This window comes from Dermacentor variabilis, unplaced genomic scaffold, assembly GCF_050947875.1.
Source record: "Dermacentor variabilis isolate Ectoservices unplaced genomic scaffold, ASM5094787v1 scaffold_33, whole genome shotgun sequence".
Classification (NCBI taxonomy): Eukaryota; Metazoa; Arthropoda; class Arachnida; order Ixodida; family Ixodidae; genus Dermacentor; species Dermacentor variabilis.
Window position 1 is genome coordinate 145,821 of NW_027460511.1, and position 248,431 is coordinate 394,251.

At 43.8% G+C, this 248,431-nt stretch overlaps 2 protein-coding genes across 9 annotated transcripts; one reads left to right on the forward strand and one right to left on the reverse strand.

Moving 5' to 3' along the window:
- The first annotated feature begins 38,404 nt into the window (after positions 1-38,404).
- Positions 38,405-217,896, forward strand: LOC142569016 (uncharacterized). 8 transcript variants are annotated; one of them, XM_075678535.1, is made up of 15 exons: positions 38,405-38,536; positions 71,430-71,542; positions 79,019-79,072; positions 93,435-93,523; positions 115,601-115,692; positions 122,134-122,285; positions 136,885-136,911; positions 138,249-138,275; positions 141,358-141,384; positions 146,862-146,888; positions 156,678-156,704; positions 159,781-159,807; positions 167,004-167,077; positions 169,417-169,518; positions 177,146-177,386. In XM_075678535.1, exons 4-15 carry the CDS (start codon positions 93,466-93,468, stop codon positions 177,337-177,339), a joined length of 834 nt encoding a protein of 277 aa, XP_075534650.1. In that variant the 5' UTR covers positions 38,405-38,536; positions 71,430-71,542; positions 79,019-79,072; positions 93,435-93,465; the 3' UTR covers positions 177,340-177,386. The 8 variants fall into 8 exon arrangements, with proteins under 8 accessions (XP_075534650.1, XP_075534654.1, XP_075534653.1 ...); XM_075678539.1 differs by having other exon boundaries at positions 38,412-38,507; XM_075678538.1 differs by having other exon boundaries at positions 38,446-38,590.
- LOC142569015 (uncharacterized) lies at positions 43,059-60,644 on the reverse strand. Its single transcript, XM_075678533.1, has 5 exons — positions 59,432-60,644; positions 58,399-58,467; positions 57,270-57,350; positions 54,836-54,909; positions 43,059-43,277 (listed from the first exon to the last, which is right to left on the reverse strand). Exons 1-5 carry the CDS (start codon positions 59,478-59,480, stop codon positions 43,059-43,061), a joined length of 492 nt encoding a protein of 163 aa, XP_075534648.1. The 5' UTR covers positions 59,481-60,644.
- Positions 217,897-248,431: the final 30,535 nt, after the last annotated feature.

Genomic DNA, 248,431 nt, shown 5'->3' on the forward strand with positions numbered 1-248,431 from the left:
GATTGTAGAAGAAGAAGAAGAAACTTTAGTAAAGAATAGTCCGGCAGTTCTTGATTTGGTGGCCTCAGGTGACGGCTCGAAGTTCTTGGCCTCGAGCGGCATCTTCGGCTTGCCGGGCGGCCCAGAGCTGGTCTGCCAGCTCTGAACTTCTGATAGCCGCCTCCCAGCGGCGGCGACGCCTACGGAGAAGATCCCCGGTGGCTCCCGCATCCGGGGTGGCGTCGATAAGAACGGAGCTCGAGCCTTCTCCTACTCTGGCAACAGCCGCAATTATGGACGCGTCGCCAACGGAGCTGCTTTGATTACCGTTGTTGCCGGCACACTCCCAGAGCATGTTCTGTAATTTACAGTTGCAAACTGAGAAAGTTCTTTTCCTTCAAATTTTGTTATCTTCAGCAATTTTTAATAAGTACGGATGGCTTTATAGTAAAAACTATGATTTGAAAAATTTTTATTGTATGAAACCTAATCGAATGTGGTCCCATAGTTGCCGAGAAAAACGATTTCGTTGTTCACGTGCATTACATTGGAGCTCCCGAGCTAAATCTTCTCTTTAGGCATTCCGTGTGACGATCTGGTATGTATTTCTCACCCTAATTTTAAATATTGACACTTATCTGTAATTTGTTTCCATTGATGCGAAATTCAAGCTTTTAAACTTTGTACGATATGTGGTGTGCTTCTCCATGAAGACCCCTATTTGCCACATTTTTGCAGGGACTGCCAGTGTTATTCTTTTACTTAAATATAGAGTAAAATTCTGTGTGGTTTCGTCAGGCAGGCACAACATTGCAGTGCACATTCATATCAGTCTATTTTCAGGTTTTCAAACTTTCAAACCTATCAAACTTCATGTTTCGTGCGTTCGCACCACCAGCTTCACCTGAGAAGCATCGTGGAAACTACAGTTTGTGCATTGCAAGTTCAAGTCTGAAGCATGTATGTAACATACATGAAGCATGTGTCTAGTCCGAAGTGCAATGAACATTTCAAACTGAATATTTTGTGTGTCTTGCAAGAATTTTTTGATACTGCATTTACTGTAGCCCTTATTGCCTACACCATAGTTTTCTAGGACCTTCGTCAATTGCAAGCACTTTACACACAGGCATTTGTCTGTAGGTATTTGAAATCAACTGCAAAGAAATATTGTATAGAAATTTGTCGTTAACATCCATAGAGCAACTCGATAGATATGTTCTATAAAAACTTAGTGTTTAGCACCTTCAAGGCCACTCGATAGAAATGTTCTATAAAAATTTGTCTTTAGCATCTATGATCTATAAAGCTACACGATAGAAATGTTCTATATAAATGTGTCTTTATAGTTGTTATAGGAATGCGGTATCCAAATAACTTTTGGAACTTTATGGGGAAATTCTATAGGCAATCAAAATAAACACAATAGAGTTGCATAGAACAAATTCAAAAAAATTAAAAAAACACTTTAAAATTTTTCTGAGGGCCACGCGAACTGCGCAAACAATGCCTAACCGATTGCAGGCGTATGACCTGTAGCCTAAAGCCGGTGACTTATAGGCGCTTTCCAACCATAGAGAAAGGCTACCTTCCAGGAAAGCCTTGCTTACGCGCGGATCAGCACCACTGTTAGCGGCCCGTCCCCCCACTCTGAGGATTTGCCCTTTGCGCGAGGTCTGCTTAGGCATCCTTCTCTCACTTGGCGCCTCAGTCTTGAGATGCAATTCAGTATCAGTTCCACCTCATTAGGAATGACTTCTCCGATGCGGGAGACAGGCAGTCGATACCGTGAGGTGTTTGGTGTAAGGCCGTCAACACGCGACTAGTAATTTCCCGGTAAGCGCTGAAATTCTTTTTTTTTTTTCAATTTTGTTTCTTTTTCCACACTACATTTGAGTATTGTTAGAGTTCGCCGGAAATGTGTCGTATATCTAGCCGCCTTCATGGCCGCTTACGTACGGTTGACTCCGAAACGACGATGCTAGAACCATTGAGGAATACTATGCCGTCACCTGCTGCGATCAGCAAAGTTCCTCTTGCGCAGAAAAATTCAAGCATATTTTTAACACTTCTACCGCAGATAATCCAAAGAACGTTTTGGGCATGTAGGACACTCGGCGCTGTACTTGTTGGCGATAAGCTGGCCTCTCCGCCTGTGCGATTATCTGACTCAGCTACGTTGAATGCTCGGTTGCCTTAGACGGAAGCTGAAATCCCGCTGTAGGGGTGTTTTTTTTTAGTATGGTGAGCTTGAAATTCACCTTCTCCAGCGCACAACGTCTACCGGCAAAAAATGCCGAGAGCCGGTGGGGCTATACTAATCGCGGTACAACCACTAGGCTTCAACAAGACACTACCTCACCAGAAAAGGAATTGGCCTCCCTGGTGCAGCATTCGGCCACCTCCTTCGAAATGGCTTACTCGATTACCTAATGGCCCTCAGTCCCAAGCAGCTGCGGAGCACCTGCCCAAGGCGGTGGTCAGACCTGTAGGGGGCGCTAAGAATCTCTGGGTCCGGAGAGGCGGCCAATTGAAAGTGACCCATGCAACATTTACCACTCGAACCCTTTCGAGTGAGGCTAGCTTAGCAGGACTTTTTGAGCAACTATCAGACAATGTGTGGTATTCCATCCGCCTTAGTGATAAGAACTAGTGAGGCTTATACATTGCTGAATAACAGACATGTCTTCTGCTATAGAGGTATCCTAGATAAGAAGCAATACGGGGTAGGATTTCTAATTCATAACGACATTGCGAGCAGCATTGACGAATTCTACAGCATAATTGGGAGGGTAGCTGTAGTCGTGATCAAACTTAGTAAGATGTATATTATAATGGTAGTACAAGCCCAGTTCCAACATTCAGTCACAATGATGATGAAGTAGATCAGGCATATGAAGATGTTGAATTTGCGATTAGAAAATTGGAAACACAGGACGCTGTAGTAATAGGCGACTTCACTGCAAAAGTGTGGAAAAGCAGGCTGGTGAACAAGCAAATGACAACTACGGCGTAAATTCTAGGAACGCTAGAGGAGATATACTGATAGAATACTCAGAAAGGAATCAAGTTTGAATAATAAACACCTTTTTTAGGAAGCGTAGGAACAGAGAGTGGACCGGGAAAGGTCTAATGGTGAAACAAGAAACGAAATTGACTTAGACTTCCTGCTGATCCCAGCACATTCCAGGATCTAGACGTGGTAGCAGCGTAATCTACAGTGATCATAGGCTAGTGAGGGCTAGGATTCACATCAATTTGAAAAGTGAAACAGCAAAATTAGTCAACTGCCTCTAGGTAAAGGTTTTACGTTTACCTAGAGCCAGTAAAGGTAAAAGCGGACAAATTCAGGCTGGTACTGGCTAAAAAATATGCAGCCTTTGAACGGAGAGATGATGATGACGCAGAGCTAATGAATGCGACTGTAAAGGTGTGCTTCTGAGGCAGCAATTAAAGTTAGTGGCAAGGCGACAAGGCAACAAGCAAGCTTCCCGAAGTAACAAAGCACCTAATGAAGAAACGACAAACAATGACAGTGTCCAACTCAAGAAAAAAGATAGAATTCGCGGAACTGTCAAAACTTATCAACCAGGTGAAGATAAGTGATATTCGAAACTATAACATGTGAAAGACTGAAGAAGCCGGAAAAAATGGACGCAGCCTGAAATCAGGGAGAAACAACTTGGCACAGGACAAACCAAGATGTATGCACTGAAAGATCAGCAGGCTGATATCATCAGCAATGTCGAAGATATTGTAAAAGCAGCGGGATGATTCTATCCTGACCTGTACCGTACCTAGAGGAGTCAGGGTACCTCGAATAGAACCAGTAATAGCTCGAGTAAAACAGAAACTCGTCCCATACCTAACGATGAGGTCAGAAGGGACTTGCAAGACATGAAACAAAGAAGAGCAGCAGGAGAAGATGGAATAACAGTCGATTTAATGAAAAACGGAGGAGACCTAATGTTTGGAAAACTGGTGGCTCTTTATACGAAGTATCTATCGACTGCAAGGGTCACAGAAAACTGGAAGAATGCAAATATTATACTAATCCACAAAAATGGAGACGTTAGAAAATTGAAAAATTATAGGCTCATTAGCTTACTTTCTGTATTATATAAAATATATACCAAGATAATCTCCATTAGAATAAGGACAACACAGTACTTTAATCTACAAAGGGAAGAGGCTGGCTTCAGGAAGGGATACTCTACAATGGATCACATCAATCTCATTATTCAGAATATTGAGAAATCTGCAGAGTATAATAAATCTCTCTATATTTTTTTCATGTATTACGACAAGGCATTTGATTCAGTAGAAATACCAACAATTATAGCGGCATTACGTATTCAGGGAGTACACAACGCTTACGTAAGTACCTTTGAAAATATCTACAGTGGTTGTACCGCTACTTTAATTCTACACAAGAAAAGCAGGAAGAAACCTATAAAGAAAGAGGTCAGACAGGGAGACACAATCTCTCCAATGCAATTCACGGAGTGCTTGGCAGAAGTATTCAAGCTAATAAACTGGGAAGGTTTAGGAGTAAGGATAAACTGCGGATACATCAGCAAGATTCGGTTTGCCAACATTGTTAAATTCAGCAACACTACGGACGAGTTACAACAAATGACTGATGACCTTAAAAGAGAGAGTGTAAGAATGGGGTTGACGAATAATATGCAGAAGACAAAGATGACGATAACTAGCCGGGCGAAGGAACAAGAATTCATGATCGCCTGTCGGCCTCTACAGTCAATGAATGAGTACGTTTACCTACGTCAATTAACCACAGGAAACCTTGATCATGAGAAGGAAATTCACAGAAAAATAAAAATGGGTTGGATCGCATACGCCAGAGATTGCCAGCGCCTGACGGGAAGCTCACATTTAATATTGAAAAGGAAAGTATATAATCGGCGTTTTCCCGTTGCTGACATATGGGGCAGATACTTGGAGACTGAAAAAGAAGCTTGAGAAGCACCGCGCAAAGAGCCATGGAACGAAGGTTGCTAGGCATAACGTTAAGAGACAGAAAGAGAGCGGTTAGGATCAGAGAGCAAAGGTGTATAGATGATATTGTAATCGACATCAAGAAAAAAAATGAAGCTGGGCAGATCATGTAAGGCGCTGGTTAGATAACCATTGGACCATTAGGATTACAAAATGAGTACCAAGAGAAGGGAAACGCAATCCAGAACGACAGAAGACAAGGTGGAGCAATGAAATTAGGAAATTCGCGCGCGCTGGTGGGAATCGGTTGGCGCAGGACAGCGCTAATCGGAGATCGCAGGGAGAGGCCTTGATCTTGCAGCACAGCACATAAAATAGACTGATGATGATGAAGTACGCAGAAGGTCTGCGTGTAGCACAACGAACAGAAAAGACGTATATTGATAGTTCCAAACTAATAAATTCAATAAACATTTCGTAAATTCCGTAGAAATGTGTATTTGTGTCATATATTGCTTTGAACAAGAACATGCGTAATGGCGCACATTATGAAACCAGTGTTTCGCAAGACGCCATAAATTAGGTGTAACTTATCAACAGCTTCGCTGAGCAACCACCTTCAAAGAGTGGAGTGGTGGAGATTTGTACACGAAGATTCGGAAAAGCCAATAATGATTATTTTTTGTAGGGGGGAGAGTTGGTGCCAATAAAATGAGACTAAAGGAAAACATTCGGTCGAGCTAAAGTGTTACATTAGTGCTCGAGAATGTCTAAGGCGTGAAATGTTATCGTCAGTGGAGCCTTAGTACCGAAAAACACAGGTAAGGGTTGGATACAATTAAAGATTCTGCCGGGACATTCAAATACTTGACAGATGACGAAGGCGCTTCTCATTTAAAGTCTGTTAACAGGAATAACTGCGCGGTTTTAATAATACCATTATTGTATCGCATTACAAGACGAATGGAAATGATACTTGTCCAGTTCTATTCATAACTGCGAGTCGGCCTAGTTGGAACATATTCATATTTATACTTTTTGTGCGCAAACAAACAGGGACGAAGAATAGGGGCAACACAAGGACGAGCGCTTCGGAAAAGCGCTCGTCCTTGTGTTGCCCCAGTTCTATTCATCTTAATAAAAGAGAACTCGGAAAATCTTGATGCCAAGGCGAGCGGTCGAAAGTTCGCATTTTCGCTCGACTCTAAGTAGCCCGGGCTTTCGTGTTTACGCGGTTTCGTTATCGCGTAACGCTGGGCTGGTGTAATGCTGAGCTGGCAAGTCGCATAGAATTCGACTTGCATGTGATGTCATGGTATGCCCTGAACGTTCCTCTTCACTGGACTAAAAGCAGCTGCAGCAGCGATTCCACCGCCCTGTCCTGGCTCGGTTTATCCATTGCCGCGATTTTACGTTTTGTGCATAAACCCGTACTGCCGTCTCACGTACGCCCCTTTACTCATCGACAGAAGCAAAGGGCGGTGATAGCCTATACAACGTTACAACTCTCCATTTGGGTGGTGGGGGATTTTAATTGCTATGAACGTATATAGTTGGGCCCTTTAGATCCAGTTGTCTCATAAAATAAGCATTTTCATGGTACGAAAGAAGCATTGCGAGGTTTCTCGACTAGCATTTAAAAACAATACATCAACTTTGTATTTGCCATTTGCCTTTAGCGTCCTTTAAAGATTCTCGCTCACGTTCGGCACGCTAAGGAAATTATTTCGTAGTTGTAACTGTGGCAGAATTCTAAGGTTCTTTGACTCAACGTAAAGAACGGTTTTCAATGCGGCTTCGCAAGACGGGCTTGATTTCTTCCATATCTACGACGTTTATCAGCGCACACGAAGCCATGAGCTCCCGCAGCACCTGGACTCTGAACCCATCGCAGATCGCTTTAAAGTAGGGCCCGTGAGGCCACGCGTGCTCACGCCATACGCAGCAGCCGCCGGAGTAGAACGCCCCCCTCCCCTCTCCCGGTGTTCAGCGGGCGATGGAAGACGGTGCGCTTCCTCCTTGCTTTCCCCCCTCGTGCCCGCGAGCTTCATCGTCCATCGTCGGCTAACCTTCCCATGCTTTCTCTCGTGCACACAGCATACGGCACGCGGTAACGTGTCTACCGCCCTCACAGCCTGGCGACGCTGACGGCAGAAATGCACCTGGACTGTCCAATTATTATTGCAATAAAATTAGTGGCTCTATGCAACTGTACGGTGTGGAGGACTGGACACTTCAAGACCGAAGGTCCACTAAGGAAGTGGTACAAGTTTCCGGTGTTATGGAGGGCACACATAGCATCCTAGAGTGGAAGTGCACATTATGGGACAGATACAATCGTGGGATTTTTCTGCCGTTGGCGATCACAGAAATGGCTACCGTAGTTTTCACGGGAGGGGCGCTCCTAGTTGCTTGATAATGGAAACTTATGAAACGGACCGACTAGCTTTGCAAGCTTTATAAAACATTGGTTGTTGTTACTTGACCAGAGTGCCAGAAAAATCTAAAATTGCGTCCTATGTAATGTTTACTTTCTGTTCTTTGTTGAACGGTTTGGGTGAAATTTGCTGCTTTACCAGATACAAGCTCAAGATTATGCTTTGTTTTGTTTTCTTGTCTGGCACAGACTGCTCTCTACGTGATTGCTGCTGCTGCTGTGGCATGTAATCATGAATTGGTATCTGATTGGTCCCTCGATCGTGTCGGCGTTTGGCGATACTTATTAGGTTATTCACTTTGCGTTCCCCCGGATTTTCTTCCGCAGTTCAATGCCCACTTATCTTGCGGCTGCTATGGATAACAAAGGTCACCGTAGGCCGTTCCTCACTCATTTCTACTTCTGTGTTGAAGCATATCTCTGTGCTCGTCGCAGATATTTCTTACTGCGCGTGTATGCCTGTTTCCGTCGGCTTCATAGGTCTTAGCGGATTTTCACGGGCAGAGTGCGCGCATATTTTATTTGCATTGTTATAAAGTAAAAAGATATTGGTATTTACCGATGATGAGATAATTAACAAACAAATATTTACACAAATAAAGAGACATAATTTTTATATTACAATATTGTGCTTATTCGTTCACTAAGGTTCTTCAAATAAAAACAGTTGCTTGATTGCTAAGCTAAGAACATAATTTCGGATTAAAATTTTGAGGAAATGTCAAAGATCACGCTGACAACTTTTCGTGTCGCTGCCGTCATATACGTTCATATAGAAACCTAAGGTTACTGACTTCATGATCTGTCAGAACAATTATTGTGAATAAATGATATTACCTTTAATAACATATTTAGCACGTCCTCCATGAGAATAAGCACTGAGCAAGGAATCAATGTCAGATTATATGTAATTTCATTGCACTGATGCAGCGCTTTCAGGCGAAGCGAACATAACTGCAAAATACGACAACCAATGATAAAGGTTGTAACCACGACAACATTTTGTAATATTATTTGTTCACGTGAAAATGAAAGAGCGTACACAACATCTTTCTCCATATATTTCTAGCGCACATATATTACGAAATACATCAACGCACCAAACGCACCGTAGTATGCTCAATATACGGGTGTCAACTCAGGCAGCAGGCAGTGTATTGTCCTTCATAGGGAAACTAGGGTTAATCGTCTGGGCGTAACTAGACGGCGCAGCTAATGTTAACGGAGACAATATTAGTGCGGAACTTGGGCACCATGTCTCTAAATACCGTAGTGATGCGTAACAAATGGTCACTGCATAAGCAATCTGCGTCTAGTGCATGACTTTCTTGGTACCTAATTGATCGAAACCGTTCAGCCTGATGTTGAAATTTTCATATTCAAATTGCGCGCTGCAATGGCATACTGGGAGGAATGTGTCATAACTGCGAGCGAACGGCAAGAGGTAAAAGCGGGCAGAAGCATGGCCAGCGTAACGTATTTGCGGAGTGTTCTGTGATATAAAATTCCGAATAAAGTAAATAAAAGTGGTAAAATGCGAAAACCTTTCCCGGGAGATATATATTCTGATATGGAGTTATTACATGATTGCATAAGCTAATCATATTCTTTTTCGTCATGAAGATGACGGATGCTCAGAAAAAAAGCTGAAGATCAGACTGAGCAGCTCTGGCCTCCAAGAACATACTCTTTTGCCATTGCAGAGGATACTGAAATGCACATAGTCGACGTCGTAAGGCTGAACGAACATCATAACACCGAAAAAGAGCAATAGAAAAATGACAACATTATTACCATAAATTCAGCCATCAATGCAAGGAAATATTAAAAAGGATAGAGTGAGACAACTTAGATAAGGGTAATAAGCACATAAATTCAGAATAATTTACCAAACCAATCAATCAAACCAACATTTACTAATTTTGAAAAGAAAGCATGCAATGCCATTCTGGTAACCCTTTAGGAGCGATGTTATGACTGTTACATAAGTTACGCAACTCAGGATGTTTTTGTCTTGGCATTTGTGTCCCGTAATTAGTAATACGTAAATCTACTTTCCAAGTCTCTGCTTAATGAACGGAATATTTGTGGATCCTCCTATCCAAGCAGGCTAAATGAAGGAGAAAGTGTGCATTGTTTTTTTTTATTTCTACTGTTTATGCTACGGTAAGGCGATTGTAGTATAGATATGGTATTTGTAAAACATCATGCGTACGATAAAGTTGGACGGAGGGATGATCGAAACCTACGCTATATATGTGTATTAGAATTTTCTTTCTGAACAGAGGGTAGCATTCATAGGTTTGTGGAAGTGGATAGAAGTAATAAAAGTAAGTTACTAATAAGGAGTATCCCTGTAGTGGGGAGAGTAAATGTGTTAAGCTAAGTTATTCCTACTATTCTCGATAACTTTAGCGAAACATAACGGGGTCGTCCCAAGACAATCTCTCTGAAAATAATACTCCAAGTACCCGAATTTTCATAACTGTGTCAACTATTGAGTCGTTGTATGTTTAAACTGAGTCAATGACCGTGTCCCTATAATTTGGGTGGACAAGCACAGCTTTTGTTTTGGTAATAACATTCTTTAGTACATTGTAATCAGTCCTCTTACCTCGCTCCATTTTAGTTTATTTGCCCTAATCATAATTTCTCACAATAAAATGCCAAATAATAGCGAAATAATGTCATCTGCGTAGTTTACGAATTTTGTGATTTTATCGGCGTATACCATGCCATTTATGTACAATTTAAGGAGAAATGGGCTAAGAATGCTTCCTTTTAGAACAGCGGGTTTTACATCGGATGAGTGGCCGTATACACTTACGAACTGGTGCTTGCAACTTAAACAAGAATGAAGAAGGGCCAAACCTTTGCCACGATATCCATACTTTTCTATTTTTTAATTACATATTTATGATTAGGATAGTCCAATACTTTTGTAAAATGTACATATATCCCCATAACCGTGTGCCGTTCATCAAAAGAATTCAAAAGGAATTCGCGCTGGTTCTATTCGAGCGAGAACTGTCGACCGCTTTTTCCTGAAGCCAAATTTTGCAGTACGCATTTTCTCACGCTTATCGCAAAAGCTAGACAATCTTGGCAAAATTTCACTCTCCAAGCATTAGAAAAAATTGGTAATGGTGACACGGGCTTTGAACTAGCGATATTATTTTTTCTCCTTTTTTATGCAATACGTTTACCTTCACGAGTTTTATTTGGTTTGGAAAAAGGTTCTCTACTGAACAGAGATTAAAAACATGTGTTATGCGAGGTGCTAAAAGGTCTATAACGTATTTCACGGGTCTTTTTTTATTGCAATCTGCCTCACTGCTAGCGCTGTTACTCAGTTGTAAAAATATGGAGCTCACCTCGGGCATTGGTACTGGGTGAAGAAAAAAGATTTGGTCATTGCAATGTTCCAAGTAACGCATAGCGTTGTCATTAGCTTCTACAGTAACGAGAATGACAAAATAATCATCGAATGAATCCCATAATATTTTCGCGCTGAATTCTTCATAGTTCTGACCTGATCTTGTTAAAAAAACTTCAATGCATTCAACGATAAAATCTGGCATTTAGATTTTTCCATGTTGTATCTGGTGTTGACGCTTAGATGCCGCAACTAAATGTATATCACAAGTAAATGGATTGGCATGCAAACGGCGTGTCCCGTGGTGGAACGAGGATTGTAGGATCGCTCGTAAGAAACAAAACAAAGCGTGGGGGATGCTACGCGCCTCCCCCACTGCGGAGAATCTTATCAATTTTAAGAAAGTAAAATCCCAAGGCAGGCGAACACGCCGACAAGCCAGAAGAGAGAGTTGGCAGAAGTTTTTATCTAGTACCAACTCCTATCCAGATGAGGCCAAAGTCTGGAACAGGGTTAATAGGATAAAAGGGCGACAAACATATTCACTTCCTTTGGTGAACACACAAGGTGAAACACTGAAAGATCAGGCAGACACACTTGAAGAACACTTTGAGAGCGTGTCGAGTTCAAACCATTATTCGCAATCCTTTTTGAAATACAAACAAATAGAAGAATGTAAGCCAATAATACGAAAATCCAGACAGAATGAACCTTATAACCGGCCGTTCAGTATTGCAGAGTTGAGAGCTGCTTTGACCACATGCAAAAGCTCTGCACCGGGACCTGATAGAGTCATGTACGAAATGATCAGAAACTTACACACTGACACCCAACTTACACTACTCACGCTTTTCAACGCTATTTGGGCTACGGGATACCTCCCATCCACATGGAAAGAAGCGATTGTGGTCCCTGTTCTTAAGCAGGGTAAAGACCCTTCCTTGGCGGCAAGTTACCGTCCGATAGCTCTGACAAATTGTCTTTGTAAGCTTTTTGAAAAAATGGTTAATCGCAGACTTGCACATTTCCTTGAACTCAACAATTTCCTCGATCCCTTTCAGTGTGGCTTCAGAGAAGGGCGGTCCACAACCGATGACCTTGTGCGCATTGAGGGAAACATTCGCGACGCCTTTCTACATAAACAATCTTTCCTATCCGTATTCCTCGATATGGAGAAGGCGTACGACACTACCTGGCGCTATGGAATCTTGAGAGACTTGTCGGGAATTGGCATCCGTGGCAATATGCTCGTCCTAATAGAAAGCTATTTGTCCAACCGTACATTCCGCGTGAAAGTCGGCAATGTATTGTCGCGACCATTTATACAGGAAACTGGTGTACCTCAAGGAGGTGTACTTAGCTGCACGCTCTTCATCGTGAAAATGAACACCCTTCGTGCTTCATTACCGCCAGCCATTTTTTATTCTGTTTACGTAGACGACATACAGATAGGTTTCAAATCCTGCAACCTTACTGTATGTGAGAGGCAAGTTCAACAGGGCTTGAACAAAGTGTCCAAATGGGCAGAAGAAAACGGATTTAAAGTTAACCCCAACAAAAGTTCTTGTGTGCTTTTCACAAGAAAGAGAGGGCTCATTGCAGAACCCAGTATCGAAATGTATGGTCAGTGAATTCCTGTGAAAAAAGAACACAAGTTTTTAGGCATTATACTTGATTCGAAATTAACGTTTATTCCACACATAAAGTACCTCAAGGTTAAATGCTTAAAAACAATGAACTTACTCAAAGTAGTATCCCACACAACATGGGGCAGCGACAGGAAATGTTTAATGAATCTTTACAAGAGCCTCATCCGATCACGGTTGGATTACGGTGCCGTGATCTATCATTCTGCAGCCCCGAGCGCGCTAAAGATGCCAGATCCGGTCCACCATCTAGGAATCCGACTGGCCACTGGAGCTTTCAGAACAAGTCCTATTGAAAGCTTATATGCAGAATCAAATGAATGGTCACTTCATCTGCAGAGAACATACATCAGCCAAACATATTTTTTGAAAGTCCACTCTAATTCTCAGCATCCGTGTTTTAATACCATTAACGATACGACATGTGCTACACTCTTTCATAATCGTCCTTCCGTAAGACAGCCTTTCTCACTGCGTGTGAGGGAGCTTAGTGACGAAATGCGTGTCCCAATCCTCGAGCTCCGCCCAATGCATCCAGCCAAGCTGCTACCTCCTTGGGAGTGGCAGCTGATACAATGCGATATATCCTTCATGCAAGTTACAAAACACGCTCCAGAGATTGAAATCCAAATGCATTTCCGGGAACTCCAGCACAAATACTCCTGCACGGAGTTCTACACAGACGCATCGAAGTCACACGACGGGGTGTCCTATGCAGCCGTCGGTCCATCCTTCTCGGAAACCGATGTACTGCATCCGGAAACTAGTATCTTTACGGCTGAGGCTTACGCACTGCTGTCGGTCGCAAAGCATATAAATAAATCAAAACTCCAGAAATCAGTTATATATACGGACTCCCTTAGTGTTGTGAAGGCCTTGATGTCTTTCTGTAGCCACAAAAACCCGGTAATTAATGAACTCTACTCCGTACTGTGTAAAGCATATATATCTAACCAACATGTGATTATATGCTGGGTGCCTGGACATAGGGGCATTGAGGGAAACGTACTAGCGGACCGGATGGCCACATCCATTTCATTGCATGCCGTTTGTCCTACTGCTTCGGTCCCTGTCACAGACCTGAAGCCTTTCTTAAGATGAAAACTGCGAAACCACTGGCAACGTATGTGGGACGCAGAAGTAAATAATAAAATACATGTAATAAAGCCACAGTTAGGTTCTTGGCCCTCCGTAACAAAATCACGGCGAACAGATGTCCTATTCTGTCGCCTCAGAATAGGACACACGTTTGGCACGCATAACTTTCTACTCACTGGAAATGATCCTCCAACCTGTGGTAGATGCGGGGAGAGGCTGACCGTCCTCCACGTTCTCCTGGAGTGTCGGGCAGCCGAATCTGAAAGAAGGAAACATTTTTCCCTAGCATATCGGCAGCACATCCCCCTACATCCCGTAATGCTACTCGGCCCAGAACCTTTATTTGACGCCAACGCAGTCCTAAGTTTTCTGAGAGATGTTGTCATGCATGTTTTTAGCCCCACATGTTCGTAGCGGGTCCTCTCTTCAGAGGATGCCGCTGTGATAGGCCTTTCGTATAGCACGCGCCTCTAGGCCCTTGTGTTTCAAGGGCTCTGGCGAGGCAGCAGTGCTCCAAGTAATTTTACCATCTTATATATTTTATATTTTGCATCATTCTTCTACGATCAATTTTAATGTTTATAGTATTCGTCATTAGTCATCGCCATAATTTTATAGCACGTAGATTTTACGCACTTTACAGCGAATATTTTTAGGCCACTTTACAGCCAAGTCACATCTTCCATAGTACAACGTCAACATTACCACGTGTCATGGCGCTCTTTGGCCAAACCTGGCCCTTGCGCCACAAAACACAACACATCATCATCATGAAAACAAAACCAGCTCGCAGAAATGTTTTTTTTTGGCGTTGGGATTTCTTTGGTTAGCCTGTTCCGAAACGCTTGATGAACTCTGAGTACGTGAACTGCACGAGTTTTAAGAAAGTTCTCAAACATTTTATCCTTTATCCAAATCGTTATCCAAATATGGCCGCCACTTCACAGTTTTCAGCGACCACCATTCACTCGGTTGGTTGACAAACCTTAAAGATCCTTCTGGACGACTGGTGCGATGGAGCCTAAGGCTGCAAGAGTTTGAGACGACTGTGACGTACAAGTCGACGAAATGACATACGGATGCTGACTGCGTGTCTCGATCGCCGATAGAGTCAGCTGCTCAGCCCGAAGACCCAGCATTTGTTTGTGTTATGGACACATCCACCATCGCGCAACAAGACGACCCTGAGTTGCTTGAACTAATTAATTACTTGGAGGGAAGATCTGCGAAACCACCTAGAGTTTTCTCAAGAGGACTGTTGTCGTTTTGTTTACGGGAAAAGGTCTTTTACAAAAAAAAATTTTCTTCGACCGGGTCCCCCTATCTGCTTGTCATTCCCGCAGCTCTTCGTACGGAAGTACTTCAAGCTTGCCATATCGAGGTGACTTCTGGTCACTTAGGCTACACGCGAACATTAGTCAGAGTGGAGGAAAGGTACTACTGGCCGAGACTTACCACTGCCGTGAAACATAAGGTTCGCACTTGTTTTGACTGCTAGAGGCGCAAGTCGCCTCCGACGAAACCAACCAGCCTCCTACAACCCGTCCAGGTCCATCGAAGGCCATTCGATGAAATTGGAATGAATATTTTGGGCCCACTTCCTACTTCTACTGCAGGCAATCGCTTTGTTATCGGCGTCAACGACTATCTCACAAGTTACGTTGAAACAAAGGCAATTCAGAGCAGCACAGCAGCGGAGGTAGCGCGCTTTTTCATTGAGCATGTGGTGATGCCACACGGCGCGCCAACGCCCGTAATACAAGACCGAGGAACCGCATTTACGGCTGCACTTTTAGATCACGTCTTGCTACTAAGTGGAACACCCATCGACAGTCAACCGCCTACCATCCACAAACCAATGGGTTAACAGAGCGCCTAAACAAAGTAATTGAAGACATGCTATCAACGTACGTGGATGTTGAATATAAAAATTGGGACGATATTCTACCTTCTATTACCTTCGCATATCACACGGCGAAACAAGAGACGACGTGCATGGCTCCGTTCACCCTTGTTCGCGGACGAGATGTACGAACAATGCTGGATGCGATGCTTCCGCACGACATTGACGACACTGATACGGACGCCGATGTGTTTACGCAACCCGCAGAAGAGGCTCGCCAGCTCGCCCGCTTGCTGATCTGCCAGCAGCAAGACTACGCCGCAGGCCGCTACGATCTTCACCGTAGAATGGTTACCTATGAAGTCGGCGACAGAGTGTGGGTTTGGACACCCATAAGGAAATGAGGCCTCTCCGAGAAACTAAGGCGATACTTCGGACCATATTGGGTATTGCGGCGACTCAGTTATGACACCTACGAGGTCGTTCCCTATAATCCCGACTGTACGTGGCACCGCACACAAAGTCCTAAACTTGTGCACGTTGTCCGCGTGAAGCCGTAACTGAACGAATAACTATGCTAGGGGTTTTTACTTCCGCAAGTGACATTTCTTGTCTAGCATCGGAACGATGCTCTCATAGGGGGGAACAAATGACGCGTGTATTCTACGCAGACGATGACGACGACGATGGGAGCCCTGACGGACTACGCCTAGTGGGTCAGAGCGAGATTGGATGATGACGAAGAAGACGTGGCTCACTCTGTTTTTGACAAGATTGTCTTATTCGTGAAGAGCGTCTCCCTGTGTTCTGTCCGCGTTGTACCGCGACAATTTTAAGTTGAAATCTGCTCCGAATACAACGTCGTATTTATTTTCGCCCACACAGGAGAGGAGTGATTCGAGCATGTGGGCAAAAATATTCAGGATTGCCGCTTAGGGGTCGAGAAACAACAGCTACTTCGGTTCGATTGAAAATTAGACATGAATATTCGTAATCGGTCTTCTTGCGAAAGAAATCAGGCAATACTTCACAAGGAATTTGAATTTTCACCATCAGACATATGCCTTCTCCCCTTTCAGATTTTCTAATTAAAAGGAAGTTCTGATACCCACCCAAACTTAGAGCATGTTCTTTTTCAATACACCACGCTTCAGTCAACGTAAGGATGTCTAATGCATTATCTAGTTTATCGAAAATATCTCTAATTTTATTGTTTTATATACAGCAGATTGTGTATTGAAATGGAGTATTTTGTATCATTAGAGCACTCCTGGGTACATTTTTTTTTAATTCTTCCGTTTTTGTGCGATGAAAAGATGTCATGATTGATATTCAACCCAGGAACACATAGAATTGTGTTCAACGTTGCACACAATGGTTGCCTTGTCTTCATCCTTTTACTTGATGAATACCGTGCCATTGTTGTGTCCCGCATATTAGTATTCATGGTCCTTGGTCCAAGTATTCGTCATTCTAAGTAAAACTCTTTTTGCCTTCATCATATACTCAAGAATGTAACACTTTTTCATACATTGTCTCAGCACATGTCTTTTGCTGAGAAATTTTTCACTCAGTGACCGCTTTGCAAAATGAATTCCTGGCACCGTTTCACGAACAATTCGAAGTCTGTGATTCGACACAATATCACTGTTTCGGTTTGTCGAGTTAGCTCGAAACGCCGATACAAAATCAGAAGTGTTACGATATGCTTGCTGTTTTCTTAGCATTAGCATACATCTACGAAGCTTTTTCAGCATACTGAACCATCTCGGACAGAAAATTGAGGATTGCACGTTTGATGTTTACAGTTCGAGGCCTGGAGAGTAAGCCTATGCAATATGTCTAGGAGCACGTTAGAAGCTATATAGACACGGTGTCTGCTAACTGCTGACTTGAGACACCGGTACGTAGGGCTGAATCATGCAGCCCTAAATTACACAGCATTAAAATGCTTTGGGAAGAATAAAGTACAGCAGAACCCATCTCACGACGCCTGTCCACGGTATTGCGTCCGTTATAAATCAATATAGCTACGCAACCTATTGCCACGGTCGAAACGTGTTATGTAGGAGGCTTGTACTGCAGAACAACTCTTTTGCGCTTCCCTTAAAACATTCTGAGTCACTCAGCAGGGTCTTGAGTTGAAGTGCGTGTTGGTGCGTGAGAATTCCGAGAAACGCGTGTGGTGGCCACCGAGCTCCTCCATATTCTTTTCTTTTATTTTATAGCGCGCTGTGGCATCTTGTGGCACCGCCGAGAAGTACATGTGTGGCCTCCAAGACGAGTAAGCGTCGCGCTATCGTGCGTGTGAATGCCGAGAGTTACAGCCTGGCTTGCCACACATTCAGTGGCACACAGAGTGATGCACGTTGGCAATAACATGATTAAACATGATTAAACAACAGCATATTCCCAGTGAATCTATGGTCGAGCGACTACAGCGTTATCGTGAACAGTGTTCTTTGCAAAGCAGCGCATAACCAGTTCATTTGTGTCACAGCCTGCAAATATGGATCTCGAGGAATCTGTTACACGAGCGTTAGACTCCTCTCAGAAGCGAAGGAATTTAGGGGTCATTTTCGTCATTGTAAGGTGGCATATCCCCAGTTGGAAATACCTAATTAAGTTATTGTCAAAGCCGTTCATTCAGGAGCGACACAGTCCTACTGGCCTACACCTCGAGGTATAAGTTAATGTACAAGAGTTCACTACAAGAACAGCACAGGTCCAGTGGCCAGTACTCAGTGTTCCCCGCTGGCGTCAGAGTTTCTTCGATGAGTGATGCGTACGGAATTCCTCGTCTAGAATGACATATATGGACGTGAAAGAGGTTCAAGAGCAGCACACTTGTGCAAATCGCCGCATTCGCACTAGTACAAGTTGACGTCTTGGCCTGCTAGGAACTGCGTTGCCTCAGCACAGCAGCACGATGCACTACCGATTTGAGGACGGACTACCAATTAACGCAGGTAGGCAGGAAAACGGTTAGATACAAGCATAGATGAAAAACATAAAACGAACATGAATGGTTCCTGCAAAGTGAGAGAAGTACCCAACGCACCCAAGACACAACACATGATGCTGCAAGGTTGCTTATCTTGCTCCACGTCTTTTAACACTAGGTAAATAAGAATCAGGTTTCAATACACGACAATTAGTCAACAATTCTTCTCTGATTGTATTATTTGCAGTCGTAAACGATGCCAACAAGACTCACAAAGCGAGATTTGTTGTCTGGCTCAGGGAAGATAATTTGTTATTGCAACCATCAATGCTTCGCCATCGCTCACTTTTACTCACTATGAAATTTTTAAGTGTATGTTCGCTGTAGTCAGGATCATTTGTAGTAGGATGTCTACATTCTCGTAAGTGGCTACCATGGAGTTCCAAAGAGACATTCAATTTGTTGAACGCTCGAGCACCGTATTCAACCGAGTGCAATTTAGAAGAATTATAAGAAAAGTACACAGCGTACTTTATCATATCTGCAATGTAGCAGATGTCACAAAGTAAATTATACTGTCATTTAACCCTCGTAGCTTGCCGTTTAAGAACCACCAGATCAAAACAAAAGGACAACACAGTCTGGCGCATATTTCACCACATGAAGCGCTTTCTGCAGTTCTGGCAACCGTAGTTACATCACGTGTCCTTACTGCAACTCACAGAGTTGTCGCCGAAAGCACATACTGCTCCAGCAATTCCGCGCCATGAAGTGCAACCACAGATGTTCTACTCTCTTAGCACTGTTTGTTTTCATACGCAAGCGGAGATTTCACTGGTATTGTCTTGTAAAAGAGCTGGTCACACTGATCTCCCATATATTTGAAACAGAGACACCGGCATATAGAAGACAGCAAGAGTGACCATGAAAAGGGACAGTGTTTTTCTTGCTGCTTAGGTTATGCCAATTCGAAGTGCTCACATCTGTCGATGGTTGTTGTGCAACAATCGCGAAATAACGGGAGTAACGCACAGGAAAGGACATTCTTGAAAGGATACACGATGCGGCGACATGAGTGCTAAAATTAGTTTGTTATATTAAGAAGAGTGGCCTATCTACAAGCATAAAATCCATTTAATTTTACGAGATAGTTTAGTTGATTTAAATGGAGTTTTTGGCCACCTTCATGTATTTTGTTTGATGATAGTTAAGCTTGTTTTCGTCTTTCTTAACATTCACATAAAAAACCCGTTTTTATTGAGAAAATTACCCTCCCCCCATTAAACTAAGCGAACATCGCCAATTATTGCACTTGTCTTTCCATTTGAGCTGCTTTTCACTTCAGACTTTGCCACGTCATGTGTACTGGTCTGAATTGGCAGACGAACGGCGTTTACTTTTACGACATCGTGGTATTTTCATGAACATTAGCAAAGGTCAAGCACCTGCTTTCAGTGATAATGAGGTTATAATCCAGAAAAATACAATTACGACTTGCATGAAGTCAAGATTCTCGTTCATATGGTCAGCCCCCGGACGTTCGACGACACTAAAAAGATTCTAACTGTCGTCATATATTTCACACAATGGCAAAAAACTTTATTAAATGCTTTTCACTGCCTTCACTAATTGCTAAGTTTTCGCTGATAAATATTCATGGATTCCTGAATATATCACTAATCTCACATGGGTAGTTTTGCACACTATTTGAATTGAAGAACAATAACAGGTCTGACATTAAACTTTTCACGAAATGTCAGTCGAAGAACTCCCTGACGTCTTTTCCTGTTCTGCGCCATACATCTTGCTGTATAAACCTAAGGTTACCAACTTCAAAACCTGTCAGAACAATGGGTCAGGATAAGATAACCTCACCTTTAATAACATTTCAAACGTCATCCATGAGAGTGAATAACCAGAAAGCAGGGAATAACTATCAGAACAGATATGTAATTTCGTTGCACTAATGCATTGCTTTCATATGAAACAAAAAATAATCGCGAAATGCGACAACCAATGCTAAATGTAGTACCTAAGAAAACATTTTGAAATATTCATTGTTCCCGTAAACATGAAATAGTGTACACAGCCTCCTTCTCAATATATCTATAGCGCACAGATTTTACAAAATATATAAACACACCAAACGCTGAATAGTAAGCTCAATATACTGGTGTCTACTGAAGCAGCCGGCAGTGTAGTGTCCTTCATGGTGAACAAAGCGTTAATCGTGCGGGCGTAACAAGACGGTACGGCTACATAGTGTTAAGCGTGGCAATACTAGGGCGGTACTTAAGCACGGTGCCTTGAAATACCGTAGCGACGCTTTACAAATTTCTATTACCTTAGCAATCTCCGTGTAGTGTCTAACATTCTAGGTACTTCATTGATCGCAATCATTTAAAATGATTTTTTTTTCAGGTTTAATGCTGCTCGTAGCAACGGCAGACTGAGAGTGACGTGTCATATCTGCAAGCAGACGTCAAGAGGCAAAACAGGCTAGCAAGGCGTGCAGCGTAACCAATTTACGGTACGTTTTCTGATACGAAATTCATAAGAAACTAAGTAAAAGTGATAAAAAGGCGAAGGACCATTTCCGCATGATGTATATTCTGAGTTGGAGTTATTGCAAATTTGTATGAGTGAATAATAGTTTTTTCATCATGAAGACGAAGGTGGCCTGGAGGAAAAGCTGGAAAAGCCTGCAAATTTTTCTGCTTCCTTATGTCGAGGTATGCTTAACAGGAGGGTTAGATTGCACTCAGAAGCGAGGTAATTTGGAGGTCATTCTCTTCATTCTATGGTGCCATATTCCCAGTTGCAAATACCTAATTACTCAAGTTGCCCTGCAAGGCATTCATTCTAGAGCGACACAGGCCTACTGGCATATATCCTGTTGCATAAGTTGATATCAGTGGGTTTATTTGAAATCCAGCACAGGTCCAGTGGCCCATACCCAGTGTTGCACGTTGGTGTCAAGGCATTTATTCGATAAGCGATGAGTAGAGAATTCCTCGTCTAGAGTGGCACATATCGACGTGAAAGAGGTTCGTTGAATAGCGTCACGTTTGTGCAAATCGCCGCCTTCTCACTTTTCCAATTTGATGTCTGTTTGCTAGGAACTGCGCTGCCTCAGCAGAGCAGAACGATGCACTATCCATTCGGCGATGGAGTACCAATTAACGCAAGTAGGCGGGAAAACGGTTAGATACAAACATGAATAAAAACATAAAAACGAGCATGAATAGTTCCTGCAAAGTGTGAGAAGAACCCAACGCGCACAAGACACGACACATGATGCTGCAAGGTTACTTATCTCGTTCCACGTCTTTTTATTGCTAGGTAAAGAAGAATCAGGTCTAAAAACACCCGAATTAGTCAACCATTTTTCTCTGAAATACTCTTTGCAGCCGCAAGCGACATTAATGAGATTCACAAACGACATTTCTTTTCTGGCTCTCCGGATATAATTCGTTATTGAAATGATCGCCTCTTCACCAGCTTTCACTTTTACTCAATGTGAAATGTATAAGTGGAAGTTCGACCGGTGCAGTCAAGAGGCTGTGCAGTGGAATGTCTACGGTGCCACAAATGGCCGCATATTTAGTTCCAGCATGACATTAAATTTCATGAACGCTCGGGCGCCCTACATAATCGACAGCAATTTAGGAACAAATATAAGAAACGTAGCTTGTGCACTTTGCTCTACCATATGTAAAATGTAGCACATGTCACAAATTTGATACTGTGATTGAAGCCTGGTAGCTTGCCGTTTAAAAACCAGAAGATCGAAACAAAAGAAGAACACAGTCTGGCACATATTTCATCACAAAAAGCGCTTTCTGCAGTTATGCCAACTGTAGTTACAGCACGTATCCTGACACCTTCGGGGGTCTAACAGAGTTTTCGCCGAAAGTACAAGGCCCTCTAAGGACTCCGTGCCATGAAGTGCAACTCGAGATGTTCTAGTCTCGTCTTGGCAGTGTTTGTTTTCTTACGCCAGCCCTCATTTCACTGGTATTGTCATGTAAAGCAGCTGTTCACACTGGTCTCCCGTATATTTGAAATAGAAACACCTCAATTTACACTGTAAAAACGTTTTATTAAGAAAAAAATTTCTGGCAGCTGGCCTACCAGGAAATTATTTATATGCTGTTTTCGGTTCTTACTTCTTTCTGTCAAAACGCAGGCTTCGTTCTGTTTGCAACTAACAGAGCATTTCTGTGAAATTGCCGGAAAATTTCTGGCACGCTTTCTTTTGTCTTTTAACATTTTTCGACCATTTCACAGGTTTTTCGGTTTGCAACTTATAGAAAATGTCTGTGAAGTTCAGGTTTCTGGTTTATTTTTCTTATTTCACTGGTTTTTCTCTCAGCAACTAAGAGAGAAATTCTGTAAAGCTCCATTTTTCGTCACCAAGTTTTCTGTCATTTCACACACTTTATTTCTTCCATGCCACCTTTTAATGACTGACATAATATAGCGAACATTACAACTGCTGCCACGTTTCCACGCAAAGAACTGTTTCACTGTTTGTATGCGACTGCTAGAAATGATAATTTAGTATTGAACATTAGTGGTAAATGCATTTACAAAATTAGCCAATGTCATCTTGACTAGAATTTTGCTATGCCTTTCAACATCACGCAATTCAGGTAAGTGGTATATGAGTGACCAAAGAGAAAATACACTTGCCGTTGCTGCAGTGGCTATATGGCAAAGCTGGTAAATAATGTTCACAGCAAAAGCACGCACAATATGCAGTAATAGCAAGTATACAGCAGCGCACATATGACTCACTATAAAACAGTAATACAACACAGGGGATGCAACACAGAAAGAAGTAAACCTGTACAATGAAGACAACCAGTGACTAAAGTGTGATGACAGGTATACGCACAAGGGGAGCGTCCTGGGAAAATTGTGCCTTGCTCGACACTAGTACAGAATGAAGCAGCTAGTGAGATGCAAGCAACAGCACATAAGGCGTGCCACAGGTATTTTATATTATTGCAGTATAACAAAAATATAGGACGTACTAAGTGGGACGAATGAATCTTGCAAACCAAAATAATTATAAAACTAGAAATAGTAGTACAATTCAATCAATATAGAACTTGTCACTAAATTGTAACTGCAAGTATATGCATTAGAAAAATCAAGCACATTGGCAGCTTGTACCTTGCCTGACACTAGTACTGCATGAAGTAGTGAGGTATCAGGTATGAGAGAGGATGTTTGCATTATCACAGTGTAGCTATGAAGCAACCAATTGCGTCACTCTAATTGGTACATCCAATCTTATGACTACAATAAATATAAAAATCAATGTAGTAATACAACGAGCACAACGGGTCATGAAACCGTAATGCCAAGCACATGCGTAAGAAAAATTGTGTATATCGAAAAAATGTGCCTTGCAACACAGTAATTGTTAAAACAGTGCGAAACAAGATTGCACAGGAAAAAGCGAACCATGACATAAGTGCCGACTTCCAACTGTTTATTCCTTGTTGTTGCCACGTGTAAATACACACATGAACTGCCAGCACTAAATTGACAAGAACAATACAGGTGACTGGCACACATCTGTACAACTCTTTTCTTGAAAGCGATGACACTATCTCACACTTGTTACCTTCACATGCAATATCCATTGCCTCAATAGTATTGCTAAGCCGCATTGTCTCTGTGGCAGTTGATAATATATCTTCAAACAAAGGCAAAGATGGGTTAGAATGACTCCGTCACCTAGATTATGTGCCGCATTGACTGCAGTGCAGCCTGAGGTGGTTGTGGTCGCTCTCAATAACGTTGTAGTCACTGTAGCCTGTACTTCCGACAATGCAGGACTCAATCTAGCCGATGGGGCCGTTCTAGGCCATGCGTGCCTTTGTTTGAACAGTCGGATTACCAACCGCCCCAAAGCCATGTTGGTTAGGAAGCTTATCGACGCAATAAATATTGCACGCGCTAGTAACAGGTGCGTGGACATAGCCTCACTGGGTCATCATAAAAGAGGTCATGTTTTATGTCACTGGTAATCAGCAATGGCTTGAATTATATCGATGGTGCTTCTTTCATGCTGATGGTTCGTGCGTGTATTTATAAATGGCAACAGCAAGAAATGAACTAATGACAGTGAGCGCTCGTGTCATTAGCTCTGTTTTGCCCCATTTTGTTTCGCTCCGTTTTAGCAATTACCAACCAGCAACTTACGAGCCAACAAGCATGGATTCTGCATGTCACTAGCACTGCATGAAACAGCGAGATACAAGCAACAAGACATAAGGCATAATACAGTGTTTTGTATTTTCACTGTGTAAGCGTAAATCATTGATTCAATCTGCTTAGTATGTCCAACCTTGCAACTACAATATATATATAAAAATTAAAATATTTATACAACAGAGAAATTAGTATTACTATTGATACAACCAGTCACTAAGTGTAATGGCAAGTTTATGCATAACGAAAGTGTCTTTGGAAAACTGTGTCTCGTTTGAGACTTGTACTGCAGTAAGCATCGAGATACAAAGAAGACATAAGACATGCCAAGAGCTGTTGCATTATCACTCTACTTAGTACGTTCAATTTTGAGAACATTTTAAACATCGATATCAAAATTGTATTAGAGTGCTACGAATACAGCTCAGAAAGTAGAAATGCAAAGAATGGAACCGGTCCCGAAACTGTATTGCCAAGTATGTGCATAAAAAAAATTGCGCAGAATAGCAAACTGTGCCTCGCTTGAACACTAGTACTGCATGAAGCAGTAATATGCAAGCCACACGACAAATGGCATGAAACAGGCTATTTGATTTATCACAATGTGCCCACAACACATTCATTTAGAAAGTTGTGAAATTTCAGAACAGTTACAAGTTGAAGTGTTGCAACGATGTGATGAGGGGTGCAATTCTTAGAGAGAGGCAATGCTGCTTTTTCTTTGTGCACTCTACATTTTTTCCCCTGCCAGGATTTATACCTGCAATGGTTGTGATGCAACCATAGAATGTCGTTACACTTGGCACAGTGGAAATATCTGTATTTCTTTCAAGGAAATAACAAGATTGCTGCCCCCCAACCACCCTAAACATTGATTCCTATATATTCCGCATTTCAGGAATATTTAGTATTCAGAACAAAACTAGGCTATTTCAAACACAAAATGAACCTTTCCTAAGCGATTCCTTGGATCGAGTTTTGGATCAGATGTTTCTTAATTGGATTAAATCCATTCACCTAACACCATCACTGGGTGTTAAAGGGATACAAAAAACAACTTCATACACATTTTTGTTTTCGGGAAAGATCTATTTTGTGGCACTTTCCCAATTCAGAGACATATGTATGGCAGCAAAAGATGCATTCACTGCTGAAAGAGCAAATATTTATTGCTGAAATGCAAAAAAGCAATAGCATCATCCAAATTACATTCAATAGCTGATTAGTTGTTTGGGTCCAGAAAACACGTCTTAAGATTGATTTTGCACGTATCAGCAATATCATAAAAAGGTACTATGATAAATTAATATGTCGATAGCTTTGGTCACCACTCCATATGTCAGAAGTGCAAAAACCAAAACAAACAAGGCTATTGCAGCACAGTTAACAAGTGAACTCGGTACTTACCGCTGTTTGGGCGAGAAAGAGTTTGTTTGGGCGAGTTGGGCGAGAAAAGAGTTTGAAGAGCCCGCACTTTTCACATACTCCACCACCAACCAATCGCGTGCTCTCCAAGCCTAAACATTCTCACGTTTATTTACTAGGATTTTGTGGTTCGGATAGCTGCTAACAAATTTCTGCACCTTTAAGTTCACCGCAGACTAAAGTGCACTTCCGAATTCTTCACTTGAATTCTCTCTTTCTCTCTCTTGTGCGCGCTGTGTATTCTTTATAAGACACAGTAAAGCCGAAGTGACGAATCGGTAGTGAAGCGGATGCCCTTCGCACGTTAATTGAAAAGAATAGCATTCGCTCCTAACGCAAACGCAGGCATGCCTTGCATTAAGGCGCTTCAAATTAGTCAGGGAGACTCCTAGTGTTAAGTTCTCTAGTGGAAACTATAGCGATCCGACAACTCAAGGTTTTGCAAGATCCCTCAGCAATTCGCTTTCGCAGCACTTTGACAGCAGTACAAGCCCCCAACGCAAATTCTGAAAGACAAAATATAGTGTACCATTCATGTCGATCAGAATGTGCACCACTCAGATTCTGTGTGAATAGCCTGACCGGTGAAAATCACAGACGCAACCCGCCACTATTGCCGCCTGTCACGTTGCATGAATGCTGGAACGCAGATAAAGTAAGGGCGGAAGAATCTACACTGTTTCTCATTCTGCGGGCTAATATTAAGCACAAGGATTTAGGCGCTTCAAATATGCGAAGTAGCCGATAAAAAGTGCCAGGTGTCTTTCCAATCACTTTTTTTTGCAACAGAGATGCCCACGTCACCAACTGTAAGGTCGCTCTGATTGCTCGGGTTCTTAAGTGTCACAAATCAGCCACGTGCATAGAGAGGGGGTTCACTTGCCCCCGTGTCAGCCAGGCGACAGTTGCTGTGTTATGTGGGGTCACAGGCACCGCGCGGTGTTGGGTGAGGCGTCGCGGCAGGTGCCAGGTGGGCGAGTGCCGATTCCGGGAAGTCGGCATTGTGCGCACGGTGTTGGCAGTCCGCCAACGGTCACACGAGTCCACACAGACCAGCCTTGAAAGGGACCGCTGTACAAGGTATTGTGGGTGTGGCTCCCGAGTGCCTGACTAATTGGAGGCGCCGCCGAGGTTAAGAAGGGCTTAGCAACTCTGACCCCGTTCCGCATGCAGTGAGCATGGACCTAATCTTCTACGCGTCCGGAACGCAATCGCCAGCCTTGTTGTTGGGTGCGACTGCCTGTGTGGTGTCGAAGGCCAGCTTACAGAGCACGCTGTAGGAATGCGGTGCACACGTAAAAAGTGCATTCGGACGACGGCGTCTTGGAAACACGCACTCGGAGAACTTTGTCTTGTAGACAATAAGTTTGAAGGACAAGGAGGGCCATCAGTCTCCCACGCGGACAAACTTTGAGTACGGCCGCACTACGTGGTATCGATGCCCCTGCTTCCGAGACAGTTGCGGCCCAGATACGCCGTTGGGATTTGAAACGGTCTAGCGATAACGTGTTCGGGCCTGGCGTGTTTTGCTGAGCCCGTCACTAACTACGGAGAAATGAGAGGGCAACGGAGTTTTGGCGAAGGAGGAAAAGAGCTTTGTTTTCCAATATGTTTATTTTTAAGAGTAAGCCCATCCCTGTGGGTTGTGGCTTAACAAACGGTTGACTCTGATTGGCAACTGAACCTGTGGGACGGGCCAACGGCCCTACCGCCTTTTTTTTCTTTGTATATTTGGGCTATAAAAATCGGGACGACATGCTGTCCCTCAGACTTGGCTGAAATCAGGATTGCTGATAGATCAGTGAGGCTCCGTGCTATGTACGTTAAAACGAGTCTGGGCTCTAACAGTCATTGAGACAGTCGAAGAGTGAGACTTTGTTTCTCAGTTGTTCAAATTTGTAATGTATTTGTTTTACCTGCCGTGTATATAGAAAAGTTTGCGTATAAATATTTCTTGTACATCTGATCTCATCGCTTCCTGCCTGCGTTTGATCAACAACTGCCGATCATCGTCCGAGAAGCTTCAAGTTCCAACGGTGAAGCGAGGACAGAGAACAAACGAAACTTTACTGGCGCAGCACGACAGGATCGACAAGCCCCACAACGAGCAACGAGCAGCGATCCAGGCGCAAGGAATCAGAGGGCCACCAGCGAATTCCGCAAGGGTTGCAATTCATCTGGACAAGGACGTCAGGCGGCGCCCCCAGCAGCAACGGGTGAGCGGGATTCCTTGCGTTTTGTCTAGGTTGGCATGGCTGTTGTTCAGTGAGGTTAATGGTGTTCACGCGCAGAACAGCAAATGCGATTGAGGCTAACGTAAACATTGATACTGCATCTGAACAAACAGAGGGTCAGAGACGGCAGGAGCTGCAACGCGTCGGAGAGACCGAGTCTGAGACGTTGGATACTGAAATGGATAGTGAAACGCAAGGCGCTTCGCAGGCTCCGAGCACGACAGATCCAGAGGCAATGGCGGTGAGACGCCTGGAGCTGGAGCTGGAAAAGGTGCGCCTACAGCTAGAGTGCGAGCGCATTGCTCTACGGAGAGTGGAGATCGAGCAGTCGAGCAGGCCGCCTTCGGTGTCGGAAGGAAGCGATCGGCACGATGCCATCACGGATGGAATAGCACAATGTGCTAAAGTGCTTAAGGCATACCGGTTGCCGTGTGACGCTGACGTTCCGATATGGTTTGATGAGGTCGAATAGTTGTTTGTATCTTTTCAAGTACCAGCACATAGCCGTGTACATTTGATCATGCCTGCACTGGCCGAGCGGGTTCGTTATCTGTTGCGTGGCCTCAATGACGAGGAATGTACAGATTATGAGACTGTAAAGAAGGCGGTATTAGATGAACTTAAGCTCACGCCAGCTAAATACTTGGAGAGGTTTGAAAAGGCATCTAAATGAAAGGAGGAAACTTGGGCTCAGTTCGCGTCCCGAGCTAGAACTTATTTGGCCTATTACCTTCAATCTCGCCATGCAAACACAAAAGAAGCTATGACGGAGCTTATGGTCGCTGACCGTATGAAAGCCAGTCTAAGCTCAGAAGCCCTTGAATATGTTCTTTTGCGGGAGGGCGAAGAGTGGTTTAAGCCAGTGGAGGTGGCGAAAGTGCTGGAGACTTTCGAGCAAGCTAAAGGGAAAGGACGAGCAACTAAGCCAGCCGCAACAGCCTCATTGACGCAGCAAGCAAAACTAGCTAGCCCGCAGAGGACAAATTTAAAATGCCACGTGTGTCATATACAGGGACACCTAGCCAGAGACTGCCCAAAAGCTTCAAATTAAGAACAACAGGGGAAGGCACCGACTGTGCAAAAACAAAGGGTACAGAAGGTTGCTGTTGTAAGTGAAGAACCTCTACCAGAGCAAGAAAGGGTGCTTAGCGCTAGAGTAGAAATCTTAGCTGAACATGCTAGCTCAGGGAGGTCAAAGCTGGACCTAATCCCTATCATGTGCGGGGATATAGCAACGGAAGCTGTGTTGGACACAGGTAGTGAGATAACGGTCGTCCGTAAAAGCATGTTGCCCGTCGTTTTACAGGAGCCATCGGGAACAGTAAGGCTCGAGTCGGCATTCGGAAAGACCATTCGAGCTAACCTAGCTACGCTGCCCGTAGCATGCATCGCCCGGGCGCTGTGATACAACCGCAGAGGATCGATCTGGTGTGCGCGGTTGCAGACGAACTTGCAAAGGGGGTTGACTGCCTGTTGTCAAAGGAAGATTGGGAACTACTACAGGCGCAGGAAAAAGACGAGTTTGGACGAGAAAGTATTCCGCGGGTAGCCAATTCCGTTGGGGTCCGATCAGTTGAAATGGTCGATAACACTGACCCAGACTGCGGTCTAAGTTGCGAAGAAACGACAGATGAAATCCCTAAATTGCAAGGGAATAGTTTGATACAAGATATCAATGGGGTGCCCAGTCAGCGGGAGGAATTTCGAGCTGCTCAGATAGCCGATGAAAGCCTGAAAAAGGCCTCGTATGATGCGAGAAATGGAAAAGCTAGCATGTTCGTGTCAGACGGACTTTTGTACCATTGGGATTCCTTAGCGGGAGTCAAAGCGAGACAACTGGTCCTACCAGAAGAAAGACGCAATGAGGCAGTGCCGCTCCGATCCCTGACAGCGAGGGCCACATGCGAGGCTTTACTGGAAATTTTCAGTCGTACTGGAGTGCCGGGAACGATCTGTTCAGACCAAGGTACTAACTTTAAATCTCAACTGACACAGTTAATGTTAGAAAAACTGGGCTGTTCACCCAGGTTCTCCACTGCCGAACACCCTGAGGGCAACGGAGTGGTTGAGAGATGGAACAGAGTCCTCAAAAATATGTTGTATCATGTAATGGAACGGGACCGAAGAAAGTGGGACAAGCTGATCCCATTTGTTCTGTGGGCGTATCACGAAGTGCCGCATGATACCACCGAGGTGGTGCCGTTCAGGCCATTGTACGGTAGAAACCCAAATGGGTCCCTATCAATGTTGCAGCAAACTTGGACGGGTGAAATTGCGGTGCTCTCAACTCTGAGAGAGAACTACGCCGATGCGGGGAGCCCGCTTACAGCTTTGACAAGGTGAGGGGTTCCTAATTCAATTCCATGGTTGGAAGATGCGCAGTGCACGTTCGAAAGTCAAAAGTTAACTCTCTGTCTGGCTGTCGCCATGAACACTCCTGAGCCTCATCAGCCGTACCGGCTATTCACTGATGCGTCGGCGACGGTGGCTGGTGCCTGTTTAGCTCAAATGTCAGCGGACGGAAAAGAAAAGCCGATCGCTTTTCCCAGCCATCGCTTTAAACCGACACAGGCGCGCTGGTCGACTATAGAGAGAGAAGCCTTTGCTATTATTTGGGCACTCAAGAAATTTGACTACTGGCTTTTCGGAGCAGTGGTGAATGTTGTCTCTGATCATAACCCATTGTCATATTTGACAACCAGCACCCCGCAGGGGGACAGTTAGCAAGATGGGCGCTTTCACTACAGCGCTACAATGTAACGGTGCGTCACCGGAAAGGAACATGTAACGCCAATGTTGATGCATTATTAAGGCTCTCGAATCGTTCATGGGAGCCAACCGAGTAAAGAGCAGAAAAGAAAGGATAGACAAAAACAGCCATGCCAGCTGGGACAGGCGTGAATGTACCCGTTCACCCGAAGGACGTGTGCGTGGGACAGTTCAGCCTTGATGGAACTTTCTGTGGTTGTTGTCGTCCATGTGTGTGAGGGTTATAAGACTGTGGACATACTATGTATATAACCTGCATATGTTACTTTGCTGCTGTTGTGCCGTGCAGTGCGTTGGAGTGTTCCTGTACATACATGAGTGTTTCTTTTGCATGCTCACTGTCATGAATGTGTTGAGCTTTTGCCCTTTTCTTTTATTGCTGTGAGAAAATTGTTTTTTTTTTCGTGGTCCTTTCAGTTCATTTTCCTGTTCCTTACGGACTCCGCAGCACCCGTGTTGGGCAGCGTATGTCAATTTTCTTTGACGGAACCCTCAGAGCTTAAATTCTACGATACAGCGCCCTTTGGCTCTTGTAGTATAGCTGGGCACATTGTGAGCCCAGTATACTCTTTAGGAGGGACGTGTAAGGTCGCTCTGATTGTTCGGGTTCTTAAGTGTCACGAATCGGCCACGTGCTTTGTGCATAGAGAGGGGGTTCACTTGCCCCCGTGTCAGCCGGGCGACAGTTGCTGTGTTATGTGGGGTCACAGGCACCGCGCGGTGTTGGGTGAGGCGTCGCGGCAGGTGCCAGGTGGGCGAGTGCCGATTCCGGGAAGTCGGCATTGTGCGCATGGTGTCGGCAGTCCGCCGACGGTCACACGAGTCCACACAGACCAGCCTTGAAAGGGACCGCTGTACAAGGTATTGTGGGTGTGGCTCCCGAGTGCCTGACTAATTGGAGGCGCCGCCGAGGTTAAGAAGGGCTTAGCAACTCTGACCCCGTTCCGCACGCAGTGAGCATGGACCTAATCTTCTACGCGTCCGGAACGCAATCGCCAGCCTTGTTGTTGGGTGCGACTGCCTGTGTGGTCTCGAAGGCCAGCTTACAGAGCTCGCTGTAGGAATGCGGTGCACACGTAAAAAGTGCATTCGGACGACGGCGTCTTGGAAACACGCACTCGGAGAACTTTGTCTTGTAGACAATAAGTTTGAAGGACAAGGAGCGCCATCAGTCTCCCACGCGGACAAACTTTGAGTACGGCCGCACTACGTGGTATCGATGCCCCTGCTTCCGAGACAGTTGCGGCCCAGAGACGCCGTTGGGATTTGAAACGGTCTAGCGATAACTTGTTCGGGCCTGGCGTGTTTTGCTGAGCCCGTCACTAACTACGGAGAAATGAGAGGGCAACGGAGTTTTGGCGAAGAAGGAAAAGAGCTTTGTTTTCCAATATGTTTATTTTTAAGAGTAAGCCCATCCCTGTGGGTTGTGGCTTAACAAACGGTTGACTCTGATTGGCAACTGAACCTGTGGGACGGGCCAACGGCCCTACCGCCTTTTTTTCTTTGTATATTTGGGCTATAAAAATCGGGACGACATGCTGTCCCTCAGACTTGGCTGAAATCAGGATTGCTGATAGATCAGTGAGGCTCCGTGCTATGTACGTTAAAACGAGTCTGGGCTCTGACAGTCATTGAGACAGTCGAAGAGTGAGACTTTGTTTCTCAGTTGTTCAAATTTGTAATGTATTTGTTTTACCTGCCGTGTATATAGAAAAGTTTGCGTATAAATATTTCTTGTACATCTGATCTCATCGCTTCCTGCCTGCGTTTGATCAACAACAGCCGATCATCGTCCGAGAAGCTTCAAGTTCCAACGGTGAAGCGAGGACAGAGAACGAACGAAACTTTACTCCAACCATTCGGTATTTTCGGGGTAGTCACTCAAAAAAATTAGCTTTTTTTTCGTGAACCTGTTTCTGTTAAGGGCGTAAAACAGGTTTTTTGTGTATAATAACAGAAAATTTCCTTAAAATTACCTCTTATTTGACGCACATTTCTTACCGTGTAGAAGACAGAAAGGGTGGCTGTGAAAATAAAACTGTTCTTGCCTGCTGTTTAGGTTATTGCAATTCAAGATGTTTTCATTGGTCCATTGCTGTTGCGCAAAAATTACGAAAGAACGGGAGTAATGGTCATGAAAGGGCATTCTTGAAAGCCATCGTGATGTGGTGGCACGAGAGCTAATTTGGTATATCAAGAAGGGTGACTAAGTATCAGCATACAAACTCATTCTTTTTGCGAGTGAATTTAGTTGCTTCAAATGGCGTTTTTGGTCACGTGCATGTATTTTCTTTAATAATATTTATGTCCGTTTCCTTCTTTCTTTCCTAACATTCACATAAAATAAACTTTCTTTCGGTGAGAAAACCGGCCCCCACATAACTAGCCTAAGATCGCTATCTGTTAAATTACCTTCACTTATCTTTCCATGTGAGCTGTTGTCCAATTCAGATATCACGGCATCACGTAGATTAATCTAAAGTGGCAGATGCAGGATGTATACTATTGAGACATAATGATATTTTCAAGGACGACAGGGAAAGTTTAACAGCTGTCCCGAACAAAAACTAGCTAATTATCCAGAAAAACACAACTACCACTTGCACGAACATAAGACCATTGACCATGTGGCCAGTCCGCAGGAAGTTTCGCGAGTCCGTGAGAACAGGGGCGCTGTCATAGAATACTTTCGTAGTATGAAGATAATCTAATTTAGTGGTTTTCAGTGCCTTCGCCAACTGGCAACGTTTTCACCTCGAAGATATTCGTAAATAATGGCGTAGCTCAAAAATCCAACACTAGTTCGGCGCTCCATTTGGACGGAACATTAGGAGCAGTTCTGACATTTTGTTACTTGAGTGAAAGCAGCCTAGTATTTATACCACGAAGCATTAGTCCTTACGAAAATATCAGAACCTTATCAGCGTAACCCTGGAATACTTAGGAAAAAAATTGGCGAGTGTTCAGAGATAATTTCTATTGAGTAGTCGTCTATACCAGGAGTCATAAAGTTACCTTGCGGGATTTATTTTTAGTAACGGTTGCTTTGTCACGAAACCATTCGAAAGAGCTCGCGTTGGACAAATGAAGGGCCTTCTCTTGTTAAAACCAAAATTTGTATGAGCCAGGCTGTAGAAGACTGTCAGTGTACTTGAAATACGTGTGATTCAATAACGTGTGTATATATTGAATTACGCAGTTCTTTTTTTATATGTGCCTTCATGGAAATGCGGCCAGTGTGGCTGTGATTGCAAGCAAAGACCAACCTCATGCTTGTGAGCGCTGCACCTTCTTCGCTTAGTTACCGGTGCAGGTAACTTGTGTTACCCTGTTTCTGTTCAAAGCTTAATTCACGCGTATTACCTTGGGAATTGGCAGCAAAAGAAGATGAAAATGTTGAATTTACACAAAGAAAGCCTTAGGAGTACTTAACAAGTATGGTTACATTAACAAGAACCTTTCGATTTCTCAACACTTTAGCCAGGACCTATTTGAACGCTCAAGCCAGATGTAATATCATACGGAACTTCTACGTTAGAAATTTGTAGAATACGCTTTGTAAATCCCGGACAAACAGAAATGTAATGCTTTAGAACCACTCTCTTATAAATAATTTTTAGCAACCTGAAATGCGCTGGTATTCAGTTTTAGCATGATTTATTATTATCACTGGTTATTGTAAGCTAGCAAAGGCAGCTTTCTCGAGAAAACATACATAAAATTTTTCAAGGTCACAGCCAAGGTTTCTCATAGTATGTCGTCAGATTGCGTATGATGAATGAGAACACGTGCTCGTGGACCTTTTATTTAGGTCATGGTTGGTTTAAAAATGTAAAGTTGGGGCGCATGTTGAAGACACCTTTACGTGTGGCGGCATCGGCCGGATGTGCCATTGCTTAAATACAAGGATCAGGGGTCATGCGTACTTATTTATATAGGTAACCTGATTGCGCAATCCACAAGTTGTAATGAGGATGTGAAGATATGGAAAGCCAGATGCACACAAAGCGACGCCTTGCATAGAGAAGCCCGCATACAACATGGTGTGTGGGCTCTATTTTCTCCGTGAGAATCGCTTTCGGGCCGTGCCACTGTTTTGCGGCTCCTGCTATTCTCGCGGCAAGGAATGTACCATTTTGATATCTAACAGTGCACAAAAAGCACGACGGATTGAAAGCCCGACAGAAACCACCAGCCCTGACACACAACCCTCAGCTTGAGCATTACCATTTCAACGCCGCCAGAATGCCAGGATGGCCACGTACGCTGTGGGGACATTTCTTCGAACGAACTGAAAACGACCTGCCTGTTCTCTGTTTTACCGCACTAATGTTAAGCGTCCCATGTCGCAGAAAATCCAGTGCTGGTATCGGCGGTTTTGTCCATTACATAAAAATCATGGCGAACTACGCATCTGGAAGGACGCTTGCCCTGCACGTGCTTATTAGGCTTTGTTGAACCAATTCAATCTGTCCAAGTACACCACAAAATTCGTAAAGAACGATATTCACACAACCTACAAACAAAATAGTGTCAATTTCTGATTTGAAAATACGAAAAAGAAGGTCTGTTACGTACAAACTCAAACAGAAACCCTTCTTCCAAGTGGCGTTTCAGGTCTGTCCTAGTAGGACCGGCGCGCCTCGCTAGGTTCCTTGCAACACCATCTAAATGAAACTCGCCTCCGTGAATTCACAGCCGCGGGCAGCACCCGCCGCGGAGAAAAAATAGAGAACCAGAAAGCTCGCCTTTGTGCGCTCGTCGCCAGCGTTTCCAGAAAACATTAGGGTTAAATAAGCGGCGGTTGCGAGGAAGCGTGAGAAGCAGTCAGGGATCTTTGAACGCTGTTGCGTTCAACTCCTAAAGGCAAAGCCTAAGCGTCCTAACAATTTCTTGCCTAGGATTCCTTAAGACATAACATGGTATAGCGCGATTATTTCTCGTAAGCAATCTCTAGGCGCTCTGTCTCTCAAATGTGCCTCAAGCTGCTGCGTCTTCCATGCCGAGAAGTGTCGGTGCGTACAGTAGAAGCCTTTTTTCATCGTCGGAGGTGAATTGAATTGAATTATGGAGTTTTACGTGCCAAAACCACTTTCTGATTATGAGGCACGCCGTAGTGGAGGACTCCGGAAATTTCGACCACCTCGGGTTCTTTAACGTGCACCTAAATCTAAGTACACGGGTGTTTTCGCATTTCGCCCCCATCGAAATGCGGCCGCCGTGGCCGTGATTCGATCCCGCGACCTTGTGCTCAGCAGCCTAACACCATAGCCACTGAGCAATCACGGCGGGTACGTCGGAGGTGAGTAGGGTACTTAATATTGTGAGCAATGGGCCTTACTATGTGAAAAAAAAGCAATTTTCCCAGGCGCTATTTTTTTTTTTGGCGTTTGCTTGGTGTGTTTATATTTTCCCACTTAACAGGATCTGTTTTGCAAAGGCTGTTTCTTTTGTTTTGTGTACATATGCGCTTCCACTAGAAAAATCACCTCCAAAAACTTGTTTCGCCACCTCAATTTCTATTCACATTTCATCTTTCCCTTTCGTCGTGTTTTCCCGTGTGGAGCTGCTTTCTCATACGTGAAATGCGAACGAACGCTTTCGCAAATTTTATTGGCTAGAAATATTGGCCCATAGGCATTTCCAAAATGTAAGCTCTTTTGTTTCTTTGCATTTGTCTTTCTTGTCCAACATTGCAAAATCTATAAACGATTTTCATAACCAACAATATGGTCACAAACAGCCGACATTAAGAACCAATTACTAGTGATGGAGCTGATGGAAGTGGGAAGGTAATTTCCGAACTCGGGCTTTATTCTTAAATCAAAGGTTCTACAAGTTGTTCTTGCGTTGCTACGCCTCACATGTTCTTTTTCTGGCTAATAATTGATGGCTCTTCACTGGGAGGAGGAGAACGAAGTGAAATGACCGTTTTATGTCTCACTTCATTGTTAGAGAATAGAATTGACGTCAGGGAAATGCTGCGCCTAACGTACCCCATTACGCCAAACGTGACAACAGGTGGCGGCGAAACACCTTACGGAATACGAGTTTAGACGTGATTGCAACTAGTTTAGATATGATTTATATGTAAATTATAGTATAGACAAACACGTACACACATTTGAAAACAGTGCACTAGATGAACACATCGTTACAACATGAAATATTATTGAAGCAAACCAGTGGTTTCTACAGTGGGACACCAAAATAGAGAATTCATAAAGGTCCACGGATGTGGAGAGAAAGTACACTTCAAATATAATTCTACGAACGTCCTCAAACTTTAGTGGATGGCGGGTGAAAGGCAAAGATTATTCGTGGCACAATAATATTCACTTGAAATATCGAGGGTAACGTAATATTTTGGCCACGCGTACGAAAAAACTGCAATTTCTGACAAGGCGAGACTGTGAAGATTTCCTATTGTTATGAGGCTAGTTTATCTCTATGTACGTGAATCTGAAAGAGCTACATTATCAAGAGTTAAACTTTCTATGATATAAAAGCGTTCTTATTAAAAATTCATAATGACATAGACAATTATAGGGCGCATTGGTCACGCCAAAGTAGTAAAATATTTTTCAGTGCCAACATACTATCTATGTTGGCAAGTACTTACCAGAAGTTTCTATACAACATCGGTCATGGACCCTTTCTGCACCGTACATGTTCTCCAAACAGTAAAAGTTGGTCTCGATAAGTGAGCTACGTGAGATAAATGTATGAAATAACAACTGGTTCGAAGTTATTACCTTAGCTCTTACAAGTTGAAAAATTATGTGCTGACAGAACACAATGTTCTGTATTGACTATTGCCCTTGAACTCCTATGCGGGCCTTCGATTAGGCAATTTCGAGATGATTACTCTCAGATGTGTTGTGCTACGAAAAATTCCGATACCAATATGTCGTTACTTGAGCATTACATCACAAAACATAGATAAATCATCAGGGCAGTTCTGTGGTGCCTATGTCGCGGAAGAAATGTAAGTGGAAAATACGGTACGTAGCTTAAAGGTCTGTCTGTTCATATCTTTGCTAAATAGAAGATGTGTTCGCTAATGAAGAATGAATTTAAATGAGCTAAGTTAAATGTGGTGGTTTTTGAAGTGATTATAATAACGGACCTCATTCCCCTAAAGCGCAGTCAAGTTTAATGTACCGACTGTCTTGCATATTACCTTCACTTAGACGGCAGCAGCTTGATCGATGTTCCTGAAAAGAAAAATGAGCGTACAATTAGCTTGAAGACCGCGCTACACGTGCTTTCTCGTGATAGCTTTTAAATTTTCAAAGGATACGGCGAAACGTTTTTACAGGTCGCACTATAGGATACAAATGTCAGACCTGAATAAAACTTCGTTAGCGGAAGGCTGCTGTTTGAATACGACCCTAAAGTTTTCCGACTAATCCAGGGACGCTATTAATAAAGCAGGAAGCAGAGGCCCTCAGTGCGCAGCCTATTTAAAATCTGTGCTTACCTTTTTTCTCTGTTGTTTCACGCTGCCCTCGGCAAGATGCTTGTGAATCTCGCCCAGCAAACCACCGTTGGGAAGAAACAGAACCGGTGACGGACGCCATTCGTTGCACGAAAGGGTTTGAATCTGTGCATCTTTCTGTTCTGTACTATACAAGAATCAGTACATTAGAGTAGGTCATTTATAGCGTTAATTGCACTTAATTTCACAATTGTGTGGCGGCGCAGAAAAACATCCACTGATGCAGCACTTTGTTGCCTTTAGAGTATCGGTGGACGCGCTCGCCGCATGCCATAGGAGAACCGACGACGGCACTCTACTATGCCTCTATGTCGAAGCGGACGCCGCCGCAGGGCCCGTCTTGCCCGGCAACACGTTTTTCTACTCATGCTTTCACCATACTCACTTCCTCGGCTTTCCGTCTCATGGCTACGCTATGCTCCTCCCGCTCGCTGTACTATCGCCGTTTTTAATCTTCCGCCGCGCTCCCCGTTCGCTCTTTCATCCTTCACTGTGCTGCTTCTGTCAGTTACGCCGGGGGAGAACACCGACGCGAAACGCAAGCACGGGCGCCTAAGAGCTGTGCATCATCATCATCATCATCATCATTAGCCTGGTTAAGCCCAGTGGCGTAGCTAGGTCGTCTGGCACCCGGGGCCCACAGGTCTTCTGTCACCCCCCCTCCCCACCGGGGTGTAGTCGAGGAAGGCGAGGATATCGACAATTTCCGGGTTTCAGCACAAGTACAGCCGCCTTGGACACCGCGCACATCCCCCGGGTCCCCCTCTCCTTCGCTTTCTTTCCCAGAGGTCGCGAATGCAGCAGGTATTGGCGGCGAGGAGTTGCGGAGTCGCCATCTATCGGAAGCGCCTCGCTGGCGTAGCATGAGATTCACGCGGCGCGCTCCTCATAGGTTTTGCTGTCAGCGCTCACTGAAAACACCACGTGGGAGCTCTCCCGGAAATTTCTGTAAGTACTTTCGAAAGGAGAGAAGTTTTTTTACTCTCTAAATAATAATCTTGGGCAAACTGAAAGCACAGAATCATTTACAGACGCTATCTCTTTACCGAATACATACAGTAAACGCCACTGTGCGCGGTCGCCGCGATTTAGTCTCCCGAACCGGCTTCTTACGTGAAAGGTAGGCGAACGCCGAGACCAAACTATGTGAAATATGGTCTTATAGTGTTTGTATATCTAAATGGAGCGTAATAGAATGAAGCCTCAATGCAGCGATCGCACAGCTGTGCAGCGACCGACTGCGCGTCTGCATGCTTGTCCGCGCACTGTTTCGCTTTCGCCGCGTGCGCGTTTTCGCACCGTGTCATGAGCTTTAGGCTGTAGAATATGAGCATTTGACAGTATACAAGCAACCAATGTGGCGTGGGCGCTATCAGAGCTGTTCAAAAATAATTTCATTGTAGAGACTTCGACGCCTACGGGGAGTGATGTGCCGGACGTCGCGACGATTCAATTTTTTTTTCTAAATTCTTGGACGTTTCAATATTATTTCTCGAGTTGCGTCGCACTATATGTTTATCGGTGTTCTCAGCGTGCGATTTCCCGCTGATTCTCTTTTTGTAATCCAGTGCATTAATTCATAACACAAACATGACCATATGCTATGCGTTCTTTTTTTTTTGTGCGTCTTACGGCTCCCTATGCACTCCAGTGAACTTTCCAGTATATATAGCATCGACAAGTTCATAGACCAAACCGTCATGACATTAGTCGGGCAGCGCACTCGGGCGAGGGTCTCAGTGCGCGTTTTTCGAACAATGCAGACCCGGGGCCGAAGCAGAAATCTTCCTCGCGTCTGTGCTTGCTGCATACCCGAGTTGTAGCCGATGACTGTTTGCCGGTTTTGTTTCGTGAGCCAAGCCTCACGCAGCTTCTGGTCCTGCGGCTACGTATGAATAAGGCTGACACCGGGCTCCGTTGCGTACGTCCGCCACTGCGTCACTGAGCAGTAGCCTACCATGTTACGCACCTTCGAATGCAGCCACTACCTATTCTAGTGCTTTCAATCGTTGTAAAGGAGACACTCGAAGCCGGAAAATCTCGCCAATAAATGAGGACCGCAGCGTACGAGGGAACTTAAACTTTCCTTTTCAGCTCGCTTCGGCGTTCCCGAAGCTGCCGACGCGGCCGCTATGTCCACGTGATCCCTAATAGCACGTTACGCCGACGGTGGCGCCAGCTTTTCCAGTGGTGGAACTATACCATAGTGGAGCTCGAGGCCAATACACGCTGTTTTTTTCTGCGCCAAATAACACAGTGGGCTGCACTGATAACTTGTGATAAGCGCATGTGCACATCTTCTGTCAGAATGTAAGGCTTGGCAACCAATACAAATGCGGCATCGTGGTAAATACGGCTCGCGTCACAAGTAAAAAAAATTTATAAAGTTTTATTTACCAATTTTAGCGGTAACATTGCATTTGCAAAATTGAAGGCCGACATTCTTATCTTGCCCAACAACAACTTCAGGAAAATCGTCGTAGGTTCTATGGCCCGCAGTATCTTGGCTGTGGGCAGCCCTGAACGAAAACGAAAGTTAAATTGTGTCTCGGTGACGCTGATCTCCCCACCATATTAGAAAAACAGAAAACGCCACCTGCCTCCCTGCTGCTTGGGCGCCAATGTTATGATAATTAGGACTTCTCTTTATTTTGATCAATAAAGCCTTGTTTTTCTCTACTGCAATACGGACAAACATGATTATCCTAGCTGCGGTACCACCTGAAGATTGGGAACAGACTAGAGCACGCTTCGCGTCGATTCTTGGCGTCACCATAAAAAAAAAAGGGCCTCGCTGAACCCCGTGCCAGCGAAACCTCTTGGTCAGCACTCGCAATGGAGAGGGTTGAGGAATCAACCTCACTGGTCCACTATTTCATATTTCTTTCGCTACTGCCATAAGAGGCGCCGCCCGCCGTGCCAAAGTACTGTAGGTTGTAGCACCCAAAACGATTTTGTTTAAGAAGTTTTTGTTGAGTTAATAATATGACTTTGAATCCTCAATTCTGGAATTGAAGTACTTCTTCTATAAGTACTAATTAGGGGAATATTAAGGATATGGTTATTACTTACCTGCCATATTTTTCACGCTACCGAGTTTATAGTAATCACAGACACACAACTTCATAGAATATCCGGAAATATCCTTACAAAATTCACGTTTTTTTTAATTCTGTGCAGCTGACACAGACACTGTACTTGACATGAAGTCACACAATAACAACAGTTTTCTGAAACTTTCGAGGGTAAGAAGGAAACTGTGAAACATAACGGCAGGTTTCGCAGCGGCTTCTCGGAGCGAGCGGGAAAAGGGAAGTAAAAGCGAGCTGAACGTAGCGGCGCCCGCGTCTATATACAGCCTGTCGAGTCATACGCCGCCAAACTCTTCGGCCGCACCGAGTCTGAAGACGATCCATAGAATCCGATTCGCGACTTTTGACGGCCGCGCTTATGCAACGTCGCTCTCAACGAACGCTTCGCCGTAAACGAGAGCGGCGGGCGCGCTCGTTGAACGCCCTCTTACTGCTGTCTTTGTTCGTCTTCGCTGCGCGTTCTGAACGGAAGAGGGACCCAAGAGCCTTAGCGCCTTACTGTATGTTTAGCGATTCCTGCTCCCAGTATGAACGCACGGAACACCCAGCATGAAACATTCCGCTAAGGCGAATAGTTCAGCGACCATTTTGGGAATTAAATTTGTTAGCCCGCACATTCGTGCAATTATTTCATGGGGTGTTGATAGAGCTGCAGCCGAATTTTCAGCGGCGCAACGCATCGGGTACATGAGCTCGGGCTACTGGATACCGGAGCATTCTTTGCCATTTGCGCCCAGTCAAGTCGGCGGAAAAACAGGTCTCTTCAGGCACATGACACCCCCCCCCCCCCATCCCTCTGGCGCTTGCACCCGGGGCCCACGGCCCCCCGGCCCCCCCTATTGCTACGCCACTGCTTGTTTGTATTCTGGGGTGAGCCGCATACTTCATATATGTACTGTTCCGACAGCACTACTTGACTACCGATTAGCTATTACCTGCACCTGTCAACGCCAAATTCTGGTTGATTTCTGCTTCGCAGGGCAAGGGTTTCATAGTATCAGTTCTTAACGCTTCAGTATAGTTTTATTAGTAGGAATCCTTTATTTGCAGGAACATACGTCTTCTTTTCCAATTTTTCCTACCTGAACATTACGCGTCTCGCGTTATTTTTGGTTTGGCAACATGAAGATAATGCCTTCTTTTCCTTAATTTTTCTGGAGGTTTAAACTGCAGTGAGCTAAATCTTTAGGTACTAATGTTATCGCTATTGAGTGCAGGGTCGTATTCGAACACTTTTTCTAACCATCTGCAAATAACAACATTCTGCTGTGGGCATTTCTGAAAGGTGCGATGAGGACAACAGCATTCTCGCCGACAGTATCAAAGACGTCAGTAGTGACTACGACTGAATAGTTCATTCAGTCGTTCTCTCACTGCGTATTTTTACCACACTTCGCAGTAACGACATATAGAGAGCACTGTGGGCGTCCGGCTCTATGCGAGATTTCCTCTTTCTTGGCGGCGGCATCATTTATCTTTCTACTCTTAATATATCTACAGGAAGTGTTTAATATAGCCGAGATTAAGCTACGACGAAGAACAAGCTATGCGGCTGCTGATGATAACTACAGATGAGGAATTTGTGCAAGTGATTATGTGTAGAGATGCCTTCGGAGGTGGCAGGCGCACGCATAGCGAAGAGGCATCACATGAAATTCGTATAGCCCAGCTGGGGTGGCAAAAGCGGTTTTCTCCTTCTGGGACACCAACACTAGCATTACCCAGTAGCCGGATCTGAGATCTACACTAGAAGAATAATCGGCACCATATTAATAATCTAGTGGGCCATCGACCCGTAGTAAAGGGTAAACATCCTTGCGCGTTATTTTGTTCAGAGCATGGTAATCCACATAAATACGCATTGAACCATCTTTCTACTGCACTAGAACAACTGGAGAGGACCAGGGGCTCGAGCAAGGTCGTATTATATTTAGTCGATGATATCGCGCTCATTGTGAGACACGCGGCGTGGCTGCTGGTGAACAATGCGGGAGCCGTCAATGTATGCGCCACGTCGCAGCAGCCGTCATACCGAGGGCTGTCGAATTGATGTCGAACTAGGAACGGAGTTTTTCTATTAGTGCGAGCAAATCGTGACTCTGGGCAGGGGTCAGGTCAGGGCTTATGGTTGCCGACAGCGGTGTGGAAGAGGCAGTGAGTGATGACGACATTGACTCTGGTAGCACAGTCGAAAGGGCAACAACTGCATTAGGCTGCGTATCAACAGCATAAGTAACACTTGATCCACGCCGTAGAAGTCGAGGTTCCGTAGATGAGGAATGCAGAACCACGAGAGAAACGAATGAGGCCAGGAGTAATAAGAATTCCTCTGGATTACGTATGACCATAGGGAAGACTGAGCATGTCGCCATCCCGGATGTTATTCAAATTGACACTTATGATTTCTTCTCTTGATGGCCAAAGAACCTAATCGGAGGAGGGGACAAGCCGCATGTGTTCTTCATAATCAAGAAGAAAGTAACCGGTGGCATTCACGGGTACGAGTTGCTCACGAAAAGAGATAGCTGTGGACCCCTAAGACAAGAAATTGCCATCCAGCAAAGAATGAACAAACATCCGCAAACAATGAAATTGTTTGCTGATCATTGTGCCATTTATTCTGCTGTCAGCAGTTCATGCCAGGATACACTTAACAATAGTCTTTCTGAACTCGCGCACAGGTGCGACGACAGAGGGATGCAAATAAGCTTTTCCAAAACAGTGTCAATGAAAATAACACTGAAACGAAATTCACTACTTTATTCATACCACAGTGGCAATCGGAACCTTGAATCTATCACTTCTGTGAAATACTTAGGCATAACAATTAACAGTAACCTCGAATGGGACAGCCATATTAACAACATATCCAAGAAAGCTTCAAAAAAATTGCTTTCTCCGTAGAAAGCTAAAGAAGTCACCTTCATCGGTCAAGCTGCAAGCTTATCGTTCCCTCGTACGCCCAGTCCAAGATTATGCTTCCCTAGTGTGGAACCAGTTCATTAATAAGGAAATAGATAAACTATAACGATTTCAGCGCGGTCTAAACGGTTTATTTGCTCCGACTACAAAACATCATCATCAGTTTCTGGCATGTTAGGCTAACTTGCACTGGATCCGCTCCACGTGCGCGATAAAATCACCAGGCTGAAATTGTTTTGCTCGTTTTTTGATAATCAAACAGATTTAGGAAACGCCACATAGATTACCAATGCTCCAGAAAGGTGGTCGCGTATTTTTCATTCTAATACAGTCCAGTCATACTTTTCCCGCACTAACATTTTTCAGAAACCTTTTCTTCTACTTACGAACGATGAATGGAATCATTTAACGGAATGTGTTGTTGAATGCACATATTATGCTTTATTTCAAAATAGGTTGAAAAAGCATCTTTTGTAAGCCCTCTCCTGCTTGGGCAGCATTGATGCCTGCAGTATTGTGTAAATATATAAATAAATAAATAACTAAATAAATAAATAAATAAATAAATGAAATAAGTTCATTGGTACACTCGGGAAACTCAGCAAAAAAAAATGTGAGGGCGTATTCCGTCAATGAATACTCGTACTTTAAATTGCGCGATGGGACGAAGAACGGCATTGGTCGTTGCATGGATAGACTGGCCGCAATAAGGCGCCATCACTTTCCGCAGGCGGGAACAAAAATCTGCCTGAATAATCGAAATGGCGACACCTGTGTCAATGAGAGCTTCGACGGGCACACCTTCCGCAACCACTGACAAGTTCGACGGTTGCTCTGGAGGAATTGTAGGCGGTCCGATGGATGCAGTTTTTCCTCCTAAAACTGCATTGGAGAGCTTTCCAAGGGAGCGTTGTAGGCATGAGAAGCAGGTCGTAGAGGTGATACGGAACGACGACGTGAATTCTTCCCAATCGAGGTCTCTGAATACCTCCTGTAAACACGCTGTGAATAGCATTGGAGAGATCGTATCTCCCTGCCTGACGCCTTTCTTTATTGGGATTTTGTTATTCTTTATGGAGAACTATGGTGGCTGTGGAGCCGCTGTAGATATCTTTCAGTATTTTTACATACGGCTCATCTACACCCTGATTCTGTGATGCCTCCATGACTGCTGAGGTTTTGATTGAATGAAACGCTTTCTCGTAATCAATCAAAGCTATATATAAGGGTTAGTTATATTCCGCACATTTCTCGATTACCTGATTGATAGTGGGAATATAGTCTATTGTTGAGTAGCTATTACGGAATCCTGCCGGTCCTTTGGTGGACAGAAGTCTAAGGCATCCTTGATTCTATTTGCGATTACCTTAGTAAATACTTTGTAGGCAACGGACAGTGAGCTGATCGGTCTATGATTTTTCAAGTCTTTCGTGTCCCCTTTCTTATGGATTAGGATTATGTTAGCCTTTTTTCAAGCTTCCGGTACGCTCGAGGTCATGAGGCATTGCTTATACAGGGTAGCCAGTTTTTCTAGAACAATCTGCCCACCATCCTTCAACAAATTTGCTGTTACCTGATCCTCCCCAGCTGGCTTTCCCCTTTTCATCGCCCCCAAGGCTTTCCTGACATCTTACGGCGTTACTTTTAGGATTTCAAATTCCTCTAGACTATTTTCTCTTCCAATATCGTCGTGGGTGCCACTGGTACTGTGTATATTTCTATAGAACTTCTCAGCCACTTGAACTATCTCATTCACATAAGTCATGATATTGCCGGCTTTGTTTCTTAACGCATACTTCTGATTCTAGCCAATTCCTAGTTTCTCCTACACTGCATTTAGGCTTCCTCCGTTCCTGAGAGCACGTTCAATTCTATCCATAATATACTTCCTTATGTCAGCTGTCTTACGCTTCTTGAATAACTTCGAAAGTTTTGCCAGTTCCATTCTAGCTGTAGGGTTAGACGCTTTCATACATTTACGCTCCTTGATCAGATATTTTTTCTCCTGCGATAGCTTACTGGTATCCTGTCTAACGGAGTTAGCACCGACTTCTATTGTACGTTCGTCAATGATGTACATCATATTGTCGTTCATTGCTTCAACGCTAAGGTCCTCTTCCTGGGTGAAAGCCGAATACCTGTTCTGTAGCTTGATCCGAAATTCCTCTAGCTTCCCTCTTACGGCTTGCTCATTGATCAGCTTCTTATGTACCAGTTTCTTCCGTTCCCTCCTCAAGTCTAGGCTAATTCGAGTTCTTACCATCCTATGGTCACTGCAGCGCACCTTGCCGAGCACGTCCACGTCTTGTATGATGCCAGGGTTAGCGCTGAGTATAAGGTCTATTTCATTTCTAGTCACGTCATTCTGGCTGCTCCACCTCTATTTTCGCTATCCCGCTTGCGGAAGAAGGTATTCATTATCAGCATAAGCTTCTGTTCTGCAAACTCTGCCAATAACTTCCCCTGCTATTCCTAGTGCCTATGCCATATTCCCGTACTGACTTCTCTCCAGCCTGCTTCTTGTCTACCTTGGCATTCAAGTCCCCCTTTCAGTATAGTGTATTTGGTTGTGACTTTGTCCATTGCCAATATATACGCATGTGCATATATATATATATATGCACATACGTATTTATTGTATATACGTACATATATATATATATATATATATATATATATATATATATATATATATATATATATATATATATATATATATATATATATATATTCGTTTTCGCGGGTTTTCGTTTGTAGTCATATAGATCACGAGCATGTATCCATAACTGCGACATTGCATGTAGCGCAAGTTTCGTGGCATAGGGGCCGTCAGTAGGTTTCCAGCGCGAAGTGTACAAACAATGCCTAACTGATCGTAGACAGAAGCTTACGCTGTAGCTTAAAGGAGGCGTCGCATAAGCGCTTTCAAAGCAAAGAGCAAGGCTGCTTACCCGGTCATCAGTTTACCCGCGGTTTAGAACTATTGTTTGACGGCCCTTATCGCCGCTGTAAATTGCCCTTTGAGCGAAGGTCTCTGTCAATTTACCCTCCTGATATTCCGATGCCTCTGCCTTGCACGGCGCATCAGTACCAGTTTCGTCTCGTTCGGAAAGCCTTCTATGCATGAGGCAGGGCGCCGAGACCGTGAACTGTTTGGTGTACCTCCCTCCAGACGCGACTAGTGAATTCGGGGTAAGCGCTCAAAGCGTTTTCATTTCCTAATTTTTTTCCACACTACTTTTAAGTGCTGTTCTGTTCTGCTGAAAATACATCGTGTATCTAGCGGCGTCCATGGCCGCTTGCGTACGGGAGACTCCGAAACCACGATGTTAGAACCATTGAAAAATACTATGCCGTACCACTTGCCGTGATTATGAAAACCCGTATACCGCAGATAATTCAAGCATGTTTTCAGGCATTTGACATATACTAAATGAACTTAAACTGACTCTAGCAACATGCCTCGCGCTGACTTTCTAATGATAGCCCCCCCCCAAAAAAAAATTGCAGCGCTAGAGGAAGAGAAAAACTGTTGAGAAGGTTTGTAGTAGCACGCAAACAATAAGAAATAAGTAACTTAACGTCAACGGCTGCAATGTTCACATACAGATATTCATCAAGTAAAAAAAAATGTCGTAGTTTGCGTCCAGTTATTTCTTCTACGTTTGCACTTATATTCGATTTCGCGGGTTTGCGTTTGTACTCCTATAGATCACGAGCATGTATTCGCAACTGTGAACGGTTGTCGGTACACCTGTAAGGTTTGCCTAGCCGAGTTCACGGCCGTCTGCGCACGTGCCATTCGGGAACTACGAGACCAGAACCGTTTAGAAATCTGTATATATTGCGTTACCCAGCGATCAGGAAAACACATCTATTGCAGATCAATGAAATGGCGAATGCTCGGTTGCCTCACGGTGCGTGGGCTTTCAATATATATATATATATATATATATATATATACGGAAGCCCTATCTGAACGTTTCTAACGGCGCAAAAGCCGATGCATCCAATTCTTTGAGCAGGTACCGTCACTTTTGTAGAAACCTGTACGTTGTACCATAGCATTTTCTAAAACACGCTTTTCGTCCACTTTGTTGTCCTTTGTCTCGAGTTGGTATTATGCTCCGAACTTTTAACAAGAAGGCCATATCAGTACGCACTATCCATCTAGCAGGCACGTAGGACCAGAGCAGGCGCACTTGCCAGTGTTTTTCGCCTCTCTGCTCAGCCTCGCGCGCCGCTCACGCTTAGCCTGTAGTGTGAAAGTAAATCATAATATTACATTATTAATGTTATTAGATAGCATAGTTCCTTCACGGTGATTTATAGGAGATCCAGATTTCTTAAGCCAGTCATGCATTTAACCTGTATTAGGTCAACATTTTACAACACGCTTATGGGACTCCCAGCCAGAGAAAGTACAAATGAACGCCTGAAGGTTTACTCTTACCTGGTATTCCTAAACATATTCTATTTGCAGAATTTTATGCCCGCTTGAATTGCCTGCACTTCAGTGCTGAAAGCTGGAAAAACTGATTCCTTTTTTTTGCTGTCGAAAGGCTCCTTCCAGTCAGTAGCAAGCTATATTTATTCATTTCCATAATGTTATGCAATTACTATATTTCTAAACTTATTAATACTATTTTGTTCCATGAATACAATTAAGTTTTATTTCTCCCTCTCATTAACGGCCACTGATTGAAACTGTTCCTTTTCATTTGTATCAGGATGCAAACATTCTGCAGTTTCTCCTGAGCATTTGTCCGCATCCTATAAAGTACGCGTTTGTATCAAGTTCTGGTGTTGCAATCGCAATATGTGCGTATCTTTTAAACATGTTTCAACAAACTAATTTATTGAACTTTGTTTTCAAATCTACAAGATGTGCTCATGCAGTATGACCAAATTAAGGAGCACAAAATACTGCAGATTTAGTACACGTGTTGGAATCTACACTCTAAAAACTAAGGGAGTGCCGGGCACTCTCTTTGAGGGAGTAGCTGCTTGTCCCATATTTCACTCTCTTTTCGAGAGTAGATCGACCCTCTTTGAGAGAGAGTAGGTCAACTCCTCCTGACAGAGTTTTGTTACTCCACCGCAAGGGATTGCTAGTACTCTTCCGCAGAGTGATAATACTCTTCCCACAGGGAGTGCTAGTACTCTTCCGCAGAGTGCTAATACTCTCCCCGCAGGGTTAATAGTACACCGCCAGACCAAGTACTTCTACTCCCCCAAACAGAGTGCTTGTACTCCTTCAGAACAGAGTGCTAGTACTCTTCCCAATACCCTCTTAGCCAAGTCCTGGTCACGCATGCAGGCAGGAAATCAGATCAAATTAGGGCCGCTGATATACTGTTCCCTAGGCGGCTCCTCAGAGACACTGGCCCGATTCCAAGCGGCCTTCAGAATAGGCGTGAGCAAAGTTATGCAGGATTTTAAAGACATTTTTTTCCTGGCTATTTTGCTGCCTACCTTGAGGCGTGACTGCTCTGAAGCGGCCTATGCCTATGCGTCACGAACGCCACTGAGGAGAAAAAAAAAGCGAATTAACACTTAATCTACAAATATCTTCGCAAATTTCACAATCAGGAGTCACACAATCTAATTAGAATACAATTGTCACGGGAATCACATACTTATCAAGAATCACAATGCTCTATACATCATGTGAATTCGAACCCGCGTACACTCGCATTTGTACAATTCAAAACACACATCATAACCATTACACCACAGCGCCGCCATGTCCAGTCGTGTTCTTTTAGAGGTTATATATATACCAAACGTATTTGATGAATCGGCTGTGGTGGGTGGGGTTTCTCTGCAGTGTGCTGTGCTGTTGTGTACTGGAATACGTGTTTGCATCATTTCCATTCCTTGCTACGACTAACGAAGGAAGACAACGTAGACGACAACGTGAGAACTATTCACGGCTTGTCGTCACCGCAGGAAAATAACAAATGTGCCGTTCAGCTCATGATCGAGTGCTTCTATAGTCCATGTTCTCCAAAATACGCGGATACAAAGTATTGAGCCAACCATCCACGTATGTGAATTTAATTCGCGCGTATACTGGTGAGCAACTGCGACGCCAGTGCCAGGCATTTCGACGTGCCTCACGCTGCCGTGTAAGCGTTCTTTTCAAGTGCATTAGTTTAGAGTTTGGTTCAGTCCGCTGGGAGCTGTTGTCCTGCATTAGCAGCGGATCGTTAGCGTTTTGAAGCGCATGCATTCCAACATTTGGAGACTGCTTATGCCGATATCCGCGTCAAATGCATTGGCACGCATGTTTAAATGACTAATGTGTCCACTTGTTACGCGTGCACTGCTCGTATCCTGTGGCAGTGCTCGTTCTAAAAGCTTCGAAGACCATTTACACTCATGCGTGTGTTCAATTTATATATGCACAGGATGGACTTGCCGGCTAGTTGGTTGAGCATATTAGAAGAAACAGCGCAATACAAGGACGACGCAAAAACATGCCACACCACGAAGCGCTGGTGTGGTTGATGCTTTTTTTCGTCCTTGTGTTTGCGCTGTTTCTTCTTCCACGATACACGCACACCACAGGTACGCGAAAGTTTAGGAGCATAAGTGGTTAACTCTGTTTTCCCCGTTTTCTCTCGGTGTCAATGGCACAGTGCGTTGCCCGGAATTGTGCACGCTTACCCCCATATGCAGAAATGCATCATAACTTGAAGCCCATGCTTGACTTGATCTAAATGATGCAAGTCGTGAACGCACCAAAAGAAAGGCAGAGAGCGTCTGGGGGAAGTTCGCACCAGGCGTCGTTTTTATAAAGTTAAGCATGAGCTTTGTATTAAGATACATTTCTGAATACGGGGGCTGGACATCTGCTTCTTCCAGAAAAGGTCGAAGAAACGCCCGCCAAAACCAGGCACATTCGTAAACTTAACTAGGCAATACGAAGCTCCATAGAAAAAAAGAAGAGTGGTATTAAAAGCTTTCAGTATTTTTCTTTACTCCAAAATAGTTGCGCTCTCGTGGCTTCACTGTACAGAGATAGTGCAGCGTTAGCTAGAAAGCATGAATTTCCTAACTCCATGCCAAAATAAGCTTGTAAAATTATTTAGGTGCTAGAATCCAGGGTTTGTAGCAATCCTTGAAAATCCTTTATTTCTAAAATGCCATTTTGAAGGCATTGAAAACCCTTGGATTTTTAGAAGTACTGGAAAGTCCTTAAACTTCTACACTTGGGTAGACTTAGCAGACATTGCCAAGCGCTTTTTTTCCCTTCTGTGACACTCTTTCGCATGTCACAGAAAATTGTATCTGGAGGTAATAGAAGGAAAGCGACATCCTTAAAGTTGAAATTACAAAGGAGCTGCAGATACCAGTTTTATCCACATGGAACCGGCGACAAATGTGCTTGGAGGAGCAGAAGCAGGAAGCTCAACAGTTGAGGCATTGGAAGAGAAGCCCTGAAGAGTAAATTGAGAGCGACAGACACAATAAAAAGAAATTAGAAATGACTATTGCTTATTTGATGGTGAAAAAAGCTGAGGCAACAGATGACATCACATACACTGTCAAACCAAACAGTATTCAAAAACTGCAAATGTTGCAGGTCCAAGTAGTTAATTGTGCTATTGCAGAAAAACTGAGCGCTTTCTTGAAATGCTTCCTTGTGTGCGTTTAGTGGTGGGCGGTGAAGGGCAAATTAGCAGTCATTCAAATGTTTGAAATCACTGAAATGCGATTTGTTTTGTTTTCTTTTGTTTGCATTAAAGTTAACGGTGTTCTTGAACAAGTTATTGCCTGTCCAAACTACTACACACATTGCACGAGGTCCTTGAAGTTACTGTGTCGGGGCCTCGAAAGTCCTTGAAAACCATTGAATTTTTTTCTTCAATATTGCTACGAACCCAGTAGAACTGTCATGGAGTAAAAACCTTGGCTGAACAGGGGCTTATACGCAGAGCACAGGAAGACTAGAAATGCAGTAGTAGGCATGGAGGGCCCTGAAAAAAATGTGCCACATCCGCTCGTCTGCCTTATGTTTCTGCACCGACTGTCACATTTTTAATAGAAGTGCACTTTCTGTTCTACTCCAATAAACGCAACATTACGAACTCCAGTGTGGGGCAGTCCTTCAGCCAGTGCAGAACTTTTTCTGTACATCCGAGTCAGCTCTGTCATTTTTCCAGCATTGTAGTACAAGATTTGTTAAACTGGTTTAGCAGAATATGAGCAGTATACTCTTAAATTAGCTGTTTATTTGTATGCACAAGTTCAGGTCCTCAGTTTGGTTGCATGACAAATTGCCATACCTCAATAGATACAAGAAACAATTTTATTACAGTTAAATAAAATCCAAACATTAATAATCACAATAATATAATGACATACATTTCTTTTGGTACGTATACAGCCCATGTCTTGGCAGTGTATAAATTCAACTATACACCGCAAGTACTGTGTCCTGACCACTATTATTCACATGTGTAAAACCATCACAGCAATTCAACAAATATCACAGTAATTAGTGACATACATTTTGTAACTGCTTTACATAAGCATAATGTATACAAATGGTCCCTGTGTAGCTACACATGACTAGTGCCACCCGAGTACTTTTACTCACACGTGTAAAACCAACAAAGCAGTTCTTTAAAAAATATCACAGCGCTTAGTGACGTACATGCTGTAACTCCCTTGTAGAAACTTAATACAAACACGTGAGGACACAGAAAGCTAGCAGTGGGCATACATGGGAATACTACCGCCTCAATACTAATTCACAAGTGTAAAACCAACCAAGCAGTTCTTTAAAGAATATCACAATGCTTAATGACATACATTTTCTAACTAGCTTATATAAGCTTTATACAAACATGAGAACATACACAAAGCTAGCGGTGCACCCGCATAGAAGTGCGGCCATCTGAACACGATTATTTGCAAGTGTAAGCTCAACAGAACAGTTCGTTATAGTGACGCACATTTTGTAACTGCCTTATACAAGCTTAGTGCAAGCACAAGAATGCAGAAAAATATAAATTAAAAACTTGCTCTATGCATACACAAACAGATCAACACAAATGGTAAACACCGCTTTGAAGACAAATGTGACTGTGGCAAAGCGCACTGCTGTGCCGGTTGAAATTGCCACCCACAAAAGTATTGAGCAATGCTTAAACCACAGTCAATAAAGTGCTGAAAGACTGCGTCTCTAACGTAACTATTTTAATTCAAATTTCTTGAATATAGGGCTCGCTTGCAGATAAGGCATCTGATCCAACTGACCTGATTTTACACCTGCTACATGCATACAATGCACTCAGATATAACTGGTAATAATAATTATAAAAGGCATTTAAAAACTTGATAGTATGATGAAGATGCATGACTAGAAAAGTTTTGTTCCCCTCGTACTTGTTAAAAAGGTGTAAGTACGACATGTTCTTTTTTTCCTCAATTTTTGCATTAATGGACAGCCGGGAACCTCGAACCGACACAAAAAAAGATACTGCTACGTTAATGGTGTTATGAATAATTTTTTGTGAAAGCTTTTTTACAGACAAGTTGCAGTCTCGTTTCTGGAGGTTGAGCTGTATCTTGCAAAATAACTTGAAAAGTGGTCACATGGGAGCATGACACTATATCATATTGTTAGTTTCAGTTGACTCTCTTGCCCTACAAGTCGCTGCACACTGTGGCCAGTGATGCAACAGCAGTGTCTGTGTGATTTTCATCACACTTCTGTCCTATGCCATTCTTACCAGAGTTGGCGGCACATAGATACCCAAATTTCGATAGTGTTGCTTTCTCAGGTGGTTGCTTTTGATTTGCTCAATATCAGTTGGCACTTCAGCTGCATCAAACTTCTTTTTTACCTCTTCAACAACAACATCAACAACAATCTTACGACACCTGTGTTGTCCTTCTAGTTGCCTACAAAGACCAGTCAATCTAGCAACAACACTGACAGTCTCTACTATCTTGTAATGGGGGAGAGGTGTGTCTCACCATGTGTTCCACATTGTTGTCACTATGTGGGCTGGCTGGGGAGGCAACAACTGTAATATGTTTGCATTTGCATATAATAAAGTGATGCTTGTACTGTGTTATAACACCTAACTTAGTCTTGCACTTGCTGCACAATAACACTGGCTCACAGCCGTTGTGAAAAGCTTTTGTATGTTGAGCAAATGAGTTGTATCCACTACAAAGAAAGTCAGTGATAGCACACATGTTGCTCTACCAGGCCTGGTGTGGTTCCTTCTGACACTGTTGCTGATGCTGACGCGCTGCTGCTTGCCTCGTACACTGTTGCAGCTGCAGTAGACGTGGCAGTCTCTGTATCTATTGCTGCCGTGCCATCTGTCATGGTAACTTCCAAGTGGTACCGGGCTCACTTCTGCAACAGAGATGGTGTTTGCCCCTTGAGGGTTCTCATGATCTGGGCCAATAATTTCGTAGGCATTGTCTCCTGCATCGAAGAACCAATAAGAACAGCATGAATTAATAAACATAGCTCTAAAAAGTACGGACATCAAGACTTAACCACAAGCTTTGCGCATAAGTGACCGGGGCTTAATGAATAATACTTGCAGGAGGAGTTACAATTGTTTGTGTATATTACAGTAAAGCCTCATCAGAAGATATTCAAGAGGCACGGGAAACATGTTTCTCGAAACCAAAAATTTTGAGACACTGAGGAGCCAGACTAGATCACTTTATTATGCATCATCACTAAAGTATGTTTTGATATATCTGAAGGAATAAATGCTCAGGGTGGCTTAAAGGGCCCCTAAACCACTTCTCGACATTTTTGAACATTTCAAGTAAACACGCGTATCGAAATCAGAATGCCGTCACGATCGACGAATCCAAATGCCAGAGTGCGTAGCACTGACGGAGCACCACAATATGAAGAAAATGACCCCGTGCGCCTCTCTGGACCTATCCTGCACCCCCCAGTTTGTCCTGACGTCACCAGGCTGTCTCTGATGATGTCACCAGTTTCCGGTGCTGTCGATTGGTCGAACGAAAGTGTACGACTGCCGGCAAGGCCTGCAAGCAAATACACACACTCCTTCCTCGTCGCGTTGCGCGCGATGCCATTGTGGGCAGCCAATGGGGGCAAAGAACAGAAACGCCAACAGAAGGGTCTCCCTACGAGGCTCTTCAACACGAGTCACCATATAGTTCCGTTGCATTAGCGCCACCCCTCGCAGGACGACGGGCCAGCGCGGCAGCAACAGAGCTCGTTGGTGTTGGCCTGTCCCGTAACATTTGGAGGTGTACTAGGCAAGGAAAAGACGATACTGTCCATATGGCGTGTACCAGATGAAAGAGTAAAATGAGTGGGGACTACTTTTCGATAATCAAACACACGTAGCTCCACTATTACTGCACCGTTTCGAAAAATTCTCGTGGCTACCTGTTCATTGCCTTATTGTCTAGAACTGCAACACCGCAACTAAATTTCAACCTCGGTAGTTTAGGGGCCCTTTAAAGAAGACATTCACAGCTTTTTAGTGACTGTAGATTGTGTTAGCTTCCTTCCCAACTTCTGGAATTTAAACACTTCACTTTGCAAGCCTTGTTGCTCGCAGTACCTTTGAGGTGCTCTTAGACGCTCGTCAGCTTCAACTGCCGACACTTTCTGCCCTGCACTGTCCTCGTTGCCCTCCTTTTCTGGTTCATGCTAAAAGAGATATGCGCGATTGACGTGTGTAAGGATTGCGTGATCTTTACGCCCTTCGGAGCACACAAGGTGCACAAAGTGAATGTGTCTGGGTTGTGTCCCTTCGAAGTAGTCAATACTTAAAAAGTCATCCTTAGTAACAAAGGTGTCTTTCGTATACAGTATTGTTAACGTGGCAAACATCGCAAAACCAACCAAACCATTTTCAGATGTCCCTTACAACCAAGTGCATCTTGTAATGAGATTCTACTGTACTGAATATTTTTCAACTATGGATCATCTGCATGTACATATAGTCATAAAGACATGTTGTGTGGAATGGCGAATCGGGAAACAGTTCGTACTCTTACTTTTTGTCCCTAACATAAGCAGCTGATAACAATATGATAAAAAAGCAGGCAGTGAGGCTAGAATGGAACATAATCCTTCAGCTCTAAACAGTTTTTTGGGCCCACATCATTCCCTCATATGACATAAGGAAACAACTTCATTGCAGTAATGGCTGCATGTGATCCGAGTTGGTTGAAACAAACCATACGTAAGGTTGTCCTGTATGTAATTTTATCAGAGTGCTTTTTAGATGTCCTGCTGGTGATCCTGGCTGCGCGATGCTTCTCATGCTTTTTGGCACGATTCCTTTTTTTCCACTCCACTTTTTTTTTCAGATTTTCTCCCCTTTCCCTTCCCCCTTGTGTAAAATAGCACACTTGAAGTATCAAATCTGTTGAACTAACGTGTGTATCAAACCTGTTAACATGTGTGCTTCTCTGTGGTCTGTGTTGTATTTTTCCGCTGCACAATTCAATTCAAGATGAAAGATGGAACGTCCCTGCCTTTAGTTTAATTGTGTGTGTGTGTGTGTGTGTGTGTGTGTGTGTGTGTGTGTGTGTGTGTGTGTGTGTGTGTGTGTGTGTGTGTCTCTCTCATGTTTTGAAATATATGTACATTCAGGAGTGCCTGCATACCCTTCTCTCCTGCTCCAGTGACGAAAAGGAGAGCCTGTTTATGTACCATAGTAAAAAATTCAAAGGTTTTCGCTGTGCCCATTACATCCCTTATCATATGGATCTGTCACAATACAGAGTAGCAGTGGTCCATAATACTAGCCCATCCCAACATAATTATAAATTAACACATACCGACATGCTGCGAAACAGCTGTTGCAAAGCCGCTGGTGAAGGCAATTTCCGCAGCACTGCAGTGGTACAGCCGAGTTCCACCTGTATAGTGACAAATCCATATGCGTGTTAGCAACTCAGTAGTTGCTGATGGTTTCATAAGCTTTACACTACACAATAAAGTAATCTAGACAACTTTGTTGGAACAAACGCACATAATTAGGACACCACTTAAACACTAACACGATTAATTGCCCCCAATCTCTCACTCACTAAGGGATAATACTACTGAAACATCGGTGGAGAGCTGATTAACACAGCCCATAAAGGACAAGCGTTCTTTGAGGAAAACAGCTATAACAGCGGTTAGTTTCCTTGATCATTTTATGTGGTAGCTTTGATTTAAATGTCATGCAGTACTATAAAATACGAAGTGCCGCATTTCTAGCAGCAGAAGGCGTCGTCAGGCTCATGGTACAACAGATTTTTGCACTGTTTGTCAGTGAGCCGACACATACGAAGAAAACCGAATTCACGCATACATATACAGTGTCAAGTGCACTTCTTCTGAAAACGCAGCCACCAGTTCCAATGTTGCTGAAAGGAAAGGTTATATAAAGTGAGAGACTGCATGGAACTGCCACTTATGACTGTAAATGTATGGTCTGCTGATTGCAGAGGTAGTCACATGCTATTTCTGGTCTCTTTTAGAAGCATTACTAAAGAATAAATTAAAATCTATTCATAAGTCACGAATTTCATGCATCCACAGTTTGGCTAAATAACCTGTGAGAAAAAGACGTGTTTATCTGGAATAGCAACCTTTTTTCCTTCTGCAAAACTTTCCTTCGAATTAATGAAATAACTTTACAGCGTCATAATGCGTTTCTCGCAACTACTTGCCGGCAGTGGCGAGTTAGTGTTTATATCCGACTCATTGGGCGACAATACTGCCAAACACAAATGCTTCACCAACACGAGAACACGTCCCTCGCAGAGAATAGCAACCATATATGCCTCTGTGAGACATGATCGCACCTTTGTGGTCAAAATGTACATTAGAACGACGTCACCATCTCATTAAAAAAAAGCCTCCGTACAAGGCAGCCGCCAACTGCATAATGTGAAATTGCAACTGATGTCCACTTACTGGTGGCCTGTGTTTGAGTCACTTTTGGCAGTTGACTGGGTGCTGAGAAATGCACGTCCTGGGTTGTCCCTGCAAAACATACAGGGTTATGTCAAATGTTGAAAATATATATATGCCGGCATTTCATCAGTCGCAAAACAAACGAGTAAACTAATAAACAACTGTAATGTAAACAGAGTACACATCATAAGATAGGCTGTCAACCGTTAATGCATTACGCAAAAAACCTGATGCATAGGAAAGACTATATGTATACACACGAAACTGACACACAATTTAATTCGCTCTAGTTTTTTCCGTTCAGTATATTCAAATTATTATGTCTCGTGGTTAGAGCAAAATTAGTGTAAATTACGAACTAAATTATCTACCCTAGAAATCTTTCTTCAATATGCACCTGTGCGCGCTTCGAACGAGTAGTGTTGTAAAATTTACGTACATGGCATTTAACATAGTTGCTGAGCACGGATTTCCTTTGCCCTGTGTCGTGTACAGTGAGCTACATATATCTGCCCCCCCCCTTTTTTTGTACTAGCCATACTGAGTGCCACTGCACCTATACGCACGTCAATAAACCTCACGACACAGAAATAAAAAAAGCGCCAATCACCCATGCCTGCATGTTGTAGTGGGCCTAACCTAACCAAGCATGGGCTGTTGCTTTTTATAGTAAACACAGGCACCGTGCTCATTGCAAGTATGTATCCTGTCGCTAAGCAAATATGCAATTTCATTGTACCACTATTTTTTTATCACATGGATATATCTGTTGAGAGGCAAGACAAAAAGCAGTCACTTCTCAGAACTAATCAGCTTTCTTAAAACACATTTTTAACTTTTCAATGACACTTGCTGCTATGTGTTTGTCTCCAGAGAGCATACTTGATTTGACTTTCCAATCAGAGACATTACATAAATATACCATGTTAAGATGACTGCCTGGAGCACGTGAGAATTTTCATCTTCGTGTAACATACTGTATCTTGATTTTGTGTACATTTGGTCAAATGGTACACCCAATATACCCACATACTAGTTTTCTTGTCCAAATAACATGCCAATGTATTTTGATTTTTTGGCATTGGCTCCTCTGCACTACGTGAAGTCGCGCTGCACTGGCTCTTTCACATTCTCGTGTCCTTGCAGCTGCCTTCTTGCGTTATATAAAGCGGGTGCCTGAAAAATATCGTATGCAAAAGTCAACACAAGGGCATGGTGCAAAACAACATCAAGACAGTCAAGGCCATGGCAATAAAAAAGTCTTAGCTCTTAGTCTTCCTAGTGAAATGCATGCAAAACATCCAAATGACTGCAACAGTCAACTGCTAAACTAACTTCAATTTTTAGATTTAAGCAAAAAACAAATAAACCACAGTTCATCCTTGTTTTTCATGAATTTTAGAATACTCCTGCTAATGAATAGAATATTGGTCATTTTCAGACGTCATAGGTCTGTCATGAGTCTGGTGTATCGCAAACACCACTTGTGACACATCCTAAGCACGTGCCCAGTGTGCCCCCCCGCACCATCCCTGGTTGTGCCACTGCTGAAGCCATAATTTGAGGATTATAGCTGCAAACATGATGCTCAGTAGGGATGAAAATATTGTCCTTCAGCTCAATGGATATATGGATGTGCCTATAAAAAAGGGCAACAAGGCTTGTTATGGCAAGCTTACCCACATTTCAATACTAACAAGTTCACTGCGGCCTGCATCTAAGCTTACTAAAAGGCGTGAACTTATTTTCATGCATGAGGTGCGCAGTGGAGTTCATTTTTGACAGACCCGACTACTGCTGCAGTTTGAAATCTAGCATTTTAGATTCTTGTAGGCATGTAAAAGTTGCAGTTAAACCGCAGTTATTAGTTTATTACACCAACCTATTGTTCTGTGTACGACAGACTGGTAACACGAAATTAAAGCAACATTTTATTTTGATATTTTATTTCTCTACTAAAAATATTCAAGCGATAAACACATCTTGATCTGCCATGCTATAGCAAAATGCACACATTACGCTTGTAACCCCCAGAGGAAGGCTGACTTAGCTGTTCATATGACATAACTCTGACACGCCAACTCATATTAGCAAATGCGCAGGCATGTCCAAAACAATAAGCGTATGCAAAGCGCCCCTGCAATTGTTTTTCCACACAGCAGCCGTTATATTCGATGCCGATGCGTAACTAGCTGCTCGACAATTCACCGAGTTTGTAGACATAAGCATCCTTTCAGTTTCGCACCGTGCACGAAAACCGCCACAGGAGACAAAACCAGACCTATAATCACACCATTTCAACATGAGCAAAAACAGTTCAGTCTTAGGGATAAACACTGTGAGAGCGATTTAGTGCGCGACGGCGACGAGCGACGGCTTCGAGCGACAAAACGGGCCGTCGCTTGAACAGATGGCTCGGTTCTGGAAATCTAGAAATCGTCGCTCGTCGCCCAGAAGTGCTATGAGCGACTAGCCAATAGCGCGAAGCCGGAACTGGATGTACATACATCGCTCAAATACTACCGATTGTCGCGCGGAACGAGCAAATGATTCAATTTTTATGCGTGCAAGGATAAGAACGTACTGCAAGACCTCCGGAAATATTTTATGCTACTTTTTATAGTAAAATACATCAACGTAAATTACTAAAGCACGCGTCACGCGTGACTGCAGCCCTCATGCCGGCAACACCGGGGAGGCGTCGCTCAAAATCGTCGCTCGCACGGAGTACGACTTGTAGGCGACGAGCGAACGCGACAGCCATCTCCGTCGCGTCGCTTGTAGCTGCCGCGCGCAAGATTGCTTATATAGGGTTTATACTTTTTTCAGCATAAAACATGGATTCCTCATGCGTTTTCAGTAAGTTCAAGATAACGCGCCCAACTGACCTCTTGCAGCATGCAGCTGAATGCCTGCGGGAAAGTTTCTAACTAGCACTGGTGCTGCACGTAACTTCAGTGGTCGCAGATTCCCCCTGCGCAAGACACCGTCAAGCGCGCGGTTTATTTATAAAAAAAAGCATGCTGCCAGCAAAATGACGTTTTCTGTTATGTGATTCCTTAGTTCAACAGCGTTCCGTACACAGTAGACTGCCAAACTGAATAAATTCAAACACACAAAATGCACGCTAATCACGCTCCGCATAGGCTCGGAATCACGGGCTGGTGAACTAACCATTTTAAGCGTCCTCTCGCCTGGCGTCTTATTGAACATACCATAGTTCTGGCAGCGTTTGCGATTTTTAAAGCTCTTACGGACAACGGCAAAGTGATAAAATCACATGCAGTTATCGCGAGGACTGGCTTCTTCAATTGACATCGAGAGACACAGCGCGTATGCCTAGTCCTTTGTCAATCGCGTCGGCTAAGCGCAGCGACGACTTCCTGGCGATAGCATGACATATACGGACAATGTGCACCTAAGTTAGAATTCACTTACCGTGGAGGATTTGCTGTTATATCCAAGGCATGACGAACGACAGTCGTGTTTTCGTGGCGACGCGACATGGCTGACATACGATCTCCCTTGGCTAGCCTTTGCTGCTGAAATGCATTGGCTGCTGCTGTGCTGCTCGGCGGACGGTCACCTTTCTCCGGTGCTGTGTTGTTCCGCGATCTTGAGCGCGCGCGCGCGCGGTGGAGCAACTCCGAGTGAAAAAGTAGAGCGCTCGCTACGCGTTCCGTTGAACTGCGGCGGCCTGTTCTCTTAGAAGCAAAACGATGTGTTCTTTGCTCAGCGTGCATGAATGATACATTGCCATGTTCGGGGCCAGCCACCTACAGTTGAAGCAGAAGATTACGCTACGTTTTGTTTTCTATTGCCGCAAGGGTCTCTCTTTTCTAATGTCGCAAGAGTCTTTTCACTCTCTCTCTCTCTGAAGGGGAGAGTGAAAACCACATTTGACTCTCTCCTTGGTGACAGAGTGAACAATGCATTTCACTCTCCTCGACATTTTGCGAGAGTAAAACGACGCTTTGAAGAGTGAACCGGCAGCTTCACTCCTGCGATACCCTTCCTAGTTTTTAGAGTGTATGCGAAATGAAGTTTTTGTCAAGTGGTCAATTAAATACTGTTATACTAACAGCGACATATACAATTGGCTTTATTTTTAAAAATCCAACCCGTCACTTTTTGCAAGATTTGTTTACGCACCGCATAGGTCACATGCTTAATGACATCTGAAGTTCATGCACTACACTGTTCACAAATTATATCAAAATGCAAACGGTATGTAATGTAGATGCACGTATGTTTGGCTTTTGTTTATCACAACATTTATTTCAAAGGCGACACATCGCAATTCACACAATCACGATCATGGAGGGTGCAACGAGTGGTTCATTGTGTTAATCCAGCGAGTCCATCAGTATTTCTTAATTATGTTACGCATTTGCGCTTCGTAATGCGTTAATTATAGTATTTATGACCCGGTTATGCACTGTAGTTACCAAGTGACATACAAAGGCTGCACATTTCACTGAATTAAAAACGGGGACAAATTTTTGAATCTATTGCCAAGTCGGACAGAGACTGCTGCATGCGCGTTTTGCAGCGACGGAGAAACGGCCTCACTATTGGTGTAGCCAATGGTCCGTCACACCTTTGCTGCGAGATAATTATTTCATCGTGATCTTATCTTAACCGCGTCTTTATTTGTGTCCTTTCCCTGCAATAATACGTAAATAAATACATATGTTTCAAATACATAATCAGTTCTATGCCTACGCAACGAGCAATTTATCTGTCTGTCACGTAAGACGAATGCAATGGCTCATAACCCCCTAAACATACCCCCGCTCATACCCCCGCAGTAGGGTTTCTGGGATCGGACCACGAGTGTTTCGCCTGAGCATATACAGTTTCGCTATGAAAAGAATGAACACCTTTCTGCTGGAGACCAGTACGATCATGAGGTGCACTAACAAATGAAAATTTATCAAACATGCCGAGTAAGTGCTGGTTGACAAGCAATGAATTGAACTTACAGAAAAAGGGGAAGCAAAAACTAATGGGTGTCCATGCAGCTCCCAACAGAAAACGCATCCATCTCTGAAAGTGTAACAGAGACCATGCTGTCAACAGATTCTCCCAGTCTCTTTGCATGTAGAGCTTCCATATTTGCTCTAGGCAACCGATCTACACAGAATGCAAGCTTCTTCATCTAGAATGCACTCTCGACATCCGAGCGTGCATTGTAGGGGAAGAAGCTAGCATTGTGTGCCGATGTGCTGCCTAGAGAAATTGTGGACGCTGTAGATCTAAACCCGCTGGGAGAATCTTGCCAGCATGGCCGCCGTCAGAAATGGATGCATTTCCTGTCAGGAAACACCAAGTAATTATTGCTCCTCCTTTTTGTGCATGCTCGGCTTATTGCTTGTAAGCTAGCATTTACTCAGCGTGTACATTAAACTCAGTATGTACATTGTTAGATCATCTCAATTTTTTTGTTCGTCATATCTGTTCTCTGGTGCGGTTTGCAGCCGCGCTGTTCTTCATTGATTTAGACTGCAACAAGTCAATTTATTGGCCCTTACGATGCTTCTGAATACCTTATATAATTTTTATTTGGGCAATGTTGCAAGTGCCTGCAGTGTAAAGCAGTATGAACAGGGCACGCTAACTACAGATAAAACTTTTATTGTGGAAATGCAGTGATTTCTTAAGGTTACCAGAAAGTAGTAAAGCAAGAAAGCCTGATAAACACTAGTGCTTGATGGAACCATACATAATAAAAAACAAGAAAGAGAGAAAATACAAAAAAACGTACAATTCCAGGGAAAAATTTACATTGTGATCATCAAGTGCACACGCGGCTACCTTCCAAGAAACTCGTTCTTTTTCCAATGGCATGAAACTAGAAGAGTGTAGTTGCATAAGCCAGCTGTCCCTCTGTGTTTCGGAATAATAAAAGTGTTTCTTGAAAAGTGCTGGCATGCACGATTGGCGATTGTAATGATTGTTTTCCAGTCCTACAAATTTTTATGTATTTTCTTTCTGTAGCGTTTTTACTTAAGTTTGGTGGAATCAAGCACCAATTTTTATCTAGCCTTCAAAGCTGTCTTTTTTTCAGGTAAACTGCATAAATTGTCATATTTTCACAATGAACATTAGTTTTAAGATAGCCCTCATCCGTCTCTAGTGTCATACTTCTTCTTGCTATGCACCCTTTCAATCTCTCTCTCTCTCTCTCTCTGTGTATGTGTGTGTGTGTGTGTGCAAGTAGATTTGCATGTGAAATCGACTCCTTGGGTGGTAGTATCGTTCTCCTCTGCAGCCTCAAGAATTCATGAAAAGATAGCGCAACAGAAATACAATAAACAAGAACAAAGTGAAGCCACAAACTGCTTCGTTATTATCCGTTGTCTATCTATTGCGTTTCAGTTAACAATGAATACACACCAACTCGTTCAGTTTTCAGTTATGTCAGGCTCACAAGCCCTCTTGTGTCCTAGAATATCTGCACGGCTATGTATCGTGTAATTTAATTTTTGTTGTGTGCTTGTAATTCGCTTGTCAATATCCTGATTTTCCTGACAATCTTTTGTGATGTGTACGCCCTGAAAGCTTCTGGTGAATCGCTGCAGACGTGCAGGATCTTGTAGTCTGCAGCTCTGGAAGTGCTGCTTTGGTTGCTTTCAGTTTAGATTTCTAGGTTTAAGACGAGCTGGAAAGGTACTCATTTGTGTAGGGTTTATATTTGTATAGTGTCATACTACTGTTACACGGCTATTGCCACATCATTGTATATTTGTGCCTGATGTTTGCTTGCATCTTCATGATTAGCAACCTCCTGTTTGTGTTTGGCAGTTGCATATAGTATCCTGGTCTAATTGTCTGCCCTCGTATTGCACAGTATGGGCCTGTTGTGTTTCAAGATGAGGTGCTCCTCAGGTTGTGTTTCTGAAGGGAGGCGTAGTCACCTTTGCAGCTCATGATATACCTGTCAAAGTATCGGCGACCAGGTTGCAAGCTCTTGAGGCAAAGAATTCGAGCAACATGCTGCACCTCTACTCTGTCGAGGTGCTTGTTCGTTTGCTCTTTCTCGTAGACGTCTTCAAGCTTGGTATAGTTCGAAATACCTGTCGGTACCCGTATGCCTGTGTTCGATGAGTTGACTTCTTTGTGCGCTGCTGGTAATTCATTCCGTACGATACCTTGTACACGAGTACAGCATCTGCGATTTTTCATAGCATCCGCTCATCCATCCGTCACGATTTTGAGATTATTTTTTTCACCAGATGTAGAATTTGCGTCCAGACGTGACATAATTGACCCACGTGCTGGCTCTGCCGTCTTAGTCTTGCGCTAGCTGAGAAGTCGGAGATCTTGACTTACCCGTATATTTGTCCGACTATGTTAAGCCCGCAACATGCAATCTGGGTAGCTATCGATTCTAGAATTATTTCTTACGTAGGTGTAGGCTGACATATGAAAAAGCTATATGCCAAACAGGATAAGAAATTCCGCTGTGATGTCGAGAGCTTGTTCAATCGTTCGGGATTTCTCTATAAGGTACCTTTCCGCAGACTATAGTACTATATAGATTGTAGTACTTGTCGTAGTATGTATCTATCTTGGTGTGGGTGGGCCAAATGTACCTCCAACTCTCACCTGGAATTTTCTTTCAAAAAGTTACGGTTGAGCTTGAGTGCTCGACCACACATTTTCTTGCGCATTGCTTCTCCTATTAGAGTAGCGTTAGGTACTGCTGTTAAAAGCTTCTTCACTCGCTTAATTCTTTCGTAAGCGGTTTTACACAATGCCCTGTAATAAGATTTGGGCTGCTTATGGCCCACTCATATCTACCAGAAGGAACAACTCTTGAAAAATGCTTTCTTTGTTGTGTGTGCAGGATGTAGTGTGAGAATTGATGTCTTGACATTTATACATTGGTAGAACCAGCTTCCTGACAGAGTACTCGCTATGCCTGATCACGCTAATTTGTACAGTGCTGTTCAGAAATACATATTGATGCAATGAATGTTTACACACTCGAAGTATCAGAAACGAACTTTGTTTTTCAATTGTGCCCTTTGCTTTCGATTGGTGTTGGATTTTGCATAAGCATGCCCCCCTATGCAATAGTATTTGGATGTCTAACCGTGTAATAAATGACGATGAACTAGATGAAAGTGCAAGAGCGTTTTTTTTACCTAGGACTTTCATGAAAATGCTACTGGCATGGTTGGCAATTGAACCCCTCTCCTTGCGTTAGTAGCAGAATGCTATAGCCACAGTGGCAGGTGAATACACTGAACAACAATTTTGTTTTATACGTATATTTTTTTCTTTTTATGCCTGTAGGCTGTTAAAACTTGGAATAAGTTTGTCATTGCAAAAAGCAGTTTTTGGTCTTTCACTGAATAAACCGCATATTGTGTATAGTTGCAATGCAGAAATTTCCTTTAAAATCCCAAGTTGAAATGTTCTTGCAAGTGGCATGATATTTCATTACTTATAAAGGTTGTAATCACCGCGGATATCATTATATCGGTTTACACACTAATATGTGTGATCACAAACTTACTAGAAACTGTTAGTAGAAACATTTAAGGCATGGATATTTTTGCACACTTCATCACCTGTGAGCGTACAAGAACCATTTGTACTTAAGAGGTGAAAATATTCACAGGAAGTGGTTCAACTGGTTGACTTCATTGCACAGTTTTCATTTACTTTTCTTTAATGTGTCGTCTTCTACAGTTTCATATCAACAAGAACAGGCTGTTTCCGTCCTTTTCGCATTGTTGCGCGAGTTTTGCATGAAGGCCATGACGACACGTTTCCACTGTGCCATTATAGCAAGCGAATAATTCACTTAATTTACTAACTGTAGAGTTCACCCGCCGTGGTTGCTCAGTGGCTATGGTGTTGGGCTGCTGAGCACGAAGTCGCGGGATCGAATCCCGGCCACGGCGGTCGCATTTCGATGGGGGCGAAATGCGAAAACACCCGTGTGCTTAGATTTAGGCGCACGTTAAAGAACCCCAGGTGGTCAAAATTTCCGGAGTCCTCCACTACGGCGTGCCTCATAATCAGAAAGTGGTTTTGGCACGTAAAACCCCAAATATTATTATAACTGTAGAGTTAGTTTATGTTGAAAGCGAATGTTAATACAGGTGCAGCACGGATACAAAGTTAGCAACATATTCAGTGTTTATTGGCTTCTGTGCAAGAAAAAGAATTCTTCAATGAAGAGATGAAAGTTAACATGCATGAAGTTTTCGAAAACAAATTAACGACGCCGTTTATATAAAACACGCAGTTAATGCTATCATAGAAAATTGTTGGCATCAGGAGTGGTGACGTCTGGTCACTTCCGTCTACACGTTTGCTTTGTCAAACTTAATAGGTACGTGATGTAAGATAACCTTTCAAAATGCATCGGGAAATTCACGCTTGAAAACCGACAAGAAAATCCAGCTGAACGGTACCACATTCAGCACAACGGTGAAACTTCGGGTACTTTTCTCTCTTGTGATTTGCCCTTACCGAGTTTGAAATCATGTAAACTACGCGCGATTTTTTATGCTACTCAACAAAAGAAAATTGTGATGACCCCAAAAGCCCATGTCGTTTCGTGGGAATTGAACACCTCGCAGTATTGACAACTCGCAAAGGTGTAAAAAGCAAACGTGAAAATGCAATTCATTTGCTGCGTAGCGTGCCAAATAGAAATGGCAGAAGGGAATCTGCGATGGAAGTTTTTTTTTATTCTACCTTTGCGTACGTAGCGAATTTGACAATCGACGTCTCCGCGCATTGCACTTCTTGAGCGAGACGCTATTTCCCAAAACAAACTGGCAAAATAGCTCTCCGCGCTATTTTGACGGAAAATCGCAGTAACCGCTGTGACCATGTGACTGCGCGACCAACCGTTTGGTCACAGGCGAAAATTGGGGGGTCAGCACTGCGACTGCGATTTTCGTCGTAAAAGATAGAAATCACACTTCAGGCGCGACGAGAATCGCATCATGTGAAGCAGCCTTGAGGGAATGAAAATTTTGCGTCTAGAACAGAGTGAGGACAGGGCGTTCTTTTGAGAGGAGGACGTTTGAGAGACAGGTGACTTCGTGATTCGCTTGCCAGGTCCACGCACACGTACGACAGCAATGCTTAGCTGAGATGTTGACAGCAGCGTATGCTATCTGCGGGTTATGTTATTTCACCAAGCACGAGGCGTGGTTCTGGGCCCAATTAAAATAAAGATGGATTTCAGAATACAGCAGTTAGGCTTCATATCACAACAGTGAAGTAGCTTCGGCGTGTTATTTTCCATGTAGAATGATGTCATCCCTGCCAAAATGCACCGTACAACGACTTGAATAGCATGTCACAGGGAGGGGCTTTTGATAGGTTCAGAAGCTCCGTGGAGCGACGTATCGAAAACAAGAATGCTTTTTCGTAATATGGCTACATGCAATCTATGATTTGTTCCTCATTTCCCCTTGCAACTGTGATAGGGTAAAATTCGCTTAAAAAGAAATAGCTGCTTCTAAGCTATTGTCATGTTACGCTTCATACCAACTTGTATAAGGGACTATAATACGAGGTATTGTAACTTGGCTTGGCTGCATTGATTACGTTTTGTATGCCGCTAATTTTTTCAGTAATGCAGTTTAAATTAGGTGCGAATGTAGAAGACCACACATGTCTGATTAAATTGGCGGCGTAAGTAGGTTTTCGTCTAGATAACCCATGAAAGCTAGTCAGCACTTCACTTCGCAGGTCTGTTTCCCTCTCTTAGCGGCCATTGCAGTTTCTTATCTTTTTGAGTATCATTCACTGCTGATTTCAGGACGGCAAAAGTGTATGCTTTGGGGATTTTCCGGAAGCGAAGTTAACCACGGTACTGAGTGCTATAAGGCCCTCAACTTGTAGTGTGCTGTAGACTTGTACGACCTGACTGAAACTGATGGTGCGTGCCTGAAATACGATCGTAGAGAAGCCCAACGTCAGTAAGAAGCACAGCAGGAGCAAGAAAATAATTAGTACCATGTCCACGAAACTGTTGAAAATAAGAAAAACATTGTCGCTATGCCCGCAGCCTTCCTATAGCACGATCGCAATACTACCCTTCCTACTGCGTACTACGGATATGGTGCGGTTCGGCCTTCTATTACGTGACTTCTGTTATGTCAAGCAACTTCTTCCAAAAGAATGCTGAACTTGTAGGACTCTAAATGTAAACAAAATTGTCTGTGTACAGAAGCCATCTAAGGAGTCGCGAATGAATGACAGCGCTAAATAAAATCGGGAAACATGTCAAGGTTACAGCTACTAAGCTTAAGGAATTGGTTAATCTTCAAGGAAAGCCAGACATAAAAATATTTAAAACTCAACAGTTTTGGATATTCTAGTGTCAGGGATAGTAAAGTTGTAATACCGTTTAAATAGCACACAGCGCAGCTAAGGCTAGGTAGACTTCTCTCACTGCTTGCATTTCCGACAAGAAAAGCTCCGTCACTGAAGAAAGAATGGCATGGTTATCAGCAGTTTATTGCAAAGGTTTTATTAATGCTTTTCGACGCTCGCACTTTCGTGTTCAAAATGCACATGCAATACTTGCATGGAAGGATTCAAAAGTGGGAACCTATTTACAACCGAAGCTCAGTGACCCATTTCCGCAACGAGACGCCATACTTCCTTCCCCGCACTAACTTCCAAACGAATAATACGCCACACACTGGAAGCACAAATATGTACACATAAGTTATTGAACGAATAGCGAAGTTGGAGTGTGCTGTACCTCAATCGACGAGCCTATGTGTATGTATATATATATATATATATATATATATATATATACGAGAAGAAAGAGGGTTAACCGAGGGGCCCGATTATTAGTAGTCATAACATAAGAAGCCAACAAACCCTGACTTGGTGTGCACCAAGGACAAAATAGGGGATATTACTTGTGCTTAATAAATTAAATAAAGAATCGATAAATTAATGGAAATTAAAGTGAACGGAAGAACAACTTGCCGCGGGTGCGAAACGAACCCACAACCACTCACAAGGTCTGTGATTGGTGGCGCTGGCTAACACTCCCAGGGTTCTACTAGGACACATAAATACCGAAGGAAGTGGATGGAAGAACGGCGCCGCGGTAGCTCAGTTGGTAGAGTATCGCTCGCGAAATGCGAAGGTTGTGGTTTCAGTTCCCTCCTGCGGCAAGTTGTTTTTTAACCCACTTTAATTTCCAATAATTTATCGTTTCTTTATTTCATTTGTGAAGCACAAGTAATTTCCCCTATGTTGTCCTTGGTGTCAGTGTTTGTTGGCTTATTATGATATGACTATATATATATATATATATATATATATATATATATATATATATATATATACCCGCCGTGGTTGCTCAGTGTCTATGGTGTTAGGCTGCTGAGCACGAGGTCGCGGGATCGAATCCCGGCCACGGCGGCCGCATTTCGATGGGGGCGAATTGCGAAAACACCCGTGTACTTAGATTTAGGTGCACGTTAAAGAACCCCAGGTGGTCTAAATTTCCGGAGTCCTCCACTACGGCGTGCCTCATAATCAGAAAGTGGTTTTGGCACGTAAAACCCCATATATTATATATATATATATATATATATATATATATATATATATATATATATATATATATATATATATATATATATATATATATATAATATCGAAGGACACAGCGAAGGAAGACGTCTATTGACTGTGGATTGATCTGTTTTCTTAATCTTTTACGAAGTAGTGCGGGGTCGAAGTACCGCCGCATCGCAGCCGTGAATTCCTCAATATATGCAACTTCATTTTGAACTACCTAATTAGGAAAAGTAGATGAAACTCGGCGGAACGTTAGAGTCGTCCTATTGGCTAATTTTCATATAATTTGTTTCGGACTAGTTTTTATAAAACGAGAGCTACAGCAGTTTCTTCTAACCATACTCCATCCGTCGACGGCACTGTATTGACAGGACACAGGAATTCTGTAACGTTTAGAACTTCACTGTGAACTTCACCATTTCAGTATTCCTTTTTTTTTTCAGGATAGACAAATAAGATTGCGAGCTACAGAGAATTTGTGAGAAACTGGAGAAGACATATTTTTTTGTGTGTCAACGCGATGAGTAGACAGACGGACATCGACCACATCCGGAGGGTAGGTAAATGCAGCTTCGCAATAAAATTCCATAATATTTGCAGACCATATTTTCCCATGTATCTCACCAAATGTCACTTTTTGCACAGCTGTTCTTATCGAAGACGACAATGTGCGTTTTCAAACGAGCTAATGTCAAAGGTTTGGTTCCATTCACCTCCACTTTTTAGGACTCAATTATTGTGATGCCCATAGATGTTCATCGGAGATGACGTAGTGAGCTATCATGGAAATGCATTCATATCATATTAACGTCCAAAGCAGCGCAGCACTACTTTCTCTTGCGGTAAAGTTGTCAGCGATGCGTTTTTCCTTTGGATAGAATGCCAATCTTATTAGGATAAAGATGGCGATATCCGCAATCAAAAGATCAATAGATGGCCTCAGAAAAGATGGATAGATGTGACGAGAGCAGGTCTATCTCAGCCTAGCTCGCAAAATCACCGCTGAGCATGTGATTGGGCTGGCTGTGCTTTCTTTGATAGTCATATATGATCTTAAAACAGAATGCGCCATGACGAAGAGTACAAGATGGCGAGGATATTCTGGAAAAAAAGCGACGGCATTTCAGCTCTTATGCGCATGACGTCCCTGGTAACGACAATACGAAGATCTATAACAGATACCGTCTTAAGCGAGCGAGGTATGGCTAGAGGATGCTCATATGGTTTACAGAAGAAACAATCCTCCCCCACACCGCCCCCCCCCAAAAAAAAGAAAGCTCTATTTGTCATGACATTTACGCACTACTACTATGCAACACTGTGCGAAATATTTTCACTAATGCGTAGCTTGGATCAAAGATCATAGAGGCTGGGATGATAATTTGGAGAATTGGATAGACTGATAATTTTAAAGCAGTACCAATATGCTGAAAAAGCAATTTTTCACCTCGCTTAACCAAATCCGGGGTGTGCACGCACTCTGGGATTGATTAACATTAAAATGATTTCGCAGGTAGCTGGCTATCCAGCAGGTCTGGTACTAAAGGTAACCTTGTGTGGTTGTGGACACCAGTCCGCAAACGTGGTGTGTGTTGGAAGTTCTTTGCTCGCTGCTCAGGATACCACTGCCCAAGCGCTCCGTCACCTGGATTTTTTTTTCATATGTCGCCGGCTTTCTTTGCAACCGGCAAAAAAGCACTACGTGAGACATCGTATGGGAAAGAACTCGAACGGATGTTTCTGAAGGTGCTCTACAAATCATGCAGTTGGCATATACTGTCGGATATATCGTTGCTACAATAAAGACATAGGTACATCATTAGTGCCTTTTCTAGGGATGTCTCATCACTGATCTCTGGTATTTTCCGCTGATAGCCGCTAATGGCGAGCCTTCCTTGTGACAACGTCATTGAGCCATAAGGTCAAAAGATCATATACAATCATTTGGCAGTATTTAAAAAAAGCCTTAGTAACAAGACCATAATGCTTTAGAGGCGAAAGCACGTTTCTTTAGAATGAAAAGGCTGACTCATGACCTTTTGCCTGTTCACTGCTTTAACGTTGACTGCACTTATTGTGAGATGTCTGCATTGACCACTGTTAAATTAACGTCGTTTGGAAGTTATTAGAAGCACACGATATGGGAAAGAGGGCCAACTCACCGCAGTATAGAGAGTATGCTTCACTAGCATGGGTGGCAGGTTCGCTTTTGAAGTGCAGGTTTGCTTCTAAAGTGACGTAGGACGGCTCAGGCAATTTCAGTATTTTTGATGATATCTGAAGGACCCTTCTTTTCATTTTTGTTCATTTTCATCTATCTCACCTCCAAATACTTTCAAATGCAACCTGAGAAAGAAAGGAATAGTGTGCGATAGGAATTGAGGTGAGACACCCAGCTAAAGTAATGTTAGTCCATCATGCTATGCATAGAAATGAAGTTTAAAATTTCAACACAACTTCATGGCAACACATTCCAATAAATATTTTCATATGTAAGCAAAAATGAGCTAGGAATTCGTAGCTACACCTAATGTCCAATATAATCGAGATGAGAATTCTGACAGGAATGACATTCTATGTGAACTTGTCCCGCTGGTGTCAAAAACGGAAAAGCTGTTATCATTATTTCTTGGAACGCACTTTTTTTTAAGCAACTGTTAGCCGGAAAAATATTTCCTACATTTTGTTAAACCGAAACAAAAATGTGTGTATGAATTCGGAACATGAGTTATGTACAATCCTTTTTGATCCCAAGCAAGCGTTGTCAATAACGCCTACATCCTTGTTTTGCTCTCAACAGCTACGAATTCTATCGACAACGGCTTCACAGGCTGCTCGAACCAATACACATGCTCTCCTTGCCAGTTTTGACGCGTTGTATACATTCACATTTCAGATCTTGAATACACCTCCCACACCTCTTTTCTACCTTGGAGTCACACGTAATTGTCACTCGAATGTTACTTTTTTTTAACGACGCTAATCATTATAATGTAGAATGTGGCAGCATACTTATTAACTACATCGGCACTGCTGTCAGTCCACCTTGACGTCGGAGTGAAAAAGATGCCTTAATCAGCCTTTTATTGGGGGTAAAATTACATCTCCATTGCAGAAGCAGCTTCTCAGTTTATGGTCTGCTAAAGAAAGCAAAAAAATAAAGAGCGTCTCATACTGAAGTGTGAAATAATTCATCACAATCACTAGCCAGAACACCGCGGGACCTTCTTGTTCGGCGTGCATACTGTGTTAGCAATTAATTAAAACGACCACAGATAAAACGCTAGGTGGAGCTTTTGGACTACCAGAAAAACAAAAAATATATATCTATATGACAATTACAACGCAAATTTATGCCGCAGAGAAACAGGAAACGACGTTTAAATGCCGATGCACCCAGGTCTTCATTCCTTGTTACTGCGAACAGCCGTTGCAAAATGAAAGTGAACGAGCGAGAGTTGACGTCTTTGTTACTGTCAGTGAGCGCGCCGTCAACGTCCGTGACACACACCAAGGTTATTGCACCAACGAGTCATTACGAAGTGCCAGCGAATCAATCAAACATGGCCATACCTTTCACAGATAGCGCGGTGTTGAACCGAGCGACCAGGAGGAGCACTCGCTTGACCCATCTGCACAGCAGTCCCAATCATTTTGCTCAAGGTTGCAGTAATACACCGTTGCCACATTTATGTGCCACGAACATCCTTCTACGTCGTAGGAAAAAACACATTGCAAAGGGCAAACTAGCAACTCAGCTCGCCACTATTGCCCTTGACAAAGCAGCCGTGGACACAAAAAGCACGGTGAGCTGGAGAATGTAAACATAAAAACACGCGTTATGTTCGTGTCATGAACGAGAATATAACCTGAGGTGAGTTGCGACTGTAGAAAGCTGTGAAATAACCTCTCGGTATTATGGCGGTAGTTTGGTATACTTTACGCCAAAAACAACAATTCTGAGGAATTCAAAACTCTGGCGCTAAAACTTGTTAGAAAACCATGCGGCTGGCTACTCTTTATTTCCATCAAAGCTACTGCTTGTGTAAAAGGTTTTCGATTTCCAGTAAAATGCGGCATTATGGCAAACATTGCTGCACACATGGTACAAGCAGAAAGCAGAAATCACCGCATATAAATAGTTAGCTGCCAATGAATAAGAGCGAACCATGAGCAATGTTCTTTCCTATATATTCCAATCATCTATAAATGACCGGTGAGGGGTCGCAATCCATAGGGAAATGGTGGTAATTGGGCGCCAGACGTCGGTGGATTTTCTCTAGTAAACTCGGCACAGTAGCACTCTGTACGCATGCAAAACCCGCATTTTTCGCGAACACAATCTGTAGAAGTGAGCACGGCTTTGCTCACCAACTCTGCTAATTAGACTGAATGTTCTGTGTCGCAATGTGCGAACATCGTGACAGTCCGCCGAAGAATCTACACCAAAATAGCCAAGAATAGCCTCGAACACATGGCGGTCTTCGGTCTTCTGCCTACGCAACAAAAGTTTCGTGTTACTCGCAGGGAGGTGAGAAGGCGCCGAGTGTCGATCACTCTTACCTACGCTCCATGCAGATTGCGTGGTATTTATTGGTTCCCCCATCCGTATAATTGTATGCGTAACTGACATTTCACGGGCGAGTGCTCTGTGAGATGTTAAGCGTGCGATTTGCGTTTCTCAAGCATACGTGGCTCGCTCACGCTCGTACAAGAGCGATCCATTGCACGCGGTATTGTCCTCACGCTTACAGGAAGGAATGTCACGCCTAAATTCTTTGACGCGGTACTTGAAACGTCATCCAATCCTAATTTACATTCGCGTCACGCCTAAACCCACGTTTTAAAGTGACAATCAGCACGGAATTATTCAGAGTGTACCATGAACGAAGGGCGGAACAGCAACAATAACATTCACAAGGGTCGCGTGTTGAGGCTCGGCATGACTCACTTCAAAGCTGCGTCACCTTTGTCTATCAGATCAGTTGATACCACAGCTTCCCAGGCCAACCACCGTCACAGCGTTCATGAGAGGCCATTTTTTTTCGCCTAAGGAAATTGGCATCACGTATCGCATAAGAGGCATTCTTGATGTATATGACACACAGCGTGCATAAAATACTTTATGGAAGTAAACAGGGATTAGATCTGTGGCATTCTCCTTTTAGTGCGAACGCACTGATAGCATGAAGTCGCGGGCTCCTCCCGTGACGTTATGGAAACCTACCGCGCTCCCAATAAAACCCGAACGTGTGTGGCATCGCGACGTCACTCCTCACCTTGTGCGTAACGGCGTCCGCGTGCGTATGTTTGCAATAAAAATAGACCGTCTGTCAAAATTGTCATCGGAAATGTATAAACAAGAGATTCGTGGCACCAAGGCCAGCAAGCAAGAACGAGCTTGACAAGAGCGGCTGCTACATTTCACCCATGAAGAAAATATGCTTTCGCACGGTACTTCGTAGTTGGCGCAGACAAAGCGTCTGTCATTTCTCTTTCTTTAAGACCGTCGCCTTTTCTAAAATGATCGTTCAGGTTTTATTTATTTATATACTTATCAAAGCGAAGCTTGGATTGGCTTACTAGTTGCGGTGGTGATGATATGGTGACGCCTAAACCCATTTGCTCCCAGAGCAGATGTGGGAAAGAGCGGTCTGATGAGTTGACCGCTGCGCCGGCGGCGGGGCGTTAGTCATTGCTAAGGATTCCAGCCAAATATGACGTGCACTCAGGCCATGCGCACAACCGTTCAGAGTCGTATTGCTTCAGGCGGGGAGGAAAACGGCAGGAGAGGTTTGACGCGCGATGGGCCGACTTCGTTTCCGCTCAGTTCAGTATCGGAACGCGGATGAGAGGGGCACACGTTGTGCTTTCCCCCGCGGAACCGGCAGCATTCGACGAGCGAAAGGTAGAACTTGCCTCTGAAATGGCTCGCCGTCGGCCCGCCCCTCCAGCCGTTAGAGCCACCCGAGCCCAGGCAATCCGACAGCGAGAACAACATCCCAAGCTGAAGGAGCAGAAGACCGAAGCAATCCGGCACTGTTACCTGTCGGTTACATAACGGTGAAAAAGGTGAGGTGCACGGACGACAAGCTTCGCTTATCCCATCTTTCGGTGCGGGAAGGATTGGACATTTTATTTTTGTGTCATCCTCAGAGATTCCAGTGAACCATTACAGATGGGACAATTTCAGAAATGCCAAAAAAAACAGGGAATGCATACATAGATAAATGATATATGTATACCATCCCACATGGTAAGACTGTAAAACTAACAAATACAAAAAGTTAAGGATATGCAAAATTGAAGCGCAGTCAGTGAAAAATAAACAACCTTAGCATGGAACAACAGGATAAAAAGCTAATAGCATATTTATGAAGTAGATCCGTCTAAATTTAGGTGACGACAAATTTGGGCTGATGATAACATTCACGACGTGACAAGTCTTTGGTAAAACAAGTTGTAGTTTAGCCCGCAATTAAAATTATTGATAATGATAACAGAATAAACGACAGCCATACGAATAATTGTTACTAGCTTTACCACGGTATAAACCCGTAAATGCAAAAGAGCAGCCGAAGCATCGAGGTGGCCTTTCTGCTGACTGGCGCTTAAACGTTAACTGAGCGGCTATAGCACAGCCCAAACGAATGTATGAGCCCCCGCCGCACCTAGACTCGTCGCAGGTCACATCAGATCGTCGCGCATGCTCGCGCCATTCGCAGTAGCCGACGAAGTAGACCAACCCCCTCCCGTCTCCAGGTGTCCTGCACGCACGGAAGACGACACCCTTACTCCTCACTTTCCTCCCTTGCGCCGGCGAGATTGATCCGCCATAGTGGCGCAGTCTGCTCTTTAAGCGGCAGCTGCTCCTGCTGCGGTATGCAATTACGAGTTGATATGTGATTGCTTCTTTGGTTCTGTCGGTGTTGTTATGAATTTTATAATGTTCTTCACTCTGCGTTCTCCTGTGATTTTCTTCCGCAGTTCAGTGCCGTCTAGCTTGCAGCCGCTGTTGCGACTGAAGGTCATCGTAGGCCGTTGCTCGCTCACTTGTACTTCTGTGATGGCGGATCTCTATACGCGCGTCGTGCAGATTTCTTGCTGCATATGTGTGCGTATTTTCGTGGTCTTCCTAGGCTTTGGCGGAATTGAACGAGGAACATATATTATTTGCATTGATATAAAGTAAAAAAATTATTGGTCTTGAACAATGGTGAGATAATTACCAGAGTATTTACATAAAGAGAAATAGTAGAACATCATATTTATAGTACAACGTTGTAATAAGTCTCTCTCTAGCGTAGTTCCGATAAAACTGGGAGCATGATGGCTAAGGTAAGGCCATATTTTTCTTACTGAAATTTTCAGGAAATGTCAGTCAAAGGACCTTCTGATGTCTGTTCATGCCCTGCCATCATATGCGTTTGCAGAGAAACTAAATGTGCCTCATTTCAAGGTCTGTGAAAAAAAGTCGGAATAAAATCACTTCAGTTTTAATGATACATTTCGCGTATCTTCCATGAGAATTAATAGCCAAAAAGAAGGGGATAAAGGTCAGAATGTATATGTAATTCCTTTGGGCTAACTTGGTAATTTATATGAAGCAAACATAATTGCAATATGCAAAGCAGTGCTAAATATTGTAGACACGACAACATTATTAAATGCTAAATATTGCCGTAAAAAGGAAAGAGCGCACTCATCATTTTTTCCATATATTTCTAGCAAACACATTTTGCGAAATACGTCAAGACACGAAGCGCAGTAATTAAGCTTAATGTACGGGTGTCTTCTGAGGCAGCAGGCCGTATAAACTTCATAGTCAAATATCGATTAATCGTCTGGGCGTAACTAGATGACACGGCTTTCGTTAAGGGAGGCGATGCTACGGCGGAACCTGAGCGCTATGTGTTCAAATACCGTAGTGATGCATCAAAAATAATTATCGCCTTAGGAATATGCGTCATCTGCCTAACTTAATAGGAACTTATTTGATCGGAAATGTTTAAATTGACTTTCACTTTTTCAGGTACTCACTGTGCGTGGCAACAGCAGGCTGGGAGGGGTGTGTCAAATCTGCAAGGTAAGGGCAAGAGGGAAAACAGGCCAGGAGGACGCGCAGCCTGACCTTTTTTCGGTGTGTTCTATGATGTGAAATTTATGATAAAGTAATTAATAGTGGAAAATTGCGAAGAACTATTTCCGTGTGATATATATTCTAAGCTGGAGTTATTACATTACTGCATGAGGTAATAGTAAGTCTTTCACCATGAAGCTGAGGGACGCTGGAAGCAAAAGCTGGAAAGCAAATTGACTAGCTCTGACCTCCAAGAAAATATTCTTTGGCAATGGCAGAGCATACCGAAATGCACACAACGAACCTCAAAAGTGGCATGTGCAGCAAAAGAGAGAAAAAAAGCAATGTAAAAATTACAGCATTATCAACATCAATACTACCCATTTTCATTGCAAGGAATCATTAAAGAGACCGCACTGAAGCAACGTACGTTATGGCAATGAGCACATCATTGGTTGATTATCAAACTAAATAATCAAAGTAACAGTAAGAATTTTGAAAAGAAGGCATGAAATACCTTTGCGGATGACTTTTCCATAGCGATATTTTGCGTGTTACATAAGTTGAGTAACTCATGAAGTTTGTGTCTTAGCACTTGCGTCTTGTAAGTAGTTCCCCATAATTGTACTTTCCAAGTCTCTGCTTGACGTACGGAATATTTCTGGATACTGCTGTCCAAGCAGGCTAATTGAGCGAGAAGGTCGCTATTGTTTCTTTTTCTAAATTTTATGCTATGACAAGGTGATTGCAGAATAGATGAGGTATTTATAAAATATAGTACGTACATTCTTCGCTTCTGTGAACTGACGTTGCCAAATGAAGTGAACGAACGAGAGCTGACGCCTTTGCCGCTGTCGGCGAGCACGGCGTCGTCCTCCCTGACACCAACCAAGTATATTGAACCAACGTCCCTCAGAAGTGCCCGTGATTCAATTGAAAACGACGAGGTCATTCACAGATAGCGTGGTCGTGAACCACGCGATCTCGAAGAGCGCTCGCTTGACGCACTTTCGCAACACCTTCGATCATTTCGCTCAAGGCTGCAATTAATACACCGTAGGAACAGTGATGCGCCACTAAAATCGATCTAAATCATACGAGAAAGCATGGTGCAAAAGGCAAAATAGCAACTCTTAGCTGGTCACCCTTGCCCGAGACGATGGAGCCGGGGGCATAAAAAAACACGGTGAGTTGGCGAACATACAGTTTAAAAAACACGCTATATTCGTGTCATGAATCAGAATATAAGATGTGGCGCGTTCCGACTTTAGAAATAGCCTTTCCTTAGAATCGCGGCATTTGGGTATACCTTACGCCAAGAAAAAGAACAACTCAGAGGAATTAAACAGTCCGGCATTAAAGCTTGTTAGAAAATCACGAGGTTCACTACTCTATATTTCTGTCAAAGCGAGTGCTCGCGTGAAACGTTCTTGATTTCTATGAAAATTTGGTGTTAAGGCAAACTTTGCACCAAGCATGGTACAAGCAGGCACTGGAAATCATGGCAAATAAAGAGTTAGCCGCCAATGAATAAGAGCGAGCGATTAGTAATGTTCTTTCCTAGATATTCCAATCGTCCATAAATGGCACGTGAGGGGCCGCAATATATATGCGCCATATATATGGAAATGGTCGTCCTTGGGCCTAAGACGTCGGTGGATTTTCTCCCCTAAACTCGGCAAAGTCGCGCCCTGCACGCATGGACAGGCCGTGGTTTTCGCGAACACGATCTGTAGAAGGAGCATGGCTATGCACATCAATCCTGAGAATTAGACTGAAAGTTATGTAAACTGCTTTCTAAGCTTCCTAAAGCATTGATAATGTTTCTTGACCAGACTCTCAGAAAAGAAATCTCGAAGGGTATCTTATGCGATGTTTGCTTTCTGTCATTTGATGAACGGCTTGGTTCACCAGGTACATGCTATGGTTGATGCTTTATTTTGTTTTCTTGTCTAGAGCAGTCTGCTCCTTATGCAGCTCCTTGGGTAGTGTAGGCGTTTCGCGATTTTTGTAATATTCTTTGCTCGGCGTTCCCCTGTGATTTTCATTCGCAGATCCGTGCGGTTTAGCTTGCGGCTGCTGACACGACTTAAGATCATCGTAGGCAGTCGCTCGCTCATTTCTACTTCTGTGGTGGTGGATATCTCTACGCGTGTCGCGGAGATTTCTTGCAGCTTTTGTTTGCGTGTTTGACTAATCTTCCTAGGCTTTGGCGGGATATAACGGAAGATTGCGCACGTACCTGATTTGCATTCTTACAAAGTAAAAGATTAATAATGTTGCACAATGATGAGATAGATACCTGGGTATTTACATAAAGAGGGATACTACATCATTTTTATATTAAAATGTTGTGCTAAAGCTCTCACTAAGGTTGTTCCAATAAAAATGATAGCTTGATTGCTAAGGTAAGGTCATATTTTTCTCAATAATAATTTCAAAAAAATGTCAGTGAAAGAACTTCCTGACGTCTTTCGTGCCCCTGCCGTCGTACATGTTCACATTGAAACCTAAGGTTAGTGACCTCAAGATCTGTCAGACAGAACAGTTAGTCTGAATAAAATGATCTCACCATTAATACCATATTTCGCACGTCATTAATTAGAATGTATAACGACAAAGCAGCGAATAAATGTCAGAAGATATATGTAATTTATTTGCGCTAATTTAATGCCTTCATATGAAGCGAACTTATTTGCAAAACGCGACAAGCAATGCTAAATATTGTAGTCACGACAACATTTTGAATTATAATTATTCCCGTAAAATAAAACAGCGCACACAACAGCTTTTTCAATGTAATTCTAGAATACGCATTTCATGAAATACATCAAGACACCGAACGCATCCTAGTAAGCACAGTGTATGCCTGTCTACTAGGGCAACAGGCAGTATAAAATACTTTATGGTCAAATAAGGCTTAGTTGTGTGGGCGTAAGTACACGATACGGCTAGCCTTATAAGAGACAATATTACGGTTGAACTTGAGCGCTATGCGTTGAAATACCGTAGTGACGTGTAAAAAGATAGTTACTGCAGTAGCAATCTGCGTGTAATGCTTAACTTTACCGGTACTTAATAGACCAAAACCATCTAAAATGATTGCGAATTTTTCAACTTCACACTGCTCGAGGCAACGGCAGACTGGGAATGATGTGTCGTATCAGCAAGCGATCGCTAACAGGTCAAACAGTCCAGGAGGGAGGGCTGCGTAACCTATGTATGGTGTGTTCTTTGATATAAAATTTATAATAAAGTAAGTAAAGTGGCAAAAATGCGAAGACCCATTTACGCGTGATATAAATTTCTGAGTTGGAGTTAGTACATTATTGCAAGATCTTAATTATTATTTTTTTCATCATGAAGATTACGGAGGCTGGGAGAAAAGAAAACTGAAAACAAATTGGCTATCTACGGCCTCCATGAAAGAACTCTTTGTCAGTCGCAGATCATACCGAAATGCACATAAATGTCGTAAGGTGGCATGTAGAGAAATACACAGAAAGAAAACAATGGACCAATTACCAGCCTTCTAAACATCAATAGAATCAATTTTTATTGCAATTATACATTATTAAGAACGGAATAAAACACTTGCATTAAGGCAATGAGCACATTATTGGTTGAGTGTGAAACCAATTATTCAAAGGAACATTAAAAATTTTGAAAAGAAAGCATGCAATTCCTTTTTGGGTGACATTTGCAGAGCGATGTTTTGACGGTTAAATAAGCTAAGTAACTGAGGAACTTTGTTTCTTAGCATTTCCGTCCTGTAATTTCTTCCACGTAATTGTACGTTCCAAGCTTCTACGTGACGGACAGAATAGCTCTGGGTCCTTCTATCCAAGCAGTAGTATCGGTCGCGAAGGCGTTTTGTGTCTTTTTTATTCTGATATAAAAGCTACGGCGACGCGACTGGAGTATAGATAAGGTATTTGTAAGCTGATATTCCTATAAAAACTGGGGCTGAGGGATTGTGGAACCTACGCCATACATGTGTCTTGGCATTTTTTTCTGAAGAGGGTGTACCTTTCGTAGGTTCGCGGTAGTAGTAGATCCCCATAAAGGATGACAGTAAGTTTTCATCATCATCGGGGGCAGCATCAGTAGACTATTTTATGTCCACTGCAGGACGATGGCCTCTCCCTGTGATCTCCAATTAACCCTGTCATGAGCCAACCGATTCGAACAAGAGCTCGCGGATTTCCAAATTTCATCGCCATACCTAGTCTTCTGGCGTCTTCGATTGCGTTTTCGTTCTTTTGACACCCATTCTGTAACCATAAACGTCAACTGGTTATGTAACCTGCGCATTACATCACCCACTCAGCTCCACTTTTCCTCCTAATGTTAATATGAATATTGGCTTTACCCGTTTGCAATCAGATACAAACTGCTCTCTGTCTCTTATTGTTCTTACTGCTCTCTGTCTCTTATGCCTAGCATTCTTCGTTTCATCGCTACTTGCGTGGTCCTAAACTTGTCAAACTTTTTTGCACATGTCGGGGTTGCCATCCAAAATATGAGCACCCGCAAAATGAACTGTTTGTACACCTTCTTTTTTAATGGTAATGATAAGCTTCCAGTGAGGAACTGACAATGTCCGACGTATGCGCTCCAAACTGCTTCTACTCTTCCGTGACTTTTCTTCTCATGGTCAAGGTTCCCTGTGTTTAATTGATCTAGGTAAACGCAATTCTTCACAGATTTTAAAGGCCGACTGGCGATCTTGGACTATTGTTCTTTTGCCCGGCTATTCATGAATACCTTTGTCTTTTGCATATTAATCTTCAATCCCACACTTACACTCTCACTGTTAAGGGCCTCAATGATTTATTGTAACTCGTTTCCAAAGTTGCTGAACAGAATAAAGTCATCTGCAAAGCCAAGGTTGCTGAGAAATTCACCGTCGATCCTTTCCACTAAGCCTTCCCACTTTACTAGCTTGAATACTTCTTCCAAGCCCGAAGTGAATAGCATTGGGGAGATAGGATCTCCTTGTCTCACTCATTTCTTTACGAGTATTTTCCTACATTTGTTGTGTTGAATTAAGGTAGCTCTGGAATCTGTGTAGGTATTTTCAAATATTTATGTAGGCTGCCTGTATTCCTTGATTACGTAATGCCTATGTGATTGCTGGTGTCTCTACTCAATCAGATGCTTTTTCGTAATTTATGAAAGCAATATAAAGACGCTGATTGTACTCTGCGGATTTCTCTATTTTTTGATTGATGACCAGGATGTGATCCATTGCAGAGTATCTCTTCCTGAAACCTGTCTGTTCCATTGGTTGACTAAACTCCAGTGTTGCCCTTCTTATATTGGAGATTATCTGGGTGAAAATTTTATATAATACTCGAAGTAAGCTGACGAACTTTAGATCTTTCGATTCTTTAAGGGGTCCCTTTTTGTGGATTAGTTAAAATTTTGCAGTTTTCAGTTTTCTCAAACCCTTGAAATCGATCGACACTTCATAGAGAGAGCCGCCAGTTTTTAAATCATGAAGTGTACTCCATCTTTGAGTAAATGGACTGTTATTCGATCTTCTCCTGCCAGTTTTCCCCGCTTCATGTCTTGCAAGGCCCGTATGAGCTCATCGCTAGTTATACGAGAAGTCTCTGAAGCTGTTCATTGCTGCCTCGAAGGGAGGGGTCGTCTCAGCTCTGGGTACTGTTCAGGTAAGTATAAAATTTATGTGCTGCTTTTCGATACCTTCGACATTACCGATATTACCCTGCTTATCTTTCAGTGCATACACCTTGGTTTGTCCTAGACGAAGTTTTTATCTCAGTTATTTGAGGCTGCCTCCATTTTTGATGGCGTCGTCAGTATTTGTCACGGTATAATTTCGAAAATCATTTATTTTCGCTTTGTACATCCGTTGTGACAATTCCGCGAATTCTATCTTATCTCTTGCGTTGGGCTCTTTCTTTGTGGCTCCTTTATTGGGTCCTTTGGTACTTGGGAGAGCTTGCCTACAGGTTGCCTTGGTGCCTTGCCTCCCACTTCAATTGGTGTCCCTTAAGCTATCCTTGTTACGGTGCATTCATTACATCTATGTCATCGGCATCTTTCTGTTCTAAAGTTGCAAATTCGCTTGAAAGTATCTGTCTAAATTTGTGTTCTTGTACCCCCAATGCATCTAGATTGGCCTGTTTTTTTCTTGACCAATATCACTCTTTCTCTTTCCAAATTCAGGTAAATTCTAGCCCTCATCAACCTATGATCACTGCACTTCCCAATACCTAACACTTCTACATCTTGGACTATGGTGGGATCGACAAAAGTATGCAATCAATTTTATTTTTTGTTTCACCATTAGGGCTTTTTCAGGTCCACTTTCTGTTGCTACGCTTCTTTAAGAAGGTGTTCATTGTTAGCAACTCATTTCGTTTTGTAAATTCTACTTGCATCTCTCTTCTAGCATTCCTAGAATCGATGCTGTAGCTACCAATTTCTTGGTCAGTAGCCTGCTTTTCCCCACCTGTGCACTGATGTCGCCCATTACTAATGTATACTGAGTTTGCACTTTTGTCGTCACTAATCCAGCATCCTTATAAAACTGTGTTACTTCAAGATCCTCGTGAGTGGATGGTGGAGCGCAGGCTACTACTACCTTTATTCTATACCTATTATTCAGCTTGATTGCTACTACTGGCACGCTCTCACAAACACTGTACAATTCTTCATTGTTGCCCACTATGTCCTTAAGGATTAGGATTTCTAACCCCTACTTCTTATCGGGGAGACCTCTATAGCAGAGGTCATGGGCGTTAGTCTCCCCAATATCAGCCTCTCAAGTTCTTCTAATCTCACTAAGGCGGATGATATCCCAAACAGTGTCTGATGGTTCCTCAAAAAATCCTGCTAAGCTAATCTCACTCGACAGAATTCGAGCGCTAAAGGTGGACAGGGCCAGCTTCCTTTGGGGATGTCGGAACCAATAGATTCTTAGCACTCTCTGTTGCGTTGTTGATTGGACCGCCGCCTTTGTCAGGTGCTGTGCAGCTGCTGAGGACTGAGTGTCATGGTTTAGTTGCAGAACTCATGAGGGAGTCAGTGGCTGAATACAGCACCAGAGAGGCCAGTTACTTCTCTGGTGAAGGAGCGTCCTTGCGGAAGGTTAGTGGGGCTTCCTAATTTGGTTGTAGCTGGATTAGTATAGCCCCGTCCCTCTCGTCATGTTTTGCCGGTCACAGGCGCCACTCAAAGCCTACAGGTGTTGTGCAATAGAGGAAGTAAAAGTCGAGCTCACCATCCTCAAGCAAAATTTCATACTAAGATTTGAACTACCGTCGATGCAACGGAGCATCCCACAAAGCTCAGTGAGATAATCCCGTGGGCGGCGAGGCTACCTTAACGCGGAGAAATCCAGCCCAGAGGGCCTTACATAGCTAAGAGATCCATCTGCGGCGTCGCCCATTATAGTGTCAATTCTCAATGGTGCTAACATATCCAATTGGCTTCTTAGCTTACTGGAAGCGTTTCCGAACTATACGTTATCAAGTCAGGAAGGCTATGCCTCATTTAGGCTACAGCAATGTCGCCTGTGATCAGCCATACATGGTTGCACACGCCGCTCATAGAAGGAATTGATGATCCTGCTTTTCCCCAATGGGAATAAAGAAATGAAGTTATAAATCAGAAGTTTAACTTTCGTAGGGAGATTGTTTTTTAAGGTAAGTTATTCTACGATACTGGATAACTTTTCTTGTAATACGACTGAAGGGGCCGACCCAAGACATTGCCTCAGAAAATATTGCTCCAAGTATCCTAGATGTTTTAATTGCGTCTATTTGTGAGCCGTTACTATCAGGCCACCTTTTGAATAAATAAAATATTTTTACAGGTCACAATGTAGGATACAAATGTCAGATTCAATAAAACTTCCCACGCGGAGCGCAGCTGTTTGAACACGGCCTTAAACTTTAATATATACAGTCAGGGAAGCAGGTATAAAAGCAGAAAGCAGAGCCCTCAGTAGAAAGCCTATGCTCGATCTGTACTTCCGTTTGTCGCCATTGTTTCGCACTACGACCGTCAGGATAAATACGCAGCTCGCCCAGGAACCGCCTTTGTGAAAAAACAGAGTCACTGACGGACGACAGTCGTTGCACCAGAAGGTGTAAATCTGTTCAACTTTCTCCTGTATAAAAGAAGAATCTGTTGACTTAGGTAAGTGGTTTTTAGCTTAACATGCACCGAATTTCATACTTCTGTGAGGTATGACACGGTGTCTCATGCATTAGCGAAATCACAGGAGATACTAGCATGTAGCGAGCTTGGGCGAAGCTCGAAATCAAATTATTCGTAAAGGGTAATATTTACACATTAACAAACTTTATTTGACGAAATCTGTGCTGCTAACTAGTAAAAAAATAACTGACGATTACGATACTTCAAAATGGGAAATTTGCGTTTTGTTATTTCGCGATTGGTTGCACGACTACGGCAATACACCTCATGTCGCACATGGCAAACGGAGCGAAGTTTGGCGCGACTGCCTCGCTAATTAGGAGATCGGGAGAGACAACGCGTGGAATATGCCTTCGCGTGATTTACAGCAGCCGCCCCACAGAGACATCCGCTCATACAGCGCTTTGTTTTCGTATATGCTATAGGTGGACGGACTCAGCGCATCCCATCCGAGAACACACGATGGCGCGCTACTCCGGCGCTATCTCGTAGCCGCCGCCACCGCAGAGCCTGTCTTGCGCAGTACTAAGCTTTTTTACTCATGGTTTCGCCATACTAACCTCTTCCGCTATCAGGCACCTCTGTCGCTATGGCTCCACTGCACCTCCCGCCCACGGTTTCCTCCTCTCTGTCACTTCACTATTGCCCTCTTTTATAACCCGCAGCGCTCCCCGTTCGCTCTTTCATCCTTCACTATGATTCTTTTCTCGGGTACGTCAAAGGACGACGCTGGCGCGAAATGCAGGAACGGCCGCTTAAGAGCTTCGCTTTATAACAGTATGTTCCACCAAGCTAACGACATTGTAATAAGGTATTGACACGATTCCAAAGAAGAAAAATTCTGCAAAAAAATTATTGCCAATTCGACCTGGCCGAACGAACGAAATAGAAAGGAGCGCTAGAGCGAGCGACAGCAAACTAATAAACAACTTTCTTGCCTACTTCAATTGCGCCCAGAAACGTCGAAAACGTGGTAAATAGTAAGAAAATATTTCGCGTTAAAATTTAGCAAGATGTGCAGGCACTCTCAAGGGCTCCAAGAACAAAATTTCAGCAGAAATCACATGGAGCTCTCCCTAGTCTTCACCTAACAACGAACGTCCTAAATACAACTGCTCATCCAAAAATTAAATAAAAATCATGAGTACGCTTGTGTTGTCTTACCATACTTGTCGACGTTTTAACCAGCGCCGGTTATGAATAAGTTTCAGCTTCTCTACTGAGACTACAAATGCCATTTCCATTCACACAAACTAGCTAAATTTTGAAGAACCTAGAACTATGAGTGCATCTGTGAGTAGCTCGTTGGGTATCTGAAAAAGATAGCAAGCCGATATCGCTATAACCTTTCGAGCAATGGTATCTGGATGCTTCAATGACAGAGTCTGTTTTCAATGCCACCTTCCAGCTTGCATATCTCAGTGACATTCCGGGACTTCTTCAACAGAAATAACCGGCACTCAAATAAATTTTCCAGATCCAGAAGGAACAATCTGAAAGTAAATGCAGAGGGACGTGGCTAAATGGTGAACGGGCATGATAAATTGTTGAGAAGGGGCGTACTTCAGCGGAACTATTCTTTCGCGTTTCGATGAGAGTGGCGATAATTTGTCGGCATCCCCTTAAAAACAGGGTGGTGACATGTAGTCAATACGGACTTGTGGTAATTCGGTATGCTGTACCCCTGTTGAAAAATTTATGAGAACATTCTACGAGCAGTGGACGTTATGAGGGCACGTCGCACAGATTTGACGAGAAGTGAACGATATGCTATGCATACTGAACGATATCTCAAAGAAAATGTGCGTGATCTATGCGATGTGCTAGGCGGAATTTTACGAAGTGCACGACTTGCATGCCATGTGCTATGAGAATGCGCAGTGCATCTATGAGATTTGTGCGATGAGCTGCGTAGAACTAAAGAGATTACGTATAAGGAGTATTGAGATGGCGTGTTATGTGCACACTATAGTTGTATGAGAAACGTGATCTTTGAGGATGACTATGAACTACATAGAAAGTACGTGTCCTTAAATCGTTGTGCATGCAAACGTAAATAATGACATTGAATTTAATCATGAGTCATCTGTAGTATATGCGAGAGCATGATCAATGGGCTGTACGATGACATCGAACCATTGTGATATATATGCAAGCATAATTTATGAAGCGAATAAGAGGACCAGTGTTCAACTTCTGCAATATCACGTGATGAACACATACACCTCATCAAAGCTTGCGTCCCTACTATTGATGCAATAATTTTCAGTTGGGGACGTATTCTCTGATAAACACTTATGTCGATACTGCTGCCACCACGTGACGTATTGCTCGACTAGCCAATAAACCCGCACTAACAGTCTTATTGTCAAAAACTATATTCCGAGAATACATCGTTTGTTCAGAGTAGATGTGTCTAACCTATTAATGTAATAAATGAGTAAGGCACTCCATTGAAAATTTGTATGAGAATTCTGCGGGAAATAAACGAGATGAATGCATTTCGTACATATGTGACGAGAAGTGAATGATATCTTACACATATTGAACGCGATCTCGCAGAAAATGTGCGGGTCGATATGATCTTCTACGCATACCTTTACGAAGTGCACGAGGTTTATACGATGTGCTAAGAGAACGCGTAGAGCGTGTATGAGATGTGTGAGGTGGCGTGTGATGTGACCGCATTGCAGTCGTATGAGCCACATGCTCTTTGAGGATTACCATGAACTACATACAAAATGTGTGCACTTAAGTCGTAGTGCACACAAAAGCTCGTTAATGACAGTGATATTTATTATAACGTATCTCTAGTACATGCAAGAGCATGATGAATGTGCTTTATGATGACGCTGAACCATTGTGGCACATATACCAGCATAAATTACAGAGCAAATGAGAGGTCCAGAGTTCAACTTCTGGAATTTAATGAAATGAACACATACATTCCGATCAAAGATGCTGTCGGTGCTATGATGCAGTGATTTTCACTTGGGGTCGTATTCTCGGATGAACACTTACCGTAATACTACTGCCTTTGCATGACGCACTTCTCCACCAGCCAATAAGCACTGAATGGCAAATGATATTGTCGAAAGCTATCGTCAGAGAATACATCCCTTGATCAATGTAGGTCAGCTTAAGATTTTGAAGGAATTTAGGATTTCGGTAACTTCAAAATTTCATAATAGAATGCTATACTTTTGTTTGTGCGAACATTTACAGAATCTCGCAATGTAATTATAGCACACTGGAAAGACATCCAACAAGGACAAGTTAGCAGATAAGGTTATTCCGTGCAGTTTGATCAGTGACAGAAGATGCATGCACGCTGTCACATCGTAATGATATTTCATGGAACAGAGATCTCAGTCAGAGATAGTATTGGGCGAACTTAACTTGAAGCTGTATATTTTCCAAACAGCTAAGTGCGTCGACCACGAAACCGTGAAATACAGATCTGCTAGTGTCTTTTCATTAGCCATGCTATGAGGATGTTAGTGTTAGTGTGAGAATGCGGCCCAGTCGACGGTTGGAGATGGAGAGTCAGCCGCGTCTATACGAGAAAGGGCACCAACGGGGCTGTTGTCGGCACCTTTCACGTAACGTATGTCGGTTGTAAATTTCGCAATTTAAGGGCTCTGTCTCAACCGTTTACGTAGCAGGCTGGTGTATCACTAGGTAGTGTGCTAAGCTCTATGTTATTGTCAAGACGAACTTTCTGCATACTGTCATAGTGCGTACAATGTTTACTTGTAATTATGTGAATGATGTGCAAATCGGTTACAGATCTTGTATTATTGCTAGCTGCGAAATGTAAGTACGGCTTGGCCTCAATTATTTATCTAAGTAGGCTGGTGCGAATGGATTCAAGCCAAATCCCCGGAAAATAATGTATGGGCTTTTCTCGAATAAGAGATGTAGACTACCAAATCCCGATATTCTTCCTATAGAAAAGCACTACCTGTGTGTTCCGAACATTAATTCGTCGGTATTATTCTTGACTATGATCTAACCTTTATATCCGAAATGAAGTATCATAAAGTGAAGTGTTTGAATAGTATGAATCTGTTGAAGATTTCGCCCCACACATATTGGGGACTTGAAAAAAAGGTGCCTCTTGACCTTGTTTAAAAATTTCATACGATCTAGCCTTGACGACAGAGCCGTAGTATATAACCCTCGTACGCTTAGTGCTTAGGGAACTCCTAGATTCGCTTCATCACATGGGAATCCGTGTTGCCACAGGTGTTTTAGGACTAGTCCTGCAGAATACCTGCACGCTGACTCCAACGAATCTCAAACATCTGCAAAGCACACACTTAATTTTCTCCAATTCCCAGAGTGTTAAGTCAGACATGGAGCATTCGTCATTCCATCATTCGCGACATATCCTGTGTCAGGCTGTTCCTTAACCGCCCAGCCATAAGGCCTTGTCTGTCCCTCCAGTTGGAAGAACTCTTAGATAGAACAGGCGTCCCTCTTCTAGTGAATGCCTTTTTGGCTCCTACTCTGCTTCTACCACGTTGGGAGTGGCTAACTAGTGCGACATCTCCTTCATAGAAATATTGTGACGAGCACCTGAGGCACTAATACAATCATATATTCTTGAACTTCTGGACAAGTATCCCTCTGCTGAATTTCCCAAAGATGCCTCGAAGGCTCCTGCTGATGTTGCTTCCTCATTATCAACATCTGGGCCACTAAAGTGAAAAACAAATATGCATACAACGGATGCATACGCTATACTTTCGGCTATCCAAAACATAAGGCTCGCAAATATCGCTACGGCTATTGTCTTCACAGTTTCACCAGGTGAGACCTGAGTTGTTCACTAACACACAAGAACTCCATTTTTAATAAGCTGTAGAGCTTGTTGTGCTCAATTAAAATGGACCAAGCGACTGTACTAGGCTGGGAACATCACCACAAAAGTTAAGAGGGCAATCTAGCAGCTGATGCACACGCTATTTCAGTAACTTTCACCGACGCAGATATATATACATCAATCTGGAAGGCTGTCTCCACATCTGGTGCAGACAGTCTTTTCTGCGCCGTAAGCTGAGGAGGTCTTGCCAATGAGCGTAGAATGATAAAGTATTAAATAAGCTGCGCATGATAAAACCAAAACTAGGGAATTGGATAGCTGATAAAACAGCATAATACAATGAAGTACTTGTTTGTAGATTAAGAGTAGGACACACTTAACATATTCGCTCTTACCTTTTGAGTGGAAGGGATCCTCCGACTTGTAGTAAGTGAGGCAATAATCTCCCAGTGTTCCTTGCGCTTATTCAATGTCCTGCAATAGAAGGAGAAATGAAAAGTATTTCCCTTCTGTATAGCTCGCAAACACACCTCTCCACCGGGAATACTTCTTAGCAATAAAGCACGTTTCCTTCTGAAAAAAAGTTAGAGTTCTTAGCTGAGACCGATATCCTGAAAATCATTTGGCCACACAAAGCTTAGCATTTGAACAGCCTTTTACTGAAGGGCTCTCTTCAAGCTCAAGTGTAACAGTTATTTTTTGTTGCATGATGTGTTATAAAAAATGAAACTGGCATATCACTAATTATTCAGTGCCTTTATTTTATAACCAATATCTTTTCGGCCATTTACAGTGACAGTTATTAAGACCCTTTTCAGCCATGGCACATGTACGAATAAACAATCATTGTCCTCGGTATCTACAATTCATCTATGATATTACCATTCGTCATTCGGCTCCCTGGCCATACCTTGATCTTGCTCCATAAAGCACCACAAATATGCATCATGAATTTGCTCATGGTTACTTACACTCTTGGATAGCCTTCATAATAATCACATTTTGGGTGATGACGTGAGTACGAAATTTAGCAGGAAGGCTTATGCAGAAGCACTTAGTGTTGGGTACTGCTGTAGCAGCGACCTAGGTTCATAAGAAAACTCACTGGCGTTGACAAATTTTCCTTATTTTCTATAGCTGAAGCCTTCAGGAACGGTCGGTCGTGAACAGAACACGCTCTAACTTACGAGCAGAATCATAAAGGAATTCTTTGTTCACCTGTATTTCCTTGATAATAGCTTGAACATGACTCTTGCCTGTTCTACCAGCGCGAAAGAATTACTTTGTTGTTCTAACACCCTACAGAGTTGTACACGAAAGGCCTTTGTTGTTGTTTCTTCACAGCATATACTGGTGAAACAGAGGGAGAACTAATATGGTACTGCTGATTATGATTGTGCTATCTATATCCGAAGTTTCAAAAATTACGGCATGTAAGTAAAATGTTTTATGTCCCAATTGCAGAGGGGGGTCCTTAAGTTTGTTTTTATTAGACGAAACGGTTCTACTTAAGCTCATATATAGGGAGGAATGATTACCTAAACTTAGAAAGGCTCACCAACTAAAAAGACCTATTTTTCTGTTGCAAAAAAATGTTCTCATTCAATGCAGAACTTGTAATCTATCGGCAAGGAGGTTTCACGGTATAATTGTTTCAAATTGTCACTAAATTATTCCAGTAAATTTATTCTGGAACAAAATCATAAAGAAATAAAGAACCACAAATTCGTATGTGCGAATTCAGAGCCATCGCTTAACAGAGTGGATTGGCTCAGAATTTGTTGAATGTTGCGAGTGTTAGGAACATTCCCATTAATTTGTGCACTTAGCAGGTAACCAGAGACACTTAATTTCTTTGTAAATAATGATATATTAGAAAGACGTGTTCCTACATTCGTTTGCAGGCCAAACATCCATACAAGAAAAACTTTCGTTATAGTGTTGCTGGAGTTCTTGATATTATTCCACCTGCAAATCTCTATCACTTTTGACAAGGTATTAGTCGTCCAACTGCGCCATTTTGCTGCTATTCCATTTTTTTGGTTCTGAATGCACCCACTCGCGTGCCATTTTCGCTATCTATATAAAAGTGCCGCAATGTTGCGTTTTCACGGCAGTGCAATTTTTTCAGTAGGTTTATTTAACTACATACTCAACTACACAAATCGATTAGGGAATATTAAAACATTTACTTCGCGACTCCATCATAAAATTATTTGCAACACACCGTGCATAGTGTACTGTCCGTGGGAAGGCAAGTTTAATTGGTCGCTGTTGGCTTTGTGTTTGGCTTCACTCTTGACCAGCACCTAACGATTGCACAGTAATAACACGCTTCGTGAAGTGTTCCAAAAGAAATAATTTCTCTACTCCCAAACTGCTGCAAAAATTTTGTTGGGGTTGCTCCTAAACTCTTCCGGAATGAAGTTTTTCCTGATCAAAATTTGCTCCGAATTCTGAACTGTCTGGACCATTACTGGGTAAGTAAATCCATCTTGGGTCTTCCCAGACCACCGAATATGTTCAGTGCATGCTGTTTCTAGCCAGAGTAGTTAAGCTAAGCAACATTTTGTTGGACGGTTGACATCGCTAGCAGACAGACGATCTGGATTGCAATGTCTTGGGACTATTTCCAATAGTCATGTTTGTGCTAGTTCTTCTTTTGAAATATATTAGATCTAGAACTAAATTTTTACTGATCAAATGTGTTGTACTTTATAGAGTATATAAACATTCATTGTCACCATAGTCCTTGCTCATATGTGTCTTCAATGTTTCTTTCCTAGGAATGAAGACTTCGTATCTTTATGGAACACATTCTGTGTTGAAAAAAGCTACGTCGCGTTCATATTTTGTGTCATTTGCACCTTTGACTAAATGTACTTTTACTCTTAGTATCTTTGGAGTCATGTTGTTTGAAGACTCTACTGGATTTCTTTCTTAGGCTATGTGTACCAACTCTTGAATTGTTTCGTAACATATGCAACACATTTTCTATTCCGGGAAACGCTTGTTTAAAATGTTCAAGTGCCTTGTAATTGAGATTGTATTTTCACTGTCACAACACCTTTTTTTTCTTCGTTTCGCTATCACAGCAAGGATCAGCTTTCTTCAACATGAAATGATTTTTAGCTTCTGTTGTCCGCAACCTCCAAGATACCTTGAGTGAAAAGCCAGAGCCGTTATCCGGGCACTCAGCACAAGAAGAGGGCAAGAAAATCCTTGCATCATAAAGAGAACCACAAGAAATCATCCAAGGCAGCCACCCGACACGTTATAAAATGTGGTCTCAAGCCCCTGATTGTCTGTACAGAACCGCATTACATACAATAATTACTCCGCCAAAAGCTACAAAAAATATTGCTTCCAATTTCTTCATAATGTTTGTTTACAATATCGCTCAAGCTGTAACTTCTGCTATACTGAAGTTTAATTTGTGGCTTGCAAAAGCTACGTTCAAAAAGGACATACAGATCACCATAGAGTTGAATGTCATCTTTTGGCGCTGACGGTTCCTGTGCTCTTTTGAACGCCAGCGGTCGGTGAGTTCCGCGGGGCGGGTTTTGCTCCACCTCGAAAGATGGCGCCACGCTGCGTGGTCATGACGGAAGCGTCCGGCAAGCGTAGACACGTACACTAGGCCGCAGATTTGCACGCGACCACTTTGACGGGTCAAAAAGGAAAAGAAGCGACAGACGCTGAATGTGCTGCACTCTTGCGAGAAAAGCGGTCGACGGCAGCGGTTCCAAATGCAGTAAAAGACGTTATACGAACGCAATTGTTTCCCGTCACTGTGGCCGGAAAAAATTGCCTCCAACCGAACCAGTGCACAGTATTGCGTGGTGCGCTCTGGTGCGGTGTAGTATGCTATTGCGAACATGCAATACACCCATTTTAAGATTGGGGATAGTGCCACCTCCAACCAATCTGCTTTCCGGGTAGCCATTTATTACTTGCATCTAGGTTAGGTTACGGCAGATCCTGTATTTTTTTCTTGTTTCTATTTTTTGATGTGCAGTAATGATTTGCGGATTGCTTCTTGTTAACATCCTATGCAAGACATTAGATGTTAAACTATCCTCCTGTTTAGGGACTCCAAAAAGTTTCCCACGCAGTAATTAAACTGAATAAAGATAGATGCATCAGGTCGATTTGGCGCATATGTTTCCCGTGATGCGCATTATGCATTTTGCATTTCCTTCGTTATGTACGTGCGTTGTGAGAATGACCTGCTGTGTCGTGTTTACTGTTGTTCTTGCTTTGTGCATTATACATTTTTGGGGACATTCATTAGTAAATTTCTGCCTGTGCAGTAGCAGACTTATAATAATGGAACTTCCTTTTTGTTATTTAGTATTAAATCGAATGTGCACCAGAACGTATATTTTTACTTCACTGGTTTTTAGTACCCATACTGCAGTAAGGTGTAAAATTCATGAATTGATAACAGTGCTGTGGCAATGGCCACAACTTTTTCAAGGATGCAAGAACGTAGAGCACTCCCATTGCTTTCTATGTCAATTTTTCAGGACCACGAGAGTCCTAATCATGGTAATGTAAGTAATGAGGGCATTACTTTGCGTTTCGCAACCTCATACGTGTGCTAAAGTAATATGGATAAAATATACCGACAATGCAGCGAACTGCTCTAATTTCTTGCAATACGGATATCGCTCTTCGAAAAGAAAACTGATTATAGGATTCCATCACACGCGAAATGTACGCCGTCGCCTGCCACACAACTAAAGCTAGGTTCCATTTTACTTGTCAAGAATCTGTACAGCTAATTGGATTCTTGCAGCTGTGGATTCACGTAAGCTCACCTTCATGCTTGTTTTGCCCTGCACTCTGTTATCGTTGTGAATGGACATGCTGACAGACGTTTCCCTTATTGTAAGTTTTAAAGTCTTGGCAGTTGAATGTGTGGCAAACGCCCAAATGAAACATTTTGGCACCGCAATAATGCTTTTAAGTTGCTTGTGTAAAAGCCGACATACGATTTATGGCTACAAAAATATATTTATCAGAAGATGCACTCTACACTTCGAATCTCTAAAATATCATTCAAATGGGACGCAAATTTATGCGAATTTCGTGCCGAATGTGCTTATATAGTGTCAAACACTATTCCTGTACATGGAGTGCTGCAAAAATATTAAATCGGATTTAATTTTATTTAACGTGTCCCGAAAATTAACAAACAGGTTTCTGCTATAGTAATTATTTTATTTCGCAATCATATTGCGATAGCATTGAGCAACAAGACAGGTGAAGTTGGAAGAAAGGAACTTATACAAGGTGGTGGCAGCAGTGGGTCTCTCTACAGGCAATTGGATAGCAAACGCGTACCCAAAGAACAATGTGGGATGTGACAAGGAGGTGTTCCTTCAAGCTAGGTACAGTTTTGGTACCTAGATTGAAGATTCTCCAATGGCGGAGAACCTAATCGGTTTTAAACATGTTAAATCACAAGGCAGCTGAACACGACGTAATTCTAGAAGGCAGAGGCAGCACAACTATATCTCGCACATTATTACGTATACGAAAAAAAGAGTGTCGAACATGGAAACAAATTTATTACTTTGGCCTCACGATCTTTCATTGGTCGACCACCACCAGGCCAATAACATTAGATAGCTTTTTGAGCGTATTTCTTGTTCAGAACATTACCAGCAAGCGTTGCTACATTACAAGAGCAAAACAGTAAGCAAGGTATTGAATCCCAAGTTCAGTAGAAGTGAACAATACAACCGTCCTTTTCGTGCAGCCTAGCTGTGTGCAGCTTTGAATACCCGTCAGAAGTCTGCGCCTGGAGTTGTTCGTGCTATGTACGAAAAGAGCCTATTGTATTCCCTATCTTGAAACAGGGCAAACATATGTCGTCATTGGCTAGTTACTGCCCTATAGTGCTAACAAGTTGCCTCTGTAAGGGTACTTGAACAAATTATCAATCTCTGGCTATGAAAATGTTTTAGAACCAATGAAATTTTTTGACAATTAGCACTGTGGATTTAAATGTGACCTTTCCACTACTGGCCACCACGCGCGGGCTTAGGCATACATTCATGTAAATGTTGCTCATAAACTGTTCATCTTTTCGGTTTGCCTTGATGAATAGCAATCTCATGACATCACATTGCACTACAGAATTTTGCGAGATCTCTCAAAAGTAAGCATTGGTAGGAATATAATTTACCTAATGGAGAGTTATTTAAGTGTTATTGTTATGGTTAATATATGTTACAATTCTATCGTATTATCTCTCTAAGCACGCTTTATGTTAGAATTGGCGATGCTCTGTCCAGGCTGCTTATCCAAGGGACGGTTGCCACAGGCTGGAGTCTTACTTGTACCAGTTTTATTGTAAAAATCGATTTGGTATATTCGTTTATTCCTCGAAGTATGATTCGCCATATGTTGTTGAAGTACAGACGGCATCTAAATAATGTGATCTGGCAATGTGCGAGCGACAGCTTGAATTTTGGTCTGGCCAAAGTGTCTAGATGTACACAAGCTAAATTTTACTTTTACAGTATCGCGCATACTTCTTTTGAAGAAATTGAAACCTGGCCCCAGACCACCTTGTTGAGCTGAATGGTCCACAATTACCTGTAAACAAGTACCACATATTTCTTGGCATAATTTTAGACATCAAGGTAACCTTCACTGGTACCTGAAGTACCTCATGAAACATGCCTCAAAGCAATGAGCGTTTTTAAAATCTTTTAGTACGCAACGTTAGGTAGCGACAAGTAGCAAGCATTGTTTTCTTACTATTTTATTTGACTCTAGTTTTTTTCTGCTTTCTAGAAACTGCTATTCCTCTTGCCCGATGCACTCCAATGGGCCAGTAAGGCATGACGAATAAATAAGTAATTAAACATGCCTCATGAACTTTCACAAAAGCTTCATACGGACGCAGTTGAATAACGGACTGTAGTGCAACAGCGGCTATTTCAAGCGCATTAAATATGCTTGATCCTGTAAATACCTAGGTTCTCGCCTAGTGACCGGTGCCTTCAGTACAAGTCTTGTAGAGAGTCTACACGTAGAAGCTAATGAGCGATCGCTCCATCTTCAAACGTAGTACTCCAGTTCCATGTATTTCCTCGAAGTAAACGCAAACCACGATAATCCTTCATTTCTAACGTTAGATAACGTGAGATGTGCAATGATGCCGCATAATGGACCTACAGCTAGACGGCCATTTTCTCTTCGTGTACACAATCTTCGTGAGGAGTTGAATGTTAGAATTCTTCAGCATAATGTTATGACCCCAGCAAAGCCATTTAAGTGTGGCATTGGCAGCTCACAGCACACGATGCATCGTTTCTAGTGGTGACAAAACACAATTAAAAGCAACATATTCGAATGCATTTTCTAGAACTTCATACGAAGTATTCCCGCACATAATATTGCACTAGTGCTTCGAGGTCACGTGTCGGCATGTTTTAAGCAGCGATCGCTCGGTCCTTCTTGGAATCCTTTATTCTGCACCCAGAAACATGTATGTATGAGTTCGAACCCCATGCATTGTTTTCGGCTGTGAAGCATAAAGAAAATATTATAGAAAGCTGTAAAACAACTGCACTAAGGACACCGCAGCGGAAATTATTTCAAGTATTATATTATTTAATCAAAGGATAAATGGAAATTAAAGTGAATAAAGAATAAACTGACCATAGGAGGTATCCGAACCCCGTCTTCGCTTTACGCGTGCGATGCTCTTACCAAGTGAGCTACTGCAGCGCCGTTTCGCCATCCACTTTTTTGAGTACTAAATTTATCTACTAGGACTTACTCTGAGAGTGGAAACCACTGCCACCATTCACGGCCTTGGCGACGGATATCGAACATCCATTCTACGGCAGATATTGCGTCAAAGTGAACTTTTGGGTGAAAACAACTGATAAATAAATCCATAGTAGTGGTTCTCGCAAATTTGCGCCACTGGCATACTTTCAAATATTACGTGGTTCTTTCGGAATGTATCTTTTGTGTTAATAGTATACTTCATCAGCCATTATCATAATATTATTACCTATAGATTTCAGACAATTTGCACCAACTCTTGTAGACGCCTTTGGAGCTCTGTTTATTCCAAGAAAGGCAACGCCCCAGCTCATGCGCGAATAAGTAGAACAGGGAAGATGATGATGGCTATGTACAAATGAAAACGACGAAGTACGTTAATAGTGCTTACAATATATTTGTACACTGTAAAAAAATGTTCCTTACTTTACAGAAAGTCTGCTGGTAATTTGTGACCGAACACTTTTTCGTAATTTAAGAACGGTCATTTCCGTAGAACGGACAACTGTATAAGAGAGACCGTAATACAAGATACGAGTGCTTCAGTACCTAGAAAACGGAAGACTCTGTATTCCGAATCTGTACTATAACCGTCAAAGTACGGTGCTTCTCCTGATCAGAAAACGGAACACACTGCATGCTGAATCTGTACTATAACCGTTAAAATACAGGTGCTTGCCGTATTCAGATAACGAAAGACTGCGTATGCTGAATCTGTACTATATCCGTTAAAGTACAGGTGCTTCCCGTATTTCCTCTTGCAGAGCATATCCATTGTTTGGAGAATGTGCCATCGGGGACAAAATTGCCCAGGACGTGCGATAGTTGACCGAATATTATGGTGCACTATTTGCTGGGATCAGCCATGCTAACATCTGCGTTCGGAATGTACATACGTGACCCATTGTTTTCAGTGGTCTTGAACAGAAATGCGATTTGGTCAATGCTTGCACTTCCAAGGCACTTTTTCCACGACAGTACATATCATTTAATGCAAATGTACTGCATTTAATGCAGTACATATCATTTAATGCAAACATATCATTTAAGGCAGCTCATAGCCGAAGCAGCAGGTCACCATTGAGAAAACTGTCTTGCCAACACACTGACATGGCTGCAGTAATAAAACACTTTGCACTTTGTGATATGAATGCATTGCATAGCATATATACAAAAAGGTGCAACATTTCAGTCATCAAATTCTTAAGTCACAGAAGCAACTTTATTTTCTTCAATCACTCTCTTGCACTTTCTCCTGGTGAAAGTTGTTCTTGACCCCAAACGCTTGCAATGATAAACTTGCTGCTGTTAGGAGAAACAAATAGTATTCGTCAATATCCATCCTAAAGAAAGCGCCAGAAAATATAATTACAGAACACAACAAAGCAGTAACTTCTGTGTTAGAAAAAAATGTGAGTAGACCAAGGTTGTCGGAAGAAGGGATGTTGCTGTAGCCAACATTTCGACATGGGTGCTTGTCATCAAGGTAGCAAATGTTTTCCTTGACTGTGTTGTTTTGGACTGTGCATAGCTCACTGGCCCCTAGCCTCACTGGGGGAGAAAAAGCTGCTGAATATAATTGGTGAAGTGAAGCCAAAGTGTTAAAATAAAGGAAGGAAGAGTGTGCTTAGCAGTGGTGATCGTGATGGAGCGGGTATGAGCACAGCTGTCAGTTCTTGCTAAGTGTAGGGGTGACCAAAACAGAAAATGATGTACACCTGTAAGCAGTCATTATTCCAGTAGACCTAATCCTCCCAGAAGACAAAATAGGTATTAAGATAAACAGTTTGCACTTTTGGAAAAAGGAAACGAAGAATAAAGGAAAATAAATTTTTTATCAAGATGCATCTGCTTAAATCACTGTAAATGGTAAATGAAGGCACATTATGAGTACATATTTTGTTAAAAGCCGATGATGAAAAAATATATTAACCAAATTTTAAAAAATAGGCACATGAAAATTAAGCTAGGGTACGACCGTAAAACAGAATAGAACAGCCTGTGGAAAAAAATGGGATGGACACTATGATAAGCAAGTGCGAGATTGCAAAACGTCGAGTGCTGTTCATATTCATGCTGCGGTTGACGGCTTCAAGTTTCTGTCTTCCTGTGGAACCTTTGTCTTACTTGAGCAAGGAAATGGGTCATTTTTTAAACAAGTCAGTTCAAATGCTGTTCAAAGCTTCAGCATTAATATAATGAAAGAAAATATTATGCGCAGTTCTCCTGAGTGTCCTTTCATTCACCAGTTATTTCCACCGGTGTAAGCTCAAAAGTTAATGGTCTAAATGGACCTTAGCTCCCTGCAAACCATTAGCTGGTCTTTTTTTAACACAGATGCCTGCACATTATATGTGTTGGCAGGAGCGCTAGTGAACTATATAATACTTGTTGCCACAACCCAAGTGAAACTTGGTAACAGTGAGTGAAAAAACACCACCACTCCACAATACTGATTCAAGTTGTCTAGAAAAGTTGCTTGAATTATTGTACACCACCCCCCCCCCCGCCAAAGGCACAATGATACACCACACTGACTCTCATGGTGTCAGCCATGCTATTATAACACTGGGCATCAAGGGAGGAGAATTAGGGGATAAGAGGGCACAATTCTTTCTGTTAGAACATCAAATGTGCTTTACAATAATGCGCGTGCCAACTAACAAAGGGGAAGCCGGTTTGTCAGATAGTGACCAAGGCGTACGAAAGCTAATGACATTTTGCACAGCAGAATGCTGCCGATGAGGTGTTGTGCGCACAGGTGCACTCTTTCACACAACATGACATCCTGCAGTGAAACTTTGTGCCAACATTTGAGTTTAAAAACACCACAGTGGAAAGCAAAGAGTGCTAAATTTGTTGAAAATTACTAAAAATTATTCGATTATTCATTATCCATACTGTTTGTTAAAGATTCACAGACTGTTCCCTACGGGTGCTGTAAACAGGCACCCTGCTTTTAGTCGTAGCGCCAATGATCTGTGGCACAGACAAGAAGAAATGCTCATGAAGTTTCTGCAAGAGTATACCCTACAAATTACACCCCATTTCACATTCCAATGTGGTAGACGAGGAAGACGAAAAAAAGCAATTTTCAGTTGGACGATGCATACCCCAGAGTAGAAGAAACAAGTGTACCCTAACCATTGTTGTTGCCGATGCCTGTGCACTAGCATTTACATATAATATGGCAGCTACAATTGTTTTTCCACAAGCACTGCAAGCTGCTGCCAGTTTACCAGTAAACAGCTCCAATACATTTGGGCCAATTTAGAGCTCTCTAATGGATTTATCCTATATGACACAATTGGAATGCAATATTCTGCAAATAAGTGAAGCGTGATGTGCCATTCCATACAATGAAACACCTTTGAAGAATCTGAACCACCGCCTGGGCAGTGACGAGGTAAATAGTGTGTTCTGTGTAAAGTAGTGCACCTGCATAGCCTAAAGCTGTGGAGAATGCATTTAGTATCAGCTGTGAAAGTTTCTCATTTTAATTGCACACAGTAAAAACCTCCATACAGTTTTGCAAAACGCAAACCCCGTACCTTTTTGTTGCTCAAAGGTAATGACATGTAGGGCCATAACATGTACATTACGGGTTTCGTTCCCAAACAATCGAAGTGAATAGCACCACCCTAAGTGTTATGTGCCTTCTGTCTCACATTTTCTGTCAAAAATTGTTAGTGTCGGATACTGCGATTGGCAGAAAAATGGATTTCTGGAGCGATATAAAATATTAGGTACTGTGATCTCAGTTTTCTCAGTGCTGTTTAAGCATTATCTGGTCCTAAAGTAGGAAAAATGAGGAATGAATACAACACGTATATTTCACGTCACAACCCTCATGGGGCATTTAGTAGTCTGGATTTATAAAAGATTCCAGATTTACAATGCAGGACAGATTTTATTCCACTGAAAGAATGGCATCATGCCAATGATTCTGCATTTGGTGCTATATTTATTTGTATTTAGTTCAGTTGGAATGTGTGTGCAATGTGAGCGATATCACTTGACATGTTTTAGATTGACTGTTTCCCAATTTAGGCAAATTCTTATTCGCAAATAACCTTGCATGACACCAAGAACTTGCTTAGCAGGAGCATTTCTAACATTTGCAAGATATGAGGCTCTTGAATGCATATCTAAGCCTGGGGTACACGCCGCCCTCTAATCTCATCAGCAAGTTTCTGGAACTCATCTACAAGGTTTCTTATGACGAATGTAAAGTTGCTTGAATGGGAGAAATAGGGAATTTAAACAGGTGAATTATGCAGCATAAGAATGATGTCAGCAAGAAGCAAGCATCAAGAAGCACTGTCGTTCAATGTGCCTAGACTATAAAACACAAGAATTATTTGGGACGATTTAAAATTCTGGCATTGGAACGAACAGTCTTTTAATCTATATATAAACTCTGATTATTCACTCTACTACGCCTACCTTCACCAGAAACATTCATAATCATTATATCTATGCCAAATCATCCTAGCCAAATTCAAGCCTTCATAAGCTGCTTTTTTTACTGCTAATTCTCTGTGGGAAAGAGGTGTCCGTATGAAGACCCTATCATATACTTATTACCCGTTTCTTGATGAATGATGAGGGAAAAAACTTCACACCAAAAATGCATTGAGCTTGAGCAAGTTCTATGTTTGAAGCTGTTGATTCTTTTTTCCCTTTGCCATCATTGACCTACCTGGTTAGCTAAGTAGGCAGAAAAGCTACAGGAGAAAGGTGGGGTGCCAAGTTAGACTTGTGCCCCAGGGGGCCTTTTCACGGTCACTGGAGGAACTGAATGTGGCCTCGGCATCTTCCTTGAGGGCCATGGCCATGTCTAAGAAACCTTGTCTCCACAGGCTGCATAAAGAAGGATAATTTTCTGAGCTAAGTCTTTTTCTTAAAAGAACCTATTGAAGTTGTATTCGTGGCTTTGCACCAGAAAAGTGACACATGACCAGCCACTCAAGACACTTTACGTGTATTCGCTAGCTTATTCCTTGGAAAAACACTTTTATGTAGCACACAATGAGTAACAGCAACAGAAAAGTGTATCGGGAGGCTTTCATTCGCTCTACAGCTTTTCATTGACACTTTTCATTTATGTTTTTAGATATTTATTAACTATTTAGGAATTCTGTAATTAGGCAGAATGCAAAAAATAATCCAAGTATCTCCAAGCGACGACAAACAACATTACCTTCGTTCTGTCTAGTTACTTCGCATTTACATATTTCTACATCTTGGTGCACGACAGTTAGGACACCCTGTAGATCAAAAACAATATTAAAATTTTCATAATCATCTCTTGCGTGTTATTGGCGGCTATGACTGCTTTAAGTTATTGTTTCAGTACGGTACAAGCAGTTTTGAATAAAATTGTTTTGCATCAAGGGCGTGTAATCTAGAAAATCAAGCAAAAGGTAAAGTTTTGTTCACTATTCAGATGTTTAACTAAGAAGCTGCAGGAAAAGGAAACAGGACACAACATCTAATAAACAATGCAAAATTTGAAAATCTCAACTGAGCAAGAAACCAGTTTTTAAAAACGCAGAAAAAAGCCACCAGCTTACATTGAGTACACCCTTGCTATGACTCCAAGTGAAGTTTTTACCGCAATGCTTGGGCACCATATGAACGTAACAATCAACAGCTTTAAACAGAATATGAACACCACTAAATAAGCTGGCGTTTACATTCATCATAAGAAACCTTGTAGATGAGTTGCAGAAACTTGCTGATGAGATTAGAGGGCGGCGTGCACCCCAGGCTTAGATTCTTGATCTGAAATCCTCAACGACTTGTTCTGTCGTTTATTCTGTCGAGCTCAGTGTGCATTCTCAAAAGCTGGCTCTGAGCCATGATTTCTCTAAACGCAACATCAGCTTAAATCTCAAGATAGGGTTGACCTGTAGATAAAGTGGATAATGCATGGCAAACATCATGAACACTCCTACATTTTAACCAGAGGGTTCACTCATGCAGCCATGAAATTATGTGATGCAGACACATGAGATATTGAAGCTGCTTTTGTGAAGTCTCTCATGCTTCCAAGCATTCTTCTCCAGTTGTGAAAGCTGTCTCCACTGGCTAAATAAGCGATGAGAATAAAAAAAAGAACTTCAACATGCTCACAATACGTTGGCCATTTGTAAGTAACCAGCAGTCTTTTTGGGCTCCTAGGTCGCCTGGTGCAAATCTACTATGCCACAGTACTTGCGTTACCCAGCACCAGCCACTTTATTATGCAATGTGTTCAGAGCCCTTTCCCTCTGTTTTTCTGCTTTGGAAACAGTTTACCATGTGTTCAGTAGACGTCGAGAAAGGGGACAGAAACACCGTGCACCACTGGTTTCTAATATGTTTTGCCAGTGAAGATGAAGCCAGTGGAAATGCGTTGTCATACAATCGCTTGTCCAGGAAGCAGAGCATATGGTAGACTAATTAGTGCGTGCGATCAGATAATGCTGCTGCCAAAAAATTTTATTTGAGGTTTTTCACATTTTAGGAGGTCTCTACATGTCTGGTAAGCGTTTTTATGACAATCTGAACAAGTATACAATTGTATTCTCCTACATCAAGTTTTTTTTCTCATTTACCAGTGTTTCCATTGCACGCCACTTATGAACGACACTGTGGACACTGCAATGGAAAAATTCTGGACACCTCGAAACACTGCTCGGGTAGTTTATGGCACATCAGGCAGGCATGTTAAGGGAAGAAACGCCACACACCCGTGCAGACGAAGTGCTGCTGCAAAGATGTGAAGCACCAACTTCCGGGACAAGGTTGGCTTCAGTCGCGGGCGCTCGATGGCTGTTCATCCCCTGTAGTAGAGATCAGTGGTGTGGACCCTTTTATACTGGCTTTCTTTTCTGGTCGGAACCTTGGCAACAGCTTCCATCATCCTTTTTTGAACCTGCAACATGTGCAGAGGAAGTCACATCACTGTGCGTTGATTGTATGGCTTTATTTTTCAACACATTCTATCAAATCATTAAAAATACAGTTCGCACATTTTTACTACTGTATATAGACAGTCTAGTTGCTAGACACGCGAAACTATACCATCCCTCTGGCACAATGCAACAATAACATGCACTGGAAAGCTACACTAAAATTTAAATTTATGTGACACCGTATGAGCATACGGTATGCTTACTGTATGCTCAAGCCCTGTGTCAAGTAAAAGTTAATTGTCAATCATTTATGGTGTATTTCTACTTATTCTCGGTCATCAAACCACAATCAATATTGCGAGTTTACACATTGTTGGCTTTTGACTGCCTATGTGATCCGTTTCCCACTTACGCATGCAGTAATCTCACTGTAATGAGGAAAAAAGAGCTAGAAAAAGAAATTTCGTGATAATATTCCACATTTAATGAGGGCAGGAGCAATGGGCAATAGCATGTGGTTGAAGCTACATAAATACTCAGTTTTCACACAGCTTAATTGTTCAGCAAGTAATAAAGAGGTACGCTGTGCGCCTCTGCATGGCCAATAAAATCTGACTACTTCACACTGCACTAAGGCTGCTGCTTGGTACTGTTCGGCAGTTCGGCTTCGGTTTTCTGATATACAGAACTGTTTAGGTACCAGTAGTTTCCTTTGTGATAAAATTGAACTTGGATCACTGGTCATTTGCACATAAATAATGCGTCAGCAAATATAACACAAGGATAGGAATATGGGTCTCTTAGAAAAAGTACACACGCATTATGATTATAATTTGATGTGATGCCACAAAGAAACAGAAAGCAACGCGTAGAAGTGGACGGCACTTCCATGCCACCAAGGTTATTGGACAGACAGTACTTCAGAAGTGCCCGCAACACAGTCAAACAAGGCAAAGCCGCATTTCCTTGCGTTTAACACAGTGCGTTGGCAGGCTAGTTGGTGTGAATGCATAAATACTTTGTTTAGCGTAAAACAGTGGACACAAGAAAGACTACCAGCACAAGGCGCTACTCTCAACTTACATCACTTTCTTGCGTCACTCCTTTATAGATAGCAGAACCTAGAAGGACATGCGCAGTGAGCACCATGTGCAGGAACCAACGTCCGATCACAAGAGCACACTCATGCGACGTAATCCAAAAAACCATATCGAGCACTGCACAAGGTTAAAGAAGGCACACTAATGCACTGTGACTCCAATGACTGTATGAAGAAAGCTTCCGATAACTCTCGGGCGGCGGTATCACAGCACTTTTTCAAAATCGTAGTATCACGAAACATTGCTTTGCACTTCCATATTTTACAATGTTGTGCCAAATGGGAACCTGTGCCTGTTGGTATGGACTGCTCATGTTCGCAATGTTTCGTGACACTACGATTTTGCAAAAGAGCTGTGATACCACCACCCGAGAGTTATCGGAAGCTTTCTTCATACAGTCATTGGGGAAAGTGCATTAGTGTGCCTTCCTTAACCTTGTACAATGCTCAATATGGTTTTTTTTATTCTGTCGCATGGGTGCGCTCTAGTGATCGGATATTGGTGGTTCCTGCACATGGTGTTCACAGCGCATCTCCCTCTAGATTCTGCTGTCTATAAACGAGTGAGGCAATAAAGTGATATCAGTTGAGAGTAGAGCCTTGTTCTGTCGTCTTTCTTGTGTCCGTTGTTTTGCACTAAAAAGTAATTATGTATTTCTTGTGTGTGTTTGAAGTCAGCTACAAACGCAGCAGCGATTCCAGTATTGCTGCCCAGTGGTTGAGCTCGCCGCAGTTTGAAATGCCACAAAATATAAGGAGCGAAAACTGCATTATAGTCTTGTTGCAAACAAGAATATAACGTGAAGTGCATTCTGAGGCGAGAAACTATCAAAAAATATTTCATGATGCACCACTGTGCAGGATTTTACAGCAAAGTCAAATACATTTAGTGCAAATATCTTGCTATGATGGTACACAACGGTGGTAATCTGTAATAATATACAAGGTGCCCTAATGTTACAACAAAAGTTGACATAATAATAGCCCTGTAAATTTTAGCATGCAGGGGCACCACTTCGTTAAAGAATAGTGATGCAATGTCTATGTGTACAAGTATTACCCATGCATTTCTGCCATTGTTCAAATGGCGGAAATGAATGGGTGATACTTCTATACATAGATATTACATCACTATTGTTTAACCAAGTGGTTAAACTATGTCTATCTCATACAAAATTAGAATTAAAGCATAAACTATATATAGTCACCCTAAAAGTAACACCTAATTTGTACTTCACAGTAAGTACACGCCTGTTGATGGCAGCCTCCCTCAATGCTAAACTGTGCTGCATGCTTTACAGAGAGATTATAGTGGTATCACTAAACCCTGAAGCTAGTGAGGACTGCATCAATTTAGAAGACACCTACAAATGTCCCATTTCATGTAAAACAGCCTGAATTGCTTGCATATCTTACCAAGTACAAATTAAGATTACTTCTGCTTGTTTAGCATTTTTGCCTTCTAGACAACAATCCAATGACATCAATATAGTAACATATTACCTCAAAGAACCTAACTTGGCTTATAGATTAACACCGTCGCATACTGCCACAGCTGCACTCTGTCATACATGTTGCAATCATAAAGGAGTGCTTGTTCACCAGCACACCAATGTCACTAACAGTGATCCCCTACACAGCTAAGTAGATGGTCATGATTCAGCTAGCAAATAGCTAAGAGAAAAAAATCCAGTCACTTTGAGAGCTACAATACTGCGATAACTTGAGAGAGATGGACCCATTGCAGGCAGCAGACCTCTTCTCAGCTCCAGCAGATCAACAGCAACTTGTCTTTCAGTAAAAGAAAAAGATTATTAGTAATGATAAGTTACCTTGTTTTTTCTGAGTACCAATAATATCCGACTTTCATGCATATCCACTCTCCGCTTTAGTAATACAACTGAATTATTCGTAAAATAGAGTCTATGATGATACCATTCGCTTCTCTTGTATGTCCAAATTTTTTCGCACTGATACACCGTTTACTGCTTGCTTACTGACACGAATGCCTTGACTGCCCACACATCATTCAAAGCAACACGTCTTGCTGCACCGCGAAAAGTTGCACCAAGGAAACACAGCAGAGCAACCAGAGCCAAGAACCTTTTTTTCTGGTCACAATTAAAACGTGCACCCAAGCAAGAAAGTAACGATCACAGGTAGTTAAAAATTATGGGTTTTTACGTGCCAAAACCACTTTCTGATTATAAGGCATGCCGTAGTGGAGGACTCCGGAAATTTCGACCACCTGGGGTTCTTTTACGTGCACCTAAATCTAAGTACAGGGGTGTTTTCGCATTTCGCCCCCATCTAAATGCGGCCGCCATGGCCGGGATTCGATCCCGCGACCTCGTGCTGAGCAGCCTAACACCATAGGCACTGAGCAACCACGGCGGGTCACAGGTAGTGAGCCACTGCTATTGCCTCGAACGTTTATTCCTGTATTCTAACAGTAGTTCTTGTATCGGATACAGTATGCTGTCAAGCAAATACAAGCGTCAATACAAGTGTGCAAATGAACGCAGTTTTATTCAGCGCCTTTAACGCGAGCGAGCAAAAGGTTAGAAGTAACAAACGGAAATTGCGATCGAGCCGATGGCGCTACCACTGGAATCGATCTGAAAAGATAGGGTGATGCCTTTTCCCATTCATGCGTCAGTTTTGCCCTAAGACGTTGCATAGTGTTCTTTTGAAATAATATTTGTGTTCGCGACACCGGCTTACCACACATAATTTTAACACCTGCGTTATGCAAATCAAATAACATTAAAATGGGCTTGCCTCATGAGCAAGTTACGAGCGCGCGTAGACTGTTGAACACCCGTTGAGAGCAAGCAGGCTATCCGTGTCCAAGCGCATACGTGCACCCAAACACAGGACAACTTCTTCGATGCCGCAGCGTGCAGAGTTTTGCACACGAAGTGAAAGACATCCAGCGCAAATATCCCCACGCGATGACGGCAAATGATGAGCGCACAAGCGTACACCACAGAGCGACAAATTCGGAACTTGGGCAATTCGAACGGGCCGAGACCCTAGCAGCGTAACCATCCCTCGTTTCTGTTCTTCGATCCCGATGCGTGAGTCGCTCTTCATTGGGGTCTTGCTGCACTCTTGAGTACAAATCAAGAGATATTTACGGCAAATTAACAACTTTTACAACAAGACACAATAAATGCCGGCTGACTACACATCTGCAGCTCCGACTGCCACTCCTAACGGAAGCGCAGCACGCTGGCCCCTGGTGCCGTACTCTGTGAGCGCGGAGAACAGAACCGAATCAGTTTATTTTTCGCATTTGTGCTTTAGTTACTGGAACTGCAATATAATTGCTTGACAAATAATTGAATTCTAAAAGAGGAGAACGCTTTCTCTCCCACAAGTTAGTGCGTTTTATACAAAGGGAGAGAGAATGCAAGAAGCAGAAAGGCAGGGAGGTCAACCAAAGCGTTCGCTACTGGGGATAGCAAACCCCTGTGCTGCAATGAAGTGCAAAGCAGTGCAGTGCGATGAGTCCATAAGCTCTATTATAGTGAAAATTTGGGCTGGTTGGTGCATGTAATGAACGGGTAAATAATGAGTTGTGTCATAACATTACCCATATATAAAGCACATGGAGTTAATGGTGTTGCATTCTAGGTCAAAAAGAAATAAAGCTTGAATCGTTACATCTCGGCACTGGGCATTCTTTCTTTCCGTATTATTTTTTTCCTCTTTTTGACAGTACACACAGTACTAGCACGGTAATAGGTCCTTCATATTCAGTCACCTTCCAGTAGCTTACACACATGTCGGTGCATGTTCGCGTTCTTTATGCTACCGTACAAGAACGAGAGCGCTTACCGGTCTTCTTTTAAGATGAAGCGCCAAATGTTTGCGATTACATCTTATCGCAAGAATTAAGACATGAACAGTGAAGATTATGCGTAATCGATTTGTCTCAATGAATGGACAGTTATTGTTAGAGACGAGATATTTTGTAAATATTATGGGAATGAGTTAAACCAACTACATTGCAGTTCAGGAATGCCCTTTGACACTTGGGTTAATTGCTTGCCGCATTCGAAAATTTCATCCGACCATTGTAATTGGATTTATAAGCCACCATTCCCCTTCGAGACCATTTGTTGCAAAATGTAAACGCAGTTACGGTCATTATACCACTCCCTGCGTTTCGGTACTGGTTTAGAGTGCGCACAATTTTTGGCGTATAGAGAACCAATATCATTCCCAGTGCAGCAGCACCTGAACGCTGCAAGCTTGTTTACGTATGCACGTATGTCCACGGCTCTTCATTCGCTTAAACATATATGCTGTGTTATTAACTACAAAGCGCTTAATTTGAGAACATTGCGAGAACACGCATATATTTGCGCATATGATCAGCGTCACAAGGCCCATACGCACGGCAAACTGCGACCGGAACAGAAGATGCGTATATATATTTATACGATCTGTTATTGCAGCTTTTGGTAGAAGGCTAGCTCTCACATTTTGTACGCATCTTCATAATGCGTACAGATTGCGTGTGCACTAAAATATTGTTAGCTGAAACTTTATGAGCACGAGCGCCCATTCAGACAGCTTAAATTTTCTTACAATAATACGGATGTTCGCATAACAAAAATACGGAATTCTGTCTGTTTCGTCCAAAGCAGTGTATAGCCGTTATAAGATTACAGTGAAAATGTCCGTAAAGCTTAAAACGGCGAGCACTTTCCGTATGATAATGGCAGATTTTGCCGTATTTTTGAAATATAACATAGTTTCCGTATTGTTACCTGCAGTTCTCCGTATAATGTCGGAAATTTTTTACAGTGTATATTATAAATGAGTTAAACTCATCGGCAAACGTGAGCGAGTAATAATGTTCGCGCTGCATGTGATGACTTACGACGTATGAACCTAGAAATAGAACCTAGCAGAGTCCAGGGAAGGGTTGCTCTGAGAGTGAAATTGTAAGACAATGTGCAAGCTGTAAATGCAATGCCTTAGTGGGAAGTTGGTACAAGAACCGTATGAAGGCATCTTGGATAAGTGTAGTCTCGCCAAATCAAGCGTAATTTTTCTTTTCGCTTTGGAGACTTTGAACGCCATATTGCGTTCACATCGCGATTCCTCTCTCAAGACTGCTTAGATCAGTTAAACCTTCGCAATGGTTAAGTTTGAACTGCGGAATGAATAACTGAGACCGTAACACCGCTGCACATTACGGAAACAAATATGAGTCGTTATCTTACTTCTTTAGGTCGCGGAATTCATCGAGCAGGCGCTTCGTGGAGGCACTTAAGCGACGAGCAGTCTTTAAAAAGTATTTTGTGTAGATTCGCTTGGTTGTGTAGATTCACAGTCCACGTCAAGTGGTAAATTTCTAGCAGTGCTGCTTATCACAACCATTTACGCACGTCTGATGAGTCGGTGACCTTACGATATATTTGAATATGGGGCGGATTGATTATGCATTGAATTCTATAGGGCCCAGTTTTGCCATAAACCTACAGGAACTTAGAATGTGGTGGCACACAAAAGATCCAGAATGCTGTCTGTGCTGCATGTTCTCTCATTTGTTCCAGTCATTCTTGGTTTTGTGCGAAATGATGTGTTTATTCATTAGTCTATTACTTTCGTCTGAAGAAGTACAGTGCAGAAGAAGAAGCGGCCTGGGCAAGGTCGACAAATATCGCCATTGCCAGTTACACACAGAGAATGTATCATGAAAGTGAGACGATACTAAAACTATTACTAATACTAACGCTTCTGCTATTTTAGAATTATATTTGCCTGAGCTCGTTGGCTGCACATAGCACAATTGGTTTTGAGCAGAATGTATTAACATGGAAAGAAAGGGACGACGAAATGCACTGGACTAGCAACTGCACGTTCATTTTTGATTTTCAACGCTTCCTATATCGTAAGACCGGCAATGCTTCTTTTCTGTTTTTCTTTTGTCATGCCGATTATGCGCTTCTTAGGATGAAATATCGTCTTTGCCCAATAGCCCTTTTCTTTTTCTCTTAGTAGTAAGGAGGGTGTACTGATGCATCATTTCCCGCTTCTGTCAATGTCCATGGCTTCTAATATTGCGCGCGTCAGCTGGTGTTAACCTTTACTAAAACCTTCATAAAAGAGGAAAAGATAGCATGAAGCATCATTGGGAGGAATCTCCGCTGGGCGTCTCGCTTTTATATACCGCCAGCATCATGCACCGTTCAATTTCACATCAAGGTTTCTGGAAAAAGTAAATACAAGCGGATCAGCGCGGCGAGAAATCTTAGAAGCATGGCCATTTACAGAAGCGGCAATCGTACATCAGCGCACCATCTATACTATTAAGAAAATATAAGGGAGCTATTTGGGGAAAACGAGATTTCGCCCTCAAAGACGGATAATCGGCATCACAAGAGAAAACATAAACAAGCATTGGCTGCTTTGCGTTATAAAATAGTGGGAACTACCTAACAAACATGCTGTTTCAGTCCAATGCATCTCGCCTTCCCTTTCTGTTCGCGTAAGTATGTTCAGCTGGAAAGCAATTGTTCCTTAAAAGAAGGTAATTTTCGCACCCTGTAAATATTAATGATTCGCCGCTTCACAAGAGAGGCTGTGGGAAAGTGGCCTTAAACGTGTTCATTCAGCAATTTAGAATATGCCTGAATTAATTTATTTATTGTTGTTATTCATATCAGTGTAGTTCACGGCAGTTTTCATGGTTGGAAACATGATCTAATTATGCCTATGCTTCATTGCAGTGTTTAATTCAAGTCAATATTTCTCTAGGATTGTCGCTAAAGATATGATGGTGGATAACAAAGAAATAACGTATGCAGAAGAGATAATGAAAGAGATAATAAGAGGCGGTGCCAGAGTTCCCTTAGACGAGACCTCTACAAAAAAATGATGTGTCGAAGTAGGCCCTGGGAGGACACGAGTGCCTTTCACTCGAAAGCTAACTATTATCTTTCTTGGCATAATTTTCAAACGCGCTTCAGAAACACAGGATATCTCGAGAAGAAATTCAGATTTCTATAGTTAGATTTAGCGAAATTTGTAAGAAAATTTGTAGGTATAACTCTCTCTGCAATGATTATGATACCACCCTACAGTTATTTAAAAGTTGTTCCTCTGTTCTAAATCTAACTTGTGTTCTTCACGCGTAAAGAATGCGATTCCACTCTGCCTCGACTACAATCGTGGAACTGCGCACCTACATTACATGCTGTAATGATAAGCAGTGAAAAACTATGGTATCTGAACCTACGCACACCTCCTTTACCAGCAGTATTTGGTTAGCATACTATGTCCGTGGTCAACCAGACCAGCAGAAAAGAAAATTGCCTTTAGTTAGGAAATGCTAATGTTTGCTACGTAAGGTAGTCTCAGCCGGCAAATACCTACAAAGAGTGATGAGGTCGAAAATTTAGACCATTGCTTATGTAACTTTATGCATAGTAGCGTTGATTAAATATTTGTGTCAGGCGTATTTTTTATTTCTTCAAACAAGAATGCTCCACCGGGTAATGAAAATAAATAAAATGGGGACAAGATCCCTACTTTAAATTGTGAACTGAGACTGAGCGTTGTCCCTATGACAACCATTTTAGGTAAAATTACTCAACTGCTCCAAATTATTATTTTTGTAAAAATTATCTTAGCTAACTGTACACTGATGCATTTCATTATGGAATAATGGGCTGCAGCCAGTGAGCACGACCAGGGAAACCCTATCGCCCAGCCAGAAGCTGACGAAGATCCTTTACTTCCAAGGGTACCATTAGAAGACGTTTTGCAGGTACGTATGCGCCAATATTATTCTGTTCCAGTAAATTTTGCTGAGTATATCATAATTTGCGAGCACGACAAATACAATAACGTAAGTTAACTGGTGTAGTGAACATCAAAATATTACTTGTTTGTCTTCAGATGCAAACGCGCATAGTTCACAACTACATTTTGCTACAGGAAGAAGAAGTGCCTCGGGAGAACAACGCCTGTAGCTGTGCTCTCTTCATTTTCCTGTGTCTCAGACCTTTTTCGATATCAGAGGCTGTGCGAAAGGCACAACGTCATCGTCCGGGACGGGGGATAGGAATCCCGACCAAGCGTTTGACCCTGGTCGTCCACCACTGGCTGCATCGAAGACAGGGGACAGCACTGGCCCTTTTACTATGGCCCTTGAATCTTCCGACAGCACAACAATTGAAGAAATGGAATCGAACAACGATTTCATACTTGCCGTGGGTCACTGTTTGAAGAGAAAACTCAGAAGGACATCAACAGACAGTGAATCGTTGCCCAGGCAGGACACTGGTAAGCAATCATTCGCTGTTGCTTACGTCCCTACCAGAGCTACTGACGATCTGAATACCTTGAACAGGCAGAGCTTAACAGAGTACTCTGAGCGAATTGCGCCAGGCCAAGTCAGCGAGATCAGAATTAACGCATGGAGGAACATCCTCTCGGTTGACGTGAACAACAAGTCAATTCTGGATACGCTAAAGGCTGCCACACTGCTAGGAAACATCCCAGTGCGCTCTTTCTTTGCTTATGGTAAAGGAACCTCGACTGGGGGCGTGATCTCCGACGTGGACAAAGGGATCACTGACACTATCCTCAGGAGGCTTTTGAATTCCACCACACCAATAGTGCAGTTTCACCGCTTCGGTCAATCCCGGTGTATTAAAATAGTCTTTGACTTTGAAACATTACCTGACTACGTAAAAGTAGGATAAGTAAGACACCTTGTGCGCCCTTACGTGCCAAAACTGGTGCAGTGTTGGAAGTGTTTCAAAATAGGGCACGTAAGCGCAGCTTGCATGGGCGGCGTAACATGCCAACGGTATGCAGGGGCCCATCAAAATGATAGCTGCGATGCTACTGCCCTAAAATGTCCTTATTGCGGTAGTCCACATGAAGCGACATCAGAAGACTGCCAGAAGATCAAGGACAAATGTCAGTGCTTCGAAAGATGGTGCGGGACAACTGCATTCACAGACAGGCTGCTACATCGATACGCCGCCGCACACGCCGATCGCGACACAGACGACAGCAAGACAAGAGTACTTCCCGTACAGATGGACCATCGGACACATGGCAAACTCCTCGCTTGCCAAGTTTGCTTCTGCGATCAAGATGCGGGTCCGACATACCTTCTTTAGGCAGCAGCACGTGGAACACATGCACTGCATAAAACGAAGCTTCCGCCAACCGACTCTCATATTGACTGGCCGTCGCTCCCACCCAAACAAACAGGCTTAAATGCGTCGGGTGATGTGTCTGCAAAGGTGGTTGAGAATGATAAGACAGAAAATGAAAAGGTACGAAGTGTGCTGAAACACTTGATAACTACGATGCGTTCACTTCTCTGCGGACTACAGACGCCGGTTGCTAAAACCGCGCTACATGTTCTACATGCTTTGGAACCGCTCCTCGCGGCTCTACAATAAGGCATCATGGCGCTCTCTTCTGAAAACCAATTACGAAGATCTGCAATAATACAGTGGAATGCGAGAAGCCTACGAGGCCGCCTCGCAGACTTTCGGCAATGGATGTTCAAATACCAGTTTCCGTGTCTGTAATATGTGAACGAAACATGACGTCTTTACTACGCGTATCTGGATATGTGCCACTGTGGTCAAGGAATGATCACAATTAAGACAAAGTGCTCACTTTTGTTCGTCGGAATTTAACGTGCCCTCCTGAAGACATTCCTGCACACGCTTCCAACGAGTACGTTTGCATAACGCTGAATTACAAGCGGCGCACATTCTCAGTAATTGGCGGATATATACCCCCAACATTGAGCATAGACTGTTCATATTTGCTGTCCATACTGAAAACTTGTCCGGGTCCCCACATTGTCATCGGTTACTTTAATGCCCACCGTCCCATGTGGGGCTCTGCTTCGACGAACGCCCGCGGTAGAGACTTGGCTGACTTCATGCTTAGTCAAGGCTTGATGGGGAAAAATGATGGCTCGCCAAGATACCTTCGAGGCTCTTACTACAGCAGTTGTCTTGACATTGCGCTTGTTTCAAAAAGCCTGCTGTCTGCTACACGATGGTGTACTGATCTCGACACCCATGAAAGTGACCATCTGCCAACATATATTCAGTTGAAATGGTTACATACCCCAGCTCCGCACACTATGCGTTCTATCGATTGGCCAACATTTCGAGAATCAGTGACCACCGCATGTCAGGCCATCCAAGTACCATCAAATATTGAAGATGTCATCGCGACAGCTTTACGTGACACAACAAAACAACTCAGCGCACCTTCACCTACATCACCTATTGATCACCAGTACGAGCGATTTCCGGCGATACGGCGTCGAGCAGAACGGAAATACAGAAGGATCAAATCACCACTAGATGTCACTGCATCACGCCGGGCTCAGCGTCATGTCCTGCGCCACCTTGACAAGCTAAACAGACAACGCTGGAGATCATTCTGTGGCTCTCTGGATCCGAGAAAACCTCTCTCTAGAACTTGGAAAATTGTACGAAGCCTTCGCTCGCCTCCACAACAGCTTCACCCATTCAGCGGTGTGGCCATACGGCAAGGCAAGCGTGAAGTTGAGATCGCCGATGACTTCCGCAAATTACTTGTGAGCTCCTCAAACGATATACCAACGCATTCACGACTGACTTTCCCACCATCTAGTGATCACCGTCTGAACGCGCCTTTTACTATTCACGAGTTCGACGCTGCGATATCTACTTCCCTCCGGCCAACTTGTCCAGGACCAGACGGAATTACATACTCCGCGATTTGTCATCTTGTAGTAGAAGTTCGGGAAATTCTCCGGACGCTCTTCAACTCTACGTGGGACACAACAACTGTGCCTAATCACTGGAAGTGCAGTCGTCTTGCGGCTTTACTAAAGCATGGGAAATGCCCACATGATCTCTCATATTATCGGCCAATAGCCTTGGCAAGCTGTGTCGGTAAAGTGATGGAGTGGATGGTACTGAGCAGACTGGAATGGCTACTCGAGAAAAGTGGTGGACTTCCTGATTTCATCAATGGATTCAGAAGAGGCCGATCATCCATTGACGGTGTGATGGACCTAGTATCTTCTGTTCAATAGGAAAAGAGAAGCGGTCGTCTGGTATGCGCAATATTTCTGGACATCAAAAGTGCCTACGACAACGTCTTCCACCATTCGATTCTTAAGGCGCTTGAGGTTGTTGGTGTTGGTGGCCGGATGTGTGCTTGGCTGCATAGTTACCTCAGTGGGATTTCATGTCCACTTCGGATGGCGAGACTGATAGACATGACGTTCGCAGGGGTGTTCCGCAGGGTGGTGTCCTTAGCCCAATATTGTTGAATATCATACTGGTGGGCCTTGCAGACTAGCTACCTGAAACAGCGCGTATCAGTACGGACGCGGATGATATCTGTATCTGGTCATCTGGGGTCACACGTCCACAAGTGCGTGCAAGGCTCCAACGTGCGGCTACCATAACGGTGAAGTACTTGCGCCGTAGAGGCCTGCAACTGTGAGCAACTAAGTATGCAGTCATGGCATTCACGCGCAAATCAATGTCACATTATCTAATCGTTGTCGACGGAACGGCGCTCCCTTTAGTAACCCACCAGAGATTTCTTGGCGTGATCAAAGACCGCAGTCTTTCTTGGACCAAACATGTTACTGCGCTTAGGGCTAAACTGACCAACTTCATACACGTTCTTCCTGTAATATCAGGACTGAGATGGGGCCCCTCTGAGCGAAGTTCGCTCCAAGTGTACCAGGCACTTTTTGTGGGCTAATTACGCTACAGCATGCCTGTGTTATCAAACATGGGGTCATAATGTATACGCACGCTGGACAGCCTTCAGGCACAAGCACTACGGATATGTCTTGGCTTACCACGCTGCACGTCAACTAAGGGCACAATAGCGGAAGCACGGGCTTGTCCAATCGACATATACAGGTCTTGCGAACCTGTGCGAACCTGTCTTCGCCTGCTAACCAGACACTCACACCATCCACTGTCAACACTTTCAAGCACCAACCTTAACTGTGGTTTTTCTAAAGCTATTGCATGTCACGCAAGCATTATAATGCTAGATTCCAGGCCACCGACATCCCCGCGACACCTCCATGGACATTGCCAAGACCACTAGTGAGGCTTCAGATACCTGGAATTATGAAGAAATCTTACGCTTCCTCCATTGGCTTGAAGCAGCTCACCCTGTCCCATATATTTACATTATATAGTGGGACTGTACAAGTATATACCGATGATTCGGTCACGCCATCTGCCACAACGGCCGCATTTGTCACCCCACAACTTGGAATTACTCGACCATTTCGATTATACCACAAATGAACATCTGCGGCTGCGAAATTTGCGGGAATACGGGAGGCTGTCCATTTTATGATCACGCAGACACCCCATAAATGGACGATATTGTGCGATGCCAAATCAGCGTTACAGGCGCTAAGATACTTTTTAAAGAAAGGACCGTACTATCTGCTCGTGCTGGAAATCGTCGAACTTCATCACAGTGCCGAGTTAAGTGGCCACGTGATCACCTTTCAATGGGTGCTTAGTCTTTGTGGTGTTTTTGGCATTGAACTCGCTGACAGTGAGTCAATGTCGGCCTCCTCTTCCTCCGATGAAGTACGGATTGCCTACTCGCGACCTGACACCAAGTCCATCATCAAGACACTCATGCAGGACCTTACAAAGGCTTACAGAGCCCACTATGACAACATTCACAGACGTCTACATATGATTGACCCAGACGGTAAATTCTGTTTGCCCCCGAAGCTTACACGGAGCAAAACATCATTGCTACACAGGATTCTGCTCGGCGTTGCTTTAACCCGTCGCTACACACACCTGATCGGCCAATCAAACTGCTGTGATTGTGAACACTGCCGGATGCCCGAAACACTGCAACACGTACTGTGCGACTGCCCAGCATATATGCTCGCGCGAAGGACGTTAGACAATTTCCTAACCAGCGTTGGCAGACAACTACTGTCGGAGGAAACTATCCTCGGCCCATGGCCTAACACTGGAATTTCAATGCGTGCAACAAAAGTATTGTTGAAGTTTCTGCAGGACATCAAGCTCGACGAGCGGCTCTAGCGAGACAACTGTCTCATGTACATAAGCACTCACCACTTCTCTTATCATCATCTCCTTCCCAATGCTTTCACTCCCCTTCCCTCTTCCCCAGTGCAGAGTAGCAGACTAGAGCGCACTACCTCAGGTCAACCTCTCTGTCTTTCCTATCAATAAATTCTATTCTTCTTCTTCTTGCTACAGCACTACCCGATTACACATTAGCTCTACACACACTTGTCAACGCCAAATTATGCTTCAATATTCTGAATACGAAGAACGCATTCTTCAGAATGGAAGGGCTTGATATGGAATCAGTTCTGAGTGCACTAGTGTAGTCTTTTTCGAAGCAATACTATATGTGCGTGAACATACCTCAATTTCATTTCCAATTTTTCAACCCGAATATTGCGTGCCTCGCGTTATATTTACGTCGGTAGCACGAACACAGCGCTTTCTTTTCCTCCATATTTTATAGAAGTTCAAACTGCAGTGAGCTAAATTATTAGGTACCAACGTAATCTCTACAAGTACAGAGCCGTATTCGAAAACTCATTCTAGCAATCCGCAAATCACAACATTCTGCTTTGGGCAGTTCTGAAACGTGCCATGGCGAATGACAGCATTCTCGCCGGCACTATCAAAGACGTTAGCAGTGACCACTAGAAATGGGGCTTTCAGTCGTTCTCTCAGTGTATTTTGTGACGGCAGTTCGCAGTAACGACTAATAGAGTGCACTGCGGGCATCGATCTTGATAGGAGATATGTACAGTAATGAAATAGAACGCCTGGAAGAAGGATCATGCATAGTTTCCACCATGCCAGTTTTAGCATACAATTTCCTTCTCTTCCTTTGGGCGCATTCGCTTTCGAGTGTTACGCCGCAGCGTGTACCTCAGTGCGTAGTTCTTGGTCTGCCTGCTCGTGAAGGTGAAAGCATATGGTCATAATACTGACCAATATTACAGGGATATTTAGGCATTCTCTTCGTACGTGTGCACAATAATTTCATTTTGGAGTTCCACTGACAGTGCCTGTTTTGTGATTGTAAACAAATCGTGTGCTTGTAATTTCCGCCACTGTTCCTGACTCTTCTCAGATTTATTGTGTGTATACACACTTCATTTCAATGTTTATTTCCCTTTCACAAGTTTCTCCATAGTGAAACAGATGTTCATCTACAAATGACTGACCTCGAAGATTACGGGATCAGTGACTGCATGTGTGTGAAGTCTATGCTCCACGCAAAACATCTCAATGGAAGTGAGAGGTCGTTGGAGTGCTACAAATATGTGAAGCTTCCGTAAGTATAATCTCATATCGTTTCTTATACTTCTGTCTCAGATGTCGTAGGTCACTACCGTGAATTTGAGACACGAAAAATGCGTCCCCTGTGCCAATATTTTCATGACTAGCAAATGCGACAACTGTTGTCAGCCCCTATGCGATCCCGACCACCGACTTTTCGGCTACTACGCAGCCGATTAGGTGCTAATCACTGCTGCTACACGAGGTACTGGCTTGCAACGCCGATCAACAACGTGTTGACTATTTGCCCTGGCACTCGGCACATACAGCGCCGTGCGCTTCTCGGCAACCTTCATTATGCGTCATGGACCTCATGATCACCAGGACACATTTTCGTGCGAACAACTTGAAGAATGGCCTTGTCCTGGATGGTTTGCGCGGAATTCTAAAGTTCCTTCTCGTCAGAGAAGATGATCTCCCACTGCTAAGCGCTTCCAGCATCAGTTTGTCGATCGTCGTTTACCCGTGTGTCACAGCTGCGTGACGTGAGCGACAATGTGAGATATATATATACAAGCAAGGTGTGGCTGATCAACAATGTTTTAATGTGTTTGCGGTCGACACGTAGAAACGTGCTCGTCCTAGCGCACATTTCAAGGAAGCATCCCTAACCAGCACCCAGAGGCGCTGCTGAAGCGTTCTCCAGCGTACGATCTCAGCTCACACCAATACCTGTTTGACGAGTAGCCGGTCGCTGTTCCCGCTGTGTCGCTACCCACCACTAGCTCCCGAAAACTAATCAGGGCAGCCATGATGGTGATGTAGCTAGATCATCTCTGATGTCCTCCTCAAACATACACGGAGTTTGTTTTAAAATGGGGTGTCTATAAGTATTCTCATTGTTTCATAATTATTGTCGTTGATTCTCGCTTTGAATAAGTGGACATGGGGGCAACCATTTTGGTGATTGCGCCTAAAGGCCTCCTAGGACGACGAGTTATGTTTTTTCTGAGCCCGGGATGATTCGTTTCGCAGAGTCAGTGGGGAGTTATTGCATCTTTTCGATGTTTGCAAAGTGGACGTTAGCTACGGGAGCCAAATACTTATTGGAGCACAGTTCTCTATTCTACATCATTCTACGTATGCCACAATCCTGGGCTTTGATTTCTTAAAACTGTGGGGCTCCATTCTCAACTGCTGAACGACAGAAATTTGCGCAGGCACGAGCTAACCACGTCGTCTATGGAGAGCCCGCCGTATCACTTAAGTGCGCTTTATTTGCGCAGTGATGCAGTTGCGCTTTCGTTAACTGTTAAGCGCTTTTAAGTCACCTGTATTCCTACCGCTGACGGAACGTTTGACACTGCCAGAGAACTCCTTCCTCAAAGCTATTTCAAGAGGAATGTACTGATAACTTATAGCACGCCCTCAGTTGTCCACAAGCGCAATGCCTAATGACCGTAAACAATATATTGTACGAGTTCTATTTATTTATTTGTTTATTCAGTTTACCCTACAGGCTCGCAGGAAGATTGGGTAGGGAAGGGGGTAACAAAAATGACAAATATTTAGGGCAAGGAAGTGAACTATATTGTAGGCGAAACAACTAGGTTTGTACATTGAAAAAAGAAAGGAACACTGCTAAGCATTGGAAAAAAATGCATGCGAAGTCAAGGGAGTACAGTGCAATACAAAGTAGAAAATTATACAAAGGGGATTGCAATACAAAGTCATACAACAGAGTCAAGCGAACATGTCAAGTACCTAAATTTCACGAAATTTGGGCAGATCTTTTAATGCAACAATATTATTTGGAAGGCTATACCATAGTGCGATCGCGCGCGGTAATGCACAGTTATTGAACGACTGTGTGCCGCCAAAAATTTGCCTGATACTGAGATGGTTTTGAAGTCTAGTAGTTGTGTGATAAGCAATATCAAGCGACAAACGGCTGGACCATGAGGTATAGCAGCATTTATGAAAGGGGCATAGAAGGGCAACAGAGCGGCGCGAATCCAAATTCGGAAGAGGAACATCGTGTTCAATTTTGGCAATGCTATATTGAAGACTGCAATTAGAAGTTATAAAGCGAGCAGCATGATTTTAAATGGATTCCAATTTATCTATTAGGTATTGTATATGAGGAGACCAGGTCGGTGAAGCATATTCAATTTGAGGGCGTACAAAAGTTTGGTAGGACTTTTGACGGACGATTCAGCACAATGCGTTGGTGGGCTGGTTGGTGCGAATCCATATTTACTTTGTTTTTGCGTTAAACAAAGTAATTATGAATTATGACGGATGATAGATGGCGAAAGGTGCAGATGACGACGCAAAAACCCTAAATTTCTGTTAGCTTTAGCGCATATTTTCTCAATGTGAGAGGTACAGGTAAGATGAGTACAAAAATGAGTGCCAAGATATTTGTAAGTAGAGTCACGAGGAACTTCCACCGAATAGATTTGGTAAGAAAACCTAGGATATGATTTCACACGAGTGAAAAAAAGGACGCAGTACACAAATCTGTTAAGTGTCATTTGCCAACGGTGGCACCACTCGTGAACTAGGTGAAGGTCATTTTTCAAAGTTAGATAGTCATCATGGCAGTAAATCGTTCTGTCAATTACGAAATCATCCGCGAAAAGTCGTGTGCAGGAGGATTGTAATCCGTTTCTATTGCAATCCAATACACCGCAGCGTTGTTTAAAAAGCCCAATGAAACGCGGTCCTCCTTTATAGGACGTCACTTCTTTTGCTTTCAAAGGGAATAGCATTGTCTACATTGGGCACATTTCATCATCGATTTGCCTAACAAGAGGCGTGGATCAAGCTCAAGTGGTCTGGGATCCGATGGGGCCCAGGCAGAAAAGTGAAAGTAGATAACCGGCAGAAGAGGGTGGTGCCAGCGTCTGTGATCGATGCGTTTCTCTTACCTAACTTCGAGGGGATGGTCGAAAATTGCAGCGGCGTGCAACGGAACGTTAAAGATGCCGCCATAACAGATCCTCAGCAAAGAATAGTTGGCAAAATGATGTTGCGTATGTGCCGAAATGCCTCTGTAACGCCATAGTGCCACGAAATCCATGCTCCGCGGCCGCTCTCAATAGCTAGGGCCAGAACAATCCGCGGGCAGTCATCTTTTATTCCTTTCGGAACGAGGCAGCCTCCGTCTATTCAGAAAAGGAATTTCAGTTTTGATCGGCATATAAATACGTCTTCAACGAGTGCACGTCGCCTTGAGGCTATATTTTCAGGGTTCTGGGTCATCGAGCGACAGACGGGCCAAGTGGGCGGAGCCCGAAAATGATTCATCAACGGCAGCGTAATATGGTGAAAAAGGGATCGAATGGCAAATGATCATTTTTTTTTTCATTCGGTCTGATCATGCACAATCAGTGTGCACACATCATATCAGATGGGCCGTTTTCGCGTTTTTCATGACACCGCGTGAAAGACACATGAAGTGTGGATGGCCCGAAAGTTTTTTCACCAATCATGGAGGGCTGATTGCAGAATTGCAATACAAATTTTTGGAATAGCTTTACGTTAAAGCGCCCATGCTGCAAGTCTGCGTTGAGAAGTTATGGCACACCTCACTTAGTAATGGTGCTGGGTTGTTCATGACTTTAGAACTCCGCAGCCGGACGCTACTATCATGTTTCTCCATGATAGATCCCAGCTGATCGCATGTTTCTATTCCCTAAACCATCATATGTCTTGGCGTACTCAGGTAACACGACATCAGAATATTTAGTAGAACAGGCTACAATTAGGTGGATGATTCGATGGACAAATACGACCGAGTAAGTGCTAATAACTCCTGACGACGTCTCCCGAGGCGTCATCAATGGCCTCATAGCAGGAAGAAGCACCGCAGAACCCATGGCAGGAATCCGAGCACTGGCACGATACACCGTTCTTCACGCCCGAATGATGGGTCAGTCGACCGCGGCAGTCGTATTCTTCGAAGGACCGCACGTTCCCTACCACATCATCTTCCAGAGCGTAGACTTCCGCTGCAGACCATATCGCAAGTCAGTGCAGTACTGCCGCACCTGTGGCAACATGGGACACGGCCAAGACGTCTGTCCGAAACCGATCCCAGATTTTTGCTACAAATGCGGCAAGACTGGACAACCACAAGACCACGACTGCACACTGACCTGCAAGCTCTGCGGAGAAGCGCACGAGACTGCAAGTGCAGAGTGCAAGAAGAGACGGAAGCCAAGTCCTCCACCCTACAATATACGGTAAAAGCGCCTTAACAGACTGCAAGAAAGAGACAACCACTGGAGCTCCAGCAGTGAAGAGTGCCCGGAGCTGGGCACCTGACTGCCCAGCTCCGGCAGCAGTGTCAGTGCGAGCAGCTCCCCCAGACGCAGCAGCTCCAAGCCAATACTGCGAAGTGCTTCGAAGGCTCGAGCGACTCGGATGGTACGAGCAGCTTGGATGCATCGGCCGAGGCCGCAGTCATACGGGTCCTAGAAAACAAAAAGCATAACCAGTAGAGCAAACTGTAGAATCAGCACAGCCAATTGCAAAGCAAGCAAAATCTCATAGACAAGGTAGTCCGCAGTCAACAGAAACAGCAAGAGCTCACCGATAAACTGCTACAAAAATGCAAAGAACAACAAGAACTCAAACAAGCTGCATCGAAAATGCCAGGAGCTCGAAAACATAAACAGAGCGTCGGGAACGACGTTGACCGAGGCCGACGTTGAAACCATAGTAGATGCAAGGTGCCTGATATTTCAAGAAGCCTTTATGAAGAACATTCACGACACAATGGGAAAATTTGAACAATCAGCAGTCGAAAAAACAGCCGCCACCTTTGAAAACAAGATCGCCACGTTAAACGCCAAAATAGATGTGATCGCACCACAGCTCAACAATTTTATCGCGCATGTAAAGAACAACTGAATAACCAAGGCCCAGCTCCACAATTCGCGCCCCACGAGTCGGAAGAAGGCACGGGCGAACAGCCACAGCGATTCTTGCTCGGTCTCGCCCACTCGCGATCGCCGACGCGAATTCAAATCCATTGACGATGGCGATCCCTAACCACAAGGCAAAGAACCAGCATTCAACTATACGCATATAGCAATGGAAGTGTCAATCATACCGCCCGCGACACGCCAATCTACAAGAATTCGTCAAGCTGAATCTACCCGACGTCATAGCACTACAGGAAACCAACACGCAGAACGTTCTACTGCAAGGATACGCCACATATGCACAAACACGATGAACTGCCGTACTGGTGAAGAAAACTCTGACAGCCCAAAAGCATGACATAGAGAACACCCAGGTCGAACACACCTTAATCGACGTTTTACCGGAACGAAAGACGCAGAAAAGCCTATTCGCGGCCAGCGTGTACAGCCCGCCTCGCGACCGGCTACGGGACTTCGATCACTTTGTACGAAAAATCAGGAAATCCACGAATGGACATCAACTTGTCATAGTGGGGGACTTTAACGCCTCGCACACGGCATGGGGCTATCCTACCACCACAAAGAGGGGTGGTAGAGTGCACGATGCCGCCCAGCAACACAGACTCACCCTCTGGAATGATCCTCTCCAGACAACGAGAATTGGAAACAGCGTCTCCAGGAACACAAACCCCTATCTTACCTTTACTGCCGGCGTCCCCTGGGCAGAGTGGAGTCGACTCCAGGAAACCTTAGGTAGCGATCACCATATTCTCCAATTAGATGTAGCACACACCCGTAAACAGACCAAGACCGGAATTGCACGGCTAAGCGATTGGAAATCCTTCAGGGACAAGCTACATTGCGGAGCAAGCATAACTTACATTGACGAGTGGCTCAAAAGTGTATTAGACACAGCAGAACGTCACACCAAGATCATACAACTCGATGCCGATACGCCCGCGGTCGACGCGCACCTTCTAAATCTCTGGGAGGCATGAAGTGGCCTCCTGAAAAGACGGAAGCGACAAAAGCTTAACAGAAAGCTAAAACACGTGTCGCTCTCCTTACCAAGCAGGCTCAAGACTGCGGACCACCTCGTCCGGCAGAACTGGCACGCTTTCTGTGACAAGCTACAGGGGTATCTGAGCACGAAGAGGACCTGGCACCTCCTACGCGCACTCCTGGCCACTGATCCCACCAAAACAAAACAGAAGCAGCATCTTCACAGTTTTATCCACAACCACGCCGGATCAGAAGAACACCTCCTGCGAGAACTACAAAAGAAACTATGCGGAGACGCACCCTCTACCGCGTCAACTCGCAGCAAAGAATACTCTGGAAAACCGAACCCAGAACTCGACCGACCCTTCGCGCAGGCCGAAATCCACGTAGCCTTATCCAAGCTGACTAGAAATACTAGCCCAGGTAAAGACAGGATCGACAGGAACAAACACCTACGGAACCTACCGAAACAGGCCACCGAGGCTCTCCTCCGTTACTAAAATGAGTGCTGGTAGAAAGGAGAACTTCCTGCTGTGTGGAAGCACTCGGACATCACCATGCTCCCCAAGGCCAACAAACCTCTCAGCTTGGAGAGCTTACACCCGATCTCCCTCAATTCGTGCGCGGGAAAGCTTTTAGAACATACGGTGCACGACCGCATTACCCAGTACCTAGAAGACAACGACCACCTACCAGACACAATGTTCGGTTTCAGGCAGCACCTCTCAACGCAGAATGTACTCTTACAACTAAAAGAAGGCCTCCTAGATTATCTAAACAATCGAACCAAATATTTTAGAGTGGCAATAGACGCCAAGGGAGCCTTTTATAACGTCAGCCACGACGCGATCCTCAACAATCTCGAAGGCACCGGCTGCGGCACTAGGCCCTACGCATACGTCAGAAACTTTCTGATGGACCTTATGGCAACAGTCGGAATCTGCAACATCCGCAGCGAAAGCTTCCTACTTCCAGACAGAGGCACCCCGCAAGGGTCGGTCATTTCACCGCTACTCTTTAACGCAGCTATGATCAAGCTACCCCCACTACTCGAGACCATACGAGATCTGCGTCACGCGATGCATGCTGATAACATCACGCTCTGGACCAGAGCTACGAACGTTGGAAGGCAAGAAAGTAGCTTACAAGAAGCCGTCGACACCATCGAAAGCTATCTCCGAAACTGCGGCCTCCGTTGCGCCCTAGAGAAGTTTGAACACCTCGTCCTGAAAGCAAGAACGAGAGGCCGACAGCCCAACTACGAAGAGCCCGCCCCAGCATCACACTCAACGGGGCAACTATCCCGAAAGTCGACACCATGCGATACTTGGACTCCACATCCACAAAGACGGCTCGGGAGCTGCCAGCCTACCGAGACTAGAACGCATCCTTTCGCAACTAACGCACCTCGTCAAACGGAACTCAAAGCAAAGAAGCGGGGTCAAGGAACAAGACACTCTAAGAATAATACAAGCGCTCCTCACCAGCCGCATCACATACGGCACGCCGTACCCGGCTTTAAAGAACGCTGAAACAGAAAAGCTGAACATCATGATAAGGAAGACAATCAAAGTCGCCCTGGGACTCCCCGCCATGGCCTCTACATCACATCTCCTTAAGATGGGCGTCCACAACACGTGGCAAGAGCTCGCCGAAGCGCAAAAGAACAGCCAGCTGGAACGACTCAAGCTCATGCCCACAGGGAGATTAGTACTCCGACACCTAAACTAAAGCGAGACGTATGTCGTAGACACGGACAAGAAAAAGCGAATACCACCGGGCATTCGAGAGTGCATTTGCATCGCACGCGTCCCGCGCAACATGCATCCCATATATCACAAGAGTAGAAGACAGGCTAGAGCCAACGCCATCAAACGAAGCTTCAAGCATGACCCGAATGCCCGCTACACTGACGCAGCCAAGTATCCGCATCGAAACGTGAACGCTCTGAGCGTCGTAGAGTCCCAAGGCTCCGTGCCAGCATCGGCAACCATCAAGGCACCCAACCCGGAAATGGCTGAAGAAGCGGCAATCACTCTCGCCACCACCACATGCACAGACGCAGCGGTTATATTCACCGACTGTCAGGTCGCCTGCAGAAACTTCTTGAGGGGCCACATCTCGGCCGATGCACTCAAGATACTAAAAAGACGAAGCACTTCACTCCCGTACACCTGCGTAACGTGGGTACCCGGACACGATGGACTAGAGGGGAATGAAGCGGCCCACGCCGCTGCCCGCGAGCACGTCAGCCGGGCTCCCCTCTCCCCACGCGCTCTCGGACCCGTGACAGAAGAGTCGGAGGCCGTACCCACCAACTATTCGGCCATATTGCAACATTACAGGCTAAAGAGTCGAGGGTACCCTCCACCGCACCCTAAACTCTATAGACAAGAAAGCGTAATCCTTAGACGCCTGCAAAGTAACACATACACGCACGGAACGATACTGCATCGCCTCTACCCGACGCTCCACGGCTACCACTGCCCACTTTGCAACGTACCCGACACTCTGGCACACTTGCTCCTGGAATGCCCGTGGCAGGAAGGCAGCGAAATGCAATGAGAAACGCACGCAAAACGAGCAATAGAAGCAAACGACCTATTCGAAACGTGGGAGGCCAAGCTCACCCTCGGGGACCTGGAAGACCAACGACAACTCGTCGCCAGGGCGAAGAGGGCAGTCGAAGCCAGAGGGTTCCTGGACGAAGAAGCCCTCCCACCTTAGGGTGATATCTGGCCTCGCTCGGGACACTGTTTCGTTTAATAAACGTTTCTCTCTCTCTCTGCCCTGCCTGACCTCGTGTGCAAAAATCTTGAAATCGACCGCATTTCCTGGTCTGCTTTCTCTACATACGTGACAGGTCTTTAGCAGCCCCACCATGCACCGGCTTCGCGTGGAGTAGCTGTTGCGTAGTCGGGCCCGACGCAGCGCGGAGGGGTCTAGAAACTGTACCGAAAATCTGCTCTGTCTCGAAACGTGTGAACTATAATCTATTGCCGGAGCGGGCAAAATAAACATCCAATGAGAAGAACCTATAACCACACGTTCCACGTGGCTGTATTTAGAAACCCCCAGATTGCCACCGACTTGATTTAGCTTTGCTAGAATAATGATGAGCTGCGCAAAAAAGGTACCTGAACACGCCTTGCAGCTCATGATAAAGCAGACCTTTCCGGCTTGGACCTTTGCGACGACGCCACTGACCATACAGTTTTATTCTTACAAAAATAATCATTTATCCACGAGAATGTTGCACGTCAACTTTCTCTTTTTGGTCACGCAACTGAGCCGGTAGCAAATATTGAGACACAAGTCACCTGAGCTTTAACAGCTACCCAGCTACAGTAGCCTGCCGATGCACCACCGACTTAAGCTGCCATTGTCGCTTGACCGCGTGATGCCCTATTTTCTGGCGCGCACAGGACATGTCGTCGCCGTCTCCACGTCCGGTTCCACATGCGCATTTCGCCACCTTACCTTCTGTCATGAACCTACGGTATAAATTTGATAAGCTGCCCGTATGCTACCCACCTGCTTGGACCCAAGAGTCTGCAGTATGTAATACATAAATTAAATAAAAAAACGTGCAAATAGTGCGAACACGAATACACACAGATCTGTGCATGTCTTTCCAGTTTGTGTCCGTGTGCCGCTTTAGCTTCGTTTAATGACTTAGGACAGGGATTTCCCTTAATTGCGGACACCTTTTTTGTTTCATGCTAGTAAGATTCAGTATAGTCTGCATGCGTTCACTGTACTTTCCTTACAATCTATAAAACTTTGCGCAACCTGCATTCGAATACTTCACTCTTTCATACGGCGCACAAAATCAATGGTCTAAAATTTTTGCAGGTCAAGAAAATTCGGAAATTTCCGCTTTGGCTATCTCCCAACCGCAACGCCAGTGCGCCAGCACAACTCAGTGTATAACGTATTTACAACCGGTTGATAAAAAAACCAGCCCAAATTTCAAGAACTGTCAAATATTAAAGTTTAGGGAGTACGCCTTTTTCTAATAAGCATATTTACGCTTTTTTTAGCTATTTACGAATAGCTTGGCTTTTGTCATTGCTAATTTGCACTTGACCATCCGCACGTGCGATATCTGAAATTGACCGAAAAAACCTTATTTGTTCAGGTTAATAACGTTACGAAATTAGTCTCTGATGTCTTGGGCCCTGGACGGTAGAGCACCTAATTGAGTATGCCGGAAAATGGATTCAACAACCAGCTTACGCGTAGGAACATGATGCAGCACAATAGGGCAGTCATTCCTGCAGGCTGATGCCTCAGCAACACCTCGACCAGAGGCCGTTAAATCCTTTGAAGCGGAGTAAGAGAGATAATTATACTTTTATTTTCTGTAACTATATTCCGCGTCAGAACTCAGTTCACCCTAAGTGGGAGGATTCCTTATTCCAAGAACCCTATGGCTTGGGCTGCCTCCTTCACGTGGGCGACGAGACTGCTTTGGTCGTCCAGGTCATCAGGCGAAAGCCTGGCCTCCCACGCTTCAGGTCTGGTATGGACGTGCTGTGATTTGGGGCGCTCTTGTTGTGCTTCTATGGGGCGACCTTCTTTGCAATCCTCTTGTGGAGTGTGTGACGTGGGGTGTGCGGATGTGTCATGCAGTGGGCAATCCTGGACCATGTGTTGCAGCGTGTCTGGGGCGTCTCAAAGGGGGCATGTGCCCGGATACTGCGTCGGATGTTGTCTGTGCATGACTATTCAGTTCTCGTAAGTGTTTGTCCGTAGGCGGTGTAGCATGACATCTTCCTCTTTGCTAAGGTTCTTCTGTGGTGAAGCGTACGTGCTTCTGCTGAGTCGCTGGTGCTTCAGGGTCTTTAAGTACTTTAGGGCGATGTCATCAACGTTGGTAGCTGAACTAGTGTGGGATGGCAGGAAAGCCTGGCTGGTATGATCGTGGGCTGCAGCGTGTGCCGCCCCATTTCGTGTCATGTCCTGATGGCCTGGAACCCCGTTGATGTGGGTGTCGGGGAGCGGGGCGCGTGCGATATTATTTCTAAGTATTTTGAGCGCGGTTTCTGATATGCGTCATAAAGGACACATATCACGGACGCATACAGGGCGATAGTGGCGAGCTGCTGCTTGGGAGTCTATTAGGATTACTGCTATGTCACAGGAAGTAGTTATTGCCAGAGCGATTGCCGTTTCTTCTGCAATCTCGGGGGCTCTTACTCGGATGGTGGCACCTGCGAGTTTTTTGCCTTGGTCATCCATGACGCTTAGGGCAAATGCGTTTCGCTTAATACACAGAACAGCATCGGTGTACCTCGTATCAGGTTCTCTCTCGTATTTCGTGCTGAGTCCGCGAACTTTGCTTTGCCGACGCTCCTTATTGGAAGTTAGATGCATATTACGCCGGGTAGTTGCAGCGCTCATACAGTCGCGAACTACGGGTGATTCATGCTTTCTGGTCTGTGCATGCAATGTAGATTTCACTGTAGTTGAGGTAGCGCAAAACTGCACGTCCGGTGGGTGTGAGCTTGATACACTGTAGTTTGCGGCTTTTATGAGCGTCGACAAGCTCTTACTGCTTATTGTGGACGCCGAGCTTGAGGAGAATCTCCTTTGATGCTATGGGTGGGAGGCTCAAGGCTACGTTGATTGCCTTTCGAATGACAACATTAAGTTTGTTGATTTCTGCTGGCTTGAGCGTCAAGTAGGGTGTTCCGTAGGTGATACGGCTGGTTAGTAGAGCTTGAATTATGCTTAGTGTGTCTTCCTGCTTGAGTCTGCTTCTTTGCTTTGTGATCCTCTTGACGAGGTGCGTAACATGTGACCGTTTGCGTTGGGGACGCAGGAGAGTGGCCGCCCCTGATCCGGCCTTGTGGATGTGAAGTTCGAGCCCGCGAAGACAGTCGACTGTATAGATTTTGGTTCTATTGAGCGAGACGCTAGGATAGGGTTCGATATGGTTAGATGGTCTTTCTCCTGTCCGTGCTCTCAGGACGACAAGCGCCGACTTTTCGGGTGCGTATTGGAGACCGTAAGAGACCGCAGCCTCGGAGGTATATTTCGATAGTAACGACGGCTTCTTGTAGATTGCGTTCGTATTGTTCAGTAGTAGATACTTTGCTCCAGAGCGTGATGTCGTCGGCGTAAAGTGCACGTCGTAGGCTTCGAATGCTGTTAAGTTGCTGCGTTAGCTTGATCAATGAGATATTGAAAAGGAATGGTGAAGTAACTGGGTCCTAGTGTGGTTCCTTTGTTGGGTAGCCGAAACTTATCCCTGTGTAATCTTCAGGCCCCTACTGTTGCTGTCCGCTGTATCAAAAAGCTGCTGATGTAGTTATAGATCCGTGCTTCACAGCCTGCATCTTCGAGGTTGTGGAGAATGGCTTCGTGGCTCGCGTTGTCGAATGCTCCCTTCACGTCAATTGCCAGGAATGATGATTTGCGCCTAGGATCGAGGTAGTCAAGCAAGTCTTCTTTGAGGAGCAGGAGCACATCCTGCGTGGACAAATGCTGCCGTTGTAGTGGTGTAGCAGTGCTGTTGGGGCAGATTCTGGGAGGTTGCGTAGGCGCATATTAGTGATTCCGTGCTTGCCGGGACTCGTGTTTCTGGTAAGTTTGTCTAACGCCGCACGGAGCTCTGCCTGAGTGAACGGTCGATCGAGATCGGGGTTTGGTGCGCCATCGTACGTCTGTCTAATTTTGGAGCTTGCTCTCGAGGCATCTTACGGTTACCGCTTCTGCCGATCCGATGCTGGCCCTGCCTGAGCTGCCGGCCACTTCAGTGACCTTATAACTTATTTTCTTCAAGTCAATAACATTGCGAAAGGAGTTTCTGAAGTCTTGGGCTCTGGACTTTAGATCACGTAAGTCAGCATGCCAGATAATGGAGTCCGCAACCAGTTTACCGCTAAGAATACGATGTAGCAAAATACGGTAGTCATTCCTGCTGGCTGACGCCTCAGCAGGCTGCTGAATCCATTGAAGCGGAGAACATGAAAAAAACGACCATTTCCAGAGTCGTCTTCATTCTCCACTCTCACTTCGTGGAACTTCCGACGTCAGCACTTCACAAGGTGTGGATAATTTGCCATGTCAAGATCACAGAGAGTTTCACAGAGACCCGTCTCGCACACATAATGTCGATGCGCTATCGCCCCACCAGCTAAAACTTACGCCTATATAAAAAATAAGAATTGCTGTCCTCATTCACCAGTATGACAGAAAGTGTCACAACACCGATTTTCATATTCCATTGGTATTCCAACTACGAAAAGAATCCTAGATGGTCCGCTGACTCAGGACACTGTATGGGCTGTTGCTACCGATTTTGATTGCGCTTTCTTGTTCTTCGTGCAAGGGTTATCCAATGTTTTGTTAGTTCAACGATGCGTTTCAATCACCACGTCTGCCTAGTCCCGTGTCTTCGTCAGAGAAGCGTAGGCTAGTGCTGGCAGCCTTCGGCGATAGCGCATATCCGTATGTGTATAATGCGTCACATCGGCACTCATGACTTCATGAGCTTACACGTTAGCCACGAACTATGGATTGTTTAACAGCCCCAATGCGAAAGCTGAAATCTAGAGTGATTTATTCATGTTATGCTTGTTGATTCCTGGGCAAAGACGGGCCGATAGCGGGTTGACAGACTCGCCAGATACCCTAGGCCTACGCTACGGTAGAAGTGACCGATCTTGGCCCGGGTATATGGCGAATGATTATATGTGGGCATTTGAGCCTCAGAAACTTTTATCTATATATTGTAGTACACTAGGGAAGGTGGAAGCGCCCGAATCACCTGAGATTTGTTATGAGTGCGATGATATTATTCAGCGGTAGGCTTCGAACTCGAGGCCCATTCGAATCTGCCTGAACGACTTCTAGGTATTGTGCCGACTCCGCAACACTGCGCCAACACCGATAACTAGCAGTCATTGAATACGTGCGAACTACTAAAAAACGAGGGTTTATTTGGGTTTGCGTGGTTTCGTTCAACAATGTAGCTATACGAGCTGTCAAAAGGGAAACGAAAAAAATGAAGTGATCTCCACTGTAAAAATTCATGCACATATAAAAAAAGCAGCTGAGGCACTTTTATTCCAAGCTGCCACACGAAATGAAATTTCATGGCCCCAAGTTATAGCGTTCTTTAGAACATGAGACTTGTATTTCCCCAAGAAATTGTTTAAAAGCATTCATTCTTCAGCAGCGCGTATACATCCATGTTGAAATCAGTGTAGCGCAGACGTAACCAGGGTAGTTTTAAGTGCCAGCCAGTCAACAGCAGCGAGAGCCAGCACGTGTGCAGCACAACCCAGTGTGCTTCAGCGTCATGGCAGTGATACCAGCATCTCGTCCACTATGACCCCTCTCTTATCCAGCGTTCTCGCGTGTGTCCCGGTGACTCCGAGCGAGCGCCAGCGTCCCCAGTGCGATCAGCGCCGAAAAAGGGCCTGGTTCACAATAGAAGGCACTGAAAGACGCTGGTTATCAATAGCGATGAACTTTTTACATGCTCATTGCAGCTAGCAGGGGTGCAGATATATATATATATATATATATATATATATATATATATATATATATATATATATATATATATATATATATATATATATATATATATATATATAATTGCTTGTTTATAAAAAACTTTGTGTCCTTCGCTCTGTGTATACGCTACAGTTTTACCATAGACAAACAAAACTCAATGCCAAAATGCTCTTTCTTTCTTTTCAGTGACGCCGCCGATACAGCCAACCTGAAGTAAGGAAATTGAAAACTACCGTACTGTTGATGCAGCGCTGTAGTATTTCACGAGGAATGCGACAGATGTCCATATCCCGCTGTGAAAAAGACATGCTTTTTTCACAGATCTCCCGCTATCTTATAATCTTTCGTGCATAAACCATATTATTCGTCATCGAGTGGTCATGGGTTCGGCGGGTCATGGATCGACCGTACCACTTACGTTTAGTGAACAGTGCATTAGTAAAGAAACCAGCAATCCGGTGGCCGTAGGGATCAGTACAATATTTGGATTACGGTGAGAGCGGCTGGTAAAAAAAAGAAAGATTATTCCTTAACATATATAAATCAAATATAATTTTGCCTGCTTGTTCTCGTTTAGTGTAGCTGACTGGTCAAAATTGTGCTGCACGCCATCTGGGCGGATATATTTGTGTTTAGTTATTTTTTATTTGTTTACTCATTTATTCATTTACATCTTACTTCAAGCCGACCCTTTGGCCGCGAAGGCCGGAATGAGCCAAAACAATAATAGAATGCAAAAAAGCTTTAAATTAGCAATATTATAAGATCTGCTATTAATAAAAATCGAATCCCTTAGTTAAACCTTCTTCTTCTTGTTCATTAAATAAAGGAAGTCACAATAGGCATGAAACCTCCATGTGGGTTCAGGATACTGTTCATTACACTCGTAAATAAAGATACCGCAACCAAGGAAAACACAATTTATAGTTATCTTGAGCCCAATGTGCATCTAGCCTTTAAAAATAAAGAAATACGACTAGTACGAAGAATTCAGACAACAAAAATGGATACATTTGCTTTAGCGGGACTTGCATTCATTTACGGTCCTCGTAAAATGTAAAAAGAAAGCAAAACATGTGGATGCGGAATCCATTCATGCTCAAAAAAAAAGCAAAGGGACTTCCGAAAAAAGTGAGGTAGAAGGACAAGATAAGAACTCAATATAAGTAACATCAAGTTTCATGCGCCAAATTGGTGAGAATACAGCCGCTACAGAAGTTTCTACTGGCAATGAACACACGGGGTGCTTTGCAAGACTATTCCTGTATGAGATAAATATGGAAAAACAAAAGAAGATTGGTAGGCGACCATTATAATAAAAGGCACTGCTGTCGCATGCCCGTGTTTTCCGCGAGCTGACCTTTCATTATTCAGCACCGTGTAGTTGCTAAAGTTTTGAATTATTGTGGATTATGTTGTATAGTATTTCATTTTCTGTGTTACCTGCGGCAAACTCCAGCGTTGACAATCCGGAACGACTTATACGTTCTGTTAGCGCGGTCATAGACGAGTACTACCAATGCAGAAATGCTTTTCTTTTTCCATTTCAGCAACGCCCAGGCTACAACCGACGAGAAGTAAGGAATTTGAAGACTACCTTACTCATGGTGGAGCAATATTGTATTCTACTAGGAATGAAAAATATGTCTATATTTCGCTTTGAAAAGGACATTTCTTTTATTCACAGATTTCACGTTATCTTGTTAGTGGTCATATTATAATATTACGTGCATAAAGCATAATATTCTTCATCGAGATGTCATGCGTTCCATTGCTCGTGAATCGACTTTACCATTCAACGTGTTATAAACAGTGAATAAGCAAATAAACTAGCGAGTCGTTGGTAATCGGTATCAGTACAATATATGGATTACGGCGAGAGAGGCTGGTAAAACATGAAGTACTATTCGTTAGGTGATTAAAATCAAATGCTTAGTTGCCTACTTTTTCTGGTTTGGTGTAGCTGCCTGGTAGCAATTGTGTCGCACGTCATCTCAGCGGATTTATTTATGTATTTATTTGTTTGTTTATTAACGTAATACTGCTAGCCGATTGTTTGGCAGCGAAAGCAGGAATGCGTCAGAACAATACCAGAAGTGAAAAAGACGTGAAATCAAGTACTGCGATTATTAGAAATCGGGCCCCTGGGTAAAAACATTTTTTTCTGGTTCATCAAATAAATGAAGTTACAATACCGAAGAAACGTCAATGTCGATACAAAATATTGTGCATTCCACAAGCAACTAAAGAAAGCACACATAAGGAAAACAAAATAAACAGCTATCTTGAGCCAATGTACCTGTATCCTTCCAAAAACAAAGAAATACAACTAGTTAAAAAATTGACACAAGAAAATCATTACATTTGCTTTATCGATGCGCGCATTCATCTAGGGCACTTTTAAAATGCAAAAAGAAAAGAAACGAAAAGATGAGGGTGCAGAATACGTTTACGCTCTCAGAAGATGCAAAACTACCTCCGAGAAAAGGTACAAGAATAAGATAAGAGCCCCATCTAAAATAACACCAAGTGACATGCGCCAAATTGGAGACGACAAAGCCGCTACAGGAGCTTTTACTGGCAATTATCATGTGGGGCGCTTTGGAAGGCTATTCCTTTCTGAGATAAATATGGGAAAACAAACAAGATTGGTAGGCGAGAATTCTACTAAAAGGCGCAACTATCGTAAGCCCGTGTTTTCCGCTAGTTGACCTTGCATTGTTCAGCACCGTGTAGTATCTGAAATTTAGTTTTATTGTTGATTATGTTTTATATCATTTCTTTTTCTGTGTAACCTATGGGAAACTCTTGCGTTGGCAATCCGGAATGAGTGATACGTTCTATTAGCGGCACATGACTTCCCTAGGCACGATAACTGAATCTGAGTCTTCTGAATCAGAGTCGATAACTGAATCTGAGTCGGATAAATGTAAGCAGGGTATATTTGCGCCGAATGGAACTACCAGCAAATGTGGGGATGTGACTTTGCTATGCTAACGCAATCCACACAACTCTGTTCTGCTTCAGAAAACAATCAAGTGAGGGCGATGTAATGCTTAGTAAAACTTCTGCTTACTCTGACCGTCTGCCGCGTCGCATAGAAACAGCATTGGGAGCGTCACTAGCAACAATCGAGTTATGATAAAATGCATCCCGCGCATCTTATGGCTGACATTGAAGTAAAAAGAAGTAATGAGACGGCGTTGCACTGCGTCATGGTACGCGTCACAAACACTTCTACCAACGAAAGAGATTTACATATTACGAGCTTTTATAGGGTGCGCAATTGCTAAGAAGAATGGCAATATCAATAGAGTCTGATTGAAAAGGTATCCGAATAATATCATACGGCACAAAAAGCAGAAAAAGGAGGTATGGATAATGAACAAAATCTATGGTTAGAACATTTAAATGTAGCGACGTAATTACGTAGTATGTAAGCATATGTTTGTGTTTGTATGGTTTACTACATAACATGACATGACGAGGGGCGCTGATAAACCTACCACTCATTCAGACGGCAATTCAAACGTAGTTTTAGGCGTCCATTTTGAACTTTCGTTGAACTTCTCAGCAACGTTTGTATTTGATCTTGCCGTGTGTCTCTAAATGTGTTCTAAATAGTGGAGTCTCCATCTCACAGACATTACCTGCATTATTACAGAAAAAAATGAGCGCGTTGGCAAATAATAATACTAATACCGGACTTCGGTGCTAGACATTCTTTGTTGGAATCCTTCTTATCAACAGTCTTGTTTGTTTATTTTAAATATGTAAATACTTGTATATATCCAGATCCTCATAGACGCGTCAAATCAGATGGCACATTCTCTGAGGTGTCCATACAATTGGAATACAACAGATTGAAGGCGTGAGAATCCCTTTAGAATACAACACATTGTCGAGGTTTCTTTCGTTTTTCAGCTGCAGTACAGCTTGAGTAGAGCTGCGTCCAGTTCATGTATGCTCTTCCAGGCATTCACAGTTACTTTATTTGCACACTAAGAAAGATTAATCCTACGTCAAGTGACACAAATATGCCACTTTGCTTTGACAGGAAGTCCCCAACGATGCCAAGTGATTTGTTGAAAGCACTGATGCGCATGGTGTGTCATCTGTGGGGTGACCGGGTCACCTTGTTTAATAACCCGGATAGCTGGCCTAGGAGCAAATATGCAAAGGCCACCATCGGACACAATAATACTCTCCGTTTAAGAACCTTGGGAAAACCTAAAAATATGGATAGATTGAAAATTGATTCAACATTGACGCCTATGGCAATAAAGTGCACGCATAAAATCTGAAAAACTGTCGCAGAAAGTGCCTTTTAGCGTAGAGAAGTTATCTATCTAGTTTACCGTAGTTATCTTGTTTAGCGTAGAGAAGTAATAGAGGCAATACTGGCCTAGTGTTTCTCTCCTTGAATGCACCTACAATGTACGGTAAACCTGTTATGCTGTTGTCGTATTTGATAACATGTACGTTTATGTCCCTAATCTTTCTTCTGAGACTTTACTTTTCTCAAAAAGCTGATTTGTAGACAATTTCTGCATATTCTTTCAGAATTTCAATACGAGAGCACGGTTTGTTTCCGACCTCAATTTTGATGGCATGCTCATAAATACAAATTATTGAAACGCCATATTTTGCATCTTTCAGAACTGTAAAAGAGAGGATGATGAAACGGTACGTAATGTCTTTATTTTTTAAATCTTCTTTCCCTGTCCACTGAAAAGATGAAACTTGGAAAGCAATGCAACAGTAGTTTACGTCGGTAAAAATTTTAAAATTATACTTTGGTCAGTGTTGTGCCCCTGCTCTTTGTCTACCCTCACCGCAAAAAAAAGGACGTCTTCTTAAGTGAGTTGAGGGTATCACGTGATACTTCAACCATATAAATTATTGTGAAAGCCGCGCTGGAGTGTCAAAGTGTGGTGGACGTCAACTAGAGGTTGAATCACCTTTCAACATTTTTACCGTACATTTAACACTTCTGTTCGCAATTTCTTCAGTCGTGACATGGGAACGTTAAGGCGAAACGAGCTCCTGTCAGCGCTTCTCTCTTTACATGCCTCTCTCTAATGCCCTTTCCTTTATCTAATGAGCTTTCCGCGGCGCAAGGGTGTTGCACAGCTCCTCAACTTATTACTGTCTCTGACGTCACTCCTTGTGTGACCAGACTAGCGGGAGCATCGGGCGTAAAGCTGCATGAACTTCGTGATTTTCATGTTTTTAACTGCATTATCTCAAGCAAGTGAGCAAGACGCTAGTAACACACGTACTCGAGACGTAAAGTACAGGTGATTCGCTGAATATAAATTTTCTTTAAAAAGGCAGTATATATAAAGTTCGACGTTATGATATTAGCAATAATACCGAAAAAAACGTGGCACTGTCAACCATGTAGTAGAAGCGAAGAACACTTAATGAATATTTTGTTGACATGTTCCAACACTGCATAGTACATACAATACTGCAAAGAATTATGAAATACATGCATAGTTTGGACACACACATCAATATGAGAGCTGCGGAAGCGCGCCTCCGAAGGTCAACGTCTTTGGTGCGCCCGACGCAAGCGCGTTGACCAATACGAGCCCCAGCCAAACTCATTTGCCGAGTTGAGCATTGGTTTGACCGACAGAAGCAGAGGGGACGCGGAGGCGACTGCGCGGAAATTGTCACGTTGGGCTCAGTTGTTGAAGAACATTTTGCCCGCGCGGCGGCTGAAGACCCCGGGCAAAGCACCACTGAAGCAAGCAGGCTTTTGCATAAGAACTGCCCATTTGCTTGTTCTAAAATTATGACTGTGCAATCTTCGAACAATGATCATTTCACCACTGAACAGGCTCGTTATCTCTGGTGGCGACGAAGGCTGCCACTTGATGTGAGCAGGCGCAGGCAGAACCAACTTATGTTGATAGATACTGCCGCAGTCATACAGAATTTGTCTATGCGTTACAATGAGTACCAAGGCGTTGCTGTTAGGGCAGCAAAAAGGGACGAGGACGACGGCTCTGAGAACAACATGGAAAGTGCAATGAGGAGGCCTCGAGGATTACAAAACAAAGTTGCCGGTAGAGCCCTACAGCTTTAGCTGGCAAAGCTAGAGGAACCCCCGAGAGCGGCGAGAGTAGTACAGAGGCTCAGAGAAGATAAGCGCGGAGATAAGGAAGAAGCACCAGCCAAACTTTACTGCTTCATCAACGAAGCGGGAAGTATATGGTGCCTTTTTGGACGATGCCATCCGATCAACAAGTTCCGAGTGAAATCCCTTGTTCCCACACACTGTTCAGCGCAATGTCCATTCAGCGGACCTCGTTAGATGGGAAGTAGGTTTGGGTACCTAAATCCAGATAAGCCTGGCTCCTTCATGGCAGACAGGAGCGGAAAAGGCAGCCACGACGACGACGGTTCGTCATCAGTCAACCCGCTTGCTGAAGTTGGCGTAGAGGAAAGCAAGAGGGAAAAAGAGGCAAGAAAGCAACGTCCCGACTGCAGAACTACACTGAACTCTAGCAAGACGCGGAACCTCACCGCTCCCGGCAGCTTCAGCTCTAAACCATTATCGTAAATAGCGGCACTGCCTTGCATGCGCGAACTGATATTAGCCAGGCGACATGTGACAGCGGTCACATGAGCGTGAGGCAATACACAAAAAGTCATTGCGGGAGGATTGCAGAAATATTATATGACGGTAAAGCACGACTACGGATGTAGCCAGTCGTCAATTAGCTCGAACATTGGGAGGTGGCAAAAAACACTTAAGGCAAATTTTTCTCGCAGTGGTTACCAAACGGTTGACCTACCTTTTGACGCTTTCTAACGACCGAGCAGCATCCAGACTCGGCCGGGGTAAATGAACTTTCCTTGAGGACCTGAAACTTTTCTTATCCGAATGCCACGGGTAGTTTTACGGCAAAGCTGTATACCTCTACCTTAAATGCATTTGTCATCTCCGTGGGCGCAATAAGTTTGGCCAATTCCGGAGGTAGTGCAAAACTGGGCGTTCCTACGGCGGCGGGGCCGCCGGCTTCAAATATTCCCCCCATACTAATACATTGCTGCGAGACAGAAAAAGTCTGTCGCATTAGGCATGCATCAATGAAGCAGGGGCAGGAGTAGCTTCGCGCCAACTTCTCTACTATTACTCCTGTTCTGTTGGCCTTTGTTGTAAATACGTATAAATATGCGTTCCTTGTGCAACATTTCTGGTGGAGTGCGTTATACGCTACCTGTTCACCACCATCACCCCAGCAGCGAGCACCGAAGCGGTCGCCACGTTGTTCCTTCGGCGATGGCGACTGGAGCGCGAACCTCGCTGGAGCTTAGCGCGCAGCAACAATACCCCCTGTCTGTCATCTTACCGCTTCCAAAGATGCAGGCACCTCCTGTGACACAGATGGGGTGGACTTCGAGAATTTGATTTCATGGTACAATCATGTCAGCCAACTGAACAGGTGGGGCGATTACCTTATGCTTGCAACGGTGATATTTTATCGCAAGGGAACCGCACACGTCTTGTACGGGACCCATGAGCACTATCTCATCATTGGAACCAATGCAAAAGAAAAAAAAACTGCAGGACATGTTCGACAAGCCCTTGGCTTGTCAGCTAGCCGTCAAAAAGGAACTTGGCTCTCGCGCACAGTCATCTACCGAGACATACATTTCATTTATGGCGGATATTCTAGCGCGTTGCTGCAATGTTGATGGTAAGCTGTCCGAAGCGGACATGGCGTGGCACATACTCTACGGTATCGCCGACAACGCATTCAACCTCTTGGTATTCAGGAACTCTGCTACCGTGGATGCCATTGTGAACTAGTGTCCGTGATTCGCACAAACGAAAACCCACCGCATTGTCCAGCAATACAAGACAAGGACAAGGCCCAGCATACAAGACTTGCAAGGCATGAAACAGGAGAGTAGGGGATAACAGTCGATTTAATCAAAGATGGAGGAGACATAATGCCATGAAAACTGGCGGATCGCAACACGAATTGTCTGTCGACTACAAATGTTCCAGAAAATTGGAACAATGCAAACAATATACTAATCCGCTAAATGGGACTCGCTAAAGCAGTGAAAAATTACGGGCCCATTAGCGTCCTCAAAGTATTGTGTAAAATATTTACAAAAATATTCTCGCATAGAATAAGGGTAACACTACACATTAGTCAAACAAGGGAACAGGCTGGCTTCAGGAAAGGATACTCTACAGTGGATCACATCCATGCCATTATTAAGGTTATCAAGAAATCCACAGAGTACAATAAATATATATGTATATATATATATATATATATATATATATATATATATATATATATATATATATATATATATATATATATATATATGGCTTTCATTGATTACGAAAAATCATTTCATTCGATAGAGATACCAGCACTCATAGAGGCATTGTGTAACCAATGCCTACAGACTGCTTACGTATATACCCTGGAATATATCTACAGATATTCCACAGCCATCTTAATTATACACAAGAAAAGTAGGAAGATACCTATAAATAACGAGGTGAGACATGACGACACGATCTCTCCAATGCTATTCACTGCATGCTTGGAAGAAGTATTCAAGTTGTTAAACTCGGAAAGTCTAGGATTAAGAACTGATGGCGAATACCTCGGCAACCTTCGAATTGCCGATGACATACTTCTATTGAGCAACAGTGCAGATGAGTTACAACAAATGATTCAGGACCTTGACAGGGAGAGTGTAGGAGTGGGGCTAAAGATTAATATGCAGAAGCCAAAGACAATGATAAATAACTGGGCAAGGGAACAAGAGTTCAAGATCGCAAGTCAGCCTCTAGAATCTGTGAAAGAGCACGTTTACCTAGGTCAACTAATCGCAAAAACCCTGACCATGATAAGGAAATTCACAAAAGAATAAAAATTGTTTGGATCACGTACAGCAGACGGTGTCAGCTCCTGACTGGGAGCTTACCATTATAATTGAAAAGGAATGTTTAGAAGCAGTGCATTTTAATGATGCGGACATTTGGGGTAGAGACTTGGAGACTGACAAAGGAATTTGAGAACAACTTAAGAACCGCACAAAGAGCGATGGAACGAAGAATGCTATGCATAACTTTAAAAGCCACCAAGAGAACGGTTTGCATCAGAGAGCAAACGGGTATAGACAATATTCTAATAGACATCAAGGGAAAAAATGCCGCTGGGCAGGTCATGTAATGCGCAGATTAGAAAACCGTTGGACCATTTGGGTGACAGAATGGGTACCAAAACAAGGGAAGCGCAGTAGAGGAAAAGAGGACTAGGTGGTGCGACGAAATTAGCAAAGTGGCGGGTACTAGTTAGAATCCGTTGGCGCAGGACAGGGGTAATTCGAGATCGCAGGGAGGGGCTGTCGTCATGCAGTGGACATAATTAGGCCGATGATGATGATGCTGCTGCTTCTGCTGCTGCTGCTGCTGCTGCTGCTGCTGATGATGATGATGATGATGATGCCCAGCAAGACACCAAGCTCCCAAATACTTCCGCATCGTCATCATAGGAAGGACTGCCACCGACTTTACACTCGCCTCCTTCGGAAACATTGACACGTATCGTAGGTCATGAAATAGAAGTAATGTCCCCAGCCCCTCTTCTGCCCCATGTCTCGGGTGCCAGCCTGCCTACGGTTCACTTTACTCAAGGCGTGGTTCGACAAGATATTGTTCATTTCGGACTCTCCTCTGTCTTCTATTCGCGATACGGCAATTATTACGCATTTCTTTCATCTCCGATACTTGCCAGTTTCTGATTATATATATTTCACTTACCCGTAAGCCTGGAAGGGATGTTGAATTTAGTAGTCTTTCAAACGCTCAGGAAACCATAAAGGCCTAATCTTAGCTTCCGGTGGCTCAGGATCAATTCGGACACCGCGTCTACCTTTCACTGATAAATCCCCGTACGGGAATAGCTTTGATTTTGTCAGTGTTGATTTTCACGTGACCATCCACACGTAGACATCTGAGATGGACCAACGTAACCCTATTTATTCAGGTCAGTATTGTTGTTAGTCTGCGCTTGTTGGTAGACAACTTCTTTCCTTCGCTCTGTGTTGGCGCTGCAGTTTTACCATAGACAAACAAAACTCAATGCCAAATGCTCTTTTCTTTTTCTTTTCAGTGACGCCCCCGATACAGCCAACGTGAAGTAAGGAAATTAAATATTACCTTACTGTTCGTGCAGTGCTATAATATTTCACAAGGAATGAGATAGATGTCCATATCCCGCTTTCAAAAAGACATGCTTTCTTCAAAGATTTCCCTGTATCTTCTTTGTGGTTATGCAATATTATTTCGTGTTTAAAGCATAATATTGTTCATCGAATGCCGATGTGTTCGTGTGGTCATAGATCGACATAACCACTCACGTTTAGTAAACAGTGCATAAATAAGGAAACCAGCAAGTCGGTGGCAGTGGGGATCAGTACAATATTTGGATTACGGTGAGAGCGGCTGGTAAAAAAAAGAAGTATTATCCCTTAGGTTAATTAAATAAAATATTTATTTGAATGCTTTTTCTGGTTTGGTGTGGCTGCCTGATCAAAATTGTGGTGCACGCCATCTCAGCGGACCTATTTATGTGTTTAGTAATTGCTTTCTGTATTAATTTACCTATTTATTTATTTACATGATACTGCAAGCCGGACATTTGGCCGCGAAAGCCGGAATGCGTCAGGATAATAAAAGAAGTAAAAAAGACATGAAATCAAGGAATATCAGAAGAACTGCGAATAATATAAATCGGGCCCTTTGGTAAACCCCTTTTCTTCTAATTCATGAAATAAATGAAATCACAATACACACGAAACGTCAATGTGGATACAGAATATTGTGCATTACACGCGTAACTAAAGATAGCGCACAGAAGTAAAACGAAATTACAAGCTATCTTGAGCCAATGTGCATCTATCCTTCCAAAAACAAAGAAATACAACTAGTTCAAAGAATTGACACAACAAAATCATTGCATTTTCTTTAGCGGAACGTGCATTATTCTAGGGCACTTGTGAAATGCAAAAAGAAAAGAAAGGAAAGCATGAGGATGCAGAATCCATTCACGCTCTCAGAAGGATCAAAACTACGTCCGAGAAAAGGTACAAGGATAAGATAAGACCTCAATGTAAAATAACACCAAGTGACAGGCGCCAAATTCGAGGCGACACATCCGCTACAGGAGCTTCTACTGGCATTTATCACGTGGCGTGCTTTGGAAGGCTATTCCTTTCTGAGATAAATATGGGAAAACAAAACAAGATTGGTAGGCGACGATTCTACTAAAAGGCGCAACTATCGTAAGCCCATGTTTTCCGCTAGCTGACCTGGCATTGTTCCGCACCGTGTAGTTTCTTTCTATTGTTGATTATGTTTTATATCATTTCATTTTCTGTGTAACCCATGGGAAACTCTTGCTTTGCCAATCGGGAACAAGTGATACGTTCTATTAACGGCACATGACTTTCCTAGGCACGATAACTGAATCTGAGCCTTCTGAATCAGAGTCGATAACTGAATCTGAGTCGGATAAATGTAAACAGAGTATATGTGCGCCGAATGGAACCACCAGCAAATGCGGGGATGTGACTCCGCTATGCTAACGCAATGCAGACACCTCTGTTCTGCTTAAGAAAACAATCAAGTGAGGGCGTTGTAATGCTTAGTAAAACTTCTGCTTACTCTGCCCGTCTGGCGCGTCGCATATAGAAACAGCATTGGGAGCGTCACTAGCAACAATCGAGTTATGATAAAATGCATCCCGCACATCTTATGGCTGACATTGAAGTAAAAAGAAGTAACGAGACGGCGTTGCAACGCATCATGGTATGCGTCACAAACACTTCTACCAACGAGACAGATTCGAATTTTATGAGTTTTTATATGGTGCGCAATTGCTGAGAAGAATGGCAATATCAATAGAGTCGGATGGAAGAGGTATCCGAATAATATCATATAGCAGAAAAAGCAGAAAAAAAGGAGGCATGGATATTGAACAAAACCTACGGTTGGAACGTTTCAAGGTAGCGACGTAATTACGTAGTATGTATGCATATGTTTGTGTTTGTATGGTTTACTACTTAACGTGACATGACGAGGGGCGCTGACAAACGTACAACTCCCTCAGACAGCAATTCAAACTTGTTTGTACGGGTCCACCGAAGAACACTCATTGAACTACCTTGCATTGTCTCTATTTGTTTTTCCCACATTTCTCTCAATGTGTTCTAAATAATGGCATTTCCAGAATACTAATATTACTTGCATGCATACAGGAAAAAAATAATTGCCTTCCCAAATGATAATTTTAACACCGGCCTTCGGGGCTAGACGTTCTTAGTTCGAATTCTTCCGTTCAACAGTTTTGTTTATGTTTATTTATTGCATTATGTATATACCTAAATATATCCAGATCTCTATCGTGGCGTCGGCGCAGATATTGAAAAGTTTCCTGAGGTGTCGATGCAGTTACAATACAACAGATTGAAGGTTTGAGAATCGCACTAGAATACATTGGCTAGGTTTCATTAGTTTTTGAGCTGCAGTAGAGCTGCATGTAATTCAAGTTTACTCTTGGAGATATTTACAGTTTCTTTATGTGACACAGTAATAAAAATCTATCCTGTGTAAAATGGCACAAATATGTCACTATGCCCTGACATTACGTCCCAAACGATGCGAAGTGATTCGCAGAAAGCACTTGTTCGTATGGTGTGTCATCTTAGAAGCGATCAAATCACCCTATTGAGCAACTCGGCAGCTCGCCTAGGATATAATAGGCAAATGCCAACCTCGAACACTATAAAACTCCCTTTAAGAGAATCCTGAAAAAAACCTCAAAATGTGGATAGATTCAAAATTGATTCGACATTCGCGCCTATGGGCAGCAAACTGCACATAATAAATCCGAGAAAGGGTCGCAGAAAGTGCCTTTTAGCGTAGAGAAGTTTCCTGTCTAGTTTACTGTAGTTACCTAGTTTAGCATAGAGAAGTAATAGAGGCAACAATGGGCTATTTTTTCTCCGCTTGAATTTACCTACACAGTACGGTAAATAAGTTAAAATGTTCTCATGTTTGATACCATGTACGCATATGTCACTAATCTTTTTCTGACACTTTACCTTTCTCATAAAGCTGGTTTGTAGACAGTTTCTGCATATTTTTTGAAATTCTCACGATTTCTCCCAGAATTGAAATACGAGAGCATGGCTTCTTTCCTAGTTAAATTTTTATGCTGTGCTCATAAAAACAAATTTTTGAATTGCCATTTTTTGCATCTTTCAGAATTCTAAAAGACATGATGATAAACAGTATACAATGTCTTTATTTTTTCAATATTCTTTCCCGTTCCGTTCCACTGATGTGATGAACACTTGGAAAGCAATGCAACCTGCAGTTTTCGTTGATAAAAATGATGTCTTCCTGAGTGAGTTGAAAGGAAAACGTGATGCACGAACCATAGAAATCATTGTGAAAGCCGCGCCGGAGTGTCAAATTTGGTGGAAGTCCACTAGAAGTGAAATCATCTTTCAACCTCTTTATTGTACATTCATCACTTCCGGTCGCCTTCAATCAGTGACATGGGAGTGTGAAGGCGAATCGAGCACGTGTCAGCGCTCCTCTCATTACATGCTCTTTCATATGTAATGACACATTGACAGTGCTATGATGATGCACAGCTCCTCAATACGCTGAAGGCGCAGCCACTGCGAACGACCATCTCTGACGTCACTCTTTGCGTGACGAGAGTAGCAGGAGCATCTGACTTAAAGCTACATGAACTTTCATAATTTTCACATTTTTAACTGCAATATCTCAGGCAAGAAAGACGCTCAAGAAAGCTCAACACGCTCAATAGCTTAAGAAATACACGTAACCGAGACGTAAAGCACAGTTAATTCGCTACAAAACAATCTTCTTGAAAAAGCCAGTATATATGAAGGTTGACGTTATGATATTAACAATTACATCGAAAAATCTTGGAACTGTTAACCATGCAGTAGAAACGCGAAGAACCTTTAGTAAAGCTCTTGTCGATATGATGCGAAACTGCATGGCACTTAAAAGACTGCTTAGACTTATGAAATGTGAGCGGCATACCTGCATAGCTTGGACACATTTTAATATAAGAGATGCGGAATCGCGCCTCGTAAAGCAACTGTCTTTAGTGCGCCCGCCACAAGCGCGTTGCCCAATACGAAACTCATTTGCCGTGTTGAGCATTGGTTTGACCGAGAGAATCAGAGGGGACGCGGAGGCGACTGCGCGGAAATTGTCAGGTTGGGTTCAAATGTTGAAGAAGTTTTTGCGCGAGCGGTGGCTGAAGACCCCAGGCGAAGCACCACTGAAGCAAGCAGGCCGTTGTAAAAGAACTGCCCATTTGCTTCTAATATAATTATGACTGTTTGCAATCTTGTAACAATGTTCATTTCACAACAGGCTTCTTAGCTCTGGTGGTGACGAAGGCTGCCACTTGATGTGAGCAGCAGCAGGCAGAACCAACTTGTGTTGATAGATACTGCCGCAGTCACACATAATTTTTATACCCGCCGCAATGGCTAGCATGGCATTACTCTTTGGACAGAATAGAGGGACGAGTACCACGACACCGAGAACAACGTGGAAAGCACAATGAGAAACGCTCGAGGATCAGAAAGCGCAGTTTCCAGTATAGCCGTACAGATTTAACTGGCCAAGCACGAGGAACCCCCGAGAGCAGCGAGAGGGGAAGCGCGGAGATCGAGAATCAGCGCACCAGCCTAACTTTACTGCTTCATTAACGAAGCGGTAAATATATGGATCCTTCTCGGACGCCGTCATCCGATCATCAAACAAGCTTCGAGTGAAATCACGTGTTCCCACGCACAGTTAAGCGCAATGTCCAGTCAGCAGACCTCGTTAGATGGGAAATAGGTTTGGTACCGTAACCCGGATAAGCCTGGCTCCTTCATGGGAGACAGTAGCGAAAAAATACAGCTACGACGACAACTGTTCGTGATCACTCAACCCGATTGCCGATGTTGACGTAGAGTAAAGCAAGAGGAAAAAAGACGCAAAGAAGGAACGTCCCGACTGGAGAAATACACTCAACTCTAGCTAGCCGTGGAACCTTACCGCGCCTTGAAGATTCAGCTGTAAACCGACATCGTATTTAGCGTTGCTGCCACGCGTGCGCGAACTGATATTAGCCAGGCGACACGTGACAGCCTTCACATGAGCGGGAGGCAATATACAAAAGCATTTGCGGGAGGATTCAATAATTTTTTATTAGACGGTGATGCACCACTACGGATCTGCCAGTCGTTAGTTAGCTCGAACTTTATGAGATGGCAAAAAAAAAACAACACTGAAGGCAGATTGTGCTCGCACTGGCTACCAAACGCTTGACGTGGGCTTTGACGCTTTCTCACGGCCGAGCAGCATCCGTATTCAGCCGGGCTAAAATTGGAATGCCACTGGTAGTTTCACGACGAAGCTATATACCGCTACCCTCAATACATTTGTCATTTCTGTGGGCAAAAATTTCGCCCATTCCCGAGGTAGTGCGAAACTGGGCGTTCCTACAGCGGCGAGGCCGCAGGCTTCAAGCATTCCGCACCTAATAATATATTGCCACGAGACAGAACAAGCCTGTCGCATTAGGCATGCATCAATGAAGCAGGGGCAGGAGTAGCTTCTCGCCAACTTCTCTGCTGTGACTCCTGGTCTGCTAGCCTTTGTTGTAAATATTTATAAATATGCGTTTCATGCGCAACATTTCTGGTGGAGGTGCGTTATACGCTGCCTGTTCCCCAACATCACCCCAGCAGCGAACACCGAAGCGGTCGCCACGTTGTTCCTCCGGCAATGGCGACTGAAGCGCAACCTCGCTGGCACTTAGCGCGCAGCAATAATCCACCCGTCTGTCATCTTACCGCTTCCAAAGGATGCAGGCACCTCCTGTGACACAGATGGGGTGCTCTTGGATAATTGGATTTCATGGTATCAACATGTCCGCAAACCGAACAGGAGGGACGATAAGCTAATGCTTGCAACTGCGGTGTTTTGCCGAAAGGGAACCGCACGCGTCTTCTACTGGAGCCATGAGCACTATCTCATCATTGGGACCTATGCAAAGAAAAACTGAACGACTCGTTCGACAAGCCATTGGCTCGTCAGCTAGCCATCAAAAAGGAACTTGGCTCTCGCGCGCAGCCCTCTGAGTCATACATTTCGTCTATGGCGGATATTTTAGCGTGTTACCGCAATGTTGACGGCAACCTGTCCGAAGCGGACAAGGCCTGGCACATACTCAAAGGTATCGCCGTACACACACTCAACCCCTTACTTTTCAGGAACTCTGCTACAGTGGATGCTATTGTGATCGAGTGTCGGTGATTCGCACAAGCGAACACCCGCCGCATTGCCCAGCATACAAGACTTGCAAGGCATGAAAGAGGAGAGTATGTAATAAGAGTCGATTTAATCAAAGATCGAGGAGACCTAATGCTAGTAAAATTGGCGGACCTCTACACGAAGTGTCTGTCCAATACAAATGTGCCAGAAAACTGGAAGAATGCAAAAATAATACAAATTGATAAAAAGGGGCACGTTATAGAAGTGAAAAATTACGGGCCCATTAGCTTACTCCAAGTATTATGTAAAATATTTACCAAAATATTCTCCAATAGAATAAGGGCAACACTAGACACTAGTCAACCAAGAGAACAGGCTGGTTTCAGGAAAGGATACTCTACAATAGATCACATCTATGTCATTAATCAGGTTATCGAGAAATCCACAGAGTACAATAAACCTCTCTATATGGCTTTCATAGATTACGTAAGATCATTTCATTCTGCAGAGACACCAGTACTCATAGGCATTGTGTAAACAATGGGTAGAGACTGTTTACGTAAAGACCCTGGAAATTATCTACAGAGATTTCACAGCCACCCTGATTCTACACAAGAAAAGTGGGAAGGTACCCATAAAAAAGAGGGTCAGGCAAGGAGACACAATTTCTCCAGTATTATTCACTGCATGCTTGGAAGAAGTATTGAAGCTGTTAAACTCGGAAGGTTTAGGAGTAAGGATTGATGACGAACACCTCAGCTACATTCGGTTCTGCCGATGACATATTTCTATTGAGCAACACTGCGAATGAGTTACAACAAATGATTAAAGACCTTAACAGGGAGAGTGTAAGAGTGTGGCTGAAGATTAGTATGCAGAAGATGAAGCTAATGATAAATAACACGGCAAGTGAACAACAGTTCAAGATCGCAAGTCAGCGCCTAGAATCTGTGAAAGAGTACGTTTACTTAGGTCAACTAATCGCAAATACCCTGACTATGATAAGGAAATTCACAGAATGAAATTGTGTTGGGTAATTCGATATGGCAGGGAGAGGCCATCGTCATGCAGTGGACATAATTAAGCTGCTGATGATGATGATGCCGCCCAGCAAGGCACCAAGCTCCCAAATACTTCCGCATCGTTATCATGCGAAGAACTGCCACCGACTTTACACTCGCCTCCTTTGGAAACATTGACACTTATCGTTGGTCATGAAATAGAAGTAATGTCCCCAGCCCCTCTTCTGCCCCATGTCTCGACTGCCAACGTGCCTGCGGTTCTCTTTATTCAAGGCGTGGTTCGACAAGATATTGTTAATTTGGGACTCTCCTCTGTCTGCACCATGCGTGTTTCACCAGTCACACCAGTCATAGCTCCAGTTCCACCAACCGTGCCCAGGGGCCAGCCCTTTTAGTCGCGATACCGCAATTATTACGCATTTATTCCATCTCCGATACTCTCCTGCTTTCTGATGATATGTATTTCACTTCCTGTAAGCCTGGAGCGCATGTTGAATGTATTCGTCTTCCAAGCGTTCAGGAAGCCATAAAAGCTTAATTTTAGCTTCCGCTGGCTCAGGATCAATTATTAAGCCTCATTTCCCTTTCACCGATGATTCGCCTACGGGAATAACTTTGATTTTGTCATTGCTATCTCCGTGACCGTCCGAACGTGAGACATCTGAGATGGACGAAGTTAACATATTTTCTTCAGGTCAATAACGTCACGAAAGGAGTCTGCGAAGTAGATCTGGATGGTAGGCCACTTAAATCAGCATACCGGTAGACGGTGTCCAGAACCAGCTTACCGGTAGGAAGACGAGGTAGCAGAATAAGCTAGCCATTCCTGCTGGCTGAAGGGTCAGCAGCACCTTGACCAGAAGCCGTTAAATCGATTTAAGCGGAAAACATGAAAAAAGGCAGTGTTCTGAACGCCGTCTTCTTTCTCCAGTGTCAGTTCTTGGCACTTCCCACGTCAGCACTTTCCAAGGTGTGGATAAATTTCCATGTCCAGATCAAGGGCCTGTTACAGTTTCCCAGCAACACGTTTCGCACAGACATTGTTGATGCGCTATCGCAAAGCAGCTAAAGGATACGCCTGCATAACAAATAAAGAGATTTTGTCCTTATTCAGTAGTATGCATGAAAGTGCCACGTCACCGATTTTCGTATGCCATTCGTATTTTAACTTCGAAAAGAGTCCTAAATAAACCGTTGACTTGGGACACTGTATAGGCTGGTACTGCCAATCATATTGAGGTTTCTTTTTCTTCGCGCAAGAGATATGCAACGTTTTGTTAGTTTGACGATGCATATCAATCGACGCGTCTGTGTAGTCCCGTGTGTTCGTCTGAGAAGCGTGGGCTAGTGCTCGCAGCCTTCGGCGACAGCGCATATCTATATGTGTATAATGCGTCACATCGGCGCTCATGACGTCTCGACCTGACACTTTAAGCACAAAAAATGCGGTTTATTTAAGAACATCGATGAGAAAGGTGAAATGAAGAGTGATTTATTCATGTTTTGCTTCTTGATTCCTGGGCCCAAGAGGGCCGTTAGCGGGTTGACGGAGTCGCCAGATACGCTAGGCCTAAGCTGCGTAAGAAGTTACCGATCTCGGCGCGTGTATCTGGCGAATTCCAATATGTGTGCATTTGTACATCAGAACCATTTACCTAAATTTTGCAGTACACTAGGGAAACGGAAGTGCACGAATCGCCTCAGCTCTGTTATCTGTGCGATAATATCAATCATCTGTAGGCTTCCAACTCGGGGTCCATCGCAACGCGTCTGAAAAATTGCAGGGTTTTGTGTCGACTCCACAACATTGCTACAACGTCGAAAACTCGCAGTTATCGAATACATACAAACTACAAAAAATGAGGACTCCTTTGTGTTCTCGTGGTTTCTTTCAACGTTGTAGCTATACGCCTAGTCAAAAGGGAAATGAAAAAAAAAATATGAAGTGATCTTCCCTGTCAAATATGCATGTACAGGAAACAAGGCCGCACACGCACCTTGATTCCAAGCTGCCACACGAAACACACTTTTGTGACCCCAAGATATAGCGTTCTTTAGAACACTAGACTAGTAATCAGCGATGAAATTTTTAAAGCATTTAGTATTCAGCAGTGCATGCACTCAGTCCGTACTGGAACCAATGCGGCACAAACTGCAACAGCAAAGTTTTAGGTGCCAGCTAGCCAGCTGCAGCGAGAGTCAACATCTCGTCCAGTATGACCCATCTCTTATCCAGCGTTCTCACGGGTGCCCCTGTGACTCCCACCCAGGGCCAGCGTCCCTAGCGCAATCCAGCATCAAAAATGCGCTGGTTCCCAATGAGAGACAGTGGAAGAATCACCTTGAGCAATAGGGACGAAAAACTTCACGTGCTCATTGCAGTTAGCAGAGGTGCATATTATATATATATATATATATATATATATATATATATATATATATATATATATATATGATCGTTTGCTTAAATGTATATAGTTGTGAGTCTGCGCTTGTTGGTAGACACTTCTGTCCTTCACTCTTGGCGCTACACATTTGCCATAGACAAACAAAACTGAATGCCAAAATGCGCTTTTTTTTCTTTTCAGTGACGCCCCGGAAACACCAAACTTGAAGTAAGGAAATTAAAAACTACCTGACTCTTCTTGCAGAGCTACACTATTTTACTTGAAATTCGAACGATGTGAATATCCCGCTGTGAAAAAGACATGTTTTATTCACAGATTTATCTTTATCTTGTTAGTGGTTATGTTATAATCTTTCGTGCATAAAACATAATATTCTACATCGAGTGGCCATGGCTTCGACGGGTCATGGATCGACCCTACCATTCACGTTTAGCGACCAGTGCATTAATATGGAAACCAGCAATCCGGTGGCACTAGGGATGAGTACAATATTTGGATTACGTTTAGAGCGGCTGGTAAAGAAAAAGAAGTACTATTCCTTAAGATATATAAATCAAATATTTATTTGCCTAAATCTTCTGGTTTCGTGTAGCTGACTGGTCGAAATTGCGCATCTATTTATGTGTTTTATTTCAGCGGATCTATTCAAGTGTTTAGATATTTCTTTATTTATTTATTTACTTATTTATTTATTTACATCTGACTGCAAGCCGGCCTTATGGCCACGAAGGCAGGAATGAGTCGGAAGAGTAATACAACGCAAAAAAGCACGAAATAAAGGAATATTACAAGAACTGCGATTAATAAAAGTCGGGCCCCTCAATAAGCCCCTTTTATTCTCGTTCATGAAATAAATGAACTCGCAATACTCACGAAACGTCAATACGGGTACAGAATATTGTGCATCACACTCGTAACCAAATATAGCGCACACAAGGAAAGCAAAATTAAGAGTTATCTTGAGCCAATGTGCATCTATCCTTCCAAAAACAAAGAAATGCAACTAGTTCAAAGAAGTGACACAAAAAATCATTACATTTGCTTTAGTGAAACGCGCATTCATCTAGGGAACTTGTAAAATGCAAAAAGAAAAGAAAGGGAAACATGAGGATGCAGAATCCGGTAACGCTCTCAGAAGAAGCAAAACTACGTCCGAGAAAACGTACAAGGATAAGATAAGACCTCAATCTAAGATAGCACCAAGTGACATGCGCCAAATTGGAGACGACACAGCCGCTACAGTAGCCTCTACTGGCATTTATCACGTGGGGTGCTTTTGAAGGCTATTCCTTTCTGAGATAAATATGGGAAAGCTAAAGAAGATTGGTAAGCGACGATTCTACTAAAAGGCGGAACAATCGCAAGCCTGTGTTTTCCGCTAGCTAACCTTGCATTGTTCAGCACCGTGTAGTTTCTAAAGTTTAGTTTTATTGTGGAATATATTGTATATAATTTCTTTTTCTGTGTAACCTATGGCAAACTCTAATGTTGGCAATCCGGAACGAGTGATACGTTCTATTAGCGGCACATGCCTTCCCTAGGAACGATAAATTAATCTGAGTCGGATAAACGTAAACAGGGTATATGTGCGCCGAATCGAACTCCCAGAAAATGCGGTGATGTAACTCTGCTATGCTAACGCAATGTACGCACCTCTGTTCTGCTTAAGAATACAATCAAGTGAGGGCGTTGTAAGGCTTCGTAAAACTTCTGCTTACTCTGCGCGTCTGGCGCTTCGGTTAGAAACAGCATTCGGAGTGTCACCAGCAACGACGATTGATTTAAAATAAAATGCATCCCGCGCATCTTATGGCTGACATTGAAGTAAAAAGAAGTAATGAGACGGCGTTGCAAGGCATCGTTGTACGCGGTGCAAACACTTCTACCAACGATACAGATTCAAATTTTATGAGTTTTTATAGGGTGCGCAATTGCTGAGAAGAATGGCAATATTAATAGCGTCGGATTGAAGAGGTATCCAAATAATATCATATGGCAGGAAAAGCAGAAAAAAGGAGGTATGGATATTGAACAAAATCTACGGTTAGACGTAATTGCGTAGTATGTATGCATTATGTTTGTGTTTGTATTGTTTACTACATAACGTGACATGACGAGGGGCGCTGAGAATCCTACCACTCATTCGGGCAGCAATTCAAACTTGGTTCTACGAGCCCATGTCGAACTTTCGTTGAACTGCATAGCATTGTCGCTATTTGTTTTTCCCCCCATTTCCCTAAATGTGTTCTAAATAATGTTATCTCCACCTTACCGATATAACTTGCGTGTATACAGAAAAAAATCATTGCGTTCGTAATTAATTGTACTAATACCAGACTTCGGTTCTATGCGTTCTTTGTTCGAGTTCTTCCGTTCAACAGTTTTGTTTATGTTTATTTATTGCATTATGGGTATACTTGAACATATTGCGATCCCCATCGTGGCGTCGACGCGGATGGGAAGAAGTTTCCTGAGGTCCGCATGTAGTTACAATACCACTGATTGAAGCTTTGAAAATGTATTGGATTTGAAGCTGCAGTAGAGCTACAGTAGAGCTGCATACAATTCAAGTGTGCTCTTGGAGATATTCACAGGTACTTTATATGGCACAGTAAAAAAATGAATCCTCCTTAAAATGGCATAAGTATGTCACTTTGCCCCGACATCACTTCCCTAACTATGTCAAGTGATTCGTTGAAAGCACTGGTTCGCATGGTCTGTCATCTTAGGAATGACCAGATCCCCCTATTTAGTAACCCGGAGAGCTCGGCTAGGACTAAACAGGCAAAGACCACCCAGGGAACATTAACGCTGCCCGTTAAGAGAATCTTGGAAAAACCTCTAAGTTAGATAGATTCTAAATTGATTCAACCTTGACGCCTATGGGCAATAAACTGCAGAGACAAAATCTGTGGAAGTGTCGCAGAAAGTTCCTTTTAGCGTAGAGAAGTTTATGGTAGTTACCTAGTTTAGCATAGAGAATTATTCTTTAATAGCGTCAATAATGGGCTATTGTTTCTCTGCTTGAATGTACCTACAAGAAACGGTAAATCAGTAAAAAATTGTCTTGTTTGATGCCATGTACGCATATGTCACTAATCTTTATTTTGACACTTTCCTTGTCTCATAAAGTTGATTTGTAGACAGCTGCCGCATATTTCTATGAAATTTTTGCGATGGCTCTCAGAATTGAAATACGACAGAACGGCTTCTTTTCTAGTTAAATTTTGATGCTGTGATAAGAAAAACAAATTATTAAAATGCCATTTTTTGCATCTTTCAGACTTCTAAAAGACATGATGATAAAAGAGTATGTAATGTCTTTATTTTTTACAATATTCTTTCCCGCTCCATGGAAAAGATGAACACTTGGAAAGCAATGCAACGTGCAGCTTACGTCGATAAAACTGATGTTTTCCTGAGTGAGGAGATGAAAACGTGATGTGCGAACCACAGAAATTATTGGGAAAGCCTCGCAGGAGTGTCAACGTTTGATGGAAGTCAACTAGATTTGGAATCACCTTTGAACCTTCTTATTTTACATTTATCACTTTTGTTCGCCTTCAGTCAGTGACATGGGAGTGTGAAGGAAAAACCAGCATGGGTTAGCGCTTCTCTCATGACATGCCTCTCTGTTATTTAATGAAATATAGGCGCTGCGAGGGTTATGCACAGCTGTTCAACGTGCTGACGGCGCAGCCACTGCGTATGACCATCTCTGACATCACTCTTTCCGGGACGAGAGTAGCAGGAGCATCGGACTTAAAGCTGCATGAGCTTCGCGATCCTTCCCACATTTTTAAACGGCATTAGGCCGGGCAAGCGCGCAGGAAAGACGCTAGAAACACATGTACCCGAGACGTAAAGTACAGGTAATTCGCTACGACAGAAATTGTCTTTAAATATGTGATATATATATAAAGGTAGACGTTATGATATTACAAATAAAGCAAAAAAAAACTTTACATTGTCAACAATGCAGTACAGAGGCGAAGAAGATTTTATAAATTTCTTGTCGACATAATCAGAAACTACACGGTGTATATGAGACTGCTTAGAATAAGGAATGTGAGCGGCATACGTGAATTTCTTGCGCATATTTTAAAATTAGAGATGCGGAATCGCACCTTGAAGGACCGACGTCTTTGTTGAGCCCGGTTCAAGCGCGTTATGCATTACGAGCCCCGACCACACTCATTTGTCGAGTTGATGGCTCTATTAACCGAAAGAAGCTGAGGGGACGCGCAGGCGACCGCGCGGAAGCTGTCACATGGCGGTCCAATGTCTTGGAAATTTTTGCCTGGGCGGTGGCTGATGACACCAGGCAAGGCATCACTGAAGCAACCAAGCCTTTGCATAAGAACTGCCCGTTTCATTCTCATGCAATCATGACTGTTTGTAATCTTGTAAGAATGTTCATTTTACCAATGAACAGGCTTGTTATCTCTGGCGGCGACGAAGAGCTACCACTTGATGTGAGCAGCAGCAGGCAGAACCAACTTGTGTTTATAAATACTGCTGCAGTCACCCAGAGTTTGTCTACCCACCACAATGACTAGCTTGGCATTGCTCTTTTTACCATGACGCCGAGAACAACATGGAAAGCGCAATGAGAAAGCGCGGAAAGCGCAGTTTCCGGTAGAGTCGTACACCTTTACCTGGCAAACCACGAGGAACGCCCGAGAGCAGCGAGAGTAGTACAGGAGCTCAGAGAAGAGAAGCGCGGAAATAGAGAATCAGCGCACCAGCGTGACTTTACTGCTTCATCAACTAAGCTGGATCCCTGTCTGGTGCCTTTTCGGATGACACCATGCAATCATGAAACAAGCTTCGTGTAATATCCCTCGTTCCCACACACAGTTCTGTGCAGTGTCTATTGAGCAGACCTGGTTAAATGAGAAGTGGTTTGGGTACATAAACCCAAATAAGCTTGGCTCCGTCATGGTAGACAGGACCGGGAAATGCAGTCACGATGATGACTGTTCGTCACAAGTTGAACCCCTTGCGTACATTAACGTAGAGGAAAGCAAGAAGCCAAAAGAGGGAAGGAAGCAACCTCCGGACTGGAGAAATACACTGAACTCTAGTTAACCGTAGAACCTTACCGCGCCTTGACCATTCAGCTGGAAACCACCATCGTAAACAGTGACACTGCTACACGTGCGCGAAATGATATTGGCCAGGTGACACGTGAGAGCGGTCACATGAGCTTGAGGCAATATACAAATTTTTCTATGACGGTGAAGCACCAGTATGGATCGAGCCAGTCGGTCTTTAGCTCGAACGTTATGAGGTTGCAAAAAACACATAAGGCTGATTGTGCTCGTGGTGGTTCCCCACGGTTGACGTACCTTTTGGCTCTTTCTCACGCCCCAGAAACATCCGGAGTAGACCAGGCTAAAATCAGCCGTCCTCCTAGAGCTAAAACTTTTCTTATCGGAATACCACAGATGGTTTTACTTCGGAGCTATGTACCTCTATCCTCAATGTATTTGTCATGTCCATGGGCCAAATTTTGGCCGATTCCAGAAGTAGTGCAATACTTGGCGTTCATACTGCGGAGGGGGCGCAGGGTTCAAACGTTCCGCCACTAATAATAATATTGCCGCAAGACAGAAGAAGTGTGTCGCATGAGGCCAGCATCGATGAAGAACAGGTATAAGTTGCACTCTAAGAAGAGTTTACACCCTTTGGAGTGCCCCTTCTGCCACACAACAACAATCGCCATCTGCCTTGATGCGTTTCCTTTCTTTAACTGTGCGAGCCCGGCACTTTCCAGTAACGAGCAGCATGCGCGTTACCAGCATGATAGCATTCCCGACAGAAAAGTAGCGGGCGCGGCGTTTTGAAGAAAGGAAACGCATCAAGGCAGATGACGATTATTGTTGTGCGGCAGAAGAGGCACGCCAAAGGGAGTAAACTGTTCTTAGAGTGTGCTCCTAGCTATCCCGCACAGTGGAGTACGGCGGATGATCGCTCAATAGTTTCGCGTGCTCTCGAGTCGGACATATTGCGCGACACATCTGGAGCTGTCGACTGTCTCCGACTGGCACAGCTGGAGCAGTCGGTCGTCACCGACTGGCCGGAGCACCTAGAACTATAGTCCTGAAGGCTAGTACCGTGCAACATCGCCATGCTCTCTACACGCTGACACGCCCAGTGTCGACACTTGCACCAATGTGCATAGCCGATCACCATCAGTGTGCGACCGCCGATCTCGCTCGCCGCAAGCCCGCCGTTTACCGTCACCTGCCAAACCTGGATGCTACGCACCGGGAAACGAACGACAGCAATGCCCAGAGGTGTCGCTGAATTCTTGACCCAATTTGGAGACCCTCGTCTGACTGCACCCACTCTAATTTCCTCGAAGTGGACAGTGTTACTGTTAGAGACCTTATTGACACCTGTGCAGAAATATCGGTGATGTGCGCTAGTCTTGTTGAGAAGGTTAAGACAGTCCCGACACCTACCGTGCAACGTGCAGTAAGTGTGGTCGATAGAAGCACACCCACCGTTGTTGGACCATGTTTTGCGCCGGTCACTGTATCTGGCCATGGGAAAACTGTTCAGTTTCTTGTGCCTGAACAGTGCCCTTACGCCGAGATCTTGGGCATTGATTTTTGTCCGCGTATTCAGCCTTCGTTATTGTGGCACCGCCTACTTTCAACTTGAACTCCGCTCTGCCCCCGAAACTGCTGCTGCTAGGACTATGCAACTGTATACCCTAGAGCTCATGTGATTGCCACCCCAATCCAGTACTGATGTCCTTTTCACGCCCTCTCGATCTTTCGCTGACATGGATTACGTTGCATCCCTTATTATTGCCGTTGAGTCTGCACACAATGTGGCCCTACAACTCGCGGTTGTAGAAATTGTCAACAACGAAGCCTGTCTGCCTTTGCTCAACTTCGACTTATCCGCCTATGTTCTACCTTTCGGATTTGCACTTGCAGCGTTGTCATCGCTAAATGATTGTCAGATCTCCACGCTTGCATCTGAAACCACTTCCCATCCTACGTGGGCAGCAAGATCCATCAGCTTACCCACCAGTGAATTCCACAAAATGATAGCCGTGGACATTTCACCTGCACAATCTGACTAACTTTGCCTTGTGTGAGCATCGTATCGGGATGTTTTTCACTTCGACAACCACCCGCTTGGCCAGAGAACGGTTGTGACGTATGAAATCGACACCGGCTACTCAAACCCTATTCACCGTTGTTCGTATTGCGTTTCGACTGCGCAACGAGCGCTTACCGCCATGTTGGCTGCTGTGACTCCTGTGCAGCTCCCGTTGCAATTATCTGTGAATTTACGTTGTTTGTGCAACAATGTAATAATTCAATCTAAGAAGTAACAATATATGCAATAAATAAATCAATATTGTCATATATTTTTTGTGTTTGTGCGTTAAGAATAAGAAAGAGGAGTGCCAGCCAAACTTGGAGGCACCCTGCTAGTTGGCGAAGATGAAGCAGGCTGCATTTCCTCCGCTCCTAGTAATAATAATAAATAATAACGCGGAGTGATATAAGTAAAAAAATAAAGATAATCATTTTCAAGTCAATGGATGCACTAGAAGCGCTTGGCAACAGCACCTGGACTCACAAGCAGGAGGCATTCTTATATACACAATGGACAAAATGTATGTACAACCATGCACCTTTCTCTTGCAAAAGGACAATTCCACATACAATGGGGATTTTTCTGCCATACAAAAGAAATACCCCCCCCCCCATAATGTGCTATTTACTATGAATATATCTACAGGCACGCCCAAGTCTGATATCAGGAATTTCATGCTCACGCACTTTGCATGATATAGCCGTGATGGCACTACACCTGTGATCATCATGGAAAATTTCATTGTGTACATTTAAAAACAGACAAGAAATGACACATCTCGTTCGTGCTTGAAGATTTTTGTTTGGAGTGCCACTAAAAAGCAAGACGATCTACTAAACAAAGACGTTCTTGTATGCATTTAAATTTTGCCAACATTTTGTCTAAGGTAGTAACCATACCAATCAATGTATCGCACAGTAATCCTAAAGCTTTCGTAACCACCTTTACTAACTGATGAAAATAAGTAAATGTACCCTTGTCCAACATGATGTGATGTGCTAGTTGTGCACTTCAAGCACCGTCACAGAGTGGAATGGCTCCTGAATTTCTTGTTAACCAGGAAATGAAAACTAAAAATTGATAAGGCATTTGCCATGCACCTGCACAGCTATGTTAAATAATATATAGAAGCACGTTAATTATCATCTTTGCATCATCTTCTGAAACTGCCAGAAACATATTCCGAAAAGCACCTCAACTCGAAGCTTTTTCTCCACTTTACCCAACGAAGCATAGCACCAACCCCGACCGAAAAAGACACTACGCTTCTCGAGCATATCTGGGAAATGTGAATAAAGTGTAGCGACCATTCCTATGGAGGGGCGGTACAGCCATCAAGGTTCTCTAGTTTAGGTGCATTGTTGAGTGGAGGAGCGTTCTAAATACGGGCCTAGTCACGGAACAACTGAAGGCATGCCTATGGGAAGAACCTGCCAAGTCCCTGAAGCTTTGCAAAGGCGAGAAGTCATTTCATACCATATAATGATATCGTGTTTTTGGCACGAAAACCCCCACGCAACTGTAGGATACGTGGCCTGGTTTCGCGGCGTGAGCCGGCGATCGCCCCCACTATGCATTGTTTCGGATGCACTTCACTGCTGAATGCCCTCCCCCCCCCCCCCCCCCCCCCCCGAGCACAAAGACAAAACGGAGACAGATCAAAAGTTACAGCCATCAGATTTCCTGATTGCACGCGGCCCCGTAAAAAGCGTAATGTTTGCGCGCTCAAAGTTACAAAGCTAGTGGTCAGCGTGGGTAACGTTAGCTCTTTGATTGCCATGATTGCCAATACAGAAGTGGGTGTCATGGTTCTTTGCCAGAATGTGGCGCTCGCTGAGCAAGCTACGCCTTAGGGTACGGTAGAGCTAGCTTCAGCGCTTGACAGCAGCGAAGGCAAACCTGACTGTTCTGTTTTTTTTTCTGCGTGCGGTGCAGAACACGCGATGCTGATAGTCTGCGCTTTGACAAATATATTCGCACACACAGTCTGCCTGATTTAGGCGGATTCCTAGCGGGAGCTGTAATAAACGCGTCAGTTAAAGGGATCCGTATCACAGCAGTCTACAGAGTCACTGCTTAATGGAGACAAGAGGAAAGACAACACACGTAGCTTAGCCAGTGTAAGTACGTACTAGCTACCCGGTGCTCGTGAAAGCGGTAAATGGAATAAGAGGAGAAGAAGGACGAAAAAACGCAATCACAATGTTTAAGCAATAACGCGATGCTGCGCGCCACAACTTTCAAATTTCGTCGCACAATTCACAAGGCCTTAAGAAGCTGAGCAGAGCCTTTATTGCCTTTTGTAAAGAAACCAGTCCGGACCAGTGTGCTAGAGCTCTTTCCTCTGTCCCAAATCACATATAGTCATCGACAGCAGTCTTTTACCGCTGAGATAAAATGTGATACCAAAAACGATTTGGAGCCTCAAGATTTGGTATCGCAGAAAGTCTATGAAGGTCGTTGGCGCCACGATACTTACGGCAGCCGACCATTGTATGCGACTGGTGATTTTCCCCAAAAGAAGCAAACAAATGCAATGTTAGCGCGTGGCAGCTGTGATTAATGCAGCCGCATTATTTTCGTACATAGAATACAGGCAACGCATGTAGGACTCACACTGTACAGTAGCCGCTCGGTTTGAAAGACCACAACCTCAAGCTTGTGAGCAATGTCATGCGATTCTGTACTGCAGTGGAATGAGCTTATGTTTTTTTTTTGTCCAAAACATCGAGAAATTGCAATTTGAGCCTGCAGTGTCATATTTTTTCCTTTTTTTGTTGTTTACGAATCACCTAGAGCCTTTTATCACTTCTGTCATAAACGCTGCACTTTTCTGCAATTGTTTGTTTTTTATTGCTTGTAAATACGCTTAATTTTCTGTCATTCTTTATGCAACGTGTACAGCTGTTCTCACAGTGCCCGTTAGCTGAGCCTACAGTGTATTTTCGCACATCGCTTACTGCTATAATGTTTTTTATTATTGTTTGAATTATGATGCTTTATTTGACTAGGGGATATTGATGTTTACTTTTATGACATTTTCACTGTTGTGTTTATGAGTGCTTTCCATGTGTTGTTACTCTATACAGCTGTGTAATGACTCCTCATATTTTCGATTTATTAAACGGGTTGATAATGCTAACGCCACTCTCTTGTTTCAAGCTTCGGCATTTGCAGATATTGTAAAGATAAATTAAAAAAATAAAATATTATATACATAATTAAAACTAAAAATAAGAATTTGCACCATCCAATCATAGACTTCGTGGTTTGTAAATCCGCACGCAATGCGTTGCTATGAACGAATCGTAGTCTCCACAGTGCCTAATGAAATGCAGGCAGCTTTTGTTTATAATTAAAATGCCTTGAATTTTGTTCCAGAGAAGGCAGGGTTGACTTCCAAACTGGTGACGTGAATGGTGTGATGACTGTCCAGCTGAAGACTATAGTAGAACGTAATATATCAGAATTTTTAATAATTGTCTTGGTTTATGAAAGCAAATAAAGATACATTTCAACATGCACGCGGTTTTGTATTACAAGCAGTGTAGTTCTAGAGATTTCAATGTTATGCGCTTTTTCTAAATTTTTTAATTCGCGCTTTCTTGGTCAGTGAAAGGAATGGCATTATTTTTATTGTTCTCTTGACCAACGCAATATATATATGAAGCGTCCTTTAGCAGGTTTTATAATGAAGTAACCGCAAAATTCCTATTCCTTAAGGTCTACGTAATAATACTATCTCTCAATAGAGCTATATTTATGTCAGAATGTATTCGCTGAATAGCATTTTCATGAGCGTAACAACCTCCACCAATTATAACAGGATGTAAATTGCCAATGCTGCACTTAAGCAGTAGCAGTGACAACAGTGTATGAAAAGAACAAAACCTGCTTGGATATCTTGAAGAACAGGATGCTTCACCCCTGCCCCCTTTCCTTGTTGTGCGTAGGTGAAAGCATCAATCGTGAGGATTCTGCTGTTTTGAGGTTCCACCAAATGATTGTTGGAATGATATGAGATCATGGTTCAAAAATGTACTGTGCTGACGCGAAAAAGCTACCTTCATGACAGTACCGGAACTCTTCACTCCGGAGCAAAAATTTGCGCTAAGAGAATGTTGCATTGAAAGGTAAACTTGAAATTGCAGCTATGAATGTTTGCGGAGGGCTGTAGCCAGTGATGACGCTTAAATGTACGAGTACGGATTTGAGTTGAAGTCGCAGCGCAAGGAGGGTAAAAGTAAATAGAGCAAATGTCAGATATTTTGCGGGAGTACAAAGCAACAATACAAGTTAGGTTGGCCGTGCTTTAGAATCGTGCACCACGAAATCATACCTGAAAGTCCAACATTTAATCAGGCTTTCCACATTGAGGCCTAGAAGCGTCTGAAAGATTTCCTGCGCCACGTGGGACCACATTTATTGAATTAGGGCTGCTGTATTCTACGCCATTAAAATGACCCTACGCACTGTATTTTATTGTGTGTGAGTTTTTCGCACGCAATTTCATGACTGTTACGACTGTAGCTTGATTTTCTCACAAAAATGTTTTAATTTCTTTCCCAACGGAAAACTGGTACTCCCGTGTCGTCACATTGGTCATGCGCTTAAATTGAAAAGGAAACGCACTACAACAGAAGCGTCCAGGAAATATAATTTCCAAGGATTTTTCCAGGAATGCTAGATGAGATGGGATCAGTAGGATGTGTCTAATACAGAATATATTTCAGGTGACCACAGTGGCATCAGAAATTTTGTGATCATTTTCTATGTCTACTGCGCGGAATTGGTGATCTACATAAAAATTACATATTTCCTCCGGCAAAATTTGCGCCGATGTACCTGAAGTCACTATATTGCAGTGTTATACAACTGTTAGTTTGGACAAAATAGCGTGAATTTTAGCAAAGGCATGCAACTTCAGAAATTGTGATAGTTGATTATGCTTATGTCTTCTCGTGGTTAGAATTTGCAATGAGAGTGTTCGCGGCTATTTATGCAAGTTTCTAGGACCACGTGCTCATTCTAAAATATACTCTTCATCAGGAGCTCACAGCAACAAATGACACGTGAGGACTGAATCCAAGAATATTTAGATGTTCTTGCGCATTTGGCGAGAGACTCCATTGGGCCAATATAATTAATTCGTGAAAAGGACGATGAGCGGATCATAATAATAAGAGAGATTAGCTACAATAAATTGATACAAACTTGGCCAGCTGAGAATAGTTATATGAGAAGACGCGCTATATTGTTATTGTCATGCTGCTTTTTTGAACGTTGAATATATTTGATACAAAGCGCAGTAAACAACATTCCCATAGGGCAGCAAGAAGCGGTTGTGAGAAAGTCACCGAAAACTTGGATCTCCCTGTGCTGAAGTGAGACAGGCATTGAAATCTTCATAAAAACAGGGTGTTCTGTATAATAAGCATTCTATTTTGGTGAAAGCTCAATTACGCGGCATGTGCCACTCAGGAGGCAATAGCTCAAAGGAGATCAATCTTTTGTGCATATCCTTCGCACATGGCATCGAAACGTGTGCAGAATATTTCTCGTCGGAGAATTAGAGAACCTTATGCGTTTACCATACTGTGAGGGGTGCGTTGTTTTAGAATACGCGCAGGTTAGATCACACAAGACGCCTACAGCTTACAAGAAACCTGTCGCATTACTACGCAGTGAAGTTTCATTTGTACCGAAACTGTACAATTTTACAGATGATGTTATTCTATAGAAAATGAATGTGCTTGTCGACTCTAACAACTATGTTATTGAATTTTTTTACTAGTTGCGCCGACAGAAAATGCACCACGGGAGTTCCCTCACGATTACGCTGTCATCCAGGTTGCTTCGGATTGTCTACTTGTTTCATATGGCCAAACAAGTCAAGGTGAAATGTTTTCTGTATCGCATAAACGAAGATCGTAGTGAGTACTTGATAGACCGGAAATCACCAAGAATATATACTATCTATTGCAACGAGTGCCATCTTAATGTGTATTTGATGGCGTGACCCATATTTCTCTATTTCCATTACGCTAATGTCTTTTCCGCATGGACGATGGTTTTGCTCTTGGCTGGAACTTGCGTTGCATTAAGGAGGGATGTAGAAGGAGTGGTTGCGATTCTGAGATATTCATTAAGCGAGGCAACAAGTTCCACTCCCTCCAGTCATTCCTTCGGTGCGTTAGTGGAGCATGGAGGTTTGTACCCGCAAGGCAGATGGCTTCTAACCAAAATGTGGGCTCGCATAGACTGCCTTTAGCCCAACGGCAACAACCACAGGGAAGAGCGGGCCTGACGGAGCAACGTAACTACGCAGAGCACATGATTGTTTCATAAACTGGAACTCGCATTCCAATGGTTGTTACTGTGTGTTGGGATGAGGATCTCTTGACACTGATGCATCGTGCTCGACAGCGCTGAGTAAAGAGCTGATGACAAGCCAGGCAGTTTCTCAAATCTTTCGGTACTGCAGACAACGTTAGGTGTAGAAATGTTTTCGTGGTTGTTGAAAGCTCCTGAAGTTTTTAATGAACACAGTATTTGCATAGCGACGATTATATGCACATAAGGAAAGCAAGAAAATCCCAATAAAGCAAGGCGTCAGGCAGGGAGATATGATCTCTGCAATGCTATTCACAGCGTGTTAGCAGGAAGTATTCAGAGACCTGAATTGGGAAGAATTGGAGATAAAAGTTAACGGAGAATACCTTAGTAACTTGCAATTTGCTGATGATATTGCCTTGCTGAGTAACTCATAGGACCAATTGCAATGTATGCTCACTGACCTGGAGAGGCAAAGGAGAATTGTTGGTCTAAACATTAATCTGCAGAAAATAAAGTAATGTTCAACAGTCTCGGAAGAGAACATCAGTTTACGATAGGTAGCAAGGCACTGGAAGTGGTAAAGGAATACATCTACTTAGGACAGGTAGTGACCGCAGATCCGGATCATAAGATTGAAATAATTAGATTATGAACAGCAGGTTGCCATTATCCCTCAAGAGAAAAGTGTATAACAGCTGTGTGATATCAGTAATTACGTATGGGGCAGCAACCTGGAGGCTTTCGAAAAAGGTTCTACTTAAATGGAGGGCGACGCAACGAGCTATGGAAAGAAAAATGATAGGTGTAACGTTAAGGGGTAAGAAAAGAGCACATTGGATCAGGGAACAAACGCGACTTAAAGACACCTTAGTTGAAATCAAGAAAAAGAAATGGGCACGGGCAGGACATGTAATGAAGAGAGAAAATAACCGATGGTCATAAAGGGTTACGGACTGAATTTCAAGGGAAGGGAAGCGTAGCAGGGGATGGCAGAAAGTTAGGTGGGCGAATGAAAGTAATAAATTTGCATGGACAACATGGTCACAATTAGTACATGACCGGGATAGTTGGAGAAGTATGGGGGAGGCCTTTGCCCTGCAGTGGGCGTAACCAGGCTGATGGTGATGCTTAATATTATGATGATGATGACGATGATGATGATTACTTTTATTATTAGATGTACTTGGTACTCGCTCAAGAATGTTTGCAAAGATGACGGTCTCTGTAAGAAACTCCGCCGCTACTTTGTGAAGACTGCGTACGAGACCACTGTACGCCTGGGGTGGAACTCACCAAGCTCTTTTTTTTTCAAGCGCCGATCTCCATTGACATGTAATCATTTCTGATATTATTTCGAGCATCACAACTGGCTGATTTTTTTTCTTATTTCTAATGCAAAAGCTTCTTGTGAATAAGGGCATTTTCCTTTCGTTTCATGAATAAGTACGGCGCTTTGCTTTCTGTCTAACATTTTAGAATGGTACACCTTCGACAAGCTAGCAATGCCCTCGGTCAGAGTCAGCCACTTCCTGGTCCCTGTATCTCCGTATCTCCAGGTCCCTGTATATCCGTAGTAGCCCCCTGTATTGTGATAATGCCTGTCGAAACTCTGATATCAAACACTTGTTGGCGTCAGCAAAATCCTTCACACATTTCACAGGGTTTCGGCGACTTTTATGAAACGCGAACACGAAGCACTCTTAGCGGCCAAGCCCTCTAAAAATGCTATTAGGATACAGCTGAAGTGTTCTGAGAGTCAATCAGCAAAATCACACTACGTGAGAGTGAATAATATTTGCAAAATATATCAACTGCGTCTGCAGGCACAATTCCCACAAATTGACAAGGAGGTCGCAAAAAACGAAAGAATGTTGTGGTAGAAAAAAAATCTGTGTAAATTTTTGCTAATGACCCGGCCTTGTAAAGAATGGCTGCTTATAGAGCCAAACAAAAATTGGTTTTTTTATGCACTTGTATAGGTACAGCAAGATCCATTGACCCGTTAGAAAGACTAATATAACGTACGTTCTAAGAATGCTTCAAATGTGCAAGTCCCTGGGTAGTATTGTGATATATGTTATCCATACTTCGAAAGAAATCGTGCTAAGAACATATAATGTATACATTGTTACAGTGTTCAGACAAAAATAAAAAGAAAAAGCTCAAAATCCTCAAAACGCAGACATTGCCTACATTCCATAAAATGTTCAGTGTATATGTTTATGTTGAAAGCGATTAAGCATGTTTCTTGTCAAATATAAACGGCGCGGTTTCACACGAATGCCATATATCATGCATCATATTCCACTTATCTCTGGTACCACGGTAGTTCAGAAAGATGCTTTCTGAATATGTATTGCTGTGGCCTCGAGAACCTGATGAAACCGGCAAGGTATTATCCACCTCCTCTAATGTGGAATGACCTGCTCTGTCATCCAAAGTCGTCGAATCAGCGCGTCCATCATTCAGTGCCGTTCCAGCGGACAATAAGGACAAGCCGGAAGGCCAGCAGGTGAACGTTCTTCTGAACCAACATTCTGAATGTTGGTTCTTCTGAACCAACATTCCACTTTCAGGCCTCAATGAGCCAACAGCCAGGGTTGTTGTTCAGTTTTTGGGCGCAATTGAGCCGCTCTTGGGGGCACAGCAGTAATTCATTATGGCGCTACCAAACAACACCTCCTCTGTGTCGATGCACATGCGTCGCAGTGTAGTGATGCAGTGGAATGCCCGAGGCCTGCGTGGTCGCCTAAGTGACTTCCGACAGCGAGTCCAGAAATACCGCTTCCCCGTGATTGTCATATGTGAGCCCAACATGCCTTCTGCTTTCCGCATTTCTGGATATGTATTGCTGTGGTCTCGAGAAGCTGATGAAGCCAGCAAGGTATTAGTCTGCATACGCCGAGATATTCCACACTACCGCCATATCCTCCAGCTCCATAACACGAACCACTACATCTGCTTGACGTTAACGCTTAAAGGACGGGTCCTCTCGATACTCGGCGGCTACATTCCACCCAGAGATCACATTGATTTCTCGTACCTACCCTCAGCAATCCAGAGTTGCACAGCTCCTCATATTGTGGGCGACTTCAATGCTCATCACCCCCAATGGGGAAGTTGGGTTTGCTCTTATCATCATTACCCAATGGGAATGGGTTTGCTCTTAGCTGCCGAAAAATTTGCTGTGGTTGCATGCACGCGCAAATTCGTCTGCCGCTACCCGATCTGCATTAACGGTGTCGCAATACCTTATGTCTCCCACCACAGATTCTTGGGCATTATCATCGACCGCGGTTTGTCATGGTCGAGGCATGTTAATACGTTGAACCAAAAACTTGCTTGCCATGTTGAAAAGCAGCAAAAACTTGCCATGTTCTTCGCTTCGCAGCAGGCATGAAATGGGGCCCCACGGAAGGCTCATTACTAAGACTTTATCAGTCTCTTTTCGTAGGCTCCATTCGATACAGCCTTCCGATACTCTCAAACTTGAGCGTTTCCTGCTTACGGACATTAGAGAGCGTTTAAGCACAGGCACTCAATGTATGCCTCGGGTTGCCACGGCGTGCCTCCAACAAAGACACAATTGAGGAAGCCTGCGTATGCCCGTTATCAATATACCTGTCCCACGAACCACTTCGTGTATATTTACGCTTACTGACACCACACCATTGCCATCCATTGACGTCGGTTCTACATGAGCGGCCGGACAGCAGTTTCACAAGTGCACTCCGCTGCCATCTATCCCACATAGCATTAGGCTATGCCCTTTCATATCACCCCGTCAAACCACCGTGGGTGGTGGTTCAACCTTCCGTATGTCGCCGCCATACTAAAGAAATCATTGGTTCTCGTCAGTGGACTACAACAACTTGCTCTCGCTTACATCTGGTCAGAACACCAGACATATGTTCATGTTTACACAGACGGCTCCGCGTCACCAAAGGCATCAACAGCAGCTGTGGTGATACCAGCCCAACAGATGACTTCAGGTTTCATACTAGACCCTAATTCTACATCTACCGCTGCAGAGCTTGTGGCTGTTCGGGAAGCGATTCGCCACATCTGCGGGGAAAGACCTCAAGAGTGGTGCATTTTCACGGACTCATAACTCGCGCTGCAAATTTTGCGATGCTTCCTGCGCCACACCGCATATCAGGTTCTGACACTGCAGATCACCGAGCTACTTTCATGCGCTCAAGAAAAACACCACCGCGTAGTGTTCCAATGGCTCCCGGGCACTGTGGGCTCAACGGTAATGAGATGGCCGATGTTGCAACAAGGCGCGCCCTCAGCAATGGCCTGCGAACTGTAGTGCCATTCTCCAGATCTGGACATCAGATGCCTCCTGTCGGAATTAATGAGGAGTGCGACGAGAAGATACTGGGCCCAGCCGGACGCTCTTCACGTCCGCCTTAAAAGGCTGGATCCTGATATGAAATTTCCTCTTCTGCGTGGAATTCCTCGCCCTCATACATGCCTGATACACAGACTGCGATTAGGCGTCGCCTTCACGCGCAAATATTTGCACATTATTGGACGGACAGACTCCCCGGGCTGTTCAGTATGTGGCGCTGTAGAGACTATAGAAGATGTGCTCATGGTGTGCCCTGAGTATGCATGCGAAAGACTTACAATGGCAGATACTTTGAGACATTTGCACAATGAACCACTGTAGGAGGACCTCTTGCTAGGCGCATAGCCACAGAGTTGTCAGACGACAGAGACAATGCGTGCTCGTTCACGTTTAATAGGTGACACGGACCTGGACTCACGCCTGTGATACCAGTTGTATAATCTGTCCTTCACCTCGTTCCTGGCATTATCATCTCCCATTGTGACCCTTTTTCTTCCCCTCTTCCCCTTTCCTTACGTAGAGTAGCAGGCCAGATGCTCCATTACCCGGCCGACATCTCTACATTTTCCAGGCATTAAAATACTTCTTCTTCTTCTGCTAGCCGAACAATATGCCTGCCATAACTTTACAGGCACTGAAAATAAGATAAATAACAGTTCAGTATTCGTTTATTGTCTTGGTCGGTGTTAAAAAAATCAAATGATGGGGTTTTACGTGCCAAAACCACTTTCTGATTATGAGGCACGCCGTATTGGAGGACTCCGGAAATTTCGCCTACCTGGGGTTCTTTAACGTTCACTTAAATCTACGCACACTGGTGTTTTTGCATTTCGCCCCCATCGGAATGAGGCCGCCGTGGCCGGAATGCGATTCTACTACCTCGTGCACAGCAACCCAACACCATAGCCACTGAGCAACCACGGCGGGTCTTAGTCGGTGTTAGAAGTTATTCAGAAATATAAACTGAAAAAATAAGTAGAAAGAAACAACTGTTGCCTATCCGGGATGGATTTCAGTATCTGCCTCCAGTAGCACTCAAGTAATTACACAAAGATGCAACATAATAAGTGTGATTGGCGCCTTTCCCACAAATGCTCATTTACCGAAGTGCCCGTCATCTTTGCGATCACTGAGTACACATCGCTAAACTCCATTAGAGAAAAAAATCAGAGGAGAAACGTCTCATTTAGGAAGTACGTTATAAATCGGACAGCAAGACGGTAGCTTTGAAATGAGGTGTGGCACTAGAAAATGGCCATTTTGCACAATGCTTATAGTAAAAGCACGTTACGACGCAGTGCTACCCGAAATTGTTATACTATATCTGCTTCTTCTTTTTACAATTTATTGTATTTACCATGAACTGGTAATTGCTCATTTATGGAGTCTTAGCACAATATTCAGAAATGCATCTGAAATTGAAGACCACGCTTAACTTGATTTAACTGGCGCTTGTCGGGAAGAAGCCGAAGGAAATGCAGTGAGCTCCTTGGACACATTCATAGCATGCGCCATTTATATGTAGTCAAGTATGAGTTTAAGAAGCCCTGAAACACTTGGTATTGAACAAGAAAAAGGCCTATGAAGTGAAAATGGGCTATTTCATAAATATTTCGGCGCAAGAAGTAGATCAATGCGTTAAGCAGAAGCGGAGTTATTGGCAATCAAACAAGGCCTGCGCTGTGTTTCCGTTCCTACTTCACTGCCTTGCACTGCGGAGGCTACGGCGCTGTGGGGCCTGCCCACAACGCTCCTAAAAGTCACTGTGGAGCACAGTTGAAACGTCATTTTGTATATTAACATAGACTCCACGAATTCCGCCTTTGGTGCCTACGACGCGCTAAACATAAGCCAAACGCTGTTGGCCTCAGCGAGCCGCATTGCGCTCTGTCTAGTTGTGGCGGCACCTCGCGATGGCCACGGTATCTACGCTACGTAGCCGACCGAAGCTTGATGCCAACTATCGGGTAAGGGAATGGAGAAATAGTGCGTCCGATGGCGAAATAGTGCGTCTAGAATCGAGTGAGGACTGGGCCTTAGGTTCAAAAAAGAGCGTTTGCGAGACAAAGGTGACTTCACTATCGGCTTCGCTTCGCTTCGCTTCGCTTCGCTTACAAGCTCATCGCACTGCGTACGACATCAAGACTTGGCTGAGACTTTCACAGCAACGTATGCTACCCGCGGACTATGTTAGTTCACCAAGCACGAGGGGTGGTTCATGGCTCCTTTCAAGTTAAGGTGCATTTCAGAATACGGGAGTTAGGCTCTATGTCACAACAATGAAGCTGTTTCGGTGTAATATTTTCGATGTATAACAGAGTAATCACTGCCAAATTGCACCGTGCAACGACTTGAATAGTTTGCCACCAGCAGCGGCTTTTGTTATGTTAAGAATGTTCGTGTAGTGACGTATGGGAAACAAAAATGGTTTCCCTTAATATGGCTGCGTGCACTGTGTGATTTTTTCCTCATTTATCTTTGACACTGCCATAGGGCAAAACGTGTTTGAAACAAACAGCTATTTAAGGGTATTTTCATTTTACTATTCATATTAGCTTTTATTAAAATAAATTACGAGGTATTGTTACTTTGCTTGGCTGCATGGATTTATTTTTCGATATTTCCCGGATTTTTTCGGTAATGCAAGGAGTTTAAATAAAGTCAGAATGTAGAAGACCGCACATTTGGGATTAAATCCGCGTTCTAAATTGGTTTTCGTCTAGGTAACCAATAATAACTTCTCAGCAGTTCATTTAGTCGGCCTATTTCGATGCCTGAGTGACCATGGGAGTTTGTTATCATTTTGAGTATTGTTTTCTGCTGCTTTCAGGACGGCAAAAGTGTCTGCTTTGGGGATTATCCAGAACCGAAGTTAGCAAATCTACTAAGTGCTATAAGGCCCTGGACTCCTTTTGCCCGGCAGATATGTACGATATGACGGAACGTGATGACCCGTGCCTGCAATACGACAAAGACGAAAGCAAACTTGACGAGGCAGCGCAGGAGGATCAAAAACCAAATTAGCATCTTGTCCAACAAATTGTTGAAAATACAACAAAACATTGTCAATGTGCCCGCAGCCTTCCTATAGCACAATCGCAATAATACTCTTCCTGCTACGGATATGATTGGGTTCGTCCTGGCATACATTACTGCTGCTATTTGAACCAACAGCTTGCACAAAAAATGCTGAACAAGCAGGGCTCTGTTTAATTGTAGACGAAACTGGCTGGGAACATAACATGATCTTGGCTAGTAGCGCGAAGTGAACACGGACACAGAAAGGAACAGACAGGACGAGCGCTATCTCTCAACTAAATATTTATTAAAACGAAGCAAGTGTCTGCTAATCAAAAGATTCGGAGACACTTGCGTTAGCCATGCATCGTTTTCTCAGTTAGATCGCGAAGTTCAGTACCTTCGCAATACGTGTACTAATTTGAAGTAATGTTTTCTTTTTGTTTCCATCTTTGACTTCCATACCTCCGGATATGTTTAACTGCTGTGTTTTTACCTTGTCATGTTCTTATGGTGCGGTTTTTGCAATCGCCTATATATATATATATATATATATATATATATATATATATATATATATATATATATATATATATATATATATATATATATATATATATATGTATATATAAATATATATGTGTGTGTGTGTGTGTGTGTGTGTGTGTGTGTGTGTGTGTGTTCTTCGTTTTAATAAACATTTAGTTGAGAGATAGCGCTCGTCCTGACTGTTCTTTTCTGTGTCCGGGTTCACTTCGCGCTACTAGCCAAGATCACGTTACCGTACCAACTCGCCCAACTGTCTATACGTTTGCTGGGAACATAAGTCGCGTAAGGGGAGCCGAATGACTGAAAGCGCCATACAAAAGCAGGAAAGAAGTGAAGGTTCCACCTACTAGGCTTAGGTAACTGGTTATTCTTATAAGAATGACCTAATAAAAATATATAAAAACCCAAAAAAGCAGAATCATACTTGACAGCTTTGCAAGTTCCAGTGGCAGATATAGTAAAGTTGTAATACCATTTCAATAGCACGCAACACAAGTAATACTAGATAAAGTTATCTCACTGCTTGCATTCCCGAAAGGAAATACTCCATCATTGATAAAAGCTTGACATTGTTGTGAGTTGTGTACTGCAAAGCTTTCATCGGTGGTTTTCGATGGTCGAACTTTAAGTAACGCAAGAGTTCAATGCCCTACATGCTTGCGCAGCTTTCGCAGCTATCGTCGCTGGGGAAAAAATAAGTATATATATGTACATTGCGCTTAGATACACGCAGAGTTGGGGCGTTGGTTCACCTTCCAAAATGCCGCCGCACTCTGAAGGCTGATGCGCTTACCATCACGCAACACTGACAGATAAGCAGCTTTAGGATATTTCAGGTGAGAGATAAAGGTTACGTTACTGTCTAAGATAATATCAAAATACCGATGTTTGGAGCCCGCATATAGTCGTTCTTCGTGGAGCCCTGTCACGAGGTCCGGTAGTACACATCTCCTGTTCGAGGGGAGGACATCGTATTGTTTGAGTGCAAACGCTTTCTATGCCGGCAGTACGGCCTGTCTCTCTTATTACAGTCATTCTCCTGCGCGCAAACTGCGCTACTTTTTTCTGTAAAAATCTTTCGCCCACTCCCTCCTAATTTGCAATTGGACACAGTGCGCAGCTACATAGCGTGGTACAAGAACCTTGGGTAATCCAGTTGCTGGCCGTTCTTGCAGTAAACTCCTCTCTTTATTTCTCACATGCTGAGGAAGAAATGGGGGATGTAACACGCTTTTTCCACTGAAATATCTAAGCCATTGAAACAGCATCTGCATGAAGCCAACGTTCACTTAAGCAAAAGCAAGTTTTCGAGGACTTTAACTTTTTCCTTCATTGCAACCCTTCAATCCTGCATACTGCTTCTTTGGGTCTTTGCTTTCCAATAGTTATTTTCTTATTTGTATGTTGCTATTATTTTTGCTCCTTGCGAAAATCAAGTGCTTGCTCTTGCAAAAGCTATTCCTGCTAGTTGCATACCCTTTGGCTCATTGCGCTTATGCGTAACGCTTTATAGAGAGCGGCTGCTATAGCATACGAGATCACTTCTTCAGGAATAAGTTAATTTTATTTTTTCACCAATTTTTCACGATGTGGCAAGCAAAATGCAAAAATGCAAAATGCCGAAAAAATTAAATTAAGGCTGCGGGATGTACACGCTGATAGGCCCTGGGTATTCAACCCAACGTCGTTGCCCCAAGCACACGTGATACTTTCGGGTTTCTTCAAGCTATGCGATAATATAAATATTTTAACATATTTTGTGGCATTGCTAGCGAGAATAATGCATAATTAGGCTTGTTTTTCTGCCATAACACGGTGAGACTCCGTTTGGGCGTCACACCCATGGTCATCTTTTTTGTTTCATTCGAAAACTAAAGGCTAAAAACTTAATCGCGAGGTAAACGGACAGGCTGGTAGCATTGAACCAAACATACGAGTTGTTCAGCGTTCGGCAATTCTGGAGCCTGCAGATCGGTAACTTTCTTATAGATAGTTGAAACAAGAATATTTAGAGAACAAATGTGCGACTATATCTCCAAAGGACAACAGCAATGTCAACAGCAACAAAAGAAAATCAATCATGCGACGTTTACCACACTATATATTCCTTATTGTATCTTTCGAAGCTATTGTAGCGCAAAGATACACGGACAAAAAAGAGGACTTTATTACCGATTATATTCGCCATTTCTCACAGAATATATCTATCACAATGGTCTCACAAATGTTTTCCTTCACCGACACCTACCAAAAAACTCCCCGTACTAAGTACGTCACGTTTGCCGCATCACATAGCCCAAACATTTTCGTCCCTCCACCCCGTGTTCATACTGCAGCCACTTCAGCAGGAAGTCCTTTTATCTACCGTGCGTGACTGTTTTTGCTTTACCAGCAATATTGGTGCATTCGCCAGCGCTGCTGGCTTCAAATCACCCTCGAGAAAATCGTGCCTAGTAGCGATAACACACAGGAACACTTATACTACTCTGCTAATCCTCCTGCTATATCATTCACTGATACAATACTGACCCTTTATGCAATCCCTATGATGGGGTCGTTAATAAAGTGACACAGAAAAATTGAAAAATAACGGTATATACGCATGCCATATCTATTATCTGAGTATTAAGGACAGCATAGTGAGGAACATTGAAATTATTTGGTCCAAGTGGGCTTTCTTTAACGTACACCTAATGCACGGTACACGAGTGCTCTTACATTCCGCCCTGATCGGAATGCGGCCACCGCGGCCTCGAGCTCCTGAGCGCTACTAAGCCCCCATGGCGCGTCAGTGTTACAGTAAATCTTATGGTTGTATGGTTTTTCCTTGCGCCACGTTTGCCCCATGGTAACAAGGTGGTGTTGGACGGTCTCTAACTAATGATGGAATATGTAAAAAGTACGCAAAGCGAGTTTCTTGCGATCACGTGAATATGCATTTCAAGTTTTATGCGTACATACCACGATGAATTGAAGTATTTTAAACCAACTGATACAAGTACTTCTTTACCCTTTCTGCGGCGAATGCATTTGACCCACTAACTCCCTGAAATTATTACTCAGCGCAAGAGCCGCCTGTAAGTTTTCGACATTGCTAGAAGGTTATCGTTGATTCTATGTGTTGTGTATGTTCTTGCGGCCGTGTGCAATCAGATCGTGTGCGCGATACGAATTGTGTAGTACTTTCTTGAAGATGCACTTAGCCAAGAGCAAATGTTCGACGAGTCGCACATAAATACCGATTCGCTGACCCGCAGATAAACTTTTCCACAATCGCTGACTGTGCTCGCAGCTATCGTTCTGTTTGAGGGCTGACTGATTTTTTGGCACAGTTTCCTACAATAAAAAGTTACTTTTGTGATTCAAAGGTTCGCGTCCTCAGTTCTTCACCGTCACTACAACAAGACAACTGGTGGAGGTGCTTTGCGCTCATGTACCGGATGCCCTCCCAGAGGCGGGATCAAAGCCCGAACCGCGAAGACAACACAGGCAACGCCGTGGATCAGCGAGCTAGCCGCAGGCTGCAAGAACTGCTGCCGGAGTGCGGCCCACTTGCCGAGAAGACCGTTGAAAGCAAAGCCAAATCTACAACGACAATGGCAGACCCTGTTTCGCCCCCGATTCTGCAACAGGCCAGCCAGCCAGCTACCTACGGAGAATCATTCTTTCAAGAACGGGAAAACTGGCTGGAAACACGCGAAAGCGCTGCTACATTCAACAGTTAGAACTCCGACAAGCTGCGCCATGTGGAGTTATCTTTGGGAGACGCAGCCAGGACGTCGTTTGATAAACCCGAGTTGAAGCGAACGAAGCGATACCACCTAACAAAAGTCTGAGTTGCCTGCTTTCAGCGTGCTCAAAGATCAATTCATTATTCCATCTCATGATTCCACCACGTGATGATTTCCGTCTGAACAGCAGGTACCGGTGACATGAAACACATTGTTGAGTGACCGAAAACAGCTGCGCGACCGCGAAATTGGCGTCGTAAGGAGAGTTACGCAATTGCGCCGACGGGAAGTGCAACGCAGGCGGAATAACTTCAATCACCAAGCTAAATATCTAAACAAGGGCAAGAAAACAGCATACATGGACGTGCTTAGAGCAGTCGGCGATAGCTGGTCCACTCTGTCTCAGCTGAACGAACAACGATGGTCCATTGTACTAAACCAGCCTTGAGCTCGGTGTTTCTGCGTCGATTATCGTTTTCTTACTGAAATCAAGAAGAAGGACACATATCACTTCCAACGGGTGGACTACGCGTTAGACTGGCTAGGCAATGCAAAGTATTTTTCGTCGTTGGACCTCAAGACGGGCTACTGACAAATAGAAGTCGACCCTAGAGAAAAAATGAAGACCGTCTTTATCACGTTCGACGGCCTCTGTGAATTCAAAACCACGCCATTGCGTCTTTGCTGGGCAACCGCCACATTGCAGTGTCTAATGTACCCGGTAATGGCGGCCTTGACGTCAGACTTTCTTGGTCTACCTTGGTGATTTCGTAGAGTTTGCCTTGAACTTTGACGACCACGTTAAGTGCCTTGCAACAGTATTACAGGCCATCGATTCATCTGGACTGACCTTGAAACTGTGGAAATGCCGCGTCGTATTTGTTACTTTTGTTATTGGGCCACGTGAATAGCAAATCAGGGGTCATTTCTGATTCCTAGAAAAGTGCTGCCATTGCAAACATTCCGCGGCTCGTCGACAAGAAGGCAGTGCAGACGTTTCTTGGTCGGTGTGCTTGCTTAGTGAAGAACTTCTTTCGCATGGGATCGCCTCTGACGTCGAATATAGGTGGGAAACACCGCAAGTCGAGGTATTTGAGAATTCAAGACCACGCCTATAGTCACCACCAATACTCAGCCACTTAGACAGAGACGCCGATACCGGAATGCACACTGACGCAAACAGCGTAGGCCTCGGCGCTGTCCTAGTCCAGAGGGAACGGGGACTAGAGGGGGTCATTCGTCGCGCTAGTCTGTCGCTTTGGAAAGCGGAATCCAATTATTCAACGGCGGAATAGAAATGCCTTGCAATAATTAGGACTACAATGAAATTTCGACCTCACCTATACGGCAGGCCGTTTGAAGCCGCATGCGAACGTCACACTTTGTGTTCGCTAGTCATATTAAAGGAACCTCCAGGATGTCTATCACGGTGGTCGGGTGCTTTTGGCATTACCGCCAACAGCCATCATTAGATTTGTACACTAATAATTTTTTTGCCTATATTACACATGTTAAGCATGTCTGCCAGCACGTCTGTCTGCCTGTATATTGATTTAATTATCCATCTATCGTCTGACGCTAGTGCGATTCCGCAATGGTTGCTCCTTTTAATAAATCGCATTAATTTAAAGCTAATGACATGAATTCCATTGCTTAACTCCGTGATATTGCCACGCACTTGCGCCACGCGCGTGGGCCACTTGCTCCCAGAAGAAGACGAGGACGGGCTAGCTCACGAGCTCGCGCCTTGGTCTTTCGTCGATGCTGCGCTGCCCCTTCGAAGACTCGGCCTTTGAGGCCCTGTTTAAGAGGTAGTGTTTAAGAAGCCGAAATGTAAATTCATACTGAAGCCAGTAACGTGAGTCTGAGTGCGTTGCTCGTACAGCGGCAGGAGAACGGGGTAACGGTCATAGCTTGAGCCAGTCGCACCCTATCATGACCTGATTCCGACTACACTACCGCGGAGAAATTCAAATTCAAGTTTATTTACCAGACAGTATGCTGGAAGGTTTGCTGAGCTTGAAAACGGCTTGACGGGGCCCAGATGAACATTACAGGGCAGCGGCTATACAAGGTGCACAGGTTGAGAACTAAGATACGCCATGAGAAAGGCAAAAATTAAAAACATGGAGATTTCAATGCAAATGATAACAATTTTTATAAATCACACACATACATTTCAAATACGATGCTCATGAAAATGCATATGCAAATTACAACACGTAGTACAACATATTTATCACTCATACAAATACACCGGAAATGCTGCAAGAATAATGCTTTTAATGAAGTCTTTCAAGCAGTTTAGTAGACATTAATAGATACTGAATCATTTATTAGCAAAGAACATAACGAAAGAAAGAACGTAACTGTTCTGTACTGCAACTGGTTATGTTTTCATATGTGTTTGGTGTCTTGGGACGTTGTATGCCAAAGTTTGATACCTATAAGTTGTAAGAAATCGATGTATATACCACATAAGTGTGCTTCTTGCTGGTGCCGCAATAACACGACGCTCTAGACATGATAAGGCTGTATTAAAGTCCGAAAGCTCTCTGTTGGAAAAGTAAAGTGTGTTCCGCAAACTATATGAGTAAATGTTGTCAACCCGTACTATACTGAACCTTTCAAACGATTTGCGAGTGGTCCCCAGACCTTCAATGTTTCCAATGTAGCGAATTATCATTTTTTCTAGAACAAGCATTTTATTTATGTTTATTTTTCTTGTTGTGCCCCATATCAATGTACAATAACTTAAATGTGAGTTAAACAACGCGTAATATATTTGAAGTTTGGCCTTGAGTGGCAGCAAAATACGACAGCGAGACATGACTCCTGTTACAGAAGAGGTTTTTCTATATAGGTTTTTAACGTGAGCATCCCAACTTAAGTTCAATGATAAGTAAACCCGAAGTCTTTTATGCGTATTAACAATATATATTCGCTGTGAATAAAGACTTACCGGCTGGGGAGCAGGCGCTATGTTATTTTTAGCACAAAATAAAATGGCTTTAGTTTCATTTGGATTGATCTTAAGACTATTCATTTTTGACCACGAGGAAATCTCCGAAAGCACTTCGTCAGCTCTGCATAATAAATGAGGCAAGTTAATGTCATAGATAAGTATTGTTGAATCACCTGCATATATTAGGTACACTCTAAGAAAAAAGAGAGTAAAAAGTGAGTCACGGCAACTTGACTCTCTTTTTTCTTCCGAAGACCCACTTTTACGCGAGTAGAGTCAGAAAACAAGAGTCAACATTTGCGCATGGGTCGTTTGACTCTCAATAGCACGCGAAGAGTCGTCGTGGAAAATCGCCATTCCTCTGATATTTCAGATGAGTCTGGCGAGAGAAAGATTTTAATGCAGGAGAAGAAATACCAGATAAACTCTTCTGTTTTAGGCAGGCCCTCGGGTTCCTGTCCTGGTTGTAATGCGGTGTATCATTCTTTCATCCTTGTCATGTTCTGCAATTACTTCGAACTCTATATATTGATTTTCCTTGACCATGTTTGTTGATACCTCGCACGCTTAAGCGATAGCTGGTTTCCTATGCTAAGGAAGACCTGGATTTGCCACACTGGATTCTGACCATAAGTAAATCTAAAAAAAAGTATTGGCTACTAAAGAGAGCACAGCAACGAGATTACAAGTTCAGTAGGCGCCCTCAACAGTGTCGATTGTAAGTGTAATTCCGCGACTTAAAATTAAATCTTGAAGATTTAAGTTCAAAAATCAAGATCTTGTTATGAGGCGCACGGCAATGGAAAGCTGCAGATTTATTTTCAGCAGCTCGGGTTATTTAACGTGTACGGAATGCACGGTATACGCGCATTTTCGCATTCTGACCCCATTGGAATGTGACTGCCGCGGTTGTGGTTGGACCCGTCACCTCGAGCTCAGCAGCGCAACACCAAAGCCACTGGGCTACCGCAGTGCGTTGCGTTCCGCGACCAGAAACAAATATTAGTGCACGCAACACTGCTTTGGAACCCCCTAGGAATATAAAAACAATAACACAGCAGTTTCACCCCAATGCTGCATGAACCACTGCACGAACTATTGCACGAACCAAGGTTCGTAGTTTCATCGGCTGAATAAACTGCAGTAAACATTCGCTTACTCCTGAAATTAGCAAGCACTGGGTCACGCGCACACGTGCAAACATAAACAGATCTCACTCAGTGACGGCGAACACTCGCTGTCACAGCGTTGGCGTGATGAAGGGCGCGAGCAGAGCGGACCGAACGCTTCCGAAAATTTGCGCTATCTGAGCACACCCTTACCCCCCCCCTCCTCTCCCAGCTTTGCATCCATCGGAAATTATCTCCAAAACAGAGCGAGGGTGGCGCAAGACCGGGCTAGAGCAACGGCTAGAGGAGGAGAAGCGCGCTAAACTAGCGCCTCCCTCTCCCGGCTTGCGCGCGTTTTATCACGTGACGTTCTTAGATACTTGACTTGGGGCGCCCATCCAGCCCGGCTCAGTCTCGAACACTTCCTTTAACGCGCACAGTCAACGGCGCGGGATGGGATCTTATCGCACTTGACTTTATACGTAAGCTCGCGGTATGGTATGGTATGAAAAACTTTATTGAGGTTATCGCGGTATGGTATGGTATGAAGAACTTTATTGAGGTTATGCGGCGTCAACAAACGCAGACTCCTCCTCCTGATCCTTTGCCTCTCGCAACAAAGCCCTAGCTCTCGCGACCCGCCTCCCTACATTGTGCACGGGGTGCACATTCCGCGGAAATGGACAAACCATGATATTTGCCCTAAGGTTCACGTTCAACTCGTGTAGAGGCGCCCTATCGTGCGACACAGCCACCGATTCTTCAATTGACTGTAATATATACCTACCCGCTGGTGTACCTAGCAACCGCTCCCTCTGTGCGGTACGTTGAGCCTCAGCAATTTCATCTAAAGTAATATGCAAACCCAGTCGTAACAACATATCGTTTGACGTAGTCATAGGCAGACCAAGCGCAGCCTGGATGGCTTTTCTGATTAATGCTGCCAATTTATTTTTCTCCCCCCTATTCCAATTTAGCATAGCTGCCACATACGAGAAATGACACATAATAAATGCGTGAACTAAGCGCATCGCACCTTCTTCTCCTAAACCCCTATGCCTATTAGAGATCCGTCTTATAAGTCTTATGGCCTCCTCCGTTTTCTTGGTAATACGCTGAATGGTTCTAATGTTCGATCCGTTCGCTTCAAGTACAAAACCCAGGACCCTGATTGCTTCAACTTTGGGTATCACCGACCCTTCCCTAGTATGAATTCTAATGCAAGGCTCAACTTCCAGTACCCAACCCCTCGGCCTACGACCTAGCTTCTTAGATTTGAATATCAACAACTCCGACTTTTTAGTGGAGCACTTGAGCCCCATGAGACCCAGGTACTCCTCCGTAAGCGTTACCACCTGCTGCAGCCTAGCCTCAAGCTCTCCATCACTACCACCGACACTCCATATAGTAATGTCATCCGCGTAGATAGAATAGCCAATATCCTGGACAGTGTCCAGTCTATTAGCCAACTTCGACATCGCCAGATTGAATAACATAGGCGAGAGTACGGATCCCTGCGGAGTACCACAGCAACCCAATTTAACGACTTCCGATTTTATCTCCCCAAACCTGAGACATGTCTTTCTATCCGTAAGGAAAGCCTTGACAAAATTGAAAAGCCGCTGCCCCATATTCAAGTCCGATAGCACCCGTAGAATGAAAGAATGTCGGATTTTATCGAAAGCTTTTTCCACATCAAGTCCAATTAGTGCCTTAGTATCCCTTGTTCGCCGGTCAAGGATCTGATGCTTAATCCTGATCATAGCATCCTGAGTCGAGAGGCCGGGCCGAAATCCTATCATCGAATGCGGAAAGACCCCATTGCCCTCAACATAACGCGTTAGCCTATTTAAAATGGCATGCTCAGCGACTTTTCCCAAACACGACGTCAGGGAAATAGGTCTGAGATTTTCAAGCCCTATGGCCTTGCCCGGTTTGGGTATCAGAACAGTAGTTGCCAGTTTCCACTCTTCCGGGAAAGAGCCTTCCTTCCATAGGCAATTAATCTGCCGCGTAAGGAACTCAATTGACCCATCGTCTAAATTCCGTAGCATTTTATTCGTAATGCCATCCGGCCCTGATGCCGATCGACCATTAAGATTCTGCAGCGCCATCCTGATATCACTTTCAGTAAATTCCGCGTCCATAGCTGCATTTTCGTCTCCACTATATTCCAAAACCCCATCAGGTGTATCGTGCCAGGTCTCCAAAGGAAGGTATCTCTGAGCCAAATCCTTTAGCAACTCCTGCTCCGTGGAGTCCCGACACGCCTGATGGACCAGCTTACCTATCACAGTCCTCTGATTAGACTTAGTGTTTGTCTCATCTAGTAAATGTCTGAGCAAACTCCATGCGCCTCCCCTCTTAATGCGACCATCAATAGAATTGCACACTTCATCCCATTGCTGCTTGCACAGTACCCGACAATGGTCTTCAATTTCCTGATTAACCACTGCTATACGCTTTCTAAGCCTTCTATTTAATCTCTGACCCTTCCATCTCGCTAACATCGACTGCTTTGCTTCCAACAAATGTGCCAGGCGACTATCCATGTGTTCCGTGTCAATATCGGTCTGAACCTCTTTAGTGGACGCCTCAACGTCACTTTTAAGCTGACTAGTCCACTGTTCCAAGGTCAACTCATTTCCTTCATCATCGATTCTCTGCGCTCTTCTTTTCCTAAATGCATCCCAGTCAACCATCCTGAATGTGCGCTCCTTTTTATTAGCCACTGCCAAAGTAATCATAAGTATGTAATGATCGCTACCAAAATCTTTATTAGAATTGGACCAGGACGAATCCACCACCCCTCGAACAAAAGTGAGATCAGGTGTCGAATCTCTACATGTCGACGTGCCACATCTGGTGGGATACGAGGGGTCAGTAATCAGAGTTAAATTCAAGTCTAGTGCCTGCTGCCATAGTCTCTCCCCCTTAATAGTGCTATAAACATACTTCCACACATGATATGGTGCATTGAAGTCCCCTCCAATAAGCAACGGTGCATCCTTAGCCAGATTGGTTGCCTTGGTCAAGAGAGATTTGAAACTCTGCTTCGTGTCCCGGGGGCTACTGTACAGGTTAAGCAGGTAAACGCACCTCTGACATGACCTTTGCCGACCTAAGATTACTTCCACCATAATATATTCAATCTTGCAATCTGCCATGTGAAGATCATGTCTAATGTATGCCAACCTCCTATTAATGAGAGTAGCGAGTCCTCTGCCCTGTTCATTATCCTTAACTTCCGCTTTGAAATTCGTTAAGGTCACGTTAGACGTCAGTGTTTCCTGTAACATGATAACTTGAGGCTTGACACCATGCGTTCTAACAAACTGCTGCAGAGACGCCTTCTTATGATTGAACCCCCTACAATTCCACTGCCAAATACTAAATGAACTATTTAATAGAGCCATCTTGACCACGGAAATTTGGTGAACTATTTTTGAGCTCAAGTCCACTCGGCGACTTACCCTGCTGGGCTAGCGGCCGAGTGCACTCCCGCTCCATAACAGGGACCACTGTCTCGTTTAGATATATTTCAATTTTGCCTAATCTCTGATCCGTGATATTTTCCCGTTCTTCTATCCGCTCCAGTCTACTAATGATCTGATTTACACTTTCTTGCAATGTCGCCATCATTGCTTTAAGCTCGGAACCGACTTTACCCTGAATCCGGACGGTCGAGGATAAGGCCCTCTTTTTCGGAGCAGGCGTCTCTTCGTCCGCCATGTTCTGTTCTGCGACCTCCACAGACCTTGGTACCTCAACCGAGTCATCATGTTTCCCAGTCTGTCTTAAGCTATCGTTGTTACCGGAAGGTAAGCCGTTCCTAAGTACAGCCATCTCTTTGATAAGCCCGTCAATGGCTGCTTTTAAACTACGATTCTCTCTCTCCAATTGCGCAATCCTATCCCTATCCTTATTACCATCCACATGCTCCTGGCGCTGCTCGGGCGCTCGGCCGGCGCTGATGCCACCCTTGACCTTGTCAGCCCAGGTGGTCTGGCTCCCAGCTGCGCCGCCGTCGCCACCAGCTGCAGGAAAGCGCACCCGCGCCTCCATAGAAACGGATCGGCTCCTGGTCGTACGAGTCCCAGAAGATGGCCGCTGCCTCGACCTGGAGCGGCTCCTAGAGCGCGAGCGTCCCTTAGAGCGTTGGCGGGCGCTCACCAGCTGCACCATCTCGGCTGCCTCTTGTTCCGCCGTTAGCTCCGCCCTGGCTCTCTCCTGTCGTCGAACACGCACGACGTAGGGAAGCTGGTATCGTTGTCTGCATTGTTTATCCGCGGTCAGGTGTCGTCCGCCACAAAGCTTGCAACAAGGCACACAGTTGTGATCCTCTTCAGGGTTCCGAGCCCCGCATCCTCGGCATTCAAAACAATCGGGGGCTGGGCAGACGTCCGCCCGATGTCCAAGCTTGCCACACACATAACATACATCCAACTGCTTTCGATACAGGAAGCACCGTACCAGAGTTGGCCCATATCTGACGAAATTGGGCACCTTTAACCCATCGAAAACAATGATGACTGATCCTGTGTTTTTGATGCGTTTGGCCGCCATAGCCAGCGGATTGCGATCATTAACAATGTTCCGCTCAAGTGTCGCGGGGCCATCCATAATGTCTACATTGCGAATGACCCCCTTGCACGTAGTGTGTGGGGCCGTCTCGTACGCACTGACCTCAAAATCCTTGTCTGCCACTCTGATTGACCTGAGTCTCACATATCGTTCAGCGTTGCTCCTTTCTGGCGTACTAGCCACCAAGATATTTTGCATAAAGTTCGGACAAATAACATCTTCCCGAATCTGTTCAATACCGAGGCCTGCCGCCTCTACGATTGCCTTGCCCACCGCTGTAGAGCTAACTTTCTCCAAATTCAGTCCACCCCGTGGGCGAATGACTATTTTGATGTGTTCTTGTGGCATCGGTGGCATGCGCGACGCCTTCACAATGCGATTCTTGATTGCCGAGCCTCCGCGCCGTTCACCTGCGCCCCGTCGTTCAGGCATCTCACTTGGCGAATCGCCATCACCTAATCCATGCCTCGTCGTAGTTCTAGATTTTCGGTTGGACACTGTCCGCCATCCCAGGTCTTCAGTAAAGTCCTCCGCCGGGAGCACTTCCCCTTCAACGTGCATTGCTGCCATGCCGCGCTAGGTCTACCAGACGCTAGCTCTCGGCCAGCGTGGCGTGAGCACAAAAGTTCCAATGAAGTCCAAAAAAGGGGTGGCCCACCTCAAAATCAGGTATCCGCTGAATCTTCTCTTCTTCACGGATCCGATGATAACAAATTTACACCACTAGGTGACCAAAAAAGAATCGGAAGCTTCGAAAAAGACGGACCCATAAAAGCCCACAAGCCTCCTTCGAACTTCGTCTTCGTCTTCCTATCAAGCTCGCGGTAAAACCGACAGATATATTTCGACGGTTGTGCCCATATACCTGATATCGCAAAATTCGCAATAAACAGAAAATTTTACTGAGGACCAACAACGCTGCTTCTCCACGTCGTGATACAGCGGTGAACGATATCTCGGGAAAATGTGTTGCTAAATCTCCGTCAAACACTACGCTCGCATTTGGTGACAGCGGAACGCAGTCGCAAGAAATTGTGGAGAATATACCGGAGTTCTGGCAGCTTCAGGTGCACTAGATTATTCAGTAACGTCGGCGGCTTTGTAGTTATACCTTACATCAGAGGAAACTGCACTCGACAGAGATCAAGGGCAGCCGCACCGTTAGAGCTAAGCAAATTAAGAACAATTACGCCGCGTCTTCCCACTTCGAGCACGCTCCGACAGCCCAACGATAGATATTTCAAACGTAACCGCACTCGGACGAGCAAATTTTGCTTCTGCGAAGTGAACGTAGCGGGTATTTCAAGACGCGTGTTAAATTCACGGCTGTTTCATTCGTGAGCATTACTTACGTGACGTAAAATTATCAGTGAGCAAAACAGTTTTTGTTTCAACGCAAGGAAAGAAAACCGAAACTAGTTGTGCGGATTCAAATGATCCAAAGCCGAAGCCGTCAATAGTATGACGCCATTTTTCAGTTGTGTTGCATCTCGCGCGAGTACGTTGTCGTCGAGTGGTGGTTCTTTATTCTATGGAATGGTTCTGAAAGCGCTGCGTTAGGGGCGACTGCAACCAGGCGTTGCGGCAAGTTACGGTGGGAACTTCTGTCCGTGCTGTGTGATTGCGATGAGGACGACTGCCGCCAGCAGCGGCGTGTCGCCGATTTCGTCTTTGCCGACATCGAGCATTGTGCAGCTCGCCGGACCGTCACAAGCGCCGGAAGTGTTGCGTTTTGCACTGCAGTTTCCTTGTGATATGGGAGATCGCAACGCAGAGACGACCAGATGCATACGAAAGACTACCAGCGGAGAGTGACCTGTGCCATATTTCTCTTAACCTCTCAGGTAAGCATATCAGCTTTTGTTCCGAGTTTACAAACGGCGCGTAATCGGCCCTTCCGGCACGGCTACATTTTGCGCCACGTTTCTCTTGGCAGTTCACAGACGTTTCTTAGGCATGCGTGGTAGTATGTATGCGAAAATACTACTGGTAGACGGAAGCCTCAGGAGAGCATCTGAAATTATAGCAAAGCTGTACTGCCATAGATAAACACCTTTCTTAACGACTCCAATGACGAGTGGCCTGTCGCATCGAAAAATCCGTAGAATACCAAGTACTGCGTAACTTGAAGTGTAGTGTGACCAGTGTGACTTTCGCTGGCGAAGACAGGTTGTCGAAAAAACAGTAGTCTATTTTGGAGATTTACTAGCGCTTTAGGTATATTACCGCGAATAATAAAAACGCTACCACGCTGTATGGCATTGTCAGACGATGTGGCCGCACAGATATTTTCGTAGCAGTAAGGCGGCTGCATGCACGAGCGAACAGACACAACCCTTTAAAAGCGCTGAAACAGAACAAATTAAATGTGCATTTGGCGTCAAGTCGGAAACACATTGGCTTACAGTATAAGCCGATGTATAATGCTATTATTTTTTATGTCATCTTTATTTTCACAGTTGTAAATATTTAAAAGCATGAATTTGCTGCAACCTTTATATAGTAAATTCTACTAGGCGCACAAAACCTGGCTGTGTTGTGTAGAGAATTTGTGCTATTCCTACTGGATTTTCTATTTTGAGTCCGGTGTTTTATGAAAAAGAGGGTCTTTTTATTTGTAGTCTTATGTTAGTGCAGATATTTGGCAAGCAGAAATGAGTTGATTGCAAAGTTGTATCTCCCGGTGAGCTGCACATGAACCCAAGTTTATCCTGTCTTGGCTATTGTAAGGTGCATATAACAATTTTAAGTATATACAGCCGTAGTTGGCTTTGTCACTGTAGTGTATTTTGTAAATGTAGAATGCTATGATTATTTTACTGTTTTCATGCAGAAATACCTTTTTTTCTTGTACCAAGAAACGCTCACATCATTGAATGAAATGAGGTGTGGTGTATTTTTCTACTAATTTAATAAAGGAAATTTCGTCTGCGGTGTATCAGAGATTAGTTTACTTTCTTTTACTAAACTATGCATTATCTCCTCTGCTACTGCTGTTGTTCTGTGTATCTTTGTAATTTTGAAATGTACTTTATTTTAGGTATTCAAGAAATGGCAACATCCAGAAGAAGACGCCATCTTATCCAGCACGTTATGGGTGAGACAGATCGTAGCAGGCACTTTTGCATATCTCATTACCATATGATGCTATTTGTTTTAATTTTTGTGTCCACTTTCCTGGCCTTTTTCATTTCAGCATTATTGTGCTAAGGGTAATACTTTTACATCTAGATAGAGTAACCGTCCAAAAGAGAGAAACATGTCTGTAGGAGACGACACACATAAGCCTCCTTTGTCCGTATCTCTATGTTGCGCAGTTACTCTGTCATTATCTACCAACAAGCACAAATTCTCCATCAGCTACATTTACTAATTCTCTGTTATTACAATTTAATTGGTACAACATTGAAAGTACAGAGGTTCACAGGAAGACAGAGACTTGAAATGATAAGAGCCGTAGAACAAGGAGCATCGCTGGAGCCAATGTTTCGACAAAGAGAAGGAGATAAGTTTTCTTGCCAAACATTGGCTCCAGTAAAATTTCTTGTTCTATCACTATTTACGATTAAAAGACAGCATTAGTGCTCTTGCTGAAGTATTATTCATTATGGAATAAAAATTTGCAGGGTTAAATGTCAGGAATGTGAAATTTCTTGTGTATTTTAATGCTACAGCGGAGGCCAGAAAAACAAGATGTAGAGAACCACATTGTTATTTGTCACTACCCAGTTTGGCCAGCTTCATTCAGAGCTTGCACATTGTTGCATTAATGACCGCTGGAATTCATTAATTGAATTGCTTCGTGAAAAGCCGCTTCCTCTTTCTGTAATGAAGAAAGGAAATAAACTTCAAATTTACTTATATTCAGAGATATTGAACTTGATTTAATGCAGCTTAACATAGTGCATGTAAAAAATATACAATGACATTTTAAGAGGCTTGCAGTTGACTAGCAAATCAGTTGATGGTATGTGCTCAGGTTACCATTGAGCTTCCACGCACAAATCGGATGCACATATTTTTTTCATTGCTTGGATTTTCATAAACATAAGTACCATTTCTTCTTTGTCGATGTTCAAGTTGTGTTGTAGGACGTAACTGTTTACATTTATTTGTATTGGTATCCATGTTACACAGACAGCTGAATTTTTCTTGTAAACTGACATGGTAGGACTAAGAGCGTTTGTGCAAATTTGCTGCAGGTACACTCTGGTGGCTCCCGCCCCTGCATCCTACGACCACCGTGTCCTCACTATGTTCACTAGGGAGTTCGAAGCCTTTGGCTGCTCCCGCCACTGCGTCCTGCCACCACCGTGTCCTGACTACGTCCACTAGGGAGTTGGCAGCCTTCGTGATGATGCCAAGCAGGCTGGAAGCTGACAGAAAGATCGAGGTAAATACATGTAATTAAGTGGCAAATTTTTGAGTGAAGTGGATTGTAGCCACTCAGCAATGAAATAATTAACTTCGAAGCAGTTTAGACTCCCTGCTATCGGTGCAAGAATGCTCAAGTCCATCCATTTTGCCTTAGCCACCAAGAGGCTATGTGGATTAGACGAAATGCGATGCAAATTTTGAAACTAGTAGGAGACCACTTGTACAATTTTTTTTCTTGCTTGACACAAAACTGCTTTGATAAAGCTTTAGCAATTTAAAAACAATACAGTGTACTTTCATACATGTTATTGGGCATAAATTTACTAGGACTGCCTCAATAGTAAGTATGCCAATAAACTTACACCAAAACTGACTTTTTTTGCTAGTTCATCCTCATCTCTGTGCACTGCTGCATAATTTATCTTCCTGAAACCAGTTTTTGCATGCAGCACAAGTTCTAAATATGTGGATTACATAAATTTGCAGCTTTTGCTGTAAGCGAGTTCTATGAAAATAAAGTTAATAGGCCATTTTGTCCATTTTTAATGACCCATAATAAACTGAGCAGTGGCTAATAAGCAGTTCAATTTTTGGTGTAAGGCCTCTCTTTATTGTCCTGAAAAATTTGGCCCCCTTAATGAAGGAACCAATTTTTTGGCTATGCCTTTTATGATGCATAGTTTGGTGCGTTACACAAGTATTTCTTGAAATTAACATTTGTCCCATATTGAAGGGCCTCCAGTTTTTCGAAAAGAAATTTCAAGTGGTCGTGTGCCAGGTCGCGACAGCTCGCATGAAATAGCCTACTTACAGAAATAGGGAGGGCCATACCCGCCGTGGTTGCTCAGTGGCTATGGTGTTGGGCTGCTGAGCACGAGGTCGCAGGATTGAACCCCGGCCACGGCGGCCGCATTTCGAGGGGGGCGAAATGCGAAAACACCTGTGTACTTAAATTAAGGTGCACATTAAAGAACCTCAGGGGGTCGAACTTTCCGGTGTCCTCCACTATGGCGTGCCTCATAATCAGAAAGTGGTTTTGGCACGTAAAACCCCATTATTTGAATTTTTTTGGGAGGGCCCAGTACACTTGACTTTATGTTAAGATACTATTATTGATCTACAAAAGACTGAATGAAACATTCCATCCTATAAGCAGCTCTTCACATTCATTTACACTTTTGCACATCTGTATACCTCAAGTCTGGTGACCTGTGTCTGTTTTCATTATCTGCTATGTGCCGATAGTAAACTTCTGGTTTGCCCTATGATGGAGAATATTTTGTTGCTTATAGATATGGATCTGTGTTTTTCAGGTTGCCTCGAAATTTTACCCAAGCCGTGCCACACACTTGGGCCAGGCCTCTTGCAAACGACGTATAACCAGGCTCAACGCATGATGTCGAGTGAGTCCGGAGATCGAGGCAACCTGCAGTGCAACCAGCGTGCAACCTTTGGTGACCCTCAACATGTTCCACCTATTTCACAGCTGCACTCAGCTTCCACCTATCCAAACCGCATCACCAGCTGTGGTCACTCATCGAACCATGGATGAATGTTGGGGTGGAGTGATTTGAAGAGACATTCTTTTTGTCTCTTCAAATCCTTAGCAAATACTTGTGTTATTATAATTAATATGTGTCTTTAGTGCCTAGTTTTTAATGGTTCCTTTCTATTAGAATTCTCGCCATCGATTCCTGCTATTATAATAATGTATGTCGGTCTTTATGCACAGTTTTTCATAGTTCTTTTGTACTTGTCTATGTAATTGATAGGTTCATACTTCTTGTTATACAGAAGGCTAAAATGCAAACTTACGGCATTTTTTTCTTCCTTTTGATAATCTACAGCACTGGAAAGTGTTCAAGAAATGTAACCCAACGTGGGCTCTGGTGCAGGAAAAATTTAAGAGCAATATAGAGTACTTATTTCAAACACCCATTATTTTTGGAAAAGTAAAGAATATAGGAGCACAAAAAAGAAAATATTAAACTAGAGAAACATGAGTTCCCCTCATAAGTCTGATAATAATGTGACTTCCCTTCACTGCAAAGATACCAGTAATATACACGCATACAAGGTTTGAAACAAGAAAGCTATGATGCCTTTGGCATTTCTCAGTGCCTATTTGTCACACTGACGAATGTCAAAGGCATCGTAGGTTTCATGTACACATTGGTTGTGTTACACTTTTGAGTATTGCATTTCTCAAACACAAAGGTTTACAGCAGTGCTTTAAATAGCAAATGCATTTCCTGATTTATTAGTGCAAGAGGAACAGTACAGATCATGTAAAAATTATTTTACAGACTATATGTCCATGGATGCACGCTTCTGATGACATGGCAGTGACGTGGTCGTGGGGTGAATGACTTTATTTCAGATTTAAATATTGGCTTCCAGGTCTAGGTTAGTCTCCTACACTGAATAGTCTAGGTCAGAGCCCATTTACTAGAGAAAGTGAATTAAACTAGGAATTATAAACATCAAAAACTCTTGTTTAGTAAATTAATGTGACAATCAGCAAGGTTCTTCGGGCATTCATTTCCAAATTTGTAGGATATATTTTATGACTGGTTTCATTATTGTGAGAACAAATGTGTGTTTATTGTCACACTAGAGTTGGCTGCCCCCATTTGTATACAACCCCTTTACAGGCTAAAAATTCAGTGTGTTACCCTATTTACTCGCATAATGATCGCACTTTATTGTAAAAAAAAATGACTCAAATTCAGAGGTGCGATCATTACGCTGGGTAAATTTCCCACAAAAAGAAAAAAATTTATCCTTTGGCATTTGCTACGGGATGACAACAGGTCAACAAAGAGGTGGCTGCCTCTGTATGTACTGCGGGACACACACACACAAAAAAAAACATGGTGGCCGGCAGAGCAAGCCGAACGCGCTCAACACGATTTTTTTTCTTTTCGGGAGTACATTACGTGCATTCAAACAGTTTCTTCCGTATCAGTAATGAATAATATCGGCAAGTTTGCGGCAATAACATAGCCATGTCCACTTTGAGGGGACAGAAACAGATGGGCGCGCTTAGCTGCCTATGACATAGGAACGCATGGCGGGCATGCTGCGGAAACTGCGGCATTTGTCTTCGCCACTATCTTAATATGGCACGTTTCCGCTAAGGGTGGGCGAATATCTTAGCTGCGTTACAAACGTCGGCGAATGAATAGGGTACACTTCTAACGTATGACTGTAAACATGGCTGCTATCATTGCCACTCGCGATTTGTTGCGTGCCCACAAGTGCAGACGAGAAGAAACGAAAGACGCCTTTTTTGTTGTTTTTGTTGACCACAACCATTACAAAGCCTACACATAATAAAGGCAAGTTTGGTTGTAGCTTTTTTTTTGTCATATGAGTGCGGAAAGTGATGGAAGAAATGAAATGGGGCATCTGCTTAAGAATGTTTGGTGCGTGCAGACTGCTTGGTTTGTCTTCAAGAGTTGTTCGCATAGCAGTTGACAGAGGGTAAGCGCGATCATTATTAGCTAGACTTGGCACATGACATATCGCTGCGGCAAGTTTGAGGTGCAATCTTACACGAGAAATAAAAAAATCGAATTTTGACATCAGAATTTAGGGGTGCGATTATTACGCGAGTGCAATCATTATGCGAGTAAATACGGTATTAGGTTGTTTTTGGCTTTGCGCACTCAATGTTAAGGGATGCAAATGGTGATATACAACAGAATGCAAAAATGACTAATGAATGCAAGCAGGGCGTGGGGCTTTTTAGGCAGATGCATGCGTGTGCTATTTATAAAGCTCCCCATGGTATGCCTGAAGGCATTTTCTAACACTTTGGTAGAAAACACTGACACCCACTTATTAAGGGGAAATACTCCTCAAAACAACTTTTTTATATATTTGTACTAGAGATTTGAATATACTGTCATTCATAAAGTGTTTTATTAGATTTGAATTGTCATTGATTTTTCTGTAGCTGCTGTTCTTTAGTTATGGTCCTACACAGTGGCAAATATTCTTGTGGGCACTTTCCTGTGTATAAAATTTTCAGAAATAGCTTCATGCTGTATCTTATTTATCTAGTTATATACTGCAAAGTGATGGCACCTATCAAAACGGCTTGTACAATTACTGGAACTATGAAAAACATATTAGGCCACATTAAATAATTTTACAGATTGCAATTTCAATTAGATATCAGCATTCTGCATATCTTGAATAGTATGTATGCCAAATTTCGTTAGTATAGGACAATTATAAGTGCATAAGGTTATTGTCATGCTATTGTGAGAAAAAGTTTTTGAAGTATATTCTAATTTTTTTTCACAATAGCATGAGAAGTATGCAAGATTAGTAGGCAGGCCTGTCTGCCTGCCTACTAATCTTGCATACTTCTAGTAACTTTACATGCTGTTTCAATAGATATTGGCACTTTGCAGTCTACAAAGAGCTTAGTTAGCTGCAGCACACTGCTTTTTGTGAAAATTTAATACACAAGGAAGTGCCTGCAAATATGACTATGTATTTTGCTGTTGTGTAGGACATAACTTGAGAAGCAGCTAAACAAAAACTAATGGAATATATAAAATCTGCATGAAGAACACTACAATTGGCTCTCTTTTCAAACCTCTAGTACAAATAATAAAAATATTTCGAGTAATATTCAATCAGCAAAATGTTCCCCTTGCTACAGTGACCTACAACATAGCGACAAAAGTTTAAGGGAAGTCCTCTTGTCAAAGCGTAAATGTGGCACCTAATGTAACTTATTCATGTATGGGCTGAGGATAGATTACAGCCAGTGCATAATGTGCTCTTACAGGATGACTTGTGATGAGTAAAAGAAGCCTTCCTCACATCTTCCTCTTTGTTTCTTCTGGATCTTTGTGCACTATGTGTATTGTTACAGCTGCGTGCATGTAGCTGGGTATAGTTTATGTGTTCTGCTTCCTTCCTTTTCCTCATAATTCATGCGCCATCTTTGCCGTAACAAAATACAGCTTCCTGTGCTACTTATTTTGTCAATGTGTTTGCTTTATGGAAAGTTTTGTATTAGCGGTTATTTCTACCTGTGAAATTGTCTGTGTCATCTATTATACTTAGTCTTGCAGAAGTATGTTTCTTAACATAAATAAATGATCAGTATAAGTGTTGCTGTATTTATTTTTGTAATTTTGTCAGTTATGAAGTTTTTATACACTGTTGCATGTTGTATGACAGAATAAAATTGATGCACAACTTTTTAATGTGGTGTTTTTCAGATCAATTTTCATCTCACGCTAACATTCACAAATTGTGTGGGAAAAAGTGCCAACAAGAGTACCATAAGGTAAGACAGCTGTTTTTACTGTTAGATTGGATTATCAATTGCCAACCAGTTGTTTTTAACAAGCATAGTATAATGCATAGATAATGTAATCTAAGTTGGAATGTTGTTTTTATTGCACTTCATTATATGGGTCTCATTTGCACATAAGTGCAGCCTGTCTTATTTGTTATGTGTAGCTTACTTGCTTAGAATGTTAAGTCGTAAGTTTAGAACAGGGAAATAGGTTGAACTTATAAATCTTTTGACATATTATAAGAGACTTGTGCGGTGGTGAATTAAACTTCTACATGAGTTACATAATATTTTGGGGTCTCATCAAGGTTCTGAGTGGCATTGCAGTGTCATGCATATGCAGCTGCAGGCTACATATTGGATTTTGCTTTTGCTACATTTTGCTTGGTTGGCTATTGATTCCAGTTTAATAGTAATGAGAACTGTCTTGCTTTCATAGTGATACTGTGCTGACTGATACACTTGAATTTTCCAGAAGACAATAACAAAGATTGATGAAATATTAACTTTTTCTTCCTAGCCTGCCATGTGCTTTTTGGCACGTTTACTGTGGATTCTTTGTTATCCTATGTTGTCTTTTCACAGTAGTCTTCTTGAGAACTAGCCGTAGTCGTGTGTACTTACAGCAAGAGTTGTTGACACATTTTGAAAAGCGGCTCGACACTGCCATCCAAGAGTGAAACGACTTACATGGATCAGTTGCTTTACTTTATTTGCAAGAGACCGGCACCGTGCACTAAGGGTAACTTGACACACACTGCTGGAGTCATCAGACTCATCTAGAATAGTTACCGGAATCATTCTTGCAGTGTTCATGTGACACTTTATCTTGAGTCGTCTGACTCATCTAGAATTGTTAACCGACTCCCTCAGCACTAGTCTTGTAACCCTTTTGAGAGAGTATAGGCGACTACTACAACAGAGTATGCATGACTATTGTGTGCGGAGTCACGCAAACACCTTGTATGGAGCACAGATAGTCTCGGGACTCTCTGCCAAAAGAGAGTTCGGGTGTCTCCCACAAAGTGTGTCATATACGTGACGAGTCCAGACTCTTCGAAAAGAGTAAGGGATACTCTTTTTTTTCTTAGTGTGTACTCAACGGTTGTGTCCATGTTCACGATATCATTGATATAAACATTGAACATCAGGGGAGCCACAGTACTACCTTGCGGTACACCGCAAGTGTCAGGGAAGAACGAGGAGCTACATTTATTGATGTGTACACTCTGGAATCTATTTTGTAGGCAGGAATCAAGTAAAGATAAGCAATTTCACGAATGCCATTCGATTCTAGTTGGTGGAAAAGAATACTGCGGTCGAGGGAATCAGAGGCCTTGCTGAAATCTAAAAAAAAATGCCGAGTCCAAATTAGTTTTTTCTTCAATGCAATCAATTATAGCTTCTTTCAATGTAAGCATTTCAGTTTCAGTAGTCCTACCCCTTCGAAAGCCAAACTGTGCATCTGTTAGAATGTTAAATTTATTGAAAACCGCGTAATTTGAACGAAGATACTTCTTTCTAGGCACTTAGAGAAGACAGGAAGGACATAAATAGGTGTGTAATTACTTTCTATGTTATGATCTCCTCCCTCAAAAATGACTGATACTCTAGCTATTTTCATAGCTTCTGTAAAAACTCTATATTTGATATTTAAGTTAAAGATATATGCAAGAACTTCTGTGATGAAATGCATAACGTGTTTTATTGGAGAGATCTGCAAATTATCGGCATCGAGTGCTTTAGTATAATTTAAGCACATAAAAGTGTGATGAACTTCATTTTTATCTGTTGGATCAAGAAAGATCCTCTGCTTCATACTACCGCGTCCTGTACCCAATTCTCACTGCGTTTAAGAAGTGGTTGTTGGTGTGATTTGCAAGAGATGTGACAGTTAAATCGCGACCGCCAAGTGTTAAAGATTCAGGCAGAGCACGTTTATTTTCGCGCCCAAGTGTATTATTGATGAGCTTGCAAGTGGCGCTACATCGTTGCCGATTAGCAGTTTCAAAAACACGAAGATAATAGGCTAATAGTGACGATAATAGTGACTTGCCGTCGTATCGGCACTTGCAAAGTTTGGCCCTTATCGCCATTGTCGCCCATTCCGGGTCCTGATGGATCATCACTCCTTATGCTGGTTGGCAAAGCTAAGCGACCCTTCAGGACGACTGGCACGGTGGAGCGTGTACCTGCAGGAGTAAGACATGGCCATCATGTAAAAGTCAAGCGAGACACATGACGATGCCGGCACATTGTAGCGCGCGCCTGTTGAACCGGTCAATCAACACACCGAAGATCACAGCGCTTTTCTCGGGGCCATAAGTGAGGCAGACGTATCTACATGGCAGCGAGCAGATTGTGAATCGCAAATTAGCCTTAAACATCTAAAAGGCCGCAACGTACGTCTGCGCCGACAAATTGCTCGCAGATTGTCCTCACTTAGTTTGCGACAAAGAATCCTATACAAGAAGAATTCTGCTGCCAGCAATAAAACAAATCTTTGGCTGTACCAGCAGAGCTTCGTGACGAAATGCTGTTCGCATGCCACGACGAGCCTGCGTCTGGCCACTTGAGTTTCACTCGAGCCCTTGCTAGGGTACGGAAATCCTACTATTGGCCGAAGCACGCCAGTTGGGTTATAACATACGTACAAGCCTGCCGTGAAAGCCAGCGCCAAATGTCGCCCAAAGTGAAGCCTGCGGTATTGATGCATCCTATCGAGCCTTCTCGAGGGCCCTTCGATCATGTGGGCATGAACCTCCTGGGCCCAACCGTTGTCTAGTTCCAGAAACAAGTGTATCATCATCGCCACAGACTATTTAACCCGCTATGCTGAAGTAGAGGCTCTTCCTAAAGGCACAGCTTCTCAGGTGTCACAGTTTTTTGTACAGAACATTGTACTGCGTCATGGCGCCACATCCTCTGTCAGCATACATCGAGGGGCGGTGTTTACGGGAAGGCTGCTTGAAGTTTTTCAACTTAGCTGCACCCCGCAAGACCGCCTTTCATCTGCAACCAAATGGTTTGACAGAAATGCTTAGCAAAACGACGACCGATATGCTGTCTATGTACATAGACGTGCAGCATGAGACGTGGAACGGGGTACTACCGTACGTCACGTTTGCGCACAATAATGCTACTCAAAGGACCACACGCTTCACGCCGTTTTCTCTTTTTTATGCTCGTGAAGTTCAGGCGATGTTAGAAGCCATGTTGCCATGTGACAATTCTGACAGTCTTGATGAAGACGCTCCGCGTTTTGTGAAGCGTGCCGAGGAAGCACGCCAACTCGATCGCATGAACATCAGGAAACAGCAGTGAATTGACGCGCGACACTACAACCTCCGCCGCCGGCAAGTTGAGTGCCAACCGGGTAACCAAGCTTTAGTTCGGACCCCCGTCCGCCGTAAAGGCCTTTGCCAAAAACTTCTTAGCCGGTGCGTCGGCCCTTACATATTGCTTCACCGAGGGAGTGACCTCAATTATGAAGTTCTTCCGGATGGCACCCAGCCAACAAGGCGCCGACTCGCGTGGTCCAAGATTGCGCACATTGTGGGGTTAAAGCATTATAGCACACCATAATAGTAATAGTGTTCGGACCATTGTGTTTGTCCTGGGACAAGTCTCTCTGCCCGTGAATGCTTTGTTAGGTTCGAGTTTATGCTCTTTTGGGAGGCGGAATAATGCCATGTACTTGTACAACGCGCTTGGGCCACTTGCTTCCAGAAGAAGACAAGGATTGCTTGGCTCAAGAGCTCGCACGTTGGTAGTTTGTCGGCGTTGCGCTGCCCCTTCGACGACTCGGACTTGAACGGTCTCTTTAAGAAGTCGCTGTTCAAATAAACGTGAAAATATGACACGCTTGACATCAATGACATCAATGTCATGACCTGGTCTCCTGCGCCAGCCTTTTTCCATAGTGGAATTACGGTGGTCATAATCAGGATATATATGACAAGCGCACATTGCATCATAGGCATGTCAAAAGTAGCACATCGTGACAAGAATGACATTTACCCATGGCATGCGTGCCATTGTACGGCGTGCATATATAGAATATACCTGTATTTTATGACTTCAGATATATGACAACCGCGGTTTAAATGATATGGAGTTCCATTCAATTATGTTTTTGGTGTCAGATCATTCATATCATGTGGAAATTCAGCTTGAGTTAATAGGCAGGTGGTCATGCTGGTGCATGACATAACATGTGATTCATGATTGTGGCATGCCAAGTCAATCATTTCTGCAAGTCATAATATACGTGAACGTGATTAGTGCCTTGCATGACATGTCATGATATCTTATTCGTCGCGTCACCCCCACAAGTGCATCTGTGACAGCAGGCATTTGGTGTATTGTGCCGCCACAGACACGAGCACATGGGGGTAGGACCCTCTGGCGTGCACCCATGTGCTGGGAAAAAAGGCATCCGTGAGGTCGAGCCGAAGCCTGGTGTTTTTCCCTTTATGGGTCTTCGGCGGAGGCAACAGAGCTTTTTGGCCTCTGTTTTACGTTGGCAGCACCCACATACACACACCATCCCTGGCTAAATTGGCAGTCACCGTTTCCTGACTTCTTCATCCACTCTTCTTTATTTATTCTCTTCTTTCTTACCAGTCATGCCTTACTTTAGCTTATTTTTACTTCTAATTTTTATGGTGCCAATGGCTACCCTTGCGTGGCTAACGTGTCTTGGTTATGTTGTATTTGGTTATAAGAAAGGTGCATAGCTGCACGAACAGGACTTCTTTTGCAGGGACTCCTATCACGTCCCCTCGTTGGGCTGAGTGGTGGGTGGCTGGCGTCGCTGCCGATTATAAGACCTTACGGCAGCATCTTTCTTTCCTACCCTACTTTATCGTCCTCCTTCCAAAAGGAGGGCACACTGAAGAAACAATACATCCTTGTGTCCATCGCAAAGAACAGTGCCACCATTCATTGCTGCTAAATGCCTCACTCACACAATGGGTAGTGGCTAGCGGCAAACTCCTGCTTGATGTGCGTGACCGGCTGAAGCATAAAAAAATATTTACGATTACAATACTCCCTAGTGCGAAATTAGAGCACATATATATAGGGGTTTTCATTTGACGATATATTGAGGCATCGCACCGATCATCACATTGACAGGCGGAGCCATGAAGCGCGGCGCTGTATATAGGCCGGCTGCACAGTTGCCGCTTCCCCGCAACCGCAACTTATGCAACCGTAATAGTCATCGAGAAACGCTTCCAGCGAACGCCATGCGCGAATGCAAGCTTCCAGTTTCTTTGCTCTTTCCTCCACCCGGCCGGTGCCACCGCTGACACAGATGCATGAATAGTTGCTCTGAGCGTCTCGTTTGGAACATGGCAGTGTGTTGCACCATCAAGCTTTTACATATATTTTGCCTAATGTTCTACTATCCTAAAATTAACGTGAAAAATTCCTCTCCCCAAACTTTATGAACACCTATTGGGAACCTTCTTTTTGTACGCTTCCGTTGTTTGACGTCTCCCTAATTTTCTTTCACCAAACTTCCCATTCCCTCTTGCTAATCTACATTCCGAGCATGTTTTCTTTCCCTTTCTCTCGCTGGATCCAACGCTTGAACTAAGCAAAGGAGCTTGTATCATCAGCTGGGCATATATATATATATATATATATATATATATATATATATATATATATATATATATATATATATATATATATATATATATATATATATATATATATATATATATATATATCGCGCGAAGGTGAGCGCCATCTGTCGGTGCTTCAAGGGGGCTGCTTCAGCTTTCCTCATGGTGTTTTCGCTGCAAAGTTCTGCTCCAGATTCCTTCTCGCGCTCTCCTTGCTCTAGCCGTCTCTTTTCCACCGCTGCTCTCCTCCGTCGCTCTTTCATGGCTTTCAGCATAAAATACAGTGTGAATAACACTTGTAGAGAGGTCAATTGGCTGTCTGTAAACTGTGCGAGCATCCAAAGCAGCTGCAGATGCTGGCTTTTAAATATGTTTCCTTGACAGAGCGTAGTACCCAAGCGTGCGGCATGGTCATGGGAGGCCCTATTGTGCCGTTAGGTCGTTTTATTATTTTTGTCGCTGAAGAAGAGAAGGAGAACAGATTCTTTTTCGCTATTAAGCTTCTTGCCAAGCGGTGCTGTATTTTTTTATTGAAAGCATTCGCCGCCGTCAGCAATGGCCCCGCCTCCGCCTTTGTAATCCTCGCGATTAGCTTCGAAGCTTCCAGAGCACAGCGCGTTGCGCAATGCCAGTCTCCGAAAGTTTGCTTTGTCTGAGTACAGCAGTATTACGCTTTGTAGGATAACAAGCATGGGAAGGGGCAATTTTCATGGGAAACAGTATGCATTGCTTAATTATACACGCGTGCACCCCCGTTTTCTGTCGCAGCACGAGCATTGATATGCCTAATAAGTGTAGTGGCAGGCCTTAGAGCTTTTTCGGACGTGCCTGCGGCAATTTTAGCCCTTAAGGGCAGGTGCAGACATGCATTCATTTTTCTTGGACAGCCCGATTTTTCTGATGTTTTTCGGCCCCTAGGGAGTCTGAAAAATCGGACGTTGACTATATAACTGACAAAGAGGATGCTCCAAATGATCCATGGCGTCAATGCGTGGAAGAAGGAAGATGAGAACAGAAAGGACCGACGCACTGAGGAATTAACGGGAAAGGAAGCGTGCTGCCGCCTCTTCGAAGGAGCTTGTGCTGAAAAACCAAAGTGCTGCCTGACGCCGAGATGCAGGTGTCCCTCAATTACACCAAAATAAACTATTTGAAGCAGTGAAACCCAAGAAAGAGATGTTGTGTACGGGCTGGAAATATGTCACGACAGTTGAGGTTGAATTTTCAGCTGCTCAGAGAAAATCTCAGTTGTTACAAAGTTCAGGCCTCATACCGCTGAGCTTGCTATCAGTTGATAGAAATAGCTCTTATTCAAAAATATATATTTATGTCTGCCTATCTTTTCATTCATATTTGAAAATGTTCGACTCAGTTTGGAATGGCTTTTCCATTTCTTTGGCTCTGCTCTCTGTTTTCTTTTTAAATAAAATATATATTACTCCTTACTATTCAAACTGGATTAAGTCATTTTTTTGTTTCAACATGCTTACTTGATACTGGCAGCATTGATCAACATTCGTCAGCCTGTCTTGACATAAAACAAAGTTCTGGCTCATTCAGGAAATTTTGCAAAATTGCTCAGGGAATACCTGGAAAACTCAGGGAACTTAATAATGCTTACCTTCGCAGGCTTTCTCTAGCACATGCAGCGTGCGCCAGCGTTGATATCGCCCTTCGGAGTTTATACGGTACAGCATGGCGAGGCTGCCGACTAATGGGCGCCTGGTGTGTCACAAAATGATATTGCAATAAAATTAGTGGCCGTATTTTGTGGCTTCTATCGGCGTTAGAGCAAGGAATACACAAAGCTCATCGCCTGCTATGTCAGGTCGTAGAAACGGAATGCCCAATGGTTGATTGGCTTAGTTGCACGGCTCCAATTACGTAAGCCCACTCCAAGCAGGAGCAAGTTAAACTGCAAGTTCACATCAGGATCCTCGGTCCCTACAGTTCGAAAAGTCTCCGCTTTTAATACCGTCGTCTTTCCCAGTCAAGTCAACTAAAGAATATGTAGTCTGTCCAGCAGCAAATCTCAATCGTCAACTCCGTTGCAATTTCCACGCCAATGATCGCAAAACGGTGCAGTAACACCGCCTCCGAAGCCCGATTGGATGTATTTGTGCCAGGATAACAACCTGCGCATCCATGATCACCGTCGTTGTTTGGTAGCATTGCATGGGGTTCATCGTTAGTTGACCCCTATTCATCCTTAGCTCAAGCAACCAGGTAATGGTAGGGTTGTGACCTTTTTGGGACCCATGAGGTGTCGGTGTCCATGCTGCGTTGACGTCTGGATAGGCGCTATTTCATGAGCGGTTGTTTGCCTTGTGGTAAATGGGCAAATGTCTTTATGGTGTTCATACGTAACAATAAGTGACTGTATTGTGCGGAGGACTGGCGACTGTACAACGACGGTCCACTAGAAAATAGATACAAGTATCCGGTATTATGTAGAGCGCATGTAGCATATTATTGTGAAAGTGCATTTCATAGGACAGAAAAAGAACGTGGGATCCTTCTGGCATTGACGAGAGCAGTAATGTCTTGCGAGCTTTCGTGGCAAGGAAGCTTTAACTGGGTGATAATTGATGACAAAGAAACCGACTGACTTGTTTTTGATCTTTCTAAAGCATTGGTGGAGTTATTTGTCCCGACTGCGGGAAAAAAATCTTAAATGAATCTTATCCATCTGTCTTTCTGTTTTTTTTTTGTGAACAGCTTGGTTCACCAGGTACATGCTATGTATGATGCTTCGTTTTGTTTTCTTGTCTTGCGCATTCTGTTCCTCATGTGGCTGCAGCTGCTGCTGCTGCGGCAGGCAAACACAAGTTATGTGACTTCTGCTTTGGTTCTGTGGAATTTGTTGCGATATTTTTTTTTATCTTCCTCACTCTGCGTTGCCCCGTGATTTTCATGCGCAGTTCAGTGTCGTCTAGCTTGCAGCCACTATGGCGACCGAAGGTCATCGTAGTCCGTCGCACGCTTATTTCTACTGCTGTGAGGACGGATTCCTCTACGCGCGACGCGGAGATTTCTTGCTGGGTTTGTGTGCTTGTTTTCATGACCTTCGAAGGCTTTGGCGGAATAGAACGGGAAGATTGAGCACATATCCTATGTGAATTCTTATAAACTAAAATACTAATGGTCTTGAACAATGGTGAGATAATTACCAGAGTATTTACATAAGGACAGATAGTGCAACATCATTTTTATATACGAACGTTGTACTAAATCGATCACTAACGCTGTTCAAATGATAATCGTAGCTTGATTGCTGAGCTGAGGTCATACTCTCGCGTTAAAATTTTTAGGAAATGTCAAAGAACTCCCGGACGTCTGTTCATGCCCCTGACGTCACATGCGTTTATAGAGAAACCAAATGTGCCTGATCTCAACTTCTGTCAGAACAAGTCGCAACACAATCACTTCAGCTTTATTAACGTATTTCGCATATAATTTACGTTAATTGTTACCCAAAACGCGAGGAATAAAGTTCACAATGTATATGTAATTTATTTGTGCTAAATTATTGAAGGTGAATTTAAAAACTATGTACAATTTGATAGGTCAATAATTTATTCAATATGAAGCGAACATAATTAAAAAATACGACCAGCAATGCTAGATATTGTAGCCGCGACAACATTTTGAAATGATAATTATTGCTGTAAACATGAAAAATCGCACACATCTTTTTGAATGTATTTCTAGCACACACATTTTATGAAATATGTCAAGACACCAAGCGCAGCAAGTAAGCTGAATACACGGGTGTCTACAGTAAGCAGGCAGTATAAACTTCTTCATAGTCAAATAAGGCTTAATAGTGTAGGCATAACTATATGATTCGGCACCTGAGAAGAGAGGAAATACTATGGCATAGCTTGAACGCCGTGCCTTCAAATACCGTAATGACGCGTAAAAAATAGTTACCACATTAGCAATGTGCGTGAACAACCTAATTCTATGGGTACCTATTTCATCGAACACGTTCCAAATTATTTTGGCTTTTTCAAATTCACGCTGTGCGTGGTAACGGCAGTCTGGAAGGGATGGGCCATATCTGCCATCATAAAACAGATCTAAAACAGGCCAGGAGTGCGCACAGCGTAACCTGGCCTTAACGGTCCGATCATCCGGCATCGGTTCAACCCCCAGGATCCCCCTTTTCCCGAACACGGCTAGGCCGCGCACGGCTACACACTGGAGGGTCCAGTCCTCGTGTGCTCCCGTACGTGGTGTCGCAATACATCAAACGCATGCTGACACAGAAGCCCCTGTGGGGTGAGAAACGTGAGTCTTTATATGAACTTGATTTAAATGCCCTACAAAGTGCAGCAATTATTCGTTCGTGTTTCGGCTCATGATATTTCGTTGCTTCTTGGCGGCTCTACATTTGATCGATGAAGTCATGCAGTTGGCACATGCTGTGGGATATATGTTTCATACATTAAAGACATAGGCACATCATTAGTGCCTTTTCAAGGATGTGTCATCAATGATCTAAATTATTTCCCGCTCTTAGCCGCAGAGGAGGAGCATCGTTTCCCATAAAGTCCTTCAGCCGTAAGGCCTTAAGATCCTAAGAAGTCATTTGGAAGTACTTAAAAAAAAGTCTTATTAAGAAGAGCATAACGCTTTAGAGGTGAAAACGCGTTTCTTCAGACTGAAAACGTGAACTTATGACCTTGTGCCTGTTCATTGCTTTAACATTGATTACACTTCTGTTGAGATGTCTGCTATTGAGATGTCTGTACTTTGGAAGTTTTTAGAAAAACACGGTGAGGAAAACAAGGTCAAGTCACCGCAGTATTGAGAGAACGTACGGCGACGTTGGACGGCTCAGAAAATTTCATTATTTCTCATAATATTAGAAGGACCACTGGTTTTGCTCATTTTCATCTATCCTAATTGCAAACCACAGTTCGATTTCAAATGCGACCTGAAAAAGAAAGTGACAGTGTGTATGAGTTCCCAACATTAGTTATTTACAACCTCCTTTTGGATCCTATTCTGCATTATCAAAAGTGCCTAGATCCTTGGTTTGCTATCACCAGCCACGGATTCTTTCAGATCTGCTTCATAGGGTGCTTAAAGCAATATGTATGCTCTCGTTACCAGTTCATTATTTAGTAAATACAACGACATTTTTGTCAGCGCATGTTGACGTCGGAGAAAGAAAGATGCCTTAATCAGCATTTTACTGTGGTTAAGAGATAAATCTCCACTAAAGAGGCAGCTTCTCATACTTAATTGTGTAGTAATCAGCCACAATCACTGGCGATAACTCCACGGGAAGCTTAGTTTTCTTGTTCGCTGTGTATACCGTATTTGCATGTAAATAAGGCAACCACAAATTAAAGACAAGAGCAACTTTTGGACTATGCGAAAAAGAAAAAAAATATATGTCGAGTTTAATGCAAATTTATGCCGCAGAGAAACAGGAAACAACGTTGAAATGCCGATGCCCGCAGTACTTCATTCCACGATTCTGCGAACTCCCGTTAAAAAAAAATGGACAGACGAGAGCTGACGCCTTTGTCACTGTCGGCAAGCATGGCGTCGTCCTCCCTGACGCAAACCAAGGTTATTGGACCAACATCTTTCAGAAGTGCCCGGGGTTTTATCAAACACCACCAAGCCTTTCAGAGATTGCGTGCTGGGGAACCCCGCGACCTCGAAGGAAGCTCCATTGAGGCAACTGCACAACAGCGCCGATTATTTTGCGGGAGGTTGCCATTAATACAGCGTAGCCACATTGATGTGCCACTAACATTCCTCTAAATGGTAGGAAGAACCACGGTCCAAAATGCGAAGTAGGAACTCTAAGCTCGCTACCTTTGCCCGAGACGAAGCTGCTGCGGGCACAGGAAGCACAGTGAACTGGCGAATATCGAGTTAAATAAACACGTTATGTTCGCGTCATGAAAGAGAATATACCGTGTGACGCGTTGCGAGTTCACAAAGTTTTAAAATGCCCTCTCGTTATACGTGTAGTAGGCGCCGACAGACGCGCCACTGGTGGCGGTCTTGTGCAGTACAAACGGGAGAAGAGCCAGCCGCGCGCCGTAGTTTGTTATGTCGTTTACAGTGCTTCTCTGACTTCTTCACGTTTTCAGAGCAAAATAGGCAACGCCCTTCGCATGTCTGGGATGGCAAAAGCTTCAAGGAATGTCGTAGAATTGTTGCCGGCTGGGGGGGCTCAAATGCCGGCGAACACGTATGGGTGACACGGTTCTAATCATTCCCCGCAAAGCCTCATAAGCGGGAGCGACGGTAGCAATCGATCGTCGCTTCATCTTGAAATTTCTTGTTCTCATCCTTTCCTTTGTCGCGTCGATATTTTTTGCGCTCCATCATAGTTAGACACGTAAACGACGAAGTTTGCCTGCAGTGCTGCATGCCGTTTAAGGGGATTTCGCTAAAGTTTGGAATGCCGTTTGCCGCCTATGCTGTTTTCCGTTTCTTCACCGGATTGCGCTAGCGAGGTAGCTGGGCTGCTCGAGCGCATTGTGCTGTATGTTAAACCTAGTGAAGTTTACAAGAACTGAAATGGTTGCAGTAGAAGCTTGATGTGGGCGAGTTAGTTTTGTATACTTGAAGAGCGGACTAAAAGATGAAGACAATGCGGAATAAAAGAGGAACATGTACGACGGATAAAGTTCGTTGTCCGTCGTACAGGTTCCTCTTTTTTCAGGTATGAAGTTATTGGTTTTACGTGTCCCGGTAAATCTTCGCACCAGTTGTCGCGCACTTCATGTTTTTACGTCTATTTTATGCGTGGCTCTTCACATGTTTAACTGTTGCTAGTTGCTTCATGCATAACTCCTGTTTATTCTTTTGAGCTACGAGGTTTTTACCCTGCCTCGTTTGTAAAGGGTATAAATCACGCTGTGTCTTATTGGAATGAAACCAGGCAAGTGCCTTTTTAACTGCTTTATACTTGTCGGCCGTGGTTATCTTAGATATGATTTTTTGGGGGAACTGTCTTTAGAGAATAGGTAGTTCAGGGGGGCGAGAATTGCTAATAGTTGCTGCATATGGTATTTTTTTTCATTTTTCGCTGAAAAGTTCGCGTCACGTTTGGGAAGTCATCACACCTCCGATGCGGCCTGAGCAGACTAGAAACGCCGAGTGAATTCTTTATTTCTAAACGTAGTACTTTCTTGCATGTGATTTTTATAGTCAACTGAATTCTTTCTTATTATGCTTACACCGCAGAGGACTAAACCCGGCCTTGCCGCCAGCGCTCATCTACTTTGATTGATGGATAATATTTTTTCGCGCAAGGGCCAGAAATGGCCAAAGAGCGCCATGGCACTTGGTGATGAATGGCAATTAGAATAGTTGAATATGGTAGAAATCGAGTCGCTGTTTATTGGCCTAAAATATTCGCTGTAAATGGTGTAAAATATGTGCCTATTTCAGTAATGTCAATGAAAAGTCTGTGCTATGGTTATGAAAGTACGTTGTGAAGGATTAGATACTAAAACGTGTGAATTTATAGCAGCACTAGTGCCTCTACAGAGTCCTTCAGCGCAAGGGCTGGCAGGCGTGTGCTCTGTAAGTGACTGCGTTGCAGCTACAGCCTCTAAGCAGAGGCTGTGCTACAAATAGCCTGCCAAATGATTTCTAAGGTATATGTTTCTTCTAAGAATTTGAGCACTAATTTAATATTAAATAGAGGGTCATTGCCTAAAAAGAAGACTGTGTGCAAAGGTATATTATGAGGACATACGGAAGGGAAGAACTTTTTCTCTCCTCTTCTAAGAATGGGCACTGAAGGAGAACATGAAGGACTGTAAGCCAACTGCCACACCTAGTGCATGTCTGAGGGTTAGTTCGAGTTCGAATATACGAGCGAGTGCTATAGGTGTGCCAAATTCTTAATCTACAGAGCAGTAGTTCCTGGTGTCTTGTTTGCTCAGAAATCCAGTTCCCTGTTTTTGGTTTGATTAGGTGCAGTTTGTTGGATACCCGAGTGTCCTATCGCCTCTGCCAATATTTCCGTAGTTTATACCGTAAAAATGGCTTAAGATCAATGTACGGTACAGGTATATTGATGTTTGCAGCACCAAAAGCTACAGATGTAGCCCTTTCGTCAGCAGCAACGTTGCCCTCCAGGTCTCTACGGCCAGGCACTTAACAAAGAACAAGCATTTGTTTCGACTTGTATGCTGAGCATAGAAGGTTGTAGACTTCCTTAAGGATAGAGTTCTGGTGTTTTCGTAGACTTGATGTGCCACTAACAACGCTTAATGAATCTGTGAATATGACACCTTTTATTATACCTGTTTGTTTTATATGGTTCACAGCAGAGAGTATCGCGTATGCCTCCACTGTGAAAATGCTGGTGTTTAGATTTACTGCACCGGACGTTGAAAATGACGGTCCGACAGCTGCATAAGCTACACCATACCTAGACTTTCAAGCATCTGTATAAAACTCCGCACAGGAGTACTTCGCCTGGAGTTCGAGAAAGTATGAATTTATGGGCACCTCCGGCGCATGTTTTGTTATTGCGGCGAGAGACATCACACTGGAGAGTCTGCCATTCCGAAGGTGGTGCAAGGTTAGTGGGAGTCATCAGGACTGTTTCAGGATATTGAATACCGGTTTCATTAACCAGTTGTTCTAAGCGCACGGAGAGCTGACCTCGAACAGACGGGTGGTTACAGTAAGGTCTTGGAGAAGGCAAGTCAAGTAGAGCTGACACACGGATGTTCGTTATTGGATTTACATTTTAAAAAGTAGAAACCTACATATGTTCGACGTAGGCGTAAGGACCATTCGTTCGCCTTGACATACAAACTTTCCACAGGACTTGTCCTAAATGTGCCTGTTGCCAGCCGCATACTTTGATTGTGGACTAGTACGAGAATTTTGAGAGCACTATCCGATGCGGATTGGTACACCACGGCTCCGCAGTAGATGCGTGATGGTACAAGGCTCTTATACAGGCTAAGCAAACACCTCCTATCACTGCCCCAGTTTGTTCGAGAAAGTAGCTTCAGCGGGTTCATTGTCTTCAGGTACTTCGCTTTAAGATATTTCAAGTGGTGAATAAAATCAACATTTGTGTCCAAGATAACACCTAAAAAAATATGTGCTTAAGGCTTACCTATAGTCATTTTAGATTAACGTCAATAGCGGGTTCTGGCTATATGCCTCTCTTGTTTGAGAAGAAAAGACATGTGCTTTTTAGAGTTTAATTTAAAACAATTTGCTTTGGACCTCTTTGATAGTTTGTTTAGGCCAAGCTGTTAGCTTAGCTTAGCTGCTTAGCTAGACTGCTCAGCTTAACAGATGCTAAGATTGCACGACCTAAACGCTATTTGTGCGTCGTCTACATAAACCGAGTAAAAGAGTGTGCGATGTATGATGGTATGTAAGGAGTTCATTTTCACAATGAAGAGCGTACAGCTCCGCACTCAAGCCTGCGGTACACCTGTCTCCTATATGTATGATCGAGATTGCACATTGCCAACTGTAACACTAAACGTTCTGTCAGACAGGTGGCTCTCATTATTAGTCAGCAAGTTGCCACGTATACCTATTCCAGAGAAATTCCGAATGATCGCGAAGCACCAAGCAGTATCATACGCCTTTTCCATATCAAGGAATACAGATACGACAAGCTGTGTGTGGATAAAGGCTTGCCGGATGTACATTTTCATGCGAACAAGCATGTATATCATCGATCTACCTTCTCTGAAACCACATTGGTATGGGTGTAATATTTTATTGGTTTGAAGATAGTGGAGCAAATCTTTGTTCACTGTCTTATCAAAGAGTTTGCATAAGCAGCTCGTCAACGCTATAGGCCTATAACTCTTTGCCAAGGAAGGGTTCTTACTCTGTTTCAGAATAGGAATTAAAATGGCCTCTTTCTAGACAGAGGGAATCTGGCCGGAGGACCAAATACCATAGTAAAGAAAAGGAAGGGTTCTTTGTGTTTCAGATGGGAAGTGCTCTAAGATTTCATATATGAAGTGGTCAGAACCTGGGGCAGATTTGTTGCAGCGTTTAGTGCTGCTTGAAGCTCTGCTAAGCAAAATGGTCCATTGTATACCTCATCTTTTGCACTTTTTTGTTCTAATGGCTGCTGTTCTATTCGTGTTCTGTGTGTTTGGAATGTGGTTTAGTAGTGTGACGAACTGGATATGTGTTCAAATGTCCGCCTAGAAAGTTCGCCTGGTCTTCCATACTATTTCCCTGAGAATTTACTAAAGATAGCGAGTAAGGTTGTCAACCTTTTATTCGGTTCACTCTATTTCAGATCTTTGTCTCATCTGCATGAAAGATAATTCCTGATATATAATTTTCCCAACTCTCTTATAGCTTGTCAGCGCGTTCTCCTTCCCAGAGATTTGACATGCTTGAAAGTAACCAGGTTTTCTGCTGTCAGAGAATCACATAGCAACCCCGATGCTTTGTTCTGCTTCTTACGCGCGTTACGACAGTCCTCGTTCCACCACGGAACACGGCGCTTGTTAGATGATCCCTTTGTTTCTGGGATATAGTTGGTCGCGGAATCAATCAGAAAAAAGGTGAAGTATTCAACCGCAGCGTCCAGGCTTAGAGCAGAAATGTCAGCCCACGATGTGATTGTAATTTTTCGGAGCTGTCCCATTTGGCTGAATCAGTTTTCCATCGAGGAAACTGTGGGGGAAATTCATTCATCTTCGGTGTACACAGAACTATCGGGAAATGGTACCTCCCATATGTATTTCTAATACCATTCCGTTTAAGATAAGGTAAATTGGTCGGAGATGCAATACTGAGGTCTAAAAAGGAGTAGGTTACATGTGCAAGATATAATGTGTATGTGCCTTGCTATTCAAAAGATTCACCAGAAAAAAAAGAGAAACTGTTCAATCAGTCGACCTGGCACGTCGCAGTGAGAGTCACCCAATAGGTTGCTGTGTGCGTATAAATCTCATAGAAAAGAAATGGTACCTCCCATATGTATTTCTAATACCATTCCGTTTAAGATAAGGTAAATTGGTCGGAGATGCAATACTGAGGTCTAAAAAGGAGTAGGTTACATGTGCAAGATATAATCTGTATGTGCCTTGCTATTCAAAAGATTCACCAGAAAAAAAAGAGAAACTGTTCAATCAGTCGACCTCGCACGTCGCAGTGAGAGTCACCCAAGAGGTTGCTGTGTGCATATAAATCTCATAGAACCAAATAGAGTTGGGGTTGGGGTAATGAATTTATTAATGTTTGGAATTCATGTTTATGGAGCCGAGAATGCGCGGGTATGTACAGAGAGCAGATGGTACTAAGGTTGTTTAGAAGTACGATTCGAACGGCCCCTGCAACTAGGGTCGTTTGTAGTTGTAGATGTTGACATGCTATAGCTTTGTCGAGTATAATGGCTACACCGTCAGATGATGCGATGGCACCATCACGACCTTAACAAAAAATAACATAATGACGAAGAAAGTTAGCGTGTTTATATCTAAGATGGGTTTTCTGTACACCCAGCACTTTTGGAGTGAGTTCACAGAGAAGTTCTTGAACATCATGAAGGTTTCTTAGAAGACCTCTAACGTTCCACTACATAATTTGAGTATCCATAATGAAGTTAATTTGGTTCTGTGCGAACGAAAACGAACGTGTTTTAGCCTTCAGAGCCATTTGCGGCCCTGTAATTTTGGTTTTGTCTATTCTAGAGCGGTCCGAAGAATTTCGCCGCTCCTTAGGTGGTTGCTGCACCACCTCGCTTAGGGTAGTGTACATAGCCTCTTGCAGAGCGCTTGACACTCGGTCTAACGAGCGATGTGTAAGTCGTGTTTCCTTCGCCTCAAGTCAAGGGGGCTGTGGCCTCACCAGCCCGGAGGGTGATGAGTCTTCCTTAGCCTCTGAGCTGTGATGGCTGCAGCCAGCGCTAGTAGAGGTATCTCGTATGGCCGATTTCGAGGAGTGCAGGGCAGCATCAGCTAATCCCTCCGTGGTGGGCGGGTGGCGGTCGCCTCAGCACACTACGCGTGCCTAGGGAGAGCGCCGGGGTCCGTCGTGGTGCTGCCCTCTGTTGTACTACTTCGGAAAACGAAGTTTTTACTGAAAGTGAAGGTGAAAGCCGTTGTCGTGCTTCCCGGAAACTGATATTCCATTTGACTTTGGTAATAATGATCTCCTTTTTCTTTCTTCCAGGCTGCGCAAGATCTGAAATATGCAGGGTGGCTGGCATCGCAGTTCGCGCAATGGGCCTCGGCCGTATACTCGTCAGCAAAGTGAGCTTTTGTAACATATTTCGCACACGTTAGTCGTGTTCGGCAGCTTTGAGAGGCATGACCAAACCTCTCACACTTGTAGCAGTGTTGAGAATTTGCAACGTAAGGTCTTACACCCAGTTTTAGCTAGCCTGTTTCTATTGCATCCGGTAGTGTGCTAGAGCCAAAAGTAAGTATTAGGTGTTTGGTTTGTAATGCACTGTTATCGCGCCTGGTTTTTATACGTTGTACATGTTTAACGCTTTCTTCTTTCCGTCCATTCAAGAGTTCTTCATCAGCCAAATCCACGAGGTCGTCTTCTGAGACCACACCCTTGTCGGTGTTCATTGTTCGGTGTGGACTAACAGATATGGTTTTTTCACCAAATGCCACCAGGTTTGTTAGCTTCTCGAACTGCGGTTTGTCTTTCACTTCAATCAGAAGGGCCCCACTGGCCATCTTGGTGGCTTTATAGCCACTTCCAATGACCTCCGTGAGGCATTTCGTCAGAAAGAAGGGTGATATGTTTATCGCTTTTTGTCAGTGTTTTCACAGTGAATCACATGATACTTGGTGAATGTGTCTCGTTTCTTCAGAAAGGATTCAAATGTTGCATCGATGCACCCCCTTTTCGAAAGGTGATCAGGTAAGAAGGGTTTCGAGGGTCCCATGAAATGTACTGTTTCTTCGGTATCAATACCAGTCGCCCACCACCGAGCCCAACGAGGGGACACGACATAGATTGTTAGGAAGCAAGCCCTACCATGCCACCTGTACATTGTTACTATAACCACATATGTTATAATCGAAGTAGATCATAATACACCAGGTTAACCATCGCTGCCAGGAAAGTCGGAAGCAAATAGAAGAGAGGAGAAGACAGGAAATATAGAAAAGGAGAGAGAAAGACGCAGATTGGAGAGGGGGACAAGAAAAGGTATATACAGATTTTCCCCGGGTGGGTAAGTCCAGGGGTGCCGTCTACGTGAAGCCGATGCCAAAGAGGTACGTTGCCGCCGCCGAGGGCCGTAAATATCCAAACACCCGGCATCGGATCAACCCCAAGAATTCCCTTTCCCGATGGATTCCCGGATGGATTCGGATCAACCCCAAGGATTCCCGCCGGCCGTCAAGCGTGAGTCATTACTATGAATACCAGTCTGATAGGTGCTTGCTCACGCCGTTCACACAACCATGTAGAGCGGTTTCGCTTCCGGAGGGAAAAAAAGGGCAGGAGAGGTTTTGGCGCGCGATGCACCAACTTTGTTTCCGCTCAGTTCAGTATCAGAAAACGGATACGACAGCCACACGTTGTGCTATCCCCCGAGGAACAGTTAGCTTTCCACAAGCGGCAGCGAGAACTCGCCTCTGAGATAGCTCGCTGTCGGTGCCCCCGTACCACCGTTAGGGTGGCCCGAGCCCACACTATGCGACAACAACGAGTAGTTCCCAAGCTGAGGGAGCGAGAGGCCGAAGCAATTCCTGAAAAAAAAATGACCGTGACAAAAGTAAGGTGCACCGAGGACAACTTTCTTTTATCCCATCTTCCGGTATGGGAAGGGTTCCTAATATTTTCATCACCTTCAGAGATTCCAGTGAACCATTACAGATGGGACAACTTCAAAAGTGCAAATCAAACGGGGAATATATACAAAGATAAATGGAATATAAATAGCATCCCACACCGAAGACAGTAATATTCACCGATGCAAAATAGGATATGCAAAATTGAAGACCACTGAAACAAACATGAAAACCTTAACAAGGAACAACACGATTTAAATGTGATAACATGTTTATGATTTATATCCCTAGAATTTCAGGTGATGACAAATTTGGGCAGATAATAACAGTCACAAGTATTTCGTAAAAGGTTATAGTTTCGCCTGCAATTCGAAGCGTCGATAGCGAAAACAAAGTAATAGAGTGCAATACGAAGTAAGGATATAACTTTATCACGGTCTGGACTCGTAAACACAAAAGAGCGGCCGGTGATTCGAGCTAAATGACCTTTCTGCTGGCTCTCCCTTCAACACGAACTAAGCGGCTAGAGCACAGCGCAAACGAAGGTATGAACCCCCGCCGCAGCTAGGCTCATCACGTATCACTTAGTTGATATGGCCCGGGAGACCGTCGAGACCGAGCGTGTTCGCGCCATACGCAGCTGCCGCCTGAGTAGGACGCCCCACTCTTCTCCCTCGGTCGTCTGCGCGCGACGGAAGACGGCGTGCTGACTACTTGCTTTCCTCCCATGCACCGGCGTTATTGATCCGCCATCGTACGCTTACCCTCCCACGCTTTTTCTCGCAAATACAGCATAGAGCACGCGCCAGTGATGCTATCGCCCTTGGAGTTTATGCGGTACAGCGCGGCGATGCTGTCGACAGAAGTGCACCTAATGTGTCCACATAAGTGATATTGCGTGATATTGCAATAAAATTAGTGGCTGTATTCTTGTGGCTTATGATGGCGTCACGGCAAGGAATGCACCAAGCTCATCGCCTAGGCCAGGTCGTAAAAATTGAATGAAAAATGGTTGATTGGCTTAGTTGCACGGCTCCAATTCCGTAAGCACACTCTCAGCAGGAGGAAGTTAAGCTGCGAGTTAACATCATGATCCTCTCTCCCTACACCTCGAAAAGCCTCGGATTTTAATACCGTCGTGTTCCCTAGACCGTTCAACTACAGCATCTGCAGACTGTCCAGGAGCAAAGCTCAGTCTTCGACTCAATTGCGATATCACGCCCATGATCGCAACAGTGAAGTAACTAACCTCCGATGCCCGATGGGATGGATATGCGGCAGGATCACAACCTGCGCATTCAGTGTCACCGTTTCACCATTAGCGCAAGCTGCCAGATAATGATTGGGTTGTTGCTTTTTTGGGACCCGTCGGGAGTCATGTACACGCTGCGTTGATGTCTGAATAGGCGCTATTGCGTGAGCGGATGTTTGCTTTGTGGTAAACGTCCAAATAAGGCCTTTATGATGTTGATACGTAACAATAAGTAGCGGTATTATGCGGAGGACTGGCGACTGTGCAATGATGGTGCACCAGAAAATACATAAAATTATCCGGCGTTTTGTAGAGCACATGTAGCATACTATTGTGGAAGTGCACTTTATAGCACAGAAAAAAACGGGGGATCTTTCTGGCTTTGTCGAGAGCAGTAATGTCCTGCGAGATTTTTGTGGCAAGGATGTTCCTAATTGTGTGATAACTGATGACCTATAAACGGACTGACTTGTTTTGTGACATTTCTAAAGCATTGGTGGAGTTACTTGACGAGAGTGCCAGAAAAAAAAATCACCATGTTTCTTTCGGAGTTTTCTTGAACGGTTTGGTTCAATTGATATATGCTATGGATCTTACTTTGTTTTGTTTTCTTGTCTTGCTCATTCTGCTCCTGATGCGGCTGCTGCTGCAGCGGGCAAACACAAGTTGATATGTAATTGCTCCTTTGGTTCTGTAGATGTTGTTGTGATATTTATAATGCTCTTCACTCTGCATTCCCCAGTGATTTTCATCCGCCGTTCAGTGCCATCTAGCTTGCGGACGCTATGGCGATCGAAGGTCATCGTAGTCCGTTGCTCGCTTATTTCTAATGCTGGGATGACGGATTTCTCTACGCGCGACGCGGAAATTTCTTGCTGCCTTTGTATGCGGCTTTCTATGACCTTCGTAAGCTCTGGCGTTTTTTAACGGGAAGATTGAGCACGTATTTTATTTGCATTGTTATAAAGTAAAAGATTATTCGTCTTCAACATGATGAGATAATTACAAGTATCTATATATAAGAACAGACACTACATCATTTTTATATAAGAGCGTTCTGCTAAGTCTCTCACTAACGGTGTTCCTATGAAAATGGTAGCTTGATTGCTAAGCTAAGGCCACTCTCTCGCATTAAAATTTTCAGGAAATGTCAAAACTCCCTGAAGTCTGTTCATTCCACTGACGTCATATGCCTTTATAAACAAGTTGCAATGGAATCACTTCAGCTTTAATAACATACTTCACAGATTATCCATGTTAATTAATAGCCAAAAATTATAGAATAAATGTTAAAATGTACATGTAATTTCTTCGTGCTAATTTAATGAAGATGAACTTAAAAGGCATGATTACTTGATGTATTATAAATTTATTAAATATGACGCAAACATATTTGCAAAATGCGATAAGCAATGCTAAATATTGTTGGTGCGGCAACATTTCGAAATGTTAATTATTCCCATGAAATTAGAAAAGCGCACAGAAACAATTTTTAATATATTTCTAGCACACACGTTTTACGAAACACGTCAAGACACCAAGTGCACCAAGTAAGCTGAAGACACGGGTGTCTATATTCAGCAGGCAGTATAAACTTCTTCATAGTCAAATGAGGCCTAATCGTGTGAGCCTAAATATATGATTCGGCTCGTGATAAGGGAGGCAATACTATGGCAGAACTTGAACGCCATGTCTTCAAATACCGCTGCGATGCGTAAAAAAGAGGGACCGCATTACCAATCTGCCTGAACTGCCTAACTTTATGGGAACTTTTTTGATCGACAATGTTTAAAATGATTTTAACTTTTTTAAAATTCACACTGTGCGTGGCAACAGCAGGCTAAGAGGGATGTGTCACATCTGGAAGCGAACGGCAAGATGTAAAACAGGCCAGGAGTGCGCACAGCGCAAACAAATGACGGTGTGGTCTCTGATATAAAATTCATACTGAAGTAAGTAAAAGTGTCACAATGCGAAGAACCATATCCGCGTTATATATATTCTGCGTTGGAGTTATTTCAATAATGCATGACTTTATATTATTCTTTTCGCCATGAAGATGACGGAGGTTGCGAGAGAAAGTTGAAAAGCAAATTGTCCAGCTCCGGCCTCCAAGAGACTACTTTTTCGCAATCGCAGAGAATAGCGAAATGGCCATAATCAACATCATAAGGTGGTAAATGGAGCGAAACAGCGAAAAATAAATGGATAAAAATAACAACATTATCAATGCGAATACAACCCATTTTCATTGCAACGAAACATTACAAATAACGCACTGAAACAACTTACATTGTGGCAAGGAGACCATGGTTGGAGAATAAATTATCCAACCAGTTAATCAAAGCAGCATTTAGAAATTTGAAAAGAAAGCGCGCAATTAGTTTCTTTATGATTCTTCAGGGGCTATGTTTGGACTTTTGTATAAGCACAGTAACTCAGCAAGTTTGTTTGGTAGGAATAGTATCCTGTAGGTAGCTCTACATAATTTTAGTTTCATAGCTTCTGTTTGATCAACGTAATATTTCTGGATCCTCCTATGCAAGGAGCCTAATTGAGCGACATGGTTTCCATTGTTTCCATTTCTAATTTGTATGCTACGGTAAGGCGAATGCAGAATAGATGACGTATTTGTACAATATAATGCATACGAAAAAGAGGGGGTGAGAGATTATGGAAAGCTACGTTATATGCATGGTTCAGCATTTTTTTGTGAAGAGAGTGTAGTATTGGTAGGTTCGGGGAAGTAGTAGATTGCCATACAAGATGACAGTATGTTATATAGAAATGAAAAAGCAAGTTAGAAATAATAACTTTCCTGAGGAGAGTTCGTTTTTAAGGTAAGTTATTCCTACAATATTGGATAAATTTTATGCACTTTTGTGCCACCGGCTTGAGTAACTCGGCTTGCGGAAATTGCTCATGTTACGCTTTCTCAGCGTTTGTGCAGCCCTGACATCAGTTTTTGCTTCATCACAAAATCGCTGCCGATTTTTTTAATGGTCATCACAGTAATGAAACCATTAGACTTCGCTCGTTTGCATGGCTACCTGTAAGAGTCTAAAAATATATAAAAGTATGCTGTGAATATCTTGAGGAAGATAAGTACTCTACAAATAGGCAGAAAAACGGTGATGAAGTAAATAAATGGAAGTACTGTTTGGTGCATACCACTACTGACCACTTATTCCAAAGTTTTTCTCAGAACTGTGTACACAAATAAGAGGCAGTTATGTGCTATTTCAAGAACCAACCTAATCCTTTCTCTCCACTATTCAACAAGGTACTTTCTTTCTGCAAGGCAGAAATATTTGCTCACAGGCGAAAAAGCTATATATTGTTGAGGGCCGTGGGAAGTACCACAAGCTTGTTTCCGCAAGTCTTGTCCAAGAGCTCTTCAGTGAGCGCCTTAACAACGCTTTGCGAACGCGGTTTTAGTCACGGATCATGTAGTTCGATTAGTTGCGAAGTAATAATAATGCATTTCCCTCACATATGCCACCAAATCGCCACTGGAATTTTATGGGTACACTGTAACAAGCACTAAGTTTCAGTACGCACAGTACCATGTGACACATCATTATGGCTCTAGCACGAAAAAACCGCCCCTGCCTCGTATTAGCGCCTCGCGGAAGCTACTCTGCGAAAGAATTCAAAAAAAGGAAGAGCGTGAAGGTTGAGAGTCTGCCAGTTCCGGGGGGTGCATTCGCCTGGACAGCGGTCGCACGCTGCTGTACACGTGACAAACGCACATGAGCGTCAAGTCGTGGTGCAACGACGCGACTCGCGTGGGGTCCAAATAACAAGAAATAACACTTTGGCCAGAGTGCAGAGGCGGAGGGGCGGTGTTGCAGCGATTCGAAGCGCGCGCGCCCGATTCCAAAATTCTCAGTTAGCGTTGTCCTCATGGGCGTGACCAATCCCCATCTAATTAACGATAAGGAAAGCGCAATACCAGTGACTTCAGTTAATTTTTGTCTATTCAGTGTGGTACTGTTAGCGCAAGGCCCATGCAAGCTGCCTTTCCTTTTTATGTCCCTCTTGCAGTGTGCGACGCCGTGACTTGAGTCATGTGGCTTCGTTCTTGACTGTTCTTCCGGCTGTGTACGGGCACTTGGCGAATTTCTTCTGGCAGTGGGTATGAGGCAGAATGCTGGCTGGGTGCTAATACTGTGTTACACAATAGCAAGTGACAAGCTCCCATTTCGCGCTGTGGCCCCGGGTTTGCGCGATGTGCTGTATGGTGCATTCCTTGAAGTTGTTGCAGTCCATGTTCTCTATAGTCCGTTGCTTCTAGTTGTTACAGTGGCTCTGGGGCAAAACGTTAAGTATGTCTTACACAGAGCAGGTGGCAGTTTTCAGGTTTAACAGCAGCCATTCACTGGCGGTTTCATTTCTTTGTGCGGCACGTGTGCTTATATACTAAGGGTCCGTGCCAAACGCACAGTAGCAGCACGGCAGTCGCGTTTCTTCCTCGCCTGCTGTCCCGTGTGCACGTTCCCAAATGGAGCCGTCGCCACGCGTTTTCGGATGTGCTGGTTTTTTGGTGCGCGTAGCGCCGCGTGCGGGCGGCCTGTGACGTGCTTCTCGCACGGTGTCGTGCATTTTCCTCACGTGAAATGCACCCATGATATTTGCGTGCTGAAATTGTGCGTTTCATTCGGAAACGCTCGTTGGCTATGTGCATCATTTTGGTGAGACGAGCGAATGTTTCAGAAGGATTCCTGGCATCCATGTTTCCTGCTCTCGCGAGTGCTTCACGTGTGCTTCTTTGTGGTGGCATGCGCTCAGAAAGCAACAAAGGGAGTCACAGGCACGGAGGCCTAGTCCGGGACAGCTGACTGAGTTGTTGTTTACTTGCCGTGTGCAAAGTTGCTTGCTAGTTTTTGTTGCATGAGTATGGTAATGCAGCATTTGTATCTTAGCCCAGGAGTGGCTGTTATGGATTGCAAATATTCAATACGGTTGAAGTCTTCCATCCCGAGTCATTTGTTGAGGAAACACGGCTGAAGAGCGAAACCTACTCAGCCGGACCCATTCCGGACTGTTCGCGAGGCACGTGAACTTTCCGTTCCTGCGGGACATGAAGATAAATCTACCAGCCCCGTAGATTCGGTTCATCACGATGGTTACGGCCCGACTCACGGCGGTGGTGAAGCAGCCGTTAAGCACTCCCCATACGTGGGCCGATGCCGAAGATAGTACAATGCCTGGCCGACCCATGTCATAGGTGAAGCAGGCTTTAAGCATTGCGCATACGGGGGCCGAACTCGAAGATACTGAAATGCCCGGCCGACACGGACCGGATGTGCAGCTCGCCATCAAGGGGCCCACATACACAGTTTCATTGATCAGCATTCTTCACAGAGTGGAAGGGCATTTCTTTTCCTAAGCCAGCAGTCTTTTTTTTTCCTAAGCCAAGGAAACGTCATTATTGTATTAAGTACGGACAAGGCTCATTTGCAAAGGCTTTAAAAATTTACAAGCAATGTTTGATGCCTTAACTCTTCATATTGTGGCGTAAAATCTCCAGAGATGTCCCACATAACTAGCACTTGTCCGATTTTTTTACAAGGTCATTCTCTTCAAGTCAGGTGATGAACACCCAATTGTGTTTAGGATGAGCTTCTTCTGATGAGTTGGCCACCAGGATTTCGTTGATATTAGCGAACGCGAACGGCAGCCCACGATTTACAACGTTAGTAAATGATTGAAATGAACGCGCAGCATTCCTTAGGCAAGACGCAGTTGAGAGAAATTAAGAAAAATACAAACACGGTTGAAGTAGCGTTTTGGATATAACTTCTTCAACCATGAAAATTTCTGGTCATGAGAATCTATTTTATTATAGTATTCTTTCTTACAATATATGATACAATAAAGCGTTGATATTTTTTAAAAAACAATACTTATGGAGTTAATAGATTTTCAGATGACTGAGAAAGACAAGCATATATATGATCTTGATTTATGTGCGCAACGCAGTGCGAAAATTCTTCAATCTTGTTTTCGCCCATGACATTTCGTTGCTTTTTCGTGGCTTTACATTTGATTCCACAAAGTCATTCACCTGGTATACGTGTCATATATATATTTTATGCAATATAGGCATAGGTACATTATTTGATATCAGAGCGACCTTTTTTATGTTTGTTCATTTTCATCTATCCTATTTCCTAACTTTAGTTCACTTTCACATGCGACCTGAAAAACCAACGAACAGTGTGCGAAACGACTTTAGGGCAGACACGTAGCTACAACCGATGTTAGCCCATCACGCTATCCATAAAATGTAAGTTTGAAATTTGAACACAGCTGCATGGGAGCACATTAGAATAAACATTGTAATATTGAAGCAAAAATGAGCTAGAGATATGCGTTTCGGCCTCATTTTCAATGCCATCGAGATGCAAATTCTGACAGGAATGATATTCAATGTGAATTTGCCTCTGCGGTCTAAAAACGGAAAAGCGATTATATTTATTTCTTGCAATACGCATTTTGCGAAAGCAACCGTACGCCGCAATATATTTCCTGCATGACGTTGCACTGAAGAAATGTGTATACGAATTCGCAAAATGAGTTATATACAATATTTATTCCATTCCAAGTGAGCGTTCGCAAAAACGCCTACATCATTATTCTGCTATCACCAGCTATGGGTTCTGTCACACGACTTCTTCATAGGGTGCTCAAAGCAATATACATGCTCTTCTTAGAAGTTCTTTATTTAGTAAGTATGTCGGCATTGCTTTTAGTGTGTCTTGACCTCGGAGTGAGAAAAACGCCTTCATTAGCGTTTTATTCTGGCTAACAGATAAATCTGTACTACAGAAGCTTCTTCTTCAATGATCAGGTTAAAAAGCAAAAAAAAACAAAACAAAGAGCGTTTCATGCTGAAGTGTGAAATAATCTGTCACAATCACTGGCCAAAACAGCCCGGGAACTTTAGTTTTCTTTTTCGGTGGTGTATACTGTATTTGCACGTAAATAACGCGACCACAGATAAAACGCGAGGCGGAACAGTTGGACTATGAAAAAAAGAAAAGAATATTATGAAGGAAATTTATGCCGCAGAAAAACAGGAAACGACGTTTGTGTGCCGATTCCCGCAGGGCTTCATTTCTCGGTACTGTGAACTGCCGTTGCAAAATGAAGTGAACGAACGAGAGTTGACGCCTTTGCGACTGTCGGCGAGCACAGCGTCGTCCTCCTTTGCACATACCGAGGATACACAAGGAGGATAGAAAAGAACGCTGTTAGAGCGACAATGAATGTTCAATATATGACTCATTCCGAACCACTGTTCAGACAATTGAAATCATTGCCACTGCCTGAATTTCATCAAGATACTCTAAGAAAGCGCTATGAAACAGGGATCAGAAAAAGAATTTCTAGAGAGCGTATCCCGTCCCAAGCCAAGCATAAATAATCGAGACACTCGCTTTCTTGAGATTTGGAACATCACACGTAATCGCACGAAATATGGTGATTAGATGCTCGGAGACGTGCTCAATAAATGATTATGCATATATATTAGTCCTCCCGCATTTTATAGGCGTTTGCTATTTCTACAAATGTTTTAGATATTTAGATATTTATTGGCTGTCTGTTTAGATATGCCTTCCTGTAATAATTATATAGCTTTTCCTTCCACGATTCTAAGTGTTTAACTTTATAATCTCCTGCGTTCTTCGATTTCACACTTCTGTGTGCAACCTTTTTTGGTACTGCTGTCAAGTAGGCGGTCAGTAGGTGCAGTCAATCCGTATCTTGAGACTTTTTGTACGCACTCCGCAGCATCACTGTCTGCAGATGTTGATGTTAAAATAAACTTAACTTGAGCTCGAACAACAAGGTTATTTGACCAACGTGACTCAGAAGTGCCCGCGATTCTATCGAACACTGCCAAGCCTTTAACAGATTGTGTGGCGGTCACCCGCGCTTCTTCGAAGAGCGCCTGATTCATTTACCTGCAAAACAGCGCCGATCATGTAGCTCAAGGTTGCCAGTAATACACTGCAGCCACTGATATCGTTTTAAATCATAGGAAGAAGAAAAAAACGCGGCGCAAAAGGCAAAGTGCCAACTCCTAGCTCGCCACCTTTGCCCGGGACGAAGCAGCCGCAGGCACAGAAAGCATGGTGAGCTGGCGAATATGCAGTGAAGAAAAAACGTGATATTCGTGTGATAGACCAGTAAATAGCATGAGGTGCGCTACGACTTCAGAAAGTTGTAAAATAACCTGTCGTTATAATCGTGGTAGTTTGGTATGATTTACGCCAACATACAGAACGATTAAGAGGAATTCAACAGTCCAGCATTAAATCTTGTTAGAAAAGCACGAGCCTGACTACTCTATTTCGTTCAAAGATACTGCTAGTGTAAAACATTCTCGATTTCCATTAAAATGCAGAATTAAGGCAAACTTTGCAACAGAAATGATACAAGCAGAGGTTGGGAATCATGGCAAATAAATAGATAGCCGCCAATGAATAAGAGCGAACCATGAGTAGTCTTCTTTCCTATATATTCCAATCGGCCATAAATGGCAGGTAAGGAGCCGTAGTGTATGCGCCATTCAAATGGAAATGCTGGTCCTGGGGCGTCAGACGTTGGTAGATTTTTCCTCGCAACCTCGGCGCAGTTGCACCCTGTACGCATGCACAACCTGCGTTGTTCGCCAAGACTACCTGTAGAAGTGAGCATAGCTATGCACACGAACTATGAGAATTAAACTGAAAGTTATGTGTTGCAACGTGCGAACATCGTGACAGCCCGCAGGAGAATCTACATCACAAATGGGTGAGAATAGCCTTCAAAACATACCCCGGTCCCCTTCAGCCTATGCAAGAAAAGTTTTGTATTCTCCGCAGGAAGGTGAAAAGCGCCCTCTTCGCCCTCGCCCACGCTCCATGCAGATAACGTGATATATATTGGTCCCCCCAAGCGTATTTTTATATCCGTGACTGACAGTTGCCACGCGAGCGCTCCGTGGGATTTTACGCGTGTGATTTACGTTTTTCACGCGTACGCGGCTCGCTCACGTTCGCACAAGACCGATGCATGGCACACAGTCCTGACGCTTATTTTTTGTGCCGTGGTATTTTAAACACCATCCACACCTCATTTACATGTGTCATGCGTAAACCCACAGGTTAGCGTGATATTAAGCATGGAATTTTTTAGAGTGTATGATGAACAATAGAAGGAAGAGCAACATTAATATACACAACAGCCTCGTGCTGAGGCTAGGTAAGACCAATTTCTTGTCTGGGTCATATTGGTCTGTCGCATCAGGTGATGCCACCCCTACCCAGGCCAACCTCCTTCACAGTGTGCATTGGATCCCACTCTTTCGCCAAAGGTCCCCGCAGGGGTGTCTGCGTCAGCAGGCGTTTGGTGTGTTGCGACACCACGTACCCGAGCACACGAGGGTTGGACCCTCCCGCGTGTAGCCGTGCGCGGCTTAGCCGTGTCCGGGGAAAATCGGCTAACCTGGGGGTTGAGCCGATGCCGGGTGTAAGGACCTTTACGGCCCCTCGGCGAAGGCAACACACCTATTTGGCCTCGGCTTCGCGTAGACGGCACCCCCGGACTGACCCACCCGGGGGAAATCGGCAGTCGCCTTTTCCTGTCTCTCTCTTCGCACACCTTCGTCTTTCCCTCTCACTTTTAGTCTTTCCTGTCTTCTTTTTTTTCTGATAACTTCCAACATTCCTGGCGGCGAGGGTTAACCTGGTGTGGTATGACCTACCTTGGTTATAACATATGTGGTTATAGCGACGACGTACAGTTGGCATGGCAGGGCTTGTTTCACCACATACCTTGCCTTGTCCCCTTGTTGGGCTCGGTGGTGGGTGACTGGCATCGTCGCTGAATACACAACATATTTCATGGGAACTTCCAACCCTTTCTCAACCGATCGTCCCTCTAAAAGGGGGCGCACCGATGCTACATTTCAGTTCTCTCTCAAACCAACTCAGACATTCCCGAAATTTCACGTTGTACACAGTGATAAACCTGACAAGAACGCAAGAACGATCTCACCATTCATTGTGGCGAAGTATCTCACAGAGACCATTGGAGGCGGCTATAAAATCACCAAGCTGGTCAGTGGGGACCTACTACTTGAACTGAAAGATAAAACACAACATGACAAGCTAACGAACCTTGTACAACTTGGAGACATCCCTGTCAGTGTAACAGCTCACCGAACCATGAATACGGCCAAAGGCGTAATCTCTGACATCGACTTGATGGACTTGACCGATGAAGAACTCCTGGAAGGATGGAAGGATGAAAATGTAATAAACGTACAAAGAATAAAGATCAGACGGGACAATAAGGAGCTGCCAACTAAACACTTGATAGTTACCTTTGGCTCTAGCACGTTACCAGAGACAATAGAAACTGGATATATCAAAATCAGAGTACGACCGTATATCCCCAACCCGCAACGCTGTTTTAAATGCCAGAGATTTGGCCACGCTTCCCAGAGCTGCCGAGGGCGGCTAACATGTGCAAAATGCGGCATCAATGATCACTCTGCAGATGACTGTAAGGGTGAGCCCCGTTGTAGCAATTGTAACGGTGGCCACCCTGCATATTCTCGATCATGCGTGGTCTGCAAAAAAGAAAAAGAAATAATTACGATAAAGGTAAAAGAAAACATAACTTTCAGAGAAGCACGACAACGCATCTCACCAACATTTGCACAGAGCACATCTTTCGCCGAAGTGGTACGTCGGGGGGCAGTACCACAACGGCACTTGGCGGACGCCAGCGCCACGCATAGCGAGCGTGTGGCAACGCCACCCGCCCCCACGTTGGGAGCAGCGAAGGCTGCCCAACCTCTCCCGAATTTGACCGCAGCGGAGGCCGCTGCTAGTGCTGGCACCAGCCAGCACAGCTCAGAGGTAAACACAAGCCCATCAACCACCAGCACGGTGGCCTTCAAGGCCTTGTCTTCCGAGACAAGGCCTCCACCGAAAACACACCGCTCGCAAGAGCACGTGTCCAGTGCCTCTCAAGAGGCCATGGACACAACACCCAGTCAGAAGGCGCAGTTGACGCCTAAGGAGCGGCGCGATTTTCTCGACCGCTCCAGGAAAGACAAAATTCCAATTACAGGACCCCAAAAGGGCACTGTAACCTAAACGATGTACATTCTCTTCGACACATAGCACAACATTTATTTCAATATGGATACACTAATTATTCAGTGGAATATCAGAGGCCTGCTTTGCAACCTCGATGATATCCAAGAAATCCTTAATGAACTAACTCCAAAAGTGCTGTGTGTCCAAGAGACTCACTTGAAATCTAAACACAAACACTTCCTTCGTCACTATGTTATTTTTCGGAAGGATCGCGATGATGCCCTCGCATCATCCGGTGGCGTAGCCATCATAGCTGATAAATCTATAGCCTGTCAACACTTGCAGCTAAAAACGCCCCTTGAGGCAGTGGCATTCGATCTGTACTTTTAAATAAACTGATAACCATCTGTTCCCTGTATATACCGCCGCATTTTCAGCTTCACAAACAAGAACTCCAAACATTAATAGATCAGTTGCCTGAGCCATATCTTGTGCTTGGAGGTTTCAATGCGCACAGCAACCTATGGGGCGACTCGCGCTGTGACGCGAGAGGTCGCTTGATTGAACAGTTCCTTTTTTCTTCAGGTGCATGTCTTTTGAATGAGAAGGAGCCCACGTATTATAACATAGCAAACAAAACATACTCCTCAATAGATCTTAGCATTGCATCTCCTACCCTTCTACCTTATTTTAAATGGAAAGTTATTAAAAACCCATACGGGAGTGATCATTTCCCTGTAGTTCTAAGCACACCAATGGCTAATAAATACCTTCCACAATTACCTCGCTGGAGAACTGACTCAGCTGACTGGGAAAAATTCAAAAAGCTTGCTTCTTTATCCTGGGACGACATGTCTGCTTTAAGCATAGACGCTGCGGTTAATTATTTTACGGTTTTTCTACTTGACACCTCCTCCAAATGTATCCCTGTAACAAGTGGATTGTCCACAAAACGCCGTCTTCCGTGGTGGAACGATGACTGTCGAATAGCGCGTAAGAAGCAGAACAAGGCATGGGCTTTATTTCGGGATTCTCCGACGGCAGAAAATCTAGTCAATTTCAAACAGGTCAAATCCCAGGGTCGGAGAACGCGGCGACAAGCTAGAAGAGAGAGTTGGAGAAAGTATATATCGGGCATTAACACTTATACTGATGAATCAAAGGTTTGGAATAGAGTGAAGAGAATAAATGGTCGACAGCCTTACTCGCTGCCTCTGGTAAATACTCTAGGCGACAGCATGGAAGATCAGGCGAACTTTCTTGGCGCACATTTAGAACAGATCTCCAGTTCGTCGCACTACTCTGAAACATTCCAAAGATACAAAAGGCAAATAGAAAGACAACCATTAGAACGGAAAAGCACAAAATGCGAGGCATACAATAGACCTTTTTCCATGGCAGAACTTCAGGCAGCACTAAATAGCTGCAACAAATCTGCCCCAGGTTCTGACCGCATCCTATATGAAATGCTAAAACACCTGCCGTCTGAATCACAAAAAACCCTTCTTTGTCTCTACAATTCTATATGGTCTTCCGGCCACACTCCCTCTGCTTGGAAAGAGGCCATCATAATTCCTATTTTGAAACAGGGTAAGGACCCTTCTTTGGCAAATAGTTATAGGCCTATAGCATTGATGAGCTGCTTATGCAAAGTTTTTGAAAAGATGGTAAACAGTCGCCTGGTCCACTATCTAGAAATAAACAAGAAATTAGACCCATATCAATGTGGTTTCAGAGAAGGCAGATCGACAACAGATCAGCTTGTGCGCATGGAAATGTACATCAGGGATGCCTTTGTCCACAAACAGCTTGTATTATCAGTATTTCTTGACATGGAGAAGGCGTATGATACTACGTGGCGCTTTGGGATCCTTCGTGATCTTTCTGCAATGGGTATTCGCGGCAACTTGCTGAGAATAACTGAAAGCTATCTCTCTGACAGGACATTTCGTGTTAGAGTTGGCAACGTGCAATCTCGACCATTCGTACAGGAGACAGGTGTACCGCAGGGTGGAGTACTGAGCTGTACGCTAATTATTGTTAAAATGAACTCCCTACACACCATATTACCTCGCACGCTCTTCTACTCCGTCTATGTGGACGATGTACAGATAGGGTTCAGGTCGTGTAACCTTAGCATTTGCGAGAGACAGCTACAGCTTGGCTTGAATAGATTCTCAAAGTGGGCGGATGAGAATGGTTTTAGATTGAACCCCCAAAAAAGCACATGTGTCCTGTTCTCAAACAAGAGAGGTGTACTACCAGAACCAGATATTAACCTTAAGGGAGAAAGACTAACTGTCAGCCTTGAATACAAATTCTTAGGTGTTATCCTCGACACAAAGCTGAACTTCATTCCACACTTAAAATATCTTAAAGAGAAGTGCCTGAAGACCATGAGCCTCCTCAAGCTGCTTTCTCGAACAACCTGGGGCAGTGACAGGAAGTATCTGCTTATCTTATACAAGAGTCTCGTACAATCACGCCTCGACTACGGAGCCGTGGTGTACCACTCCGCAACTCAGAGTGCGCTAAAGATTCTAGACCCTGTTCACAACCTCGGTATACGACTGGCAACAGGCGCCTTTAGAACGAGCCCCATTGAAAGTCTGTACGTCGAGTCCAATGAATGATCCTTACATCTAGGCAGGATATTCCTAAGTTTTTCATACTACACAAAGGCAAAATCAAACACCGAACATCCATGCCATTCCATCGTTAGCGACCTGCGCGCTGCCACACTTTACAGTAACCGCCCACGCATTAGAACCCCTTTGAGCCTACGCTTGGAAGCAATGGCAGAAGAAGCAGACATCCATCTCCTAGAAAATATCCTAATGCCTCCCACTCGCCTTCCACCGCCTTCTGAATGGCAGACCATGGAGTGCGATATCTCGTTTGTCGAAATAACAAAACATGCACCTGAGGCACACATACGATCACACTTCCTCGAACTCCAAGCGAAGTACTGCTGTGCCGAATATTATAGAGATGCTTCCAGATCATCTGCTGGTGTCGCGTATGCAGCTCTTGGGCCATTTTTTTCCACCTTGGGTTCTCTAAATCCTAACACAAGTATTTTCACGGCTGAGGCGTACGCGATACTCTCAGCTGTAAAACATATCAGACAAAGAAATCTCAATAAGGCCATCATTTTCACAGATTCATTAAGCGTAGTAAGGGCCTTAATGAGTTTTCGAAAACATGAGAACCCCATTTTTAATAAACTATACACAGAACTATGCTTAGCCTTAACATACAACCAAAACATAGTCCTATGTTGGGTACCTGGCCATAGGGGCATAAACGGTAATGTAGCTGCTGACGAAAGTGTAACGTCAGTCGTCTTTAATGAAACGGATATGAATAAACCCATAGCAGAAACAGAACTTAAGCCATTTTTACGCCACAAACTGAGGAAGCACTGGCAGGACCAATGGGATAATGCAGTAGAGAATAAGCTACACGTTATCAAACCAAAATTAGGGAACTGGATATCTGAAAGAACAGCAAGACATAAGGAAGTGTTTCTTTGTAGGTTAAGAATAGGACATACTTACGCCACTCACTCCTACCTTTTGGCGAGAAGCGAACCTCCGACATGTACCAAATGTGGCAAGAGGCTTACAGTTATCCATGTTCTTATCCAATGCACAGAAATAGAGGCAGAAAGAAAAAAGTACTTTCCCTCTGCTTATCTCCAACACACACCATTACACCCAGCATTCTTTCTCAGCAATGAACCCCTTTTTACTTTTCAATCAGTATTAAACTTTCTAACTGAAACGGACACCTTACAAGTGATTTGGCCAGGCTACTTGTAGCACGGCCTCCACCTGGAGGTCGTAGCTGCAACGAAACCATTTTCTAGAGCACGTGTCTCCCAGCCCTTGCTTTCAAGGCCTTGCTGAGGCACTAGTGCTACAGATCCTACATATTTTACTGAACATCCCTATCTCGTGAAACATCTATTGTCATCGGAGAAACGATCAATCACTGTCATTTTTTATTATGTAGATATTCTTATTTTACGCACTTGAGAGCGAATAAATTTTAGGTCCTTTTACATCTTCATTGCACCACATGCATATTTGCACTTTTAGTGAATATTTTAGGCCACTATACAGCCGTGTTTTATTACTCCTCGCAATTAACACTCACATATCATTGAGAACCACTGATCATCGACTTGGCGCTCTTTGGCCACATCTAGCCCTTGCGCCAATAAACACTACTAATCAATCAATCAATCAATCGCCAAAGGAAAGTGGTGTCCCATATCGTATACGACGCATTCTTGATCTACACGAGACACAGTGTCCATAAAAAATACTTTATGCAAGTAAAGAGTGATTATATCTGTAGAGTTCTCGTAGTAGTCCGAACTCACTAATAGCTTGATGTCACAGATGCCGCGCGTGATGGCATGGAAATCTATCGCGCTCCGTATAAAACCAGAACGTGTGCCGCATCGATAAATCAATCACCGTCTTGTGCACAGTGAGGTCCGCGTTTCAGATAAATATGGAATGCGTATCAGCATCGTCGTCGGAAGTGTAGAAAGAATAGATTCGTGGCATCAAGCAGAGCGAACAACAAAGAGGTTGACAACAGCGGCATCTAGATTCGGCGAATGAAAAAAATTTGCTATCGCATGATATCCCGTGGTTGGCGCTGACAAACCGTCTGTCTATTTTTCTTTAACACCATTGCCTTTTCTTACCTCATTATTCAGCTTTTGTTCATTTATTTGTTTACTAAACTGAAGCCTGGATTGGCTTACAAGTCTCGGTGGCGATGATATGGTTTCACCTAAACCCATGTGCTCCCAGAGCAGAACAGCTCTGGTAAGGGGCGGTTTGACGACTTCACCACTGCGCCGGCGGCAGAGAGAGAGAGAGAGAGAGAGAGAGAGAGTAATTACTAAGAATCAGTACCACATAGGCGCGCGATCACGCCATTCGCCCAGCCGCTCAGAACCATTTAACTTCAGGCGGGGAGGAATAGGAAAGGAGAGGTTATCACGCGCGATGCGCCGAATTCGTTTCCGCTCAGTTCGCTATAGGAAACGGATGGGACGATCACACTTTGTGTTGTCCCCCAAGGTACCGGTAGCGTTCGACGAGCGGCGGTGAGAACTAGCCCCTGAAATGGCTCGCCGTCCATCCAGCCATTAGAGCTGCCTGAGCCCAGGCAACCCGACAACAACGAGAAGAAGATCCCAAGCTGAGTGAGCGGAAGGCCGGAACTATCTGCCACCGTTATTTGCAAGTTACATAACCGCGACAAAGGTCAGGTACAAGCACGACAAGCTGCGCTTATACCATCTTCCGGTAGGAGACGCTTGGGTCATTTTTATTATTATCCTCAGAGATTCCAGTAAACCGTGACAGATAGGAAGTGCAAATAAAACTGGGGAACACACACAGATACAAATGGTAGATGCATAGCATCTTACACCGGAAAACTATAAAATTCCCATATACAAAATAAAAAGATATCCAAAATCGAAGAGCGCTTAAACAAAAAGGAAGAAGTTTAGCATGGAACAACACGATTTAAACCTAGAATATTTAGGAAGTAGGTCCATGTAACTTTGGTGACGACAAATTTGGGCAGATAGTAAGAGTCACGACAAGTCTTAGGTAAAAGACGTAGTTTTGCCCGCAATTCAAAACATCAATGGATATTAACAAGTTAAGACAGCTATAGTAAGTAAGAATAATAGCTTTATCACGATTGAAACTACTGACCATTCGAGTACTAATAAAATTTAGATGAATGGTATCACGTGGAGAAAGAGAAACAAACGCAGGTCAATATAAGAGAGCCGACACGCTGTCAAAACGCTTGCCTGAGGAAGAGCGGCTGCAGCGTCGAGCGATGTGGCCTTTGTGCTGGCTCTCGCTTCAATGGGAACTGAGCGGATACAGCACAGCGCAAACGATGGTATAAGCCGCCGCCGCACCGATACTCATTGGAGACGACTTTCGGGATATGGTCCGCGAGGCTGCGCATGCTCGCGCCATACTCGGCAGCCGCTGCAGTAAAACGCTCCCCTGCCCTCCTCCGGTGTGCTGCGCGGTACGCAAGATGGCGCCCTTACTCCTCGCTTGCTTCCCTTGCGCCCGCGAGATTGGTGGGCAATCGTCGGCTCACCCTCGCACGCTTTCTTTCACAGATACAGCGTACAGCGTGTGGCAACGACGCTATCGCCCTTGGGGTTTATGCGGTACAGCATGGTGATGCTGCCGACCGAAATTCGCCTGGCGCGTCCACATAATTGATATTGTGATAAAATTAGTCACGAGTAGTCTTGCGGCTTGTGCTGGCATTAGGGCAAGGAATTCACCAAGCCCATCAACTGCTTCGTCAGATTGTACAACATCAAGGAAAAATGGTTTATTGGCATAGTTGCACCGCTCCAGTTACGTTAGCCCACTCCAAGCTGCAGCAAGTTAAACGTTCGAGTTGACATCAGGATCCTTTGTCCCTAGAGCCCTAAATGTCTGCGATTTCATTGTCGTCGAAGACTGTCTGCAATGCCGTCGTAGACTGTGGACTGTCCAGCAGCAAATCAAAATCATCGACTCATTTGCGATACCCCGCCCATGCTCGCAACACTCTACATTAACTCTGACTCCGTAGCCTGATGGTACTGATGTGCGGCCCGAATGGCAACCTGCGCATCCAGGGTCGCCGTCATTGTTTTGTAGCATTGGATGGGGTCCCCCTTTCACCCTTAGCGCAGGTTACTGGGTAATACTGGGGTTGCTGCCTTTTTTGCGTCCTATCAAGAGTCGGCGTTCTTGCTGCGTTGTCGTCTGGATAGGCGCTGATGCATGGTCGCACGTTTGCCGTGTGGCAAACGTCCAATTAAAGCCTTTGTGTTTTTCATACTTAGTATGCAACTGTATTGTGTGGAGGACTGGCGGCTGTGTAACAGTGGTCCACTAGAAACGAGATACAAGTTTCCAGTGGTATGGACGGCACAAATAATATCCTATTCTGGAAGTGGACTTTATAGGAAAGATACAAACGTGGAATTTTTCTGGCGTTTGCAAGAGCAGTATTGTCCAGCGTGCTTTCCTGACAGGGACACGGTGATAATTACTGACGATGATATTGAATGACCGGCTTTGTAAGCTCGCTAAAGCATTGATTAAAGTTACTTGGCCAGACTGTCAGAATAAAATCTGAAATGGTGACTTGTAGAATGTTTGCTTTCCGTTTTTTTGTTGTTGAATGGCTTTGTTCACCAGACACATGCAATGAATGGTGCTTTGTTTTGTTTTCTTGTCTTGTGCAGTCTGCTCCTTATGAGGCTGCTGCTACTGCAGGCAAACACAAGTGGATACGTGATTGCTCCTTTTGTTCTGTAGGCGTTGTTGAGATTTTTAATATGCTCTTCGCTCTGCGTTCCTCTGCGATTTCCATCCATAGTTCAGTACCGTCTAGCTTGCGGCCGTTGTGGCGGCAGAATGGCATCGTAGCCGGTGCCTCGCTCATTTCTATTTCTGTGATGGCGGATTTCTCTACGCGCGTAGCGGAGATTTCTCGCTGCGTTTGTGTGTGGCTTTCTATAACCTTCGTAGGCTTCGGCGTTTCTTTAACGGAGAGATTGATCACATATCTTATTTGCATTGTTATAAAGCAAAAGATTATTGGTATTCAACATCGATGAGATAATTACAAGATTAATTACATAAGGACAGATACTACAACATAATTATTATTTAAGAGCGTTGTGCTTATCCTCACACTAACGTTGTTCCAATAAAAATGGTAGACTGATTGCTAATCAAAGGCCATATTTCTCTCATTAATATTTTTAGCAAATGTCAGCCAAAGATCTCTCTGACGTCTTTTTGTGTCGCTGCCGTCATATACGTTCCTATAGAAACCTAAGGTTACCGACTTCAGGATCTGTCAAAACAATTATTGTGAATTAAATGATCCCACCGTTAATGACATATTTCGCACGTCATTTATGTGAATATATAACCACAAAACAGTCGCTAAATATCAGAATATATATGTAATTTCTTTGCACTAATTTAATGCCTTCATTTGAAGCGAAATTTATTGCAAATGCGCCAAGCAATGCTAAATATTGTAATCGCAACAACATTTTGAATTTAGTTATTGCCGTAAACTAAATGAGCGTACACAAAAGCTTTGTCAATATAATTCAAGCAAACACATTTTGTCAAATACATCAAGACAACAAGCCCAGCGAGTAAGCTCCAGATACATACGTCTGCTGAAGCAGCAGGCAGTATAAACTACATCATACTCAGATAAGGCTTAAAGGGACACTAAAGGCAATATTAGTCACCGTGGACTGTTAAAATACCATCCCAGAAACCTTGAAACGCTTGTTTCATGCGAATAAAAGGCTTATTTTAACAGAGAACGCGTTCGAAAGCGTGCGCGTGCCTCTAGCGCAGTTCAAATCGCCCGCATTCCGATTGAGGAGTGGTGACGTCATGGTCTCATAGTGAAGTTGCGCCGTCGGTGAGTAAAACGGCGCCCGCACACGGCGCAACGACTTTTCTGCGCAAGACGCGAACAGAGCCAAGACAGAGCCGACAGCAGCGCGAAAGCGGAACTATGGTGGCTAGAGAAGGGAAAGCGTGCGACGATAAGCGGGAGATTATTTTATGACGCCAACTTCAACACTCGTTGCAATGGACGACGCTGGCAATGACACATTCGCTCGCGATGCCGGGCTCGACTTCAGCGATTAAAGTACTAATTAACGTTACCTGCTGCTGAGGCTTCGCGCTGCCGGCATCGTTGCGTTATCCTACGACGGCAACTTTACGTCATGGCTGTACATATTCGCACATTTGTAGATCTTCCTTCGTGAAAAGCAAACGCCGCAAACACCGACCCGTCTTCGACCTGCAGTTGTTCTCGTGCTTCGGAGAACGCAGGGAAGACCGACGGAACAGCGCTAGGGGAATGCATTGCTATGAAAGACACTCCACACGACTTCAGTAAGACGGCGTTGAACTCGTAATCCTCTGGACGAATGTGCAGCGAGCACACTATGCGATTTTCCGGCTCTTTGCTAATGCGCTGTGACAGAGGTACCGCGCTTAACCACTTCGAACGGAGAGGTTCACTCGTCGACACACAGTGATAAGTAACGTTGGATTCGCCTCTGCAACTGCCCTTGGCCAAGCTCCGCGGACCGTTACCGCATCCCACGACAGTCCTTGGACGTGGCATTCTCGCTTATTGTTCCAAATACAAGTTTCACGAGTCGGCGGAACCAGCGCAGCACGACGCAATAACGAAACAACTGAAACTCAAAAGCGCGCGCGGCGCAGAGTCGGGCGCGCAGAGTTGAGCAAAAACGAAACCTTTCGACCACCGATACTACTGAAGGGTAACGTCAAAATGTTATTTTTTCTTACAATTGAATAGAAGTAGACAAGTAGCATTTTCTTCCGTCTTATAACCTAATGAAAGGATATTTTTAATACGAGTAGTTGAGTACTAGTGACATAAATTATGATGAGGAGTGCCTTCGTCATCGGGCTAATACCGTAGTGTCGCTAGCGGGGTCTCAAATCGTGTCATGAATTTACATCAATGAGTCGGTTACTAAAGCTGTGTTCGCAATTATATTGACGCCTTAGACGTTCTAGAGCATAGCTTTATCACTTTAACTTGACTTCAATGTAACCTTTAGTGTCTCTTTAATTGTGTGGACTAAGTAGATGGTACGGCTAGTGTTAAGGGAGACAACATAATGGCGGAACTCAAGCGCTATGTCTTCAAATACCGTACTGACGTGTAAATAAATTGTTACTGCCTTAGCAACCTGTGTACAGTGCCAAATATTTTAGGTAGTGAATAGATTGAAACCACTTCAAATGGTGGTGATACTTGGAAATGCACACTGCGCGTGGCAACGGCAGACTGGGAGTGATGATCCATATCTACAAGCGATCGCCAAGAGGTAAAGCAGGCCAGGAGGGTGGGCAGCCTAACCTATATATGGCGCACTCTATAATACAAGATCCACAATAAAGTACGTAAAAGTGGCAAAAATATGAAGAACCATTTCCCCGTGATATGTTACGGGGATGCTGGGAGTATAGGACTGTATTTAAAATGTATTTACAAGCAGAGGTAAATTGGCTGACTAGCAACAACACGCAGCAGCCAGCGTCTCGCGATCTTCTTCCTCTCTCTCTTCTTTCATCCTTCCGTAACAGCGCAGTCTTGGCGCATGGTAGGCGAAGAACTGCTAGCGAAGTATGGCTTCAGCCGAGAAATGTGCACGACGTTAACAGAAGACGTACTTGAGAATGAATAAAACTGTAACGGCGCGATCTCGTAATTCACGTCGTTATCTTGACGTAAGACTTTATAAGGCCCAGTGCTGTGAGAGAGAAGCTTCTAGGAGAGGCCGACCCGACGAAATGGTGACCAAAGCACCACCTAGGCCCCAGGGGCAAACTGAACATTGGGATGACACCGGTCGTAACGCTCTTTTTGCAGATACTGCGAGACTAATAAGCGAGATTGGGCTACTTGACGCGCCATGTGAGCGCGATCGATGACTTCACTAGGGTACTCAGTGGCAACCCGGTGCACAGAGGTAGGATGGTGTCAAAGGGCAAAGTGGGGTAGCGACCATACGAAAGATAATAAGGTGAATACCCTGCGGTGTCATTTCGGGACGAGTTATACGCGAATGTCACGTAGGCCAGCATGGTGTCCCAGTCGCGGTGATCGTTGGAAACCTACATCGACAGCACCTCTGTGAGTGTACGGTTGAGTCGTTCCGTAAGACCGTTGTTTGTGGGTGGTTGGCGGTGGACAGCCTAAGCTCTGTGGCACAAGAGCGGAGAAGGTCGTCCACAACTCGAGACAAGAACAAGCGGCCGCGGTCGGTAAGTAACTGTCGAGGTGCACTATGCTGGAGAATGACGTCGTGAAGGAGAAAATCAGCGATGTCCGTTGCGCAACTAGTCGCAACGCCTATGCTATCGCGTGACGTGTTGCGTAATCAGTAGCGACGGCGATCCACTTATTCCGTCTATTCGCCGTCGGAAAAGGGCCAAGCAAGTCAAAGCCTACGCGAGAGAATCGTTCAGAGGGAAGTTCAATTGGATGGAGTCACCCGACAGGGGGCAAGGGAGGTTTCTTCCGGTGCTGACACAATTCGCAAGTTGCGACACAACGACGCACAGAGCGCTAGAGACCCGGCACGAAGAACCGACGTCGTACGCGGTCATATGTAGGCAAAACTCCAAGGTGTTCCACCGTCGGTGCATCCTGAATTTGTGCGAGACCGACGGATCGCAGATGACGAAGAAGGACAAGGAGCAACTCAGGGCCGTCAGGGTTGATATCGTGGCGATAGAGGATGCCGTCATGCAGCACAAACATGCGGCATGCACCGTCGGCGCTGCCAGATTGCACTCCGGCGATGATGGACTGTAAGGATGCGAAGTTTTGGAAGAAGCCGCGACAATAAGAACAAAGGCAGAAGAAGGAGCACACGTCAGAAGCAGAATGTGGCATTGGGAAAATCCGTACGGAGCGAACTTTTTCCTGATCCGTTTTGACACCGGATGCGTCAACGAGGTGTCCCAACACGGTCGTCTGATGGCACCCTAATTGACACATCGTGGAGTTCAGTTGGAGACCTGTTTTTCGGCAGACCGCAAGAATCGCAGTGAGCCGGGTAAGGTGGCTGCCGAACATGGGAGAAACAAACAATAACGCTGTCAAAGTAACAGATACAGGTGGTCCATTTGTAGCCTCGCAGAAGAGAGTCCATCGTACGTTCAAATGTCGCAGGAGCATTGCATAGGCCAAATGCCAAGTTTGATCTGATATAAGCCATCCGACATGATGAAGGCCGCCTTCTCGCGGCCCACTTTATCAACCGAAACCTTCCAGTACCTGGATCGAAGATCGATGGGACGAGAAATATTTAGCTGCGCGCGAGCAGTCCAAGGCGTCATCGATGCGGGGTAGTGGGTAGAAGTCTTTTTGGGTGATCTTTTTAAATGGCGATAATCGACGCAAAAACGCCAGATACCGCCTTTATTTTCACAAACATGACAGGCGAAGCCCAAAGGATGGCTGATGGTTCGATGACCCCTCTGCGGAGATTTTCGGCCACTTCTGATTGAATGTCTCGACGTTCAGCATGATATACGTCATAGCGACGCCGACGAATAGGATTCATGTCTCCAGTGTTGATACGGTGGGGAAGAACAGATGTTTGTGCTAAAGGCTTGTCGCCGAAATCAAAGATGTCATGGTACGATTCAAGGAGGAGACGTATGTCCATGGCCTGTGCAGAGGTGAGGTCAGGTGCAATCATCTCCGCCAAGTCATACGTTTGGGAACCAGAGCTGTGAGCTGTAATTGGTGCTAAGAAACCGCTCTCGGAATTCAGACGTCAAATTCGGAAGTATCAGGAACGGTGGCCATGTATATGCCGGCTAGAAGCAGTTTAGGGCACAGGCTGAATTTCAGAAGCGGAAGAACGACGTTGGTATTAGTAGTCGTCACCAGCGTATGCGGAACAGCAAAGTTTTGGTACAAAAGCAGGCCGATGATGGGGTTAAGGACATATTCGCTGTCGGGAATCTGTGGCTGTGCGGTTACAGTGACGTAGGTGACTGCCTGAGGTAACAGACGCACATCTTGAAGCAAACAAAAGTGCGGTTGAGCAGTGATCGGAGCATCGGCGACTTGAGACAGTTCCAACTAAAGAACGCCGGTTGCGCAAACAATGAGAGCGGAATGATGGGATAAAAAGTCAAATCCAAGGATAATGTCGTGAGCGCAGTTATCGATCACAGCAAAGGGAACAAAAAAAGGGCGGCCGGCTATACTTATACGCACTGTATACATTCCAAGTACAACCAGCACGCCGCCATCGGCCACACGAAGCACTCGGGCAGCTGCTGGGGCGAGGAACTTCTTTAAACGTCTACGTAGGTTAGCACTCATCACTGATACGTGGGCTACAGTGTTGACGAATGCTTGGAAATGTAAGCCATCTATATTAACGTCAGTTACATTTCTGTTGGTGGACACAGACAGCACTATCCGCAGTAGTGGGCAATGCAGCACCACCTCCGAGGGCTGCATTTCTTACTTTTTGGAAAGGGTGCAGCCAAAAGCCACAGGGGACGAAAGGCGGCGTGGCTGCGGCGAACGCGAAGATGGACGACTGGTTTGCGGTGAACGAGACTGTTGTACGCGCGGCGATGGCGGGCGACTGTACCACGGGTTCCTAGCAGAGTTGTGGACGCTGCCGGCATGGTTGTCGATGGTGGGCGAAACATTGCGGGCATTTCCATTAAAACGGCTCAGGTTGGTGGGCGTCCGAGGCGTTGAAGGCCAAGAGGTGCGACAGTATCTGGCAACATTACCAATGCGCCGACAGAGGAAACGTATAGGCTGGTCGTCCGCGGTTGTCCACTCAGTTAGGTTGCGATAACGCGGAAAGAAGCGTCGGGGTGTAGCGAAAATAGAATGGCATTCGTTGGCTCTGGGGTTGGCGACAGCACAGACAGAATGTAGGCCAAAGTTTTCAAGTTTCTTTCGAACGATGGCTTGCACGAGGGGAATTTAAAAATGGGTAGCATCAGGGCTACGCGAACAGAAAGCTGCGGGCGCCATCGTGTCCAGTTCACGTCGAACGATACGCACCAGGTCCTCTGATGGCGACGCATGACGTTGTGCTGGCTGATCTGCACACGTCGATGTTGCGGCAGTATTGGAACGTCTGGTGAATGGGTACATGACGCGTCGTCTTTTCGTCTGCTTGAATTGTCGGCACTCTTTGATGATAGCATCAACTGTAGAGCGGCTTTTGCACATGAGCAGATTAAAGGCATCGTCAACAATTCCCTTAAGCACATGCCCTTCGTTCTCAGCTTCTGTCATGTCGTGATCGGCTTTACGACATAGGACTCTGTGGGGGATTGGGCACGAGAGGCCAGTTCCTGCGTTGCGGCAATTTTACGGCCAGCTGGTTTGCCAAACGACTCTGTTGACTTCTCTTTGCATTGGTCCCTCCTGTTCAGCTCCTCTTCATAGTTTTCGAACCGCACTTTTGCCGTGCCTTTTAGGTAGAACAACAGGTTGGCTAGCATAAGCGTAGGGACCCATCTTCTCATTGCACTCACGCGGTCGTACATAGCCACCCACTCTTCAACGTTGGCGTCATCAGTCCCACAGAAAGCTCCGGGATCATTGGGTTGCACAACCAGAACCGAAGAGGGACAGTGACGTAGCGGACGATGGTGACGTTGGAGACGGCAACCGCATTGATTCCGAGTGCTCACCGTCATTCATGGTGAGGATGGTGAGGCAACGTGCACTGTGGAGCTCCGTTTCCAGCCGTGGTACCCCGCACCTCCCACCAATATGTTTCGGGGATGTTAGGAGTATAAGACTGTATTTACAATGTATATACAAGCAGGGTTTAAAATGGCTAACTAGTAACGACACGCAGCAGTCAGCGTCCCGCAATCTTATCCTTCCTCTCTCTCTCTTCTTTCATACTTCCGTAACCATATGTATTCTGACTGTAATTTATTACAATATTGCAGGATTTAATAATTTAATAAAATGCACTGTTTGTACACTTTCCTTTTAAATGGTAATGGTAAACTTCCAGTCCGGAGTTGAAAATGTCACTGTATGCGCTACAACCTATTTCTATTCTTCTGTGAATTTCCTTCTCATTGTCAAGGTTTCCTACGTTTAATTGACCTAGGTAAACGTAATCCTTCACAGACTTTAAAGGCCGCCTGGCGATCCTGAATTCTTGTTCCCTTGCCCGCATATTCATGTTTGTTTGTCTTCTGCACATTAAGCTTCAATCCCACTTTTACACTCTCTCTTACGGTCCTCAATCATTTGTTGTATCTGGTCTCCAGTGTTGCTGAACAGAACAAAGTCATTTGCAAAGCGAAGATTGTTGAGATACTCACCGTCGATTCTTCCTCCTAGGCCTTCGCACTTGACTAGCTTGAATTATTCTTCCAAGCACGCCATGAATAACATTGGAGAAATTATGTCTCTTGGCCTGACCCATTACTTTAAAAGTATATTCCTAGTTTTGTTGTGTAGAATTAGGGTAGCTGTGGAATCTATGTAGATATTTTCCAAGGTATTTATCTAAGCGGCCTGTACCCTTGATTACGTTATGCCTGTGTGACTGCTGGTATCTCTACTGAACCAAATGCATTTTCATAATTTAGGAAAGCAATATAGAGACGCTGAGTGCACTCTAAGAATTTCTCTGTTTCCTCATTTATGACCAGGATGTGATCCATTGTAGAGTATCCCTTCCTGAAATCTGTGTCTTCCCTTGGTTAACTCCAGTGTTGCCCTTATTGTATTGAAGATTATCTGGGTGAATATTTTATATATTACTGGAAGTGGGCTAACGGGCATTGAGTTTTCATTTCTTTAACGTGTCCTTTTTGTTGGATTAGTATAAAGTTTGTGTTTTTCAAGTTTTCTGGAACCCTTGAAGTTTGACGGACACTTCGTAGAGAAAGCCGCCTGTATTTCAATAATTATAGATCCTTCATTTTTAATGAATGGACTGTTATTCTATCTTCTCCTAGAACTTTTCTCCGTTTCATGTCTTGCAAGGCCCTTACGAAATCATCGCTAGCTATAGGAGGAGTCTCTGCAACATGTTCTTTACTGCTTGGAATGGAAGTACCATGACTCCTCTAGGTAATGTACATGCAAATATAGAATAATTCTTATGCTTTTACTATACCTTCGAAAGTGTCGATAGTATCCTGCGTAACTTTCAATGCATACATTTGGTTTCTCCTATGCCAAGTGTTCTTCTCAGTGATTTCAGGCTGCGTCCATTTTTTAGGGAGTCGTCAGTATTTGTCACCTTATAATTTCGAATATAATTTATTTTCGCCTTGTGCATCCGTTTTGACAGTTCCACGACTTCTAGCTTATCTCTTGCGTTGGACACTTTCATTCTTTGTCGCTTTTTTATTAGGTACTTTGTTACTTGGGAGAGCTTGCCTAGAGATTGCCTTGGTGCCTTGCCTCCCACTTCAGTTGGTGTCCCTGAAGCTACCCTTGTTAGCGTTTTATACATTACAACTATGCCATCATCATCTCTCTGTTCTAAAGCTGCAAATTTGTTTGAAACTACCTCGCTTAATTTGTCTGCTTTTATCCTTATTGCACCTAAATTGCCCTGTTTTTTCTTGACCAATTTTACTCTTTGAGGTGAGATGAATTGAGATGAGGTGAATCCTCGCACTTACTAACCTATGATCACTGCGCTTCACCCTACCTAACACTTCTAAATCCTCTACTATGCTGGCATCAACAGAAAGTATGATTTAATTTTCTTTTTTTTCGTTTCACCGTTAGGGCTTTTCCTGGTCCACTTTCTGTTGCTACGATTCATTCAGAAGGTGTTCATTAAGAGCAGCTTATTTCTTTCTGCGAATTCTACTTGCAAGTCTCCTCTACCGTTCTTAGAATTGATGCTGTGGTTGCCAATTTCTTTTTTTCACCAGCCTGCTTTTCCCCACTTATGCATTTAAGTCGCTTAATACTAATGGATATTGAACTTGCACTTTGCTCATCACTAATTCCACACCTTCATAAAATTGTTATACTTCATGATCGTCGTCAGTTGATTGTGGAGCGTAGGCTAGTACTACCTTTAATTCATAC

Coding starts and splice junctions, on each gene's coding strand:
- LOC142569015 (XM_075678533.1), bottom strand. CDS start 59,480: ATGCCAAAAAATCAAAATACATTGGCATGTTATTTGGACAAGAAAACT. Junction 58,468..59,431: donor TTATTTGGACAAGAAAACTA/GTATGTGGGTAT, acceptor TATGTTTTGCAG/GGACAACCCAGGACGTGCAT. Junction 57,351..58,398: donor GACTCAAACACAGGCCACCA/GTAAGTGGACAT, acceptor GTCACTATACAG/GTGGAACTCGGCTGTACCAC.
- LOC142569016 (XM_075678535.1), top strand. CDS start 93,466: ATGGTACTGCTGATTATGATTGTGCTATCTATATCCGAAGTTTCAAAA. Junction 141,385..146,861: donor AAAGAGAGGATGATGAAACG/GTACGTAATGTC, acceptor TTTTCTTTTCAG/TGACGCCCCCGATACAGCCA. Junction 167,078..169,416: donor GCTGAAGACTATAGTAGAAC/GTAATATATCAG, acceptor TTTTTTTACTAG/TTGCGCCGACAGAAAATGCA.